At 41.0% G+C, this 288,358-nt stretch overlaps 1 protein-coding gene and 1 pseudogene across 1 annotated transcript; one reads left to right on the top strand and one right to left on the bottom strand.

Annotated features, from left to right (window-relative positions):
• The first annotated feature begins 22,168 nt into the window (after positions 1-22,168).
• On the top strand, positions 22,169-22,277 carry LOC140076353 (small nucleolar RNA U13; annotated as a pseudogene).
• A 47,905-nt stretch (positions 22,278-70,182) lies between these two features.
• Positions 70,183-272,837, bottom strand: PLCL1 (phospholipase C like 1 (inactive)). Its single transcript, XM_072121250.1, has 6 exons — positions 272,514-272,837; positions 137,412-139,883; positions 132,216-132,419; positions 109,597-109,672; positions 107,743-107,852; positions 70,183-75,814 (listed from the first exon to the last, which is right to left on the bottom strand). The coding sequence occupies exons 1-6, from the start codon at positions 272,646-272,648 to the stop codon at positions 75,632-75,634; spliced, it is 3,180 nt and encodes a 1,059-aa protein (XP_071977351.1). The 5' UTR covers positions 272,649-272,837; the 3' UTR covers positions 70,183-75,631.
• Between the last annotated feature and the right edge of the window lie 15,521 nt (positions 272,838-288,358).

Here is a 288,358-nt window from a genome sequence, read left to right as displayed (position 1 = left end):
GACCAGTGTGCCACTAATTGGCGCTTGCCAGCCACTGACCTGTTAAATAGCCAGACCCCTGCCGGATCTTTGTGCTTACATGCCTCCCATAAAGCTGTATTCCAAAGCCTGTGCGCTTATCCGGATTTCCTGTAGTGATTTTGTTCCTGACTTCGCTGCCTGTCCAGACCTTCTGCTACATCCCCGACTCTGATCACGTGCTTCTTGTCCTGACCTCCTGCCTGTCCAACTCCATCTCTGCCTCACGACTCTGTAGCTCGCCTTGGCCGCCACCAAGGACAAAGTCACGCCTGTGAAGCAACCTGGTGGTACCATGCCACAGCAAGTCCAACACGCTTTGTGGTGGGCTCTGGAGAAAACTGGGAGCCGATTTCACAATGTTCCAAGGTTTCATCCTTGGTGCTACAGTGGGTCAACTACCCCTGAATCCTGACAGTAAGATCCGGCCATGGATCCTGCCAAGGTCCCACTACCTGGCTACCTGTGGTAGCTGATCTTACCACAGTCGTGGCCCAGCAGTCCAAGCTAATTGACATGCAAAGTCAGCAACTCGGACAATTCACCACCATGTTGCAGCAATTGATGGCTACTCAGCAGCAGCATCAAGTTCCTGCGGCTCCTCCTGCAACTCCAGTTTGTCTACCTCCTGCATAACCTAGGCTGAGACTCTCCATGACATTGAAGTATGTCAGTTGTGCAGGGGGCTTTATCACCCAGTGCTCCTTGCACATTGAACTTATGCCGGCACAGTTCGTCACAAAATGGTCTAAAGTAGCCTATACCTTTATCATCAGCCTCCATTCCAGGAAGGCCCCTGGCATGGGCTACTCCCCAGGTAGGAAAGACCTGCCCAAAGCCAAAATCACCACATTCTTAGCTGAATTATGGTCCATCTTTGTGGAACCTGCCCAGGTGTCTTCTGCTTAGACCGTCCTGCTGAATCGCTGACAAGGGGACTCCTCAGTTGGTGATTACACAGTCCAGTTCCCTACTTTAGCTTCTGACGTGTACCCTAGGCAGCCTGATCTCTCTGGCTACCCAGATTGACATCCACTTCTCTGGAACTTCAAGCGGAACTAATGCAAGCCAGAGTCCGACGACTACCCCATTTGGCTTTAGTTTTTCAAAGGCCCCCTCTGCCGTTCTCTGTGTCTGCTACTGAGGAACCCATGCTGGTGGATAAAAGCCAGCTAACACCCCAAGAGTACTCTAGGGGAACACATGAGAACCTCTGCATCTATTATGCCAGCCCTGAGCAATTTCTTAAGACGTGTCCTGCCCGTCCCCAGCGTACGGGAAACACACGCACCTACGTTCCTAGGAGAAGTGCCCCTAGGTGAGAACAAAGCAAAACTAAATGTTCTAGTTCTACTCAGCTTTAGAACATGTGGCCAGTTCAAGCTTCAGCCTTTCCAGGACTCCGGCTCTGCGGGGAACTTCGTGGATGCTGCCCTTGTCTCCCAGCATTATTTTCCTGTGGTTCGTTTAGAGAAGCTGCTGGTCATTTCTTCTGTAAGTGGGCAGATTCTCTGAGACTTCCTCCAGTACCACAACGAGCCTATGTCTATGGCGCTGCACAAGGAAAGACTATCATTTTATGTCATTCCCAGGTCTACATCCTCCATGCTTTTAGGCCTTCTGTAGTTGCAGCAACACACTCCAGACTGCCAGACTGGGGAAATTCTTTGTTGGGGACTGGAGTGCCATTCTCACAGTCTCATGGCCCTCCATCCGGTGTCCACCATGTCTTCTGCAGAGTCCTCCAAGCCTCTGGCAGGTCTTTCCGCTTCTTATATGGACTATATTGATGTCTTCTCAGAGAAGCAAGTGGAGATTCTGCCACCGCACCGTCCCTATGACTGCCCCTTTAAGTTGATGCCGGGTACGTCTCCTCCCCAAGGTCAAGTGTACCCATTGTCTGTTCCGGAAAACTGCGGCTTTGTAAGCCTACATCAAGGAGAATTTGCAGAAGAGATTCATCTGCAAGTCTTCTTCTCCTGTCGGTGCTGGATTCTTCTTTGTGGCCAAGGTTCCCTTTGTCCATGCATCGATTACCGCAGTCTCAATAAAGTTACGGTGAAAAACCACCACCCACTTCCTCTGATCACTGAACATTTTGATCATTTACGTGGTTCCAAAGTTTTTACCAAGCTGGATCTGCGGGGGGCATATAACCTCATCCGTGTCTGTGAAGGCAATGAATAGAAGACAGCTTTCAATACTCAAGATGAACATTTTGAGTACCTTGTTATGCCCTTTGAACTCTGTAATGCTTCATCAGTCTTCGAGGAATTTCTAAACAATAATTTAAAAGGAACCTACTGTATACCTGTGTTGTGGTTTATCTTGATGACAACCTGGTGTTCTCTACAGACTTTGAGTTCCACCAATCCCACATACGGCAAGTTCTCAGGTGCCTAAGGACCAACTGCCTGTATACCAAGCTTGAAAGTGCCAATTCCATCAGAACAGTTTTCCATTTCTGGGATACATTATCTCTGATAAGGGACTACAGATGGATCCTGCCAAGTTGTCTGCAGTACTTCAGTGGCCCAGTCGGATTTTGTGCTATTCAGAGATTCCTGGGCTTGCTAATTATTACCAGCAGTTCATACCACACTTATCTTCCCTCATATCTCCCATTGAGGTGCTGACCAAGAAGAATGCCAATCCTAAACTCTGGCCTCCGGCAGTTGAAGAAGCTTTCTCTAAGCTGAAATCTGCCTTTGCCTCTGCTTCCATTTTCACCCGGCCTGATACTGAGAAACCGTTCCTGCTAGAGATTGACACCTCATCTGTTGGTGCTGGAGCCATTCTCACCCAGAAAGGGCCCAAAGGTTGAACCCTCACCTGCTGCTTCTTCTGTAAGTCCTTCTCAGCCGCTGAGCTTGTCATCTGGTCTAAATCTACACCGACCATAAGAATCTCCTGGATCTCCAGACTGCTCAGCTTTTCAATCCTTTACAGGCCCGCTGGTCCCTCTTCTTTTCTTGGTTCAACTTCTTGCTTCACTTCCGTTCAGCCGAGAAGAACGTCATGTGTCTCTGAGGAACCGGCTCCTCGTCATTTAGTTCCTCCAGAACGACTGGTTGTTGCTGCTCCTGTGGACCTATTGCAGCTTCCTCCTGGCAAGACCTATTTTCAACCAGCTCTTTGGAAGAGGATACTAATTTGGGGACATTGCTCTCGTGTGGCTGGGCACCCTGGGGTGCAGAGATCTATCATCCTCATATCTACATATTACTACTGGTGGCCACATCCGGTTAAGGACTTCGAGATTTTGTGAGTTCCTGTGCTTCCTGTGCCCGTAACAAGTCATCTCGTCTCAAGCCAGCCGGTCTGCTCCTGCTGTTGCCGATACTCAGTTGCCCGTGGACCCAAATAGCCATGGACTTTATTACGGATCTCCCATCTTCTTCCAGTAATACATTCATCTGGGTGGTAACGGATTGATTCTCTAAGATTTCCCACTTTGTGCCTCTGCCAGGTCTGCCGTTGGCTCCGTGCCTTGCAAGCTTGTTCTTCCATCACAGCATTCACCTTAATGGGCTTCCTCATCTCGGACCGAAGGGTCCAATTTGTTTCCAGCTTCTGGTGCTCGTAGTGCAGCCAACTGCAAGTTAAGCAGGACTACTCTTCTGCATATCATTACCAGACTAATGGGCAAGTGGAGAGAGTCAACCAAACTCTGGGCTGCTATCTACGGCACTTTGTCTCTGCTCGTCAGGGCGATTGGTCTACTCTCTTACCTTGGGCAGAATTCTCATATAATTCTCTGGCCTTTGAATCTGCCGTAGCTGCTCCCTTCTTTGTTGTCTTTGGACAACATCCACATCCACCTATCCCTCTGTCAGTGCCTTCTGATCTTCCTGCCACGGAAGAATTGGTTCAAGACCTCTCTTCCAGTCTCTACTTCCAGAGTCCGTCTGCACCAAAACCGAGCCCGACAAAAGACACAGGTCTCCTCCAGTCTTCTCTCCAGATGATAAGGTGTCTTCTAGATACGTCTGGCTGAGGATTCCCAGCTACAAGCTTGTTCCTTGCTTTGGGGTCCATTTGAGGTGCTAAAGCGCATCAACCCCATCCCCTATAAGCTTCGTCTTCCTCCCACCATGCACATCCAGAACTCCTTCCATGAATTCCTTTCTGAAATCTGTCATCCTGAACCACTTCTCCCGGCAAGTACCACCTCCAGCTCCTGAGGCAGATTCTACCGATGTCTATGAGGTAAAAGAGGTCCTGAGTATGAAGTCGGTCAGAGGGAAGCGGTTCTTTCTTGTTGATTGGGAGGGATCTGAGCCGAAGTAGAGGTCTTGGGTACCAGAAGACATTCTGGATTGTGAAGATCTTCAAAGGTTCCTTCAAGCCAAGAAGAGGGGGAGGCCGAAGGGAGGGGGTACTGTCACGGGTGCCCCTGCGACCCTCCGTGCCTGCTGCCTCACTTACTCCTCTGGATTCCAGCGGCATCTCCCGCGGCTCGGCACTTGCGTCCCCACCTCCTAGGGCTCATGAGCGCTGGGTCTGTAAGATTCAAAGGACCAGTGCACCGCTAACTGGTGCTTGCCAGCCGCTGACCTGTTGAATAGCCAGCCTCTTCCTATGACACCTGCTGCATCTTTGTGCTTCCATGCCTCAGAGAAAGCTGTATTCCAAACCCTGTTTGCTTACCCTGATTTTTCCGTTGTAACCTCGATTACGTTCCTGACTTCGCTCCTGTGTTGCCTGTCCTGACCTCCTGCCTGTCCCTGACTCTGTCTCTGCCTCCAAACTCTGTACCTTGCCTTGGCCACCACCGCAGACAAAGTCATGTCTGTGCAGCAACCTGGTGGTACCATACTGCAGCAAGTCCAACCCCCTTTTCAGCGGGCTCTGGTGAAAAGCGGGTACACGTAGACCTGCTCCAAGGTGTCGGCTTATGTCATCATCTGCGGTGGTACGGTGGGTCCACTACCCCTGAATCCTGAATCCCGGGTATTATTGAATTATGTATATATAGATGATATTAGGTTGAAAGATAGCAAACATATCAGTGAGAAAATCATGTTATTCTTCCGATTTTATGGATTCGGGTATTTCCCTAAAGCGGGAGTTATTCCGCCTTGAGCGATCTTCTATATCTGCCATAATGCTTGCTAGCTTGTCCTCCATGGAATCAGCAAATGGAATTTTGCTAGATGCCAAAGCAGGGATGCAGGATGCAGTAGGGAGTGTAACAGGATGAGGGATATGATCCTGTGGAGTAAGCAACACTCACTGACGCCAGCAGTGATAGCTACCCGCACTTCTCGTGTCCTCCAGAATAGGAGGTAGTAAGCTGCAACTGGTACGACGTTCCATGGTTGGGTAAAACTTGGTAAGTTTACAGGAATTCCATTTGCTCTTTTTGTGGCTCATCATCTTGCCACTGTGCCTAGGGACCTTTTTAGCTAGAAATGGTGGCTGGTTCACCTGTGTGTATTACTTATTACAATTTTTTTTTCTTCTACAGAGCTGTGAACAACAATATAATGGAAGACTGCAACATATACTACCGTGAAATGACACCCAATTTCAAAAGGACAGTGACGTAAGATGATGTCAGCACTGCTGAAAAATACAATGCAATAAAATATATCAGGAAGGCTGATGAATGAAATGTGTCACCATGATCCACGTACCTGAAATAACAGCACGTTAAGTAGGGCTTTGCCCACCATGCCAACCATACTTTTGTTTTGATTGTCCACCGCATGAATGATGACCCCCACTACACTGACACAAGTTCTCACTCACACACAAATGACAATTAGACTTTCCACTAATGCCCCAAAGCTCTTCAGCCTCATTTCTAAGTGAATTCTTTTGGACAGATAGATCGGCCACACAGTGAAAAACAACAGTGTGGGTGACATGTGTGAACATAGCCCCACGTAACATAGCAGGTAGTTCTGGTAGGTGGATTTTGCTAAGAGTTGTCAGCCAGTAATCAGAGGCAGATTTGACTAGGTGGTCTGATAAGCCAGGCTTGTCATAGCAACAGTATGTTATAAGATTTATACAGTATATCGCCTGATGCCAGCACTACACTACTCCAATCTATATAGGATTATATCACTGTTTAACTTTTCTCTCTCTACCCTAAAGACTGATAAAATATATGAAAAAACACATATATTATTCACAATTATGAATAATGAAAGAAAAGAAAACTATAACCATTTTCCTAGAATGATTTCCTCTTCACTTTCGCCTCCAATAAGCTCCTTGTACTCCCTGTACATGCCAAGCTTATCAGTCCAACTGCCTAGAAGGAAAATCTGTGGGAAAGCTGTCAATTGAATTTTCCATCTTGGATGTTTTACTCTTTAAATGTATAACTGACCCTGGTCTGGATAGAAACATGCTCCTTTAAGATTTTATCTTTCCAAGGATGAGTACACAACATGTTTACAGTAGGCACAGTAGGCTATGGATACTACAATGTGTTTATGTGCTGTAATGCCAGTTCGGTGGTGCTGGAGTTTGGTATATGGAGCTTAGCCTGGCTCTCCATGTGCCAAGAGAAGAAAATCAATTTCAAGCCTTAGAACACAAGGGCACTGGAGCAGAATGCTACTAAATTCTACCAGCTGCTCTTAAGCTTCCCTTGTGCCCCTGTACACAGGGATGTAGTGACCTGGTTAACCCCTCATTAGCTGAGCAGGTCAAGAGAGGTACTCACTAACAAAATATTAATTACATTGTCAATACATCAATGTATAATAACTGAAAACAGACGTACAGTACAATGCTGCTAAAGCCCATCACATACATGCTGCTTTTACAAATGAAATATTAATTGATACTGACTTCAGGCTACATTATATTTAGATTGGCCGAGATGTTATATATACTTATATATATATATATATATATATATATATATATATATATATACACTATGGAAAAGAGCACTTCCCCACCTCCCACTGTGAGCTGCTGCCCTGAGAATACAGCAGGCAGAGGGGGAAGTGCTGAGGTAGCAGGGGACGGGGAGGTTAATGTTTTGAGGGATATCTTAATAAAAAATAAAACAGCATAGAAAAAAAATAGGATATTGGTTGATATCAGTTGGTCTGAGGGGTATGTGCTGTAAGTTGTGCTTGGTTTACTTCAAACATTGCTCCATGTATTATGCATTAAACTTCCATTTCATCTGTCTAAAGAACATTGCTACAGAAGTTTTATAGTTTGGTCAAATATGCAAACTTTTCCTTGCCCTGTTACCTGTTTTTTTTTTTTTTTTTGGCTACTGTTTTTTTTTTTTACCAATTGTAGTATCATGAACTAGAAAACTGAAAATGCTAATTGAGACATTGGAGCCTAAAATGTAGCTTTTAGGCCTTTTGCGGCTTCTATGAGCATTATACTTATTAATAATAATAATTGCTTTGTTTATATAGTGCTCATAGATTAGGCAGTGCTACACAGACCGTGCCAAATCGGTCCCTGTCCCCATGGGGCTTAAAATCGAATCAACCTACCAGTATGCTCTGGAGTGTGGGAGGAAACACAATCACAAAGAGAATATACAAACTCTTTGCAGATGTTGACCATGGGACTTGAACCCAGGTCCCCAGCACTGCAAGGCTGTAATGCTAACCGCTAAGCCACTGTGTTGCCCCTAATTATACTGTCCAACTTTACATGAATACCCATTCCTGGGACATTCAACTATCTTACATCTTTTTCACTAAACAATCAAATTGTTTGTAAATGACCTCATGATCCTCCTACCCAGAACAAAACTACTGGTTCTCCAAGATTACCATATTTTTCTGACTATAAGACGCTTCTAACTATAGGACGCACCCTTGATTTAGGCTTCCAAAAAAGGAAAAATATATTTTAAACCAATTAAAATATCCCTGCTCCTAAAGGTGCATGTTACTGCTTAGTCTGAGTTTGCGCCACATTTATTACTGCAATCGACAGAATTGTGTCAGATGCTCTATATTAAAGGGCCACCAAAATATAAATGGTGCACACTTCCCAAGCAGTGCGGGAGGCACCAGATAATGGAAGGCCGAGCGCCAGTATTCAATTATCTGGTGCGCCCTGCACACTGGAGGCAAACTGCACTTTGTACACTGGACCTCTATTGTGCACTGTCATGATGCAGATATCATACCATTTCTCATTGTACCATGACTAAGCTGTGAGGCCATGCCGCAAATGATAGAACAGTTCCTATTCTGCCCATGTTTAGAAATGTTTACAATTTAAACAATGCAAGACACTGGGCGCTGTTACCATTCACAGGTGTTTCAATGTAAACACACCTGTGATTGGGCCAAGGAGGTTTGCTTTGCGTTTCTAAACATGTGAAGACAACCTCAGCCTCAGCGTTCAGGTTTTTAGGTGTAGTTTTTGAAGCCAAAAGGAGGTGTGGATCATATCGTTAAGAGATGCTGCTCCTCTATTTTCACTCCACTCCTTGTTCGGACATCAAGAATTGCATCTGAAAAACTGAATGTGTGAACGCACCCTTACAGAAACAGTGTGACACAGAGACCTTGAGTGTTGATGCAACTTGCAAATAGTCTCCTTAAAACCAGTTTTTTAATTTGAGTACAATTTCTATAATTAAGACTTTAATTAAGACATTAAGACTTGATGAAGGTGTTATACACCGAAACGTTGCCACTTCTTTTTTGAAATTGGAACCATAGAGTGCTGCCCGATTTTTACTTCTTAGTAAGACATTTTAATAGCTATAATTACAGTATCATTCAATTAATCCTTCTGGTGTTTTTTTTGTCTGTAGTAATCTTGCTTTTGATGCCCTATGTAGTGATTTTGGTTCTGGTAATACATTTATGGAGTAAGCTTGCTTCTGGTTCCATAATTTTTAGTAAGTTTGATTCTTTTATAAAAAAATATATAATATATATATATATATGTGTGTGTGTAGTAAACATGGTTCTCATACTGATTCTATATAACAGTAATATAACAGTAATTCTGTCGTTTAAGATTTAAACTTTTTTATTTTTGTGGGGAGCAGTCTTCATACAGCCTAGGGCCCATGTTTGCCTTAATCTGCCCCTGCAGTTCACTCACTTATAAAGAGACCCAACAGGAAGACCAGGTGCTTCTAGCTGCCACCTACAGCCCACAGCTAGAGATTCTGGGGCAGATTTACTTACCCGGTCCATTCGCGATCCAGCATCAGCATCTGAAGAGCATCAGAACGCACTCAAGTTCACCGGCCTATTCCTAGTGAAGGTAAGTGTAAGCTCCGCAACACATTTTTTTTTAAATGCGGCGGTTTTTCCGAATCCGTCGGGTTTTCGTTCGACCACGCCCCCCCGATTTCCGTTGCGTTCATGCCAGCGCCGATGCGGCACAATCCGATCGCGTGCGCCAAAATCCTGGGGCAATTCAGGGGAAATCGGCGCAAATCAGAAATATTCGGGTAACACGTCGGGAAAACACGAATCGGGTCCTTAGTAAATGACCCCCTCTATGTCAAATTGTCATGGAACTTCAACCTATTTTACATAAAGATAGGAGACTCAAAGGCAAAAACTAACATCAAAATCCACCATGATAAACCAGCGACACTTACTCATAGATCCAGGGACTATGACTGTGGTAATCTTCTTATAAGCCTTCTTCCTCCTAAAATCAATATTTAAAAATATGCTAAGAAGCCAGAAGGGCTCTATGGCGTTAACAGAGCCCCTCCAAACTGTAGCTTCACAGGCTGAAATGAAGTGTGAAAAATGTTGGCACATTCATCTGTACTTATGCCACAATCACAACAGGTACATAGATAGGATCGAGAGTACATGTCCCTGCAGGTCATCTAACATGGGGTATCGTTTTACAGATTTCTTATTGAAATGTTTGAACAGAAATTCCATCCTATAACTGAGCATCCAGAGCAACAAGGATCATGTGGTCCTATAAATGATCGAGCATGTTCTCTTTTGCTGTAACTAGCTTCTTCGTGTTCTGAGAAGTGTTTTCAATCTGTAATATCAATCTAATCCTTAGATTGGTGGGGGTCTCAAACCTTGTACCCCCACCGATCCCCTGTTCTCAGTAGTAAATTAAGAATAGAACAGAAAGCAAACAGCTCTGTTCTCTGTTTAGTGGCCAAACCACATGATTGCAGCTGAGATCCAATTCAAGCAAATGGGAGTTGATCTGTAGTAACCAGGTCTGCCCACTACATAGTCGATGGAGCAGTCTGCTTCCTGTTCTATTCTCTGTTCAATGACTACTAAGAACAGATGATCTGTAAGACATATGAGATACCCCGGCTATTTTGATATTGATTGTTTATCTGAAAGATTGGTCATCAATATTTTGTCCCAAAAAACTCCTTTTCACAGCCATAGTAGAAAATTCAATTATATCCTTGTTGATACAATATTTTATATATCAAAAAAGAATAGTTCAGCAAATTGTAGTGGCAGCAGCCCTCACTCTCGGGCTATGCTGACTACGAATGTGCTTTGTGTGAACAGTGAGCAATTAGAATCAGCAATTTGATTATTGTTTTTTTAACAAGCGCTGACAATCAGCAATTTTCTTTTTTTTTTATTTTTGTTATATATATTTTTAGAGAGGAGGAATAACATTAAACGCTAGGCGTCAAGGAAAAAAAAAGGATAAAAAAAAAATAAACCATAAAGTCTAAGTATGCTAGGAGTTATAAAATGTGTCCATTGTGGCAATTCTACTGCCAGCATTGAAGTTTTAAGCATTAATATGCCTTCATTGCAGTTTTAATGCCTTAATATTGACTCAATGGCTCTTTGGGGTAATATCGCTTCCTCTGCTAGTGAAAAGGTGATGATGTCAGCATTCTGTGCACTGATTCATATGCAGGTTGATGAAGCCGAGTTATTTATGGGAAACCATTATATTTTCTATAAACATTAGTTCTCAATAAACAGAGACATTTAGCCGAGGGTTTATTTATTAAATAGGTACTGTACAGATGGTTCTGCCACACATGATGTGTTGCAGAGCGTATTACTCAGAAATAATCAGCTGTGTTATAGCTAGGCTAAATTAATAAGATGATAATGATGAAATTGATGCTTTTTGAGCTAGGCTTGGCAAATGGCTTTTGCATAAACAAACTGATAAATTTGAGAAGCAATTACTTTCTTGTCAAAGATAAAAACACAACAGGGCCCATTTATAGTTAGGTCCTATTTATTTTTAAAGATTGTACCAGATTTTATGTTTAATACACTGCAATTAAAAAATAATACTTAAATGAAGAATAATAAAAAGCAAAGTGGAAGTTGTTTGGTTCTCCTTGAAAAGCTGAAGATGCAAAGCATTTTGTTTTTGTCTGGGTAACTTTTTTTTATAGCTACAGTGCATAAGGGATTTATGGGACTTCTGAACAAGGGCATGTTGGTAGCTTTGTGTGTGTGGTAAGCATCCAGACAATATTATAATAGACTTAGAAGAAATGGCAGGAATAGTTGTATTTTACAGTTCTATTACTTGTTCTACACCAATGGTGGTCCCCAGTAGATGGGGTGTAGTTGTACCACAAATCTGGAGCTTTTGGGAGCAGGGGTGCAACAGCCATTAGGAAACTTGAGCCCATGTCTCAACTGCGCCCATGTTGCCCCCCATCTTGCAGCAGTTGGTGCTGCTTATCTGCTACAAAGCAGGACCTGACCCTTCAAAACAGCAAAGCAGTCTCAGACACAAGTCATGGAGAAGTCACTCTGAATGATAACTCTCTAGCTGGTATTCTGTGGCCCTTCCAGCTGCCTCTGTCCCAGACATAGTGACGCAAGACTAAAAAAGAACTTGTGTTGGAGGATGAGGGATCCAGGAGCAGAAACATGAGTGGTTTCTGCTGCTGTACTAAAGCCCGACAAGGTGCTGTGCTACAATGGTCAGAACCTTGTAAAAGCTTTGGGCTGAGCCAGGATGACATGCATGCCTTGCCTTGAACATGTGCTGCACCTGGGGGTTTCTGCCAAACTACACAGACCTGATGGAGCTAGCACATGGCATGTGTTCACATATTCTTTGTTCACACATATTCCGGGTGAGTCAAAGTATTGACCAACAGCATTTCACCACCAACGACCATGAGGGATATCTGTACAGTGCTGAACTGCTTCAAATATGTCACCAATATGGTCATCCCCATCTTCCGCCTGCTTGTAAAAGCTCTTCTGGTGGCAAAGGAGGAAGAAGAGGAGGAACAGGTCAGTCCAGTCCACACATATCTCACATGTTCAATTCTCCATGATCAATTCATGTTCAATTCTCCTCAACCTCCACCATCATGGGATACAGTACCAGGAGGCATGCTGTGACTCGCATGTTGGAAGATTATCTGTCCATATGCCTCCTGGAACTAAAATATGGGTCCTCCCCATTTAATTTCTGGGTGTGAAAATTAGACTTTCCCTAAATGTCTAACATAATAAAAAGTTGGAAAACCCTTCAAGAATTAAAAAGTACTTTTCCCCATAACCTGTGATATTTTTGCTCTCCAGAAAGGCATCCAGCCCCCTCTTGAACATGTACAAAGCAGCCTCCTTAATAGCCTCCAAGAGAGGACTCAAGAAAGTTCCATAGTCTCACTGCTCTTACAGTAAAGAATCTGCGTCTATGGCGATGGTAGAATCGCCTCTCCTCTAGGCGTAGAGGATGCCCCCTTGTCCTGGTCATAGGCCTAGGTATAAAAAATTTTTGTACTGCCCATTCAGGTATTTGTACATTGTAATAAGGTCATCTTTTTTTAACTGAATAATCCTAAATTATGTAATCTGTCCCTGTATTCTAGTCCCCCCCCCCTTCCCCTGATATTCTTGATTGCACCCGTTCCAGTTCTTCTACGTCCTTTTTATACACTTGTGCCCAAAACTGTACACAATATTCCATATGTGGTTGTGATTTGTATAAAGGCAAAACTTTGAGAATCTATTCCTCTCTTCATACATCCCATAATTTAATTTGCTTTATTAGCAGCTACCCAGTTCTGGTCACTAAAATTAAGTTTACCATCCACCAATAGCCCCAAGTCTTTTTAGGCTTCAGTTTTACCAAGTAATTGACCGTTTAGAACATAATTGTACTTTTTGTTTCCATGACCCAAGTGCATAATTTTACATTTATCTACATTAAACCTCATCAACTATTTCTCCTCCCACTCCTCAAGCTTCCACCAATCCCTCTGAAATACTATACTATCGGCCCCAGTATAAATTTCCTTAAACAGCTCATCTGCAAATTTTTAAACTTGACTGTTTAAGGTCATTAGGTCATTAATAAAAATATAAAAAGAAGTGGCCCCAATACTGACCCCTGTGGCACCTCACTGGTAACATCAACCCAATCTGAGAATGTTCCATTAATGACCACCCTCTGTGTTCTATCACTAAGCCAATTACTTACCAAAAAAAAACAGATTTTCCTCTAGTCCCAGCAGTCTCATTTTATGTCAGGTCTGCCGGAGTTCAACATCTTCCTCCCTGTGCATGTAAGTGCTTGGTCTTGCGACACAATTTAAATGTTAAATCCCGGCCCGCCCGCCCCTCCATTTGTCTCAAATAATCCCCTGCTAAATGCGGCACAAATCAGAAATCATGAGAATAGCCGACAATAGTGTGGTCCTCAGGCCCTTAGTAAATAAGCCCCAGTATGCATACTCACAATATTACGCTTGAACTTTGGATTTTGATAATAACTATCATATTGGAGTGGCATGTAGTATTTGACTTTTTTTGGGCAGTGTGTGATGTATGGGGTTATCAGGCTCCCATATATGGGTCTTTGGTAACATGTACTTTGGTACATTTTAAGTGATTTTAATGTTGAGAATCCATTGTGTGGTGTATTAACTGATTAAATAAAGTTTGTATATTCTTTTGCCTATACACACTTGCTTTGGTCTTTTTGTACATATATATATGATTTTCTAGTGTGTTGGCTACAACTTATATTTGTTGATACATTACATAGCTGTGCAGGGTCCACTGGTGTTTAGCATACTGCCCAATTACATTGCAGAATGTGTTATCAGAAAATGTTTTGTTTATTTTCCATGTCATTCGACCACTAGTGACAATAGATGACATCACTGCTTTTCTACACTTCTTATCTACCAAGAGCTTGTCTGAAAAACCTCACTGTATCAGCTCTAGTCTATTGGCATCTATGGCCATGAAGAGCACAGAAAGACGCAGTTCAGCTCAACTTTAAGATATCATTCACACACATTCTGCGCGGAAGAAACTGAATCAGATTCAGTATAGCAACAATAATGGATAGAGGTTCCAGCAGAAAAAGAGTCCTTGGAAAAATTAATCTTGGGTTAAAACACATTTTAATACGTATGCATTACAAAAATGGTCATGGTGCCATGAGAGTGGTAAAATACTAACACGTTTCGATTCCGAACGAATCTTAATCATAGTTTTAGATTATGATTATTCTTAGACTACCTTAGACTACGATAAGGGTTCATTCAGAATCGAAACGTAGCTTCCTGGGCTGTTACACTGTCTCACCCTCCCCCTGTTCCCTCAGCACTTCCTTCCTTTGTCTGTCTCATGTAATATTACAGTAGCCAATGTAGTTTCAATACACAGTGGAAGGGGGGGGGGAGTGCCACAGTGTAACAGCCTATGAAGCTGCAGCATAGAGGGTTTCTTGTAACACCACCAGAGCCCATCTGATTTATTAGCATAATTTCTAAACGTTGATTTTACAAGTTAGAAGGCCATGGATTACCACAGTCAAGGTGCCTGCATCTATGAGTAAGTGACCCTGTTTTATTATGCTTGATTCTAATGTTCAGATTCACTCATTTTTTTAAAAAGTGCATCTAAAATACAAAAGGGATCAATTTGGCAAATACACTTACAAAAATCTTTTACTTATTTAGCGAGTGATTTCTAAAAAGAGCAGAATTTTTAGATTAATCATAACTTTGAAGTTTTCTGTCCTTAGTGCCCTTAGAATCTGATGAACGATACTAGAATTTAAGTATGAGCTATTATGGCTATTAAGGGAACAGTTGTGCAAACTGTGGGGATCTCCGGGGCATCATGGATTCTGCAAGGTATGATCTATTTACTGTAAGCAAATTTGTGCCAAAAGACCCCACAGTGACTCATTGAGAGACAAACATCTTCTTGAGGTAATAATATTTTGCTTTTAATTATCTTTAATAGACTAGTGCGCCTTTTGAAGCAACCTTTAGAACACATTTCCACCTGAAAATTATGGATGTGAGTGCTATAATCCTTCATTTATAAGTGCTAACGGCAAGAGTCCATTCATTCCAATGAGACCTTAAGGAGAATTTTAATTGTTAAAGCCCTGGGACAAAATACGGTAATAAAATTACTGGGAACCCCTCTCCCCCACCTTCCTTTAAAAAAACTAACACTTGCTTATTGTCCATTTTAAAGTTCTAGAATCCAAGAATACAAAGAATATGATAAAACACATTTAAGGGGTCTGGTAGTTTTAACCTTAGGACAGTTCATCAATTTAAAGGGGTATTCGGGGAATATGAACATTTAATTCAAAAACCCATAATGCTATAAATAAATGAATATAACAAAAACTCAATGGGGCACATTTACTAAGAACTGGGCAAATTGCACTAAATGCAGTTTGCCTGTGTATAGTGCAAGGTGCACCCGATTCAGGATTTCTGCTGCACATTCATCATGAATCTGGCATCCCCTGCCTTTTTTTTTTGGTGTACCTTTAACATAGGGCTTGCAACAAAATTCTGTTGGACTTTGCTGGATAAATCTGGTGCCCAGTCTAACAGAGCACCGGAATACCCCCTAACTTGTGCGAGCCATTCTTCAATACCTGTGCAATCAGTTTGCACCTAAAAGAAGTCCAACAGAAAACTGGCACAAGGGCCTTAGAAAATGTGCCCCAATGTCATTAGAAGGGCCGGTGCCAGCACTGGGCATACCCGGGCAAGTTCCAGGGCACAGAGCTGCTGGGAGGGCCCACATAAGACTGTATATAAGTAATCCATGGGGGTGCGGGGGCTGTATTTAGTGCATCCATAAAGGGTGAGAGGGCTTTATATAAAATAACCATGAGGTGGCTGTATGGAAATTAAACATGTTTGGTATAATAAACTAGGGAATATTTTGGGAACAGGAGACTGTGTTTTAGTTTCTGAATTTTACGGCCACCATGTGAGTTCACTGCAAAGGGGACCACTGAGGCTCTGCCACGCTGGGGCCTACTGAAACCTGGAGCTGACCCTGGTCTTTAGTCACAAAATGGAGCTTAAATAATTTGATTTTATGATTCGCAAAATGTTATGGGCTTTTTAAAATAGACGGAGTCATCACCAACATGGCCGTCACTGGAAACTACAAGTCCCATAATCCTTTAGTTTTCAGTAACTCCTCCTCCCTCTTATGCTCTGCTCCCAGTGATAAATCTGACTGTCCTGCTCTTTTACCATAGTAATGAACAGCCATCACTGCACTTTGCGTCACTGAGATGACATCTCACCACAACACCATACTGGATGCACTGCAACCAACCAACTACAGCCAAACAGAGTGATGATGTGGATATGTGACTAGCTGCTATCTTCTGTCCTGTGTCTACTCCGTGCAAAGAAAATCAACAAACTGATTAAAGGGCCAGTAGCATTTTAAGTCTTCATTACAGTGTATGTCCACAGCATAAATTACAGTGTATGTCCACATATCTAAATTTTAAATAACAAATAATTACATATTAGCTTATTTTTTAACCCCTTAACGCTATATAAGGGATGTATGAAGAGGGCTCTCAGGCTGAGTCCTCTTCATACAAAGGTGGGGGTTTTTGTATATTGCACAAAACCCCCACCGCTAATAACCACGGTCGGTGCTTGCACCAATCGCGGCTATTAACCCCTTCAACGACATCTTTTTTCCGATCGCCATGCCCCCGAACGTCATCGGGGGGCGGCGATCGGTTACCATGGTAGCCTCGGGTCTTCTTTTGACACGAGGCTACATGGCTTATGCAGGTTCGTTATGTATGACCTGCAAAAATGCCATATATTGCAATACTGTAGTATTGCGGTATATGGTAGGAGCGATCTGACCATCTAGGGTTAATGTACCCTAGATGGTCTAAAAAATATTGAATATTGGTCCAAGTCATTGAAAAACTTTTACACCTTTTTACATAACATAAAAAATGAAATAAAAAATGATCAAATTGTCGCACAGACCTCACAATGGTAGCAATGAAAACGTCGCCTCATTTCGCAAAAAATGACACCTCACACAGCTCCGTGCGCCAAAGTAGGAAAAAGTTATTAGCGTCAGAAGATTGCAAAATTTTTTTTTTCTTTTTTGTACACATTCGTTTAATTTTTGAAAATGTATTAAAACACAATAAAACCTATATAAATTTGGTATCACCGCGATTGCACCGAACCAAAGAATAAAGTAGGCATGTTATTTGGAGCGAAGAGTGAAAGTCGTAAAAACTGAGCCCACAAGAACGTGACGCTTTTTTTTCAATTTTTCCACATTTGGAATTTTTTTTCAGCTTCACAGTACACGGCATGTTAAAATAAATAACATCACGGGAAAGTAAAATTTGTTACGCACAAAATAAGCCCTCACACAGGTCTGTACACGTAAAAATGAAAAAGTTATGGATTTTTGAAGTTGGAGAGCGAGAAATCGGCCGAAAAACCCTGCGTCCTTAAGGGGTTAAGGACCCATTTTTATACGAATTATGCATATTCCTGTAATACCCCTTTAAGATCAGCAGGATTCACCGGACAAGATAACACTTGCGTCACTCTAGTGAGCGCTACCTCTGCATCACAGGCCGGTAACAACATGTTCATTCATCAAGGGGCCAATGTGCTGCACAGGCTCATTCCAGTTGATGATCCAATACCAAGCATGGCCATCATATTATGTATGTCAGTATTTTGCATCAGTATTTCTCAGTCAAAACCAGAAGTGGAACCATACAGTAAAAGTATGATGGGAAGATATACATTAGATTTTTATAATAATAAGCAGACTACTGCCATGTGAAAGTGACCTATAGTAAGTAACAGTACTGCTTGTAACATACTACAATTTTAACCACTTACTGACATGTGACATATTATTAGTATGTCACACGTTGGTTACTGAAGTATGGAGAGGACTCATGGGTCCGATTGGTATCGCATGTCTTAACCTTTTGATTGCTGCTGGCAAAGCCAGCGGCAGCAGTCAAAGGCAGAAGAGAAGGGGGCATCGCCATCTTGGTTTAGAATGTTGCACCTCATCACCCTGACATAATCAGGGAGTGACGATCGGTGCTAGTGGCACATTGTAACAGATGACATGCAAAATTCACATATATTTCCATAATGTAGTATGGCAGTATATGGTAGGATCAATTAGACAACCTAGGGTTAAAGTACCATAGTGAGTTTATAAATTGATGTAATTTTTTTTTTCAGTTCTAAAAATTTTAAAAGAAACTAAAAGTTCAAATCCCCCCCTTTCCCTAGAACTGATATAAAAATAAACTAAAACTAAACGTAGTACGGTAGGTATAGCCGCATCCCAAAATGTTGATCTATCAAAATATTATAACGGTTATTCCTGGCGTTGAACCCCGTGTCCAAATGTCTGCAATGCCATTTTTTTGCCATTTTGCAACATATAGAAAGTTTTATAAAGCTTTAGAAAATGGTAGCAACAGCTCATTCCTCCAAAAATAATGCCTCACACAACTCCATACACAGAAGTATGAAAAAGTTTCAGAAGATGGCAAAAGGAACACAGTTTTTTTTTGGTACAACAGGTTTTAAATGTATTAAAAAAATAAATATATTAAAAAAACTAATATAAATTTGGAATCCCTGTGATCATACCAACCCAAAGAATAAAGGAAGTGTCATTTGGGGTGCACAGAGAAACCTGTAAAAACCAAGCGCACAGCAAAATGGCACCATTTCCCTGCATGTACATGGAAAAATAAAAAAGTCATGGATTTTTGAAGGTGGGGTTAGAAAAATGAAATCACTAAACCAAAAAAGGGCCAAGTCATTAAGGGGTTCATTGCTACAAATTGGGATTTCGTAAACAATAGTTACTTATTTTTCTCCATAGAATAAGATGAAGATTTCTTACAAGTGTCTAACAAATCACAAAGAACCTCAAAAAGGTTTGGATTACAGCATATTTCTACAAAAGTATGGCTGTAGCACTAATGGAAATAGGAATAAAATACAGAACAAAGTTGCTTCTAGGAAATCAATAAATCCAGTTAATGATTTGTCAAGAACTGTCTTGCAATTGTAATCTTTGAAGGTTTATCAAATGCAACTTTTTAAAAAAGTCATAATTTTCACAAATTTTTTGCTCACTCTTTCATTCACTGCAGACAGTGATTGGCTGAGGTGGCAGCTCTTGGCAAATACTCAGTTTTGGGAGATACCAGGAAGTTAAATCCAAAAATTAAAATGTACCTTTCAACAATCTTTGCAGCAATCGATAGCGTACATGAGGAATATCACTGTTTCTGGTCATTACCGTATATACTCGTGTATAAGCGTGTATAAGAGTTTTTCAGCACAAAAAATGTGCTGGGGCTGGCTGACTGTGTACTACATGGGGCTGGCTGGCTGTGTACTACATGGGGCTGGCTGGCTGTATACTACATGGGGCTGGCTGTATACTACATGGTGGCTGGCTGGCTGTATACTACATGGGGGCTGGCTGGCTGTATACTACATGGGGGCTGGCTGTATACTAAATGGGGCTGGCTGGCTGTATACTACTGGGGGCTGGCTGTATACTACATGGGGGCTGGATGGCTGTATACTACTGGGGGCTGGCTGGCTGTATACTACATGGGGCTGGCTGTATACTACATGGAGCTGGCTGGCTGTATACTACTGGGGGCTGGCTATGTACTAGAGGGGGCTGGCTATATACTGCTGGGGGCTTGCTATATACTACTGGGGGATGGGTGTATACTACTGGGGGCTGGCTGTATACTACTGGGGGCTGGCTGTATACTACTGTGGGCGGACTGGCTAAATACTACTGGTGGCTGGCTGGCTTTATACTACTGGGGGCTGGCTGGCTGTATACTACTGGGGGCTGGCTGTATACTACATGGGGGCTGGATGGCTGTATACTACATGGGACTGGTTGGCTGTATACTACTGGGGACTTGCTGGCTATGTACTAGAGGGGGCTGGCTATATACTGCTGGGGGCTGGGTGGCTATATACTACTGGGGGCTGGCTGTATACTACTGGGGGCTGGCTGGCAATATACTACTGTGTACTGACTGGCTATATACAACTGGGGGCTGGCTGACTTTATACTACTGGGGGCTGGCTGGCTATATGCTACTGGGGCCTGGCTATATACTACTGGGTCCTGGCTGGCTATATACTACTGGGGGCTGGCTACATACTGCAGGGGGCTGGTTGGCTATATACTAGGAGGCTGTGACCAATGCATTTCCCAGCCTCAGCTTATACTCGAGTCAATAGGTTTTCCCAGTTTTTGGTGGTAAAATTAGGGGTCTCGGCTTATACTCGGGTCGGCTTATACTCGAGTATATACAGAGATTACTTGAATACTTTTCTCTGCAGTCTCATTCTGTGAACTTGCAATGTTCTTTGTCGTGGAGATCTTGTGGTGGAGATCTTGTTGTTGTGACGCAATGCACCCCCTTCCGAAAGAACCTTTAACTAACCAGACATCCAGAGTGTGTTTCTGCCTGTCTTGTTAGCAAACCTTCCATTTGGAGGGGAAAGGAGGAAGGATGATGAAAGATAGAGTAAGAGGAGAATAAGATATATTACAAAGCTTTTTGTATACGCTGTTAGGTTCCAATGCTCCTAACTTGCAGCATGTGGTGAGTCCCATGGGAAGGGAGAGAAGGAGAGAGGGAGAGAGAAAGAGGGAGAGAGGGAGCGAGAGGGAGAGAGAGAGGGAGAGAGAGAGAGAGAGAGCGAGAGAGAGGGAGAGAGAGAGAGAAATTTACCTTGCTTCAGCTACCTTTTCCTGTGTTGCTCTGATTGGAGGATCACATGAACCCACTCCAGTCAATCTGTGGCCCTCCTGGATTACATCTCTTTCTATAACATAACATCTGACATTTCATGGTCCAAAGAAGCCACTTATTGGCCAAAACCTGTCCAGGCCGCCACAGGGTTTTCCATAATTCAGGGACACCTCTTTAAGAATGTAATCTGTTGGTAAAGAGGCTGGCAGATGACGGTTGCAAATTGTTATTTTTTATTACAACAGATTTAAGCTCTTACTATTTTTTGATGCAAAACTCTTTCATACTATAGTTCAAGTGCAGTCAAAAACTCCTAAATCCGTAATTCAGAGGAAGGTTCATGTCAGGGATCCGCGAGCATTCATTTCCTCCTAAAGTTAAAAAAATGAGACGTAGCTTCTATTAGTTATTCCACCAGGTGCATTTCCTCTCCTAACGACACTTCTTAAATTGCGAGCTGGTAGAAAGGTAATTTGGTCTCACACCATTAAAAAGTAATAGAACCCTTGATGATAAGAAATGGCACAGCTAGCTTGTTGGAAAACGTTTAATTAATAAAGTCATAAAAATATTGTGAAGCCAGGCAGTTTGTGAGACATCATACACTAGATAAACAGATAAAACTTAACCCTTTACCTGCTAGTATAGCGTACCACCTAGCACCAATCCAAACCCAGATACAGCGTCAGAAGAAGATACATTTGCTCCATTTCCAGCCTATATTCAAATCATAATTAAAAAAAAAAAATCCTTTGTGATTCTGAAAAAAAAATGTATTGACATATTGCCATTGGCAATACTCTAGATGTAGTTATGGTATTTATTATTATTATTATTATTATATTTAATTGGTAACTCTGAAAAGTTGTAATTGATAAATAATTCACTTTACAATATTGATATCATGTGTAGAGTGATTTTTGGTTAGATTAGAGAGTATATTTACTGAGGTTTCAGACCACGCAGCAGCTATGATACCCAGCAATAAAGAAAGCCTTATATATTTTATATAATGATATAATGATATGATATGAGATGATTGCTCATCTCTGTGTCTTATCTATACATTTGGACCAAGCTGATTCACCCTGATTTTCAGTCATTTGTTACACTTTCCATTTATAAACTGATCTTTCCTCTGGTTCTAGTTCTTCTGAACGTGTGATGAATGGGTGATCAAACGGTTGTGTGGCCTGTGCATCCTTCATGTTACCACATGGTACATTGCCCTTCCGAAGAGTCTAACTTCTGTTGTGGGGAAAATATTTGGGTTGTTTGTTAGAGATGCTATCCTGGAGTAACTCACTGTACATAACCTGATAACCCAGCATCAGCATGGGTTTATGGGATCAGTCCTGTCAGACTAATCTGATTGGCTTCTATGAGGAGATAAGTTCTGGACTGGACATGGAGGAGGCTGTGGATGTTGTGTATCTGGACTTTTCCAAGGCATTTGATACACTGCCACATTAAAGATGTGTACATAAAATGAGACTGCTGGGACTAGGGGAGAATCTGTGTATTTGGGTAAATAATTGGCTTAGTGATATAAAACAGAGGGTCCTCATTAAAGGATATAGGGTAATAGGGCAAAGTACGCCTGAATAGGAAGTGGTCACGCACATGGTGCGTACCACCGTGCCTGGAGCTGCTTTGTATATAAAGATTACTAAAGTGTTTAAACGCTTTACAATGGATTGTGTGGCGCATGGGGACCTTGTGGCCAGCACCGCCTCATCTGCGCATGTCCATGCGCACAGTATGAGACATGCTGACCGTGGAGGCGCGAAAATGCTGAAAGGTGCTGAAAAAATAAAGGAGGGGGCGGGAGTATACTTTTGAAAATCCCAACGGTGGGGGGGAAACTACTCTTCTTCAGCTCCGCCCAGTGGGCGACCAGACTAGTTACACAGTACATGTAATTGAAAGGTAATATATAAGGTATCTTTTGTTCTGTAATACCGATTTTTCATACAGTGTATGTGCAATGCGCTATGAGGACAAAGGGTTGCAAAAAAGGGGTCTCCTGGTGACAGGTTCCCTTTAAATCTCAATGATTACATACAGAACAAAAAAAAATGAAACAACAAGTCTGTCCCTTAAACACAGTGAGGGAGCAGATAGGGTAGGGTCATATGAAATCACAAGTGGACATAAAGAGAATGTAGACAAATAACTAAGCATATCCAGCCGGTGCAGCAAACACCCACCGGTAACACCCACGGTTGGTGCTGGCACTCACTGCAGGTGTTAAACCTGTAAATGCCATCTTGGATATGATTTCCGCCCCTCGATTACCTCAAAGGGGGCGGCTATCACGAAGGCCCAAGGCTGTTTGGTTTGAACATATTCAATACAATGTGCAATTTGCACATTGTAATGAATGATGAGAAATATCCCCCATATACTGCCATACAGTAGTATGGCAATATATAAATGGATCAATCAGAAAACCTAGGGTTAAAGTACCCTAGGGGGTCGTAGAAATAGTAAAAAAAATAAGTTTAAAAAAAAATTTATATTAAAAAAATAAACATTCAAATCACCCCTCTTTCCCTAAAACTTATATAAATCTAAATAAACAGTAAAAATCATAAACAAGTTAGGAATTACTTTGTCCAAAAATGTCCGATCTATTAAAATATTATAATAACGATTATTTCCAGCATTTAACCCCCTAAAGGAAAAAAGCACCCAAATTCGAAAATAGCACTTTTTTGCTGTTTTGAAAAATAGAAAAAATTCAATAAAAAGCAATCAAAAGGCTGTACAGTGCTAAAAATGGTAACATTTAAAAAATCAGCAAAAGTTGTAAAAAATTACACACACACACACCACACACAGCTTCGTATGAAAAGTTATTAGCGCCAGAAAATGGTAAAATGAATTTTTTTTTGGTACAGGAGGTTTTCATTTTTGTAAATGTATGAAATATTATAAAACCTATACAAATTTGGTATCCCCTATCCACAGGATAGGGCCTAACTTGATGATCAGCGGGGGTTTCATCACGATGAGACCCCCACAGATCACAAGAACGATGGGTCTCAGATACCTCCGTCGGACCCCATCGTTGCTCCCCGAGAGTAATGGTGCAGACGGCCGGAGCGCCGAGCGCCGCAATGCCCCTCCATGTGTTGTTGCATGAAGTATATCAAAAATTTATTTAGATCCTGACAATGGTGATTTTTTTACCGGTTTTATAAAGCCCTATATCAAATTGCACATGTTGTCAAGAACTGCTATATCCAGTATATTGTGTGTGCTTGTGAATGCATCATACAATTACCTATAAATCATGGGTAATAAGAATCGGGAAATGATTCATTTTTATTTACTAAAACTACAATATCTATAGACAGTTGCGCTCCTTACCATCTGCTATGTTCATCTTTGGCTCTTTTGTTAGAGTTCCCAATGATGACAATCTGCATTAATCATTTCAGTTCTCTTGATAAACTCTACAAAGTTATTATCAACTGTTGATTAGCAGAAACACAAGAGTGTAAAAAAAAAATCATGGATGATACTTTCACAAGTCGAATCGCCTAACCTACTATTTAATTACACACCGACATAAATGGGCCATTTTTCCATAACTAGTTATTACATTCCCTGTTACAGTTTCAGAATTTTCTCCATCTCTTCAGCTTCCTGCTATATAATTGTTTTGTTGCATTATTGTCTATATGGTTTTTTTTTCTTTCTGGTTTTTTAATGTGAGTGCAGCAGGGTAAATCTTGGTTTTCAGCCAGCCCCCTGTTCTTCATCTGCTTAAGCTTTTATAGATGAAGATTGCTGTAATTATCAGAATACCTGCTTATTTCTAAAGTATTATCATGGCACCCAGCTGGCATTTACAACCAATTAACAAGCTTTGCCATTAGTTGCATAAGGGATATCTCAGAGTATAGCCATTGTGTGCTAATTTTCTGTTTTAGATAATCAGCTTGGCCCTCCGAAATGCGAGAGGGTAGTAGCCGTAAAGGTTGACACCCTGTGGTAGGCCATAAGAAATTGCTATGTTCTTCCTATAGACAAAGACATCCAGCTATTTTGTGATTGCATTTGCTCTTACAACTTCTCTTCTAAAGTATTCCTTTTGCATGTTTAAGGAGGGAGGCAGTAGAAAGAAGAAGAGAAAGGTGTTGAAGATGAGTTGGGAGTAGAAATGTACCAGAGCCATGTTTAAAAAAAACATTTTATTTCATTTGTGAGAAATCTCAGTTTGACCGCGGGCCGACCATAATTTTACCAATTTCAGCTAATGCATGAGCGCTTTTAAAGGGGGACGGGCAGTGCCTTTGAAAATGGCACCTTGATAATTAATGCGGTCCATAGGCGTCCAAGGAGAGAGTACACAGGAAATTGCGCCCCCTGATGTGTTTTGTTAAAGCGGAGTCTACAATAACCAGCTTGGGATATTAATATCATGGATAGGAGCAGCAAAGCTTTACATGGAAGGACAGAACTGAAAATGGGATTATGCATCTTTACAGTAATTAATAGAAGGATTAGACTTCATTAAATCTAATTTCCTTCAATGTTCTCCTTTCCATCTGACTGCCCGACCAATTAGCTTAATAATACACTGAGAAATATTAACTGCAAAAATCCTCAGTTATTTACTAAGCAAAACATAGCTAAGTAATATATAAGCTAAGTGAAATATATCAACTGAATATCATCGCTTGTATGACTGATATGACAAAACTTAAATTCACACTAACAAGTGTTGAAGTCCCCTTGGCATTGATTACAGACTCCAGTCTTCTTGGGTATGATGCAAAATGGCTTACATACCTAGACATAGGACTCTCCTTTTCATTTGTCGCTGCAGATCCTATTTAGTCGTTATAGGTTTTAGGAGGAGAGTCAATGGAAATCCATTTTCATGTCTCTTCAGTTCTATTCTATTTAAGTCAGGACTGTGCTTGGGCCTCTCTAGGGCATTAACAGAGTTGTTCACAAGACACACAAATGTTGACTTGACTGTGTGCTTATGATCATTGTCTTGTTGTAAAGCTATCCAATGGCACTGTCTGGAGCCGAGAGTACTCTAGATTGGGTCTTCATTGAAGATTAGTCTATACCTGCACATAACCCTGACCAGTCACCCTGTACCAGCCACCTGAAAAACACCCTTACAACTTGATTCTGCCTCCACCGTGCTTCATTGTAGAATTAATATACACATCCGATGAGACATGTCTACTTCAGAATTAAGGACAAAAGGTTCAATCTTGGTATGAGAGTACATTAGGTACTTTTTTTACAAATTCCAGATTACCGGTATATGCGTCTTCTTTTTGGCCACTCTGCCCTTAAGCTCAGATGGGTGGAGAGCTGCACTGATGTAGAATGGAAAACCCACTATTCACAGAAATTTTTATAGTTCTGCTTTCATGAGTCAAGAAAAGCAAATTGATGGGGGGATTACACTTTAATGCAAGACCTGAAAACCTTCCCCAATCCAATGTAAGGGCATGGGTCCCCACATGGTACAGCTGTTTTTGTAAAGAGTGACTAAGAATGAGCAACCTCCACTCAGGACTACGCATTTGTTTAAGGGGTATTCCCATTTCAGCAAATTAATGTTATTGTTTGTATGAAGAAAAATTAAACAGTTTTCTTAAATACTTTCTGCATCAATTCCTCATGCTTTTCTATATCAATACTATCTGTCATTCTATAGAAAGCTTCATTGTTTATTTCAGTGGACAGAAATCTGACCATGGTCACACAGGTGCACCGCTCGTTATAACATAGAGAGTCACCAGAGCTGTGTGATATAAGGAGCTGTGCACCTGTTTGACCGTGGTCAGATTTTTATAGAATGACAGCAAGCAGAGATCTAGAAAATAGTGATGAATTGATACAGAAATTATATTGTAAACAATAACATTCAAACAATAACATGTATTTGCTAGATTGGGAATGCCCCTCTAGCCTGCAAAAGGCTAAAGGTTTTCATGCTATAGAGTCCATGTACACTACATTGTGATGTAAACACAGGCTAAAGCTACCAATATACTCAAAGGTTTGGATTTGGAGCAAATGTATGGCACCTTTACATTACACTACTCAGGGGTAATGATTACTGATGGCAGATATTTTGGATTATTCAGCCATTGTTTGAAGATGCAGTTAAAAATGTTTGTGCAGAACAACAGAGGACAATCTTCATACACCATGTGATTTAGTAAGATACTAAAGTACTAGTAAGTAAGAGTTGGATCTGAACAAATAAGGGATCCTGCAGAGCAAAGAATGTCTAAGTAGTGGGTATATGGACACTGTTAACAACTCATGAACAGTTCCCAAGAAAGATGTGCCATAATAACCCAAAAGTAAATTGAAGATATAAACTTTATTGATTACAAAAAGACCAGACACACAATATAAAATCACTTAAAAAAAGTGTACTATGTAACTCAAAACTCAGTGTACAGAGTACAATAAAATCACCAACACTCAACCTCTGATTGCACAAGTCAAGACAGTATGAGCTCAAAAATAGGTATGACATATCAAACCTGAATAACAGTATGTAAACAGTTAGTACATATCAAATGGCAATGCAGTATAGATCGAAAAACAAGGTAACCAGGACAAGATGGACCCTATGAAAGTATAAACATCTCAGTCAAAAGCAGTCATGGCTACTAAAAAGGAGCTCACACCAGAGCAAACCAGGGTACAGGCATTACCACCCCACGCGTTCCATCACTCAAGGTGACTTCAAGGTGGGGATTTAACTTTATGTTAAAGTTACATAATAAACAATGAAAAATACTGCTTAATTCTAACAAAGTATATAGGTGTAATCAATTTTTATTTTCGAGGCCTACACATTGTTATTACCTTATAGAGCACAAAAAATAAAGAAAGTATATTTTATGGAACATTCAATTATTACAATGAGATACATTGCATTATATAATCACATTAATAACATAATTAAAATTAATAACAAATACAACATTTCTGGCCCAAGATCCACTTGGACCCACCTATTTGAGAGGAAACTACCTATTGTTTATGGATTCTGAGATACATTAAAGAAAAAACTCACGTTATTAATAGACAAGACTTCATGTTGTCACATCTATATCATTATGAAAGATGTATTGTATCTTACAGGAAGCATCTCAAACTGTATTCCTTTGTCCAGGAGAACACATAAAAACTACTCTTAAAAAAATCTATTTCTTAAAAACCAGTAAAGTTTTTAAAAAAGACACACACATAGAAAGGATCCTTTCTAACATCCAGGATAATCTGAATTTGAACTACCAGTTTAATCCATTATCTAATGAAGGGTATGCCTTTAGTGAATTGGGCATATTTTGGTGTCGGTAGATTTTTTTGTTATCATTGGTGAGAAAAGTGTTTATGGATTGTGAAATCCTTAGTAGAAAACAATGGAATGAGCTGTCATCATAGTATGAATAATGGCTGAGATGTATCATTCATTGGCGCATGCTACACCAGCGTATGCTGTTCCTCCTGCTGCCTAATATCCTATGGGAGGCCCCGGTTTCCTGATAATCCGAGGGGCCAAAATGCAGTGGGACAGCTCCCTGCAGACAATAGGCAGATATGTGGCAGGAACATCTCGCACTGACAAGGAAAAACATTGATAAAATGCCATGAAAAAAAGCATTTATCTGAAAAACACTTTTGAAACCCTCCTTATAGATTTCCAAATTTGAGACTACAGAGCCCTACAGTTACTTTCCATTTAAGATTCTTCAGTATAGGCTTTAATGTCATTTATCACTGATACTCGTTCTCAGGGAACTGTTGGTCATTATCTTGAAAACTTTGCAAGTCTCACAAACGTTAATTTCTGCAACCCATAGATCTCCTTTCCAAAGGAAATTACACAAATTGTTATGAAAGTTAAGAAAAAATAGCATCTTGAAACTTTGCAATTTGGACTTCTTCCTGGCCATTTAAATATATTTAAAGCAATGATTTTGTATAATTTGTCTTTCTCTTGTGGAAACATACCGTGCTATTGTCAGTTTTAAAAAGGAGCAATTTTCTGACTTCAGAGATAAGCGTATTAAGGTGGAATTGCGCCTGTCGGATACCTATAATTAAATAGAAAAGCAGCTGCACTTATGAATAATAAAAAAAAAGATAATTTCTGCCATTTTTTAATACCAAGTTGTAAAACAAAATAAAACATTTATCATGGAATCTTCCCTGTATCCGTCCTTTGCTATCACAATAAATAACATGCTAAATCAAACATAATTGTGTTAATTTTTTACAGTTATTGAAAAAAAATGATTATTATTGTAATGTAATTTACAAATGAATTGTTTAATCTGTTATATAAAATGATGCTTAATTATTAAGTAACGTTTATTATCTTTATACTTACAGTATTACATCACAGTTAACTGCTTTTATTAAAGAAGATTAAACAATACAAGAGATAAGGGTATATTCACACATATGGGATATGCTAAGGACTGTGCAGAAAAAAACTTATAGTACCAGCAAAGTGAATGATTCATTTGTGGTGTAGATATTTAATTGCAGAATATTGTTTTTGTATTGGATGCATCATCACACGTCTCCTGCACCACAGCTTCTGCTACTGAGTCGGCAAGATGGCACAAAGGTGAGAGAGAAGGTACGTTTTTTTTCAAACCTATGTGGGCAACATTACTAATGGGAGAGAAGGGGGTCACTACGGTTTAGAGCAACTGTGTGGGATGCACTGTGACTTGGGCTACTGTGTGGGGGACACTGATTCGGGTGCTGTGGGCAGGGTGCTGTTTGGCTACTGTGAGGGACACTGACTTGGGACTACTATGGGGACACTATGTCTTGAGGCTACTATGCAGGTGAAACTGAGATTGGGCTACTGCAGGAGGGAAACTATGAGTTGGGGCTACTGTAGAGTACACTGACTTGGTTACTGTGTTGGGGCACTTTGAATTCAGGCTATGGTGAGGAACACTGTGACTTGGCTACTGTGTGGAGAACACCGTGACTTGCCTGCTATACAGGGGAATCTGTGATTTGGCTACTTTGTGGCAATGTGACTACTGGCTACAGTGGTGACACTGTGACTATATTGACTACTGTAGAGGCACTGTGACTTTAGTGGCTACTGTGGGGGCATTGTTACTATATTGGGTACAGTAGGTGGACACTATGACTATATTGGCTACTGTGGGGGACTAATAGTGATACAGGAGCAGCGTGAATGAATGATCAGTTTGTATAGAGAAGTTTCTAAATATTTTTGTTGTTAAATCCAGAGATGAATCGTAACAGGAAGAAGCTAACATGGCGGCCAGGTAGAAGAATAAAATAACTCCTTATCAAAGAGGTTGTGTGTGTGTCACCAGATTTATAGTGCTGGTATTACCAACAACCCCACTATTCTGCAGCATATCCTCTATGATGTGACTCTTTGTTATCTTCTCCTATGAGGGGAAGTTACATTCAGACAGTCATTCAGCATCAGACACTGTGATAAATCTGGCTGTCTATCTTACTGTGCTTGGTTCTGCTGCTATATCTATGAAGTTATGGACCTGGCAATGTATCTATTGAGTAACAATGGCTCTGGTAACATATATATGTAACAATCTTGGTTCTGCTTCTCTTTCTATCTAGTTAACATGATTCTGATGTGGTATCTATGAAGTAATGTTGATTCTGCTGTTCTATCTGTATAGTAAAATTGGTTTCGGTCCTTTTCCCATTTAATAAAAATTAAAAGTTTTAATAAAATGTAAAAGTGTTAAAGTTTTGTTCAACAAATTTTGTGATATGTCTGTTTTTATGCAATAAGCTTAACCCCTTAATGCAAAAAGACGTTCCTGAAGTCCTGTAGTGGAGGGGGGAGTATGAAGCGGGCTCACAGGCTGAGCCCTCTTCATACTCACAGGGTGTTTGCTGCACAATGGAGGAAACACCCGTCACTAACACCTGCGATAGGTGCTAGCACCAATGGTGGGTGTTAAGCTGCCGGCAGCACATGGGAGGCGCAGTCCTGGCTCAGATCATCACACAAAGATGTGACAATCATGTTTTAGGCTATTACACCTTGTAAGAGATGATATGCAAAATCTCCATTTACTGCCATACTGTAGTGTGGCAGTACATGGTGAGATCAATTGAACAACCTAGGGTTAAAGTAACCTAACGGGTCTAAAAAATAGTAAAAAAAATATTAAAAAGTTTAATTAAATTAAAAAACCTAAAAATTCAAAACCCCCTGTTCCCTAGAACTGATGTAAATAAAAATAAAAAGAGAAAACCATAAACATGTTATATATTGCCGAATCCCAAAATGTCCAATCTATCAAAATATAATAATGATTTTTCCCCGCGTTAAACCATGTAACGGAAAATAGCACCCAAAGTTGAAAATGTCACTTTTTTGCCATTTTGCTAAATATAAGAAATTCAATAAAAAGTGATCAAAAGATCATACAGTACTCTAAATGATAGCATTGAAAACGTCATCAAAAGTTGCAAAAAATGACACCACAAACAGCTCTGAAAAAGTTATTAGGGACAGAATATGGCAAAATGAAGACATTTTTTTGGGAAATGTATGAAAACATTACAAAACCTATACAAATATGGTATTTCCGTGATCATACTGATCCAAAGAATGAAGTAGACATGTCATTTATGTGCTCAGTGAAATCTGTAAAATCCAAGCGCACAAGATAATGGCATGAATGTGGGGTTTTTTTCATTTTCACTGCATTCAGATTTTTTTCCCACTTTCCAGTACACGGCATGGAATATTAAATACCGAGTTGCAATTTTTTACACAGTAAAACAAGCCCATATACAGCTCTTTACATGGAAAAATTAAAAAAAACTTGAAAAATGGAAAAAGGGACTGATCCTTATGGGGTTAAAAAAGCATTGCAGGCCCATGTTAGTCTTTAGCTTATACTTCTAATTCTATACCACTTCCCAGCATAACATAGAAAACTAATAGGCGTGGGGACACTAAATTTGCCCCCAAATACCTAGTGGTGGTCCTGAGTGGAGACACTGTAAGCATGATTGCAGTATTGGTGCTGCTGTTTAGTGAAGGAGCAGGAACTCATTATACCATATATTACTATGAAGTAAGGATTCCCATCCCCAGTAGTTTTGTGTGTCCTAGACCCAGGACTCAATCTGTGATTAACAGATCGACAACAGTATTATGAAACTGCCCTAAGTGACCATGCTGTGTCGACTTTTTATGAGGCATGTGGATAGTATTGCTTAAACTGCATCTACTTACAGCTGTAAATCATCACAGGTTAGTGTCAGCAGGATTCCCCTTTAAGGGCGCTTTCACATTAGTGTTGTTTTTCACATCTGTGGTTCAGTGATTTCCACAGATGCCTCAAAAAGCTATTGATTTCTATGAGTGTTTCCAAATTGGCTTTCTATTTAACTGATCCGTTGTTCGTGGAAAAAATTATGAAATTATGTTCTAATTATATCACGTATGCAGATACAACGCACAATTTTAAAATCTTTTTTGAGTAAGGATGGATAAATAGATATTTTGTTCTAAATAGGATGGTCTATACTATGGGGCACATTTACTAAGGGTCGTGCATGCACTTATGTCAGACTGTGCACCTTTTTTGGGCGCAGTTGCGCTGGCTTCCATGCGACGCAAGTTATAGGAGGCGTGCCGTAGACTGGTCCGACTGATTCGGACTGAGCGCGGTATTTAAGTTTTAAATTGTGTAGCAAGCCCTATGCTTAAAATGCCCCACAAAAAACTCTGACCTGAGCAGGGAAGCGACATATTCATGATTTCTGGTGCACTTGTGAGTAAATGTGCCCCTATATGTCCACATCTATTCACATAGGATATGACAAAAGGAGAATAGGGATTAGAGAAGGAAAAAGAAATGAGTGTATGTAGAAGTAAAATATAACCTTTATTAGATACAATTAAAAGTATTGTGTAGTACTTAGGATAAAATTGAACATATTTTATGTTGCACACATGAGCCCAGGGGCGCACCAGCCATGAGGCGAGTTGAGACTTTCACCTCAGGGCGGTGCTTGTGTGAGGTTTAACATGTAATAGCTGTATATATAGGTGTAATGTGTATGACATGTAATAGCTGTATATATATAGGTGTAATGGGTGTGTATATAGAAGTATAACATGTAATAGCTGTATATATAGGTGTAATGTATTATATATGTGTGTATATAGTGTTATAACATGTAATAGGTGTATATATATAGGTGCCATGTATGTGTATATGCAGGTATACCATGTAAAGGGTGTAGATATAGGTGTAATGCGTGTATACTGTATATACAGGTATAACATGAAATAGGTTTATGTATATGTGTGTGTAATTTGTGATGTGTGTGTGTGATATATATATATATATGTATACAGTAATTGCTTTCTTTTGGGGGGAGCTGTATACAGTCATTGCTGGCGTGGGGGGTATATTACTGTTCCCTGTCTGGACTACATTCAATGGGGGCCCTGGCTGTATATGTTTTCTACTACATGACGGTACTCTATGAATTTTATACTACATGGCTGTACACTGTATCTATCTTGTACTACATGGCGGTACTCTGTATGTATTTTGCATCAATTTATTTTCACACCAAACCAATATGATGGATCTGGTCCTGACATTCCCTTATAAATGGCGGGGGGGGGGGCGTCTCTCTATGGCTCGCCTCAGGCAGCAGACAGGCTTGGTACACCCCTGCATGAGCCACACTGTCATACTATGGGCTTCTAGAAGAAGCCAAGGAGACCCGGTGAAACACGTGTCGGGACATTTCTGTCCACCTATAAAGTATCGAGGTTACCTGAGGGAGAGTTTAGGCAGTGTGGGGGACCGTGTGGTGTGTGACACCTCCACATCACAGCACAGCACGATAACTGCCCAACAAGTGATGCCAACAAGCCACTTCACATGTTAAAGACCTCGGTCTCACCTACAGTGGCGGTTTGGTTGTTGCCTCCGATTTACTGGGACCCGTGAGCTGAATCTGCTCCACACACTGGGATCGCAACATTTATTAAACAACCCAGGCTGCTACAGTCAGCCTCTGTTCTGGTGGACTTCATATCTGGTACATAATATAAGAATTTTATTCTAAGCTGAGCTCTGATCGATTGACATGGGCAACTAGAACAGTTCTGTTCTAAGAGACTTATGATAAATCTCCCCCAGGAGTGTATGTCACAAAATTACACTACAGACATCTGTCACCTTGCTTCTCCACAGCACACTTGGAATTGTTCGCCTTCACATAAAATTGCAGGAGGGGTCTGGTGTGAACAGTGCTTGAGAATCTTTGAAGCAGTATATATGTTGTATGTGTGTACATGTATGTTTAATGTATATATGATGTGTGCGTATGTAGAGAATATATAATAGAGTTTATATGATGTGTATATAGGTGTGTGTAATGCATATACAGTATAATATATATGTGTGCATTGTTCTTATTATTTTTTAATCAGCTATAATGATTATCATTGATTAAAAATGTATATCACAGCCTCTTTTACTAAGAACCCAAATGTATTAGAAATGCTCTGTAAACAAGTGACAGAACTATAGCTGAGAGAAACACCAAGTATAACATCTACATTTTCCTATGTCAATTTTGTGCCTAAACAAAGTAAATCAAAGCAGATCGGTCACTACTCCTGTCCCTGTACAATCTGACACTATCCAATAAGAATTTATAGCATCAATTGTTCATTCAATAGCAACAGCAGAGGTTACAGGTCCTTACATAGTGTGTAGTTATTCCAATATTGCTTACTTATACTTGTACTTTGGAATGATTTAACATCTCCCTCTCCCTCACCTAAGAGTGCCTGAAAATTAAGACTTTTTCTATAATATTCTGTATTTCAGTTATATCTTATTCAGTGCCTGGTGGAACTTCACTTCTTGCATATTTATAAACATAAAGAAAAGTATCAGCTATAATCCACAATATTATATTATTATTATTATTATTATTAGCACAGTTATTACTCAATCATTTTAGATATTACTATCATTCACAGCAAAATATCAGCTTTAAAATGTCAGCTTTAATTATGTTAATGTGTTGTAAAGTAGATATATGTTGCATACTACAATATTGTATCAGATACAATCCATGACCTACCTATTCACTTACCATTTTTAATTCTGGTCAACCAATTGTACATTTGTACATTTCCAGTTTTGTGACCTGATAATCTGGACTAATACCTTAAATATGTTGAAATGATACATAGAGAATACTGAAAATAAAATTGAGGGTGTTCTTACTTTTGGTGATACAGGTGTAAGTGGCTAAAACCTTAACATTTTAATTGTACCAGAATTTAGTGCTTTAGAATAAAATGACATCTTGTAGCCTTTCTTCTTGGAACCATACTGGTTCTGTATATGTTTTCTTGACAGACACTTTTCTCACTTAGTCAGAAATATGATTGATTTTGGGCTCAGTAGAATAATTTATCATTTATAAAATGATTTTAAAAATATATTAAAACCTCATTAGAACAGATGGTAGATATGGTTCATTGATGTATTGCTTTTGTTTGGTTCTGGAAAGCGTATATAGGTGTATAAGTGCATATATCAGTCTCCTTATGTTTACATAATACATGTATTTGTGTTTTCCATTGTAAATGATTAAGCTGTGGAGACACACTCAGCGTTGTCTCCATACATATCACACAAGCAATAATTAGCTATGATTTCGCAGCTTTGTTGCAGGAATGTTGTGGGTCGGAGCAGCACACGTTCCTGGGAATTCCTAGACTGAAGTTATAATGATGATTACCAATGTTTATTAAGATCACAGAAGGTTTTAGGAGGAGGCTTTTTTCTACTATTTTTTAATTATCATTACCAAGAGCATGGCGGCAGAGGGTCTGACGGCTTTATCCGGATCTCTCTGTTTCAGGGAATTAAAGTATGTAATGAATTTATCATTTCTGTTCTGAAATTTTACTGAAAGGTTTTAAGTTTGGTTAAAAGTAAAATATTTATCAGACATTGTAAAATGTATCGTATGATAGTATAGTACTTGTACTACAATAGTATTTTGATATTCAGGAGTATAAACATTTTTATTCCTCCAGCAAATGAAACATGGCAGAAAAAATCTGGAGAAAGGAGTAACCTGCACCATAATTATGAAAAGTGCGCACCATTTCAAATACATAAAACCAGTGGGAACAGAAGTTTAACATCAAAGGGAAGAAAACCTAAACTTAAAGTGTAATTAAACATGCATTTGTAATGCCAATGGAAATAGAAAACTTTTTAATATACTCTAAGAAATATGTTTCTGTGACCCTTTTTATTCCTCTGCCTTTCTTCCTTATTTAAGCTTTTTGTGTAAATCAGTTTTCTGTCCTGTTCCCCACTGACAGCTGAGAGATAAAGGAATCTGATAAAGTGTCTAATGACTGAAAGTGGCAGACATGCCCCTTTCCCTTAGGACAGCAACCGAAAATATGCAGCTAAATTGTAGGTAATTTGCAGATTCTCCACTACAAGAGAATATGACTGGGGAGTAATCACTTCTTGGGCTAGGTTCATGTCACGTTTATATAAAGCTCCCTGTCTATATACACTGAGCATATCTATTCACATATATTGGCAGATCCATCTGCACAGAGTACGTCATAAGCTGTGTCTTTATATTCTGCTCCTCCTGCTGAGTGACAGCATTGTGGGACAAAGGCAACATATTGGTCCCGTCTCCTGTCCTCGGCTGAGCATATACTTGGCTCAACAGGCCACAAGTCCCTAGTGATGTCACTGTACAAATAAGAACAGGGTAATAACTTAAACATCGGGGGCAGCTAGTCATTGGCTGTTGCTGATCCTCACTCATCCTCCTGCTTTCAGGGGCGACGGATGGAGAAGGACGATGTTCCCAACTATATATGCATACAGTGGGATATATCGTAGACCTCTATCGGGAATACACCCAAAGTATTCTTCCAATGGAGAGCAAAACCATGAAGTGAATGAATCCTTATGGTATTCTGCTCATATCTACACCATCATATAGAGATGTCTGCCAAACATAGAGCTTAGCCGCTGTACCTAAGCCTACATTATATAGACATGCACCTCAAATAGAGCCTAGCGCTGTATCCGAGCCGCCATAATTTAATCATTTGCCTTACGTGGAGCTTAGGCTGTGCTATTTCTATAGAATAGATGCATCATTGATATGTTGGTTCCAAAGTACTTGTAGCACCAATCACAGCAGTTGACGGCAGTCTGTGAACCCCTCTCCATACACCCTGGGATGGTCTTGAACTTAGATTTTAATAAAACAGACAATTTATAAAAATAGTGACCTGTGTGTAATACACACCAATCTATGAAATGTCACCATATTGTATTTTTGTTTAATAAACTATACTATAGTTTGAACACTAAGGCATTATGTTCTTTTGGTGCTATACTATATACTGAGCCAGACTTATTCATGCTGTTGTCCAGAGCACATGTTATACTGTGCATTTATACAATACAATTTAATATGATCCTATTTTGACTATGGAATATTTTGGTGCTATATACAGGTGGAATGAACAGTTTAGAAAATAGATGTCCGGTATATAGAAGGACTAGAGCGACATCTTGTGGAAACCATGGAGTATGCACATGACACAAGGCCTTTATCTATTGTGTGCCATTAATAATACTGCTGTATTTGTATCTGACAAAGGGACCCAGCTGTTACTTCAATATCTTCTACATCTTCATATGCCAGGGTGAAGGATGTGAGAAATGTGCAATAACTTACGGTCATGTGCAATCACCAGGAAATTACAAGCCACATGTTTAAACCACCTTCCATCTCCTTTTCTATGTAGTGAGCCCCACAGCAAACTATAGAGACTGGAAGGTTTAACCCCCTTGTCGCTGTGACCTGCCAGCCAACTGGGCCCCCTTTGAGAAACTAAAATATATATCTGGAGAGGGTGCACCCAACCCTCCTACCACCCTCCCTGTATTGAAGGCTCCAAAATCCGCTCCACCAGACATTTCTTTGAAGAGCCATAGTTTTAGACTGTTTTACTTCTTAAAGCTTGACATCATAAAATACAGTCTTTTGTAGATAACTCAGATTCAGAGTAGCAAGGTACAGGCAATAATAAAACTTTACTTTTAGTCAGTTTATAAAACATTATATATACAGACAAATACATGAATTTATCCAAAACAAACCAATTAAAAAGTAGAACGGTCATCCAGTATTCAAAATTGGAGATAATTGGAACAGTCTTACTGTAGTCAGGCGTAGAGTCTCTTGGTATATATCCAAGTAGGGAAATAGGACTGGTCCTCGACTTACCCTAATTCTATACATACCCTGATGACCCCATAATGACTCTTTTTGTGCTCCTTTTCCCTTTCCTACGTGTTACGTCACAAGTTTAACTTCAGTTTTGGGGGAAATGTCTGTGGCGTTCCTGGAGTATCTCCCTGTACATAACCTTATAAACCAGCATCAGCATGGCTTTATGAGGGATCAGTCCAGTCAGACTAATCTGATTGGCTTCTATGAGGTAAGTTCTAGTCTTGACTTGGGGGACGCTGTGGATGTTGTGTATCTGGACTTTTTAAAGGCTTTTGATACTGATACTGAGACTGCTCAGAAAAAGGGGAAATTTGTGTATTTGGGTAAGTTATTGGCTTAGTGATAGAACACAGAGGGTTGTCATTAATGGCACATTCTCAGATTGTGGTTATGTTTCCAATGGAGTGCCGCAGGGGTCAGTATTGGGACCACTTATTTTTAATATTTTTATTAAGTGCAAAGCGGGTTAACACAGTATAGTTTCAATATTTGAAGATGATACTAAGCTCTGTAAAGTAATTAATACAGAGGCAATATTACAATATTACAGACATTTTTTGGTAAGCATTTTCTGCATTTCCCCCCAGGCAGCTATGGCAAATAAAATCATAATATGTATGAAGAGAGACACAGGGGGTTATGTTTCAGTAAGTAGGCTCCTTGCGATAGTTCTTTGACTGCAGGAGTAAAAAATTAGCAGCAGGAGTGACTATGCGACTTTAAATAAAAACGAAAGTTGTAAATCTGTCTTTACATGGTAGCGCACTAGCAGTGGCTCAATGTTTAAGACGTTATTTCTGAGTGGAGGGAAAAGGCCCTTGCAATTACTGCAGTATATTGTATAAGTGATCAGACCCCCTAGGGTAAAAGTAGAGGGCCTAGAAATAAAGTTAAAAAAAAATTAAAAAGAAAAAAAATATAAAAGTTCAAATCACCCCCATTTCCCTACAATTGTTATAAAAGTAACTAAACAATAACATTCATAATCGCATCACCGCGTCCCAAAATGCCCGATCTATCAATATATAAAAATAGTTATTCCTGGCAGTGTTCCCTGTAACACCACTTTTTGCCATTTTGCAACACATAAATTATTTTATAAAAAGTGATCAAAGTCATTCATTCCTGTCACGGGTGTTCCCGCGACCCATATCGCGGGTTGCGGCCTCACCCGTGCCCCTCGCTGCCCGCAGGCGCAGCCCCAGTGCCACTCATGTGTCCCCGCTCCGTGTGTGTCCCCATATCCTAGGGTGCACCGGCTTCAGGAAATGTAAATGGCCAGCGCACCATTAAATTGGTGCTGGCCATTTTCCCACAAGGCTATTTAAACCTGCCTCTCCCATCACACCCTGCCAGATCTTTGTGCATCACAGCCTTAGAAAAAGCTCCCCAGCGATATTCCTACGTTCCTGAGTCTCCTGCGTTCCTGTGTCGCCTGCGTTCCTGTGTGTCCCCGTGTATCCTGCATTCCTGTTGCCGTGTGTTCCTGCTCCTGAGTTCCCGTGTCCTGGGTTCCCATTCCCATCTGCTTGGACCTCCTGTTGCTGACCCCAGATTGGACTTTGACATTGCATCTCTGCCGCCTGCCCTGACCTGTGCCTGGACCTGACCATGAGACTGTCTTCCACTAAGGTACCTCAACCTTGGCTGTGGAACGACCTGGTGGTACCCTGCCGCAGCAAGTCCTTCACGCTTTGCAGCGGGCTCTGGTGAAGACCAGATGCCTCTTAGACTCCGCGGTCCCAGGTGTTGGCTAGTACCACCTCCCACAGTGGTCTTGTGGATCCACGCGTCCCGAATTCTGACAATTCTCCAAATTTGTAGCAATGAAAATGTCAGCTTCATACGCAAAAGTATAGAAAATTTATTAGCGTCAGAATATGGCAAAATGAAGACATTTTTCGTGCAAAAGGTTTTCATTTTTTAAAACTAATTAAAACCAAATAACACCTATAGAAATTTGATATGCCCATAATCTCACCGACCTAAAGAATAAAAGGGATGTGTCATTTGGAGTGCAAAATGAAACCCGTAAAAACACAAGAAAATTTTAAATAAGCATTTTCCGTCAAGTTCACTGCATTTGGAATTTTTTCCTCCCTCTTCCCAGTACACAGCATGGACAAGTATGTACTGCCACAGGGAAATACAATTGGTTATGCAAGGAAACAAGCCCATATAAAGCTCCATACATGGACCAAATAAAAAAGTTATTAAAATGGAAAGCAAAATAGAAAAAGGACATCAGCGGAAAGAGGTTAAGCAACTTTGATCTATCACCCTTGCTCTGAGATTACACTGAGATTTAAACCCCTTCTCACACCAGTCTTGGAAGTCTCATGTAGTTGGTCTACAATTGTCATCACCGACTAGTTCTATGATCACAAAATGCCCACTAAATGTACTAAATGCCCACTGTCACGATTCTGCAATGATTCCGCCACCATTCTTACTCCCTCTGGTGGCAAGAATGCAGATGATATGCTGTTAACTAAGGTAACTTTCTCCAAATCCCTCCCTAGGGAGTGGGGACGCGCGCACTGAGCAGCCGAGATGTGGATGTGGATCGCACACGGACCCTGACAGCCAACCTCCCTAAGGACCCATGTAATATCGCCTAATGCAACTCAACAACATATAATGCCCTCTCTTAAATGTTATCCTCCCTTACCATTGTTCACCCACTTTTATTTATGTCCACATACTTATAATGCCCTTCCTTTCTTTACTCCTGCTCTCTTCCCTCTCCACCTCATGATGTGGCCCTTGTATTTCTCCCCTTCTAATTGTGGCATCTTACCCTTTATTCCCTTTATATTGTGGCCCCTCTCCTCCACCCCCCTCATATTGTTGCCTCCTGTCCTCCATTCTACATCTCATTGTGGGCCCCTGTCCTCCATCCTGCCTCCTCTTGTACCCTCCTGTCTCCATCTTTCCTCGTATTGTGGCCTCCTGTCCTCCATCCTCCTCATATGCAGCCCCTATCCTCCTCCATCCCTTTCATATTGTGGCCCCTTATCTCCCGTTGCTGGTATTAAACCAAAAAAAACTTTGTTACTTACCCTTCTGACATTCTCCCAAAGCCGTCCTGGCTCTATTTTGATGCAGAGGCTCTGAGATGTATCTTAGGATGAGTTACCTTCACACATGTGGAGCAGAATAAGACATGTGGAGGCAGCAGGAGCTGATTGCACTTCCTCCTCCTAAAGCCTCAGCTATTCTGCAGATTTAGCATGTCAGGACTGGGACCAGGAAGTGGGACAAACCAGGACATTCTCCCAACTGCATGGAATTATGGGACAGCACCAATAACAAGACTATCACACCTAATCTGGGATGGTTGGGAGCTATTCATCAGACCAGCAAGGCTAGTGACTGGCAAAAGCCCTCTAATGTTTTCCACCACTTCAGCATCAGGTGCATCTCAAGCACAGAGTCTAGTTCTAGTTCCTCTTAACCAATTCATCAAGACACATGGGGTAGATTTATTAATGTGTTGGTTTTTAGATCAGTGCAGAGTAGAATTAGACCGTTCTCTGCTGCGCCAGATTAATAATTGTGTTTGATGCTGGATGACTAGTCTGGGGTAGTATAAATCATACTTTACACCTCTTATTAGTTGGTCTATTTTGCTGACCCACAATATTGAATACTCTGATGCACAGGCTGTTCTCTGCCCTGTTATACCCTAGTTATTGAGGACATGCCCATTTTTTAAATGAGTTGGAAAACTGCATTGTCATTGTCTAAAACCTTCAATAAATGTGTTGCACAAAATTTTAAGTGCAACTTACACTTGATTTCTGGTGTAGACAGGTTGATAAATCTCCCCCAATGATCAATCTGGTGAACTGTCTAGAACTGTCTAGTTCTACTCTGCACTGGTGTAAAGACAGATCTCCCCCAGAAGCCCATTAGAGCTGCATTGTAAATATACCTTTCTGCTATTTCTAAGCAATATTATTGTGTGTTATAACTTACCTTAGACAGGTCACATGTTGTTTTTTTCAAATGCATCCAAACCAAAGCACAGAGGACTACACAGAGAATTCTGTCAGGGTACAAGGTAAGTTATAACACACAATTATACTGTAATGTAATGTAATGTAATGCAAATGCTTAGAGAAAGCTGAAATATTTGCACTGCAGGTGTAATGGGCTTCTGTAACCTGTATTTAGTGAAAATGATTCCCAGGTAAGTGGAACTATGTAACAAAATAATCTATTGCACTCCTCTCCAGACCATGTACTTTGCTTATTTATAGACCCCTGATTCCCATATTGGCAAAAGCCTTGCTAGAGAAAAATAGGAACATCACACAAAGAGAGAATAAAATAGAGTTTTTTTTATATATATTAAAGTTTTTTTTTAGAGAATTGAATGGCTAAACATAAATGGTAGCTATGGAAACACACATGTTTTCAAAAGGCAGATTGGGGTGGATTTACCAATGTTGTCAGACATCCCTATAAATTGCTCCAGATTTATCATTGTCTGATGGCGAATGATAAAACTGTCCACTTTGAAACCTAGCCCCACTTTGCCGTGAAGCCCCCTCCCTTCACCATTATGTCCCATGAATTTTTTTTACAAACTGTAAAATTTTATCTGGTATAGATAAGGGAGGTCACATCTAAATGTTTATCTAAATATATTAAAATCAATGTGATGAGTCAGCATCATGTATCCTAAAACCAGGGTTCATTTTAGAAATAACAATGGGTCTGTCAAGGGTTCACCCGTTCCACTCAGTGTTACCTGTCCCCGTTCCTGTTCCTGATCCTCCAGCTGTGCGCATGCGTCTCCTAGGGCGTGAGCACTGGTTTCCAACGCATCGTTAATTGGTGCTGGCCATTTCCCAGAACTCTATATAAACCTGCCTCTCCCTGCACACCCTGCCTGATCATAGTGCTTTGTGCCTTAGAGAAAGCTTTGTCTCATGCCCTGCGCTGTTATTATGATTTCCCGTTGTGACCTCGGTTGCTAGGTCCCCGACTCTTATCCCGTGCTGTCCGTCCTGACCTCCTGCCTGTCCCCAACTAAGATTCTGCTCAACGTGGAACGACCTGGTGGTACCACGCCGCAGCACGTCCAACCCGCTTTGTCGCGGGCTCTGGTGAAAACCGGGTGCCACTAAGATTCCGGTCCCAGGTGGCGGCTTACGTCATCGTCCATGGTGGTCCAATGGGTCCACTACCCCTGGAGCCTGACTGGGTCCCAGAAAGGTTTATTTATTTATCAGACAGGTTTATTTTGTGAACATAACATAACTATCTTTTCTGTTAAAAAAGAATGAGCCTTTTTCTCAGATAAGACACACTCATAATTTTCTTTAACCTCTTATTAGCAAAACGGATAATAACGGATAGGTGCCAAAATACTCTTAGATTAAAAGGCCTTTGGTGTTCCGTGTAAGATATTGTTGTTGTATTCATGGGCAATACCTCTTCCCCGTACACTCTACAATTCCACATGTTGAGATGTGAGAATAATAATAATAAATCTTCTGTAGCACCATCATATTCTGTAGCCAATTACAGATCATGGGGAACATATACAAAAAAATTAAGACATATGAAGTAAAAACATATGAAACAATAATAGTGAAGGCAATTAGGTGATGACATTACATAACATTAGGTAATTCATTGGCCCCTGGCGTTACAGTGAAGTCTTTGACAGTTTCCTCTAGTGTTATGTGGTCACTTTTTCTTGAAGTTTCTTTCAATTCCACTAGAGGGCGCTCTCTGTACGATTATTACATCTGAATGAAGGATAATGAAATGCACAGAAAATGAATAGGGAAGATCACTAAAATATTTCTCCTGTTAATAATCCAGTCATTTTATGTTCATTTACTTTTGCTTTAGATATAACAATGCTTCTTCAATTAATGACCTTACCAAGAGTAGTAATTGGCATTGCGACTGTGACACATTGACAACAAGGAGCTGAGCTGTGGTTCAAGACACATCCAGGATATTTTATGGGCATTTTACATCTACCGCTACATGTAACTTGATAATGGCAACATATGGGGGCTGCTATTCATATGTCTGTCTGGTAATTTTCCTGTCAATAAAGAGTTAATGTTTCAGAAAAAAACCTTGAGAGTATATTCTATTAGTGCCACACTTAGTGCCATATGTGTCTGCCCTGATGAATGTAAGATTCAAGTAAAAAGCTCCAAGGAGGTCACACGTGCACTTACGTGTTCACAAATCTGTAAATGGGATTTGTTTTTGGCCTGTATGAGTATCCCAAACACTATTACATTTATAATATATTTTATACTGTCATTTATTATAAATATGGTCAAATATATTACAATATATTGCCAGTGATTCAGTGATGGTTCTCCACTGCACCACCTGTGGAGGGGCGCCAGATTCCGGATTTGTGGTGCACGTTCTTCATTAATCTGGAGCCCCCAGTGCACTTTTTTGGTACATCTTTAACATGTGGCGTGCAACACAATTAGGTCGGACATTTCATGTTAAATGTGGCGCACGGTCCAACAGAGCACCGGAACGCCCCTTTCAATGCAGAATTTTGTATCACATCGGGTACAGTACCATGTGCACCAGAATTGTGTCTCGGACACTTCTTAAAAACATGTGCAAGTAGATTGCACATTAAAGAACATGCAAAGTCCAGCAGAAAACTGGCGCAAGTACCTTAGTAAATGTGGGCCAATGTCTTTTGGGCCATAGATGGGGCCTCATGTGATACCATTTGTGTTTTAAAGAATTGCAAAGGTAGGAGAACGTGAGATTATCTCTCATCTTGGGGATATTATTTCCAAGTATTTCAGGAGACTCCAGCAAGAAAGCCCACAGTGTCCCTCAGCAGTGCCAGATAAAATATTTCATAAAAATCATAAATGTATCGTCTTTCTGTCCATAATACATTTCAGGCATCAGGAGCTTTTTTCAAAATACACAGAGCAATACAAGACCTTATTAGTTTAAACATCCATAATGGAGTCACTTGAGGAGAAATAAGTGAATATATTATAAGAATTATTAACTTATAATATCAAGTACTATCAACAAGACACCTATTTACAGGCCAGATTTACTGAGAGTGGTTGGTGGAGGGGTCAGGGGGAGCAGTGGCTGGGGGCCCTGCTTGGGTAGGCAAAGTGTCCATGAAAGAGGAGAATCTCTTCTTTCAAATGAATCTAGAATTGTGTTTGTAGGTGCCCTGGATCCAGAGATGTTCACGTTTAAAGTGAGAATATCAGGTGCAATTATTATATATAAAAATCACTCCAGATGGCATTTTAACCCCTTCACGCTCCGCGGCGGATATATCCGCCACGGAGCGCAGTGACTTAGCGCTCAGTGGCGGATATATCCGCCACGGCGCTTATGCCGGCTCGGCTCTGGATCAGAGCCGAACCGGCATCGGGAAACACGGGGTGCCGGCTGTAACTAATAGCCGGCACCCCAGTGTAACACCCGCGATCGGAGTTGTCTCCGATCGCGGGTGCTTAACCCTTTAGATGCCGCGGTCAGCGCGACCGCGGCATCTAACAAGTATCTGGGGTGTCTTTCCCCCACGATCGGCCCCCCCGAACCGTTTTCGGGGGGCGCCGATCGTTGCTATAGTAACTCTGGGGTCCGATCTGGACCCCAGAGTTACTAGCAAGAATTGCCAGTAAGATGGCGTCTGTGACGTCATCTTACTGGCAAAGTGCCAGCCTATGCAAGTGCATAGGCTGACACTGATAATACTCTGCAATACATGAGTATTGCAGAATATTATCATGAACAAGCAATCAGATGATTGCTTGTTCATATCCCATGGTATAAAAGTAAAAAAGTAAAAAAAAAAGTTATTCAATAAAAAAATAAAGTCATAAATCACTAAAAATGCCCCAAACCCCCAAAACATATAAAGAGACATATAACTCAAAAAAAAAGTCTAAATCATAACACAAACCCCACATATATAGTATCACCGCGTCCGTAACAACCCGCAGAATAAAAGTAAATCATTATTGAACCCCCACGATAAACGCCGTAAAAAAAAACTGTTATAAACCCTCCAAAAATTATGATTTTTACCTATTCAATCCCACAAAAAATGCTATAAAATGCGACCAAAAAACCATATGTACTCAGACATGATACTGGTGCAAAGTACAACATGTCCCGCAAAAAACAAGCCATCAACCAGCTCCGTAGCCAAAAACGTAACAAAGTTATGCCACTTGGAAGATGGCAATACAAAAATTATAGATTTTTCCCCACATTAGGGTTTTGTTTGACAAATTTAGTAAAACGTAAGAAAATATATTCATGTCTGGTATCCCCGTAATCGTATCAACCCATAGAATAAAGATAACATGATTATTAGTCTATACGGTGAACACCAAAAAAAAAAAAGTCAAAAATCCAGTACAGAATTGATGCTTTTCTACTCCTGCCCTCAAAAAAAGTTCCTAAATTTTCAACAATAGGTGATACCAACCCCAAAATGGTAACAATGGAAAAAGCATCTCATCCCGCAAAAAAAATGCCGTCACATGGCCCCAATAACGAAAAAGCGAAAATTTTATAGCCTTCAAAAGGGGCCAATGAGGAAACTAAAATCCTGGCAGCTGCAGCGCCCTCCTTCCCTTCTGCGCCTTGCTGTGCGCCCATAAAACAAGTCACAGCCACATGTGGGGGGTCTTTGTACTCAGGAGAAATTGCAGAACAAATTGTATGGTGGGTTTTCTCTTTTTATATTTTGGAAATGTGTAAATTTTAGTGCTAAATGAACGTATAAGGGAACAGTATGACCATTCTAAATTTCACCTCCATTTTGATTCAATTACTATGAAGATCTCAAGGGGTTAACAATCTTCGTAAAAGCTGTTTCTGATAGCTTGAGGGGTGCAGATTTGAAAATGGGTAGATTATATAGGGGGTTTTGATGCTAAATATGTAAAATTTCATTCAAAACTGTATTTATCCCCAAAATAGTCAATTCTGAAAATCCGGAAAAGCGATATTCGATTTGTAAGCCGCGTGACATCAAAATAAATTATCCAGACATTTCAGAAATTATGAAAATGTAAAGTAGACAAATGGGAAATGTTATTCAGCAACTTATTTAGGTGGTAAATCTATCTGCCTGAAAACGCAATGATTTAGAATTTCGAAAATGGCAAATTTTTCAAAAAATTTATCATATTTTCTTTTTTTTGTAAATAAACGCAAAACTTATCTGCCAGAATTTACCACTAAAATGAAGTACAACATGTGGGGAAAAAACAATCTCAGAATCGTTTTGATAAGTAACAGTGTTCAAAAGTTATAACCATATAAAGCGAAGCAAGTCAGAATCCAAAAAATCGGGCTGAGCCTTAAGCTGTAAAATGGCTGCGTCCTTAAGGGGTTAACAGTTAATATCTCCATTTTCCTGAAACTTAGAAACACAGGTTCATATAAAAGAGGAGACTCTCCTTTTTCATAGGGAAAAGAAGTAAGGTTCTATAAGTGACAGAGCCAGAGATAAAGTTCTCTGAAGTGTGTCACCCTCCAGATTCTTACCCGGCAGCTACAGGGAGAATTTGCTGCACACAGGAGCTGCTGCACCTCACAGATAATGGCAATATTCACTTTATATGTTACTACATTCTTATTCTAAGGAATAATATCGATTAATATTCATGTTTTCACCCTTTTTATTTTGCAAGGTTTTTTTTTTAGAAAATTGACTGATACGACGAACATTTGATCCTTTTCGCCTAATGTCGCTATTATATATTAACACCGCGACCGAGAACACGTCCATAAAGTTATATGTAACACCAAAAACACACACATGTTCTGGAATAAAGTTTTTATTGCACACCATCCTCCATTATTTACACCTATGTTATGACGTTCTCACTCAGATTCTTATGAACAGCAGAAAGTTCTGTTATTGTGCGGCTAATACAATGGCGCACATCTAAACGTGACTTTTATGGAGCATACAATGATAGATTTGTGTGACGCTCAGTGCAATTTTCTGCAAAAATAGTTTGGAGTCCCCTGTGGATTTAACGTTACCTTTGCTGCATATTTTGGTGAAGATACACATGTGGGGTCTGTATGATCTCCCACATGTTCTGTATATATGGACACAGCACACTACTACTCCCATCCTCTATCTATATGGGCACAGCACTGTACTACTACATATGGGCACATATCAATACTACTACCCCTATCCTGTATATATGAGTACAGATTAGTACTACTACTCATATCCCTTATAAATGGGCACAGCTCAGTACTACTACTCCTATCCTGTATATATACGCCCTGTATGATTACTGTTTGTAACCCCATAAGAAGGGGTACACCCTGGATGCACTGCACAAGTGCTGTAGGTACACAGCATGTATTATGAAGCTGGAGTGTTCCACCTTCAGTGAAGCATTGAGAGAGGAGGTGCAGGAGCCTAATTGGGCTCGTCTAAATGCCCCATAAAGATCTGGGGACTGTTTAGTGCCCCAAATCCACCTGACAGGTTCGCTTTAACAATACCAAGATCCTGCTGGTAGAAATCAGAGCGGCACTGAAGAGATAGAGTCATACAGAAGAGACAGCAGGACATGTGTATGACTACAGAGATGTCTCCTATAAAGTCACTACATTGTTATATACCACAATTAGAAATAATGAGGCCTGAGGAGAACCAGTATCTACCACTATATGGTCACTGTATGGTGGAATACTGCTGAACCCCTAGCTACGCCTCTGGTTTATTCACATGTGGTTTGCGTTGTGTACAAACACCCAGTTCTGGGCTTGGCCCAATCACAAATGCTTTTTCGGTGAAACACATGTGGTCAACAACATTGTACACAATGCAAAACACCAGGTGCTTGTTCCCGAACGCATGGCTTCATTGTGAACATTGGGTTAGAGAGGTGAAGACTAAATAGTGATCTACATTAATAAAGACGAGAATCAGTCCGGGCAAAAAGAAGAGTGATTGCTGTTATCACATAACAGAAAAACACATCCTATAGATGTTTCTGAAAATATTATTTGGACAGCGGACAGGCAATCGCTGCTGGGGTGTGTTGTGGTAGCGCAGAGGCGATAGCGAGGGAACTCTATGGAGTGTAGAGCGCAGAAATAAGTTTATAAGAGTCAGAGAAGATAGTAGAGATAAGGTGAGAGTAGACCAAGTGTTACAGGAGGTTAGAGATGAAGAGGCAAGTGTTACAGAATTGTAGAGGTGAAAAGGGGAGCTAATAATAGCAAAGAAAGATACCAGAAGACAGAGAGAGGTCACACATACTAGTAATAGCTGGGGAGAGAGACTGCATGAGGTGTGAGGGAATGGGGTCACCACTGTAGGTTATAGGGCTAAAAATGCTGGTTCAAGTACTAAGGGTAACAAGAGGAAGGAAGGAAAATAGATCATTTCACACCAACTGTAACATAAAAATAGAAAAAGCGCTCGGCACAATCCAGATTCTGGTGATGGCAAACACAGGCCAATCGCGGGGCAATAGTATTCACTGCAGATAGACTCCCGTGATATAATCCTCAAGCTGTGGTGCTCAGCTAGTGTGATAAATAGTCCAGTAGATATTCAAAGAAGAAAAGATAAGCGGCACTCACCATTACTGTGCAATCGGTATCTTTATTTCGGGTGCAAGTACAGGGAGGAGCGGGACCTGGCGACGAGTCGTTTCGCGCCTACTGGCGCATCATCAAGCCAATGACGTCACTCACCCGCGCCGCGCCACAATTTATGTGCACGCACCGGTGAGTGTCGCCATAGAAAAAATAAACATGTATCAAGCCAATGACGGCGTCGCCAAGGGAACGACACAATTGCATCAACAACAAATGACAAACACAGTGAGTATAAAAACAAAGGTTGACCAAAGTTAAAAACATTACATAATCATATGTCTTAATATTGGCAAGTAGCAGAATAGATAATAAACATCATATTGTATTTAAGCAGAGTATAATTTTATGCGTGTGTCTCAATTCAAATGAACATCCAGCTGGGTATGTCAAATAGGATACATTGAGGGAGAAGACCTCGTGGGGGGGGGGTTCTTAAAGGAACACGCTATAATCATTTTTTTCATTCAATCCTAAGGTGCCGGTGGCATCGAAGGCGATAATCTGTCTACTCTCTTCTCTCAGCAGTCTTAAATTCCTATCTCCTCCAAGAGAATTAATTTTAATTTGGGTGATCCCTGCAAATCTAAGGATTTCCGGATTGCCATCATGACATTTTTTGACATGTTCAATGAGACGGGGACACCCGTTTCCTGTGGTAATTGACTTAACGTGTTCCCTAAATCTTACATATAATCTTCGTATGGTCTTTCCGATATAGAACCGTTTGCAGGGGCAAAAGATAATGTAAACAATGTGTGTGGATTTGCATGTAATAAAAGAGTTGACTACCCGGGATGTGCCTCCGAATTCTATCAATTTTAATTGGCTGTTGTAAGTGCAAAATTTACATGAACCACATCTATAATTGCCTTTTGGGATACTATTTTCTAACCAGGTAGATTGTGCAGAAGAAAATCTGCTTTTAACTAATGCCTGTTTAATTGCCGGGCATCGTCTGAATGCTATCACAGGATGAGTGGAAGTGATGTCATGGAGTTGGGGATCTTGACTTAAAATATTCCAATTTTTTCTAATGGCTTGGCGAATGGCTCCTTCACATGGACTATATTCAAAAGAGAAGGCAAACTTTTTATTGTCCCTTTGACCACTTTGGCTTCTCCGTCCCCTACCATCGGCCAACAAGGCTTCCTGAGATAGGGAGGTGACTTTATGATATGCTTCTTGGAGCAATCTGTTGGGATAACCTCTCTCTGACAAACGTTTGGTTAGGTCTTTAGCTTGGTTAACAAACTGTGTGTCAGTACTGTTAATTCTTCTCAGGCGGAGAAATTGACTGTATGGAAGACTGGTTTTTGTGTGGATAGGGTGGAAGCTATTAAAATGTAGCATGGAATTTGTGGCTGTGGTTTTTCTAAACGCTGAGGTACATAATTCATGTGCGGGTGTGAGGGAATGGGGTCACCACTGTAGGTTATAGGGCTAAAAATGCTGGTTCAAGTATTAAGGGTAACAAGAGGAAGGAAGGAAAGGAGATCATTTCACACCAACTGTTCTTACTCTGGTTTTAAGACCTTTGAATGTCAACTAATCATACTAACTGGGTGTGGCTTCTTAAAGGGACATGACAGTCAGGATAATGCAACAAACAAGAAAACATTGCACCACATTGTGGCACACACTTTAGACCAGCTGAAGGAACTTAAAGGGGTTGTCCGAGTTTTGATAAAAAAATATATGTGGCCGGGAGCGGGCTGACTAAAATAATAAAGCTGTACTTACTTCCCGGTGCCCTCCCGTATCCAGCGCTGCTGTCGCTCCGGTCCGGGCGCCATGTAAACAAACATGGCCGCCGGAGCAGCGCTGCATTCAGCTTCCGGCCGGACCCGACAACCTTCCGGCCCCCATACACAATGCTGTGTATAGGGACGGATAGGCGTACCCGGAAGCTGAATGCAGCGCTGCTTCGGCGGCCATGTTTGTTTACATGGCGCCCGGACCGGAGCGACAGCAGCGCTGGATACGGGAGGGCACCGGAAGGTAAGTACAGCTTTATTATTATAGTCAGCCCGCTCCCGGCCACATATATATATTTTTTTTAAACTCAGACAACCCCTTTAAGTAGAACTTGACAGTCTTACATTGCTTCAGAATGTGCAATCAGTGAAAAATCTTGCACAGCAAAAAGTTAGTGTTGTCTAGCTCTAGACTGGTGTACCCTATGACACATTGATAAATCCCCCAAAATGTTTTTACATTATGTTACCTAAACGTTAACATCACGTTATGTCACATAAACAGTGCATTTACGTAAATGTGATATAAACGCTGTGTATATGCATTAAAGAAAAGGAAACACAATGGAGCACATTTACTTACGCCGTCACTGGAGTTCACAGAAAGTGCATTGTCCGTCTATAATGCTGTGTGCGGCGATTCTTAAATACCAGTGCAAGCCATTTTAGCCCCCAAAAAAAGGGCACAGTCCGACAAAAGTGTGTATCATGGCCCTTAGTAAATAAGCCCCAATATGTGAATGCAGCCTTAAATCATTGACTTGACACACCTGCCATTAACTGGTCGATGCTCTTAGGGGCCAAGGCTAAACTTGGGATTTGATTGACGAAAATCGAAAAGTGATGGCTAGATGCCGGTGTCAGAGTGTTTCCAACATGGCATGTGGTGTGTTTTTTAGAGGCTACTGCAACATCCCCCACCGGGACCCAGCCTTTTTTTGATGGCCTGGAGGCAGCCGGGGCCAAGAATACCGAAGTGGCTGGCTAGAGCGGCCTTGGGCACGCTGTGGTCACGGTGCTTGGTATGGGGACCGGAGGGCTGACCTACAGCGTGGCAGGTCTCCAGCAGGTGGTGTGTGCAAGAAATAAGGAGGGAGAGGCCGATGTAATGGTTTCTCCCTGGGGCAACCCCTGAGGTGTCTGTAAGATGAGTCCCTGGGTGAAGGAGGGGGAGACCTTGGTGACAAGCAGCTGTATCCAGGGATCAGACGGAGGCAACATTGTGCAAATTAACTTACACTTCTTTATTGAACAGCAGGCAAAGGCCAAACACGATGAAAAGGCAGATTCTTGGATACTGGGATGCTCATGGAGAGTTGGTCTGCAGGAAAGGTGCACGCAGCCTGATTGTAGATACAGGCTTGGCTGGTTCGGGGGAACCGAGTCCAAGTGGTGGAAGCTGCAATTCTGCCCCGTGTGCCAGGCAGTAGGCCTGAGGCACTAGTAGTTCCTGGGATTAGTGGCTGTGGCAGCACTGAAGGTATAAGGGGATAAGATCACGCAGTCTGACTGACTGCTAAGACCTAAGTCCATGTGCTCTCACACAGCAGGGGTTTTTATACTCCCCCTGGTCATGTGGTAGCACCTCTCCAATCCCACTCCAGCTTTCAAAATAGACAGATCATTGGATAATTACATACACCAGTTAACTGTTGCCATGCCAGGCAGTATCTACAGCTGCAATAACACTATATTCAGTTCTAGAAACTGCCTAGAGCAGTGATGGCAAACCTTTTACAGACCAAGTGCCCAAGCTACAACTAAAATACACTTATTTACTGTGAAGTGCCAACATGGCATTTTAAGCAGTAACTTATTGCTACCTGTTCTTCCTCAATTTTCAATCGTATCAACCCCCTGAGGCCACCAATACAGTTGAAAGAAGGGCAAATGCAGACTCTCATTGTAGCTTCTCTCTGGGATCTCTCTGTAGAAGGAGAATGGTGGGTCCAGCAGGAGGCCCTCCAAAGACATTGCAGTTCTGTCAACAGCCTCTCACTTTTCCCGCAGTTACAAACAGTGAATGAAATGTCGTTTCAAAACAGTATCCCTTGCGTTGCCTGGGACTGCAGGATTTGGTTCTACATGGTGAAATCTATCCTGAAATGATGGTCTGAGTGCCCACAGAAATGGCTCCAAGTGCCACCTCTGGCACCCGTGCCATAGGTTTGCCACCACTGGCCTAGAGGGTTCATGACTCCCCTTAACAGCTCCTGACCTGAGGAGGTCGCTATTCACAACTACCAGCCTGCCTATGCATTGCCAGGGGTGTTGCACTACCTTCTGTAATCTGACTGACAGCATTGCTCAAAGGATCTGAAGAAGGTGGTGGTTCACCTCTGTAAGCTAATGTGTGGGCCTTATAAACTATTGCTACTATCACCTGGCACCATTCCTGTCCCAACTCACTGGTACTCTCAACACTGAACCAACCAAGTGTGTCGTGGCTGAGCACACACGGTCAACTGTCAGGCAGCCACTCAGAGGGATAAATTTAGAGGCTCCGACACAAGAATTTCTACGGTAAAGCCCTACCCGCGGTAGTTTGATGGTAAAAAGTATAATTTGCTGGTCTACCTTGGAGGGCTTTGTCTTGCTTTATTTTTCCCTGTCTAAACATGGTCTATGGAAGGACATGGATACTCCAGGCTGTTTGATGCCCAGGATTAGGAATTTTACTCTCAGTTGACCAGAATAAAAGAATGTGAAATGCAGAGACTGCACAGAAAGCTAAATGCTCTGTTTTGTGCCTTTGGAGCTAATTATATAGTTTCAGTGAAATGTGTAAGAACAATGCTTACAGCTACTTTCCCTACATACCAATGTTATGTAGTCTTGTGACCCCTTGATATGATCTGTGAACTGGACCGGAATGTCCATTAAGCAACTTTGGCCAAATGCCGAATGGGTTTGTTGTCAGGACCACAAATAGGGGCACATTTACTAACAACAGTGAAAATGGCACTAAATGCAGTTTGCCTGTGTAGTGTGCAAGGTGTGCCAGATTTAGGATTTCCGGTGCACGTTCTTAATGAATCTGGTGCTGGCTGCATTGCTGCAACAGAGTGCACCACTTTTTTGACGCACCTTTAACATGGGGCATGCAACAAAATTCTGTCAGACTTTGAATGTGAAATCTGTCGCACGGTCCGACAGAGCACTGGAACTCTCTGGGATTTGTGTTGCATGATTTGGGTCAGACAGTAGGTGTTCTCCTTAAGGAGACAATGCCAATTAAGGCCACCTTAAAGGCGTGTGGAGACTTAAAGCCATAGATGCACCACTAGGGAATTCTGGGAAGAATGCAAATAAGTTTTCCAAGGTTTTAAATGGAAAACAATGCCTCTTTTTGCTACCTTGAAAGGCAGCCCCCTTAAAGGACACCTGTCATCAGGTCTCTGCCACTAGTCCTGTCACCTCTACCTGTTGGAGCAGCTCACAAGGATCCTATCCCAGCCTTTATCTAGTTATTTCATACATTATTCATTATAAAATCATCTATTTTTTATCATGTAAATGAGGCGGATCACATGGTCAGAGGCAGTGATGTCACCCCTGTTACCCCTCCCCTCTCCTCCCCCTGCTCATGTCTGTGTGTAATGTATAGTAAAGCAAGGCTAGTGTGTGTGCTGCATCTGCTGACATGCTGCATCCTCCTAATACACAGAGACACAGACATCAGCTACACATGAATCTGACATGTTCTGCTGTAACATGGCTGCCTGGAGCTGCTGTTTCTCTCCTAAACACACACACATGCACACACAGGCTGCAGGGGGCGTGGCCACCAGCACCAGGAAGCACATCATTATACAGCCTCACATCATTATACAGGCTGTCAGTCAAGCACTGGGGGTGTGGCTGTGCCTCCCACTCATGAATAGAGTGGACAGCTTGAATATGCTAATGCTTCATTGAACATTTCACAGGTCATTTGCATACAGCTTTAGGACCTCATTGCTTAGGTTTACAGGCATGTAGAGGGACAATAAAGGGATAGAGGCAATGCTCTCTAATGGCAGTTTATGAAAATATATTTAGTTTAGGGGGGTTATTTTGCATGACGGGTTCTTTTTAACATCAAGTATGACCTGCAAGAAGTCTAAAAACATGATGTGGGATTAAGCCAAACCAGTATATCTATTCCATAAGGATCAGACTCCCAACTGTAGACAGCACTGTTTCGTCCTGGTTGGGTGTCCTCAGTACAGCATAGGGAACTGCTTTGGCTATGTGGCTAATGACTAGGGTCAGACAGTAGGTGTTCTCCTTAAGTTGACATTGCCAATTAAAAGGAGGTATTGTTTTCCATTTAACACCTTGGAAAACTTATTTGCATTTTTGCATGATTCCTAATGCAACAGTGCCACAAAAGGGTCGCGTGTGACACAAATATGGCGCAGGCACTTCTTAAATACATGTGCAAGCAGTTTGCACTGTAAAGAACGTATAAAGTCCGAAGTACAAAACTGGCTAAAGGCCTTTAGTAAATTCCATTATATGCCATTTCACACAGTGAGGGGGGGATTTATAAATGCACTTGTGCCACAATTTTGTTGGTTTTGCGGCAAAAAAAAATTGTTGAAAATGCCTTGCACCACAGTTTTCAAGACTTTTGGACCTTTTTTTGGCACTTTCCGGACTTGTCCGATTAAGGGGACGTGGCCTTCAGGAGATGTGCGTGGCCTCATGGAAAAGGGTCGTAGCTGGCAAAAAATTATGGCTCACAATTTAGACCAACCAAAAGAAGGATTAAAGGAGGAACCGGCAGTCTTATACTGCACCAGAATTCATCATCACAGGCTGGTGGAACCTGAGACACATTGTTAAATCCCCCCCAGTCTCTTCCTGTACATGTCAGCATCAAAACTGAGATACAGGAGTTTTCTAGTTGACTGATATTAATGACCTACAGTATCTATAGGATCAATAAACAATATCCAAGCCAATGGCATCACTTAAGACCTCCACCGATCAGCTGATTCCTGCCCTGGCACCAGAATCAATACAGGGACAGAATATCAGCTGAGCTGAACTTAAAGGGAGTTTATCTGCAGTAACACATCTCATCCACTACAAGAGAATGGACTTGTTTATTCAAGTCTTTGTTCAAAGATAGAGAACTGCAGTAAGTTTTGATGCTGTTTTTGGTGCAGTTTTTGATCTAACAGGTGTATCCTGTTAAATAAATGTGCCTGACCATTTCAACCAATGCCTCGCACCTATTCAACTATGAAACTACAAAAAAACGCATTTAAACTGAATGCAGTTGTTTACTTGATAGTTGTTGATAGATGCAGTTTTCCCTGGGAACACACCCTAAGGCAGTGGTTGCGAACCTATGGCACAGGTGCCGGAGGTGGCACTCAGAGAACTTTCTGTGGGCACCCGGGCCATCAGCCCAGCACACCTGATAGGACTCAAAGAATCTTCTTGCATTTCCAAGCAACTTAAAAGATCCTGCTTACAGTCATATATTAAAGTGATACTTACTTCCTTACTTGGGACTGTAGGAAGAGGGAGAGTGAGTAGTGATAGGGATTTTTTTATGCAGGGCCCCAACAGCCCTCTTGACTTTTGTAAGGTGAGTCCTAATTAACCCTTTGAGGGAGGATGAGATAGCTGCCGGCAGCGAGATGACGAGTAAATGAAAGACACAGTCAGGTCTTCCGATGCACTCAAATCCAACTGTTTATTTAAAAAAACCCCAGATGTATTTTAATACAGATAAATCAGCATTTTGGGTGTTGTATGAAAGGAGATAAGGCACTTCGATTCCATTGGACATCAGCACATTCTGGGAAAAAAGTTAATTAATTGTGCTCAGTTCTCAGAGACCTTGTACACAGATATTGTTTATACTAATTTGCTGAGAAGAAGAAGATAAGTGGGCTCCAGAATCATAATATCATGCAGCATCGAGGACAGACTGGCTTCTCATTAAATTTCAAAGGGTATTAGCTGACAGGCAAGCAAACAGGTTACATAAAATGAAGTTTGAATCATGACATTAACTTGACAATGGTCAGGGAACATGGCCGCTGTATCTAAGATGGCGGACAGTAGTCAAGATGGCGTCCGAAACCAGTGCAACCTCCTTAACAGTAGACACGGCCGAATTATCTTTGAAGGACCATCTGCGGGCCCCATGAATCTCTGAGTACAGAGGTACACTGGAAAGAAGCTAAAATGATGCAATTTTACATCTTGTCCTCAGGAAGCCAATATGATCGAACGTTGTTGAGGAACAGGGAGCAATAAGTTACTGCTTTAATTTTTGGTTGGCACCTCGCAATGAATAAGGGGGCTTTTGGGTTGCAGTTTGGGCACTCGGCCGCTGAAAGGTTCGCCATCTCTGCCCTAAGGGGTGGCTTCACAATTGCTAAGTTTGGTCCTTGCAGGGTTCTTCTTCCCCTACTACAGTGTGTGCAGAGCCAACATTGTAACGATTACAGTGTTGACCTGCTACATATTGGGGGAAGCAGGAACTATGTGCATCACATATCAATATGTTGGTTGGTGTCCCATCCCCAGGTGTGGGCTCGGTTTGTTAAGTAGGACCCTGCAAGGAAAGTGTAACCCTGCCTTGGGCAATTGTGATTCTTTCCTAACTGTTATTCCCTGCAAACCTGTGCTCCTGACCCCCTGGCAGTGCAGAGAAAAGCCCCCTTTACTATTAATGCTTGAGCCAAATTTACCCAATTTCAATAGTCCCAGTCCTGTCCTATCAGTGACAAAAGCCTTCTCCTAATAACTTCTCCTGCCATCCAGCCAACCTGTATAATTAGCACATTCATAGTTCAAAGCTTCGAGCTCCCGGCGGGCGGTGCAGGATATTCATTACACTCTTGATTATGTAGATAGCGTATAATTGTACTTGTATCAAGTGCTTGTAATCTTCACTTCTTCATTAGGACAATGAAGCCTGGCAACCTTTCTAGTGGGTATAAGGGCTCTCCTGCTGTTATAATGTACAATGAATGTATTCACAGCTACTGATCCTTGGTTATTCCTGCTAGATACATAATTTTGATATAGAGGTGTTCTGCTTTATTATAGTAACAAATAACACTATAAAGAGCTACTAATATACACAGTTATGTATTTCTTGATTGCACACACAATGAAAGCATGAAGTCGAGACCGCTCAATTGCGGATTTCTATACCTCAACCAATCCAAAATATTATGTGGCTTTACGTGAGCTCCTGGATGACACAGTCACATGAGGTGTTCTGTCTATCTCATCCTTGTAGAGCATGGCCACTAAATTTACAAATGCCTCTTCAAGTCAGAAAGTACCTTGCAAACTGCTTGAGATGACTGCTTGTTTATAGTAAAGGCACCAGTTAAAATAATGAGACAATGTCCTCAATCATTACTGAACGTAACTACAAACAAATAAATTTAGAAATAAGAAACTAATAAAAACTTTCATTGGTCAGTATTGATGTGATTACCTTCATTGTCCTGTTGCATAACCCAATCTTGGCTAAGCTTTCGCTGTTATAAAGATGGCCCCACATTTGACTGTACTTTGGAATACAGAGATAACAAGGATAAAGATTTACCTAAAGTGCACTTTTACCCCATCAGTATTCATAAGTATTTTCAATTAGTATTTGCAAGCAAAAAGCAGAAAGTAGTCTAAAACATGGAAGAGCTCCTCTTCTGATTTTGACTTTGATTTGATTTAGCTGACAGTGAGAAAGGGGCCTAAGACATGGCTTAGCTTACACCAAAAAATTGTTCCAAAATTCTGGTCCATTAGAATATTTTTTGGCACATGGACTTGAGGCCATGAAGCTGCACTCCCTTCTTGGAGCAGGTCTAAAAAGTGTCTTTAATAATGGTTGGTGCTGGCACTGATTGCAGGTGCGAACTCTGTAAATGCCGTCATCGCAAGCACCATTTTCCCAAGGATGTTGTTCCCGATGACATCAGTCGCAACAATGATCCTTGGGAAAATAACGGTGTGTTTTTAAAGAATTAACAACAACGATTGCGGATGTAACCACCCGGAACTGAACCTGAAGAGAGTTTTCAGGTTTGGGTTAGGACAAACTTGGACAAACCCGAAACTGAATGGGTCCACCCACTAGTCTTAGATCTTAACCTCGGAATGTGATGTAGACATGTTGCTATGAAACAAGCCTAAGTCATCGCCTCTCCACCATGCTTGATAGTTGGCATGAGGTGTTTGTGCTATGTTGGTTCACTGTGCCCTGAGATCTTCACTTTGGTCAAAGAACATTGTTCCACAAGTTATGTGTTTTATTTAGCTGCAACATACTCTACACTTCTGACAACTCTATAACATACTCTACATGACAGCCCTGTTTTTTTAGTAAAGAAGATGCATTTTCATTGTAATCCTTCCAAACAATCCATTTTATCCATTTTTGCAAATTGGCATGAACATGAAGCCTACAGGAGGTCTGTGGAGGCCTATGTGGCTCTTGCAAATTACATTTTTTGCTAATTCTCTAACCATTGGTCACTCTAAGGTCAGAAAGTACAATCTAGGCAAGATTCTCGGCTGTGGGAAATCTTTGTACTCGACAATCTTTTCTCACTATGGAGACTTAAAACTCTTTGGGAATGGCTTACAAGCCTTCCCTGATTGGTGGACAGTTCCAGACCAGCAAACTGCCAATGCATCTGCTCACACTTGGTTGGAGTATATTTGCTGGTGAGCTTTCGAGAATACTAGTTCTCTTTGTCAGACATGATGTTATGCAAGAAAATTCACAGCTTTTTGTACGCACCCAGCAGTGATCATCAAAGGATATTAAACAGGTCTACACTATTAGCTTCCTACTTCCCCCTAATTTCTATGGAAGCTGTAATTTTTCATGTCATTTTAACCATGTAGAAACAAGTCCTGCAAGAAAATAACAAAACTGTATTTTCTATTTCTTTTTATGTTCTGATATATACAACCATTAAATTCAAAGAAGTTGTACTTTTGCTATTACTGGTGAGTGCATGCCCCAGATATGCTTAGATGTCACCATATTTGATTTGTCTGGTCGCAGCACCCTGCATTGTGTGTGCCCTGCCCACTAGTGATCTGTCTTCATTAAAAAATATAAAATGTTCAATTAAAAAAAGATATAATAATGTACAACATTGTTTGTAATTTGCAGTTATCCGACGGATCTTGGTAACATGTACGTCAGCAGGGGATGATTCTGGGTCCCTGGACCAATCCCACCACAGACCATCTGTCCATTACATAACATCACATCAGACATAGATTGCTCTGCACCACCGGACATTCCTCATATCACAGATGAGCTCCGGAAAGATTATTTCCAATTAGTTTGGAGATAATATTAATGATAAAATACAAAATGACATTGAAGAAGATGTATATAGGAAGAAATATATCCACAAATGTAAAACAGAGGTGAACTCTATGTTAACACAAAGTGACATCTAAGGCTCTGTTCACATCATGTTTCTATTGGAAATGTAGGTTGATACCGTTTCTTAATGTATTTATAAAAGAAAGGCATATTACCCACAAAACCATATTATTCATGTTTACCTATTCCATAGTTTACCTATTCAGGTCATTGGGTGTAACCCCTGCAGTTTTTGAAAGTATTAGTGTAACCCCTTGCACGCAAATGTGCTCACCGCACCATGACTGGGTGCCATAGACATCTATGGGGGCCTTGATGCAAATTGTGCAGCCATAGCAACACTCCTCCATACATTTGTGTGCAAGGGGCCTTACAGCAGGGCCACTTCAGGACATTTCTAGTCCTCAGGGAGGACATGGTGTATAAACATATATGGCCACAGCAGTGACTATAACAGAGGCAGAGACCAGAGATCCCTAATCAGGGGTCAGAAAATCCAATCTCAATTGGGCTGAGTACAGTTCTTGGATACTGTGTTACAGAAGGGTCAGCTCGCAGAGAGAGGTGTCTGTATGTAAGAAATAAAAACAGAGAAGCAAGACCTTCAAACCCAAACCTGGAGGGGTTCACTCATCCCTAGTCTTTAACCATTAATAAGTGTGGCACAAACATAGTGCTATATGCAAACCCAAGTCATCTCCTCTCCATCACCACACTTGATACCTGGCATGAGGTATTTGTTCTGCTATGCGCAAATATATAATCATGAAGATGTGCACTTATGTATTTGATCATACTGATCACTGTGTGGATCATCAGCATTGCCACTCAGCAAGCTAGCTGGATCGTTCTGGTTGTATGGAGGTCCAGAATCCTTCATCACCATCAGGTATGTGTATAGCACAAGTACATGAATCAATCTGCTCAATGGTGCTAAAAACCTAAGATTCATGTGACTTCTTTATTCAAATAAGAAATCACGTGTTTCAGCTGCAGATTAAAGCCTTCATACATGGACCTGATGAAGGCAGCAGTCCGGCATCAAACGTGAATTCTGCTTGTAAAGTTAAAGCTTCCCCTCTATATTATGCAGTGACTGGTTTAGGGGTGGCCCCAGCACTATGCTGCATCCGCCAGGGACCGTCGAGGTGTCACCAAGTGTTGCTGCTCTCTGAAAGGGATGGTAAAGCATGGTGCACCCCAATGGGGAATGAGTCCAGAGAGTCAGGATCTGCAGTAGAAACCTACTAAAGAAACTTAGGAACAAAGCAACATAAGCAAAGCATAGGGCTGACTTCTCCCATCTCCTCCCTGATAGAAGAAGTGTTCTTCGCCGTGGTTCAGGTAGACTATACAGATACAGTACAGTCATGGCCAAAAGTTTTGAGAATGACACAAATATTATATTTTCACATGATCTGTTGCCCTCTGGTTTTTATGTGTGGATGTCAGATGTTTTTTATCCCATACAGAAATACAAGTGCAATCATATTATGAGTAACAGAAGCTTTTATTGACAGTCAGAATGAGTTAATGCAGCAAGTCAATATTTGCAGTGTTGACCCTTCTTCTTCAGGACCTCTGCAATTCTCCCTGGCAGCTCTCAATCACCTTCTGGACCAAATTCTGGACTGATAGCAGTCCATTCTTGCACAATCAATGCTTGCATTTTGTCAGGCCATGGACCCAAAATCTCTATTTTTTGTTCCCTGAGCCATTTAGTTATCACCTTTGCTTTATGGCAAGGTGCTCCATTGTGCTGAAAAAGGCATTGTTGATCACCAAACTGCTCTTGGACGGTTGTGAGAAGTTGCTCTTGGAGGAAATTCTGGTACCATTCTTTATTCATGGATGTGTTTTTAGGCAAGACTGTGAGATAGCCGATTCCCTTGGCTGAGAAGCAACCCCACACATGAATGGTTACAGGAGGCTTTACAGTTGGCATGAGACAAGACTGGTGGTATCGCTCTCCTTGTCTTATCCGAACAAACTGTGTTCCAGATGTTCCAAACAACAGAGAAAATGACTTTACCCCAGTCCTCAGCAGTCCACTCCCTGTACCTTTTGCAGAATATCAGTCTGTCCCTGTTTTTTTTTCTAGAGAGAAGTGGCTTCTTTTCTTCCCTCCTTGACACCAGGCCTTGCTCCAAGAGTCTCCGCCTCACAGTGCGTGCAGATGCACTCACACCTGCCTGCTGCCATTCCTGAGCAAGCTCTGCACTGCTGGTAGCCCAATCCCGAAGCTGAAACACTTTTAAGAGACGGTCCTGGTGCTTGCTGGTCCTTCTTGGGCGCCCTGGAGCCTTTTTGGGAACAGTGGAACCTCTCTCCTTGAATTCCTTGATGATCCGATAGATTGTTGACTGAGGTGCAATCTTTCTAGCTGTGATACTCTTCCCTGTTAGGCCAGTTTTGTGCAGTGCAGTAATGACTGAACATGTTTCTTTAGAGATAATTATGGTTAACAGAACAGAAACAATGATGCCAAGCACCAGCCTCCTTTTAAAGTGTCCAGTGGTGTGATTCTTACTTAATCATGACAGATTGATCTCCACCCCTGTCCTCATCAACACCCACACCTGTGTTAATGGAAATAATGTTAGCTGCTCCTTTTAAGTCAGGCCTACAATGAAGTTGAAATGTGTTTTGTGGGAAAAAGTTCATTTTCTAGGCAAATATTGGCTTTGCAGACGAGTGCGTGCAGCTACAGCAATCTGTGCATGGAAGAGAAGCCGGTAGGAGGGATCAGCCAATGGTAAAATACTACAACAGAAAAGAAAGGACAGAGAGGACCTAAGCGCTGCCTGTTATCCAATTCTTAATATATGCTTAGCAACCATACTAAGACCAGCAGCATGTTTCTAGGTACTATAGAACTGGACATAAGGGCATCTGAAGTGACGCTCCAAATATGACTCTTCTCTGCTCATGACTTTGGAGGAGAATTTTTAAAGGTAAACAGGTGAGATTTCACATAAAAGAAGGAATTGTAGAAAGGACATTTCATCCCCTACCTGAGGATGCGGTCACACAGCATGTTTAACACATGTGTTTAATTGCCTAATTAAAGAACTGTTAACAATTGTGTTTACAAAATGCAACCCTTAACGCATTGTTAACACATGTGTTAACATAGAGTTAACGTATGCGCTTATTAACACAATGGTAACGTATGCATTAAAGCAAGCGTTAACCTTTGCGTTTTGTATACACAAGTGTTAACAGCTGTTTTATTAGGCAAATCTCTCTTCAGCTATTGCAATACGTTTTTTAAACGCATTCGTTAAATGCGACGTGTGACCACACCCCGGGGGGAGCCATAGTTTAATAGGGTGAAATCAGGGGATGGTTCTTTAAGCAATAATAGGTCGGATTTTATAAAACTGCAAGAACTTTATAAACAAATGCTCTTAAAATCAAAATATTCCATTTTACTCAGAAAGCATCTCTGTATGTTATGTGACAATGTAGAAATTAGGTGGTAAATAAAGAACAGAATAACTTCTCAAGAACCTGTCACATCTGATAGCTGAATGCAGCAACAAGAGATAAATGTGTCCATGTCTGCATATCGCTGAAAAGAAGTGGGTGTTATTGTGCTGCTCAATTATTCCTTTTTCTGACTGTCTCACACATTCACTGTGTAAGGCAGAAGCCCTCGGAATCTATTTTTAAAGGAACATTCCTCTTTGAGTGCAGGAGAGTGACATGGAAGAGCCAGGTAAGTAGGGCAGCTGTCATGGGACCGCTCCCTGTTACCTCCTGCTCCAGATACATGCTGGGCTTCTTCATGTCACACACGTACGCCCGCTGTAACTGAAACAACACAAATACAGACTCATTACAATCCAGGGACTCTACAAACACGTAATGGCACCTGAAAACTATCCTGCCCTACAAAAGCTCAATGGCTCCTTCTCTTCCGCACTCGCCATGTGCCCTGACAGCAGGTTACATCCACATGTGGGGGTTCTCTTACTCGAAAAAACTGCCCAATATATTTCTAAATGCATTTTCTACTTATGTGGGTACGTGTTCTGGCTAAATGAATGAATTTATGAGATTATTATAATAATGATAATATTAGTGAATTCCAAATCAAACCTTCATTTTGTTTGAATTTCTGTAAAATACATAGAGGGGTGAAGTTAATAGAATAGGGTGATATCTGGGAGGTTTCTATTTGATTCTAAAATTTTCTTGAAAATTTAAGAGAATGCTGTTCGATTTGTTATCTTTCTAGCTTCGTAATAAAATAAAAGGACACCCATAAAATGACGCCAACACCAAGCTGAGATATGGTAAATATTAGTAAGACTATCAGTTTGAAAACCAGGACTTTTTGAAGTTTGAACATTTTTAGCAAAATATTTTGAAGTACAAAATGAAGTACAAAATGTAACAGAAAAACAATCTCAAAAACACTTAAGTAAGTTAAAGCCTTTGAAAGTTATTACCGGATAAAGTGACAAATGCTGGTTTGGAAAAATAGGCCTTGGTCATCAAGGTGCAAATGAGCTTAAACGAGCAAAAAAATAAGATAAATGATACAAAGAGTGAAATTTTTAAAGGGGTCAGAATACTTTCCATACCCCCAGTACTACAGTAAAGCCTCTTGGTCTCTGCTGGAAAACTGGTCTGACCTGGCAGAAATTGCACACCCATCTAAGAAACAAAGGCTCTTAAAGGGAACTTTTCACCACAGGGCTCTTTTTTTAATGGGGACAGCTTACAATAGACAGTAAATAGTTTGGATACATGTTTTTAAATTTCCTGTATATGAATGGTACAGAAATATTGTATGGTAAAGTTTGCCTGGCTCCCTGGCATCTCACAGACTGATGTCCTGGGGTTGTGCTTTCCAAAAGGATTACCTTCAGCTTCTAGTTTGAATGCAGCACTGGCCCATCCCCTCGCTCATTATTATTGCACCCCCAAACCCTCTCTCACAACCTCCCTTTATAACAACTTCCACTCGTGACGTAGTGTCAATCCCGACATGCATAGTGAGCAGAAAGCCGGCTCGCTACCCCTCACTGCGCATGTGCCCCTTTACTACGCTGTCCTACTAGGCAGTGTGGAGGTAAGCAAACTGCGTAGTTCCTGGTGCAGAATTTCTAAATGCAACTCTTAAAAAAGAGTTTTTGTGTCTTCTCTGCCAAATTTCTGACCCGCCATTTTGGAGTGTTCCCCTCCCCTTCCCGCAGGGCGGAAATTGGGGTGGGCAGGAATGTGAATGCTCCGGACTGCCACATTTACTATAGTCCCTACTGGAAAACAGGTGGAGACACTAGTTGACCTGGTCTGAATGGGTGCGACCTTGCAGAGACTACACCCAAGTCTACTAAGAGACTGGAACCTCTTAGAAGATAGACGACCCCTGGGGGAATTTTACAAATGGCTGTTTAAAATGACAGTCTGAATAAATTCCCCCAATGTCTTTTTGACACCCATTTGGGTGGTAATTTTTTTTAACTTTTTTGGAAAATAAAGTGAGTTACATTTTTATAAGGAGAGGATGGCCCTGCTTTGTTCATATGGCAAATACGAATATTCATGCATGTACCCTAAATGGTGTGAGAGGTGACCATGACTTTGTTCCTCATGTTCCTGGTATCAAACTATAGATGATATAAAATCTGCGGCATTCTGTATATGATAAACTGGTCTCCCCTGGGCATCGAGGCGGAACAGCTGCAGGGACACAGGTTGGAAAGTCGTAATGGGACGTTTAAAGTTTTATTTCTGCATTTTGTTTTTTGGATTCTTTTTATTTCTCCTAAAGCTGAGTTGGGTTAGTTTTATCCACACAATGATTTAATCCGCATCCAATATCCCATGATAACATATCTCGCCAATTTCCCAGACTGTTATTGAACTGCTGTGTAATATACAAGCACAATGGGCTCAGTCCGTGCCCAGAATGATGTCATCTATCCATGTAATGCTTCTTGTCACATTGTGTCTTCCTTTTTTATATTATTCACTGGAAACACTTTAATAACTCATCCTACATGACCTAATGTGTTAATGATGCCGAGTACAGATGTTAGTGAAGTATAAATGCTCCACATCAGGCGATGGGGAACCTGCCAAAGGCGCGGATATCTTTGACTTGTTATGAGAAATATTATACAGTCTGTAATGCTAAATACCCATTTAGATGGACACATACATTGAATGGTCATTTCATTAAACATCAATCTCGGCTCTTAATTGGCCTCCATAGTTCTGGTAATTCCCCCAGGAATGGATAACATTACTGGTGTCAAAATGATTTTGGAGCCATAACAGATGCCACAAATTAGATGGAGGTAATAATTTCCCTTAAAGGGAACCTGTTACTAAGAACAGGCACAATAAACCTTACTCGCCCCCACCCACTGTGCCTTTGTTGAAAAGTTCAGCATGGATGCCCATCATAAATCTGCCTCCTCCCACAAGTAAAATCATTCCCAAACTTTTTCTGCCTTTGTCTATTTTGGCCAGCCCACCACCACCTGACTCCACCCTTTGCAGGGTACGTGAAATGGTGAGATGATCTGCAGTTTCCCACACAGTGCTCTCTGCTTAATTCTCCATAGAGCAAGAGGGACAGCATTCTGTTAAGTACAGGAAGTGGACTGGAAAGGGACTTCCTGTGAGCTCAGGTTATGAATAGTGGTGGCTCCCAGGATAGTGGTCAGCGCCAATAACTCTAATTTCCAATGTTTATCATTCGATTCTTTTATTGGTAAGCTGTGTCAGCTCAGGTTGAGATTTGAAAAGACAGAGCTGTCAATCAAAAGAGGGAGGTGTGGTTCACTGGCAGCCTGGAGAAAACATGACATTTCTATTCAGAATATTACTCTATATCCATATCGGAAAACCCCTTAATTAAGGTACAGTCCCTCGGGGGCAGATAATTTTGGGTGATATGTTGAGGACTTTTAAGCCTTTACCAGCAGGTATCACTGGTGTGAGAGGTAAAATTCTGGTGATAAGTCTTCTACTTTAACGAAGAAAATTCGTAAGATCCTGCACTTTAAAATGAAACTTCTTTATTTTATCATCACATAAAATTGGTCGTCATACAGAGGTATTCCATATAGCAGCTACGCGTTTCAAGTTCAGAGACTCTTCATCATGAGCCTCTGAAGTTTCTGAACTCGAAACGCATAGCTGCTATATGGAATACCTCTGTATGACGACCAATTTTATGTGATGATAAAATAAAGAAGTTTCATTTTAAAGAGCTGGATCTTACGAATTTTCTTCATTATCTGTCTAACCCCCAAACGGAGGGTATATATGGTGCACTTCCAACGAACAAGGGGAGGATTACCTAATAATCACAGGTGGGACAATTTCCTCACAACACACTTGCCATATGGACTATACCTTCTTGAACGCAGTATTCTATATCATTACATTCTAAAGGGATTCTGAAGAGGATTACTATCTGCAGACTGAGAGGACCAAAAACGTAAGTAAAGTTCACTGTAAAGTTCCTCTATTTTTTTCAAACTCGTTGTTAAAAATATGACCAGTTTGTGGAACCAGAGAGATGTGGGACCTCAGGATGGGAGCACCATGGCAGAAGGACACTTTCAACAGATAATACATTGTTCTGCAAGTGTTGTATAGTCATGAGTTGGTTCCAGGAAGTTAAGGGGTGGGATTTAAACAACAAGTTCCAAAAATGTGGGGGAAATATTAACTACCAGTAATACCGCACATTTCTTGAGTGTTGCCCAGGCCAGGTCAGTTGCTAATCAGACAGTTCCTTTGTACCACTGTGGGGAGTATATATACTGTAGGTGCCAGCAATCCACTTAAGCAAACAGTGTGGTAGTCACAAATGGGTTGTAATCTAGCATGGTGAACTATCACTGTAAATGTTGCATTAGAAGTGTAAATGTAAGGATCTACCACCCTAATGAATAGTAGATATTATCTAGTCTAGATTCTAATGCCATAATCATGTTTTAATAACTGTATTTAGTTATAACTATATTAATAAATAACTGTATACATAATACAAGCAATATATCATTTAAGTTGCAAGTTGAAGTCAGGATGTGACCACCTTTACAAAGAGGGCTTGTGATAGGGGGCAAGGGCTCCAAAGCCTTATATATCTGCTACCATTTATGCCAAAAAATATAGCATAAATGACATACTATAAAGGAATAAAAGAAGCATTCACATCTGGATATTCATATTTAATTTAATTCATCTGGCAGTGGTGGGCACATATTGAGCCCTGTCTAACCACCTGTATTTAGCGTTTGTTACCACAGGACGGCTGTGGGATATGAAGTAACTCCCGTCATTTTATATGAGAAAACAATTTGGTAACATTACTAGGCAGTGGTATAACTACAGCGCTAGCAGCCATAGTAGCTGATATGGGGCCTGCAGTGTCAGGGGGCCCCGTTATCCAACCTTACACACTAAAGAATGGAGGATGTGCACCATTATATATATTTTATTATGCATATTGTACAGCATAACATTTATATAACATATATATAGTGAATATGTGTGTATATGTGATGTGTATATGCTGCATGCGTGTCTTTATGTATGTGATGTGTATATGTATGTGGTATATGGTATTTATACATACCATGTGTGTGCATTGCTGTACATTTGTATATGGCACTGCACAGGAGTGTATAAATATTTGTAAGAGTGTATAAATGTGTGTATTTGTGAAGAACGTTATGTGTATGTATATAAGTATATATAAATGTATGTGTATATATTAGTGTATAAGTGTGTGATTGTAACTTCTTTGTGTGAGTATACATATAGATATGTTTTTTTTTTAAGTGTGAAGGGGGCCTTATTCAGAAGCCTGCTGTGTGGCCCATCTTCTCCTAGTTACACCCCAGCTACAAGGGGTCTCTGGAGAAGCCATAGTGTGACCAATGCAGCTGTTATTGGTCTGGTGGAACTAGATCCTGACCAGTGTCACTCATTGTCCGTGTCCTTTCCAAATGACCACAAAACACATTTTATTTTGTTGAGTTTAATTTCCCAGTAATGTGCAAAATAAAATGTTAGTGTTAATCATAAAACAAGGTTAAGAATAAATTAACCCCATTACTGCCAAAATCTGTTAATATTAAGCAGACCTTCAAGGATACAAAGGGATTAACACAGAGATAAACCAAAAAAAAAAAAAAAAATCAGAACAAAATATTAAATTATTACTTCAGTTCAGAAAGTTAGCACATTATATCTCTCTTCATCAAATACATTAAAAATGTAGCTTTTCAAAATAAAAGCCGTGCTCTTCAATAAATAGATTTGTATTTTATCTTGCTTAGAGAACACGCAGGCCCATTATCCTTTTGAGAACAGGGGAAGGCCCATGCCCTGAGGTCCAAGGTCCTTTTCCCACCAAGACAAAGTATAGCATTGGTAGAGTATATCCCCCGAACTGAACTCACAAGCAGATACTTTGCAAATATTATACTGCCACTTGGTGGGAAGGGGTTTGGTCTACTGACATGTCCTTCCTCCTGGCATCAAAACAGTTAAACGAGCACATTAATATTACACTCAAGCAAAGTACCAAAGAGACGTAGGTAGTCAGAGGCAGGAGCTAGAACTACACACAATGAATTCTAACACCATGACAGGTTTACATCAGAGCAGAACGCTGTACTCAATACATATGGCTGCTTTGTCCACCACAGGTGCAAGGCTGGGTCACATGCCATTAGAGTAGCCATCGACTGATCTACCAAGGTACAGTAGTCCATAGGGTTTGACTTGACAAACAATCTACTTTGTTCTAAGCTGTTTTCTAGAATACAGTAAGCAATGCAAGCCAAAGCATTTGTGGTAAAGCCCCACTTTACACTGATGGCCACAAGGGAACCCGAGACATCACTGTCCGGGGCTTGGGAGGTGGTGATAGTTCAATGAGCTTCAGTTGTGAATACTACTGCTGTTTTATTAGGGATTGGGAGCATAACATGGGAACACACAGTGTTTTAGGGAGGTCTTTCCAATGATAATGTCATTCTGTTCAGAGCTACAACTTAGGTAATTGGTCATTAAAAACAGCAAATAAATATATAATGTTAAAAAATACTATGTCATTTTTATAATTTTATGTGTATAATTTTTTATTTTACCATTAAAGGAAATATAAATAATAATTAATTCTACAACACAATTTAAAAAAAAAAATCTTTCCCGTTATTGACCAACAGATGGAGCGCACCTGAGAAAAACAGTGCAGGTTGTTACAGGACTGCCGTAAAGGTGAGCTGTGTATTCAGAGCTCTGGTGATATCACAGCCCCCCTCCCCTACTCACCTGACTTCACAGGAAGGGGGAAGGTTTTACTGACTGCATACGTACAGCAGACATTTTTTTTTGCCTGCACTATGAAACACAGGAACAGTGGAGAATCCCAATGTACCAAGACATCAGGTACTATAAATAAAAGTCGCTGTGTAGTAGTGGTAAAGCAGTTTTCTCTTTGGCTGAGGATTTCTGTGTAGCATAGCCATGACTGTCTTTTAAATAAAGCATTTTGTACCTTTATTTGTCTGTTTATTAGTGCCCAATAAAACAACTCTAATCTGAAAAGTCACTCAGTGATGGGGAACCATCCATGGGGTTAGAAGAGAATATCACCTGTAAGTTTTGTTTTTACTTTGTCTAGGTTTTAAAAATGTTTTTCTAGATTGACATATCATCAGTGTAGCCATGCAGAAAAAAGTCACCCTTACCACTCCAAAGACTTGTAACAAGTCAAACAAGTCAAATACCTGGTCAATCATCCTGCGACAATATATACTATTAGCTGATCTATTTTTTCAACTAACAAAATTGATCAGTTAGACCCCTTCTACACTTGCGTTTTTCGTGCGTGTTTTCTACGCGTTTTTTATGCGCAGAACTTGCATTGCACTCTTCACGCACAAAAACGTTTTTTTTAATGCACATGAAAAAACGCACCATACAAGTCTATGGAGACGCATCAAAAATGCATTGCACTCTGAGACACATGCACGTCCAATAGAAGTGCAATGCATTTTTCACACATCAATTGCCGTAGTAAAGATAGAGCTCAGTCCTGAGTCCTTTTCAGGGTTTGGTGGGTGAAAAACTGACATTTTGCATCACAGTTCAATCAGTTTTCGGTCAGAGTTTATTCAGTGTCTCAGTTTTTCATGTGCGTTTTCAATGCAATTTCAATGCGGTTTTCACGCGCATATTTAACGTGCATGAAAAACTAAGACACTGAACAAACGCTGACCGAAAATTGATTGAACTCTGACGTGATCTGCAACGCAAGTGTAGAAGGGGCCTAAGTCCTGGCACTACTGCCATGTGATAGACGGTTAGGGTCAGCACACTATACATGTTCAATGTATATGAATAGTGATTTTTAGCAAGGTGGCTGGTCACTATTTGTTCTTAAATAATTAAGTGTTCACCATCTAAGATCCCATTTTATTATTTGGTTCTAATAGAAAGCAAAACAGTGTGATATATGGACCAAGTTATGTGTTGTGTTTCTGTTTATACATACAATAATCTGTGTATCTGCTGGAGCTGTTTAAGAACTGGCTAATAATTAAAAATTAAAAAAAATGTTTGTCCCCCTTAATGCAGTTGGATGCTGAGTGTGAATGTTTAAGGATAAGTCAGGAACAGTCAAATGGTAAGATCAACTATCTTGTGTATTATTAGCCTATGGCAATGGAAGATAAGTACATCCAAGACTGGGATCGACTATCAGCTCATATAAGACTATCAATTTCTTATGTAAACGCTGCTTGTAGTAGAAGTCATAACTGGAAATATAAACCCCTGTCTATATAAGGTCTTACAAATAAAAATGCACAAGACTGTGCGGAAGTAAAGATCAGGAGAAGGGCACGAAAGGGCACTCATAATTTTAAGATGGAATAGATTTGGAACTAATCAGAAGCAGCCAAAATGTGACAAAAACCCTACTGCCAATCTTGGTGAGTTCCAAACTTTCAGAAAGTAACCCATCACTGCAGACGCCAAAAGAAGCCCCTACTAAATGAAAGATATGTGAAGACCTGTCTAGAGGTTGCAAAAGTCCCTAAAGGACTCTGACTGTGAAAAGCAAGAGTATCAGGTCGCATAAAACCAAGATGGAACATTTTGGCCTCATATCCCTACAATAAAGCACTGTGGTGGCAATATCAGCAATTTGGACATGAAGACTGGTCATGGTTGAGGGATAGCTGGATGGTACAGAGATATTTTTAATGAAAATCAGATTTAGAGTGCCTTGCACTTCAGACTGGGCCGGATTGGGTTTAGATTGGGAACGATGACGCATGGAACACAACCAGAACAGCATAGGAGTAACTCATGGTCCACATCCAACCTGGCGGGGAGATTGTAACTGCTGCCAGAGATGCTACAACCAGGTGCGGTGTAAAGGGTCTGAATACTTATGTCAATACAAAATTTCAGTTTTTCCCATTCAATAATCAAGCAAAGATTTCTAACATCCTGTTTTTACATTTTCATCGTGGGGAATGAAATGCTAAAAGATGGAAGAAAGCCTAAATTTGTTTTAGTTTTAAAACAATCTTACAACATCTAAAAAAGGTTACTGTATACTGGGCAATAGAAAACAATGGGTAAAAGAGCATATACACAACACACCTAGTGTATTATGAAAAAAGTATTTGATCCAGGCTCCTGAGCCCAAGACAAAATTAGATCCAGCGTGACCGTCAAGTTCATGAAATATCCTAATGTCGCCCTGAATTACTAGAAATCCCTCATTTAGGACCATCAATAGGATAGACCACAAAAACTAAGCTCAACTCGCTTGGTGTGTCACTTCTAGAAAAAAATATATAATTCCGTGATATTTGAAGCTCTAATAACAAGTTATATATTTAAATGAGGTCTTGCAAGGGTAATTGTCTCTAATTGAGTGTTCTCTTTCCAAGTATTGCTGAGAAGTAAATATGGTGGGATCAGGGCACTGACACGGGCAGAACGTGAGATTTTGGTAGCTGCTTTACAAAAATCAAGTGTAAGGAGAACACGCCTGAGATGACTCTCCTATCCACACTGTAGTCACTGGAATGGACCTTTTTCCAAGCATCTGCCACCGACAGGACAGGCATTGTGAGAATCCAGAAAAGGGGCTACTATAGAGTGAAGCCCAAACAGTGAGTACTTTACCTTTGGTAGGGAAGGGCACTGCTCATCAATAGAAGAGCTGGTCCACCACCAGATGCTGTTAGTCAGAAAGAAAGTCTCTGCGTGTCATAGGTTAGCCATTACTGGGATAGACAGTGGCTACATCTTCTCAGTCAACAGAACCAATACTGCCCATCCTTGAGACAGACAGTCTTGTGTAATGCTTAAGACCCTCCAGTTCCTTCTCAGACTACACCTACAGTAATTGTTTCGAGTTTTGGTGATGGGATTGTTTGTGATCAACTTCTACAGTATAATAAGGATAGAGAGTGGCTACAACTACAACAAGAGGACCGACACACAGACATCTTTGTACAATGTATAAGACCCTGCAGAGCCTTGTCACATTTCACTTACTGTAACTGATTGAGGTCTTGGTGGTGGGATTCTTGGTGATCAGTCTACTTCTGTACGATGGTAACGGATTGCACAATACAACCCTTTGTATATCACATTAAAATGAGATGCCTGTCTAGTGCTCATTGAACCAGCACTTTATGCACAAGTGGTTTGTATTATTGCACTCACATAAGCTTGTATTTCATATGGGCTTACCCTGTACCTAAGCAACTAACAAATGCATTAGGAACTTGAAGAACATCACAAGACTCAGGTGACATAAAACTAAAAGCTTCTCTCCAAAAGGTCATGGAAAAATGAAATGTTACAATGGAAAATTAATCCTTAAGGTGAAATTAGATAATAAAAGTTGACTCAAAGGTAGAGGATCTTGATAGATATTGTCTCTTTTTCATAAAATAGCCAGTGTTAGAAAGAACGGTGGGTTCTTGGTATCTTCTTCTAGAAATCTCCATGACCTAAACATCCCTGGTTCATCATTCAGTTAGTCTCTGGTTTTTTCACACTTTAAAACAGCCATAAATGAATGACTACATTGCTTTTCCATATCAACACATCATTAAGAATTATGAGAATAACCTTTCCGTCACTTTTTATAAAAAGTGTCCTTCATAGGCAGTACATTGCTGGGACATCAGATGTACAAACGCTCTACATGGTAATGGATATGAAATGGCACAACTTGTCATTGTGGGAATTCTCACTTTGTGGTCAGTGTTAAAAAATCCTCTTCACGCATTCATTCACTATTACAAAAAATTTGTAGGCATAATTGTGAAGGTGAGGTTGAAACAGTAACCACAATAAGTGCTACTATCTCAGTTTGGAATGTTTCTCGGCTACCCTGCTACACCCGACAGCTCAAAGAAGGTTCTCTTCCTCACAAGCGGCCGTTTTCTTCCCCAGTATCTTTCTCTGCAATTGCTTCTAGGCCGCGTTTGGATTTTGGGTCAGTGGATGTACTTGATGCTTTGCTAAGCCCACTAGAAAGACAAGCCTGCTGGATCTGTCTCATGTTCTCCATTGCTTCATTTTTGGCATTCTTCAGTAAATCTCCCTGGCCCTACAAGTTAAAGAGAGAAAAAGTACATCAATGAAGTAAATTTAATTCTTTTTACAAAGATTACTAAGTAATATATGTATACATATAATTAAAATATAGGGATATGTAGGAATAGCAATAAAGAGGGTCATTTATCAGGATTTGTTTTTTGGCATTAAAGTCCTTTTTATGCAAAACTACCCTGGGCGGAGTCTGGCATAGTTTTTCTCAGAGGCAAAGTCGCATATAGCCTGAGTCACATCAAGCCTCCTAATATATCCACCACGGTATGGGGGCGCTGGCTAACGATTGCTGGCTTCCCTCCTCATTCATTACAATGTGCTGATAACACATTGTAATGAAAGGGTTAAAACGAGACAGCCTCGGGTCTTTGGAAGACCCAAGGCTGTCATGGCGACGGATCGCTGCTCCCCGATGAAGTCACGGGGGCTCAGCCTGTGAGCCCTCTCCATGCACCAGAACCCAACGCGCATTACAAAAGAGATGGTGAATTCTGTCGGACCTGAGTGGGGAAGCGACACATTCAAGATTTCTGGCACTCGTTCTGAGCGAATTGGTTGCACCAAGCATAACACATGCTCAATGCAATTTTAGTGAACTGTCAGACTTTATAAGTACTTGTGCTCCCATGTTCTGGAGGGCATCACAACAATTTTGCCACCATTTATCAGACATCTATGGTATTACCAGAGTCCCTCCAAGCTGTAGCTTCACGGGCTGTCACACAATACAGAAGCACTTTCCCCTTCCACTCTGTGCTAAAACTTTTTCTGCTACTGTGCTATAGCACGCAGAGGGCGGAGGTGCTGATAGAGCAGGCTGAAGGGTGAGTGAGTGTAAGCCTGTGAAGCTACAGCATGGAGGGGCTCTGGTCTGACTCTCTGGTTCCTTTGCATAATTTTAAAAGTTTTTTTTAAAAGTAAAGAGGCCATGGATAACAAATATAAGAGCATTACCACAATCATAGTCCCTGAATAAGTGGTATATCATGTTTAATTTTGATGGTAGATTGTCTTTAAGTTAGACAGTCCTTTCAAGCAATGGTACTAATGTGAATATCCTGTAGAAAAATGCAAATTCCATTTACTATAGAACTATAAATACATTTCAGTGTAAAATGATGCTATAGTGATACATCAGCAGGGATATTACATAAATAATTGCTATTCAGTAGGAACCCACGTGTAAGAGATATATACTGTACAGATCATTTAGAAAGGTAGCCCGGGTTTTGTTGTCCATGACTTTACACTTTACACCATGAGTTCACATTAAAAATGGATGAACTGTGTCAATAATTTAGGTGCCATGTGTCAGTTACACATTTAATCTTCACAGGTCTCTTCGTGTAGGTCTGCATGATCCGCTCAGGGAGATCTGGCAGGCAAATAGTTTTTGTTTCTATTTTTGGCTCACAAAATAATCTCATCTATTTAGGTACTTATTGTAATTCGTTTGTCAAAACTGTGTAGCACAAATGATTTCCAATATATTGATTCAAGCAAATGTTTACCCACTTTTATGATTATGTGACTATGTAGATTAAATAGGCAAACATTCATATTACAAAAGAAGAAATCCTTCGGCACCACCATGAGATGAGAGAAAAAACATTAGATAGTGTGTACACAAACAAATAAAAGGTCACGCTATTCGGACCATGCTGTCGCGGTCCTTATTCATACCTATAATGAACACTGGAGGTAAGCCTGAAACAGACCGCCCTCAAGCCACATGACTGAAACAGACCGCCCTCAAGCCACATGACTCAAACAGACCGCCCTCAAGCCACATGACTGAAACAGGCCGCCCTCAAGCCACATGACTGAAACAGACCGCCCTCAAGCCACATGACTGAAACAGACCGCCCTCAAGCCACATGACTGAAACAGGCCGCCCTCAAGCCACATGACTGAAACAGACCGCCCTCAAGCCACATGACTGAAACAGACCGCCCTCAAGCCACATGACTGAAACAGACCGCCCTCAAGCCACATGACTCAAACAGACCGCCCTCAAGCCACATGACTCAAACAGACCGCCCTCAAGCCACATGACTCAAACAGACCGCCCTCAAGCCACATGACTCAAACAGACCGCCCTCAAGCCACATGACTCAAACAGACCGCCCTCAAGCCACATGACTCAAACAGGCCGCCCTCAAGCCACATGACTCAAACAGGCCGCCCTCAAGCCACATGACTCAAACAGACCGCCCTCAAGCCACATGGCTCAAACAGACCGCCCTCAAGCCACATGACTCAAACAGGCCGCCCTCAAGCCACATGACTCAAACAGACCGCCCTCAAGCCACATGACTCAAACAGACCGCCCTCAAGCCACATGACTCAAACAGACCGCCCTCAAGCCACATGACTGAAACAGACCGCCCTCAAGCCACATGACTCAAACAGATCGCCCTCAAGCCACATGAATAGAAAAAGGAGCGTGATAGGATGAGCCTGACACAGAATCAAAGATGAATGAAATGATCGTTAACATATGTTAAGTAATTGTTTGCATTTAGATCCAGTGGATTGCGTGTTTCAAGAAATAATTTTTAAGAGCGATCAGCACCTCTCCTGTCAGCGGCAACATGATCTATAGCCACTACACACATGTGTGAGACTGAACCTGAGTGGCAATCTCTAAAGTGTCTGGATGCCCCGGTCAGATTCTGGGTGCTAGCAATCGTTTTGGTATTCACTCCAGTGATAGGTTCGGACACCCGATCTTTTAATTTACGAGCGGGGCATCCAACATATTGAAGATGACACTCATAGCATTCTATAAGGTATACCACCCAGGTGATCTTGCAGTTCATGTACATCTGAATTTGATAGGAAGATTTGTTTGTATGGGATTTAAAAGTGTTGGTTTTTACCATGAATCTGCATGTATTGCACCTACTCCTGCCACAACAATAACGCCTTTGTGTGTTAGCCAGGCTTTGTTCACACTTTGTGACAAAAATTTATTTGGGGACAATATGTTGCCCAGAGTGGAGGCTTGTGTGGAAACAAAAGTGATCCTTCACATAGAATATCTTTCAGGATGTCATTATGTTGTAATATGGGTAAGTATTTTCTGACAATAGCGGTGATCTCTTGGTATTGGTTACAGAATTTGGTACTAAAATATGGTCTATTGGAGTATTTAGAAGCCACAGTGGATTTGTCCAATAAGAGATCAGTGCGTGATTGAGAATCTACAATTCTTTTTGCCCGGTTACAAATGCAATTATTGTAACCCCTAGCCCAGAAGCGGGATTTCAGGTCATCACAACTAGTGTGAAAATCTTCGATAGTGGAAGAAGCTCCTTAAGCATGCATATATTCCCCTATGGGGAGATTTCTAACTGTATGGCTGGGATGGCAACTATCAGACCACAACCGTTTGTTACCACTCTTTGGCTTCCAAAAATGTTTGGTGGTCACCTGAAAGTGCAATGTCAAGGAATGAAATGGATTCCTTCAGATGTTCAAATGAGGTTAAGGTCGTTATGATATATACAGGCAGTCCCCGGGTTACATACAAGATAGGGTCTGAAGGTTTGTTCTTAAGTTGAATTTGTATGTAAGTCGGAACTGTATATTTTATCATTGTAATCCCAGCCAGAACTTTTTTGGTCTCTGTGACAATTGGATTTTAAAAATGTTGGGTTGTCATAAGAATCAATATTGACAAAAAAGCTTTATTACAGACACCTGTGATAACTGTTACAGCTGATTATTGAAGCCTAGGACTAAAGTACAATAAATTGCCAATATCCAGAGGTCCGTTTGTAACTAGGGGTTGTATGTAAGTCGAGTGTTCTTAAGTAGGGGACCGCCTGTATAGGAGATAAAATCAACTACTGTCTCCCAGTGTCCAGACCACACCAGGAGGCAGTCGTTGATGTATCTACCGTACCATATTATGAAAAGAGCAAAGGGTTTGATGCGTTAAACAAAAATTTTTCCTCCCATAAGGCCCTATAAAAATTGGCAAGTGAAGGGGAAAAACACGATCCCATAGGGCAACCAACACGGTGTAAATAAAAAACATTGTCAAATGTAAAAAAATTATTAGTGAGCGGAAACATGAGGACCAACAAAATGTATTCCGGCAGCGGAGGTGCATAAGTACTGTAATGCTGTAAATGGTGAGCCACAGCCCTGCACACTGGGCCATGTGGAATGGAAGTGTACAGGGCTGTGACATCACACGACACCCAGTACAGATTTGCTGTCCCTGATGTATCCAGGTAAAGGAGTGACAAGGGGTTGAAGGAGCCCATCAACCAGGAACCAAGTCTCTCAAAGAGAGAGTCAGTTCCGGACAAAATGGGACAGAAGTTGGGGGGAAATGTGTTTTAGGGAGGGCATAGAGGTGTGGGCATATACGGTTAGATGGTACCCTTGGGTTGGCTTCTGACCTGAAATAACTCAGTTACGAACCAGGCATGAGCAGTTTTTGGCAGTTTACTGTATTGATAAGGCTCCGTTTCACTGAGGCTTTCACTGAGGCTAGTGATAGGTCACTTTCAACCGTTCAGGGTTGAAACCGGTGAGTGTTGCGCCATAGTGAAGGTTATATGGCCAACTCCCACTTAATTTCTGCGCCTACCTAAAGCCGCACGTTCAGGGAGTGTCTATAAAAACAATAATTAATTCACCTTGCGTTCTCTTCAGGAGTCCGAAACATCACAACAAGGATCAAAGTTAAATTTTATACCTGAAACCTTATAATCCTGTGTCCAAAATAAAAAGTTAAATTTCAAGTTTCAAGCAAAAAGAATAATGTGTTAATATTGTATTAACTAGGGATCAGCATCACGTCCGGTCACTGGTAGATATTGCCACGTGGTGGTGCCAAGCGACTACAGTACTGTATTTTACTAGCTGGCCCCAGATTAGAGACACAAATTAGAAGCATGTTTCCTCAGCAGAGATGAGGGACTACCACTGCCAGATTATTAGATCAGCTGTGAGGTCAGTGCTTGTGCTTCTGATCATTAACCCTCGCCTAGAAGAGAGCTTCAAACAACTCATACTGTTTATTTGTTGCTTTTTATTTTAGATCAGTATAAGGTTTATGACATTGTTATTTCAGATCGAGCACAGTGATCCCGTAGACATGTTCCCCTTTACACATAATGGACAACATCTAATGTATTTTCTCTATGTAAGTACTTTCTTTCATTGCTGGATGTTACGCAGGCTATGAAGAAGACCTATCAACACTCTTGGCTTGTTTGTTTTCGTAATAAAATGTATTCCCATTGTTTCCTACACAATATTTTATTAATAATAATAAAATATTAATACCTGAACCATTATAAGAATAATAGCCAAAAAATAATGCTAAATGCCCTTTCTAAGGTATACAGTGAGACACATTTACTAAGGACTTTTAACCAGTTTCCTGTTGGACTATGCACATTCTTTCTAGTGAAAACTGTGTCTAAGACACATTTATGTCGCATGCAAGCCTTTTGTGGCGCAGCTGCACTAGGCATCATGCAACAAAAATTTCTGCACTGAAGGGGGCGTTCTGGTGCTCAGTCGGACTGTACGCCAGATTTATCAAACAATGTCCAACAGAATGCTAGTGTTAATGCACCAAAGAAATTCATGCAGAACGTCCTGAATCTGGCGCCCTCTGCACACTACACAGGTAACTGCACGCTACACAGGTAACTGCACTGTTCTTAGTAAATGTGCCTTATTGAGCGTTTCCCAGAGGTTGCTAAAACTAGTGAAAAATGTAGGATAGCAAACAAAAGCAGAGTGATAGTAAAACAACGGAAACTTGTTTCTTCCGGTTGTAAAGGTACACTTTAGGTTACCTAGTAGTAGTTTATGAAGACACAGAGAAATAATTTCATTTCCAGAGAACTACAACATCTCATGTTCTCTTTCAAACGTGTGTTTGAGGCAGGATTCATTAGCTAAATAATCCAGTTAGGACCCTTGGGTGACTGCCTGATGACGCCATTCTAACAAAATCTACGCTCATAGACAAAGAAAAGGAATCAGCGCGAGCAAAGGCTATTTCAGGACATGTGATAATCTGCGAACATTACACAGCCCTGTAATCGTCCGTCACGTTCCTGCAACCTAATATTTAAGCATTCCGAAGTCAGAGGACATATCACACATCATAGAGAATCTCAACAGCATCCAATTTACATTCATCCTACAAATGGGAATAAAGCAAACTAGCAGTAATGTGTTTTTACAAGCTCATAAACTGCGCCTGAGAGCATACCCATTGATGTAACTGCTTCACTGAATACAGTCCAGAATACTTTAGACATAAATACATTTGAACATGATTTCTCCCTATATTTAGCCAACCTCAAACTGATTTCAAGTCTAACTCTCTCGTATGACTCAGTTCATTGGAAGCTCCTTTGGGGTCCACTGGGCGTTTTACATAACCCCCGTATTATGGATCCAGCACTTCATCTCTTTCCCCTTATCTGCTTCGTAGAATCATGGGGAACAGGGGATATTATGGAGTAGGAAAGAAATCAGGTTAGATGAAGTAGATTAGAGGAGACTGCACTCCACCAAGTAGATGAGGAACAAGAACAAAGAGTTATCAAAAGTAAGTTGGCGAGTCGTATATTATGCCTAAGGTTTTATAGTCATGTATAAAGAGTTTAGGTAAAGCTAAGCCCCCTCCGCCTCTCTGGTAAGATCTGGGAGATCCATGGCACGTAGCTTTAAAGAAGCTCTTTGACTGGCATTGATCTTCAAGTGGCTGTCAACAAAGGATCCATAGGAGGCACTGGGGGCCTTGTACCGATAACACTGTGAGGAGACTTAAGCGGACGCTAATATGAGGCTATTCAATTTTGGCATTGTAGGGTTAATATTTATCTGTATTTGTGTGGGGTCACTTTAATGGAGCTGACTGGCTGGTAGTCTTATTATGTCATGTGCTTGCCACTGTATGGTGACTAGGATGCCTGGAATTGTTTCACTTATAGGGGTATTCCGTGAATAGGAATGTCTCTTACAAAAACCCATAATGCTATAAATAACTGATTGCAAAAAAACTCTACGTCATTTATCAAAAAATGAAGTTTGCTTTTATGTTTCACAAAATTGTATGGGCTTTGTTATCTCCAGGATTGCCGACACTGGAAACTGCCCATGATCCTTCAGTTCTCAGTTACTCCTCCTCCCTCTTGTGCTCTGCTCCCAGTGATGATGTAACAGACTGTCCTGCTCTGTTACCATAGTAATGACGTGTGTAACTGCCATCACTGAGATTACATTTCACCACAACACTGTCCATACTGGATGCACTGCAACCAAACCACTACAGCCAAATATAGTGATGATCACATGACCTGCCCAGGCAGGTGCAAGACATGTGATGTGGACATGTGACCAGCGGCCATCTTCTCTCCTGTGTCTTCTCTGCAGGGACAAAATCAATGGACTGATTAAAGGGCCAGTAACATTTTAATCCTTCCTTACAGTGTATATTCATAGCATTTTTTTGATACGAGAGCAAAATTTTAAATAACAACTAATTACACATTAGCTTATATTTTAAGGACCCATTTGAACATGAATTATGCTCATTCCTGGAATACCCCTTTAAATTTAGTTTGTTATGTATACATTGCTTAAAAGACATTATGGTCATATAGACTATGTTTGGCAGAGTAGTGGGGGCAAATCTAGACATGTCCCTATGGGGTTTTTATACTGCATTTAGGATAGTACATACAACAATGCTATGCGGTGTTGGCAAATATGCATAGTCCAAATAACAAAAACGCACCAAATCAACCTATTTAAGGAAAAATATGATCCCAACCCATAACCAAATGTTATGTTTTTCGTTCAACCTTCTCCAATTCTCAGCAAAGATGAATCTGGTATAGTGCGCTGACTGCTCTGTGCACAGATCCAGATTTAGCTAAGGACGGATTACAGGGTTTAGGATAAATCTATATTATTTCTAAAGAGTAGGCAGTGAAATCATGTAATATCAGGAGTCTTAGGTTGTGACAGACAATGGCTTATTTCAACAAGAGGGGAAGAGAATTAAATACCCTTTTGTATGTTGTGTTTAGTAATTACTTAAGAGAGAAAATCCAAGGGCTTTCTATGTGTGTAGGATGGGGAGGGGGGGGGTGAATGCAATCTAGTTGTGATATACTAGATTATTGGTGGCTCATGCCATGTCACTATTCAGCATTAAAATACTAGAGGGAGCATAGGAGGAAGGGTGAAAGTGTAACAGCTTGTGAAGCCACAGCATGGAGGGGCTTTGATAACACCCTTCATTCACATAATTAAAAATGTGTTTTAGAAGGAAAAAGGCCATGGATAGTAGATATACTTATATTACCAGCCATGGTTCCCTATATCTATGAGAGAGAAAGTAAATGCCTCTGGTTTATTGCCATCTGGTCTGAATGCTTACATACGTGTAAAGGGATGTTACTTAACTGAAAAGCATGTGGCTTTAAAAGCGCAATAATGTGCTAAAAATCATATGAGCATGAACTAAGTGATGGTGTAAACTGATAGACTAACAGGCTCAAGGCATTCTAAATAATCAAAATCTAAAACATTTCTGACACCAAAAATTTTTACAACTGAACCTCCCTGTAAGAATTATGAAATTTAATACTAGTCTTTATTTGGCACTGATCTGTATTATGGCATATTTAGTCCATGGGATCCAGTAGGGTAACTAGGAGAGGCAGGGCCCCATAGCAGACTTCTGAAGGGGACCCCCTGCTGGCTTAAAAATATACATATATTGCATTCCTATATACATAAACATACAGTTCATCACTCATACATACACATTTATACACTGTTACACACATATAGCGCATATACTACTCACATTTACACACATACAGTGCCATATACAGACATACAGCTTATATACACACATAACGTACTGCATACACACCATATACACATACAGCATATACACATCACAGATACACACACATAAACAATATATATCACAATGTGCAACATAATATGTATATAATGGTGCACATTTTTCATTCTTTAGTGTCAGGTCGGATGACGGGGCCCCCAGACACTGTGGGCCCCATAGCGGCTGCTACTGCTGTAGTTACGCCCTTGATGGGATCTGTTATGCAGGGCTATGTATAACGCTGTACAGATCTGTGCGCAGAGCACTGCCATCTGTAGAAAATCTATTGGGTTTGGACACTATGCTTAGAATAATATCTACAGTATTAAAACATGCAACATGTTGAAGATGAAGAGGTAAGGCACTTTTGTAAGAGGCCACTCATGACCATTTGGCATTCACTATCACATTATTCACATACAACTTATTAATTCTTCAAGCCAGGTTCACACATCTTCCAAATCATGTTTCAAGATCCGGAGCATAATTGCCTATTTGATGGAAAACCTGTGGCTAAACAACTTGAAGTGTTAATTGAATTTCCATTCTTTTTCACAAGGCCAAAAAACACCATTAGGAAACAATTAGATAAAGTAAATTAATTGCACATTTACCACAATGCAAGAGAAAGATCTTAGTGCTGGTTCTTTACAATAAAGTGTTCTGTTAATATTCTCATCACCCAAATACGAGGAACTTTCCATTGTGTCACCTCTACTCATTATAAAGAAACAGTGATTGAACAGGACACCTAGGGAAGCCAAGAGTAAGCTGGTTATATTCACAGGCTAAAACGCAAGGCTACAGTTTCTATCTCTATTAACGGAGCTAAGAATTCATAAACTCTGAGTGCGTCCACCATTGGCAGAATTCGAAAAATTCCCCTTACATGAAATGCACATTTCCTACATTAACTTCAAGGGAAGAGGAATGAATGTTCCTTTCTGGAAGCCAAGTATATTGGGGACCATATTCAGTGTCATGGATTTAAGAATTCCTATTGTACTTCTGATTTTACACAAATGAGGATATATTTTGTGTGTTCTCATTACATGCTGTGTGATGGAAGCATCCTCCTCCATGAACACTGAAGCCGATTAGCTCTCAAAAAACCCACACGTAAAAGGAACACTGTGTAATGTAGTTTATACACTTCCTAGACTTACCATACTTTTCCTGTTTCAATGTTTAACCCCTTAACGTCGAAGCCACTTTTCACCTTCCTGACACGGCCCATTTTTTTAAAATCTGACATGTGTCTATTTAAGTGGTTACAACTTTGGAATGCTTTAACATAACCAGCTGATTTTGAGTTTGTTTTTTTTGTGACACAATGGGGGTCATTTACTAAGGGCCCGATTCGCGGTTTCCCGAATATTTCCCATTTGCACCGATTTCCCCGTGATTTTGGCGCACGCGATCGGATTGTGCCGCATCAGCGCTGGCATGCACGCGACAGAAATGGGGGGGGGGGGGCGTGGCCGAACGAAAACCCGACAGATTCGGAAAAACCGCCGCATTTAAAAAAAAAATATGTTGTGGAGCTTGCACTGGAAATACCTTAATAAATCCGTCCGGACCCGAATCCAGCGCAGAGAACGCGCCGCTGGATCGCGAATGGACCGGGTAAGTAAATCTGCCCCATTGTACTTCATGTTGGTTGAGAAATTTAAGCAATATGTTTAATATTTATTTATGAAATAAATGGAGGTTTGGAGAACATTTTGAAAAAAAACAATGTTTTCCAAATTCCAAATTTTCTACTTTTTGGAAAGTTCGTCATATCACTAAAGTAACTTGATATCTAACATTTTCCATATGTCTGCTTTAACTTGGCATCATTTTTCAAACCTCTTTTCCTTTATTTAGGATGTTAGGAGGCTTATAACTTTAGGTGCAATTTTTCAGATTTTCACGAAAATCATCAAAACCTACTTTTGGAGGGTCAATTTAGTTAGAAGTGACTTTATAAGGCCTACATGATAGAAAACCCCCACAAATGACACCATTTTAGAAACAACAAAATATTCAAAACAACCTTTGGGAATTGTGTTAACCCTGTGAGCGTTTCATGAGGGTGAAAGATAAATGAAAGTGAAATTAGAGAAATGTAATTTTATCTTACAATAGATTCAACACTAAAATTTGCACCTCCACAATGGGTTAAAAAGGAAAATGCATTTTACAATGTTAAGTGCAATTCCTCCTGAGCATGCCAATACCCATTTTGTCACTGTACCTTGCTGTACGGGCACAGGGGGGCACTTGGAATGGAAAGAGCGTTGTTTCGTTTTTGGAGGGCAAATATGGCTGAAAAGGTTTTCATGTGTCAGGATGCATTTGGAGAGCCCTAATGGTACCAAAACAGAGGAAAGCCCCAACAAGAGACACCATTTTGGAAAGTACACCCCTTGGAGAGTTTAGCAAGGTGTAATTTGTGTGTTTGCCCCAACAGGTGTTTGATTCAATTAGGCCCCAAAAAGGAAAAAGGTGAAAATGTTCTCATAATTTCTCATAAATGTGTAAAACTATTTCTCCTAAGCACAGAATTGCTTGTACATATAATGTGTTGTATGAGTACACAGTAGGACTCAGAAGGGAAAGAGGGACATTGGCCTTTTAGAAGCCTTTTGCCATTTGGAGAGCCCTAGTGGTACCAAAACAGAGGGGAACCCCAACAAGTATCACCATTTTGGAAAATCCACCCTTTGGAGATCGCGGGTGTTAGGTGGGTGTCGGCTACAATATATAGCCGACACCCGCAGCTTCTGGTGCCGGCTCCATTTAGGAGCCGGCGCCAGAAGCTTGATGTAATAGTACTGCAAATTGTGGGAACGCACCTCCCGCAATGTAGTACTATTACGTCAAATGTCGGAAAGGGGTTAAAATAAATAATTTTTATATTTATGCAAATGAGCAGCAGGGGAGAGGCCATGTCTGCTGGTGCACCCCTTTCCTTATTTCTGCACATTCCAGCAATGCCCCTTTACACAATGATTAATATCTCCTGAAAATAGGAAAATAGGTGTCATGTCAGGTGAGGGGTAGGTGAGCCCTGATACTAGCCCTCTTGTTTGTCCAGCCCACTCAGCAGCCCCTTAAATCAGTGCCCTAAACAGAATTACATGAAGGGTGGGAGTGAAGGGAAACAAAACTAAATTCGGTAACCCTAGTCAAAGCCAGGAGGGTACATAAGAATGCAAATTTGATAAAAGTTAATTGTGTAAATCAAGGTCACAACCAAATGGCAAAACAGTACAGAATCTAAGGAAACATAGCAGAAAATCTGACAACTATAATGCAGGTCAGGACAAACAAGCTAGTAGGTAAACCAAGATCACTGAGAGAGAAATCCAGCTCTAAAGAAGCTTTAGAGATGCTACTATATACTGTATATCCGACCCAAAAGTATAAAGGAGCTCTAAACAATTAAAGGGAACCTGTCATTAGCTATTTAAGTAATTATCTCCAATGCTCTGTTTCTTTAAATAAACCATTGTAACTGTTACAGAAAGTTTGAAAATCTACCTGCTTTGTTGCCAGGGAAGGACATAGGGGCACATTTACTAAGGCATGTGCGCCAGTTTTCTGTTGGACTTTGCACGTTCTTTCTAGTGCAAATTGCTTACACAGGTATTTAAGAAGTGTCTGCACCACATTTGTGTCACACGCAACCGTTTTGTGGCGACAGAAATGTGTCACACCGCCCATATTAAAGGTGCACCAAAAAAAACTATATATGCCTCTTTTAAAGATTAAGCCATGCATGTCTAAGTACTGACTATTCTTTACGGTGAAACTGCGAATGGCTCATTAAATCAGTTATGGTCAAAGCAATGCAATGAGCACCAGATTCATGCAGAGTGTGCACGAGAAATCCGGAATCTGGAGTACCATGCACACTACACTATTCTAAATGTGCCCCATGGTGTCAACCTGCGGAATTATACAAAGGGGCTACATACAAACACACCAGTCACTTTGGTTTTTCAAATACATGTGTCCAAATACACTTGTACTGATCTTGAAATGTGGACCTCTATTCTCAGATGGGATTAAGGGCTCTTTTGTTACTTATTTGGGCTTACACTGACAATTAGCAATTATTTGTCTTCACTCCTGTTTCCATCTTGGAGTGCTCAGTCCATCTGATTTAAGGATTGTAAATACTGCTTTAAAAGAATATCAACCTATTGATCCCCTAAAAGGTTTGTCATGTCCTAGTCGTGCACTTTCTTGTTTCATTACTAATTAATAGATGTGGAAATATCAGCTTTCTACTTTATCATAGTTAGCAGGAAGCAATATTCATGTGCTTGAAATGAAGACTATTCAAACCCAATATTAGTTGCACATTGAAATAGGTTTTTGTGTAACATGTACAAATGCACAAATGTATATACTTTGTGTATGGATTCTCTGCCATAGTTAACATCTCTTCTCACTAGGATTTAATGAAAATCTTTATTAATTCTACATGATGGAAATCTATACTGGTCATGAGATTGAAGACATTGGGGCACATTTACTTAGAACGGTTAAAACTGCACTAAGCGTGACTTGCTTGTGTATAGTGCAGAGTGCCTCATGACTTCTGGTGCCGTTCTTCATGACTCAGGTGCTCCCTGAACTGCCCCGACAGAGTGCACCACTTTTTTTTAATCTTTAACATGGGGCGTGCAACGCACTTCTGTCAGTCTTGCATGTTAAATCTGGCGCTTGGTCCATCTGAGGACCGGAACATCCCCTAATTGGTGTTGCATTACGACTAGTGCAAAAGGGTCGCATGCTACACAAATGTGGTGCAGATACTTCTTAATTTCCTGTGCAAGCAGTTTGCAATAGAAAGAATATGTAAAGTCCACCAGAAAACTGGCGCAAAGCTCTTAGTAAATGTGCCCCTTTTAGACTATACGTTTCTATACTGTTCCAGGCCACTATTTAAAGACATCATTTATAAATAGTTATAAAACCTAACTACCAAAGCCCATGGGCACAGCGATCATGGGCCTCTTCACTGCATCTCTTTAGAGGGACGGACAGTCTTGGCAGATTTGCAGTGGTCTGATACTCCTTCCATTTCAATATGACGCTTGCACTGTGCTCCTTGGAAATCTTTTTGTATCTAAGTCCGGCTTTAAACTTCTCCACAACAATATCGGGGACCTGCCTGGTGGTTTCCTTGGTCTTCATGATGCAGAACCCTGAGACTATCACAGAGCAGGTGGATTTATACAGAGATTATATTTCGCATCATCAGTCATTTAGGACAACATTGGATCATTCAGAGATCAGGGACTGAACTTCTTAAGTGAATTTGCTGCACTGAAAGTAAAGGGGCCAAATAATATTACACGCCCCACTTTTCAGTTTATTATTTTTTACAAAAGTTAAAAATATCCAATAAATTCCGTTCAACTTCACAAATGTGTCCTACTTGATTCTTCTTTGTCGATTCTTCACAGAAAAAATTACAGTTTTAAATATTTATGTATGAAGCCTGAAGTGTGGCAAAAGGTAGAAAAGTTTAGGGGGCCGAATACTTTCGCAAGGCACTGTATATGGGACCTGCCACATCCAATGAGTGGCCTCCTGAGACCAGGAGACAACAGAGGCCGTGGAAAGGAAACAGAAGTCCTTGTCCACGGAGGACACTCACTGGATGAAGTGGGTCCTGCAACCTCCCAGTACTTGTAGAACTCCCCAGACTAGTAGTACTGGAGATAGGGAGCAAGTATTTGTTCTTCTTTTTCATCCTTCCCTCCCTGCCCACTTCTTAATAAGTACTAACAGAGATTTACTTTATAGTTAAGGCCCCTTCCACACTAGCGAGTGTGATGCGATGAACTCGCATCACACTCGCAACGCAAACTGCCGGGAACGCACGGGCCGAACGCTGCACCGCGGGAGTGAACTGACATGCTGAGTTCACTCCCGCGGTGCAGCGTTCGGGCCGTGCGTTCCCGGCAGCTTGCGTTGCGAGTGTGATTCGAGTTCATCGCATCACACTCGCTAGTGTGGAAGGGGCCTAATTGTGTTATTTTGGTTAGGTGCATTTGATAGTATTATAGCAACTATTCAAATTGTGTGAATAAGTCCCTTTAAACGATCCATAACCTATTAAAGGGTCTAAAGAATTGGAACTGATGAAGGTCATGAAAGGTCTTTTATAAATAGTTATTTGTCTAACTATTATTTGTAATAGTTAAATGTTGGTATTCCTATAGGGTCATCAAACCTTGCAGGGCAATGACTTCTCCAGCTTTCTCCAAAAAACATGCGGCCTATTTCCTTAGTTCTGTTCCATCTATCGCTACTCAATTGTCAACCCATTATCTATTAAATCTGCAGGCGTGAAAGCATAGGCGGCACAGTATGACAAATACAACAGCATAATAAATAGGTCTATTAACTTTTATCCACCCACGGAGTTCAGAATATAATAAATGATAAAGTACCTTCTTTACTGGCTGTCAGTAGATTGACTTTAAAGACAAACATTTCGCACATAAAATCAGAAAACCATATTTCTGGGGTAGTGAAAGTGACATTATATAGGAAACAGAAGAAATGAGGCACACGCTACATGTAAGTAGACAACATTCTTAGCAGCCTATACACAAGGGATAGAGCCATTACCTTTCTCCCTGTTTTACAATCATAATTATTACAATGATTCTCTATGCGGCGTCTGTGTTTGCTCTCCTGTGTTAGGAATATATGTCACTATTTGCTGCACTGTTATTTTAATTCTCCTATAAAATGAGCGAAATTACTTATCGTTACACTTTACAGTCATTATTCTGCTGGAAATGTAAAAGCATGTAATAACACAGAACAATCCGTCTGTGATTTTCTCCAGCTCCACACATAAATTACTGTTGATTTTTGCCTCTACAATGTAATGCAACCATTTTTATTTTCTTTGTGCAGATTATCTGAAAAACCACAATTATATTCTCCCTTTGTAAATGTTCTCCATATTCTTTTCCATTTTCAGGCCTTTTGTTAAATTTAAGTACAAAATGAAATGTATGACCTGCATATTATTACTAGTTTCTATGTTATGTGAACTTGCTCTACATATTTTTTTTTTTTTTAGGGAGAATGTGCCTAAAAAACATACACTGTGTGATTAGACTGTATGGTTCCTCTGAAAGCAAGAATACTTGTAATATACACTTCCCCAGAAAAGTCTCCAGTAGGTACAATATAGTAGAATTAGTAGAACTAGTGAAAATGTACCACAAGTCCAAAAAACTGGTGGGGGGGATGTATGCGCGCAGCTCTGTACCAAATAGTACAGGACAAATAATTAGTTGATGTTTGGTGTCCCATCCATTCCCATAACTCCCATTGTAGCTTACCCTATATAGTAGTATCCCATAACGTGCAGGGATTTAACTTTCCTATAAAGCACAAGTAAGAGTATTTTGCATCGATCACCAGAAAACAGGAAACACACTTTTCTCTTTCTTCTCAGCCAAGCTATTTCATGCATCTTTTCCACATAGCCATTACGCTTGTGCTACCACTAAACATAGAGGGGTAGGCATCTGGTTGTCCAGAAAATTCCAATTTTCAGTGCAAATGTTATACACAGATGTGTGGTTTATACTTGAGTATAAGCCAAGATTTTCAGCACAATTTTTGGCACACTTTTGTGGTTGAAGCCGCATGTGAGACCCTCTATAATGTCAATGTTTTGGTGCAGATGATGGTTCTGTGGGATGTTTTTCTGAAGCGGTTTTCTCTGGTCTCTCCACATACTCCCATGGAAACAATTCGTGGAACCCAGATTTCCCCCGTGGTCTGCAAAATTCCGATTTTCGATGGTTATTGAACAAGGGGTTTTATTGTATTAGGGACTTCTGGGTAGGTCAGACCTCCCGCAAATTTAAAATCCGCTTTACGGAACACCTCCATGACATTACAAATCCACAAGGCCGGAACTTATCTGGTGCATCTCAGCACTTTATCAGAGTCCACCAAGGTGACACTAACACACTCAGCACTTATGTAATCGAAAAAGTGAAAAATAATGTCAAAGGTGGTAACGTCAAAACACGGCTAGCCAATAGGGAGGCATACTGGATTTTCTCACTAGAAACCTGTTTTCCCCAAGGCCTCAATCTCAAAAGAGAACTAATGTATCATTACTAATTGATGGCTAATTTAGGGTGTATACAGCTTGTACAGTTACTCCCCACGTGTTTATTAGTTCTCCCACTGCTCAACGTGCAACTAAATTTAAATTGTAGACCTATTCTGCATTCTTTTTGTCTGTTATACCCCGCTTCCTAGGAGTATATTTTAATTTCTAATATTGTATTTTAATGCATTTTTAACGCATTGTTTTTCTATGTTACCCCTAGATCTCATGTACCTTTTATTCCATCGGGCCGCTTCTACTGTGCCGCACGGGAACCCATGTTTCTACAGTAATTCCTATTATTCCGCTATCAAGCCTTGGATCCCTGCTGCACCGCTGTTGTGACCTGTATGGAATTCTACTCACCTGTTCCGTTGGGGTAGCTAAACGATAGCATTTTTCCATACAAGCTTGATTGTCCGTATACTGTCTTGTATCGGCTCCGGCTTCTGCAGGGGAGCCTTTGACACATGACGGGTCACGTGACTCTCGACTACGTCATCAGGACCGCCCATTTGCTGCCTAGCAACGGCTTCAACATCCTCGACGAGCCCATATCACATGACCGGTCACATGATCGTGATTACGGTCACTGAAACTACAAGCAACTGTTCATATGAACACTCGATATTATCTAAAATATTGTATATACTTTCTTTTTCATAAATGCGACTTGTATTTCCCATGTGCTGCATTATGTCATGATTGTTTTTAATGCTAATGTACAGGATGCAACCCCACTCAGTTTAATATACTTTTTCTCCTTCATGAAGGAGTTAACGGAACTGGGAGTTTATTGGAAGTTGGGATCTAGGGAGGGGTCTATTCATTTATAAAGTGTATGTCTTCCCATTGTTTGTTAGCCATGATTAAGGACAGGTAAACTGTCTGAAACGCGTAGACGACCACCGTCTTTCTGAGTGGATTTGTTATTGCTATTTATGCCTAAATAAAGAATCTTTTTGGACCGAGGATCCTGGCTGGACCGTCAATTGTTTGCTATAGTAGGGGACTCTCTACAGACTATGGAATATTTTGGGGAATCACATTCCCTCCTACCAACAAAGGAGCAGCTATCAGCAGCTTCGGAGCTTTCTCTTAGTTTGGAAAGCTAGGCTTGAAGACATCTCTTAATGACCCTGTTAGAATACCTTCATAGCTCTCCGGCGTAAGGAGGTAAGATATTGGTAATATATACACAAATCGTAACTCCCCTGTGTAAATATATATTGCGATGGGAATATTTGGGAATGGAACTAGAATTACCTAGATAGAGAGACTTGGCCTATTACACAACCAGGTTATCAATCAACAACTCCTTGTGGCCAGGAGAACAATTTCTTTATGTTTGGTGGATCTGTGTAAATGTGGCAGCTTTATGGCCTTAGGTATGGGATATGTTTCACTATCTGAAGGGGCTGGAATTCATGAGGGATTCCATAATAGCGCTTTTGAATGACACTAGACTAGAAATTCCTAAGGTTAAATGGAAGTTTATACAATATATCCGCCTGGAGGCGAGAACAGCCATTGAACAAGCATGGAAAACTAGGACAATTCCCATGGCATATATCAGAGCAAACTCATCTGGATGGTCAATGATCGTCTGAGTAGCTTAGTGGCTGGTAGAGTTAATAAGTTTGATTCTGGGCGAAGACCCTGGCATTCATGTATTTCGGGGAGGGGGGGGGGGGTCACTTGAACTTACATTGAGTTGCTCACATGATGAGTTTGCATAACTTGTTATGTGATGTGGAATTGATGGGATCCACATCCATACCCCTTCCTTTGTCCCAGCATCTTATGTGTGTCTGTCTGTGATTATATTCTTCATATGACAAGGTTTGACATTTTAGTGATGTTGTTCCACATGTTTGTTCTAAAATATCATCTCTGTACTCCTTCTATATTATAAAGCCCCTGCTGAGAGTCATATTTGGAAGGACTCATATTTCATGCGCTATTTCCTTTGCAGGGACACAATCCCCTGCCCTGTTTTGTATTTTATCCATCCATGTCATAATGTCTATGAAATGTTGAGGATATACAATTGGCTCTTGTTGTGTGTATGCTTTTTCACAATGATGCTTTCCATTGTCATGGATGCTAATAAAAGTGAGTTGAAAACAAAAAAACTAGTTTGGATGCCTTACACTGCCTTGGAATGCCCGAAGTGGAGTTAGGTTATTTCCCTCAATAGTCACCAGAGCCAAAGTGGGCACTACTTTCTCCATCTAGGGTATGAGCGTTGCATAGAACAGTACACAAGCTACTCTATACAGCATGTAGCATCTAAAACCGCCTTTGTATCCATATATAAACTGTTTAAAACTACCCACTGCCACCAGGATCAAACATTGTAAACCAAGCACACTTACATGCTGGTATGTGCACCCTCTTGCAGGATCTGCTCTTCTTTTTGCTTTTTATGCCCCTGTTTTTACAAAACAAGGCTTTAAAATTATGCAAATAAGCCTGTGGGGTGTGAGGCTCCATAGGCGTTAATTGATCCTGGAACCCCACAGGTTCATTTGCATAATTGTAAAATACTTTTTTTTGTAAAAGTTAAAATAAGAGCGGATCCTCCTAAAGAGGGCAGACAAAAGTATATACTGTATTTTTCGGACTATAAGACGCTTCTTATTATAGGACGCACCCCAGATTTAGGCTTCCAAAAAAGGAAAAATATATTTTACACCAATTAAAATATCCCTGTTGGTCGCACTAAAGCACAGCGCACACAAACATACATTTATACACTCAGCCCTGCATCATCCATCCACATACACACTCAGCTCTGCATCATCCCTCCACATACACACACAGCTCACCTATACACACACACAGCTCACCTATACACACAAACAGCTCACCTATACACACAAACAGCCCACCTATACACACACTCAGCCCACCTATACACACACTCAGCCCACCTATACACACACTCAGCTCACCTATACACACACACACACACACACACTCAGCTCACCTATACACACACACATACTTCCCCCATTCCCCTTCTTCTTACCCTGTCCCAGGGCAGCATGGCAGTATGAGACCTGTGGTGATGTAAGAATCATGTGATCAGTCATGATTCTGACATCACCGCAGGTCCTGTAGGACATCGGAGCCTCCTCTCTGAGAGATCGGGTGCAGCTCTGTATCAGGGCATCACCCGATCTCCATTACAGTGGTCAGGAGGGTCTGGCAGTGCTGAATCCTCCTGACCTTCGGTCTATAAGACGCAGGCACTTTTTAGCAAGATTTTTTCTTGCTAAAAAGTGCGTCTTATAGTCCAGAAAATACGGTAAGTGTCCATGGTTTATATATTGGTGCTGTTTTGGTCAAAATCAAAGACTACTAATAAATTATATCCTTGCTACACTTGAAGTATAGATCCGATTTATTTCCAAATACTATGACATGAGCTGATGGAGGGTGTAAACCTGGATTCTAGATTAAAAGCATTAACCAATGAGATGGGCATTTTGAGATGGTGTAATCTAATTAGAAGGTGTTGATCTGTGTGTCTTTTTCGTAGATACCTTCTTTATCTAATAATTGGGGCTGAAGTTTTCTGGAGTTACAATCATAAAATATGCTGTTCCAACTTACACACAAATTCAACTTAAGTACAAACCTAAAGAACCCATCATGTACGTAACCCATGAACTGCCTGTATATACTCAGATTGGTTCTGGACATCCCAGTGCGTTCTTACAACGACATACTTGAAAAGAGAACAAATAGGTTAATCCATGTTTTGTTGAAGTGGCCGGCCCGTGATCATGTGCTGTATTTGGGACACAGCTGGTGAAGCAAGCACTGTGTGTCAGAACTATATCTCCTTGTCCGCCACTCACATGGAACAATGGCGATGATGGTGAGCTAAGGCTTTGCTCACAGTACACAATACCCTGCTTTCTGTTACTCTCCGGGAGCTTTCACTCTCATTATTGCAGAAAGCTTCTAAATTAAACATGATATATCCTTAACCCCTTCTTTGGCAGGAAGACATATGTCTGGCCTAGAAATGTGTGCTAGAATTTCATTGAGTTAGACATATTGTGTTCTATAAATATAAAAATGCCATCATGTACGGACTAAAATTAGACCTTCCGCATCTAAATATTTAATATGTGAAATCCTACAATTCCCTATCTTTTAAAAACCTGCAGAAAAATACGACTACCAGTACCAAAGCTCATATAGGCGCTACCTCAATGCAATGGCGGAAACATGGGTTAATGTAAAATAAAGGACAGTTTTCTTTTGAAAGATATCTTCTTTAATGTTACAGTGATTTCCATATAACAGAGAATCACATTTATTCTCTGGCAGCATCGTTCTTATCTCAAGGATGCATGCAGACACCCAGCGTGGTCTCACAGTACAAGAGGACAAGCTAGGTCACATTAGCTGTGGCTGGCTGAGGAACGCTGTTACACTTCAACTATCAATATGCCACCGAAGCACAATGTCAACTGCACCCACATAAAACTTGCCTCCAGGCAAAGTCTGGCTCTTCAAGAGTTGAGAAACTACGATTCGTAGGTTATAGTTGTTATGGACACTATAAAGTAAGGGCTTATAACTTTTACATGTCGCAGATATATATACAGTACATCATTCGCTTAAAGGACACCTGTCATCAGGTCTCTGCCACTAGTCCTGTCACCTCTACCTGTTGGAGCAGCTCACAAGGATCCATCACAGCCTTTATCTAGTTATTTCATACATTAATCATTATTAAATCATCTATTCTTTATCATGTAAATGAGGCTGGTCACATGGTCAGAGGCAGTGATGTCACCCCTGTTACCCCTCCCCTCTCCTCCCCCTGCTCATGTCTGTGTGTAATGTATAGTAAAGCATGGCTAGTGTGTGTGCTGCATCTGCTGACATGCTGCATCCTCCTAATATACAGGTGAGAGACACAGACATCAGCTACACATGAATCTGACATGTACTGCTGTAACATGGCTGCATGGAGCTGCTGTATCTCTCCTATATATACACACACAGGTTGCAGGGGGCGTGGCCACCAGCACCAGGAAGCACATCATTATACAGCCTCACATCATTATACAGGCTGTCAGTCATGCACTGGGGGTGTGGCTGTGCCTCCCACTCATGAATAGAGTGGACAGCTTGAATATGCTAATGCTTCATTGGACATTTCACAGGTCATTTGCATACAGCTTTAGGACCTCATTGCTTAGGTTTACAGGCATGTAGAGGGACAATGAAGGGATAGAGGCAATGCTCTCTAATGGCAGTTTATGAAAATATATTTAGTTTAGGGGGGTTATTTTGCATGACGGGTTCTCTTTAAATATGGTGCAGTTGTCCTGTCTCCTTTGCAGAAAAGAAACCCTGAAGCATGATGTTTCCACCACTTGCTTCATGGTGGGGCTTGTGTTCTAGCATTGGCACTCATCTTTCGTCTTCCTCCAAACACGGCGAGTGGAGTTGATACCAAATAGTACTATTTCGGACATGACCTTCTCCCATGCTTCCTGTGGATCATCCAGGTGGTCTTGGGGGAACTTCAAATGGGCCTGGAACCTTGTGTGTCTTGCAGGATTTTAATCCATGAAGTTGTAGTGTGTTACGAATGGTAATCTATGCGATTGAGTTCCCAGATCACTCCAGATCATTGATCAGGCCCTCTTGTGTAGTTCTGGGCTGATTCCCGACTTCTCTCAGAATCATCCTTACCCAAAGAGGTGAGATCTTGCTTGGAGCACCAGATTGAGGAAAAATTTCTTCCAGTATCTAATAACTGCACCAACAGTTGTTACCTTCTCGCCAAGCTGCTCGTCTATTATCCAATAGCCCATCCAAGCCTTGTGCAGGTCTACGTTCTATAATTTTGTCCCTGGTGTCCTTAGACAGCTCTCTGCTCAAGAGGTTGGAGTGAGATTGTAATGAGTGAGGGGTAAACCCATTATTTAAAAATCATACCATTAGAATTTCTGTATATTTCTTTAGATTCTGTCACTCTCAGTTTAAGGCCGAATTCCTACGAACCTATGGGGGACTTATGTATGGCTGCAAATTGTGGCCATACATACACCCCCCCATAGATGGCAATGGCCACACAGAGCAATATGGTGCCACACCGCTCCATACACGGGGAAAAGATGGGACATGTCCTATCTTTCCCCGTGTGCATGGAGTGGGGAGGAGTCACCCCACCTCCTCTCCAGCACGTCAGACGTATGCTGCATACATGAATTCGGCCTAAGTGTACCTATGATAAAAATTACAGACCTTTGATCTTTGTAGGTGGGAAAACTTGGAAACTTGGAAGTATATCAAATACTTATTTTCCCCACTGCAGATTTCTCATTTGTTCATTTACTTAGCATTTTGCTAGTTGATAACACATTTTAACACTTTAACACTTTTTAACTATTTTTGAAAATACCACTAATTATTTTCATGTGGATCCACCTTGCCAAAAGAGTATTCACAAAATAGCAGTGATTAGTTGTTATTGAAAATTTAGCCCGCCTAATAAGAAAAATGTTGTAAACAAAAACCATAATGAAGAATTAAAATGCTACTGGTCTTTTAATCAGTCCATTTATTTTCTCCCAATGGAGCAGACACAGAACAGCAAATGGCTGCCGGTCACATGTCCACATGGTATGTTCTGCATCTGCCTGGGCAGGTCATGTGATCATCACTATGTTTGGCTGAAGTCGGGTGCTTGCCATAGATTTAATGTCAGCGAGGGGAAGAGGCCGATCACAATTGGGGGGGGGGGGAGGGGGGGTCCTCAGGGAGCAGAGAAGGCTCAGATATCAGTGCTGAAGGTGCATGAGGCAGGGAAAGACTGGATATGCAGGGGGAATGGACAATGGTGAGGTCATTTATTAGGACTGAATGGACAAGATGGGTGTATTTACACAAGGCTGCATGTTAGGGGCTGAAGGGATGTAGTTACTTGGTACTGAAGTTAGAAAGCTGGAGGCACAGGAAGGATATATTAGGAAGCTGGGAGGACAGGAAGGATGCATTTTCCTGGGACTGCAAGTTAGGAGGCTGGTAGGACAGGTAGTATGCATTTACATGGGACTGCATGTTAGGAGGCTGGGAGGACAGGAAGGATGCCTTTTCCTGGGACTGCATGTTAGGGGGCTGGGAGGACAGGAAGGATGCATTTACATGGGACTGCATGTTAGGAGGCTGGGAGGACAGGAAGGATGCATTTTCCTGGGACTGCATGTTAGGGGGCTGGGAGGACAGGAAGGATGCATTTACATGTGACTGCATGTTAGGAGGCTGGGAGGACAGGAAGAATGCATTTACATGTGACTGCATGTTAGGAGGCTTGGGGACAGGAATGATGCATTTACATGGGATTGCATGTTAGGATGCATGGAGTTCAGTTGTACTGTTGTATTCATTTATTTATAGCATTATGGGTTATACCTATATTAAAAAGAGTCAAAACCAATGAACAAAAGAAAATGAAGCTGCATTCAAGTGAGAAGCAAAAAAACATGCATAATAAATCCAATGAAGGGTTGTTGGGTCAGGCCAGCGAAAAGAATGCCTTCCATCAAACATGTCAGAGAGTACTTAAGTATATAATCTACAAAGATCAAGTCTTTTATCTGCGAAGGACAGAACAATTCATCAGTCCTCAAGATCTATGATAATTTATCTCTAACTAGCAGCCATATATTAGTACTGGATGAATTCCAAGAATAGGCAAAGACTACAGGAAGAGCGAGGAAGATAAGAGAGCAGCAAAATACAAGAAAGGTTCTAGGTAAAGTCTCATTCAATAAAGACTGTTTTGGGGAATAAGCTATGTGACTTTGCCTCCCTAAATCTGGAGAAACATGTGCTATCCTGTCCGGGGGTGCATAGATCTGCACATATAGCTTTTTACCTCACTCAGGAATTATAAATATATAATTTTGTAGGATTGTACGGTATTTCATTAGTTCCGGTTATTCAAATCAACCTGGGTGTATTCATGTAATTCATGTATTGTAAACATATGGTGCCCCCGTCCTCAGCAGCCGCCAAACCATGGCGGGCATCAACCAGGTCTGACCTAACATAAAATTGCAGGCTAAAGGTAGTGCGCAGGCACGGGTCTTGCACTCACTAGGGCAGATTTACTTACCCGGTCCAGTCCCGATCCAGCGGCGCATTCTCCAACACTGATTCGGGTCCGGCCTGGATTCACTAAGGTCGTGCGCCCAATGTCCACCAGGTGTCGCTGCTGCGCTGAAGTCCTCCGTAATTCACCTCCTTAGCCTCGGTGTATGAAAGTGCTATTTTTGTGACACCATTTTTTTTTTCAATTCCACGTTTTTTCCTAAACCGACGGGTTTTCCGACGGCCACGCCCTCCAATTTCTGTAACGTGAAAGCCGGCGGCGATGCCCCACAATCCGTCGCAAATTGGAAAAATTTGGGAAACCCAGCGGAAAAACGTGATTCGGAACCTTAGTAAATGTGCCCCAATATCTCTACTAGTCCTATAGATAAAGAATGGGGCAGCAAAGCACATGCTCTACCTGTTTTTCCATTTGTTCAGGGTGAGGGTATCCCCAGTCTCTTAAAGAAAACCTACCAAAATCAAGCAAGGATAAACCAGGGACACTTACCATAAATCCAGGCACTGTGACTGTGGTAACCTTCTTATATTTATTATCCATGGGGACCTTCTTTCTAAAATCAACTTTTATGCAAATGAGCCTGTGGGTGGTACCAGAGCACTTCCCCTTCCCACAGTGTGCTGAAACGTCCTCTGATGGAGTAAGATTACATCAGGGAGGTAGGGAGAAGTGCTGAGGAAGCAGGGGGAAACAGTATAACAGCCTGTGAATCTGCAGCATGGAGGGGCTTTGGGTAGGCCATCCACTGGCCAAAGTTGGTTCTGAGCTCCAGAAGACTGTAAGTACAGCAGCAATATTGGAACCTGGCACAAGCATGAAAATCCCTATCTTGGGACAGCCATTTTAATGCTTCATCACCCAGTTAATGGGGTCTTAATATTTTCATTTAATTTTCTAAACTTGTTTAATGAAAGAGATTCATTGTTCCAAAGCTTATTAAAATACTGGATTTTTTTGCATATAAAGATCTCATTTACTTTTTAAGTATCTAACATTCCATACAAAATAAGTGATATAAAAAGGCCTTGGCAATCCCCTTGGCAATCCCCGAGCTGTCATGCATCCTTTATTTCACAGAAATTTTGAGATATATTTTTTGTAATGTATTTATTTATGTTATACACACATACACTATGACAGGGGCACTATGGGTGATCAGGAATCCCACAGTCTTGGAGTTTATTTTTTTAATTTCCTAAAGTCGGATTTATCCGGCTGAATTCAATATTAAAGACATATCCGGTAAAGAGATTGAAGTGCGCTATTTTATAAAGAGGCTTAAAAACTGATTGGATTACGGATCTGAGAAAAGGTTCTAGGAAGAATTGTAATTAGTTCCTGTAACTCACAAACTACAGCAGATCTCATTACTACCAGAGATTGGCCACATTTATCAAAAACAGTGCAAACCTACCATCAGGAAAACACTAACCTCTAAGCCCTATGCAGTTTTAATTTTTTCCCACAGCTAAATTAATAAAAGCTTTATCTTTTGTTTATGTAAATGAACTTCAGAAGCTACTGTGGCATGGAGGAGCTGTCCGAGCCCTGACAGCTAAGGCTACTCCACCCCCCTGTAGCCTCGGAAGTCTCACCTCCCCACTGTGCTCTTCAGCCCATGCCCCTGTGCGCGATAACTTCTGGCTCTCTGCCGGAGCTCCAGAGGAGAGCTGGAAGCTATCACGCATGCGTGGACAAGGGCTGAAGGGCCAAAGAGTGCTGCGGGGATGTGAAACTTCACAGGCTATTGGGGCATGGAGTAAGTAGCCTTACCACCTTGTGCTCAGCTGGGCTACTACACACCCCTGTAGCCTCTGAAGTTCGTTTAACGAAAAATAAAGTTTTTATTTAGTAAGTTAGATAAGATTAGATAAAGACAGCATCAGGCTAAGACGAGAGAAAAGAATCTACCATCAGTAATACCTGCAAATAAGCTGCAAATGCTGGGCACCTGCTCAGGGTGAGCTGGTGCTGGCGCATATTTTCGTTATGTTTTTAAACAGATGTAAAGCGTTTAAATGCTTTAGTAATCTTTATATACAAATATCTTCACCGCACTGTGCGCGCGACCACTTAGTGCGCCTGAATAGGAAGTGGTCGTGCGCATGGTGCGACGAGTGCGGACCACGATGCGGTGAAGCTACTTGTATATAAAGATTACTAAAGCGTTTAAAAACATAACGAAAGTGGTAGGTTTCCTTTAAAGTGAAAATCAGACAGAATGTAGGTAAAAATGCATAATAATAAAGTTAGAAAATATGTACAGCACCAAAAGCATATCATACAGAACCAGACCCAGAATAGAACCAATAAAACCATTTAATGCAAGTTTTCTCATTTTAGGAAAACACCCTTCAGTGGTCCCCTCAGTTTTTATAGTCCCCTTGTGATCCTTTCCTCTACCAATTCAAGATGGACAATAATTCCTGGTCCCAGCACAGGGTTTTCTCTCATTCCTGGTCCATAGAATCCTCCCTTCCTCTGATTCCTGGTCTCAAGAATGAGTTCTCCTTTCATCCATTGTCCCTAGAATGCCCCCCCCCCTCCCAAACTTGTTCCTGTGCATAACTCCTCTCTTCATTTCTGAATCTCAACATGGCTTCCTCTCTCATTACTAGTCTCCAGCGTTGATCTCCTCTCTATTTTCCCCTAATTGTTAACTTTAAACATATTGAGCAACTTTCTATAAGTCTAAATCCAGACTATGGAATGCTTCAAAACCTTGAAGGAACATAAAACCCTACTTTTGCATCTTGGTTTGCAATAATGTACAGTTAGGCCCATAAACACAAATGTTTTACCTGTTTTCTGAACATATTCAAGTTATAGTAATATAATGGACGGACATAAAGTCCAGACTTTCAGCTTTTATTTTTAGGGTATCCACATTAAAGGAAACCTACCAGTTAGAATGACAGGGGTAAGCAGTAAGTACCGAGCACCAGCTCAGGGTAAGCTGGTGCGGGTATTCCCATCTGGGCATTTACATTTAATGAAATTCATTTGACATGTGTAAACATTTCTTCAATTGGATGTTAATAAAAAAAATGTTCCTGTGTGAAGATAATTTCTCATAAATGTTGCCATGTTGTCCCTTAGAAACCAGATAGCTTCCTCGGATACGATCACGTCACTCTCTGGCAGCGGTGGACAGACTTGCGCTATGGAGTCCTGCTGGACCACCAGGATTCAGCAATCATTACCACAGGATGGCTGTGCGACATGTAGTAAATCCCGGACATTTTATATACAATAAGCTTTTGTTCCTTTGTGCTATCACTCGGCAGAGGTGGCCGTATCCGAGGAAGCTATCTCGTTTCTAAGGGACCATATAACTACATTTATGAGAAATTATCTTCACACAGGAACACTTTTTTTTAATGACATCTAATTGAAGAAATGTTTACATATGGCAGATTAATTAAACTGAATGTGAATGCCCAGACGAGAATACCCCTTTAATTACTGTAACTGCATGGTCGCAGAATACTTTCCACAGTGAAGAGAAACCCGTTTACAACAGCCAAACAAGTGAACAACCCTCTCCAGAATGTGGGGGCAACAATATCTACCATAGAGAGAAGACTGAATAAAAGTAAATACTGAGGGTTCACTGCACAGTGCAAACCACTCATAAGCCTCAAGAATAAAAAGGCTAAATTGGCTTAAAAACATCTAAAAAAAAAGCCAACACAGTTCTGGTAGAATATCCTTAGGACAGATAAACCCAAAATCAACCTCTACCAAGGATGGAGAGAAAGGTATAATGAAGGCGTTTTACAGCTCATGATCCAAAGCATAGCACATCTGTAATACACGTTGGACATAGTTTCATGGCTTGGGCATGCATTGCTGCTAGTGGCACTTGGTCACTTGTATTTATTGATGAGTGACACAGGACAGAAGCAGAGGTATTCGGAGACTGTGTGCTCAGATCCAGCCAAACTGGTCAGCCATTTCATAATACAGATGGACAACAACCCAAAACATAAAGCAAAATCAACCCAAGAGTTTATTAAAGTAAAAAAGTGGAATATTCTTGAATGGCCACGTCAGAAAAGTCTCCTGATCTTTACCCAATGGGGCCACATTTCACTTGTTAAAGATTAAACTTCAGACAGAAAGGCCACAAACAAAGAGCAACTTAAAAACGCTGCAGTAAAGGCCTGGCAGAGCATTAAAAAGGAAGAAACACAGTAATGTCTAGTGATGTCCATGAGTTCAAGACTTCAGGAAGTTATTTCCAACCAAGTATTAGAAATTAACATTTTATTTACATTTATTTAATTTGTCCAATTACTTTCAAGTCCCTGAAAAGAAGGTTTTTGCTTTAGTTTCTCACATTTTTTTAGAATAATTTTTGTTCAACCCTCTGAATTAAAGCTAAAAGTCTGAACTTCAACTGCATCTGATTTGTTTTGTTAAAAATGTATTGTGATAATGTATAGAACCAAAATTAGAAAAATGTACACAAAGTAGTCAAAGAAGCTGGTAAATGAAACAAACAAAAATAAATAAATAAATAAAAAGTGTATTTTAATTATACACTAGACATTCATTGTCATTTTTAAGGGTTTACATGCTAAATCAGATGACCATATAAATGATAACTTCATCTACAACTTCATTCGTAGACCAATGTGTAATTGGTAAAATGGTAAGGCAAGTAAAAGAAACAAAAAAAAAGACAACCATTTATTCCACCTAACCATAGTCATATATCAAATAAAAGTTAATTAACAAATAGATTATTCGGCCGTATTAAAAAAAAAAAATAAGATAATGAAGGACATTATCTGAACCAAAACAAAACTGTGATTCTCAAAGGTGAGCAAAACTAAATCCTCGGCTGTAATTGAGGCATTTTTTTAAAAAAATTCCTCATTGTGACATCAAAATTCAATGGTGTATACTTAGTCTGATATTTTCCCTGCTATTGTACAGGAAAAATGTTGTCTGTTCCTGAATACGAGTCTGTCACGCATCAATAGGGAACAGTATTTAAATGTCATGAATACAAGCCTGCATTGATTTTCTAGGTAGCTATTACATGTTGTCCAACTGAGCTTTCACTGAAATATAAACTGTATAGAAGAGAAAAAAAAAACCATTTAAAGTGAACCTGCACTGATTTATTTTCTCCAATGTAATCAAAAGAGAAAAAAACATTATACTGTATAGCAGTGGTGGCGAACCTATGGCACGGGTGCCAGAGATGGCACTCAGAGCCCTCTCTATGGGCACCCGTGCCATCACCCCACTGCAGACTCTGCCAGACAGGACTCAAGGCCTCTTGCAGTCCCAGGCAGCCCAGGACCCTAGAAAGAAGCTACAATGATAACCTAAGTTTTTTCTCTTTCTTTCTAGTGTTTTGGTGTCCTCAGGTGCCTATACAATTTAAACATGTGACATTTTATTAAAGGTATTCGCCCATGAAAGAAAGTTCTCAAATTTTAATCCCCTGATGGTGTTTACATGATAAAGATAATTTTTAACCCCCTCACTTTACAATTTTACTCAGTTCTATTGTTGTTTTTGCTCCTATCACCCAGCGATGGTCAGTGCAAAATTTCAGAGTGTGGACGGGGACTTTCTAAGCAGACACTTCATGAATCCTCTGTGCTATGAGATGCTGTGTGCTGACAATGTACTTAGATTATCAGGGTACAAGGTTTATGTACAATTTTAAGAGAGATAAGACAGATCAGAAATGATGAGATCCATGAGATGGATTTAAAATACAATGACACTCTCAGCTCTGCTAACTAACCTAATCAATAAAACACAGAGTAAGCTCTGCTATAAGACCTTATCTGTCTGTAGCTAGTAGTGTAAGTCTCTGCACTTTGCTGCTTGCTGGCAGGAAGTGCCTGTGTCTGAGCTGGTTTGTAACGCAGTGGGAGAGGCAGGAGGCAGAGAGCACTGCATCATGCATACAAGGGAAGCTATTCATGAGAAGAATCCAACCACAGTCAGAAGATTTACGGTTGGATCCAGAGGCAACCATAATTGTAAACACCAGGACTGATATGGACAGGTTGGAATCTGTGAAATGATGTATTTTTGTTAATAACAGTATATTAAAGAATGTGTTATTTTGTTATCCTGACTATATTTAAGAACCTTGTCTTTGTGGGAATACCCCTTTAAAGAGTAGCAACTGTATTAGCCTCAATAAGTTTTCCCAGCTTTCTATGGTATAATCCGATGCCTTGGGTTATACTCAAGTATATATGGTATTTATTCTGTTTCATGACCATTTTCTAATACCCAGGTAATACTCAAGTATATACAGTATTTATTCTGTTTCTTGGCCATTTTCTAATACCAAAGAATTACTGTTTATGCCCTCTTCAATAGTCAATCACAGGGGAAGTGACAACTGCTTCCCATACATCAGATGATCACTGATGAGAGAGCAGAGACTCATAAGCAGTTGTAATGGCCTGATGCTATTGCAGTGAATATAAAGAATAGGTCCTCTTGTTACTCTTAATTTACTGACGTAGAAATGGGGTACACTGAAATATTAAGGTGTGTATTTAGATGTTGCTCTTTGGGCTCCACAGTAGATATTAAAAAGGAACCCTCATGATAGTGGTCTGTTTTTCTTACACAAAGACTCCATGTGGTTCCCAGTACCTTTGGGCCAGTTCTTGCGGGTTAACAATGCAGATATTAGAATGAACTCCAGAATGTTATGGCTCTAGCACTTACCTTAAGCACGGTGATATTCCAGGCAAAGCTCTCTATGGCTTTACTTAGTTTTCTACCTTTTAGTCCTTCCTTTGTCCCCAAACTATGCAGTTCCTCATGAAATTCCATCCCTACACAAAGACAAGAGAAGTAAGTCTATAGGGATGAAACAGACTATTTGTGTAGCTAGACAAAAGAGCTGTGTTGTCTAGACACTTCTCCCTCCAGGAGATGATGATTATATCCTATTAATTATGAAATTTATGTTATTTCTATGATTGCGTAGGATAATTTGTTAATACTAATTATAGGCAACGCTTGGTAATAAAAAAAAAGGTATAAACAACAGTGAAAGTGAATCATATACCTCTTCAGTGTAATAGATATCATTATCATAAGAGTAATCAAACTTCTCTTCTACTCGAAGTAAAACATCCGAAAAAAGAGCGGATAATCATCTTATATGTAATAGTAACTACAGTAAGATTTGTTTGAACCTTTCAAAGTTGATGCCCTGAGAAAAAATACATCATCTACAAAACTTTTAAGAAATGTTTTTAAAAAAAGTCTCTAAATTCAGGGCATGTTAATGAATATTTTTTTATAAACTTGATTTGCAAAGATTTGCAACATTCAGTAGACAGTGGGGGAGATTTATTAATCCGTCCACGACAGAATTCTGTCGAAGTTTAGACTAAAAAAGGTCTGCACCACATTTATAAAGAGTTTTAGACAGTTTTCTGGTTCTCCTACGACAAGCTTTGCAAAGGGGGTGTGGCCTAAGAAAAGGGGGCGTGATCTCACGCCAAATGGACCGTGTGCCAGAAATACTGCTGACCCGACAGAATTGTGTCCTAGTTTTCTGCCGTAAAGTAAGACATCCAATAGGAGGTGCAGAGTATGACTAGAGAGTCTTATGCTAGGACAGATTTATCACCCATCATTAGACACTTTTATAAATCTGGTGCAGAATAAGACTGTCTAGTCTAACTCTGCACTGTCTAATCTTAGGACACTTTTTATAAATCTGCCCCATTATTGGAATGAATTCAAAGAAGAATTCAACAGGTAACTGTTTTTAAATTAAGAAAAAATGTTATTTAAATTTGAAAATTATGTTACTTATCCAAAAGGGCTCTGGGGGCTGTTACCAGATCTCCTACGTGCTGCAGCTTCACAGGGTGTTACCCTGTGCTGGGGCAAGTCTTACCCTCCTCCTTGCTTTCCCAGCTCTTTCCCCCTTCCTCTCACACATTGGGAGTGGGACTCGCTCCTGCACAGTGTAACAACCTGTAAAGCCTCAGCACAGAGAGGCCCTGTTAATGCCCCAGAGCAATTCTGGCTTATAATTTTAAAAGTTGATTTTAGAAAGAAAATATGAGAAGATTACCACAGTCACAGTGCCTGGATCTATGAGTAAGTGTCCGTGATTTTGTTGGTAGATTTCTTTTAATAGAATGTATGTAAACCAAAAGACAAGAGAAAGTGGTGTGCAACGTGGCTGCAGGAATACTCTATATACAGTTTGCAGTCTGTTACCATGGTGACACATGGAACTGCAGGAGAACTGATGTTTAATTTAAAAATATTTACAAATTTAGAAGTTGTGGAGCAAAAAATAAATACGATTCATAGTCTGGTATGTGACATTGGTCACAGAGGGTAAATGTCATGTTGGGTGACCAACGAATATCGTGTACACAACCAATCACCTAGAACAGGATTGAACAGTGTGCTGGACAAGACTGAACAATTTAACATTTTAACATTCAGAGTCTTTGTGAATTACATATTTCTAGATTATTTGATCTAGCGCCAGGTATACATAATAGTTTACAATTTCTGTGTGGGAATAGAAAACAATTGGGGTCCCACCTGTTTTCTGGCACTGCAATATCTTCTCATGGATTACATCTGCTGCTTCAATCAGAGACCGGCTCTCTTGTATCATCTGTGAGACAAAATAAAAGATAGGAAGGCAAATTAATAAGGACATTATCATCCTAGATGACTACAATGCTGGACAGCACAGCGAGGTGTATCGCAATCCAGTTATTTCATATTATAATTCTGCTGTGTTTGGTGTAATAGAAAATACATTTGTCAATAACAAATATAGAAGGTCCAGTAGTAACAAATCTGCATCTGCTATAAAACAAGGATACAGCGCTGGGCCGGGTGGGTGGAAGTTGTCAGAACAGAGGTAGCTGCTCCTGAAAACAAGCAGGGAAACGACACCAATGGACATCGCGTTAACACACGTGTTTGTTAAGGCAATGTTAATTCATGTGTTAAAAAATTTAAATGTAAAAATTTCAGAATTTTCAAAAAACAGGCTACTGTGCAAAATGTTAAGCATTTAAAAAATATGAAATAATTCCAATTTACATGTTAAAATAGGGTCCATGAAAAAAATCCTTCCTTTGCACCTGCCCTGGACCAGGTACAGATTTGCACCTGGAAAGTCGCAAAAATAAGCAAAAAAAGTGATACATAAGTGCAAAGTCGCACGGAACATCTGGAAAACAAAGATACATAAGGCACTACACAATGTGCAGACTAAGGAGTACTTGAAAAAGGATGCAAAGTAAAAGGATTAAAAAGGTCGCAAAAACGTCAAAATGAGACAATTTGACTAGCAGAAATAATGATACATGTCCCCCAATGTATCTTCTGGCTTGTTCTCTACTTGTGCCAGAAGACTACCTCAAGTCATAGGGCAAGTTCACTCATATAATTGTGTTGATTTTTTTGAGAGAAATTCCAGTTTTCTCCTACACTCCAAAAATCTAATTTTTTTACATCTACTTCTAGTGTGGGGTCTGTTTTTTTCTCAGGAGGAAATGTAGTTTTTAATAGCACAATTTTGGGTTTCATTTCTACTACTGGTAAACTTTTATTAACCCTCTCTGCGCATTATATTTAAAAAAAAGTGCGGAAATCTGACTTTTCTAATTAATATTTGGCGAAAAAGGCAGGATGGAAAGACGCAGCAAGTTACATCTTTTCATCCTGTTCCCTCCTGCTGAGCACTCAGTGGAGAAAATAGAAGCCAATAGGGAGCAGATGTAACATATTGCATCCCCCCTCTAGGCTCGCTGAGCACATGCGAGCTAAGCAGGAGGCGGGATCCGGTGATGTCCATATAAGGGCAATGACATCACTGGGAAAACACCCCCACACATTGGCAGCAGCCAATCACCAGCTGCTGCCGATGTACAGTCCTTCCCCGCATTCAGCGTGGAGAAGGGGTTCCCTGTGTGACATATCCCACTGTATAATCATTCATCTGTGCCATATGTTGTAAGGACACGCTGGAATCCCCCTGACATAATAATGTGATGTGAACCCAGCCTTAGCTCCAAGTTTCCATGATGTGCCTGACTAACTCATCCGTCTCATGTTTCATAGTTTCATAGTTTATACGGTTGAAAAAAAGACACTTGTCCATCAAGTTCAACCAAGGAAGGGATTTAGGGGAAACAATCCTATATAACATAACAATCAATGTTATTTAGGTGTAAAAAGGCATCTAGACCCTTCTTGAAGCTCTCCGCTGTCCCTGCTGTGACCAGCGCCTGAGGCAGGCTATTCCACAGATTGACAGTTCTCATAGTAAAAAAGCCCTGTCGCCTCCGGTGATTAAACCTTGGTTTCTCCAAACGGAGACAGTGCCCTCTCGTCTTTTGATTTGATTTAATCTGGAACAACTTACCACCATATTTTTTGTATGGACCATTCATATATTTATATAAGTTAATCATGTCCCCTCGTAGTCGTCTCTTTTCCAGACTAAATAAATCTAGTTGTTTTAATCTTTCCTCATAACTAAGACCCTCCATAATGCAATAGTACTGAATGTCAGAAGGTGACTCCCCCCCCCCCCCCCCCATCTTGTGCTTCTGGCTCCTTCCCCTCTCAATCAGCACCCCCCAAGCCACGTTCAGGGGATCCCATAGTTATCATGGCAGCCTCAGAAGGATCTAACTGTGACTGTATACATAGCCTCGATCATGCTCTGTAACACCACACTGCAATACTGGTGTCTCAAATAACTAATCTACAAATATGATCATATCATATGGTCTGTTGTCCAATATTTGTCAGGAACAAGCACATTCTCCACTCTTTTATTGTGTAAGAGCCACCTCCTTATTCTTTTATTGTAGGGAATCGGTGACATTACTAAATGCAGTGTTTTCTACAGGCAGTATATTACAGAGCAGGGGTAGCAGAGCAGGCTTATGAAAAGAGCTGATAGAAAAGTACCATTATAACTTCTCATTTATTTATTTAAAATTGTAATCATTATGGAATTAGGGGCCCAGCGGACAACCTCTCCTCTGTAAGAGTGCACAGAGGACTGCTAAGCCCAGAATAAGCAAACATTTATAAAAAATGTTTTTATAGAGCTTTTTCACATTTTCAGAAAAACAGAAGAAACTGTAACGATAATAGGCAAATACTAAGTGTGAATATAAAGAATGACAAAAAGATATACATGTCTGATATAGCATGTGGTTTACCATGATAAATTGTACAAAGATATATTACAGCATCATTAAATGTAATAAACAAGTTAGGTGTAGAAAAAGTCTTAAATTATTGGAAAATTATTTCGTTTACACTAAAAACTGTCTGCACCACATTTATAAAGGGTTTTAGACAGTTTTCTGGTTCTTCTACGACTAGCTAGATCTAAGGGGTGTGGTCTAAGGAAAGGGGTGTGGCCTCACACCAAAACGGTACTGCTGACCCGACAGAATTGTGTCCTAACTTTCTGGCGTAAAGTAAGACAACTAGTAGGAGGTGCAGAGTACGACTAAACAACTACCACATCACACCACACTTTGTGATATCCTGTCACATAAAGGGGTCCCCCATCAGTTCCCTCTCCACGTACCACCCATTTTAGGATCGCTATAAAGCTTTCCCATGTTTGAAAGAACTGACATACTGTCGCCTCTTTGTTTAATTATGGCTCCAGCGAGTCCAAGCGAGTCCAAGTTTTTCTAGAAATACCGACTACAGAGGGGGCAGTGGCTGGAACCAAAGTTGCTTTAAGAGCAGCTGCTGACACACAATGTACCCGTTTTCTACTAACACAGGTACAAGGGTGTTCTGAGGGATTCTAAGATTGACCACTCTGGAGTTAAAGGCAAAAAGTTCGTTAGATGTGATTATAGTGAAATCCCTCATAGAAAGCCAAAATCGTAGTATATGACAGCAGATCCATAGACAACAGAATATCTGCATCTACCTGATCTCATTTAGGGCAATCTGCTATTTGGAAGGTCCACATCAGGAAATCTCTCTGTGGGAATTAACAGAGATTTTAATAAATAATGACAAACACGTTTTATCAGCGCTTCATCAGCATTGCACAACCCATGGCCCAAATGTATCCCCACCAAGCCTTGGGTTGTGGCCTGCCTCCTACTGCCCACAATAAATGTTGATTTATTTTTATTTAGCAGTATAAGTTTCTGCTCTGGGGTCTCCAGTAATCTACATGTGCGCTGGAGGTCTCCAGTACTATAGGTCTGCTTCGGGGTCTCAAGTATAATTCATCTCGTCTGGGGTTCTCCACTACTATATGTCAGCTCTGTGGGGTCTTCACTTTTATACCTCTCCTGTGGGGTCTCCAGAATAATAGTCTGCTCTGGGGGGGGGTCTCCTATATTATTATTGGGGGTAGTTGGGTAGTTGGGGGTCTGTATTAGTTACAGTACAAATACAGTATTTTGTGTCTGGGACGGCATGTCTTCTGTTCTATGGTTTTTGGTTCTAGTCACTAGTGCGACCCCTTGAAGTTGAGCGGTATAACAATGCAGCCCTTGGACCAAAAAGGTTGTGCACCCCTGCTTTATATCAATCTTCACAGCTCCTTTTGCTCTATAAGATGCTGCTTGCAGAATAGACTTTATGTATACTTCAAAAAGATTCTTAAATTCTGAGCACTTGTTTTAAGATTTAAGGATCAACCTTTTTTAAACCATTTTGCAAGCCTAACCTAGCTACCATCCTCTAATGCTCCCCTAGACCCTTTTACAGTATGTGACCTATAATAGCCCCAACACTTGGCAAAGGTTTATAGTCTGAGGTATTTCTTTGTATAAACTTGCAGATAATGGACCTAAAGGTATAAACACAATGGCATTCACATACCATGTCATGTTCATGTCACACTTACAGCTAAACATTTACCGCTAATATAGGCCACGTACAATTATTGTACCTTGGCAACAGACAGTCAAGATCCTGAGATACGAGATTCGTCTTTACCGAACAGTCTCTGGCATGTCTACATGGACTTAACCCCCCAGCCACAGTTTTAACGATAGGAAACCCATGACATTTAATCAACTAAAATGGACCTCATAACTGATATTAGAGATAGTGTTAAAATATTTAGATTAAAAGACAAAATTAAAATAGAACAGACTTCCGTGGAAAATTCCAGGAGGCATCATTGGTAGGAATGGTTGTTCTTTTATAATATCAAATAGTTCTCCGTTACAAGGGAGATGCCCCGCAGGCTTCGGTATAAACACTTGGCTTTGTTATAGTGAAGATCTAAAGGTGCTGGTGCCTCTGAATCCTGCTCCCGCAGAGTTTTCACGGAGACACATAGTGGCGGGATATAATACTCATTAGGACACATAGACATTTATAGTGGAATTTAAAATAAAAGCTGCCGTGAATAGGAAGCTGTGGAACAGGAAAATATTTATTTGTGCTGGCCGATCAATAACCGAATCTGAGGACAGGATCGAATATGGATGTTATAGATAGATTTATACGTTTTGACCCCTTTTGATTAGGACTGTTCATATACCCCTTTAGTTAGAACACTAATATTAAAAAAAACCTTTAGCAAAAAACTGATATTAAAAAAGCAAACCCATTCCCAAGATATGTTTGGTTTATTCTGTATTCAACACAGAGGTCAGAGTACCCGATGCATAAGGATGATATCATGGTACTATTTTGGGTGGTAGGGCTCTCTTTGAGACCCCCTACACCCTGAACATTAAACAGATCCAGTTATCAGGTTTTTACCATTAAATCAAGTGACAGGTTCCCACAAGTCTTCTCACTGTTTCACATTCCGTTTTAATTATAAATATTAATATCTTTATTAAATCAATGTAAAAAAAAAGTATCTGGTCTGATAGTTTGCAAGCAGAATCTCTGAGTCACAAGGGGTGTGTTATCTCATGTTTTTCCCCTCCCTAAGGAATAAAGGAGGGGGGAATGAGGGAGTCGTTTTGTGTGGTTTGACTTGTTGAAGAGAAATTTCTGAGGGATGAGGGAATGGGGAAACTGAGGGAGACGTTGGCTGAGTCACACAGTGACTTGCTGAAAAGAAATTTCTGAGGGAGGTTGAATGAGGGAGCTGAGGGAGATGTTGGAGAAGAGACACATTAGTTGTGTGGGACTCAATAAAGAAAAATTCCTAAGGAAGGGGGAATGAGGGAGCTGAGGGAGATGTTGGAGAAGAGACACATTAGTTGTGTGGTAGACCTGGGAGCGGGAGGAGGTATGCACAAAGGTAATATGTGCTCTCCCTCTCGTGATAGAACAGGTTAACAAAAAAAAAAAAGAGACACGAGCGCTCTCCTTGTTCATTAAACGATATATATAAAAATTTCTCCTTGTAAGCGATTGGACTCTCACCTGGTGTGGTGGATCAAAGTGCATATATGATCAATTCCTGAGTATCCTGGCAGTTATTCCACAAGCAGGTCCTGTCCTCCGTGTTCTAGGGGCACCGGTGGATGGTTTTCAAAGATGTGCAGGTACTGCTGGTATTCCAAGCTTGTATATTGGTAGCGCCTCAAAAGGATATCTCGGACTCCCGTTCTCTTCATGAAAGGCAGCAAACTGTCCCGCTCTGATAGTGGACTATCGAAGCGGGACAGTCAACTGCCTTTGATGAAGAGAACGGGAGTCCAAGATATCCTTTTGAGGCGCTACCAATATACAAGCTTGGAATACCAGCAGGACCTGCACATTAGTTGTGTGTGACTCACTGAAGAAAAATTCCTAAGGAAGGGGGAATGAGGGAGCTGAGGGAGATGTTGGAGAAGTGAAACATGATTTTTTTTTTTGCACCTAAAACTGTCTCCTTTCAAAGTTCGCCATCAGGTTCCCATAGTTATCACGTAAATCCAGATGCAAAAGTTGAGTTTTTTAAAAAAAAGTCACAAATATTTTGGTGCAAATTTATGGCTGCCCCTGACCAGGTGTAGACCAAACACCACACGTTCCAATGAGATAAAACCACCAAGATACATCTGACCAGCATAAAAGCCAAGAAAAGGCCCAAAAACAGACAGGGCCAGGCTTGTGATACATGTGCCCCAGTCTGTTGGCAAGGTACCAACTACTGTTTTAAAATTGATTTAATAAAGACATGAGCTATGGATTTGTATAATAAAAACTAAAAGTAAAGACTTAACTGGGAACCTGTCATTGGGTTTAATGGTAAAAACCTGATGACAGGTTCTCTTTTAGCAACACTTAGCTCAACTTCCTGGGGATGCAAATATAGCTCCATTCAGCAGTTTTCATACATGTTTTCAAAACTATGGGGCAGATTGTTCACAAAATTGTGTCATTTGTTGCACCAAAAATCAGTCTAAACACCCTGTACTGTATTTATCAAGAGTTCTAGACACCTTAGTGACTGCTTCAATAAAAAGAGTGTGACCTAAGCAGCATTAAAAGTGCACCTAAAATACATCAAAAGCCAACATATCTTTCTGGCATAATTACTGGCCTATGGAGTTAGTGGGGTGGTCTGGGGAAGAGGCAGCGCCTCGAACCGCCCCCTCATGAATACAACGGACAGCTTTGAGAGATGTCCAGTGTTTACATTGTACTCCGCCGCAGTGTTAGAGAGCGTTATTGGAGGTTTCTGATAACGCTATCATTGTAACACTGCTGAGTTTGTTTTAGCACTAAAAGCTGCTTACTTTAGTACGCAGCTCCTAGTGCTGAATTTCATGGTGACAGGTCCTCTTTAACTTGTTTAGTGGAAAAACCCTTTAAAGAAGTTGTACCAAGTTATCAAACTGAACAGTGAGGGTCCATCTACTGGGACTCCATGAAGGCATCTTGAGGATGGGACCCTCAGCAATAAAGAGCAGACGGATCCATTCAATGGTGGAAATTTACAGTAACACACCTCATGTGAACTTTACCTAAATCCACAGTATGTCAGATTCTTTTTTTATTTAACCGTTTATTCTTTGAGGTATATCTGATTCTGATGTTGATGTGTTAAGTTAAAGGAAACCTGTCCTTATGCCTCTTCAAGAGTGAAGTAGATTTCTATATAATTTTATAAGAAATGCTTCACTATAACTTGTATTTTTCAATGATATCACAGCTCTTAGTCATCCAGTCAGGTGGTGGGTTATCAGTCATTGAAAATCTAAGAGTATGTACCGAGATAAGTGTCTAACACTGATAGGATCGCTCCCATGACTAGATGACTGTTTCTGGGTATAAAAAACAACAAATACAGTCCGGTGTGAAAGTATTCGGCTCGCTTTAACCTTTGTATCTTTTGCCAGATTTCAGGCTTCAAAAATAAAGATATAAAATTCCAATTTTTTGTGACAAAACAAGTGGGTCAGAATTGTGAAGTGGAACTAAATTTATTGGATATTTTAAACCTTTGAAAAAAATAATAAACTGAAAAGTGGGGCGTGCAATATTACTCAGCCCTGTTACTTTCAGTGCACTTCTCTCCAGAAGTTCAGTGAGGATCTCTAAATGATCTAATATTGTTCTCAATGACTGATGATGAGAAATATAATCTCTGTATAAATCCACCTGCTCTGTGATAGTCTCAGGGTTCTGCATCATAAAGACACCAATATTGTTGTGGAGAAGTTTTAATCCATATTTGGATACAAAAACTTTCACAACTTTAAACATCCCAAGGATCACTGTGCAAGTGTCATATTGTAATGTAAGGGAAGATGGTTAAAATTGATGGGAAGATGGATGGAGCCAAATACAGAACCATTCTGGAAGAAAACCTGTTGGAATCTGCGAAAGACCTGAGACTGGGATGGAGATTTATCTTCTAACAAGGCAATGATCCCAAATATAAAGTGAAATCTACAATGTAGGGCTCACAAATAAATGTATCCAGGTGTTAGAATGGCCAAGTCACAGTGCAGACCTGAATCCAATCGAGAATCTGTGGAAAGAGCAGAAAACTGCTGTTCACAAAGCTCTCCATCCAACCTCACTGAGCTCCAGCTGGTTTCCAAGGAAGAATGGGCAAGAATTTCAGTCTCTCGATGTGCAAATCTGATAGAGACCTGATACCCAAGTGACTTATAGCTGTAATCGCAGCAAAAGGGGCGTTACAAAGTATTAACTTAAAGAGAACCCGTCAGGCAAATTAACCCCCTAAACTAAATATATTTTCATAAACTGCCATTAGAGAGCATTGCCTCTATCTCTTAATTGTCCCTCTACATGCCTGTAACCCTAAAGCTGTATGCAAATGACCTGTGAAATGTCCAATGAGTCATTATCATATTCAAGCTGTCCAGCTTATTCATGAGTGGGAGGCACAGCCACACCCTCAGTGCTTGACTGACAGCATGTATAATCATAGTATCATAGTATAAAAGGCTGGAAAAAGACGCAAGTCCATCAAGTCCAACCTTTAAGAATTAAATAAATGTTTTATCCCCATAACCCGTGATATTTTTTCTCTCCAGAAAGGCATCCAGGCCTCTCTTGAACATGTACATAGAGTCCGCCATAACAACCTCCTGCGGGAGAGAGTTCCATAGTCTCACTGCTCTTACAGTAAAGAACCTTTGTCTATGTTGATGGTAAAATCGCCTCTCCTCTAGGCGTAGAGGATGCCCCCTTGTCCTGGTCACAGGCCTAGGTATAAAAAGATCTTTCGAGAGATCCTTGTACTGTCCGTTCAGGTATTTGTACATTGTAATGAGGTCTCCTCTCAGTCGTCTTTTTTCTAAACTGAATAATACCAAATTTTGTAATCTGTCAGTGTATTCTAATCCCCCCATTCCCCTAATAATCCTGGTTGCTCTCCTCAGCACCCGTTCCAGCTCTATTATATCCTTTTTATACACTGGTGCCCAAAACTGTACACAATATTCCATGTGCGGTCTGACCAGGGATTTGTATAAGGGCAAAACTATGTCTTTATCATGGGAATCTATTCCTCTCTTGATACATCCCATAATTTATTTGCTTTAGCAGCAGCCGCCTGGCTCTGGTCACTAAAATTAAGTTTACCATCCACCAATACCCCCAAGTCCTTTTCAGCTACAGTTTTACTAAGTAATTGACCGTTTAGAACATAATTATACTTTTTGTTTCCATGGCCCAAGTGCATAACTTTACATTTATCTACATTAAACCTCATCAACCATTTCTATGTCCACTCCTCAAGCTTCCACAAATCCCTCTGAAATGCTAAACTATCGACCTCAGTATTTATTACTTTACACAGCTTAGTATCATCTGCAAATATTGAAACTTGACTGTATAAGCCCACTACAAGGTCATTAATAAAAATATTAAAAAGAAGTGGCCCCAATACTGACCTCTGTGGCACTCCACTGGTAACGTCAACCCAATGGTGTAATGGTGTGAGGTATAATGGTGTAATGGCTCCTCCATGTGCTTCCTGGTGCTGGCAGCCACGCCCCCTGCAGCCTGTATGTGTGTATAGGAGAGGTAATGGCTCCTCCATGTGCTTCCTGGTGCTGGCGGCCACGCCCCCTGCAGCCTGTTGTTTCCTGGTGCTGGCGGCCACGCCCCCTGCAGCATGTGTGTAGGTGTATAGGAGAGATACAACAGCTCCAGGCAGCCATGTTATAGCAGAACATGTCAGGAACTTGTGTAGCTGATGTCTGTGTCTCACACATGTTTATAGGAGGAGAGATACTCCTATACACATGGCTGACAGCCTGTATAAAATGGTGTGAGGTACAATGGTGTAATGGCTCCTCCATGTGCCTCCTGGTGCTGGCGGCCACGCCCCCTGCAGCCTGTGTGTGTGTATAGGAGAGATACAACAGCTCCAGGCAGCCATGTTATAGCAGAACATGTCAGGAACTTGTGTAGCTGATGTCTGTGTCTCACACATGTGTATAGGAGGAGAGAACATGTCAGGTACTTGTGTAGCTGATGTCTGTGTATCACACATGTGTATTAGGAGGATGCAGCATGTCAGCAGATGCAGCACACACACTAGCAATGCTTTACTATACATTACACACAGACATGAGCAGGGGGAGGAGAGGGGAGGGGGAACAGGGGAGACATCACTGCCTCTGACCAGCCTCATTTACATAATAAAGAAAAGATGATTTTATAATAATTAATGTATGAATTGACTACATAAAGGCTGGGATGGATCCTTGTGAGCTGCTCCAACAGAGAGAGGTGCCAGAAATAGTGACAGAGACCTGATGACAGGTGTCCTTTAAGGAGGCGTATAATATTGCACATCCCACTTTTCAGTTTACAGTATTATTTTATTTTCCAAAAGTTCTCCTTCTCATGCTGCTTGTATATAGCACATTATGCACAATCTGTCTATGCACAAGCCCCTTCTGTTCTATAACATGCTGCCTGCAGATAGACACTATATACAATCTACTAAGTGCCTTCTGCTTTATAACATGCTGCCTGCACACATCTGCTCAGCTCCAAAATATGCTCCATGTTCTAGCTGCACAGCTCCTCCTGTTCTATAACACACTGCCTGAAGATTGGACAGCATTTACAAGGCAGCAAATTCCCTTTAATACTATTTACAAGAATTGTATATACCGTATATTGTAACAAGAATATTTAGCCTGCGAAAAATCACTTAGAAATACAAATGCTTACAACAATCCAGTCTTGAAATGTCTAAACATTCTGTGAAACATAGCGCTGAGTCCCAGAAGGCGTGAGGTTTATACCCTGGTATTAGAACTAAAATGTCAAAATTATCATCATTTATGGTAACAACAAAAAAATAACAATCCACAGAAGACCTTTCCAGCCCCCATGTTCTCCACTTGAATTGCCTACAAAAACACAGAATATTGCTGCTTTCTGTGAATATATTGATAAAATTGTAATCTCTCACAATGGGAACAGATGTGGAAGATAGGAGCCTGGAATTACCCCATTAGAAGGAAAAGATGTTCCTGTGCATCACTAATGCCACTCTGCTGTGCTCAACATTTATACTGTCTAGAAGAAAGTGGGTTAAAAGCTGGAAATGTGTCATTTAGGCTGATATTTTAATAGAGATTAAAAATTCTGCCATCATCTGTAATGTATTCAGTAGGGGGGCATAATGAATGTAGGACATTGGACACGGCTTTATTATTCAATGTATGTACTGTATATGTAAAAGGTTATCATTACCCCATGAAGAAAGATAAGCTAGATACGCAGTTTTTATGTTTAAGTTCTCTATGTGTTGTCTATGATAAAGTTGAAGTAGAATGAGCTCACGTTCCTATGGTTTCTTTATTTTGTAATAGATATTTATTTTAAAGAAATAACATAAAATTTACGTTACTGTAGGTTCCATATTACCGGTAGGTTTTTTTAATTCCTACATACTTATCCGGGTTATAACAGGAGGAATCGCTGTAATATCTCATGTAAACAGAGATTTTTTTTAAAGTTTTTAATGAACCCTACGATAGTTATAGGAATACATACATAGCAGCTGCAGTACTCAACTTCATCTCTGTTGTAAAGGAGCCATTACAGACACCAATGACCCTTGTCCATAGATCTACCATATGTATATACAAGGCAGTCCCCAATTTTCGTACACCCCACCCCTGGTTACAGACGCAGACCTCTCTGCCCACTGTGACGTCTGGTGAAGCTCTCTAGATGCTTTACTTTAGTCCCAGGAGGCATTGTCCAGCTGTAAGGTGTCTGTAATGAAGCTTTATTGATAAACTTTGTTTCCATGACCAATCCATTTGTCACAGGGACAAAAAAATTTTTTGTCTAGAGCTACAATTATAAAATATACCTGTTCCGGCTTACATACAGATTCAACTTAAGAACAAACCTAAAGTCCCTATCTTGTACATAACCAGGGTCATGAGTCTACTTGGGAATGATGCAACAAGTTTTTTCAAACCTGGATGTGGGGATCATTTGCCATTCTTCCTTGCAGATTCTATCCAGGTCCCTCAGGTTGGATGGTTAATGTTGGTGGAAGCCATTTTTAAATCTCTCCAGAGATACTTAATTGGTTTTGGTAAGGGCTCTGGCTGTGCCAGTCAGGAATAGTCACAGAGTTGTTTTGAAGCCTCTGCTTTGTTATTTTTGCTGTGTGCTTAGGGTCATTGTCTTGTTGGAAGATGAACCTTTGGTCCACGCAGGCACAGACCTTTTTCTGGACCAACGATAGTCATCTCACACAGATCCCTATTGGTTTACATCACTTGATGGGATACAACAATATTCTTTGTGTACTCTTCTCCTCGTGTTTGACAAAGGCCGTGTAGGCCCGAACGTCATTTTTGCACAATTTTCAGTTTCCATAAATAAAAATTCTTGCATCGAACATTATAGTTGTGCACAGTCCTTTGGAGTACATGTACAAGGCGTTGGATCCCTAGACTGTGGCACAGGAAAATAGTGGAGTGCGGATGGTTTTACTACTGCCAAGCACTTCTATGCCACATCCTGCCTCATGTAGATCTGCCCTGTACTATAACCTGAGCCAGCTATAGCCTGCTAATAGGCTAATGTGCAAACGCAAAGCAGGAACTGCCATAATAACTACCCACTCTGTGGCTGGGGGTGGCCCTTTCACTTTTTTTAAGGTAGGGAAAAGCACCCACAACATTCCAAATAAATCTAAAGAACTTTGTGGCACAAGCTTCAGCACCAAGGCGCTCCTTTATTAGTGGACGTCCCTATGTCTGTTTACAATCAATCTATATCACTATATAATTACAAGATTCTTCTCCATACTAATTGTAAAGCCGCTGGGGAACAAGGGAGGCAAAATGTACTAAATGCTACTGTGCACACAGGTCCATTCACAGGCCCCACCGGATTCCTTAGAGATGACACAAGTGTAAAGAGTCCAAAAAGACTTAGCTCTGATGTTGGTTTATATAACTTAATTACTGAGCTTTCAGGGAGAATGTCGATGTTTAGGACAGGAAGGAATGTGTTTTCCATGAGATATCCCCCCTTTTATTCTAAACTTAAAACACATAAATAAGAAAAATTAATGGCCGAATGCCTAACAATTACAAATCTGCTGACATTCATCAAGTCTCCTGCTGCCAAGTCTAGGAAAGATCTGCCTGGCACAACATTGTAAATATGAGTTTTTTTGCTATTTTCATTTAACTTTTCATAAAGGCCTCCTTATTTGTCATAGCCATATATTACATTAATATAAAATATTATGCAAATTATTTTCTATATATTTTTTTTAAATATGGCACAAATTCTTTTCCATTAAACAGCAGCTGTATATGTCCTCTATCTCATTCAGGTCATATGGAGAATGTGGTAGAAAGATAAATATAACATTATGGACAGTATTTGTGGTGTTGGAGGGAGTAGGCACACTCAGAAGATGTCAACGGGACAGATGTATAAAACGTGAGTTTATCAGAGGCTCCGGCTCGGCTGCCAAGTCCTGCAATGGCATGGCAGTTCTGAGCCATTTTCATAACTCAGATACATGCTTGCATCTGAACTCAGCCACCTGGTATGCACCCATTCCCACCCTACCATGTCTGCATGATGTGAAGTTGGCAAAACAGAAAATAGGCTCAATTAATATTTCAGGGCTTCCTATTTTCAGGTATATTAGCCCTGATAAATCTGGACCAATTTGTTGGTCACTCTTTTACATAAGTAGCCCATGTGCCTTTACTATTCCCATGAAGACAAGACTCTTAAATATACTCAGGATAACAAAATAACACATCCTGTAATTCACTGTTATTAACAAAAATACAGCATTTCAAAGATATAATTCCAACTTGTCTCTATCAGTCCTGGTGCATACAATTTTGGTTGCCCCAGGATCCAACCGTGAATCTTCTTCTGACTAGGGTCGGGCATGGCAGATGTCCCCACCCTTGAATTCTAAGACAAGCTCACACAGATACTCACATGAGAATTTCCTGACGTCAAGTAACATCGTGAGGAGACTAAATCTACAGGCTACAGACAGATAAGATCTACATAGCAGGGAAGGGATACAAACAGAACAGCTTACACTGTTTGTTATAGCTCAGACGCAGCAGAGCTAAGAGTGTCATTGTGTATAATATATGACTCATGGACCTCAACATCTCTCTCTTTCTATGTGTCAGATACTAGAGGAATGTTCAGAAGCTAAATGAAAGTGTAAATAAACCTGGACCCAAATAAAATAAACCACATTGTCAGCACACAGTATCTCAGAGCAATAGAGGAATCGGAGGTGTCTGCTCAGCTAGTGCCCACACACACTGCTGAATCTTACACTGACCATCACTGAGTGAGAGGAGCTAAAACAGCAATTAAACTGAGTAAAATGGTAAAGTAAAGGGTTAAAAATGATCTTTATCGTGTAAATATCACTAGGGGATTGAGATTTGAGAATTTTCTTTCATGGGAAAACCTCTTTAATGTTCATTAAGTGACTCGACATTCCTGATTCTTACTATTGACCTGTATGCAGAATTTTAGGGCCCCTGACTGGAAGATTTTTGTGGGCTTCCATAGCAGTGTATACACAATTTTTTTTTTTGACCAAAAAATTTTTAAACTATGAAAAGCTAGACTGGACCCTACTCTACTGCATGTGCCCACTCGGTTTATAGATAGCCCCTGCACGTGCCCACTCAGTATATAGATAGCTCCACCAGTCCACAGTCAGCTCCCCCCCAAGTCCACAGTCAGCTCCCCCCCAAAGTCCACAGTCAGCTCCCCCCCAAAGTCCACAGTCAGCTCCCCCCCAAAGTCCACAGTCAGCTCCCCCCCAAAGTCCACAGTCAGCTCCCCCCCAAAGTCCACAGTCAGCTCCCCCCCAAAGTCCACAGTCAGCTCCCCCTCAAAGTCCACAGTCAGCTCCCCCCCAAAGTCCACAGTCAGCTCCCCCCCAAAGTCCACAGTCAGCTCCCCCCCAAGTCCACAGTCAGCTCCCCCCCAAGTCCACAGTCAGCTCCCCTTCAAGTCCACAGTCAGCTCCCCTTCAAGTCCACAGTCAGCTCCCCTTCAAGTCCACAGTCAGCTCCCCTTCAAGTCCACAGTCAGCTCCCCTTCAAGTCCACAGTCAGCTCCCCTTCAAGTCCACAGTCAGCTCCCCTTCAAGTCCACAGTCAGCTCCCCTTCAAGTCCACAGTCAGCTCCCCTTCAAGTCCACAGTCAGCTCCCCTTCAAGTCCACAGTCAGCTCCCCTTCAAGTCCACGGTTAGCTCCCCTTCAAGTCCACAGTCAGCTCCCCTTCAAGTCCACAGTCAGCTCCCCTTCAAGTCCATAGTCAGCTCCCCTTCAAGTCCATAGTCAGATCCCTCCAGTCCACAGTCAGCCACCCCCAGGGCCTCATCTGTCGTGAGGCTGGGTTAAGTACCCCTGTTGGGAGCGGTGGATTGCCAGTAATGAGGATTTACTTTTGCGCCTTTAAGACGTCAATGTAATTGAGAGGCAGAGTGGCGCAGCATAGACTTGCCTGTGTGCGCCGCTCTGCAGGACACAGGTCGGCGTAACGTCATTGCAGATGCCGGCAGAAGAAGACGAGGAGGAAGAGACAGCAGCGCCGTGGGAGCCCTGGAGCTGGAGCCTAAAGGTAAGTTTTAAGTTGTTTATTTTTTACATTCTACAGGGGGTGGCTACGTTCTGCTGGAAAAGGGGGAGCTCTGTACCATGTGGGGGAGGGGTAGCTGCTTGGCAGCCGTAAGGTTGATGTGCATCCCGTCCCCTGGGAAAATGAGTTTGACACCCCTGCTCTATGGGCACTTATAGAAGCTGCCATAACTAAAAGTGAGCATCATTTTACCTCTTCCAAATTTTTTTCCTATCCCTATGAATATGGTGTATATTATTGTCAGCAAGTAATGAATACCCCATAACATCTATCCGTGTCGATAAAATGTTCTAGTAAAATGAAGTCCGATCCATTTCTAGCTGGAGGGATGTCTGAGGCTGCGGTCCTCGGCATTCAGTTCAGCCTTACATCATGCTCAGGCTTTTTTCTGTCCATTGTTTTCTATAGAGCCATTATATGTGGAGGTAAATGTCTGACTCCTATTTCACTGGAGTATACCAGCTAATATAATGCAAGTTTTCCATTGTACAATGTGTGTGAAAATCATTTTGCTGGCAAAATAATGAAAACAATTTATTCTCTTCCAAATGGAACACACGGCCGTCTAACAATGCTTAATGGTCCACATCAAGCTAGGAAAATTATTTTGTGCTTGTATTCGCTTTTGTGATATGGAAGCTACTGAACCCTGGCAGAAAGAGTTGCTTGTGTTATGTTACACAATACACTTTTGCATATTACCCCCTTAACGCCGCAGCCCTTTTTTGTTTTTGCGTTTTCATTTTTCACTCCCCACCTTCAAAAATCTATAACTTTTTTATTTTTCCATGTACAGAGCTGTGTGATGGCTTATTTTCTGCGTAACAAATTACACTTCAAAATGGTGGTATTTAATATTCCATGCCGTGTACTGGGAAGCCAGAAAAAAATTCCAAAATGCAGTGAAATTTGTATAGGTTTTATAATGTTTTCATACATTCACAAAAATTAAAAACTCCTTTACAAAATTCTTTTTTGGGATTTTGCCGTCTTCTGCCGCTAATGACTTATTCATACTTTGGTGCACGGAGCTGTGGGTGGTGTCATTTTTTGGGGCTTTTGATGAAGTTTACAATGTTATCATTTTTAGGACTTTACAACCTTTTGATCACTTTTTATAGAATTTTTTTTTTTAAATGGCAAAAAAAGTGCCATTTTCAACTTTGGGCGCGATTTTCCGTTGCAGGATTAAACGTAGTGAAAAACCGTTATTATATTTTTCGGACGCGGCGATACCTAATGTGTTTATGATTTTTACTGTTTATTTATATCAGTTCTAGGGAAAGGGGGGCGATTTGAATTTTTAGGTTTTTTTATTTTAACATTTTTTTTAAAAAATTTTATTTTTACTATTTTTTAGACTCCCTATGGTACTTTAACCATAGGTTGTGTGGGATTTGACTCCCACACAACCTACGAATGAATGGATAACCCGAAGGCTTCCATGACGATGGATCGCCGCTCCCTGATGACGTCACGGGGAAGGTCGATCTTCAGAGAGATGGCGGCTTCGCCGGCGGCAATCAGCGGTAAAACACCCGTGATCGGTGCTGTTGTTAACGGTAAGCCTTTGCTGCAATATGAAGCAAAGACTTACTGGCTATGGTGAGGGCTCAGTCCATGAGCCCTCTCCATGCACACGCACCCGGCATGTGACGTACTATTACGTCACATGTCGGTAAGGGGTTAAGGGGATCATTAACTTGAAGGGGATCTGTCAGCAGTTTTGGCCATACAAAACTGCGACCATATTAGGGAACGGCCCTGGAGATCTGTGGAACCATATATTTGTGAATGTTGTCAGTAGTGACAGGGCTGTGAAAAGTGAAGTTGTAATCTAGGACTGCAGCTCTTGCAAGGGCTCTGTGCAGGACTTCCAGCCTGAAGAGCTTTCTGCACTCTGCTTTGTGCTGCCCCACAGCCGCTCCCTTATGCTAATAGTAGGAGCCCTATCAGGATTTTGGATGAATAATTCCAGCAGTCACTCACAACAGAGAGGAGAGGATGTGAGTTTATTTCAAAGAGCAGGTTGAAAGACCCACCCAGAGCACTTGCAGAAGCTGCAAACCTGGATTAAAAGATCACTTTCAGTCACTTTAATTGCTGCTTACTACACACATATCTCCAGGGTCTAGGCACTGTCTTTATTAAAGTCAAAACTTTACGGGAAACATAGGGATTCCCTTTTAAGCCTTAACATTCTCTTTAAATCAACAATTTGGTATAACTTACTAATCTGCCTCCATGCTGTAGCTTCACTGATTGTTACACTGCCCCCCCCCCTCTGCTCCCTCAGCATTTCCCCCTCCCTCTGCCTGCTGTAATCTCACACAGTGGGAGGGGGGAACAGCCTTTGAAGCTACAGCACAATGGTGCTCTGGTAACACCCCCAGGAGGCCTTCTGACTCATTAGCATAATTTTAAAAGTTGATTTCAGAAGAGAGGAAGCCATGCATAACAAATATAAGAAGATTACCACATTCACAGTGCCTGAATCTTTGACCATGCTTGATTTTGATATTAGATTTAATTAAACAAGAGAAGTCAAAAATGGATAGGTAAAAGAATAAAAGAAAATACAATAATACAAGAAAGGAAAGTGGCTATTGGATCTAAAGTAGCACAAGTAGGGTACAGAAGCTAACTCCGGGCAGAGCTTTAGCGTCATCCTTTTTGGTAGATGCTCTATATTATCATTCATTGTCTAAGTCGTGCAGCGCATCCCACAGGCAGCCTACATCCTGGAAGTGACCTATTTGCAGCTCTCTGTTAGTATTATTTAGACAGCAAGGATAACACACTCATTACAAAGCTGTCATCGTCTCATGCTGGCTGCCCTGCGTGTGTGATGTGTGTTTATAGAGCTCAGAAGAGACCAATATATACTGTATTTTTAGCTGGAAGAGATGGCGAGAGCGTCAGAGCTATTTCTAGAAGGCCTTGTCTTATGTCCTGACACCACAATTACTCTGCCCTCAATGGGAGCAAACAAATGCAGCAAAGAGAAAAAACTACAAATAATGAAGACCTAATTACAATGTACCAAGCACAGGGGCGCAGCTACAGAATGGCACGCGTCTACGTGTTTACTTTACCAGCTCAAGACACAATATATTTGAATATATGGGCAGCGCAACCCTATAATTGTAGACAATGTCTTGCCTTCTGCCCTTTTAAGGCTTCGATAATCACAGTTTATTCCTGAAGAAATAAAAAGTAACAATAAGACGTGCAGTCAGCCACAGCATGATTATTAAGCTGTACAAGGTGTATCGCCTAATGCAACTTATAGGATCTGACGCCCTTATTCTTTCAAAGGAACCAATCCCAACAAAGCAAGACATGGTCTCCTTTATCAAGTGTCTGAAAGCAAAACTGTTCTTATTGATCATAAAAACCACTACATGCAGAAGATTTGTTCGAATCACCAGTACTCTATTTCGTATTGTTTCACTTTTAACACAATAGTAAAAGCTACGTTTTAATCACGCACTAGAATTTCTTCTAATTTTTCATAGTGATTTCATGTCATACTTATTGACCTTCTTACCATACTATTTTCAATGCCCTAAGCAGCTCAGTAATTCTAAGACATTCAGAAATGATTTTAGAGCAAATTTGAATAAATCCTGAAATACAGTGAAACCTCTTTGAACAGACCATCCAATTTTGCACAGAAAATTGGTCTTTTAAAGGGGCGGTCTGCTCATAGGGGGCAGCTTCCATTTAGTATGATGGGGAAAAAAATCGGCAACTTAAAAAATTCTGTGTTTTGTGGAAGTCTTTTCAAAGGGGTTGGTCTTGGAAAGGTTTCACTGTACATGATGGAGATGTGTAATCTTAAATATTCTAGATCACAATGGATGAATTATTATGACAGCAGTGGCAATACACTGGATTATTGGTTTGAAGCATAGCTGTCATTTGAGATAACTTTTTGTATTGTGTATGAAGGGCTTCTAGGGGGGTTACCAGAGCACCTCCGTGCTATGGTTTCACATGCGTTTACACTTCCCCCTCCCACTGTATGCTGAAACTTCCTCTGCTTGAGATTGCATCAGATTTAGGGAGGGGAAGTGCTGGGAAGGCTCTGATAATATCCCCCAAAGCCTATTTGGCTCATAAGCATAATTTGAAAAGTTGTTTTTAGAAGGGAGGAGACAATGGATAATAAATATAATAATATTATGTAAATGTCTTTCAAAACACATTGAGACCATTGATACATTAAAAGGGACCCTGTCACCACATTTTTCCCATTAAACTACCAGCTCCCACAGGTAGGACATGAAATGTCCTTTCTAGAATTCCCTTTATTTTATGAAATTTTACCCTTTTACCTGAAAAAAACTTCCCAAGGTCATGTGAAAATGAGCACTGAAGAGTCATAGTGGTTTATTGTGGTAAACTTTGAGGAGAGAGTCCCTTTATATTAAATACTATGGGAGAGTTTGTCTTAACAGTTTTTGCGCCCAAATAGTTGCCTCAATTGCACAATTTTTGGCAACAAAATTGGCACAATTATGGATATGCAACATTCTGGGTGAAAAAAAAAACGCACATCAGGTGTGATAAATTGCTGCCTATGTGATATGAATATCCCTAGTTTTAACTATAGGTGTATATTATATGTCCTACTTTTTCAGCCCTCTGTGAAAATTTAAAAAAAATGGAAAAAAATAAAAATTCTAAATATGGAAGTTTTATTTCTGCAAAGAGCCTGGACAGGGAATACAATTACAAATCTGATATGAGAGAAGGATTTGACTTTCACATAAAGGAACAAATGACCAGAACCGTATTCTAAAAAGGCAAAATTCACTGGAAAGAACAATTACACTATGAGGAGTTTAAGGAGAACAAAAAGAAAAATAACAAAGAATAAAGAGAAGCCATCACAGATCTAACGGCTGTGCCGCTGAATAGCAGCTGAAAAACCCAAGAAGAAGACTGGACGTTTAGGAGAAAAACTATTCATATTCTGTAAAAATGGATTTGACGGCACCAGGAATGGCGATTGTCTCGGCGCACGGCTTCATGATTACGTTTGCCAGGGTTATAAAACCGCCACATCTCCGTAATAAGAAATCAGAAGAAATCCCCTTCTCAGAAGCCTTTCATCCAATCCCGCCGGCCGGACCTCCTGATAATGGGCTTCAGCTCAGGCTGTGCGGAAATCAATTTTCTACTTGTATAGACCTACATACATTGTTATTAAGCCTCCACAATGACTCATGATAATAGGGACATGTATTCAGGAGGCAGTTACAAGATAATTTACTGCTCAGCAAGGTAATGCTTAAAGTTTTATAGTGACAAAGGTTCTCCAACAAGGCTGAGGACAACCATGTACAATGAATATTATTGAGTCTTGTTTGCCACCAAGCCCCAGAAAGAAAAGTAACTTTAAAATAAGCCCTTATTAGATAAAGACTTTATCTTACTTAACTTTTGTCAAAGGGAAATACATTTTTTTTAAGTTTATAAACATTAATTCGTTTTAAAATGGAAAATCATACAGTTTACCAATATGCAACTAAGGAAATCTACCATCATTTTGGGTTATGCACAGATTCGTAAGTAATTATCAGCCAAAACACAAGTAATTGTAATTATTATCAAAGCACTTCATGTACGAAACATAAAAAGGGGGCGGGGCGTGAAGTTGTCTATAGATTCGGCAGAAGGTAGGACATTTGATCTCTATGGGGCACATTTACTTAGGCTTTGCGCCACACTTTTTTCGGACTGTGCCCTATCTTTGATAGGAAAACAGCTTGGACAGGTATTTAAGTAACGGGTGCGTTGCGATTGTGTCGCACAGGACCCTTTTTTGTCGCAGCAGCGCTGGTTTAAATGCAACACAATTAAGGGGGTGTGCAGTCAGACAATCCGACTAATTCGGACTGAGCATGGGATTTAGCTTTAAAATTAGCTTTCAAATTAAAAAGATCCCTGTCTCGGATCGCGGGCGCATCCGTGCTCCTCCGTGTGCCCCCGCTGCTGCCCCGTCTCACTTACCTCTCCCGGCTCCTGCTCTTCCCCAGACTGCCATGCGCACTCCTTGGGCGCACGCGCGGCTCCTGCCGAACCTGACCTGACCTGACTACGAGACTGTCTCCTGCTAAGGTACCTCGACCTAGGCTGCCACTGTGGGCTAGTCGCGCCTGGGAACGACCTGGTGGTATCCTGCAGCAGCAAGTCCAACCCGCTTTGCGACGGGCTCTGGTGAAAACCAGGTGCCACTTGGATTCCGGTCCCAGGTGTCGGCTAGTTCCATCTCCCGTGGTGGTCCAGAGGATCCACTGATCCTGACAGTTTCCATGACATCATTGTTTATTGTCAGCAGAATCATTGCCTCTGTATTTATGTGTCGGGAAGGTAAGAAATCTCCTTACAGAGACTTTGCCAGTTAACACTGCCTTGCAGGCATGTGGAGACTTACAGCCATTGATGCTCCAATGGGGGATTCTGGGAAATATGCAGATGTATTTTTCAGAATAGGATAAAGAAAACATTGCCTCTTAGCTATGTTATAAGGCAGTCCCCTTAATGTGTATCGGCCATGTGGAACTTTAGATGGAGACAAAATATCAATATAATATGTAAATAAGAGTAAACAAAGGTCAATACCAACCATCTCATAAGCGTTGAGCAGTTTCTTCTGAACGTCAGGTACTGCTCCTAAAGACTCCAGATAAGGGTAGCTGTCTTTCATGGTGAGGGTCACAGAAGGTGAGCTGTCATTGTTCACAAGACGTGATGCCAGAGACAGCATGCATTGTTTCAGGCTGGAGCTGGTAGGAAGTCCACAGAGTTCTTTCAGGGACACCAACGCGTTCTAGTGTAGAGCAAATAGGAAATAAAATCAACACCAGAACAAAACAAAAAGAACACAGCATTATAAGGCCCCTTCCACACTAGCGTTGCATTTCACGTCAGGGTGCAATGCGTGAAAAACTGACGTTTTTGGCAGCGTTTTTGTTCCATTTTTCCTTGGAGTCATTAGCGTTTTTTCACGCGCGTGTTGTTCGCGTTTTTGGTGCGTTTTTCATGCACGTTTTTTAAGTCAATGGAACTTTTTCAAAGGGACCATGGTTCGGGAATAAAATGTTTTATTTAATTGAAAAAGAATGTCTTCTGATAAGTTAGCAGATGTATGCAAACATCTACAATCTTTTCTTCACTGTTCCGCGCGTATATTATCTCCCGACAAGTTAGCAGATGTGAAGAACAGTGAAGAATAGAATAAAAACAGTGAACACAAGATCATTTAAGTGAAAAACACAGTAAAGAACACAGTAAAGAACACAGTGAAGAATAGATTACAGATTGTTCTTCACATGCTATTTTGTTCGCACCGTTCCGCGCGTATCTCCCGACAAGTAAGCAGATGTGCCGAACATCTGTAATCTATTCTTCACTGTGTTCTTTACTGCGTTTTTCACTTAAATGATCCTGTGTTCACTGTGTTCACTGTTTTTATTCTATTCTTCACTGTTCTTCACTGCGTTTTTTTAATTAAATGCTCGATCTCGAGCAGGGGAATTATTCATGTCACCTAGCAACCCATCCATTTAAAACGCATTGCACACGCATTGCACTTGCAATGCTTGCGAGTGCAATGCATTTTTGATGCGTCTCCATAGACTTGAATGGGGCGGGAAAAACGCGCGTGAAGCGCAAAAGTAGAGCATGCTGCGATTTTGACGCGCGTCAAAACAAACGCAAGCACACGCGTGAAAAACATCGCAAATGAGGAAAGGCCCATTGGAAACAATGGGACAGAGTGCAATGCAAGTTCTGCACGTCAAAAGCACGCGCAGAACTCGCGCGTGAAAAACGCTAGTGTGGAAGGGGCCATAAAAATAGGCTTGCAGGGTTAAAGGGGAAACATTTAAATAAAATCCCTGTTACAAGTGATTTACAAATGTATGTGTAGGTCCCCTACTTGTAGTTTTTTTCTGTATTCTCCATGGTTATGTGATGCAGAAAGCAGCATCACTGGGTCATTTGCTAGGACTTTATGACCTTACATCATGTGACTACAAGACAGGGAGGAAGTTGTTTACTTCGCCCATGGGGGCTGGTTACATCGTAATATCGGACCCCTTACAGTCATGCGACCTGTGATGTCAAACACAGATGGGAGGGAAGAATATTCGTGAAGTACATGAAAAGACGAAAAAGAGCTTGAAAAATTTTTCAAAAAAATTGACCTACATGGTTTTATTTATTTTATTACTGTGGCATTTTAAGGACCCAGCCATTCTATGTTTTTACATTTCTATTTTTATCTCCGACGCTCTGTGTGAGGGCTTGTTTTAAGCGTGACAATTTGTGCCTCTTTGTGGCACCATTTAATATTAAATGTCATATACTTGGAAGCTTGAAAAAAAAGCAAATTTGTAAAACTGGTTCAAAAGTTTTAATTTGTAACATTATGGGGCACAAATAACTATTTCTTTTTTTTTTTCATTTTTTGGAAGGCAGAATTTACAAAACAGCAATTTTGGCATTGTAGTGAATATGGCACTGATTGTGTATGTAAAATATTAATGGTAATATTCCATGCAACCAACTGGGAAGCTGTAAAAATAATTCCTAATGTGATGAAATGGACAAAAAACCTCAGTTGAGCCATTCTTATGAACTTTCATATACTGTATTCATACTTTGGGTGTGCAATTTTTAAAAAAACTTTGGACATTTGGAGGGTTTTTAGTTACAGTGTTTAGCATATGGGATACCGTATATATACTCGCGCATAAGCTCCACTTGAACTTATACACAAGTATATAAGAATAATGAACTCATCTGTCGGCGCTCACATCCTCTTCTCTCCATCTATGCGCTCTGACAACATACACAATGTTGGTGATGTGTGCATCTGCCCATGATGCCGGGAACCCATAGAGTAGAAGAGGAGAGGTGCAGGGAGTAAAGGAGGACCCCAGGGGTAAGCCCCGGAGTGCGAGTACTCAGTCTATAGTTTTTCAGGGGCAGGGCTGGGCATTTCATTAATGGGGAGGGAGCTGCTGAGGACATCTCACTAATGGGGGCTGCTACTGCTGGACGTTTCATTAAAGAGTAGCTGCTGCATATCCCACCCTAGGCTTATACATGAGTCAATAAGTTTTCCCAGTTAAAAATAATGCGCTTATACTCGAGTATATACAGTAATCATTTATAAACTTTGGTTTGACAGGTTTCGGACCCTATACGGGGCTTCTACCAACCACAACCACCAGGACATGCATTTTCCTCCTAAATGCCAACTACTTTCAGAACAAAAATACACTGGGAGCAATTCATGAAACCATATTGGCCATATTTCTGGTGTAGTTTGTGCAAAAAATTCCTTACAACACATTTATGAAGGTTTTTAGACCATTGTTTTTTCACTTTTCCATCACTTCTGACAAAGGGGTGTGGTCTTGAGGGATAGGCATGGTTGGGTAAAATATAGTCCAGGTCGAACACATTGCTGTGACAGTGATGAATCTGTAGCAGCAAAAGACTAGTGTTGTTGAGCTCTGCTCTCTCGGAACCTGCGACACATTAATGTATTCCCCCGACTGTGGTGTTATGTTATAGAAGAGAACATTTTAATTGAATCTGTATTAAACTACCGCAGTCAGCTGCTGAGAATGGAATCAGTCTTAAATATAATGATTTCTAATAACAATATAAAATAATTACAGTTCTCTCAGTATTACATTTATAGAATTACATTCATTTAAAGCTTTTCTGATAACCTCCACGACTAAATCTATATGTTAAACATTTCTTTCAGTTTATGTGGACATACCCTAAACGCACAGACCATTTCTGCTCCAGTGTTGTAACAGACCTCTTCATATCAATGGGTGAATCATCTGTGAAACCGGTTGTGTGTCCACTAACATATACCTAGTCACTGATCTACCTCTAGTAAAATGTATCATCTCTTTGTAGAATTGAGGAAAACAATGTGAAGCATGAAAAAACCCTCAAAAAACGTTGTTGATATTTTTTGCTTTGACCTCGCTGTTCTTTACTTTAACCCCTTAACGCCGCAGCCCTTTTTCGCTTTTGCGTTTTCATTTTTCACTCCCCACCTTCAAAAATCTATAACTTTTTTATTTTTCCATGTACAGAGCTTATTTTCTGCAGAACAAATGACACTTCAAAATTGTGGTATTTAATATTTCATGCCATGTACTGGGAAGCGGGAAAAATTCCAAATGACGTGAAATTGGTAAAAAAAAACGCATTTGTGCCGTATTCTTGTGGGCTTGGATTTTTTCAGAATTCACTGTATGCCCCAAATGACATGTCCACTTTATTCTTTGGGTCGCTAGGATTACAGGGATACTACATTTGTATAGGTTTTATAATGTTTTCATACATTTAAAAAAATTAAAACCTCCTGTACAAAAATTTTTTTGGCACTTATAATTTTTTATACTTTGGTGTATGGAGCTTTGGGAGGTGTCGTTTTTTGCGGCTTTTGATGACGTTTACAATATTCTCATTTTTAGGACTATACGACCTAATGATCACTTTTTATAGAATTTTTTATTTTTTTAAAATGGAAAAAAAGTGCCATTTTCGACTTTGGGCGCGATTTTCCATTACGGGGTTAAACGCAGTGAAAAACCGTTGTTCTATTTTGATAGAATGGGCATTTCCGGACGCGACAATACCTAATGGGGGTCATTTACTAAGGGCCCAAATCGCTTTTTTTCCATTGCTTTACCCGAATATTTCCGATTTGCGCCAATTTTCCCAAAATTGCCCTGGGATTTTGGCGAAAATCGGGTGGTGTGGCCATAAGAAAACCCGACGGATTCTGAAAAAAAGCCGCATTGAAAGAAAAAAAGTGTCACTTGACACGTGCTTACCTGCACCCAGCGTAGGACGGTGAACTTCAGTGAGGGAATTCAGCGCAGCAGCGACACCTAGTGGACATCGGGCACACTACCTTAGTTAATCGCCGGAAGACCCGAATCCTCCACAGAGGACGCGCCGCTGGATCGCAACAGGACCGGGTAAGTAAATCTGCCCCAATATGTTTATGATTTTTACTGTTTATTTATATTTATATCAGTTCTAGGGAAAAGGGGGATGATTTGAGTTTTTAAGGGTTTTTATTATAATTTTTTTTGTAAACTTTTTTTAATTTTTATTTTTACTATTTTTCAGACTCCCTAGGGTACTTTAACCCTAGGTTGTCTGTAAGATCCTACCATATACTGCCATACTACAGTATGGCAGTATTTGGGGATTTTACTCCTCATTCATTACAATGTGCTGATAGCCCGAAGATGCAAGAACCTAGGCTTCCATGGCGACGGATCGCCAGTCCCCAATGACGTCACGGCTTCGCCGGCGGCGATCAGCTGGAAGACATAGATCACACCAATCACGATGTTACCAGTAAGCCTATGCTGCAATATGCAGCAAAGACTTACCGGCTATGGAGAGGGCTCAGCCCGTGAGCCCTCTCCATGCACCCGCACCCGGCATGTGACGTAGTATTATGTCACATGTCGGTAAGGGGTTAAAGGAGTTGTATGAAATAAATACATGGCTATTTCTTCCAAAGAGAAAGTCTGCTTGGTATCAATGACAAAATCCTGCAAAACCAGACACAACCCATTGACAGCACTAAACTTTCTGTTAGAAAGAAGCCATGATTATAAAATGGTTGTATGGCATTATACAAGGTACCCCAGTTACAAAGAGCTAAAACCTAGATTATCAAATAGTAACTGTGCATTGGGATGCCAACCACTGGGGTGCCAGAGCTACATTAATGAATGATCTTAGCAACATAAGAGATTCTTACCTGCATATTTTCCCGGACATCAGTGGCTTCCCTCAGCGGATGAACAGCAAGTTTGAAGATGTCATCTACAACTTTGAGGCCAGTGTTCCTTAGCATTGTGTACTCTCTGGCTTTTTTCCCTATCCGTGCAGATAATCCACGTTTTTGAGCCTTACCACCTCCCGCTCTGCTGGTGATTGCAATGTGGACAAAAAGTTTAGCGTGTTCCATTGTGTCGCCAACAAAAGAGCGCAGTGGCACGTGTCTATATCCAGGCTGCAAACACTCGATGGGTATGGTATACTGACCAATAAATTCATCCCCAATATAATCATCATCAAGAACCATAAACCGCACCATGGCCAACTCTGGGAGGTTTACCTGAAACTCAAAGCTTTCATCAAAAATTGGGTTGTCCCCATTCTGCTGCACTGTCCTAGTCCTCTGTTCTGCACAGTCTGCAGGGATGCCATGGATTTCAATACACACGTATGGATCAATCACATCCCCTTTTGCACATGCACCTTTCGGTTTGGGAAAATTCTGTCCACTGATGATTTTGATGTGAAGAACCTGAGGGGATACACCAGGCACAACACCTTTGGTGTTGGCGCTGAAGTACGATACTTGATCTCGCATGATGGATGGTCGAAGGACATACCCACAACCACCATTTTGAAGAAACCAGCCAATGTTCAGATCCATCATTGGACCTGGAGTCTGGAAATTCATAGCCACAATCTGGCAACCACAATTCCAAAAATCTTGCGGGTTCATGTTACTTGAGTCTATCCGCATTGGACTTGGATACACCCTTGATAAAAACTTTTTATTATAGTTTACAAAGTCTTCTGGATACTCATTAGCAATGCGACTTGCTTGGCTCTCACTAAAGGAGCAGATTTCACCATAACTTTGGTTTTTCATGGAGACGTCAAAATCTTTGTACTGCACAGATTTACAAATTGATACTAAATCTGACAGTTCCCTACAAAGTTTGATTAGTCTCTGTTCTCCAAAGTAATCTTCTGACATTCGTCGAGACATTTCAGCTTCCTCATCTTCATCAGTGACCTCTCCCTCTAAGAGTTCAAAATCTGATGGTAGCTTTTTACCTTTCACGATAATCTTTTTCTTAAGTTTTTCAGGAGAGGGAAGGTAGGATTCTGCTGGAAAAGGCGTTTCTGTGTAGAGTTTGCTCCCAAAGATCTTCTTTATATGCTGCACCATAACCTTCTGTTGTTGTATGGAGCAGTGGTTGCCAATGCAAAGAATTAGAGGATACTCAGAGGAGATGAAGGCATATTTATTAATCACTTCGATAACATTACGAAAGCCCAATGGTGAGGTCATGCTATTTCGATTACAAATGATTGGCTCGTTATCTGGCCCATCACTGACATCGAGCTCGATACTTCTACAAGCCATTTTTAGTGCCCTCACATATCCATTAATATCTGCTGGACCTCTAAACTGATCTTCAATAAGGTATGTGTTGTGGGAGGAGTTCATATAATAGTGTGACAATGGTTGAGTCATATCCTGGCAAACCTTTCTGTGGATAGGATCAAATATATCACATTCTTGGGACAACAAATACTTTGTAAAACCATCAATGGTAAGAAAACCCTTCATGCGTCCTTCTTGAGTAAGCTCATAATTTTGTATAATGTCCAAACACATATCTTCTGATACCTGAGTCGTTCCTTGCTCAGACTCTAAGAATAGTAGTAGATCATTCGCATCTAAGTACTCTTTATTTTTGGAAATTTGTACAAGTAGAAAATACACCTCCGGTCTTGTACATAGTTCACTAAATGCTTCACAGAATTCTTCTTTGGTCACTCTGGTGGTAAGTTTTTCTTTACTCTTTTGGATTTCTTTAAACTTTAACCTAACTTTAGTTTCTTTGATAGCGGGGGAGAGTTGTTTGATCAATTCAACTGCTGTATCTTCTAACATGATGCCATTGCCATCTACATCTGCGGCTTCAAAGATGGATTTTAACCAAGTAAATCTAGGTGTGTTCTGCCCACCTTCTACTAAGTCCAGTGGTTGTTTACTATGAGAGACTAAGTACCTTAGACCTGACACCCAGATATTGGCCACATCAGCTGAATTAGCCACCAAGTCTAAAGACTCATAATTTTCTCCATGAATGATAGAAAATGCACTATCCTCACAAATTTGATCCGCCAGTCCGTTGTTCCTGAATGTTTCTGTATTCTTACCAAGCCTAATTTCCTTGATGGCAGAGATGTCCAGCTTTGCTTTTTCAGGATCTTTTTTAGAAGGCTCCCAACGTAATGCTTGCAAATCAGTGTCAAGGGTGAAGAAACGACTGTAGATTCGAGAGTTTGGTCGAACTTTCTTTAATTCACAGCCGCCTTGCATAAAACTGATGCAGTCACTGGCACTGCTTATCTTCTTCTCTGATGGCATACTGCTGAAGGATACTGTTTTCTTCCTACCAGGTTTTTGGTTTGCAGGGTCCTGCAGAAAGAAGAAAGAATCATATATAAATGTACATATAATACAAATAAAAGGTAATACACAATTTAACAGATAGTAGCAGCCAAGCTGTTTAAAGGACATATACCACTCGGGTAGACACAATTTAAATTTACCGGACAACCTTTTTTCATGCACTCCAGAACATGTATCTTGATTAGTCCCGATACACTAAAAAAGCTACTTTTTAAAATAGTCTAATTGACGTCAAACAGGTGGCCTGCTGCTCCTTCAGTTCCTAAGTATTCTCGCTTGCTGTGTGCGATCATATCTACCCACCGCCAACCCCAAGAGCCGGTAACGTCATAAAATCGCGCAAGTGAGGCCCTCGAAACCCTTATAAGCAGCCAGCTTGACCTCAATTGCTCTTGGGGCAGGTGGATTGTAGTGGGTAGATACGATAACACGCAGTAGGCATCTGCACGATGTCCACAGGAGTGTCTGGCGCTAATAAACAGATTTTAAAAAGTACATTTTCAGCATAACAAAGGTGTTTCAGGACTAATCAAGAAATTTTCCAGAGTGCATTAAGAAATGTCAATTACACCCGATATCATCTCTAAACAACTAGCACAAAAAACGTCAGCCACATCAAGCGTTACTACTTCTAAATCTGAAGGAACTCAGCAACCAGAAAAACCGCACAGTAATAGCACACTTAGTTATGTCAACCAAGTTAATAGTGACCTGCCACTGGAAAGATCCTATATGTCCCAATATTAACGAGGTAATCCAGCAAATAAACACCACCTATGCCTACGAAAAAGCTATTGCGATACAAAACAATAAATTATCACAATTTGAAACTCAATGGGAGAGCTGGACCAAAAGCCCACACTTGAAGGAATAACCAACAACATAACAGCTTTCATTTTTATATTCTTTCTTTTTTAGTTGTTTTATTCACCTTCCCCTAGTAGTTTCGGGACTCATCAAACGAATGGGTGAATGGTTTCGAGTCACAACAGTAGACAAGCGTACAATAACAGACTCCGGCAAGAGATCTTGCTTTTGCTTTATGACAATAACCAATTGAAACAAACTAAAAAACTAACAAACAACTAACTCACAATACATTAACATAGTGAAAGCCACGAGTTTACTAACACCAGCTTTAGCAGAAGCAGAATGGTTATGTAGTAAATTTGTAAACTCTTTTGACCGTATGAACTGCAAAAACTATTTTGAATTATGTGGAATTAGTGAATTATGTGGAACATAACTTTAATGATTCTACTTAGGATGCTTTTACACAAACGTGTGAGAACGGCTGTATGAAACCTGTACCGTACCGTTGCGGTACGGGTTGCATACCTTCCCATGCCTTTAAATGGGCAATACGTCCATCCTTTTTGATGGACGTATTGCCCACCGTTTCGTAGCACACCCTCATAATTATGGGCACGCCACACTTCCACCTGCAGCCAGGCGAGCACACATCAGTCTGAAAGTGGCCTTTTTATAATGACTGAATCAGCTACATGTGTACCATCATTAACACCCAACCTCAGGTATCAATGGGGAATATGTAGTAAAAAATCATTAAAGAAGTCACAAAATAACCACCTGTTGGGTCACTCTGTACATAGGGTTAATATGGCTACACTAAAATACATGGCCAATGTCGATCTAGAGGCCACTCTAATGACTAAATACAATTCATGAACCTCCTCCCACTAACTTGTACATGTTTCACTCTAACATGTCTATCACACCTTCAGAATCAACCATAGATTTAGCTGGAGAACAAGCCTCAGGCTTGTGTTCAGAGTTTGGTCCGAGAAAGTCAGGTTCTTTCTACTCTTGGCTATTTCCTTGTCAGTTGTTTTGTGCACACCGATAGACTTCAATGGGATTTTTTTTTCCCCTCCTCACACTTGCATCAAAGTAGGACATGCTCTACTTTTGAAAATACGCTGGTATGAAAATATCTATTGAAAAAGCCAAAGTCAAAGTTGACAGCTGATACATCCAAATCCATAGAAAAGAGGTCAATGATCCTGACCTTCTATCTTTATATGTGGTAACATCTAGCTGCCTGAAGGATTTTCTCTACATTTTATGCAATGTTTAGTAAATGTTTTATCTTCAGTGCATATTAATAGATTATAACTTGCATTCTTATTGAGGAAACATACCCTGGATGTCAGTGGTGAATGGAAGGATTGCCTTCTTATACTAGAGGTTTTTAAATTCGATGCTAGTAGATAAAGTCCTGGGTGATCACTTATCGAGCCTAAAATTCTTCACTTCACTAATCCATAACAAACATTCAATTAGACGGCATATGGTTGGCCATTTGTGTATAGGGAGCAATACATTTTCCTAATATTTGTGGAAATACTGTAGATACCGGAGTACTTGTGATAAGACATAATGGGAGGTGTCAAAGGATTATAAAAGAACAAGCTAAAGTGCTCTACAAAAAAGTTGCATAAGTAATATACAGGGGTTTCCCAACATATCCACAAAGGGGAGGTTTGACTGTATATGTATATGACTGTATATGACTACAAAAGGAGTTTGAGGAGATGGATGGTAACATACTGTATGTTTGCAGGGGTGCATCCGTCTCCTTGCTGGGCATGGGCATTTGTCTTATAACAGAAGTTTTCAGGCCACTATATTTTATATGTAATCACCTGTCTAGGTAATGTGAGCTTTGATAGAACTGATTTTAATGAAGATATTTTCCTTCTGTGTTAGACAATAAAATTCTAGAGAACTATGACAATTTTATTTACTTTGCATCAACTTGACAAAAAAAAATAGATACACAATTTAGGCCTGTTTATATCTACACTGTGTCTGCCATTTATAGTAGAAACCACAACGCTGCATGGTGAGCTACTGTGGACTACGGTGGACTACTTATAAAGAGGTCCATAGGGATCCTCCATTGTGAAAGAGCCTTCCATTCAGCTGTAAACAGAGAGTGAATAGCAACAACAGTGCAAATTTAGTGTCCCATGTACCCCCCCTCGCCCCGCATCCAAAACAACCTCATGCCACATCCCCTCCGATCAACTATAATCTGTAGCCCCGTACTGGCCCCCCTTTAATGAAATGTCCACAGCAGAGCCCCCTTTTAATGAAATGTGCACCGCAGAGCTTCCTTTAAAGAAATATCAACAGCAGAGCCCCCCTTTATATAAATGTCCACAGCAGAGGCCCCTTTATAGAAATGTCTACAGAAGAGGTCCATTTAATGGAATGTCCACAGCAGAGCCTCCCTTTAATGAAATGTGCCTTGTTGAGCCCCCTTTACAGAAATGTCCCCTTTCATGAAATGGCCACCGCAGAGCCCTCTAGCATAAATGAAATGTCCGCAGAAGAGCACCCCTTTAATGAAACGGCCACAGCAGAGGCTCAGTTAATGAAATGGCCACAGCAGGCCCCCTCCCTTTACAGAAATGTCCACATTGAGCTCCATAGGGGAAAAAAACGTGATTCTGCCGTGGAAAAGTGTTTGCACGCGGACTGGAGAAGACAACAAGAGAAAAAGCCAGAGGTGAAAATAGTTTTTTTTAACCTGGCGATCTTCACCTAGGGCCTGTACCGCCTATATGAAGATCTGCCATTGAGCAAGACTGCCAGATCCATTAATCTATGTATGGGTGGTCCCCGACTTAAGGACACCCGACTTATAGACCACCCCTAGTTACAAACTGGCCTTTCTGCCCACTGTGACCTCTGGTGAAGCTCTGTGGATGCTTATTATCAGCTGTAAGGTGTCTGTGATGAAGCTTTATTGATAATCCTTGTTCCCATGACATCACAAAATTTTGAAAATCCAATACGACTTACATACAAATTCAACTTAAGAACAAACCTAAAGAACCTATTTTGAACTGTATCCCTGACAGATTCCTCACAGAAGAATAAAATGTCTGCCAATGGGAGGTCTGGCTGGTATCATACTGTGTTGAGCAGACCTGAGGATATCCACGGTGATGAAACTCATCAGGATCCTTTTGAGCGTGGTCTGTGTTTTGGAATTCCAAACAAAAATCTACATAATCTTCTGCGGGGAAAGTATTAGGCCACATCACTGCAACCTACTGAGCCATGAAATAGCAAAGTTCAAATCCAGGATACAGAAAGCTTAACCGGGTGCTGTATGAAGTCCTAGAGGAAATTGGGACACATTTATAGACCTGTATACATTACTACATCCAGAAATCTCCTCATTCACAACCCCCCCCCCCCCCCAAATCAGAAGCCTACGAAAAGTTGTGTTTGCCTCTATTCGTCTTTAGAACTGTATTTTCTGTATACGGATACATCTGACTTTGAGGGGCTGTATCATATCCCATTGCTGCCATAACATAAAACATTCATTTTGGACATGCAACTAAACTCAATAGACTTTATGAATATGTGGATTGGTAATAGTCCTATGAAGACATGGGGTTAGTACACCCTCTTCATACACAGCCATAAAATGGAAAAAGAAGCCATCACTGACCAATTAACCTTGTTTGCTACCTGTATTGGTTTCTCCACATGGGGGCTGGTGTTGTTGCCTGGAGAGTAAATGCTTCCTGATTTTCTGGCATGTTCTAACTTGCTTGGACTTGTCCTCAGGCTTAGTGGCAGACAAGGAAAATAAGACTTCTTTGGGGGTCTTTTTGCTTCATAACCTTGGATAGTTCTTTTTATAGAAATCTCCAGTTAAGGCCTGTTACACACGGACGTATGGCGGCAGGATCCCATGGTCTGCGAACAGTGCAGTGCATGGGAAATGTAATGTAATGTAATAGTGAATACATCGCTGGTGCGGATGTTTGGCTGACAGGGGGAAAGTCCTTGCATTTTATTTCTATATTATGCAGGGACTACCGTCCACCATATGGCACATATACACGGGGTAACATGTAACCGGCTTAAGGGTACATTCACATGGCTATGTGCTCACCTGGGATCCGGGCTGGGAGGAGGTGTGAGCGCTCTTAACCCTCCTCCCTCAATATGCAGACGAGCAGCGGCAGTATAGGAAAAGTCCAATACTTTGTGGTGCAGCCGCCTGTGTGCTCACCACGCCATGACTGGGAGCTATTGAGGTCTATGGGGGCAGTGATCTGGTCGCATCACTGCGACCAGAACGGGCATGTGATTAAGCCCAAATGATGGACTTAGTGGGGGTTAGGCAGGCTCCTTTGGACAGTCTCTGCTCTCCATAAGATTTAAGTTGCTTCACATATGCCAGAAGGGGACTGGAGTTACTTAATAATAATATAATAATATTTATTTATATTGCGCCATCAAATTCTGCAGCCCTTTACAACTTATAGGGGACAAACAAATGTATAATATATATATCATATATTAAAGAATACAAGCAGTCATATAGAACAATAGGAGTGACGGCCCTGTTCACAAGAGCTTACAGTCTATGAGAATGGAGGGGGTGACACAAGAGCTTACAGTCTATGAGGATGAAGGGGTGACACAAGAGCTTACAGTCTATGAGGATGAAGGGGGTGACACAAGAGCTTACAGTCTATGAGGATGAAGGGGTGACACAAGAGCTTACAGTCTATGAGGATGAAGGGGGTGACACAAGAGCTTACAGTCTATGAGGATGAAGGGGTGACACAAGAGCTTACAGTCTATGAGGATGAAGGGGTGACACAAGAGCTTACAGTCTATGAGGATGAAGGGGGTTACTGCAGGTCAGGAACAGGCCCTGTACAAGGTGATAGAAAAATGTGTCAATTACTGCTTCTATGTTCAAGTGGCAAGTCTCGAAAAACAATGATAAATAACCCAAATTAAAGTGAACCTGTCACCTGACATGTCATTTTTAGTTGGGGACAGGTTCCAATAGCCTATGCAATGCTGATTTTTTGTGAATGCCGAAAAATCCATGCCCACATGGAAATGGTGCAAATGCATTTTTCAATGCATTTTTCCAGTTTCCCACTACATGGCATGGAATATTAAATACCGTAACCTACGAAGTGCAATTTGTTACGCAGAAAACGAGCCCATACACGGCTCTTTACATAGTCCTTTGTTCTAATTTTCTGTCAAACTGTTAAGGCTGCCTTCACATGTTGAAACCAAATTTTGTACTGAATTCACCGACATAGCACCCAAAGAAAGGATATAGCCTCAGAGAAGATTGAACATGTCCACTGGAACAGGTCACTGAGAATGGACAAACTCTACTGGCGCTCTAGTCTATGTAGGAGGTGACTGGTGCTTGGTTTTCTCTGGAGAGGAGAAGACGGCTGGACATATATGAACCTGCTCTAACTTTAGCTGTACTATAGTCCAGACAGCCAATGTCCTAATCATTACTAAACACATTAAAATAGAATTTGATAAGAGATCAGACAACAATTTATGTTATTTGTATTATTGTGGATCATTATTTGACATTATTGTGGGCATTTCTGTGGGCAATACTGGTAAAGTTTTCCTTCATTACTTGATAATTATGCATATCATCACATGCTTTGCTAATAAGCAATGTATTTATATGTAGATATTATTCATCCCATGTGATAAACACTTCAAAGCCGGCAGCTCTCAAATGTTAAAAATGTCAAATCTTCACCCCATTACATTCATATGCAATTATTACAATACATTTATCGCAGCCAGTACTCATCCCTCACGCCCCACAAAACTCAGATTAACACTCTCATCCCCGATTATACCTTTCTTCATCTCCATCCAACAACATACGTTCATATAGACTTACCTTCAATCCCATCCAACAATAACATATGTTCATCTTTCCCCCGAGTCCCGTGCGACACTCTCACCTACTGCGCATGCGCCTGGTTCCACTTCTCTCCCCGTGCGCATACAACAATAACATGAACAATAACATATGTCCATCTTCCCCTCGAGTCCCGTGCGACACTTCCGCCTACTGCGCATGCGCCTGGTTTCACTTCTCTCCCCGCGCGCATATAAGCTCCCCCAAACAACACGTCACGCATACTACAAGCGTGGCGCGTCAGGCAAGCTACTCTCAACACATTAAGTACTTTTCTGCCATCCGTAAATGTCCCCATTTCCTTCCCGTTCTTATGTATCCTTATTTCCATTCTATTCTAGCTCCAAAAAAACTCTAAGTAACCACTTGGCGGCACTCCGCTTACCTACAAAGCCTTAAAGGTAATCCAACATCTATTTACCCCCTTACATTCCTCAACATATCTCCACCAATCCTCAGCCAATCACAGGATGCATTTCTTCACACGCATGACACCTCACACCAAGATTTAGACCGTCATGTACAGCATAGACATCTCTTATTTATATTAACTAATTTATCAATTCATTTATCAATTCATTTATCTATTATCTTCAGACCGTTTTTATTAAAAACTAAATTATGTTGTTATTAATTTTTAATTTTTATGCTAATCCAATAATATTTCAATTGTAACTAATCATGCTAACTGTGTGTGTATAAACATTTAATTGTTTGTGTATGTATACCACCATCCACACACCTGCACAAACATTAACGCAATTTTTACTATTTGTTATATATATATATATTTTTTTTTTTATACATTTATTTATTTATGCACTAATTTAATGTAATTTATTGTACTAATTTTATATAGCATTTGTTTACGGACCTGATGAAGGGGGTGGACCACCCCCGAAACGCGTAGTCCAATACCTATACAAATAAAAGAGTGTTCTATCTAAAGAAAATCTGTGCCGTATCAACTATTCACCGGACAGCGCGTCTTACAACAACCCGGTTTTTTACCTACCATTGATGTGTGACTTCCCTATCCGACACAAACCAGTATCGGATCCCGGGAAGACGCAGCAGTCCAAATCCACAGGAACCCCTGATATCTGCTTCTACGCATTAGACACAAGGTGTCATAAGGTGAGCAGATATCACAGCCACCACGCAACACACTTAAAGTACCTTATTGCACTAGGGGGCGCCGCCCGTGTTCTTTTTTATCTTCCAGGACTAACCGGCCCCTACTGGGAATCCGGTCGGAGATCCCTCTAGAGGAACATCTCCTTTTTCACACTACTGGCTGCCCTCAGGAAAATATGGAGTACTACAACACCAGATGGTCAAGCCGAGAGAATCTCATCAAGGAGCTATCACTTACAAAGACAACAGCAGTCCACAACCCTACAGTGAGCGGAAACCACTCACTCACCAAAATCATGACTGATTTATTTTTATCCCTAGAAGATGAATGTAAAAAGGAAATACAGCATACCATTGACATTACCTTTCTCAACATATACATAGAGGAAGGAATCACACCACGCGGACTTAGAATGCCCTTCAAATCCCCCTTCCCAGACGACATTCCCTTTTCAAAAAACTGGGAATCCTATATGGAGTCCTGTTCAGTAGGTATGCTCAAAAAAATCATCGAGAAAAGAACAACCATCACAAAAAAAGCAGACAAAGCCATTGAAACAATAAAACAAAGCCTAGACAGCCACTCCACTCACCCAAAATTTTCCGAACTAAACACCTCCATATCCAACAGACTAAGATCACTGGAATATTCCCTCATTTCAAAAAAATCCAAAAAACTCAAACGAGACAGACTAGGATATCTCAGTAACTCACATAGATTCTGGGAACCAGAACACGACCAAATTAATCCAACAACCACTACCCAAAACCCTATATCCACCAACCAAAACAGAACATTGGTGACACAAAACACACACCACAACCAACAAAAACAATCTCTAAAATCCATTCCCCCTCTCCTTCCCCCAAGGGAAACACACAAGTTCACTAACCCCTCATACCCTATGAACAAGGAACGAGTATACACTAACAAAAACTATAGAAAAAATACAACAACAAGAAACACCCAGAAAAATGCGTCCGCAGCCAACCCCGAATTAGCCAGTCCCAAAAACCCCGGAAACAACATAGAAAGACAAATCACAACACAAATGTCACCTCAGGATGACACCAATACAACACAACACACACCAATCAATTTATCACAACTTTCTCTACATGAAGAACCAGAGACCCAGCTCTCCGAACAAATTTCCTCCCAGTACTATAGAGAAAGAACCCCTCCCTCAGCCCATGATGAACAAAATCCATCACCCAAGGACACACAAACTACGGTGACGACACCCAACAACTCAGATAAAGAAAAAAGAAGAGATAGCAATGCCCCCATTTCCACTGATTCCATCAGCTCGTTTTCTTTTTTAGAGCTTCCTCAGACTCTGAGAGAGTCACCCCGAATAGCAACAGGGACCGATACACTCGTCATACCCTTACAGAGCCCGAAAGCCGCCTTTGCAATTTTTACCCCAATGACAACCCGAACAAAAAGAAAAGAAAGACCAGAGGGAAAAGAGGAGGAAAACAGAATCGCCAAAAACAAAACCAAAAAAACAAATCACTAACCGGATCCAAAGACGAACAGAAAATAAAAATCTTTAACCTATCCTCACACACATTAACCACACAAGAAACAAACTTACTCAGCAAAGGCCTTTCGTTCTGCCCATCATCAAAGTCAGACGAATTCAACCTTTTCCTTGATTTGAACCAGTTTATCAGAAAACTCACTTTGACACGACATTTCGCTATCACCAAAGACAAAAACCCTCAAAACACCGATATTACAAACACCATCACCCCAGACCCCTATATCCATACCAAACTCAAACCACAATCCAACTTTAACCCTGTACACAATCGAGGCCCGCATATTGAAACATTCTATACCACGGTCTCCACCAAGCTCAGATCACTAGACAGGTCCAAGCAAAAAACCCCACACCCCAATCTAAAACCCGATGAAAGAAAAGCCATGAGAGATCTTATGAAAAACTCTACCATAATAATAAAACCAGCAGATAAGGGGGGAGGTACGGTAATCCTAGACCGAACCAACTACATCTCAGAAAGCCTCCACATACTGTCAGACACACAATACTACAAGAAACTAACCTATGACCCAAAACTGGAACACCATAACCTCTTGTCTACGCTGGTCAACGACGCCTTCGAACAAGGCATTTTAACAAAGAAAGAAAGAAATTACATTATTCCAAAAAATCCCCGCACAGCCCTCTTCTACCATCTGCCCAAAATACACAAAAATCCAACGAAACCCCCTGGCCGCCCAATCATATCAGGCATTAACTCAGTCACATCCAACCTTTCCGAATATATTGATATCCTCTTACAGAAATTTGTCCAAACACTCCCCACCTACCTTAGAGACTCAGCGCAACTCATCACCGAACTGGAACACATACAATGGCAATCTGACTTTATTCTCATTACGATGGACGTATCGTCCCTATACACCAACATTTCACATACCCTCGGCATTCAGGCAATAAAACAGACCCTCCAAACAGACCCATCAATACCCCAAAGACAGATAAACTTCATAATAAACAGCATCCAATTCATACTGGAGCACAACACTTTCGCATTTCAGAAAAACATATATTCACAAATCAGGGGAACAGCCATGGGAACCAGATTTGCCCCTAGTTATGCAAATATCTTTATGGGGTGTTTCGAACAGACCCACATTAAAGAGAATGCCAATTACAACCATCAAGTCCATTTCTTTAAAAGATATATTGATGATCTTTTTGTAATTTGGAAGGGAACAGAAACTGAAGCCAAAGATTTTGTGAATGAAATCAACCAAAACACCTGGGGAATTGAACTCACGGTAAATACATCCCCAAAAGAAATAGAATTTTTGGATCTGCTAATACAGGTAGACCAACAGGGCATGAAACTTACCACCAAGACTTTCTTCAAAAGCGTAGATGTGAACAGTTTCCTGGATTTCTCAAGTTCACACTACAAAAAATGGCTATGCAACGTCCCATACGGACAATACAAAAGGATCCGCCGAAACTGTACTAATCATAACACATTCCAAGAACAATCCAAAATCCTCAAAGATAGGTTTACACAAAAAGGCTACCCACCACAACTACTCAAGAATGCCTACCAGAAGGTCAACCGATTAACACAAAAAGATTGTCTTGCCCCACCCCAGAAAACAGCCAATGCAGCTTCCTACAAACTCAACTTCATCACCACATATACCACGGACCACAACCTTATCAGACAGACCCTGAACAACCATTGGGACATCCTTAAGAGAGACCCCCACATCGCACAATTACTTCCATCCAAACCACATCTCACCTTCCGCAGGGCCCCTACACTCAAGAATATCTTAGCCCCAACTAAAATACGTACAGAAAAGAAGAAACCACAACTCTCCCTTTTTCCAGAAATCAAAGGCTGCTACAAATGCAGCAAAGACAGATGCAAGACCTGCGAAATCATGTGTAACAAAACGAAAGAACTTAGGGCAAAATCTACAGGCGAAGTGTTCAAAATTCATTCCTTTATAAATTGCAGTTCGGACTATATCATCTACGTCCTGGAGTGTCCATGCACTTTACAATATGTAGGACGCACCACTCAGAGCATAAGAGAACGCATGAACACCCATCGAAGCAAAATCAAGTCTGGATTTCCTCTCCATAGTGTATCCCGCCACTTCGCTTCTTATCACAATAAAGACCCATCTCTACTCAAACTAATTCCGATAGAGCAAATTCCAGCCTCACACCCCGATAGACTCAATCAATTGATCCGCAGAGAGAATTTTTGGATTTTCAAACTCAATACCCTTACCCCCAACGGCCTAAACGAACTCATCGAACGAACCTAAGACAGTAAAAAGAAATAAATTGTTCCCACATTACACTAATACTAATCCCCTAACATCACAGCCCCCATATCAATTAATACCAATCAACACACACAACCTAACGCCACAGCCCCATACCAACTAACATATATAACTTTCTTCCAAACTATGCATCCCTGGACACAAAAGACCATTCTATCCATCATATGTGTATATATAAGTATTACATCCAATCTATATATATACATGCTATAGTCCCAACCCTACACCACCTCAACCCTCCCATCATTAATTCCTCCTTGGCATTATGTTTCTTCACCCCATTACATTCATATGCAATTATTACAATACATTTATCGCAGCCAGTACTCATCCCTCACGCCCCACAAAACTCAGATTAACACTCTCATGCCCGATTATACCTTTCTTCATCTCCATCCAACAACATACGTTCATATAGACTTACCTTCAATCCCATCCAACAATAACATATGTTCATCTTTCCCCCGAGTCCCGTGCGACACTCTCACCTACTGCGCATGCGCCTGGTTCCACTTCTCTCCCCGTGCGCATACAACAATAACATGAACAATAACATATGTCCATCTTCCCCTCGAGTCCCGTGCGACACTTCCGCCTACTGCGCATGCGCCTGGTTTCACTTCTCTCCCCGCGCGCATATAAGCTCCCCCAAACAACACGTCACGCATACTACAAGCGTGGCGCGTCAGGCAAGCTACTCTCAACACAGTAAGTACTTTTCTGCCATCCGTAAATGTCCCCATTTCCTTCCCGTTCTTATGTATCCTTATTTCCATTCTATTCTAGCTCCAAAAAAACTCTAAGTAGCCACTTGGCGGCACTCCGCTTACCTACAAAGCCTTAAAGGTAATCCAACATCTATTTACCCCCTTACATTCCTCAACATATCTCCACCAATCCTCAGCCAATCACAGGATGCATTTCTTCACACGCATGACACCTCACACCAAGATTTAGACCGTCATGTACAGCATAGACATCTCTTATTTATATTAACTAATTTATCAATTCATTTATCAATTCATCTATTATCTTCAGACCGTTTTTATTAAAAACTAAATTATGTTGTTATTAATTTTTAATTTTTATGCTAATCCAATAATATTTCAATTGTAACTAATCATGCTAACTGTGTGTGTATAAACATTTAATTGTTTGTGTATGTATACCACCATCCACACACCTGCACAAACATTAACGCAATTTTTACTATTTGTTATATATATATATATTTTTTTTTATACATTTATTTATTTATGCACTAATTTAATGTAATTTATTGTACTAATTTTATATAGCATTTGTTTACGGACCTGATGAAGGGGGTGGACCACCCCCGAAACGCGTAGTCCAATACCTATACAAATAAAAGAGTGTTCTATCTAAAGAAAATCTGTGCCGTATCAACTATTCACCGGACAGCGCGTCTTACAACAACCCGGTTTTTTACCTACCATTGATGTGTGACTTCCCTATCCGACACAAACCAGTATCGGATCCCGGGAAGACGCAGCAGTCCAAATCCACAGGAACCCCTGATATCTGCTTCTACGCATTAGACACAAGGTGTCATAAGGTGAGCAGATATCACAGCCACCACGCAACACACTTAAAGTACCTTATTGCACTAGGGGGCGCCGCCCGTGTTCTTTTTTATCTTCCAGGACTAACCGGCCCCTACTGGGAATCCGGTCGGAGATCCCTCTAGAGGAACATCTCCTTTTTCACACTACTGGCTGCCCTCAGGAAAATATGGAGTACTACAACACCAGATGGTCAAGCCGAGAGAATCTCATCAAGGAGCTATCACTTACAAAGACAACAGCAGTCCACAACCCTACAGTGAGCGGAAACCACTCACTCACCAAAATCATGACTGATTTATTTTTATCCCTAGAAGATGAATGTAAAAAGGAAATACAGCATACCATTGACATTACCTTTCTCAACATATACATAGAGGAAGGAATCACACCACGCGGACTTAGAATGCCCTTCAAATCCCCCTTCCCAGACGACATTCCCTTTTCAAAAAACTGGGAATCCTATATGGAGTCCTGTTCAGTAGGTATGCTCAAAAAAATCATCGAGAAAAGAACAACCATCACAAAAAAAGCAGACAAAGCCATTGAAACAATAAAACAAAGCCTAGACAGCCACTCCACTCACCCAAAATTTTCCGAACTAAACACCTCCATATCCAACAGACTAAGATCACTGGAATATTCCCTCATTTCAAAAAAATCCAAAAAACTCAAACGAGACAGACTAGGATATCTCAGTAACTCACATAGATTCTGGGAACCAGAACACGACCAAATTAATCCAACAACCACTACCCAAAACCCTATATCCACCAACCAAAACAGAACATTGGTGACACAAAACACACACCACAACCAACAAAAACAATCTCTAAAATCCATTCCCCCTCTCCTTCCCCCAAGGGAAACACACAAGTTCACTAACCCCTCATACCCTATGAACAAGGAACGAGTATACACTAACAAAAACTATAGAAAAAATACAACAACAAGAAACACCCAGAAAAATGCGTCCGCAGCCAACCCCGAATTAGCCAGTCCCAAAAACCCCGGAAACAACATAGAAAGACAAATCACAACACAAATGTCACCTCAGGATGACACCAATACAACACAACACACACCAATCAATTTATCACAACTTTCTCTACATGAAGAACCAGAGACCCAGCTCTCCGAACAAATTTCCTCCCAGTACTATAGAGAAAGAACCCCTCCCTCAGCCCATGATGAACAAAATCCATCACCCAAGGACACACAAACTACGGTGACGACACCCAACAACTCAGATAAAGAAAAAAGAAGAGATAGCAATGCCCCCATTTCCACTGATTCCATCAGCTCGTTTTCTTTTTTAGAGCTTCCTCAGACTCTGAGAGAGTCACCCCGAATAGCAACAGGGACCGATACACTCGTCATACCCTTACAGAGCCCGAAAGCCGCCTTTGCAATTTTTACCCCAATGACAACCCGAACAAAAAGAAAAGAAAGACCAGAGGGAAAAGAGGAGGAAAACAGAATCGCCAAAAACAAAACCAAAAAAACAAATCACTAACCGGATCCAAAGACGAACAGAAAATAAAAATCTTTAACCTATCCTCACACACATTAACCACACAAGAAACAAACTTACTCAGCAAAGGCCTTTCGTTCTGCCCATCATCAAAGTCAGACGAATTCAACCTTTTCCTTGATTTGAACCAGTTTATCAGAAAACTCACTTTGACACGACATTTCGCTATCACCAAAGACAAAAACCCTCAAAACACCGATATTACAAACACCATCACCCCAGACCCCTATATCCATACCAAACTCAAACCACAATCCAACTTTAACCCTGTACACAATCGAGGCCCGCATATTGAAACATTCTATACCACGGTCTCCACCAAGCTCAGATCACTAGACAGGTCCAAGCAAAAAACCCCACACCCCAATCTAAAACCCGATGAAAGAAAAGCCATGAGAGATCTTATGAAAAACTCTACCATAATAATAAAACCAGCAGATAAGGGGGGAGGTACGGTAATCCTAGACCGAACCAACTACATCTCAGAAAGCCTCCACATACTGTCAGACACACAATACTACAAGAAACTAACCTATGACCCAAAACTGGAACACCATAACCTCTTGTCTACGCTGGTCAACGACGCCTTCGAACAAGGCATTTTAACAAAGAAAGAAAGAAATTACATTATTCCAAAAAATCCCCGCACAGCCCTCTTCTACCATCTGCCCAAAATACACAAAAATCCAACGAAACCCCCTGGCCGCCCAATCATATCAGGCATTAACTCAGTCACATCCAACCTTTCCGAATATATTGATATCCTCTTACAGAAATTTGTCCAAACACTCCCCACCTACCTTAGAGACTCAGCGCAACTCATCACCGAACTGGAACACATACAATGGCAATCTGACTTTATTCTCATTACGATGGACGTATCGTCCCTATACACCAACATTTCACATACCCTCGGCATTCAGGCAATAAAACAGACCCTCCAAACAGACCCATCAATACCCCAAAGACAGATAAACTTCATAATAAACAGCATCCAATTCATACTGGAGCACAACACTTTCGCATTTCAGAAAAACATATATTCACAAATCAGGGGAACAGCCATGGGAACCAGATTTGCCCCTAGTTATGCAAATATCTTTATGGGGTGTTTCGAACAGACCCACATTAAAGAGAATGCCAATTACAACCATCAAGTCCATTTCTTTAAAAGATATATTGATGATCTTTTTGTAATTTGGAAGGGAACAGAAACTGAAGCCAAAGATTTTGTGAATGAAATCAACCAAAACACCTGGGGAATTGAACTCACGGTAAATACATCCCCAAAAGAAATAGAATTTTTGGATCTGCTAATACAGGTAGACCAACAGGGCATGAAACTTACCACCAAGACTTTCTTCAAAAGCGTAGATGTGAACAGTTTCCTGGATTTCTCAAGTTCACACTACAAAAAATGGCTATGCAACGTCCCATACGGACAATACAAAAGGATCCGCCGAAACTGTACTAATCATAACACATTCCAAGAACAATCCAAAATCCTCAAAGATAGGTTTACACAAAAAGGCTACCCACCACAACTACTCAAGAATGCCTACCAGAAGGTCAACCGATTAACACAAAAAGATTGTCTTGCCCCACCCCAGAAAACAGCCAATGCAGCTTCCTACAAACTCAACTTCATCACCACATATACCACGGACCACAACCTTATCAGACAGACCCTGAACAACCATTGGGACATCCTTAAGAGAGACCCCCACATCGCACAATTACTTCCATCCAAACCACATCTCACCTTCCGCAGGGCCCCTACACTCAAGAATATCTTAGCCCCAACTAAAATACGTACAGAAAAGAAGAAACCACAACTCTCCCTTTTTCCAGAAATCAAAGGCTGCTACAAATGCAGCAAAGACAGATGCAAGACCTGCGAAATCATGTGTAACAAAACGAAAGAACTTAGGGCAAAATCTACAGGCGAAGTGTTCAAAATTCATTCCTTTATAAATTGCAGTTCGGACTATATCATCTACGTCCTGGAGTGTCCATGCACTTTACAATATGTAGGACGCACCACTCAGAGCATAAGAGAACGCATGAACACCCATCGAAGCAAAATCAAGTCTGGATTTCCTCTCCATAGTGTATCCCGCCACTTCGCTTCTTATCACAATAAAGACCCATCTCTACTCAAACTAATTCCGATAGAGCAAATTCCAGCCTCACACCCCGATAGACTCAATCAATTGATCCGCAGAGAGAATTTTTGGATTTTCAAACTCAATACCCTTACCCCCAACGGCCTAAACGAACTCATCGAACGAACCTAAGACAGTAAAAAGAAATAAATTGTTCCCACATTACACTAATACTAATCCCCTAACATCACAGCCCCCATATCAATTAATACCAATCAACACACACAACCTAACGCCACAGCCCCATACCAACTAACATATATAACTTTCTTCCAAACTATGCATCCCTGGACACAAAAGACCATTCTATCCATCATATGTGTATATATAAGTATTACATCCAATCTATATATATACATGCTATAGTCCCAACCCTACACCACCTCAACCCTCCCATCATTAATTCCTCCTTGGCATTATGTTTCTTCACCCCATTACATTCATATGCAATTATTACAATACATTTATCGCAGCCAGTACTCATCCCTCACGCCCCACAAAACTCAGATTAACACTCTCATGCCCGATTATACCTTTCTTCATCTCCATCCAACAACATACGTTCATATAGACTTACCTTCAATCCCATCCAACAATAACATATGTTCATCTTTCCCCCGAGTCCCGTGCGACACTCTCACCTACTGCGCATGCGCCTGGTTCCACTTCTCTCCCCGTGCGCATACAACAATAACATGAACAATAACATATGTCCATCTTCCCCTCGAGTCCCGTGCGACACTTCCGCCTACTGCGCATGCGCCTGGTTTCACTTCTCTCCCCGCGCGCATATAAGCTCCCCCAAACAACACGTCACGCATACTACAAGCGTGGCGCGTCAGGCAAGCTACTCTCAACACAGTAAGTACTTTTCTGCCATCCGTAAATGTCCCCATTTCCTTCCCGTTCTTATGTATCCTTATTTCCATTCTATTCTAGCTCCAAAAAAACTCTAAGTAGCCACTTGGCGGCACTCCGCTTACCTACAAAGCCTTAAAGGTAATCCAACATCTATTTACCCCCTTACATTCCTCAACATATCTCCACCAATCCTCAGCCAATCACAGGATGCATTTCTTCACACGCATGACACCTCACACCAAGATTTAGACCGTCATGTACAGCATAGACATCTCTTATTTATATTAACTAATTTATCAATTCATTTATCAATTCATCTATTATCTTCAGACCGTTTTTATTAAAAACTAAATTATGTTGTTATTAATTTTTAATTTTTATGCTAATCCAATAATATTTCAATTGTAACTAATCATGCTAACTGTGTGTGTATAAACATTTAATTGTTTGTGTATGTATACCACCATCCACACACCTGCACAAACATTAACGCAATTTTTACTATTTGTTATATATATATATATTTTTTTTTATACATTTATTTATTTATGCACTAATTTAATGTAATTTATTGTACTAATTTTATATAGCATTTGTTTACGGACCTGATGAAGGGGGTGGACCACCCCCGAAACGCGTAGTCCAATACCTATACAAATAAAAGAGTGTTCTATCTAAAGAAAATCTGTGCCGTATCAACTATTCACCGGACAGCGCGTCTTACAACAACCCGGTTTTTTACCTACCATTGATGTGTGAGCTCTCAAATGTGACATTGTCTAAGAGTAGAGGAAACACACTTCAGTGTTGCATTAGACGCTGGCAGAGAAATGCGTCTTTTATAAGCTTTGATATTGTAATAGAAAAATCCAAAATGAATGATTAACTAAATGGGGCTTATTTACTAAGGGTCTCGCGGCCGCATTTTCATCAGTTTTCCTGACTTTTCTGGGATCGCGCTGGGGATTATGTCACACGTGATTGTTTTGCGTTGCAATTGCGCTGGCGTTTTATGCAACACAAATCGGGGGGGGGGGGGGTAAGAGGGGGCATGTATAGGCATTGCTGTTCTAGCGGTCCAACCTTTCAGGTTAGTTTTGCTTCCATGAGAGCAGGAAACATTTATAACGGCTTCTCCTCTTCTATTATACAAAGCTTTTGTGATTTGGACAGGACTCCGAGCAGAGACAGATAGAGTCCCAATGACCCCACCCACACTGGATGATTGACAGTTTATATGAACCACACTGATACAACTATCAAACAGCTTATGTGTGCAGAGTAATCAGGACTATACAGATAAACAGGACAAACCCAATTTCACTAGAGCGGATTTAGGATAGGAGAGGGAGGTCCTTCCAACACCTTCAATACACGTGCAAACAATCAGATATCCACAAACTTTAAGAGAAAGGGGAGGGAACCCCGAAATCTAGCGGGCGTGAGGACACGCCGATCTCATCCATGTGGGTGGTAAATGTTTGGAGTGGATTTTTGTATTGTCTAATGGACTTTTGAAAGACTAAAAATGGGCTCTTTACTTATACACAGTATCAGCTCTTGGTATGTGTTATTTTTCACAAGAATATCAGAGCAATCAGGACTCTAACTCTCCTAGGAGTCCTGCTCTGACTCATATGAATCTATCACACAGCTCAGCTTCTCCCTATCTATAATATCCCGTCTCTGCAGTCTAAATCACCAGAATGAGTTGCTATAAATAAGTTTACTTTTAGATCACAGATAAATAATATTGGTTTACATTAATCTCAATGAGTGGTTGAAAAAAACCCAATAACTATACAACAGAACTGTTACTGTACTTTCTATAACCATAGCAACTACAGTCAATGAGACCGAATGATATGTACTGTAAGGAGTATATTGGTCTTGCACATGCATACGGTTTTATAGTTATATCTTTATATAGCACCATCTTTAGTAATACTATATATAGTGTTAAAATAATTTTGCTCTATTTGCCATCTTTATTGCAGTATCAAAATAATGTGATTCTATTAATAATTCTGTTGAAGCCCATGATTCTTCAGGTCCAAGCTGTTCATTTCCACTAGTGGGAAGGACTGCGTAATCTTGACCAGATGTCCTCCCGGTACTAAGAAAAGCGGATTTTCTCTTCACTATCATTGTGTTGTGTGCTGCAAATTAATACATTGTGGTTGAGGAAGTTATGAGGATATGGATATGATGGCACCACAGGCAAGAGGTTAGTGCACCCAGCTTTTCCAGAGAAGTGAATGGCAAACCTTGGGAATCTATCCAGATTATTGGCAGATCTCGTAACCAAGAGCCATCTATGTTTGAGGCTTACCACCAAGAACCATGAAGTTTATAGGTATCAGTTTATTCTGCAATTTGATGTAAAAGATGTAAGAGCACCAAAAAGATTTTAATAAAGAAGGTAAAGAATTTTTTAAATTTTATTATTTGAATAAAAAATATTTCTCCACATCATATCACATGAAGCTTCCAGAAGTAATAATACTAGAATAAGACCAGTAGTAATTTGTATCAGTATTTGTAGGTATGGGATAAGCGGACCAGTTAAGGGTCGGGTTTGTTTGAGTTCGGCCTAACATGCGTTCGGATAACACCTGCGATCGTTGCCCTTTAAATGATGGCGGCAAAGCATCACGGAAAGTGTTTCAGGTAGAGACAATATTTGTAAAAATGGAGTGCCGATGTGCTCGTATTTACACCAATCATGGGTGTTAACATTGTGGGGAGAAGCGGACGCCGAGCTCGAACTTCAGACCCAAACATTGCAGTGTTCGGGTCCACTTATCATTATTTGTAGGCCAAACCCATGAGTGAAACCAACAGAAAGTAAGTTTAATGGAAATATTTACCCCCCCCCCCCTCAGCATTTGTGGACCTTTACATGAACCAGGTCACTGAGAAAGGATAAACTGTAGATGATACTGCCAACGCTATAGCCTATGTAGGGGTCACCTGTGCTTTACAGCTAAGAGAAGGTCTATCATCTCAGCTAGCTTCAAAGCCTCGAAAGAGCTGCCTCAGCTGCCATTAGACTCAAGGTGGAGTGTTAGTACCTTATGCACAGCAAATTGGGGGTGAGAGAGATGAACACAATACTACCCCTATAGAAGCAATACCTGTACACCGCCAAGCTGATGCAGGCTTCAACATGACCCCTGAAAAAACCTTATAAGAGGGTTTGACACTACACCAGGCCGGTCTGTATGAAGACCTGTTCCAATGTATTTGGGGTATTGTTACACTATCCAGACATGACAATAGTGATATTTCATGATTGGACTAGATTTTGGTTTATAAATATTGATATGAAAAACAAACACTAATGTAGCACACACGTATATGCTTCTAGTCATTTCTACTAGACCTTGTTTTTATCGGTGAATCTGCTGAGGAGGATAACACGCTGCACGTAGCTGCCTGGAAATGTCTCTCATTACAACAAGTGACTATCCGCGGCTGTAAGTGTGTGGTTAGATCTACAGAGAAAGGCGGTGTGATTGACAAATAACACACTTACTATGTCCTTTATCACCAGGAACAGCTCAAAAGCTGCTGTCACCTCATCCTTCCCTCAATAAGGAAGAGTTTAACATATGAAAGCGATAAGCAGTTTAGAAGACAGAAACAACAAAATAATTAAAGGGGTTGTTGCGTTTGATGAACTTTATTTAAGGACGACTTGTCTCCTCTGCTGACATGTCTGTCTTAGTGACTACTAGTATTCATCATGAAATAACAAAGCTGGAGATTTTTTTTCGGAGATGTCTACATACCCGATATTCTTCTTAGAACGTTATGCAGGTTTGGGAGAGGAACGCCCTGCCCTGAAGTAGAGATAGCATGAAGAGGAAATTAATCACAATTACTGGCGATTCCCTAGTAATTGTGATTATTTAAGGGCTTGTATACCAGTAAACTGATGTATAAGCCCCGATAATTCTTCCCCAGTGAGCCCATCTTGTCTGACATGGCAGCTAACAATGAAGAACGGCCTGAACTTCACAAATGGAGATGAGATTTGGGGACAATGAATTAAAAACTGCCCCTTGTGATCACCCTAAGGAACTGCTATCAGCTGACACAACAAAGTAGGAATGGGTTATATATCTTCAAATATATTGGAATTAGCATCCTGGCAATATTAAAAAAAAAAAAAAAACAGGATGAAATAAATTTATATCTGAAAATGTGAAAATAAGATAAAACTGCCAGGATTTTTTCCCCCAAAATCAATAGAAACAAAAATAAATGCAGACAGTATGAACGCTCATTACACAAAACATTTCTGGCACAAAAACTCGCCTTGCGAAAAATCAGCTGAAGAAGAGCAATTTCGAGGAGGATGAAAAGAAATGCTTGCTCGGTAAAATGACTCTGACACTTCCTTAATGGGCATTCTCCGCATGTGCTGACTAACCTCACTGCCTCTGTACCAGGATAAGGAAAAAGAGGGGTACAGCCGGTACACCTACAAAATTAACTAATAACGTACATTACCTTGACGTTAGATCAGAGATGTGAGAAGTGGAGTTGCCTATAGGGACTAATCAGATCCCATCTGTCACGGTTTTCCATCTGGATTATAAGAGGCAAGTATTTTTATGACCATAGGTAATGCACCTAATTTACTGTTGTTAATATTTTTTTATGAATGTTGTGTTTTTAAAAATAAATTGGATTTCCAATACTTGAAATCTAAGTAAAATCGAAAAATATTATAAAACGAAACAAATAACTGACTTGCTTGATTTTTGCCGATTCTCTGCCATGCTCCAAGCTGCTACTAGCACCCATGCTGGAATGTATCAAGGGTGAATTGGTTAGTAAATTTTCTAGTTCATTCACAAAGAATGTTTTTCCTGGTCTTAGAAAACCCAATTAATTTTATGACAAAAAACTACAGTTCACAGACCAAATACAACTAAAGCAAGTTAAATTTTGTCCAGCAAGTTGAGTCTTTGTATGATGAACCTTTGGTTACCTTAGGGAAGTTACATGTACAAGTTTATGTCAATGTGAAGTCTCATTCTCTGGAGCCAGCAGCACTGATTCAGCAGAGTGAAACTGGCAAATTTCTAGGTCACTGATCTGATCACTTGTGTTCCTGTTTTAGATCTGTCAGCCCTAACTATTCCCAGAATCACATCTCAAAGGGAATAAAATCTGCAATACCTGACCAGATCTGTCAACAATTCATTCAAGTCTTTAGAACCTGCTTTTTCATTAGTTTTTTTGTCCAGAAAGATGGGGGAAAGCTTTTCAAACTTCGATGTATTTTTGATTGGCTACAGTACCCCCACAGTAGCCAATAGTCACAGGGCCCCCACAGTAGCCAATAGTCAAAGCGCCCCCACAATAGCCAATAGTCACAGCGCTACCACAGTAGCCAATAGTCACAGCGCTACCAAAGTAGCCAATAGTCACAGCGCCCCCACAGTAGCCAATAGTCACAATGCCCCCACAGTAGCCAATAGTCACAATGCCCCCACAGTAGCCAAAAGTCACAGCACCCCCCCAGTAGCCAATAGTCACAGCGCCCACACAGTAGCCAATAGTCACAGGGCCACCACAGTAGCCAATAGTCACAGTGGCCTCACAGTAATTAAGAATTAAAGTGCCCCCAGAGTAGTAGTAGTAAATAATCACATCCACACTTTCTCTGCCCCCTTCACATGCAATGGCCCCCTGTTTGTAGAATTTAGTCAATGTATAGAGTTCTCCCAATCACCTGAGTAACCAGTGGTCAAATTTGTAATACCTATGAAGTGAAAAACACTCTCCTTCTCATTTCCAGTGGTCCTGGACAGGGGTCTCAGAGATTGCACCTGACATATAAAAGTCTGAGACAGGAAAACCCCTTTAAATTCTGGTACTTTGGGTACTGATTGAAAATTCTTTAAGAGAAACTATTTATTATTGCATATTATTATTTTGCAATTATGTTTAATATTTTCTGAAAAAAAGAAAATTATTGTCTGATCACTAGTATTTTCTTGGTACACTTTTTACTATACTCCTTGCTTTTTCTAGAGTTGCTCTCACTTGTTTACACTAATTAATTTTCTTAATGTTCCTCTTACATAAGTCCTCTTTATGAAAGTGATTCTCATACGAGTAATCTGCAGGATGCCTGAGAGGAGATGCTGTCAGATATTGTCATTTCGCCCCTACAGAGGTCAATCTAACAGATGTTAACATGCTGAGCTACAGCTCAGGGCTCTGCAGTAGCGGAATCCATACCAGCCTCCTAATTATGAGAAGAGAGTAATGAGTAGTGACATCTTTTTGCCTGGACCTGTCTTAGCCACAAGCGAGATGTAGGAACTCTATGAAGTACATACATGGGTCGTATATCATTATCAAGATACATCATCCCCATATCCTTTGCATATCATGAGCATTAGCAATGTGTCTCTCTGTGCTGGTGGAACCTATGATGACAAAGTACTGGCCTGTAGTGGACATCTACCAAATGATCTGTAAATGATGGTTCTCCCACCAACAAAATGTGTACACAGAGGACTGGTAGGGACGGTCCAAGGTCATAACAACAAGACAGATATACTGCAGGTCTCTTAATTCTCCTATTCTCCCGAGCAAAGTGCTATAAATAAGAGCTGCATAGCCCGATTTCCATATTACAACATACTTTATGCTATGTAGATGGTTAACGTGCTGTTCTAGAGATTGCTCCAAGCAGTACAATTCTTTAACAATGTCTAACTGTTTAACTGTTTTTCGTAATCTGCATTAATACTTATGATCCAGACTGTATTGCAACATAGTGGGGTTTCCCTGGTAAACCTGTCCATAGAAGAACAAATTATTAGTCCCCAGCTGTATGAGCATATGCCTACCAAATTCTTGTTTCCCCATGCTTGGTTATTAAATTAGAAATGGAAGGGATTGTTTTAACCCCCACCTATCATATTTACTTTATACTAGTGCTTAAAGAGAACCTGTCAGCAGGAATGTCATTTTTAGCTGGAGACAAGTCCCAATAGCCTCTGCAATGATGAGTTTAAAAATTCCTTTGCTGCCATTCTGAATAGCTTTAGTACTTTGGTAACGTATATAAGACATTACCTGGCTCCCTGCCAGCACCGTCAAGTGAGTCATGGGGGAGGGCAGCTCCAACAACCTGAGTCCCTGTTTCCTCAACAACTGCCAACGTCTACAGCTGATGTGAGAAGTGGGAATTGAGCACAGTAGATGTGAATAGATAGGGAGGAGTATGAAGGAGGTGAGAATCAATCAAGGAGACGGAGACTCGGGCTGTTGCAACTGTTCTAAGTAATAATAAGAATTATACAACAATGCAAACAATTAGACTTATCTGGTAGTTGCTCTTGTGGTGAAAAGTCAGTGTCCTGCTGGACATGTGAAGTCAAGCGGATTCCTGATGTATCCTTACAATGTAGCTGGGACGTATCCCACTGTATACTCATATAGTTGCATATGTTTTCCTGTTCAACCTCTTCACCTTGAAAGCTAGAGGAAGCGTGAACATCGGCAATGACCAGTGATTGACTGCTGCCGATATTCATCCGACCCCCCATAGGCACCTCAGCTGAGTGTGTATACTGATCAAAAGAAGACAATGGGGCAGATTTATCAAGTGTCTTAAAGTCAGAATATGTCTAATTGCCCATGGCAACCAATCACAGCTCAGCTTTCATTTTAGCAGTGCTCATGAATATTTTAAAGAGGAACTGTGATTGGTTGCCATGGGCAACTATAAATATTATGACTTTAAGACACTTGATAAATCTGCCCCAATGTATACTGGTCAGATGAAGACAAAAGGGATGCCTCTGTAAATGCTCAGAGTATACCCCAGGAGCATATATGCGGAGGGTATTTGAATTTAGTCATGTGAATTTACCAAGTGGGATGTCAATCCACGGGTATACTAACAATCAGTACACCATGACTCCTAACCTTTTCAGCACCACCCAAAAACAATTAGAGCCATGTAGGTGGTATGGTGTGATGGAGGGCCATATGTAATTAGCGACTGATTACAGATTGCATCAGGGCTGGGATGACGAGTAGGCGAGGGTAGGTGATCGCCTAGTGAATCATCCTGCAACCAATACTGGGGAGACCCCAACTCTAAGTAATCAACGGTTTATGTGACTTTATACTGGGCTTCATTATTCAGGAGAGGGGGGCTATGCTGGGCTACAATACAAAGGGGAGGGGGCTATGTGGTGCTACATTATCAAGCGAAATGAGGTGCTCCACTGATACCATTTATTTCAAACCCTGGGGCACTCATGTATAAAATGCCTGGCATCAGTCTGTGCATCCTTAGCTTTCCTACAGAACAATAATTAAAAGTAGACTGGTGGGAAGATTAACAGTGTTTATGCCATGGAGGAATCAGAATTTATTTTCTTTTTGAAGCTGAGAGATATCTTAATTAAAAATAAATATTCCAGTGTCTGAATCAAGGTCACTATGTGGGGAGCTCACATAGCATCAGGTGACAGATCAGAAGAAAATAACCTTCACCCCACACCAGGGAGAATACCGTACTTGGCAACCACTTTGATTTCACAAAAATGCCTTACATTCACACACGACAATGTTCCTTAGGCCCATTTCACACGAAAGTTGGGGGAAACCAACATCCAACTGCACAATTTGCATCTGGGTATCGGTCCCCACAGATGCCTATGGCGCCCGTACACACCCATACCACCGACGGGAAAAAGATAGAGCATCTTTTCCTGTATATACGGCTGGGCACCACACACCGCTGATCACTTCACCACTTCTACAGCCAAGGGCAAAGAACAAGACATTAAAAAATAGCAAATAAATATAAGTTGAAACAACAGGAATGAGACCAGTATGTGTTACCCTTGAGGAGTAATGCGGTTTCTGACCATTATGTGCCTTGAAATCTTCATTTTCTGGCAACTAAAATCTGCAGTCATGTCTCGGGGGTTCCTTAGATTTCTCAGCTGGTGAGTTCAGATTTAAAGGGATTCTCCACTGACAAGTTACACAGGATAGTGGCTAACTTGCCCTTGAGGAGTAATGCGGTTTCTGACCATTATGTGCCTTGAAATCTTCATTTTCTGGCAACTAAAATCTGCAGTCATGTCTCGGGGGTTCCTTAGATTTCTCAGCTGGTGAGTTCAGATTTAAAGGGATTCTCCACTGACAAGTTACACAGGATAGTGGCTAACTTGCCCTTGAGGAGTAATGCGGTTTCTGACCATTATGTGCCTTGAAATCTTCATTTTCTGGCAACTAAAATCTGCAGTCAAGTCTCGGGGTTCCTTAGATTTGGTGTTAACCTTTTAAGTGCCTTAAGGGCCTAACGTGCTGATCAGTGGGGGTCTTGGCAATTTCCGTCAGCTCCATAGAGATTAATTAGTGATGCGGAGCCGTCTGCTTCATTAAAATTACGGAGCAGCGAGGGGTCCGAAGTGTCTGTGCTTTATCTGCTGACATGCTCTCCCTCCTATACACATGTGCTAGGTCCAGACATCAGATACACAAGTACCTGACATGTTCTGCTATATACAGCCTAGAGCTGTTGTATCTCTCCTATACACACACAGGCTTCAGGGGGTGTGGCCGGCTGCACCAGGAAGCACATGGAGGAGCCATTACACCATTATACAGGCTGTCAGTCAAGCACAGGGGTGTGTGGCTATGCCTCCCACCCATGAATAAGCTGGACAGCTTGAATATGATAATGACTCATTGGACATCTCACAGGTCATTTGCATAGAGCTTTAGGACCTCATTGTTTAAGTTTACAGGCATGTAGAGGGACAATGAAAAGATAGAGGCAATGCTCTCTAATGAAGGGTTCTCTTTAAATGGCAAGTGGCTAATTGGTAACACCAACGTAGATCCGACTGCAGCCCCCACCTTGCCGCGTGATGTCATCAAGGGATGCCAATCGTCTTTGCTATGACAGCTGGGAGCTTCTTCGTCATTTATGGATCCAAATTAAAAAAATATATATTCTGGCTTTAGGGAGGAGCCAACCAATCCTATGAATGTCCCCTACAGATTACTAACTTGTAATGACAGCTACATGGCAATTGAACAACCACCCATGTACTTCCTATATTCCTGACGATCAGGTATAAGGACCCTTCTATTTGGGAGAATTCAACGGAGAGGATTTTCGTTGGAATACATGATGGCCTCTTGCAGACCCTTCTCTGCTCCGTACACCCTATTCTTTCATTTGCAGAACTCTTCTCCTCTATGTGCCCTTATTTATGGCTGGATGTTTAACACATCACTTTTGACAATAAATGTCCTCCCTGAAGACATAAAGATATTGGTGTATTTCCCACATGCTATAATCCTGTATGTTGACTGATCTGTTGCAATTTCCTGCACAAACATGATAATAAAAGTCGATGTCCTTTTCATGATTTGTAAATCTGAACATTAATCCAGAGAAGAAGGAACCAATCTATAAAGCTATATATCAAAATCACCGCCTGTTGCTGTAATTTGTGTATAGTATATGCTCTATAGAAGCACAAATACGCAACTGGCCTCCCGCCTCCGGGCCTAACAGAGAAAATCAATCCCAATTGAATCAGGGGAGAATTGATTTCCTCAGCTCGGGCGCAGATCAAATTTACAAGCTTATAGTGTCACATAGCTGTCCGACGTAAAAGCCACCACATGTCCCCTTGTCTCCGCTGTCACAGGACATGTTGTGTGGATAAATATTTCAGCGGCTCCCTGGTTACAGTAGCTGAATACAAGACTCCCCAGAGAAAACCTTACTGCGGTCAGCATCTGCCCAATGGACCTTTCATTCCAGGTCCAGAACTGTTACTACAGGAAGATCTTCACCAAAGCAACAGCCAAGGTGGAAGTGACCCAAAACCCTTCTGATTTGGCAAAACTGAGACTGTGGCCGTAAATAAAGACGGTATCCTCAAAAACAGGAAGTCATGAGGAGAACATTAAAATAATTATGCAAAGCAAGAATATGTTTTCCCATAACCCTTGACCCACTTTTCTTTCTCTCTTGTACCAAGAATTACTCTAAATGCATTTCTTTTCCTCCTTTCTGATCTAAACTCCATGGTAAAGTGTCACTTGTGGAGACTCATGCTGGACAATAGATTTGGTACCTCTATAGGGGTGCGTACATCCTAAATCCATCATAAAAAGCTGCATTCCATTTTATTATGGTTTTTGGTACAATTTGACAGGTGTAACATCTTTAATGTACAGGTGAGATAAATTTGTTACAGAACCACTGGTACCAGATTTTACCTCATTCAGCTACTAACCCCCACAATTAGGGTATGAAAAGTCCTTTCTATAAATCCCTTTATAAGTGAAATTTCAGCTGTTTACCCATTTAAAATAAACTCCTCCAAAGTCATGTACAAATGAGCTGAGAAGAGTCAAGTTTAAAGGCTACACGGGGGTGGTCACTTTATACTCCCAGTTCTTCGGTTCTATCTCATTCTTCGCTTGTATCTCATTCAGTAGTTTAGACACTGAAAGCATGTTTCACACTACTACAGAAGCAAAGATAGAGATATCTAAACCTGACTCATCTCAGGCAAAATATGACTCTTCTCTGCTCATTTTCACATTACTTTGGAGAAAATTTTGTATAGTTATAGGAGTAAGGTTTCACATGAAAGAAAGAACACATTTTCATACCCTTCCAGAGGGTGCTAGTAGTTTAATTGGGTACAATCTGGTTACAGGGTCCCTTTAAAGAGGTTTCACATAAACAAAACAAAAACTGCACAAAAAGAGCATCAAAACTGAATGACTATGGCCCTGAAAACCTCAACTCAGTAGCAAGAAGCTCATTCCCAAAAAGTGGCCTGTTAAATGTCCTACTGATCGGCAACATTGATGTGCTGCATCTTTAAATGTCTTTTCTCTTACTTTAAACCACCCCCTCTGTGAATATTACTGAATATTATCACCAAATCAGCCTAATATGCCAGCAAGTCACTCAGAACAGAGCAAACCATGACGACCGAACGCAGGGGCCAAAAGGCACATCAGTTAACCAGCCCTTGGTTGGAGTCAAGCCTAACTAGTCAGATTACTAACAAGATTTACGTTTTTACTTGGCTGATTTCAGATTCTTCCCACTGCAGCATTAAATGAAGGCTATGTGCTCTCTTATACAAGTGAGTCATGTTACTGTTACCAATTAAAACAATGTGCCTGCTATTTTTATAGTCCACGTCTGTCAGGTACAAGATTCAATAACCTCTCCTGAGCCGCCAACAGTAGTCATAAACGTCAATTATTTCAATACGATGATACATTATATTATTACTTTATCTCTGCACTGATAACTTCCTCTATTCTAGGGCCTCAGAAAAGAAGTCAAAAAGGGAACCACGTAAATGGTAATGTGGATTATTTCTAACTACAATATTCCAGGTAGCCAGAGGATTGATCTCAAAATAGAAATGGATGGTCAGACAAATCTAAATAGTCAGTAACTCGTCACATAAAACTTTCTACTATATCTTATCAGAGTAAAATGTTTCCTTGTCATCTAATCACCCTCCTGTCTACATTCCTAATGTGCTTTTTACTCTAAAATCTTTGCTGCATTCCATCTTGCTAGTAAGACCAGCAGACGTTCAATGAGGTTACACAGGATCCTATGCAGAGGGGCGAGGGGGAGCAGTGAGTTGACAGCAATTGAACGGATGACTGATACCACTAAAACCTCAAGCTCATGACCGCTTGCTCACTCGGGCTGAAACCTGGGCGTAACACACAGTCGGGTGCATTAGAGGACATGCTCCTCACACCTCCCCTCTCTATAAAAGTCAAGTCCCAGAAAGACACAGTGTGACTGTGTGCCATAGATGACAATGGTGGCTGTGATCCAGTGCGGTCACCATTACAGTCATTGGCTTGAAACCTTAGTCCAGGGAAAGATGGGGCAGAGAGTAGTAGAAGATCCCCAGTGATTCCAGTATGCAGTGATATTCATGCAACAGGGGCTTTGACCTTCTCTCTCTTTTTATCAGCATTTCTCAGCAACACCTGTGTGTAAAAATGGACCGAAATAGGATACCATAACTATCTCATCGACTTCCCATAGTGCAAGCAATGTGAGTGAATTCGACTAAATTATTGCATTTTGCTAGCCTTGCTGCATGGACAAATAATCCGTGTAGAAATCAGATATAACTCATAGACATTGCAGAGGTGGACTGCCCCACCAGAGTCCCAGAGGATCCTCTGGTGGGCCTAGGCTTCATGCAATAATAAGCTTCAAAAGTTCAGCCATATGAAAGTTACAAGGGTTAGAGGATGCACCCCAAAGATAATTTTCCATCCGATTCAGTGTTCATTCACATTTTACTATGTATAAAATACTGGACTATTTTACAGCAAATATATTATACCAACTTAAATTTTTCATATTCCTAATATTCAGAATGTTAAACTGATTGACAGAAAACTCTGTCTTAAAAAGAATTTGGTACTGGAAAATGAACTTAAAGGAAATCTCCTATCAAAATTAATCATGATAAACCAGTTGGCACTTACTCTCTGATCCAGAGACTGTAGTTATCTTCTTATAAATGTTGTCCTTGGCTTCTAAAAGCAACTTTTAAAATTATGCTAATGACCCTGAATGGCTGCTGGAGTGAATTATAGAGCCCCTCCGCACTGCAGACTCACAGGCTGTTACACTGTGCAAGAGCACCTCCCCCATGTAGTGATGAAACTTCCTGTCCTGCCGTGAGATTACCAGGAAGATGGAGGGGAGAGTGCTGAGCAGGAGCAGAGGGAGGAGGGTGAGACAATCTAACAGCATGTTAAGCTACAGAGGGTACCATTCACAGAGCCCTTCTGGTTCATAAGCATAATTTTAAAAGTTGATTTTATACAGAAGGAGGCAATGGATAACATATATAAGATTATCACAATCACGGTGGTGTCCCTTGTTTATCAAGATGGATTTTTTTCAGTCACATGTACACGGGGTGATACAAATCCAGTTGTTCTAGAGTTGTGAGCCTGACAATGACAGCTGGAGACAGCTCTGTGACCTGGAGTGTCATAGGAAAAGATTTGCGTGCAGTTTATCATTGCAGTCACATTACAAGAGTTTATAAAGAATGAGTGCAAACGGGCAAACAGGATTTGTGCTGACCTCAGAAACTTTAGTAACATCACAGTGGACATGAGTATTACTGGTAACTGATTGTGCAGATTGTATATTCAATTATCACATACTCTACAACAAATGCTGAATGAATCAACAGATCAACATATTCCCCATAGCTCAACAATTCTGGCAAAGTTTGATCGGCTTGGTGACCGTAGTATCAAGGTATGATAATGCATTGCTCCAGCAGGGACTCGAAAGCTGCTTAGAGGTGGTGGGAAGATGAATGGAGATAAATACATGTCAATTCTGGAGGAAAATCTGGAGAGGCTCGTAAAGAGCTGGTAGAGACATAATCCTACAGAACTGGTGGTCCTACTAAGTACTGACTCAACGGGGACTGAATACCTAAGCGCAACACAAAGTTTTCTAATTTGCAAAATTTACTTTACACTTTACAAATTCTTGATACTTTGTGATGTGTTGATCTATCACATTATATATTCATAAAACTATTAATAAAAACAAAGTTTGTGACTGTAACTTTTAAAATTGGGGAATAAATATGTTTGCGAACCATTATATATAATATATTTTAGCCAAATAATAATTAGGTCATTAAAGATACTTACATACCAGTATTCCATAGCTTATCACTGTAACTGGGGAATCTACAGGAGACGAATTTACAGAGGAAAACAATCCCCTATAGTGGCAATAGTTACTGCTAGAGCAAGAACCTAGATCCGCTAAACGCCTGCCTCTATTCAGTTAAAGGGCTCATTTTATAGGCTGGAAAGGCAAAGAAAGTAGTGGTTCTTAAAAGAGTTGCCCACTAAATTTTAACAGGTTAAGTATAAGACCCTAACTCGGTCACCCATATTATACTTACTCTAATAATGAAAGCTGTGGGTTATGTCACCCGCGGGAAGCAGGACTCAGGACTTCCTGCACCCCCGAATGATCCTCCAATCACTGATATGGGTTTGGTTACGCCAGAGGGAGTAGACAATTATGATTGCACAGCTTCCTCCATCTGATGGAAGCCAGCAGGACATGAGACGTCACAGAAAGACCCGAGTCCTGCTGCCCAGGGGAAACGTGACCCACGTCCACTGGCAGCAAACAGGAAACTTTAAGGTAAGTATAAAATGGGTGAGCCTATTATAAGTGGCCATGGCCATCCCCTATAACCCCACTGATAGCCAAGGAACCCTGAACATAAACCCTAAACCATTGTAAATTTTTGGCATGGGTTTAAAGTCCAGGACCATAAGAAACTTCCACTGAAGGATCATCTGGTTCTGGTGACAATAGCTAAATCAATACATATAAATCTATGCCACAGTTCCTCGGCCCAAAAATCATCTTCCTTTCTTTGTTGGTAGAGTTGGAGGTGTCTTTAGAGCAAAAAAATAACTGCTACCATCTCTAAACTCTTACACGGACTTCACAAGAAGCCTGATGTGTCACCCGATGAACATATTAGGACAGTCTGATTTACTTAATATGATGAGCAGATTAGATAATCCAATAAAAAGAAAATGGTCACAACATAAAAATTACTATAAAAGGTCATCATACTCAGAGTCACAAGTCACATAGCCTTAAGCTGAATGTATTTTCATTTCAGACCATACAATATATGATGACAAAGCTCTGAGCTTTCTACAGGATGTCGCCCTTCGTCGGTTTCATTCGTTCGTGTGTACACCATGCAGGACAAGCCTGAGAAAAGAAATGTTTCTGTTACCCAGCTGGTGAAATATTCAGTATTCACTAGGTTCCCAGGCAGACTTCCTGGCTGCCTGCTCCTTCCTTCCCCTCGCTTGTGTATCTTTGTCCTTTTCGCAACAATTCAAACTTCCTATAATCTCAATATACAGAAATTAATCAAAACGTTCCAAGCTCCTGAGCTTCTGCACAGAACAATAGCATCTATCAGGATGTCGTTCTTTGGTTCTGTTCTCACCAGGCTCGGGCTATAAATCTCAAGTACGTATGATGTTACTCTATCAAAGTATTACATGGAAATAAGATGACACTCATGTCACAAGTCTTGAAGCTACACAGAATATATAGCAGGGATCAAATGTGAAAAATATGGGAAATGGATCTGGATTGATACCAAAAGTATGCCAGCTGCACTGATCTATTTAATGGAACCCTGAGAATAAAACTGTCAGCCATGACGAGTAACAGGAACAACACAGAATTCTAAAAAAAGATGTTCTGCAGTTATTCAATGAGAATTATGTTTTCTATAAAGAAGACTTGTAACAGCTACCCAGGCAAATTGGCTTTATGAAATAACTGTATGTCCCTATGTTATATAATCGAGAACCCATCAGCAGAAAACAGAGGACACAGATCAGTTGACTGCTGTAGGTTTCCCTGCAGAAGCCAGAAGTTCCTATTCACTTTCAATGGGACAGTGCAGTGACACGGATACAGTCCTTTGCCCTGCAAACCAACCCCGCCCCGACTACTGATGACCAATACTACGGATAGACCATAAATAGCAATTCCCGGAGAATCCCTTTAATTCTAGCTTTAAAGAAGACCTCCTCACTTATGTGGTGGTTAACATGACATGCTTCACAGATTCAGCAGTTTATAAAATGAAAGCCGAGTTCTAATTAGTTTCCATGGGCAACTAGAACAGTTTCACCTCAGACACTTCTGATAAATCTCCCCCTTCTCCATCTCCATCTTTGTCCAAATATCCATCTACAGCACTTTTCATTCAAACCTTAAACCATTTCAATGATAAATGTGAGTAATGAAATTGTCATGTGATGGATTTGCATCTCTGGCCGGCAATTAGTCAATCTCGCTGCAATCATGTTTACATTCTCCTAATGGAATATGACATGTGCGCCGTTATTGGCTGTCTATGCCCCACATTAATCTATTTATAGCTGTCAATCAGGACAATGGCGGCGACCAATCAGCTGCTTGTAATTGGATCTTGCTCCCAGACACGGTCACATTGCAATCAGTGGCAGGAAACCGTCCTTCTATTGAGATTCTGGTAATAAACCATTAAAAGTAGCTAAGAAAAGTCCAGGAACACAGCACATTGTTTTATACATGATGTGCTAAACAGCATGTCATCTATTGTGCTATAAAGCCAAATCATTACTCTCATTTCAGAAGCTTACTAAATTTACTTGAATTTACTAAATCACTACTATCTGCTATTGTATTAGCATTCAGAAACTTTTATTGTCATATTAAAGGGAACCTTTCATCAGGGATGTCATTTTTACCTGAAGACGGGTTCCAATAGCCTATGCCATGGTCATTTCAAAAATGCCTTTGTCAGCAATATGAATAAATCCAGTGCTTTTTAATAGATTTTTAAATGAACATGCAATACGATATTGGAATTTGTCTTTAGATAAAAATGACCACCCTGATGACAGGTTCCTTTTTAAGATAAGAATCTCATCTTTCATACTGCATTAGACTTTCTCTGTGAGCCAAAGATATAGGCAGGAAAAATGTATAATTGGATATGTGAGCTGCACATAAAGATGTAATTCCAGCATTTTCCTTAAAGAGGAAGAAATTCGGCAATAGGAGCTGCTTACTAAACGATACATTGTACTCCGCAAACGATATCTAACACTGAAGCGGAGTACAATGTAAACACCGGGCCACTCTCAAAGCTGTCTGGTGCATCCATGAGGGGGGGCAGTCCGAGGCGCTGCCACCTCCCCGGACCGCCCTGCTCGCTCCATTGACCGGCGGTGACTGCCGCGACAGTCACCTCCCCTAAACCCGCCCACAATCCCGCCCCCTCATGAATGCACCGGACAGCTTTGAGACTTTTACTTTAGTAAGCAGCTCCTAGTGCCAAATTTCTGTGTGACAGGTCCTCTTTAACTGCTTGTTTCTCCAAGAACAACAATCCTAATGCGATATGAAAGATGAGATTCTCTTTAAAACCAAAAGCTTGCTTCTAGGTATCATAGAATACCTGAAGTGACATACCCCTGTAGCCCCTAAACTTGACTTCTCTCCGGCAAAATTTGACTCTTCTCTACTCAATTACATTTTATAGGTGAATGGGTGAGATTTCACATAAAAGATGGAATGCTATAAGAAAACATTTCAAACATGAGGGTGCTGCAAATTTAATGGGGTAATATCAGTAAATGTATTCTTTTGGAAGAAGTTAAAATTCCTATTTATTTCTATTTCAGAAAAACAGCTCCTCAGAAGCTTGCTGCCCAGGATCTGCAGGCCATGTGTCCTGCAAAGCTGCTAATAATGTTGTGATACCGTATGTCTTCCTCTGAAAGTCTATGCAGAACACCTAAATCTGAGAGACCAAAAATACAGGAGCTGTAATAACATTAACAATCAATGTACAGGCAAAATTGTTATCCTTACATAATTAGACCTCCCTGTGTTATTTTAGGGTATAATTCCCATTCCTAAAAGCATTCAATTACTTGGCCTTCTGGAAACCTTCAGGTCCCATTGCCAAATTCCACAGCAATAATTAAAATGTTTAATTTGTGTCAATTTCACTAGAACTAATGATTGCCTTGTATCTATGGTTACAGTTACATGTGAGTTCCTTGCAGCGGATTACTTACGGCCTATGTGAAGTGTGCACACCTGGGCTACAGGAATTGTTTCCCATTTTCATCCTTAAATCACAGCGGTGAGATACAGTTAGATTCAATCATTTCCTACTATGGGGCCAAAAATTAGAAAACCACCTCTGTATCCATTCTCCATATACTTTAGGATGCTGTAGGCTGGGTGCCAAAATGCCTTTGGTGGTATTCAGCCCGAGTGACATAAACAATGTCATGAATCCAATTCTGTTCCCTCCATTGAATTTAGTCATTATCTGTGACAGAAGAAAAGAAGGGCATTTTCTTTTATAATTATAGACACATTGGGGCACCCATCCCTGGCGTGTTCCCCGATGTGCATTGTCCAACCGGAATGCACTAACATCGTGCACCCGATATCCTGCATGTGTTGCTCCCCCCATCAGGTCCGCCGGAGCTCACCATCTTCTTCCAGGTGTATGTAAGTGCTTGTACTTGCGACACAATTTAAATGTTAAATCCAGCGCTCAGTCAGAATCAGTAGGATCGTCCAACGGCTAGTCCCCCTGATTTCTGTCGCATGAAAGCCACTGCGCAAAAATCCGATCGCGTGCGACAGAATCCACTTCTAAATACCTGCCCCAGCAGCGCAAATTCCGAAAACGTCGGGAAGTCAGACGGAAATGCAATCCACAGAACCTTAGTAAATAAGCCCCATTATAGGAATTCCCTATAAAATCAGTCATTAAACATAATAAAACCTAAATAATTATACCTTGTTCAGCAAAAAACAAGCCCTCCTACAGCAACCTTAACTGAAAAGTAAAATAGTTACTATTAGTAACTATGAGTAAAAGACCCCTATAAGTTCATCCATTTTACTTATTCACTGACACAGGTTCCTTGTCATTGCCAGAAGTTGTGGGTCACCCCACTGACAGTCCCTTAGAGAGTATGTGGTACTCTGGTTAGCCCATTTTCAACAGTAATCCCCTATTTTTGTATCATGGATAACTGGGTTCTTAAGGGTGCTGGTAGTACAGCCAAAGTAGGCAATTCTGCTGAATCCATTTTTATTATTAAAAGGGTAGCCCGAGTTTATTCAAAATCTAGAGGTGGCCTGTGGGGTGGCCGGTGCTCCCTGTGTCCCGCGCCAGAGATTTTGAATAAACTTGGACAGACCCTGTAATGACTTCAGCCCCCACATTCCTCTACACGACGGTCATAACATGTGAAATAGTAGAAGTCTATAATAATAATAAAAGTGCATAAAGCGGAGCCCATGTGATAAATGTGCCCCCTCCAGATGTTCACCATCCAGACTACAGCCATTGTACGACTGTCTTGTTAAAACCAGGACTTATGCCGTGCAAACCCCTAATTAATATTTAGATAACCTCGTTGGCTGCAGAATCATTATAATTAACACGAGCAGGCTTCTGTAAATGAATTTTTACTGTGGCAGAGAAAATTAGTAATTATGGATAACGGAAAGTGAAGAAAGCAACAGCCCAATGAGTGTAAACAGGAGAGAGGCGATGCTATTAGCTCTATGTGTGTGGGCCGTGATAAATAATGTCCCCCTCATATGTGATTTTGTAATGGCACATCATTTCACAAATTACAAATGCCGTCTTCTGAAAACTACTGCAAATAGCAGATGGATTCTAAAAATGCTGGGACGTATGAAAAGGTAGATTCACACCTCCTTCCATTAGACGGGCAGTAATTTGTGTGCCGGACAATGCTCCATTCACACCGATCCAATGCGCTGGGCACAAACAAAACAAACTGTTTTCTCGGCAGCACAAATCCCTGTTCAGTAGATGTCATTTAGCAGAGAGGGCGCGCACAATAGGGCGGCTTGTACGTCGACTGCGTGGATAGAAAAGGCCATTGGATAAAGAGGATGACCGGCAGAGCCGCAACATCATTTGACACAAATAATTGCTCTAGATCGTACAGGACAAAAGATAACAACCATCTGGTCCTTTTTCTAAAGGCCATAAAACGTCACATTTAGATTGATCCTACTCATTCTTATCTGGAGGATTATGTACTATGACCATAAATGGAGCCTCGGAGCACAATCCACCTGAGAAGATATATACAATGCACAGGAACCACGCTCTATCAGGTTCATTCCATCAGCAGCTGACCTTTGGGTGTTCATAAATGTTTTTATCAAGTGACCTGTAGGAAATAATATTTGTCCATGTTTTGTGTCACAATGTGTCCCCAAGTACTGTCCTTCAAAGGACAGAATTGTCACACAGAAGGGAACATGTATCAGCAACACTGTCCGCCTTCCAAGTCATCATGTGATGTAAAAGAATTGACAACACTTTATTATCTGTTATAACCTGAACAGTGAAAGGTTTCACCTGATCCATATATGTGGCACAAAAGCATATACAATTACATAATATAGCACCACAGGGACTAATAGGTGCAAAGGCGTCTGACTAAGGAGGTGTGGACATTATTGAAGGAAGAAAATTATGTTTCTTTTGTAATTATAGACACAGAGTAGGCATTCCCCAAATCCTTATTTTATAAAAATCAGTCTTTAAAATAACAAAACGCCCCCAAAAAAATATATATATATATATAAAACTTATCCTGCAAAAAAACAAGCCCTCTCACAGCTTAACTGAAAAGTAAGTTATGACAAATTCTATGATAGAAAAATAAAAGAAAGTGAATGGAACTAAAGTGTTTGGTGGGGTAAGTATAAGACACCAATACGATCAGCAATTTTATACTTTCCCTGAAACATTGTCCCTTTTACCGCCAGAAGACGTGGGTCACCCTATTGTCAGTCCCTTAGAGAGTAAGCCTCATCTTTTCTTACCAGACATGGAATTCCATCTGTAATAACACCTCTTTTATTGGATACATGATATTCTTTCTATAATTTTTATACTAACTTTGTATCTTTGTCACTATTTTTTAAACTTGTAAATATCATTTCAAATTAGGTTGTGCAAAAACAAGTTTCCTTTATGCTTATGAAATTGTGGAAACCCAATTCACATGTATGGCAATTGAGATTACAGATTCCAAGGGCAACTGAAATTATGTTGTTTTAAAGGAAATCTACCATTAATATCAAGCAAAATTGACCAGAGACTGTGGTAATCTTCTTATATGTGTAATTTATGGTGGGGAATTACCAGAGCACCTCCATGCTGTAGATTCACAGGCTGTTATACTGTCTCCCCCTCCTCCCTGTTCTCCCAGTACATCGCCCACCCTCTGCCTACTGTAATCTCAGGGCAGCAGAAAAGTTGTATCCTTGCCTGATGAAAGAGCCTGTGTGCCCTAAAGCTTGTAACAAATATAATTTTTCTGGTTAGACAATAAAAGTATCATTCCTTAAATACTTGTGTAGTTTTTACACAAAAATATTTACATCAGGGCAGCAGAGGAAGTCTCATCACGCATTGTAACAACCCATGAAGCTGCAGCAGAGAAGTGTTCTGTTAAAGGGAACCTACCCTATAAAGGTAGATCAGGTGGTAGGTGGATCTATAGGACGTGAGGATAGCCCTTTTAAGGGCTAATCCTCACATCCCTACAAATTTTTAATAACTTTTATTCCCCTTATATGTAAATTTTCTAAAGAGACTACCGGGGCGTGGAGTAGCCGCAGCTACTCCATGCCTGAGACGCCTCTTTGAACAGCAGTCCTGCGTCTGCGCAGCTCTGGCTTCGGAACAGTGACCGTGCAGACGCGGGCCTGCTGTTCTGCGCATGCGCAGGCTTCTCAGATGAGGGTGCGCAGCTACGAGGAGGATCAAAGAGGCTATTCGGGTGTGGAGTAGCCGCGCCATGTAGCCTCAGCACTGGCTACTCCACACCCCAGTAGCCTCTTTAGAAAATGTACATTTAAGGGGAATACAAGTTATTAAAAATTTGTGGGGACGCGAGGATTAGCCTTTAAAAGGGCTCTCCTCACGTTCTATAGATCCATCTACCACCCAATCTACCTTTATAGGTAGATCTGTGGTGGTAGGTTCCCTTTAATGTCCAGAAAGCCTTTGTGGCTACTTAGCATGATTTAAAATATTTATTTTAGTAGGAAGGAGACCATGAATAACAAATCTAAGAAGACTACCACAGTCACAGAGCCTGGATCTATAAGTAAGTGCCCCTGGTTTATCATAATAGATTTTGATGGTAAATTTCATTTTATACTTATACTGGTCATGTGGCAGGATGCAGCAGTAACATAGGAACATTGGTGTACATCATATTAGGGTCCACTAAGGTGGTGGGAAGTAATGATTGTTTTGTTACTTTATGATAGACAACCCCTTTAAGTACCTTTTCTATTCCGGCAGAACAGACTATGCACATTTCCTAAAGAGATCACCAATAAGAAAAATCCTGCAATCAGCATTCTGCGATCCCCATATCATAATATCACATACACATAAGAGAAGGTGTTATAGTAAAGGTTCTCCCTGTTATTACTTTCTTAGGAAGCATCCATGACACTGTGGTGCTGAAAGCTACAGTTCCTGTGAGGACTTGCAGCCAAAGCTTGGTGTCTATCTAGTTCTAAATTCCGGGATATTTTTAGATTCCAGGTATTTTCTTCCTAATAGCTGCCTCCAGCTGAAATGATGTATTTTATAATAATGACAACACTGGGGATTTTTTTTTAGATATACTGCAAGCGCAGGAAGTAGGAATCTGGGATTTCTCAGGCATGGTCTACGGAGTAAAGATGACAGTGTCGCTCCGGTGGGAATTGTTCTGCTCCGCTACCGCAGCTGTACAAAATCTTTAAAGGTCAGAAGTTGTGGCGTGACTGAGTTCATTCAATCTGTGGCTCCGCTCCTGACTGTGCCACGGCTGGGTTTCAATGGACTTTCGGCAGAGATGGACTTGCAGAATATGATCCAGACAATCAATATTTAATTTATACAGATGCTGAAAATCAGAAGGTCAGTCAGTGGAAATATTAACCACTGCTGAGCTGTCATATCCTAAAAACTTCATAGACGACATAGGGAGCTGCAGACATACAGGATCCTATATATGAGCATGACAACAGCGTGTCATTTGTACACATTTGTAGGTAATATCTGTGGTCACCTCAGTAAATGCCGGACGCCTTTGGTCTGACGCTTACTAGATCCACATTGGTTTTACCTTCCTAGTTCTCTATCAATCTCAAGGAAATCAGCCCTTCACTGGTTGAGGTTATTTAGCCAGTGAAAAACTAAGATATTATCAATGGTGCCATACGTCAGAGTGCCCAGGAGAGCCCGGCTGGCCATACTCCCTAACCAAACCCCCCCCCCATATCCTTTCCAACCATTATCCTCCCATTTGCCTCCCATTGCTTTTTGTTGAGCTTACTATACTATATCTAAGTTGCTTTAAGATACAGACTAGACCAGACCTGGGCATTGTATGGCTTGAGGGACACATCCGGCCTCTAACCTTCTCTGACCGGCCCATAAGAGCTTGAGCTCCTCTCCCCATCATTAAATAAAGATGCAGTTTCATATATAGTTCCATATTTTCATTTAATCATTGTAATGTTTTATTTACAGTTTTTATGTAGGGATAGTTTATATACTGAATTCATTACATACATATACATATCAGTCCAGCCCTCTAAAACTATTTCAATTTGTCCACCCTGCACTAGACCGTAGCTGGGAAAGAAAGACCAGATTGGTTGCCATTGCTTATTTCCCTAGACCAGTGGTGGTGGACCTATGGCATGGCCGTTTCTGTGGGCATTCAGACCATCGCTCCAGGTCACCGATTAGGACCAAATCCACCTGCAGTCCCAAGAAACTTAAGAGATGCTGCTCTCAGTGCTGTTTTAAAGCGACACTTCATTGGCTTTTTGGAACTGCGGGAAAAGTGAGAAGGTGTTGACAGAAGTGCAAGGTCTTTGGAGGTCCCACCATTCTTCTCTACAGTGAGACCCTGGAGAGAAGCTACAACGAGAGTCTGCAGTTGCCCTCCTTCTTTGAACTGTATTGGTAGCCTCAGTGGGTCAATACGATTAAAAGATGAGGAAGAACAGGTAGCAATAAGTTACTGCTTAAAATGTTGTGTTGGCACTTAATGGTAAATAAGTGGATTTTGGTTGTAGTTTGGGCACTCAGTCTCTAGAAGGTTCACCCTCACTGCCCTAGACCATAAATTATGGATGTGTATGTTTCACAACTTATACTCATATAAAAACAGAAAAAAAGTAGGGGACCTTGCCAGATTCCCAACTCAAGGGCAGTGAAAACTATGGTGAAAACAAAGGGATTCGCCAAACCAAAATACACCACTTAACCCCTTCACGCTCCGCGGCGGATATATCCACCACGGAGCGCAGTGACTTAGCGCTCAGTGGCGGATATATCCGCCACGGCGCTTATGCCGCTTCTTCATGTCCCATGGTATAAAAGTGAAAAAGTAAAAAAAAAAAAGTTATTCAATAAAAAAATAGTCATAAATCACTAAAAATGCCCCAAACCCCCAAAACATATAAAGAGACATATAACTCAAAAAAAAAGTCTAAATCATAACACAAACCCCACATATATAGTATCACCGCGTCCGTAACAACCCGTAGAATAAAAGTAAATCATTATTGAACCCCCACGATAAACGCCGTAAAAAAAAACTGTTATAAACCCTCCAAAAATTATGATTTTTACCTTTTCAATCCCACAAAAAATGATATAAAATGCGACCAAAAAACCATATGTACTCAGACATGATACTGGTGCAAAGTACAACATGTCCCGCAAAAAACAAGCCATCAACCAGCTCCGTAGCCAAAAACGTAACAAAGTTATGCCACTTGGAAGATGGCAATACAAAAATTATAGATTTTTCCCCACATTAGGGTTTTGTTTGACAAATTTAGTAAAACGTAAGAAAATATATTCATGTCTGGTATCCCCGTAATCGTATCAACCCATAGAATAAAGATAACATGACTATTAGTCTATACGGTGAACACCAAAAAAAAAAAGTCAAAAATCCAGTACAGAATTGATGCTTTTCTACTCCTGCCCTCAAAAAAAGTTCCTAAATTTTCAACAATAGGTGATACCAACCCCAAAATGGTAACAATGGAAAAAGCATCTCATCCCGCAAAAAAAATGCCGTCACATGGCCCCAATAACGAAAAAGCGAAAATTTTATAGCCTTCAAAAGGGGCCAATGAGGAAACTAAAATCCTGGCAGCTGCAGCGCCCTCCTTCCCTTCTGCACCTCGCTGTGCGCCCATAAAACAAGTCACAGCCACATGTGGGGGGTCTTTGTACTCAGGAGAAATTGCAGAACAAATTGTATGGTGGGTTTTCTCTTTTTATATTTTGGAAATGTGTAAATTTTAGTGCTAAATGAACGTATAAGGGAACAATATGACCATTCTAAATTTCACCTCCATTTTGATTCAATTACTATGAAGATCTCAAGGGGTTAACAATCTTCGTAAAAGCTGTTTCTGATAGCTTGAGGGGTGCAGATTTGAAAATGGGTTGGTTATATAGGGGGTTTTGATGCTAAATATGTAAAATTTCATTCAAAACTGTATTTATCCCCAAAATAGTCAATTCTGAAAATCCGGAAAAGCGATATTCTATTTGTAAGCCGCGTGACGTCAAAATAAATTATCCAGATATTTCAGAAATTATGAAAATGTAAAGTAGACAAATGGGAAATGTTATTCAGCAACTTATTTAGCTGGTAAATCTATCTGCCTGAAAACGCAATGATTTAGAATTTCGAAAATGGCAAATTTTTCAAAAAATGTATCATATTTTCTTTTTTTTGTAAATAAACGCAAAACTTATCTGCCAAAATTTACCACTAAAATGAAGTACAACATGTGGGGAAAAAACAATCTCAGAATAGTTTTGATAAGTAACAGTGTTCAAAAGTTATAACCATATAAAGCGAAGCAAGTCAGAATCCAAAAAATCGGGCTGAGCCTTAAGCTGTAAAATGGCTGCGTCCTTAAGGGGTTAAACCTTGCAATTAAGTAAACAAAACCAGAGGATCACAGGTAAAATCAGCTACATTAGATAGATAATAATAAATGGTAGGATCTTAATCTCAATGGTGAATGTCAGAAGCTGTACCCAAAGGAGTTGTGTAGTAATAGTTACATGGATACAGTAAGAAACTGACCCAATTATGCCCTATACACAAACTAGATAACAGGGTACGACCTTACACAGGAATTTGGAGTATTCTTCATACAGAACTGTTTATTAATGTCTCGGTAACACAACGCATTTCGGAATTTTATAAGATTTTTTAAAGTGGGTAGAGAAAACCAGAGCAATAATCCAGATGATCAGGTGTCGGATTTGTGGATATGCAGTGTATGATAAATTTCACATGGTGATAAAGCTATAGCTGACAGACTACCTGGTGTGACAGGACTACTCTGCACTATCACTCCTAGCCGCCCCTCACACCCTATAAACCAACTGGATCCTGAGATGATACCCAATTAGCTTCCGTCCTTACAAGAGCAGTACCCAGTCTATCCCTATGATACTGGACCACCCTACACTATCCCTTTAAGAAAATCCTGGTGATACTGATGCCTTTCATCAGGGGATACAGGGAACAGTAAGTACAGAGGTCTGCTGTCCACAGGAATTATACTGTGGTTATAATGTAATGTAAGCAGCAGCACCTAGAGCTGACTACAGGGATTGCCGCCATATTTAAATCCCCTATAGATGGTACTGCTCTACTGTGGGAGCTCGTGCGGTACAGTCTCAGGGTCCAGTTCCTGTATAGGCCACAATAGGGTCGGTTACTCACTATAACTATCTGACTCCGCCTACTCCGTAAACTCCTGCCGTTTACCACTGAAAAAATGTATTATTACTAATCTATGTAGCTGGTTTTGTATACTTCATTGTGAGGTTTTAAGGGATTTTTTTGTGGTGGCACTATTTTTGTAAGGGATTTTAGACCTATTTATTATATGCAATGTTGTAGATACCTCACCTTTTGGATTTAACACAACTTATATAACTGTCCCATCGGCTGTTATAGTCTGAAACCTTTTCTTTTCCCCTGATTTTTAGAAGGAACTGCACTCAGATCTGAGACCTGTGCCATAGGTGGCGGCATCGCTATTTTCTGGATAGTGAGACACTAAGGCCAGGATGGAGGCCAGGATGGAGAGATAAATAACACAACTAGCTACATAATAAACAGGCGGGTTTCTTTCTTCTAGACATTGCAGATACACACCTAATGGATCGGATTTTATTTCCCATCTGAACTACCGATATCTCATAACTGAAATGATATTTATGCAGCAAGCGAGGGACTCCTGATCTATAAACTCCTAATCTGCGTGCAAGCATAATCCTGCAATATGACTACTCTCCAGGGCTACACTGTGTTGCTGTAATAAACGCTGGTCATTAACCTTTAGCAGTTCCTGGCTACAGTCTTTAATTATCCGGCACCAGATGACAAGGTGGACCGCTGACCAGTTAGAGGAAACAACAAAAGCAGTTCTAGGCTTACAGTATGGCTTACAGTATTTACTGACATGTAGCATAAAAGGTATAGTGTAAAGGTAGAGTCATTTATAGTATTGATATACTTATAACTCTAAATGACATGGCAGCTTTAGTCTACTCTTACCATAAAGAACCATTTCCATTACTGATGTCTGATTTGGCTTTTGCATAATAGTTAAAAACGTTGGCCACTTATATCAAACTTTAACAGGGTAAGTATAAGATCCTAATAGCGACACCCATATCAGGCTGCTACCGTACGCAAGCTTGTGGCCATACATACGTCCCCCATAAACGGCAATAGCCGCGCGGAGCGATACAGTGCTGCACACGTGAACATGTGACATGTCCTATCCCCTCTCAGTGCTCCTGAGAGCTTGGTGATGTCACCGGTTCTTGGGAGCGAGACAAGGAGGGTGGGGGTAAAACTTCGAAGCATGCTAGGCACGTCCATAGTTTTACTAATGACCAAGTGCCTAGCGCCCTGTGTGAGGAGCACAGGAACACCAAAGGGTTATTTGCATATTTAATAAATCTGTTTTTGGACGAAACTGCTTATTTCTGTACATAAACAAGACAACCTCCAGCATCAGCTTACCTACCCCTATGTACAGGTATGTCTGGATCGTGGGTATGTTCAAAACGTTGGAATTTTATGTGACTGCTTTAGAAACTAAAGAACTTTATATAAAATACTGTATAGATTTTTTGTTCCACCTGCCTTTTTACATGGGTTGTCCAGACAAGAGTTGGAATAGTAGTGTTTGGTTGTTAGAACTTAAAAGATAGGATGAAGAATTGTAAACTAAGCACACTTACATGGTGGTGTTTTCCCTCTGGCAGGATCCACTCTTCTTTTAGCTTCTTATGCCCTTGTTTAACAGTAGAATACTTTAAAAATTATGGAGCCCCTCAGGTTCATTTGAATCATTTTTAAGCCTTTTTTTTTTTTTTTTAATAAGGGCATAAGAAGAATAAAAGAATAGCAGCCACACCAGCATGTAAGTGTGCTTGGTTTACAATCTTTGATCCTGGTAGATTTCCTTAAAGTATCACTAATTTTGTTATTTTACCCCATACAAAGCTGTTTTCAGTAAAAATAAAAATAAAAAAATAAATATTAATATATATTTATTTAAAAAATCTTAGTATCTAAAAATTATCTACAAAAGAAAATCTTAATATCCATACTAGAGCATTATTAACTATTTTGATAGACTGGTATTCCTCCAAAATTTCTATTTGGTACAGACATGGATTGTCTGAGTCATTGTGCAGCTTAAGGAACAGATAGTCATTTTTGTCCTGCTAAAAAAAATCTTTTTTTTCTCCTGATCTGCAGCGTGAATAGAGGGAACAGAGAAATTGCTTTCATTTTTACAGTACAAAGACTTTCTGATGACAAATGTGACCCCATGACGCTTCAGGAGGACATTTTTAGGAATAATGAGAAGTAGCATTCTTGAAGTCAGAATCCATTCGGTCCTGGCGTTTTAATGGATGGTACCATTTTGAAAATATATACATTGAATAAATAAACACAGAAGAAATAATACTATATGAACGCCTTATTTTATCATCTCAGGCCTATACTTCTGGAGACTTTGATCATTTTTATGATATGCTTGTGGAAGATCTATAAAAAAAAATGCGTACCAACATAATTGTGTCACACGCCCCATGGTAAAGGTAAATAAGTGGTGCACTTTGTCAGGGAGTGACAGATTCATGAAATATGAGCGCCACAAATCCCAAAATGGCGCCCTCTGCACATTACACAGGAAACTGGTTTGCACTGGTCTTAGTAAATGTGCCCCATTGTGTCTTATCCTGGATGATCTTGTGCAGTAGCATTATTTTTGGTGCAGACTTTTTGGTGTCAAGCCAAGCCCCCTTTTTCACAGATCACGCCCCTTTTGCTGTTCTAGTCGTAAAGGTGCCTGAAAAAATATGGTGCAGAAAATCTTTTGGTGCATATTATGACATAATTCTGTTGGTAAAAAGACTGATAAATCTGCCCCAATGTATGTAAAAAAAAAACTTTTATGATCAAATTTATGGCAATATGGCTGCTAATATTATTTGGAAAGCAGAATGTTACAACCACAGGGGCGTAATCATTTGTGAAGTTCAATGACATTCAAAATCCATTATGATAAATCAGGGACACTTACACATACATAGGTGCTGTGACTGTGGTAATCTCCTTATATTAGTTATCCATGGTCTGCTTCCTTCTAAAATCAATTTTTAAAATTATATTAATAAGCCTGGAGTGCTATAGGGCTGTTACCAACCCCCCTCTATGCTGCAGCTGTCTCAACCCCGCCCTAATAGCATGGTGACATAATCCACAAAAACAACTGTAAAGTAAAGTTAGGGAGGTAGAGAGTTTAGCACCAACGTCAAGCTCTCCCCACCACAGAACAACCCCTCCACTGTAACTGATGTCTTTGTGTACATGGACATTATGAAATGGTTCTCCAGAAGTCGGGTACAGAATGCTAATCATAGTAGAAGGGCATTCTGGGGTTGGGAGAGCTTGACTTCAGACCTGAATGCTCAATCAATTTGTACAAATAATTTATATCCCATTTCAAGGTTGATTTTCTGGATAAAGCAAAGACACTATGCCATGAAAGAAACATGGATCAGGAAGGTGTCAAGCTGCTTCACAACATATAGGTTATGGTGTGTCAGGTCAACTGCTGTTGACAGGTTCCCTTTAGGTATGAGAATCTAACAGGGATTTATAGGTTGATCCACTGATCTGGGAACAGTTTTAGAAAGTAATTTAACTCAAAGTAAAGTTTCATATATTAAGTCATTGAGTCATGAGATGATTCCCAGCAAGCTACAGCCTCATGAGAAAATAGCCTGAGGGGAGTAAGGACAGTTCTATGACACTGCAGATGGCATGCGAAGATACACAAACTGACAGAAGGTCTAAACTTATCACTGAAACTATTACTCACTGCGTTTTACATTAAAACATATTTTCCACTTTAGACAATATGATAATGATACTAAACTGGATGTTACAATTTAAAGGGAACCTGTCATCAAATGTTTCCGAGGGTGGGAAACCCATTGGTCAAGGCCTTCCCCAGTATATAGCAAGCCAGCCCCTGTAATATATAGCCCACCAGCCCCTTGTAGTATATACCAGCAAGCCCCCTGTAGTATATAGCCAGCAAGCCAGCCCCTGTAATATATAGCCTACCAGCCCCTTGTAGTATATACCAGCAAGCCCCCTGTAGTTTGTAGCCTGCCAACCCTTCATCCGGCACTCATAGTAGAACGTCAGCGAGCGGCAGATGTCACGATCCCTGCGACGGATGGCGCGGGGACATAGAGCATCGCTGTATAGAAGAGGACCTGCCGGGGGGAAGTGGGTGTCAGAAGGTGAGTACACAGTTTGTTTGTTTTCTTGACTCAATCATAAGCCGAGGTAAGGTTTTTCAGCACATTTTTTGTGCTTAAAAACTCGGTTTATACTCGAGTATATACGGTATATACTTACAAACTGATTTTTTAACATTGCAGCTATCGAAATGAACCATTTGGAGATAGGTGTAATGCCTTTAAATCATAGTTTTTATTTTAGGTGGGTTAATATACATGGAAGGTTCTCTTTAATCATTTTAAAGGGAATAAATAATATTACACTATGAAGAAAGGCTTGCTACATTCAAAGTAGAATCTGTCTTTGGATGTAAAGGTTTTTGAGAATTTGACCCCAGGAATGACTAACGATCATAGGTCCCATTCTCGCCACTTTTGGTATACAGGTACAGGCTGGAACGAGGAGATTCTTGTAGAGAAGGGCTGTTATCAGGTTTATAGAAGCACTTTATGATATCTGTATCCCATAATAGGGCACACATAGGCCTAGCATTCAATGGGCAACCCACTTTAACATCAGATTTCTGGACACCACAGCAACTAAACTTTTATGCAAAATCCAACTTTGAAATGTATATATATATGTATATAAAACATATTTTGTTTTGCTTTTGAAAAAAGTCTGTAAAACATATAGATAATTAAGTTTTATTCCTGTTTGAGAACAGTTAGGGAAAATAGAAATATCTAAAATTCTGTACACATGGGGCCGGTGACGGGAATCATTGTTTGAAGTCGATTTTGTTTTTCATTGCCGAAACACCAACATGGCAGCAGAATGAGATTTAGCCGCCTTGTAAAAGATAAAAGAATTAGTAATCCTTCATAAATATCACATTATTTCTAAATTTCATTAAATCTAAATTACTGCAGCAAAATTGTCCTTGATGCACATAAAACAATTCCAACACTCAAATCTTTATATTCACTATGATTTCTAGCACAACACTTATACAATGGGGTTCATTTACTAAGGATCCCGCAGCCGTATTTGCGTCAGGTTTCCCGGGGATCGCGGCAGGGATTGCGATCGGATTTTGGCGCATCTGTGCCGGCTTTCATGTGACAGAAATCGGGGGGGGGGGGGGGGAGGATTTGGACAAACAGCGTGATTTAACATTTAAATTGTGTCTCAAGCCAAGCACTTACATGCACCGGGAAGAAGAAAAACTCCGGCAGACCTGATGGGGGAAGCGACAGATGCAGGATATCGGGCGCACGTTCGTAGTTAATTGCGGCAGCCGTGCAATCTCATCGGGGATTGCGCAGGGACTGGTAAGTAAATCTGCCCTAATATGTTCGATTCCCAGGTATGGAGAATTTGGAGGTCAAGTCAATGGGGCTTATTTACTAAGGGTCCGGCGGCCACATTTTCAGCGGGTTTCCCGACTTTTCGGGGATCGTGCTGAGGATTTTGTGGCACGCGATTGGATTGTGTACCGCAATCACGCTGGCTTTCACGCGACACAAATCGGGGGGCGGACGTTTGCCAATCCGACGGATTGGGACTAAGAGCGGGATTTAACATTTAAATGTGTTTCGCAAGCCAAGCACTTACATGCACCGGGAATAAGGTGAAGTGAACGGGGAAGCGACACATGCAGGATATCGGGCACAGTGCATCATCGTCTGAGAGTCCGGATCGGGGATCGCGACTCGGACGGGTAAGTTAATGTGTCCCAATACCTTGAATTTGTTGTAGTCCACAAACCACACATGAACAATTTTTGTTGTGGGGTGGATGCACTAACCTGCTGAAAGAGGTCAACAGCATTAGAGAATAACACTGACAAGAACGGGTATGTCTCTTACATAATTTAGGTGGAGTCAATGTAGTTACATCTACTGTCAGAGACACAGGAGACACAATCTGCTATAATCGTATAATGCCTCTCCATTCTTTACAGACTTATTTTGTATCTCAAAACGCATGAGAAGAACACGTTGCATACATTCTGAAGACTATATTGTGTTCTACAGAGTAATAAAAACTTTCTATTACCCACATAAGTATTATAGAGGGGGAACCCTTGCTGCCAGTAGGGGAGCTCTATCTCATGGTGGTCTTTTTATTCCTATACAGGGACTTCAATGTAATATTTCACCCCAGAGATGTAATGTACACCCTGGAGTTACTAAGAGGCTCCGGCTCCAGGCTTGTACGTGTCAAAAAAGTCCCATGTGCATGAAGCTGTATGGGACTTTTCTCCCTCTCTGACCGCACGTTGCAGTCTCTACATGCTCCTCACTGCTGCAGTTTGCTGCCATCGGCAGGATCAGGCAGTCACTCTATTATCAGTCATACTGAGCGCTGTGCTTGCAGGGGGATCCAATGACTACAACGGGGTTTGCCAGAGCAGAGGGGGTTAATAGACATGTAAAAAAGATCTGATGTGCATCCTCTCTGCATGTCTGTTCAGGTAATCCCAGTGTTACCTATTGGATAGGTTCTGTAGGCTTGTTCTTAAGTTGAATTTGTATGCAAGTCAGAACTGTATAATTTATAATTGTAACCCCCTATGATCTATGTGTCAATTGGATTTTAAAAATGTTGGACTGTGATAAAAAACAGGATCAACAATAAATCTTCATTACAGACACATTTGATAACTTTTATAGCCGATCATTGAAGCCTAGGGCTAAAGTACAGTAAATTACCAATTACCAGAGGTCTGTTTGTAACTAGGGGTCGCCTGTAAGTCGGGTGTTCTTAACTAGGGGACCGTCTGTACTGATAATAATGATACTATGGGATGGGGTGTTACCATGAGATTACTTGTTTACATGATCTGTATAGGAACAGCAGGGAACACATATCATATACAATGTGTACCCTGCTAAATCGTGCCCCAGATGAATAATTGTGATTGTAAAACACCTCTCTATGACCCAGACATTGTCGCCTAAGCAATGATGGCGGCAACGGCGCTTTGGTGACATCACTGCTTGCGTCCAGAGACACACGCAGCGCCATTCGCTATTGAGAACGGGCGGCGGACTGCAGCTGGGGCCCATCTATATAAGTTTGTGAGTTATTTATTTGTATTACTGGAAATTTCATACTCCTCCTCAGCTAAAAGATACTCAAAAATGGTGAGAGGAGTATTATTACTCTTCTGGTGCAACCTCTAAAGTGCAACCTCTGCCTGGAAGTATATTTCCGGTTATGTAACCAATGTAAGTTCTATGCCTTGTGCTGTTTAACCACGCAAAATTTTGAGAACGAAACATTCCAAAAAAAAAAAAAGATTTCATTTCTTCGGGGCACAGAAAGTGCTTGCTAACCTTTCCCTATCTATAAATGGAAACGTCTGCCGGCATTGTCAGAGAAATAAGGACATCCCTTTCATACTAGGAGCTGTTCAGCTAGAAGAGGGAGAGAGGTGCCATGTGAGCTGCCAGAGGTAACACTTCCACTCCCCAGGGTCCTAGGGATTTACAGAAGTGTTACCACTGCTAAATGAGGGTGGACCACTTTTAGCAAATAACTGATATTGTTTGTGTGATTTAAAGTTATACAGTTTTCCCATATAATTCCTCACATCTTTCTAGATCTCTGCTTGCTGTCCTGCTATAGAAAGCTCCTATATTTACTCACAGTGGAAAGAGATATGTCTATGGTCCTGTGATGTCACACAGGTGCAGGGCTCACAAAGAGTAATCAAAGCCGTGTGTTATAACGAGCCGTGCGACTCCCACGTGGAATCACATGACCATGGATAGACTTTTCCACTGGAAGAAACACAGAAGCTTTCTATAGAATAACAGTTAGCAGAGATCCAGAAAACAATGAGGAATTGATGCAGAAAAAAAATTAGAAAACTGTATAACTTTCTATCACATAAACAATATCAATTATTTGCTGAAAGTGAACAACCCCTTTAAGGATTACCCTTTGTACACAATAACAAAGCTTTCCATGAAATAAACTCACTTTAAACCCTAACAATAAGATTCATGCAAATATTATTAAAAGCTTTCAGTCAACAATATTCCTGGCTTGCATGGCCCTGTGATCTTAATACAGTAGTGCTGATCTGAGACAGCTCTTTACAAGGAAATCTGCCAGCAAAACTGGGAGTGGCCTCTTTCTTGGGAGTGGCTTATAAAAAAAAAGTATGGCTGACGTTCAGCACATGTAACACTGCAGGTTGCAGTGGAAGTGTCTAGAAGAAAGGACTCTAGTCATATATTTTCTATTACTCCTAAATAGATTAGAGTAAAACTCTCACAAATTCTTGGTGGTTGCAATAAACTTCATTCTGAGGCTTCTGGACCCTGAATTATTGGGAGTCTAGCACCTGCCCAAACAGTATAATCTATTTGTAACATAGTGAAACGCACTTACATTTCAAAATCACTTTTATTATTTGTGTCCATTATGGCATTCCCAATGCATTCCCAGTTAAATCTGTATGCTAATGAGGCAGTAGGTGCAAGTTTGTGTCCTTAGCACCTGAAGTACTGCTATTCCAGCTGGGACCAATATCCTCTCCATGAGATAAGCAAGAGATAAGATGAATGAAATTTAGGTGGGAATGGCAGTGCTCAGGACCTGCTCCCCCAGATACCACATCCATCACGTGTAGTGCTGAGCTGTGCCCCCCACCTGTCTAATATTAGGATCCATCTTCCGGAGGAAACTATTGCCGTTAAGCCATGAGGAACATCTCTGTCCCAATGCCAATGCATTAGAAATTAATTTCAGCTTTTTATTGGATATCTGTGGACTTATATTGTATAATTATGACATATGAATGGAGCAGAATATGATATATCTAACATACAACATTATCAATAACAGGCCCTATGTCTGCTGGGGTTAGTCAGACTGAATGACCTTTCTACATGGGAGAAATAAACCTATACATACTAGCAAATAGATAATGAAGCCCTGATCTATAGCGTTCAGTGATGGCTTCTGGTTTCTTATATAGGACGCAATCTCCTCCATGGAGAATGTAATTATTTCATAATCTAGTTTACCACCTAAAATAAAATCAAGAGATTGATCAAGGGAAATACAGATACAGTTCACTAAACATCTAGCAAAAATCAATCCCAATATATTAAAGCACAGTCAATCTCTATTTCTAGATTGATTCTCTACATTTCCGCAGCTTGAACACATCTATACATCTATTTTCACATCCTACAAAGCATCCTGCCACATTGAATGTGTAGTCAGATATGCCAGTGGAATGTTATAGAGCAAGAGGAGCACAGCTGATTGTTGTGTTAATTGTGGGAAAGTAATTATTGCCAATTATTAATTAAAAAGCCTGCTCATTGACTGACAGCTGCCTCTATATGTCTTAGCGCGCGGTTACACATTGAAGTTAAAACTGCATCACAATGAGTTTTGGTTTAGGTGCCGTTTCTCATTTTAACAAGTAAAAGACATTGGGGCTCATTTATTAAGGGTCGAACTGCTCACTTTTGTGGGACTGCTCACCTTTTTCGGGGATAACACGGCTTGGACAGGTATTTAACAGGTGTCTGCAGTGGGATTTTGGCGCAGGCGATCCTTTTTTGGATGCAGGATATTGGGCACACGATCTTAGTGATTCGCGGCACAGTGCATTATCATGAACTTTTGGTGAACTACAGCGGACGCGTTAAGTAAATGTGCCCCATTAACCCAACAGGTCAATGACATTTGTTAAACAGGTTGCCTCTTCAAAATCAAATTCACTGCGCCCCCTCTGCCACGTCTGCCTGCTCCATTTTTGCAGTGTTGTCATTCAGGGTGCACGTTCAGTTTTTCAGGTGCCGTTTTTGAAGCCAAAAGCAGGTGTGGATCATAATGGGTTGAGGCAAATAATTTAAAGGTGCTGTTCCCCCTCCTACTTTTACTCCATTCCAGGCTTGGGCATCAAAAACTGCATCTGAAAAACTGAACGTGTGACTGTACCCTCAGGGCTCTATGAAAGATAGGCGACTATGCTGTAGGAGCTTTTCTAAAGACATTTATAGCAAGTACTATACCGCATATGTATTTAAAGGAAATCAACTACATGGATTTAGTGGTTTTAACCTAGGCATACGCTGGGCTGGTGTGTGCCCCCTGAAACAGGATGTGTTCTTAATTTAAGTGTTAATGGCTTATTTTTGGTGATAAGGGACTTTTAAGACTATTCAAATGAGCCTCAGGAGCTCCTGTGTATGTCAAAAAAGTCCCTTCTGGCTCAGTTGGATGCTAATTATTCAGGCCCTTCTCTGGTGCTTATGCCAGCCTCCTCCCTTCGTCTGCCAGAGAGCCAAGGTTTTGGCAATCCTGCGCATATGCAGTTGTTTTCCGCATTGTGCAGCTAACGCAATGGTAAAACATCAGCATATACGCAACTTTTACCCATAAATGGATGATGTCACTGGCTCTCTGACCTGGCAGGTCGAAGTTGGACCCTTAATCAACCACAGGGCACAAACGTGTATATTCAATTACATTAGTTTGATAAGGCACATCGGACTCACATCTGAAAGATCATTGTGAAGGCTTCCTCTCCCATTGCTTCAACAAAGCCGGGATAATATTCAGTGCTTGCACACTGAAGCGGAAGAGTATGGTGTCAGCTTCACTTGTTGCAATATCCAAGCACCAAGTGTTTTGGACCAAGGGGAATATAAATGTTTGTTTTTGTTTTTAATGCGTCCACGGAAAGAACTGATACAACGCAATTTGAGGCGCTAAACCACCGGTCCATAAGGAGCTGTGAGTGGTTTTGTGTCCCAGGTCCATTAAGCATATGCCTCATGCAGCTTATACAGATGAAATCTTTATACATTTGGAAACATACGGAGACCACACATTTTTTTTCTACGGCATTGAATGTCTTGGAAGTAGAGCAATACATTTCAAGGTCTGCTGTTCAGCCAGGTGGAGCTTTCAGCACAGGGCACCTCTGGGTGACAGCTAATAACACCGCTCTCTGACAGAATGATTTCTCAGATAACTCCTTTGACAAAACTGTTAAGAGGCTCTTAGGAGAAGGTGACATTGCAGCTGTGAAAAGGGCTCCATTTACTCCCTCCATGATGCAGGGAAGGGTGTGATACTGAACGGCAGAGATGGACTAATGGATCATGATTAGCGGCACAGATATAGCATCTACAAGATGCATGTCTCATTAGTATAGAAAAATACCATGTATAATATCTATCCATTATATATCTTTCTGTATATTGTATCAATCTACTCAATTTCTGAAACTATAGCATAGAAAAGGCAGAGTTATAGGTTACAGCAACCGGTCATGTAATGTGTAATTTTTGCAATGAAAGCATTAAGGTTATGTTCAGATTTTAGTTTTATAACCTATTCAATGTGTACACCAGGAAAGCTCTTGACATATACCCCGTACAAGTCCATAGATATATGTTGGCAAGTAGAGGAATCCTTCTGGCCTCTGTCTGATCAGTACAGTATTTTTCCGACTATAAAGCGCACCGGAGTATAGGGCGCACTATCAATAAATGCCTGCTAAAACGTCTAGGTTCATATATAAGGCGCACCGGATTATAAGGTGCACCTGATTATAATTATGAATGACCAGCAGGTGGCAGACCTGTGCACAGTTCAAGGCAGTTGTTGTCTGTAACTATGGTTCATATATAAGGCACACTGGACTATAAGGCGCACCTTTAGGATTTTTAGTGCGCCTTATAGTCCGAAAAATACGGTATATATCACATACACAGAAAACGAAGTAGATAACACTTTTGCATCCTACTGTATAGGTAATGGAAGCTACTCATGCACACATCCAGATTTTCCCCTTACGCACTATAAGACACTGGTATGCAACATATGTGATCCATATCTGCAAGAAAATACATCTCTGATGCTCTACAAACCCCTGTCAGACTATGCCCTTCCACCTGCAGGTCTTCCTGGAAACCATTTGCAAATACGGGTCACATACGGCTCACAACTTGTGTCTTCTGTATGCAACCTGTATTTTCACATCCCTGTAGGACTTCTATGGGGCTGAACAAGTCCAGATCTACTGGAAGAGGGAGGTGAGTTCATGCCTCCAGCGTGATCGATGCCTCCCTCTCCCATGTTGGAGAGAAAGGTGATGTCATGAAGGGGGTGTCCATAATTCGCAGCCCGTAGGTCCGGACATCTTGTCCCTGCACTCCAGTTTGCTATTAAGTTTCTTTTCTAGATAATGCCAGCTTGTCAAGATTAGCAAAGGACAGAGTCGGGATCAACATCAAGAGGAGAGGGGGGAAGTATCTGTACATGTTTTTTACTTTTTTAAAAGGAAATCTACCATCAAAATCAGGCATGATAAACCAGGGACACTTACTCCAGGCACCGTGACTGTTAATCTTCTTATATTTGTTCTCCATTGCCACCTTCTTTCTCAAATCAATTGTTAAAATTATGCTTATGAGCCAGAAGGGCTCTGTTTTGTTTTTTTTATTTAACAGAGCCCCTTTGTTCTCTGGCTTCACTGGCAGTTACACTCCCCCCTCCTCTCTTAGTATATGAGGCTGGAAACAGACACACGTCCAACCTTTTTTTTTCTTTTTTATCTTAGGTCAATGGAGCCTGGAATTCCTGGCCAATCTCCCATGCTGGTATTTGCCAGGCCTAAAGCCGTATTGCAGTTTCTATTTGACTACCTCACACTCAGCACTTCTGCTGCAGTCACATGGCAGCAGTGAGTTTTAGCAAACAGTCGGAGGGGGAAGTTCTCCTGCATAGTGTAACAACCTTTGAAGCTGTGGCAAAGAGGAGCTCTGGTAATGCCCCATAACCTATATGCCTCATTAGCATACTTTTGGAAGTTGATGTTAAAAGGAAGGAAGGATGGATAACAAATATAAGAAGATTACCACAGTCACTGTGCCTGGATCTATGAGTAAGTGTCCCTGGTTTATCATGCAGGGTTTTGATGGTAGATTTCCTTTTAGCATCAGATATAATTTTAGTTTCAACAAAACTTTATTGATCAATAAGCGAAAAAGCGCCTTAAAAAAGAACAGGAGAAACTAATGCCCCTTGCAGCGGTAACAAATATAAAGCAGTCTCATTGGATACATAGCCAGCTACTGCATCAATTAAGCCCAGCATCAGATAGAATTTATCTTGTGTCCTGGAGAACCTAGTCAGGGAACCCAAGGAAGACAATAGAAAGGCTACATAACTTTCCAAATCCAATATATCAGGACAAATAAACATGTGTAAAGTACTGTATGTAGAAAAAATAACTTCACTTTATAAATGAAAACCAAAAGCAGAAATGTTAGGATTGGATGGTAAATGTATCTAAGCGTAGGGACTTGCAGTAGGGAAGCCAGACCAAGCAGTGAGTATATCTTGGCCAAGAATAATAGAAAGTGATTCCTGCCAACACATTGCACTTCTCTGACATTCCCTGTGGGGAGATTTCAGGGCTTCCCTCTAGGAAGGAAGACTCCAAATCACTTAAGTGGAAGCATAACCAAAGTCCTTTCTTTAGGAGAGAATTACGGGTCCCATTCTCCATGCATTGCTGGCAGCTGACATCCCCCATACCCCTACCAGGCAAATCCTTATTTTCTGAAAAGACTAGTTCTGTTTCTTTTCCTTTGGTACACAGGGCAGTATGCCAGGGACCTGCTGACGGGTCTCTTTGAAGGACTTGCTATGTGAGCTTAGTATGTTTCTACTGGTGTGACTGGCTGGCAGGTAGAATAAAACTCAGCAAGCTTGAAGATATTAGTGCACAAAAAATGGGTGAAAAATAACTCAAAACCGCATCTAAAGCACTTATGTAAATAAGAAACAAAGAAAAGAGGATGCGCATATATAATCAAATAATTTTATTGAGCAAGCAAAAAATAGAATATTTAAAAACAATTAAAAACACAGATCCTGGTAAGAATACCCACTGTGTATGGACGAATGTACAAAAAATGAGAAGCCAATGCTGAATGTGCGCTCCATATACAAGAACATAATAAAAAGTATACAAGTTTCAAATGTGTGAGGGAAAAATGATAATTATACAGGAATAAATGCCAAACAATATCAAAAAATTACACTAAAGTTGACCCGACACAAATGCAGTGATATACACATAAACGGAGGCAGCACATAGGTAACAAACTTGCTGTAAAGCTTAGTACATAATAGATATTACCAATAGTCGTCCACCACAAAGAAAAACACCCCACGCGTATCGCCTAGCTCAGGGGTCGAAGATATTAGTGACATACAATGATAGAAACATTAATAATAACATTAGATCCCTGAAACAGTTCAGCAGGACGCAATTCATGATCTTCTGTATCAATGGTCAACACTAAAAAGGTAAAGGACGTCTCCAGGGCCAACAAATGTAGTTTACTGCAATAGGCAGTGCTCACACCTTGCAAGGAACCCTATGCAATGAATATTTCCAAGTTGGTTGCTCTGCCATATAAATGTTACAGGTGTCCCTTTGTTTAGGTGTATGTGTATTGTAACAATGACTACAGTATTCAATCATAAAGCCATGGTCCAGAACCGTGCAAGATGTGGCAACTAGATAGAGAGAGCATCAGGCTGACATCTGAAAGTGAGGGTCCTGTCAATCATCCATCACAGGGTAAGCAGAAGAGAGAGGACTACATGACTAGATTCAGCTCATCATGAATTTGCATATGCCAAGAACATCATTGGGGAGCGACAATCTATGCAGGATTTCCAGTCCTGCCATTTAACCTGATCTATCTATCTATATAAAATTTTAATAAAAACCTTAAATCTCTATTAACCCCCATTTCCCTAGAACTGATTTAGAAATAACAAATAAATTCATAAACATGTTAGGTATTGCCACATTCCAAAAGTCCCGATCTTTCAAAGAATTAAAACGGTTATTCCCGACAGTGAACTGCAAAACAGAAAAGTGCCCAAATCGCCACTTTTTTGCTATTTTGCACACAGAAATTTTTTTTTATAAAAAGCGGTCAAAAGGCAGTACATTTTCCAAACTGGTAGTAATGAAAACGTCCTGTCATCCTGTAAAAAAGACACCTCGCACAGCCCTGCACACTAAAGTATGAAAAAGTGATGAATTTTGAAAAATGCTGAATTTTCTTTTTGTACAAAAGATTTGAATTCAGGCCTACTTAAACATAATAAACTATAAATTCGGTATAACCGTGATCGTACCAACCCAAAGAGTAAACAGGACCCAAAAGAAAATGACTCAAATGAGGGTTTTTTTGTCAATTTCACAGCATTTAGAATTTTTTTTTACAGCTTCCCAGTACATGGCAATGAAAATCAAATACAGTCACAAAGAAGCACAATCTGTTACACAGAAGACAAGCCATTCTACAACTCTATACATGGAAAATAAAAAAACATTATGGATTTGAGTGAAAAATGAAAATGCAAAAAATGAATAACTGTAAGTAATATTGGAGTCTGCCAGTATTTTGTTAGGACAAAAATCTATATGGTTCCCTATAACCATGAGGCCCTGGAGCACGGCATGTAGTTGGCCAATGATTTGGTCACCAGAACCCCTGAAATCTGCAGCATCAAGTTTTTGACTTTGCATTTGCTATCTTTCATGGTGAATAAGGTTAACAGAACAGTCACTGTAGCTGTATCATCACATAACTACATAATAAGAATTTCTCTCAGTAAATGTCAGTAAATAGAAACTGGAAGTGCAAGCAGCCATTCTTGGTATGTAACAGTTCCAAAAAATACTGAATTTACACATCACTGTCCGAGCTAAAACGTCTGCGTAGAATTTCGCACTAGTGACTTGCAGAATACACATTATTCTGAGCCATCATACAAATTAGGAATTCATTATAGTAAAGCTGCTACAAGTTACAAGAAGGTGTCGTTCTCACCACGAGTATGCGAAATCATTCACCCTGATGTCATCTGGCAGGAATTTTTGGGAGATTACAGGTACTTTGAAAATGATTAACAAAAAATAATCTACAATTTTGGATATTAGAGACCAGTAATGAGTAAATGTAGAGAGGATTATTAAAGAGTGCATTGTGTGGTTCCATTATTCTCCATTAGTAGTGTTAGGTGAGGATGAGGCCCATGTGCAGTGTGTGGAGAGCACAAGAAGGTGGCAAGAGCTGCATCTTATCCTTGTGCCTTATGGCACTTGTCTACCTATCTCTCAAATCCTACGAGGGGCCATGGGACCCATTTCCTCACTCCGATTACTAAGTTTCAGATCACTCAGGTCCTTGGGTTAAGGACAAAATTGGGTCAAAGAGACAGGACAAAGACATGGATACACTTTTTCTTTATCTACCATTGCCAGATGAATCAGATGCTGCAGATAGTGGTTCAGTGTTATCATTTACGTAAGATTAGATGTCATTCTTCATCCTTCCTGACCTCAATAACACTGCCTAGTAGCGCAGGTAAAATATGGGCAAAAAATCTGATTAAAGCTACAAAAGCTCATGTCTGGGCTCGGATTGTTGATTACATTCCCGGAATTACTCCCAATACTGTCTGTAATAATAATATTGCATGGTTGGGGAACAAAATGTACTTGTACCAGGATGGAAGGAGTATTAGAGAGGATCAAAACCAGCAGAGAGATAAGGTAGACCAGTGAGGTGAGCTATAGGTAGGGATAGCCTTTCATACATAATGTCATTTTGTGATGAGCCTACTGTAATCTTAGAATATAGTTTACATACTTGTATAATGGTAAAAGTATGCTGGCATTATTAATGTGCTACATGATGATTTAAAGATGGCAGTATTATTTAAAAGACATCTACCATTGTTTTAGTGATGGTAGATGTGTCCTAGTAAGAAGTTCTAAGGATTTCTTTATTATAACTCCATATCCCGCAGAAATATAGCGTTATGCGGGGTGTGCATACATTAAAATACTAAACTGCCTGACATAGCCAGGCTTATTTGCATAACTTTTATAACTCTATATTTCCACGATTGCAGGATATGGAGTTATAACACAAGAACGATATTCCTCAGGAGCTTCTTACTAGGACACATCTACCAGCTCTAAATTAATGATAGAAGACCTCAAATGAGAGGATATATACAGGTCTTCTAGGAAACATAAGCTCTTAGAGATTCTAACGTGCAATCTTGAAGTATGGAAACAGAAAATAGACCTAATAGGTAGCAGAGTTTATGATCCTTAATAAATCCCGGCCGGACCGGAATCCACCGCAGAGAATGCGCCGCTGGATCGCGAATGGGCCGGGTAAGTAAATCTGCCCCATTATGTACAGATTGTAGCTGGATTGTTCCTTTAAGTGTCCTTAAAGCGAACCTGTCACCGGAAATTTTTTTTGCTGGTGACAGGTTCCAATAGCCTATGCTATACCTATTTTAAAAATGGCTTTGTCAATATTCTAAATACTGCCAGTACTTTATAAAACTTTATTTCACATTACCTAGCTCCCTGGGGGGAAGGGACTATTCAGCAGCCTGTGCCTCAGTTTCCTCATGCATTCTTCCACACCTCCACACTCATCCAGCTTCCTCTATCCCTCCCCTCTTGCTGTCATGTGCATTGAGCATGCAGGGGAGGGAGTGGAGTAGAGGAGGAATGCATGAGGATACCGAGACACAGACACACAGACTGCAGCTCTTCCCCTGAAAGATCTGAAATTACAGTTACTCTTTAAAGCTTTATGCACCTCACTAATTCTATTCAGCTTCTGTTCTGGTATTTTTCTATGCCGGTCTCCTTTTCATGGTCCATTTAGCACTGGGTGCAAAGGTGATCCAGTAAGGACCAATGAGCTAGTTCTGTTTGATTTTTTTTGTTGTTTTTTTGTTGCAGAGCACATATTTATTTGTGTTATTGTTTCATCTTACTTTTGTAAAGAAAATACAACCTGTATCCTGCTGTTAATTTTCTTGTTGTGCCCTCTTCTATAGTAAATTAACTATATATTTTGTCTCGTCCAAAGGTACCATTTTATTGCTTACGATAAGTGCCATAAAACATACTGGTTCCACCGGGTTTAGGCTCAGGAGACGGGGCATAGTGTATGTGCTGCACTTAACCAGCGGAGCAATGGAAATTTAAGTTCCTTTACAATAAGCCATTAGCAAAATGAAAAGACTGGATGTCACATCTGCCTGACAGCTCCTTACAGTAATCTGTCACCTCTAACATAATTATCTTAAAGCGTCTGCAACCTGGCAACGCCAGCCATGTAGTCTATCACTGTGCCTGAAGACACTAAACAGCCCATTAATAGCTGCACCGGGATCACAAGAGTTAACCACTAGCTGCTTTGCCAAACGTGTTTTATGTGTCTATTACTCAGTGCAATAAAGTGGAAGCAATAAACTGATCTGTTTTGTCTTTTGTATGTGGTTGTTCCTCACAAATGACATATATGCCACTAGGGGCAACCGGGAAAAAAAATTTAACTTTCCCTTATGTTTGGCAGAGGAAGAGTTTATAACATATGCCCAGAATGGGTTAAAAACCTAAATGAAATACTACTCCCCTATTCACTTACTTCTTGGTCCCTTTTCTGACCACATCACTGGCTCAGTAAGGAGACCAGTGAGGACCTTATGGGCATAAGAAAGGTAGAACCCCTATAACGATGGTGTAATCCTTTCATCAATTAAATCATCATTTCTATCTTTTACACTGCAGGTTCATTCCTGTACAGTAGTGTAACCTCTGCAATCCCTTCCTACCTGTGCATCCTCTTACAATCCTGCTAATGCTCCCACCGTTGGGTGCTCCATCTGAGCTCCGCGCATGTGCAGTAGTTTCAGCATTAGTGCAGATGCCCAAGTGTATTGTAGCCTTCCCATTGGCACTGATCCGGCAGTTACTGCACATGCGCAGAACTCTGATGGAGCAGTGAACAGCGGGAGCAGTACCAAGAACGCGCCAAGGATGCACAGGTAGGGAGGGATCGCAGAGGCTACTGAGGGGTGGAGTTGCCTTTAGATAGATAAAGTTCAGCATAGTAAGCGTAATAGGATTACGTAAAGAAAGATTATGGTTTAGTAGGTTAATAGAAAACAACCATCAGATCTTCCTTAATAGGTAGATTTCTGATAGTAGGTTTCCTTTAAAGGGAACCTGTCACGTTGTCACGCTGTCCATCCATATCACGATCTACACCCAGTTCTGACTTCAGAACTGCATCAGAATGGAAATATTCCCTGGAGGTTTGCTTTCCTTTAATATGAATGGATTAATAGAATAGATAGTGATAAAGAACATTGTAATGAAACCTCTGATAAGTCGAAATTCTATGCTCATTATTTTCAACACATTGGTGCTCATTTACTAAGGTTCCTCGGACCGCACTATTGTGGGATACTCCAACGATTTTCGCCGCATTTAGCAGGGGATTTTGGCACGCGCGATTCAGCTTTCATGCGACACAAATCGGGGGGGGGGGGGGGGTTGGGATAATACCCCAAATGTTTTTGTTGAAGAGGGATAAAGGGCTAACCTGTTTCTGATATAAATAAATAATAATAGGGGTGCATGCCCTTATGGCTTGATGGAGCCCTCTCCATAGCCGGTAAGTCTTTGCAGCATATTGACTTATCGGTACTAGCACCGATCGTGGGTAGTTTTATAGCGATGGCTGCCGGCAGCCTCAAAAAGATAGCGGCGCATGGGCGCCGCCATCTTACCTGGGATCGCCGCTCCCCGTGACGTCATCGGGGGCGGCGATCCGTCTCCATGGTAGCCTCGGGTCTTCCGAAGACCCGAGGCTATTTCGTTTTAACCCCTTCGTTACAATGTGCTGATAGCACATTGTAATGAATTAGGAGGAAAATCCCCATATACTGCCATACTGTAATATGGCAGTATATGATAGGATTGATCAGACAACCTAGGGTTAAAGTACCCTAGGGAGTCTGAAAAATAGTAAAAAAAAAAAAAAATTATAATAAAAACCCCTAAAATTTAAAATCACCCCTCTTTCCCTAGAACTGACATAAATATAAATAAACAGTAAAAATCATAAACACATCAGGTATCGCCGCGTCCGAAAATGCCTGATCAAAATATGATAACGGTTTTTCAATGCGTTTAACCCCGTAACGGCAAATAGCGCCCAAAGTCGAAAATGGCACTTTTTTGCCATTTTGAAAAATATAAAAAAAATCTATAAAAAGTGATCAAAAGGTTGTACAGTCCTAAAAATTATATCATTGAAAATATTATCAAATGTCGCAAAAAATGACACCACCCACAGCTCCGTACACCAAAGTATAAAAAAGTTATTAGCGCCAGAAGTTGGCAAAATCAAAAAAAAAATTTTTTTGATAAATTTTTGTAAATGTATGAAAACATTATAAAACCTATACAAATTTGGTATCCCCTTAATCGTACCGACCCAAAGAATAAAGTAGACATGTCATTTGGGGCGCTCAGTGAAAGACGTAATATCCAAGCCCACAAGAAAATGGCGCAAATGCGTTTTTTCACCATTTTCATTGCATTTGGAATTTTTTCCCGCTTCTGAGTACATGGCATGGAATATTTAATAAAATAAAAATTTAAGGTACAGTATGGTAACATTTACAGTAAAATGGACGATGGTAATGTTGTTGTTGTATGCCTTATGTTTATGAGCGACAGTTTTCCTGCTATATACCTGCATGTCATAAGAATTTAAATTAAAAAAAGGACCATGTTAAATTCAAATCTGTTTTTTTTTTAATTTTTACCGGTGTTTTGTATGCGTTGGAAAAGGGGTAGTCTTATACAGCGAATATATCTTAAACTCTATATTTTAACAGGAAAGTAGGGGGGTCGTCTTATACACCAGGTCGTCTTATACGCCGGAATATACGGTATTTACTAGCATAATGTAATATAACCATCATTGCATTATCATGGATTGGGTTGAGCCATTGATTATATGTGAGGAAGTGCTTCTATCCCTTTCAGATGATCTGTCTGACGTTCCTGCTCAGGAGCAGCACCACCTGTCACTGCCAGCCTCCTGGTGTTGACGGCTGCGCAGCTACCACAGCCTGTAACTGCTGCTATAGCAGCGCCCATACGGTCTACATACGTTTTTAGAACAGACAGCACGCGGCTGCACTCAATGCAATACTTTTGAATGGACCAGCGCACACAGACATTATTTTAACGGACTATTGACCAATCCTTTAAGTAAAGAGTGTCTTTGCAGCAGTGCCATGTGATGTGTTATAGCACCTGTCAGCTTTAGAGCACCATAAATCTGTTTTTGGGAACGAGGAAAGGTTAGTGTGTTGTTTCGTTTTATTATAGTGTGTTTTTTATTCAACATGTAGAGGGGGAGCACAATGCGTGGAGGAGCAGGAGACCAGAATGTAAGTGCCAAGATATGATGATGAGGGGCACTATAATAGAGCAGCAGTGGGTCACAATATGAGAAGGGGGGGGGGGCTATAATCTTTAGATAAGCACGGGGACTACAATGTGAGGAAAGGATGACAATGGAAGGAGAGGAGAGGCCCCTGAGACAGTGTCCCTTTAAGATATTTACAAAAATGTCCAATTCCTTTGTGTACTTTTGTTTATTAGTACATGTTCCAGCTTGGAAATCATGTCTTAATTGGTACAAATTGGGTTAACGTTGTCAGTAGTAATGTATGGGTCATGATCGGTGGTGGTGGATCTACTGAACTGCCACGAACGATGGAGTAAGCCGACACCTGGGAGCGGAGTCCAAAGGGACTGCTGCAGTGGGATACCTCCAGGTCGCTTCACAGGTTTGACATGCTCGCAGTAGTCGAGATCAAGCAGGAGGTCAGGACCGGCGGCACAGGATTGGAGTTGTAACAGATGGTGAAGACAGGCTGCAGAGAATCGAGGTCACAACGGGTAAATCACAAGAGTCTCAATAACACGCTTTCTCTAGGGCAACAGGGTACAAAGACCCAGCAAGAGGCAAGCTATATAACAGGGGCGCGACCAACCAGCGGCAATTAGCGGAGCGCTGCCCTTTAAATTCACCGAGCTGACACACGCCGGACCACAGGCAACGTCACTGGAGCACGGATGGGTAAGTAAGCCTGTAGCTGTCAGACAGAGGTACATAGGGGTACACAGGTGCGCCCGTGACCTGAGACATGGGTCACAGGAGCACCCATGTCAGTATTGTAAGAGGACAAGGCCGGAGTTAAAAAAAAAAAAACACACACTTTACTAAAAGAGTAAAAAAAAAGAACCCACTTTACTAAGAATTGAAATTTCAAAGACTTATAAAGGAAGATAAATAAATTAGACTATTGAAAACCAATTGGTGGCTAGCACAGTTTAAATGTTGCCTCTCCCAGTACACAGCTTGCAGAACACTGCTAATGTCCCGGTTTTCATGTCTTTGCCACTACTAATATTAGCACAGTTACAGCTGCCGTAATTACTGCAGACAGAATATTAATCACCACTTTGCCTTCTTGCTGCTCATCCCACGACAGTGATAATACTGATAATATGACTTCTTCCTATCTAATAGCAATCTCTGTAGAGATACTAACTCTTAAGGTGGCTGCACACAATAGACCGGAATTGGTTCAAACTGCTTATTTTGGAGCAACTGGATAACAATCTAAGCATTCATTCAATATTTTGGAGGAAAAAAAAGTATTGAATATTGAATGAATATGAGAAAAAAAGAACACATACTTACCTTTCTCAAGCACTCTGTAGCACAGGGTCTGAAAACAAAAGTTGTGGAGTCACTGGACAAACATGGGATGTCACTTTAGTTTTCCAGAGGATCTCACTTCCTGTGTTGTCCGAGGATTGCATTCATTCGATAGTGCGGATCTTATAATCGCCAGGAACTTCCAGATAGGTGCAAGGCCCAAAACTGGAAGTAAAAGGAGTGAAGCAAAGGGAGGTAGTATGTGTTTTTTCTATTCATGGTAAACTATTTAAGCTTCCTCCAAAGGCGGTCTGGCATTGGTTAACATATTAGTGCACTAACAGATTGGTGACATAATTTAGACTAAAGTTTCTTAAGATATACGGTAATAATGTAATTTACCCTTCCTGCACACAACCTTCTCCTGTGGACCACTGTTTGCAGCCCAGATGCCATTGCTGTGCGTGTCATCCGCTCAACCAACGATGGCGATAGAAAGACACAGGGCCATGGAAACAAAAGGCATGTATGTACGTGTATGTATGTACGCCACAGATATACATGGGGGTGGCTAACAAACATCAAAAATAAACATTTTTGTACAGAAGACCTTACACTTCATCAGTAACAAAGCAGCTGGTTGCTAAAAAATTTTAAAAAACTTTATTTGAACCAGAAGGCTGGCGTTTCGGAGGCTGAATGCTTCTTGGCTATCTGCCAGGAAAAAAAACCTGGAAATACATCATCACATCAACATTTTACTATACTACGGCTGTCACAATAAGATTTATACATGTCTAATATTTCATAACAAAGGCCTTATTGGTGTGTACTGTATAAACACAGAATAAGGAAGCTCCAGTCACTGCATCCACCCAGCATTTTCACTTTTGGTAATGTGAGGATTGTTGGAAAATATAGGGAACTACCCGACAGTGTATTATGGTTTCATTTACACAAGTATTAACAATTGACTCATAAAAACTACTGAAACTTCCTTATATCGTTTGCACGTTTAAATACACAGTTATCTTTAGCAAAAAAACTACAGTTTTTTTGTGCCCAAAACTCAACAAAAATAATTTTTTTTTGTTTAATCGTGAAAGCAAATTACAATATTATTTAAAGGGGGGTTTTTTTCCAATTTTTGATGCAAGTGCAGAGATATTTGTAGACATAACTACACCAGTGAATCCATGATCCTCCATTGCTTGCTATTAGCAGTCCTATAACTTTCCAATTCCCTAGGGAGCACAGATGGTTACATAATATGACCTGTACAGATAATACTGCGTTGTTCCTGCAACATTAGGCACAGAGAAAAGGTAACAAATGCATCTGCATCTGGAAGCCTATCTGAAGTTTGCCATTCAGTGTGTAGCAGAGCCTGTGAACTTGGGTTATTTACAAGACATTTTTTCGTTATTTGGCATTTAGATGTTTTTCTTGTTTTCCCACACGCCATCTGCGCTGCGTAGCAAGATAAAGACACCAGCTCCAAATCTTGCTTTCTTCAAGGCCAGTAGAAGCCCTACAGGTGGTGAGGGTGCAGACAAGGGATCAGCCCACGCATTGCCTTGGTCTCAGTGCCAACTAACCACACATCACACCCGCCACTACACAGAATCTTGCTCCAGTCTTATTCTACGGTTTACATTTTATGTGCCAACAATGGGCTTTATCTTGACTTAAGGTGTTGTCCAGTATGGATGAATATGTGTCCAGCATCAGAGGAGGCTGTAACATAGAAAAAAACACATCATACTATACTTACCTCTCCTCTGCAAACAGAGATGTGAAGAAGATTCATAGTTTAGCGCAGGTAAGTATATAGAGCCCCCTCTGCTATTGAGCACATATTCATCAATCCCCGAAAAAACCTCTTTAACCCACAAAATGCCAAAAGTTTGTGGGTTACAAGTTTTGTGTATGTTTTGTGTAAATATGATTGTGGATTTCTTTAACATAGATTCTAAATGAATTTGAAAGGCTGTCAGCAACTACAACCACCAGTGTTTGGTAATAGCCCTGCATATCCATACCTTTGTGTCTCTGTTGTTTATGGCAGCAGGACGGTGAAAAATGAATTTGTATTCCAGGATTGTAACTGGATTCAGAGCACTCTGTTGAACTGGTGTGTGAGATGCTTTCACTGCACAGTCCCACCCCCCTGAGTAACTGCTGTAGTATTCAAACAGAAGCAGCTACATCAGGAGGAGGAGCTGTGTGGAGGTACATTGAAGAGATCGCACACACCAGTGCACCAGTGAGTTCTCTGAATCCAGCTAAAATCCTGTAAAACAAAATGCATTTTTCACAGTCCTGCTTCACCTAGCATAGGTATTACACAGACATCCAGGGCTAGTGCCTGAGGCCTCTTTCTCATAGATGTATGACTTGTCGAGTTCTGTATTTCTGTGCCACATGAATCCATATTTATGTTTCATCTGTAGGTGCACATGTCACTGTATTGGTACCGTACCCATATGAAATACAGTGGGATGGCAAATGATGGGTGGCTAACTATTGGCTGGCAGAATGCACCTCCCTCTGGTCCTGGCATATGTGGCAGCACACAATGCAGAACAGTATGCAGCATGTATTTTAAAAGTTCCCATATACTCCTATAGGGCATACGGAGCAGAAATACTGGAGAAAATAGGGCGTGCTCTAAATTTTTTTACGTCTCTTGCATGGTGCAGTATGGTGGAGAATACAGCCATATAAATAGGTGGCAGTATTGGCCATTGACATGAATGTGGCCGTATTCTACCAGTATGAAAACGGTACGTTACAACAAGCATGCACCCGGTTTCATACCTTTATATGGTCAAACCAGCCAATGGGTTCATTTTAAATAATATTATAGAGGTATGGAAATATTGAAGCAAATTTATTTATCTAAATTCAAACTTGATTTGCTTAGAAAACAAGGGTTTATATTCCCTGGACCAAATTGTTATGCGTTTTAGACACTTTTTCAGACTATTCACAAAAAGTGTGGGGCATCCCGGAAAAGCACATATCTATATATGGGGGGATTTATCATAAGTGTGTGAGTACAGAAGCGTTCTAGTTATCCATGACAACCAATCAGAGCATTTTCCCCACAGCTGTGTCAAATGAAAGCTGAGCTCTGATTGGTTTCCATGGGCAACTGGAATAGACACTTCTGATAAATCTCCCCCATAGACTTCAAGCAACAAGCAGCATTGCACTCAGTCAATCACTATGTTTCTCTATTGGGGTCAGGTACAAATTACAAGATAAATAAATTAGAAATGTTCTGCAATTTTCACAAGTTCTTTAAAGTGTAACCGTCATTTCAAAAAACTTTTGATATGTTGTAGGGCGGGCAATTTTAAGCCCTTTTGCAATTGGATTAGTTACCCGAATATTGCTCCTTCCTCCTGTAGCCTACCCCCTGTTATCAGTGACTCCTCAGATAGCTGTTGCTAGGCACATTCTGTCTTCACTGAGGAGCTGTCTACAGAAGGAGACACGCCCCCTTTCCCTGCTCACAGCTGATTACCTCACAGCTCAGTGCTCCAGCACTCAGTCATGTGCTGACAGGAACACTAACTAATGTAATAACAGAACAGCTACACTTATCTCTCCCTCAGCTTTCCCTACACTTGTGTATACACAAATAATCCACACAGACACAAACTACAGATCGATCACAACCCCCCTCCCCCATCACCTCACACTCCACAGCAGGAAATGGCAGGAGAGACTCTTCAAGTCTTCAAATTGTAAATATATATGAGATAGGTTATGCATAGATATATAGATATGAGATAAATAGATATGGTGTCATTGGTCAGCAGCATGCCCTTGTGATGAGGTGACAGGAGGCAGGTCCATCTTGCTGATTGTAGTTCTTTTAAGAGCTGGAAACCATAATTGCTATAGACAAAAAAGGTACTAAATTTGGACCGAGAGGCAAAATACTTTGAGGAAGGATTCTCAGGGACACCTGAAGCAGAATTATGTATTTTAGTTTTTTCTGCTAAGAATGACAGTTACACTTTAAGACTTTCTTATCCCACATTGAGAAAATGATCAGTTCACAATCATGCAGTGATTTTATTGCAACTCTCAGGCAACTGAGTAACCCTGTAAGAAAGGCTTTAGTTGGACGTCCTTAGAGCCTGACATTGTCAGATACTCATAATTTAACACTTTAGTACACTCCCTAATACTGGAGCACTACTTCAGCTTGTGATGAAATGTAGCATACATACTGGCTGAGAGCAGAGCACAGAAAGCCAGGAGATAGCGCTGACACCTACCTCCCCTCCCAATCACAAAGCAGCAGCAGAGGTTTACAAGGTAAAGACCCTTTAGTGAGCAGTCACCCGCCTCAGTGAGTGATAGGCTCCAGAGAATCATATATTACATGATGGGCTCAGAGTTCAGTGATTCTTCATATCAATCATGTACTGAACCGACAGGAAACCAAACAAGCCTCACATTTCAGTATGGAATACAGCAAAGGGTTCCCAACTACAACTAACCTACTAACCTTGATCACTGTGGATATTACCCGTCCCATGCCCTGTGTTTGATGAAGTAGCTACTGATCCATACATTCTCTATGGGAGTGGCATTCAGATATCAAGTCAAGTTTAGTAGTTAAAGATGTTCTATAGCACCTAGAAACATTTTTGTGTCATATTACAGATCAGGATCCCATCTTTCAGATTACATCAGGCTTATGGCTTTGTGAGCTACAGAACCAGAGATACAGGAAGCTAAAGACACAGTTGGAAATGCAAACTGCAAATAAAGATCCAGTACCCACCTATTCTTTAATCGCCTGTATCTCCAGTTCTGTAGCTTAAAGTGATCCTTAAGACGAGATTGTTATCCTTAATATGACAAAAGAACATGTTTCTAAGTACTATAGAACCAAAGAAAGGGGCTTATGAAGTAAAACTCCCCCTGCAACCACTAAACTTCACTTATCTCATGTGAAATAAGATGAGAAAAATCATTTTTGCCAAACTTTGGAGTAAATATAAGTATGATAGGAAAACAGGGGTAAAAGAGGGAATTCTTAAGGACAATTCTTATCCTACCTGAGAAGGTAGCAGTTTAGTGGGGTAAAACCTAGTAACAGGTTCCCTTTAAATGCTGTGTGCCAATATGGAAGAGCACCTACACCTGAGAGCTGGATTATATTATAGCGCATTACAGGGGTTGTCAAGGATAGTACTCTTATTAGTCCCAGGGGGTAAATGGTTGATCTCCAAGAAGATAGAATTTATATAGGGCAGTCATATATAAGGTATATAAGGTCACCTCCTGACCTTATATATAGGAAGCAAGGACTCCACTTACTATTGAGGTAAGAGTATCACTTCTTGGAACAATTTTAAGGTTATCTATTTTATTTTTATTTAATTTCTATAATCTCTTCAATGGTTTGTATATATCCTGTTCATATTGAAGTGGGAATGTTTCTGTCATTATAGATGTTTACATAGTTGCACAGTTAATATGATTAAAAAAAGACACATGTCCATCAGGTTCAACCAAGGAAGGGAATGGATTGGGCGAATAATGGAAGGAAGGGAAACAGTTCTATATTATAAAATAACCATTGATGTTATTTAGATGTAAAAAGGCATCTAGACCCTTCTTGAAGCTCTCTGCTGTCCCTGCTGTGACCAGTGCCTGAGGCAGGCTATTCCACAGATTCACAGTTCTTACAGCAAACATAGCCCTGTCACCTCTGGTGATTAGACCTTCTTTTCTCCAGACAGAGACAGCGTCCCCTTGTCTTTTGATTTGAATTAACATGCAACAACTTTCCACCGTATTTTTGTACAAACCATTTTTTGATCTATAAAAATTAATCACGTCTCCTCTTCGTCGTGACTAAATAAATCTAATTCTTTTAATCTTTCCTCAGAACTGAGACCCTCCATACCCCTTATCATTTTAGTGGCTCTTTGTTGTACCTTCCCACGGCATCTTTTTTATGGACTGGTTCCCAGAACTGAACAGAATATTCCAGGTCGGACCTATGCCTTGTATAGTGGTAATATTACATCCCTATCCTGAAAGTCCATACGACCTTTGATATACTTTTGATACTCAGGTCCTTCTCAACAAGGGACTCTCCTTACATAACCTTACATTTATCCACATTAAACCTCATTTGCCAATTGGATGACCAAACACTCCGTTTGTCTAAGTCCCCCTACAGCCTATGAACATCCTCCATAGACTGTATTACACTACACAGCTTGGTGTTATCTGCAAAAATAACCACCGTGCTATTAATTCCTTCCTCTATACCATTAATAAAGAAGTTAAATAATAGTTAATAATAAATAAGTTGATAATAGACTTCATATCATCAGTGCGCACTAACTAAAACCCCACCAGCATTGGACATCAGCATTTAGGGGCCCATAATAAATCCTTGGGCAGCCCCTTTAAGTTCCCGTATAATGTATCTATCTATATATTTAGTCACACAACACCACCAGAAAAACTATAAAGCAGAAGTAAATGGACTTTCTACCATAGCGCACATGCAATCAAGTCTGTCTACTGATCCAAAACATTGGTGGAGTCTTTTGTGATTTCTCGTGGACAAGGTTTCACCATCCATTCATCCATGATCCTCCATTATTTATTCATATTTGTTTGCTCCAGACGTTGCCTTTCTTAGGTCCCTTGATAAGTATTCTCCATGGGAGTCTCTTTTTTTTTTTTCGCTTGATGCTCTGCGGAATAGTTGCTATGACAACTAAGTATGCTCCTTCATGTGGCAGACATTAAATCAGCAGGTAGCATGGTCTGATATGTAGCACTTAACAGTGGTGGCAAGTAATTACAAAACTACAAAATGTGACTGAGCTGTTCAGACGGCAGCAAGCGACTGCAGAGAGAATTAAATGAGATTATTGGTATTCTAATACGGATGTTACCTAGGGAAACAAGGTAACCAGGGTGCTGCGGGGGGATGGGGGGGGCATCTTAACACCAACCCTAGTAAGGTACTTCAACAATTATGGCCATGAACCTACACTTACCAAGAAGGAAATGCAACTTTTAAGTGACTACATTTATGCTTAAACTCTAACTAAACTTTCATAAATGAATATTGCAGATGAACAAGATGTAAAGTTTTATACTTTATTAAAGGAATCTGTTCCTGTGTCCTTCTTTCTCCTCTGCCTTTCTTCCTTATTAAAGCAGTTTGTGTGAATCAGTTTTCTGTTTTATATCCTCTGACTGCTGAGCCTTCCCCTGAAAAGTCTAATAATCTCAGAGAGATGAACCATCAAATGAATATTGCCTGGGTGTGGAAAGAATTAATCATTAGCCTCCTTATCTGTCTGAAGTGGATGGAGTCCACAAGACTGAATGAAGCAGAAACAAGGCACAGAGAAGCTGCTTTACTTAATGAAGTATATTATTCACCAGGGACCTAATTTTCACAAAAGACAGGTAGCAGAAGACCATTACACCTGCATTGGATGCATTAATAAAAAAACATGTGACTGCTGCTCAATCACTGCTCAGCTCTCAGCCCCCACCTTTCTGCTCCTGTACAACTCCTCCCTCCTACTCCTTCATTCACACAGAGACAGAGCTCATGGCCTGATGAGGTGACATCAGTAGGGAAGGGAGGAGTTGTACTGAAGCACAAAGGTGGGGGCTGAAAGCTGAGAAGTGAGTGAGCAGTGAAAAGGCACAAATACAAAAATATATCAACCCCTGCATTATAATTATGGATGCACGGTAAGATATTGTACTTTTTTTATTTTTATCTAACCCGATGCTGCATAAAGAACAACCCATCTTTTTATCTTGCAAGTGCTAAAATTAAAAAGGGGATAGCTCTTTTTTAGGTCCCCTTCACACTGGCAAGTGTGATGTGGCCAACTTATATCTGACCTGAACGCTGAAACTTGCAAATCATTTGGGCCAAACGTTCCAGCCAGCACACACTGCGAGATTGGTGGGATAAAAGAAAATAATAACATCAACACACAGTGATTACTATATATATATATATATATATATTTATTTTTATTTTTTTTGAAGAAAAAAAAGGTCAAGTATCCGGAATTCAGGATTATGCTGACCCATCCTTAGAAAAAGAAATATTATCAGATCAGTGGTGATCTCACATTCAGTAATTCTGCCAATCGGTTATCACAGGGTACAGTAGGTAGCATAGCTCCATGCACTGTGTAGTGGCCAAGAAATGTACTGCAGATGTCAACTCTATACTGCTGCAATATTCTGAATCAAACCCGCACCCTAATGCATTGGAGTAGGCTGTCCTAATGGATGTTGTAAGACATCAGAGAAATCTAAATCAAGAGTTTGGGGGTCATTTACTAAGGGCCCGATTGTACCTGAATTGCCCCGGGATTTTGGCGCACGCGATCGGATTGTGGCACATCGGCGCTGGCATGCATGCGACGGAAATCGGGGGGCGTGGCCGAACGAAAACCCGACGTATTCAGAAAAACCGCCACATTTAAAAACCGAAAATGTGTCGCTTGGGAAGCGCTTACCTTCACCTGGTCCAGCTCGTTGTATTCCGGCGCGTTCAGATGATTTTCAGCGCAGCTGCGCCACCTGGAGGACAGCGGAGGAACTACCTTCATAAATCCCGTCGGGACCCGAATCCTGTTCAGAGAACGCGCCGCTGGATCGCGAATGGGCCGGGTAAGTAAATCTGCCCCTTTGAGTTTTTCCACTCAATGCAAAAATAGAAAGCATATCCATATAACTAGAGGGATGACCAATGAGGCACATAACTAAAATAAATGACTACTCTGTCTTGGCAGCTTGGTAACCAATGTCCAATGACATTCTGAGACAGACGTTGGAGGCGCCAGTGTATCACTTGATCTGACAGTCTTTTATATATTCATGCGCTGGTTTCTGTCATCTCACATGCAACATTTACCAGATCAAAACCACTTGCAAATTTATGAGGGGGAATATTTACACATCCAAATCGAACCTCATCTAGAATAAAGGTCAGATGTAAATGCTGATCTACATAGTCAATGTGCTGCTTATGCATGCAGTGCCCTTCTACACGAGGAGAGCTCTTAATTATCATCAGCAGGAAAAGTGGAAACGTAATTAGCTTCTAGTTAAGAGTTATGGGGGGAGAGGAAGGAGGGGAGATGAATCGCTGAGCATGACCTCTGGATCCAGCACCAACAGATATGGGAGGATGCTGCTATCACTTTATTAAAAAATAAAGAGTGCTGCACGTGAGAGGAGCAAAAGTCATCTCAGCTACTCCCACAGGAGAATGAATAGGGGAAGTCTATCGCCACATGGGAAAAATATGCAGGAAAGATATTTATGACATGTTAAAATTATATTATCCTTCTCTATATTAAAAAAATGCTGATTATTCAGTCTAAGAGACCACAGGAAAAAATATATAAATATCAAGCCTACCAGGTTAAAAAGCCGATGTACAGGCGGTCCCCTACTTAAGAACACTCGACTTACAAACGACCCCTAGTTACAAACGGACCTCTGGAGATTGGTAATTTATTGTACGTTAGTCCTAGGCTACAATGATCAGCTGTAACAGTTATAAAAGGTGTCTGTAATGAAGCTTTAGTGTTAATATTGATTCTTATGACAACCCAAAATTTTTAAAATCCAATTGTCACAAAGACCAAAAAAGTTCTGGCTGGGATTACAATGATAAAATATACAGTTCCGACTTGCATACAAATTCAACTTAAGAACAAACCTACAGACCCTATCTTGTATGTAACCCGGGGACTGCCTGTATTTATTAAAAAATATATACACCTTAAACGTTAAAATAAACGCTTTAACACAGAGCCTTTTACCATACTGATATAGATGTCTGGAATAATGAATACATCATATAAAATACATTTGTTTTTGTGGATTTTGGGGTGACATAAGTATACAGTGATATGTGTGTTTTATTGCGCCGCGGCGTACAGACACCAGGACTGATGACGGATCTGGTACAGCTCTGAAACGTGTCTCCTATTCACTCCTCTTTTAGGTTTCTATGAGCTAATCATCCATATCAGAATGGTAAAAGGCTCTGTGTAAAATATTTGAATGTTTATTGTCATCTTAATATCACCTTTTTAACCAGGAGCGCCTGTATATATATATTTTTTATCTTTTCCTGTGGTCTATTAGACAGAATACTCTGCATTACATGACACCGGGATCTCCACTGTCATATTAGAAATTCCTCTTTTATGTGAAATCTCACCTGTTTAATAAAAGAAAATCACATCTAAAGTCATGTGAAAATTAGCAGAGAAGAGCTGAAGAGAACCTGAGATGAGTCACTTTAAGTGTCTGGAGGGGGAGCATCATTTTAAATTCCCCTATATTCAGTTTTGTGGTACCATGAACCATGCTTTGGTGTCATATTTAAGATAGGAATCTCATCTACAAACCTTCTGCAGGTTTTGGTTCTGTGATCTACAGAACCAGATATATTGACAGTTAAATAAATAGGTGACAACAAGATCTTTATCTGCAGCTCACATTTCTAACTTTGTCAATAACTGAAAAATGTAACAATCAAACCAATTAACCCAAAACTAGACATATATATATATATATATATATATATATAGGATTTCACATAAAATAAGCAAATCTAGAAGGGACACTTCATACCCTACCCGAGGGGCTGGTATTTTAGTGTTGTAAACTCTGAGGACTTTAAAGGGAGTATACCAGCTGTTTTAAAAAGCTGCTACCTAAAAAGCACTCATGCGTGAGATCACTCCACTGAACACAGAACAGACCCTCCAATCTTCCCTGAGTAGGAGCTGTGGGGTGCTTCTGTTTAGATATTACAGCAAAAAGGATGGGAAGAGATTTCTGCAGTTTGATGCAGAAATCAAAGTAAAATAAACACTCCCTCTGTGCTCCAAGTCCAGCTGCAGTCCTGGAATATAAATGTATTTTCACAGTCCTGCTTCTCCTAACAAAGCACACAAAAGGTATGATTATACAGATGTCCAAATCTGTGCAAATAAAGGCAACATCCTGTTTTTTAATTGATGGGTTTGAAGCTTTTACAACACTTTATAATACTGTGAATCATTACTTTTTCACAAATGTGGAAGGGCATTAAGCCATTTGTAATTTTTATCAGTATTGGTTAAGTTTTTTTAAGCTTTACAGGAACAGGAAGAAATTTGCAACTTATTTCTTTAATAATGATGCAAAAGAAAATCTGATTAACGCTGAAAGCTTTGTCTCGTCACTTGAGATATGAATATTTCATTTTTAGGCCAAATTGTCCTCTACATTATTTAACAGCTCTGGACTTTTGGATGAGATGTGTTCCAGCATTCATCACCTTCTATTCACTCGATTGTGAAAATCTAAGTAAATACTAACAAAATCAGTGAACTGCTGTCATAGTTCAGCATCTGTAGAGTCTCCACCCCAAAGAATATTCTCCCCTTCAACTGCAACGTCATAAAACAAATGTTACTTATGAGCCATCACATTTGCCAGACTTTAAGGATGTGTGTAAAAACCGGAGAACAAGTAAATAAAATAACAATAGACCATCTGATATTTGCTCACAAATGAGCACTCCAAAAGGAAGTACCTGGTATCACTCCAAATCAGACACTCCTCTGAGACACATACCCAGACAGCTGTTTCAGGGTTTTTGTGCCTCATCAGTGCAGGGCAGGTAACGGTTTGCTTAGATGAGATGCTTTAGTTGCATTTCTGGGAGGTGTAGGTGTAGTTTTCAACAGTAGGGCAGATGTATCAAGGCTTTTAGGCTAATTTTCTGGCGTATAAGCCCAGAATTACACCAATTCCACGCCAAGTGGACATGAAAGGGCGAAGGGGTGCACAGACGGGGCCATTCCTGTCCTACGCACTACCCATGGCCGAGCCAGGAACTGACACTTGTTTGGTTAGGATTAGATAACTTGCTGTCAATAAGTCTCCAAACTGATCTGTACATTTGGTAGGGTTCTCTTAAAGATGAGCCTGTTACCCCCAAACCCAAAACTTCATAGTAACAAGGATGTCTATGGTTATATGTGTGCAACATCTCTTTGCAGATATTGAAGAACAAAACAGCCCTTTCTTCCATGAAAGCGACAAGACAATTCGACAAACCATGAAGAACCTAAATTACGGGTAAGCTAAATTCTGGTAATCCAGGGGTCTAAAATCTGGGCACGTATGGGCATGACTTGGACGGATCAAGAGATCAAGGACTAAATCCATAATGTTGAATGATCTAAGTATCTCTAAGTATTATCAGAAAATTGTTGATATCTATGAATGTGTATTGGGTTAATTCCCTCTGACTTCTGGAATCTACAGTAGTTGTGTAACCCTGATCAAATAATACACGATCAAATGATGACTGGGCATGGGCCCCCTTACAGGGAAAGCTAGTCTACCTTTATCCCACTAGGACCGATACCATAATACATCCAAGTACAGAATGATCAAACATTAGTATAATGAAGATTATGTGCACATTCCAAAGTCATCAAAGTGGAACGGAGGGTCTGAGGATATGAAAGGAAGGACGTCATCTACAATTAGGGGATTGCACATTTAGGAACTTAACACCCTGGCTCTGAAGACAAGAGAAACTGTTACAAGGAAGAAAAATCAGACACATGAATAAGGTCTTATTCACACGTCAGTGATTTCCACAGCCAGCACACGGACCTATTGACTTCCATAAGTTCATTCAGGCTTTCATTTGAGTGGTTCACTACATGAATGTCCTGTTTTTACCAATCTTTCAGACAGAACATTCCATGTGAATCGTTAGACAGGTCATTCATAGGGAAACCCCTTTAACGTAAATGCAGTTATGCATAATATTATTTTATTATTTACCAATAATGGCTCTATGTTTATTATGTAGTATTTTCAGTCATGGGTGACATATTTTTAAGCCTGCAGACAACACACAGGGGCAATCACCAAATGTGGAATTAATATATGATAATCCTTAGAGGACCCGTGGCAGCTGTGCCGCTCAGCTGTGACAATGGCTCTCATTTAGATTTACTTTTTTATGCACATAGAGGCCTTTCTAGCAAACACTGAAAAGACTGATCATGTGGCGTGATCATAGGATACCGAAATATTTACAGCTGTTTAGGAAAACATACTATACTGTATAGAACATCATTTTGTGGATTGAAAAGAGCACTTTCAGCACCGTTTGAGGTCCATCGCCTATACAAATGTCACTGCTCACTTGAAATGTTTTAAAAATCATCCCTTTATTAGGAAAATGTTAACTCTAACAAACAATACTCCCCCTTTACATTCCCCATTTATCTAATGCCAACGTTCCAGTGTTCCCTGATGTTCCCATTTCCTTTGCTACAGCAATGACCTGTCACATACCCACATGACTGCTACAGAGAAACAAACGTATATAATACCAAATGACTGTGGTTATGTGGATGTATGTGACAGTGTGGACAAGTAAGAGGTGACTTTATACATCACAATCATCATAAAGTAAGGATAGATTATCATTAGGTCCTCAGCTAATGCTCCACTTCTTTGTCCACAAAAAAGTGGAAAAAATGCACAGGGACTCGCAAGTGAAAATTATGTTGGATTTCCATATGTGTTTTACTTCTTTCTTCTTTACTTCCTTCTGTTTTGTCCATGCAAATAATTTATCATCAAAGATTTATCAATATGAATATTAGTGAAAAACTATAATTGCCTCTGTTTAACCCCTTGCTGCCGCAGCCCTTCTCCATGTTTGCACTTCCATGTTTTGCTCTTCTCTTTCCAAATGCAAGAGCTCTTTTATTTTTCCATTTACAAGGCTGAATGTATGCTTGTTTTTCTGTGTAACACATTGTATTCCTGATGGCACCATTTAATATTCCATGCAACGTACTGGGAAGCTGGGAAAAAAATCCAAAATATTTTCAATGTGCAGTCCAAATACACCTTCCCATTATTCTTTGAGTCATCAGAGATACCAAATTTATATAGGTTTTGTTATATCTTAAAACAAAAAAAATAATAAAGTTTAATGTATGCACAAAAATGTTTTTGCCATATTCTGAACACTATAATTTTTTTATACTTTGGTGTACAAAATTTTGTGTCATTTTTGTGGGATGAGCTATAATTTTCAATAATACCATATTTTAATCACTTATTATTCAAAATGTTTATGAATACCAGCAAAAAAAGCTCCAAAAAACATCATTAGGACCGGGAATAAACTTGTATGTGATTATGTTTATTTGTATTTCCATTGTAGGGGAAAGAGATGAAAGGAGTTGTGAGTAAACCACATCTGCTTATTCAGGTCATTTTATGACTACCATTGGAGCCTCTGAGCTGCCTCATAGTGATAACATCTTATGCAATTATGAACTTGCCCAAAATTCTATACAGGAATCACCAGCACTTTCTATACGTCCTGCACTGTAATAGCACAGCAGTTGGTGTTAAAGGGGTTGTGCAACTCAAAAACTGCTCTAAAATTGCTCTTAGACTTACTGTCATGCTAACCTCCTAATAACAATAGCTCACAGTTAAGGGGCACTTCAATAACATCAATAAATAACATAAAAATAAATAAACACACATGACTCCTTGCTGGGTGGTAAATTGGTCATAGCTTTTAGTTTTTTTACAAAAACCTGTAAATCCTAACTTAGGGAACTTAAATGAGTGTACCAGAAATAATTAGCTCAGCAGATTTATGCCAGCTGGACTCCCGACTGGCAAGTCGGCCAGCCGAACATCACCAATATTTTCTTTCATTCAGCCTTTTCTCCAACGGTATAAAAAACAAAGAAAAAGCACATGTATAAGAAAAAAAGGCCGGGCTTCTTCCGAGTCCTGCGGTGACTGCAAGCAGGGGCCGAGAATGCTGGTTAAATCCCCCAAGTTTGTCACAACTAGTAGGGGCAGAGTAATGAGGTCATAAAAACTGGGAGGGGTGTGTGCTAACCGAAATCCCTGCCCACTCCCTATTAAAGTGCCAAACACTCCCTTTTAACAATTAACCTGTGGTGACCTACCGCAGCAGCCACCAGTCCAGGGGTACCTTCCCTATAGGTCATTGGTACCCCACAAAACCAAACACCTTCTGTTACCCTTTAACACACCAATTGGATTGAAGGACAGTGCTGCAGCCAATCACAGGCCGTATTGGCATCCTATACACACAAGGTAAATCATTGTGGTGGTCAGTCAGTGACTCAGGCTACCATGCACACCAGCCCAAATCCTGTGACCTGTAACCGAGTGCACTAGACCTCGATTGGTCTGTGTGCCTGTATCCTTACTGTGTGTGCAGAAGTACCCACCGATATTGACTGCATAGATAACCTGCCTTAAAATCAGGAGGTGCAGCAGCAGAAAAAGAGGGTTTCTTTGGTCAATACATTTTCAATAATTGATGCATTAATCAACAGTACAAAAGTTGATACAAGAAGAGATGTAATATATCATATGAGAAAAATGTGCTTCTTTCTCCACTTACTTTGGCTCTTATCCTCCCTTTCTCCCTCAATCTTCTTTTCTGAAAAGCAGGAGTTACAACAGCTAAGATTCCCCCAGCAGCTCTCAGACAACAGTAAACTTACAGTCTTCAGAGGTCAGAGGTGCTGGAAACAAGAAATGTACGTCATGACCAGGAACAGTGTTATTCCTTATCTACACTCAAATCTGAAAACTATGGAGCTCATTTACTAAGGGGCCGCGGGCCGCATTTCCGTCAGGTTTCCATACGGTCTCTGTGTTACGGCGCATTTAACAGGGTTTTTTGGTGCATGCGGTCTGATTTTGGCGCAATTGCGACGACTTTCATGCAACGCAAATCTGGGGCGTGACCGTCGGACAACCCGACGGATTCTGACTACGCGCAGGATTTAAAATTCAAATTGTCTTGCAAGACATGCACTAACAGGTGAAGAAGGTGAACTCCAACGGGGAAGCAACAGGTGCAGGAAATCAGGCGCACGAGTTACGTGAATTACGCTGGACTTCATCTCCGTCAGACCGTCCGAATCGGGGATCGCGACAGGACCGGGTAAGTAAATTTGCCCCTATGTGTAAGATTTGGGGTTTGAAAGGAAATCTATCCCATTATTTAGCAAAGCCCCATGAGTGCATTGTAGAGGTTAAAAAGACTTTAATCTTTATGTAAATTAGCCTCAAGGGCTCTGGAGGGGCATTACTTGAGCACCTCTGAGATTCGACTGCATGTCTGGCTGCCTCCTCCCCCTGCGCTCCCTTCCAGTCGCCTGTCGTCAGGAGGGGTAAGGCTGGAAGAGGCATCAGGCAGGTTAGAAGTGCTGCAATAAGCGTGTAGTGACCCCTGGGGCCATTCAAGATAAATTCCATAAGGATTAAAGTATTTTTGCAAGAAATGAGCTAGTGATTAACAGCTTTTTAAGCTCTACAAAGCACTGGTGGTGCTTTAAGGTTATTACAGACACAAAGGACAGTTCATAAACAGGGACTCTGTCTGTCAGCCTATGTATAATAAGCATCATGCATCTCTGATCTGTCTCATCTCTCTCTCTATCTCTATGTGTCAGTGTGTTAGTACAGAAGCCAGATGGAAGTGCATATACACCTATACCCTGATAATGTAATCACATTGTCACCCCACAGGACTAGATGGAGCAGAATGTGTCTGCTCAGAGAGGCCCCGCCCACACCCTAGAGTATTACACAGACCAGCCTACAGAGTGATAGGAGCTAAAATAGCAATAAAGCTGAGTAAAATTGTAAAGTAAGGGGTTAAAATGATCTTTATTGTGTTAATATCACAATGTGAGAATGTGAGAATTTTCTTTCATGGGAAAACCCCTTTAATGTACCAACTTTCATACTACAGAGGCAAAGATGACAGTGGTGAATGATGTACAACTATACATCTTTATTCACAGAACTGGAAATTCTAATCAGATGTCATTTCCTATAGATCAGTCACATATAACATAATGTCTATGTGTAACCCAGACTGCAGGGAAAAATCTATAGCCATCGATCCACGACTAAACAGTAATATAAACCAGTCAGAGCGGGAACCCAAGCAGTCACATGGATCACCAGGTTACATACATCCAGCAGCAATGTACACAAAACTATAGACAATAAGCAATCACATTATTGATCTGTCGCCTCTCCAGACATGTTCGCTTCAGCAATTATGAGTATACACCATGAAATAATAATTTCAGGGGACATGGTCAGATATGATGCTGTTATTATGATATTTAGCAAACAATCAAGCATGAAAGACGATAAGAAGGTGGGATGGAAGAACAGAACAAACAATGATTTTTACATGTGAGCGTGACTATCTTTTTCTAGTTTGTAAGTGTAGGATAACAATCTAGTAACCACATAGAAGCCTAATATTGGGATATGCAATGCTCCTCAGACATCATACAGAGCAGGTTCTAGGCAGAGATTAATGATGTGCCGGATTCTATTCCTAGAAGGAAAATGAGCTTTCTGGAGAGTGTTATGAACCAATCAGGGAGGGCAGTCTACTGGTTAACTGTGATGCCAAACACAAAAGGGGGAACTAGTGGTTTAACATAGACCACCTTATCTTTCTAGTGGATACGAGATGATGACAATTACTATAAGTACTGGACTACTAGTGAAGCAATAAGAGGATGTAATAGATGGGATGAAGAGTGTTTATGCACCAATGTCAACATCCCTGGAAACATCTTCTGATACCATAAACTGTTGTTCAATTATTTGTCATCTACTTCATAATAAACTATTTTCTAGAGTCTTATCCATCACATTCCATCGCAGTTCAGTTTGGTACACAAACCTAGAGACTCTACAGGGGTTGGTGAACGAAGCCGAAGGACACATCAAGCGGCTCCAGCCTCCTGGTGTATCTGCTGGCCATGCTACACAGCCTACAATTCTATGCTAGCAGTAGCAAGTGCACAGGCCATGGGGCGAGAATAGCCCGCACCACCCCGCCACCTGCCTCCCTGTTTTGGGGTGTGTCTCAGATGCTAAACCAATCAGCTGCTGGGGCAGCGTCCAGAAACTCCATTTATACTCATCTATGATTTCATTCAGTATTTGTAAGACAAGTGTTTTGACTCTGGTTTTCTGTATACTTTACAGTGCTTTTACTTTGATACTGAGCCTTTGCTAAGTATCTGAGTGTTCTACCTTATGCTTTTGTACCTTGTTCCCATCTTAAATTCAACGCAGTTTACCTGACCAGGGACTTTTCTCTTGTTTGTTCATCTTACTATTCTGTGCACATGCATAAGGTGGGGACTGCCACCAGTTGTTTCCTGTGGTTTAGCACAAGGCTGGTAGGTAGGTAGGCACAGAGGTTGTGGGAATGGTAGGGTTGACAATTCTTCCCTGTCTTGACACTCCATTAGGTTTGTATGAATGTATATAATACTTTTCTGTGTGTGAACTGGCTGTTTTCATAGTTGTATCAGCTTTTTAATGTTGCTGCTCCAACAACACATAATGGGGGTAATTTATCATTGGGCAGGATTAGAGCCCTGCTGAACCGTACCAAAGTGGTAGGGTTCCCCTAAAAGTACTGGACAACTCCTTTATAAGAAACTGTTTCCAATCTAAATCCTATGGTCCTCATTGTGGTGTGAAAGGACAGAATACATTAGGTCATGTAGACGATTAGGCAGAATCATTGGCCATACATAGGTTACAGAGATGGAGGTGTTCACATTCTCCTCTGATGTTACACTATACACATGTCATCATGAAGGCCTCACGGATAGATTCCAGGTTTGTAAGCTGACCTTGATGTCCTCAGGCAGAAGCTTTCAGCAGTTAAGTGGACAGTTTTTGCACAAAAGAGATCATAGAAAACATATTGCAACAAGTGATACACAATCAGAAAGCACATAATGACTATTCACAAAGCACAAGTTCTGTATTTTTTTCTCTGGGGTTTCCAACTTTTTTATTCTTTGGACTTTTCATGGCATGGGTACACTTCCATCTGTTTCTTAAGAAGTTTAAAGACTTACCGTAACTTATCATTACAAATATGGCAACTAAGTTATATTCTACAAGAATGTAAAAAGTAAGTAGCGTTTTAAGTGTTTTTTTTCTCGATTCGCATGTGCTTCCATTCTGGTTGGACCAACTGTGATGACACCTTCATTGTACATGTGGCTGTTGAGCCAATGCCAGGTCTTCACAGTTACATCAGAATAAATGGCACCACAATGAACTTTCTCCAGATTCCAAAGTGAGTACCGATATGAACCTCCACATCCATCAACAGAAATTCTGTGGGAAACCTCCACATTTTCCATACTTACAGGCATTATTACATTCAGAGAAGGCATAACAAAGAATACCCCAAACAACACACAGGAAATCACAGCTCAGCAAATCACTGACTGGCAGTGGTGACCATTGGTGGCCCAAGAACACATTTCCAAAATGGGCTAAAGAAGTAGAGACCTGAGGGGAACTGGTAAACATAAGAAGGAGAGCAGCAGGAGATTGGGATCTATTTAAAAAAAAAATGTTACATGTCGCCAATCAATTAAGACAATCATAAAAAAGGCTAAAAGTAATCTACCATCAAAATCAAGCATGATAAACCAGGGACACATTTACTAATAGACCCAGGAACTGTGACAGTGTGGTAATCTAATATTTCCCTCTAATATCTACTTTTAAAATTATGCTCATAAGCCTGAAGGGCTCCTGGGGGTGTTACAAGAGCCCCTCCATGCTGCAGCTTCACTGGCTGTCACATAGAGCAATCCTCTTCCCTCTGTGTACTGAAGCTTCCTCTGCTGTGATTACATCGGGCAGAGAGAGGGGGGTGGGGGAGTGCAACAGCCTGTAAAGCTACAACACAGAGGAGCTCTAATATTGGCACATCTTATTAGCATAATTTTAAAAGTAGATTTTAGAAAGAAGGAGGCCATGGATAACAAATATAAGAAGATTACCACAGTCACAGCGCCTGGATCTATGAGTAAATGCACCTGGTTTATCATGATGAATTTTGATGGTATATTTATTTTAAACCAAAAAAGGCCCATAAAATAATAATACAAATAATCATAAATAATTAATTAAAAACTAGGTAAACTAAGTAAAAAAGGTCCATAAAATAAATCATAAATAATAATTAATTTTAAAAATACAGTGTAAACTAACAAATCATAACAAATTAAAATGCAAATAGATATATTTTTACTCACAAGATTTAGAAGCAAATTATCTAAAAATAAATGTCAATGATGCAAGTACTGCAATCGTTCCGGGCCAAGTGACGGTTGCAGGATTCAGTATGACATAAAACCTTCCCATCGGGGATGATCAATCTATATTAAGCAAATTCTAACTTTTCATTAAAAAATAATAACTTTTTATATCGTAATATATTTAAAACACAGGTCAAATATTTATAGTTTAATAAAAGGGAAATTTTAATGTACCCCTCAGGCAGGATAAGTAACACAATTTTTTTTGTTGTAATTACTAAGGTACTGATTGGGAACACTATATGGCTACAGGGACATATAGGAGCCTTCCCACCTGACGCCCCTACAGGTCCGCGACACTACAAGTCACTTGTGTCCAACAGCGACAATCACTTGTTAGCTTTCCCTGGGTCTTAGAGCTAATCCTCAGAACAAGCCTTCTATTAGCTGTCTGCTGACCTACATGCCGTCTTGGGATAGGTTTTCATCACATTACATTGCGCTGCGTGGCATAGCAGAGTGTGCAATTCATTACCGTCTTGTTTACTTGACAAAACCGCTATGTTTGAACAACACCCATAAATTATGTATGGGCCATTTATAAGTCATAATTAGTTGCTGCTCGGGTTTCATGGTGCCAGGAGCGTTGTAATCTAACCCTTCCACCGCTGGAGGGAAAGGCCACAGCGGATACTGTAGTCACATCCAGACCATTTCTATTTGTGTAGAGCTTAAAATAACAGGTTGCTCTCCAGCCTTTTACTGCATTTTTACACTGATTTGTATTCTTTGTGTTTGTATTTTTTGTAGAACTTTACGTTCCGCTCTTTATAACCAGAGGTATTTATTCTCAGTGACCAAAGAGAACATTGCTTACAAAATGTAAAATACATAATACTACCATTACCTATAATAATGAGAATAAATTGTAATAATAAACAAAAGTCATAAGTTTCAGTTATTACACAACAAATCACAAATGCTAAATTTAAGATAATATCTTATTATCTGCATGGAATCATTTAGGAGTCTAGAATCTAAATTCATTGTTATGGTCTTAGATCAATTTGTTGTCCTCAGTCTGAAATCTTAATTCATTTTGTGGGAGCCTCAGTTTATTTATGATACAATTACTTTATCTTAAAGGAAATCTACCATCAAAATCCAGCAGGATAAACTAAGGAAACTTACTCATAGATCCAGGCACAGTGACTGTGGTAATCTTCTAATATTTGTTATCCATGGCCTCCTTCCTTCTAAAATCAATGTTTAAATTATGCTAATTAACCTGGAGGGCTCCTGGGGCAGTTCTCAGAGCCCCTCCAAGCTGTAGCTTCACCGGCTGTTAGACTGCATCACCTCCCCCCTCTCCCTCTGCTTGATGTAATATCACTGCAGCAGAGGAAGTTTCAGCACAAAGTGGGAGGGGGAAGTGCTCACAGCCTGTGAATCTGCAGCATGGTTGTTAACCTCTTTCCGACTTACGCCGTACTAGTACGGTGCAAGCCGGGTACCATTTTCACTGCATTTGGAATTTTCCCGCTTCCCAGTACACGGCATGGAATATTAAATACTGTCACTTTGAAGTGCAAAAAATAAGCCATCGAAGAGCTCTTTATGTGGAAAAATAAAAAAGTTATAGATTTTTGAAGGTGAGGAGTGAAAAATGGAAGTGAAAAAACTAAAAAGGGCCAAGTCGTTAAGGGGTTAAAAGGAACCCGTTATCAGATTTTACAACATTAAACTATTACCCCCTTCATTTAGGGTATGAAATTCCCTGAAATCTCCCATTTACCAATAAGAAAATATCCTCTGGAGTCATTTTTTGCTGGAGATGAGTCAAGTTTAAAGGTGTCACTTCAGAAGCTCCTTTCTTCAATTCTAAAGTAGCTGGCACTAGAAGCATGTTTATAGCTATTATAGTACCAAAGATAGGTTGAGAGCCTGCATTAAGAAAGTTACTTCAGATGTCCGTAACTCATCTCAGGCAAAATATGACTCTTCTCATTTTCATAGGACTTTGGAAAATATTTTTGCTGGAGATGAGTCAAGTTTAGAGGCTGCATCACTTAATGTCACTTCAGAAGCCCCTCTCGTCAATTCTGGCACTAGAAGCAGGTTTCCATCCATTAAAGAACCAAAGACAGTGAGATCTTAACTATCTTTCTCCCTGTAGGCTTTAGAATTAACTCATCTGAGGCAAAATATGACTCTTCTCATTTTCAGATGACTTTGGAAAAGATTTTTTAACAGGTAAATGGGCAAGATTTCACATTAAAAGGGAATTGTAGAAAGGACATTTCATACCCTACCTGAGGGGGCTAGTAGGTTCACTTCAAATAGAGGGTAAATACCGCAGCAGAGACCACCCATTCACATCCGGTCTGTCCCTGACCTGGTTTTGGGACTTTAATACTATCTACCCTTTGGATATGTCATAAATATCAGAACAGACACTTCTCTGTACATTATATAGTGTCCAATAACACACTAATGTGTACAGGGCCTGAGCTGTTCCAGTTGGATGCAATATTTAGGAAGCAATAGGTCAGCCATAGCGTGATCCCTGTACTGACATGTTGTAGAGACCTTTGCATTCATGCTGTACATGTAGACAATGTTGTATCACCTTGCAGGTGTCAGGTGTAACGTTTATATTACGGGTCACTCTAATTTGTCTGTAATGGTGAGCACTCCGCTCTGTACTCATGTAACCTTCACGTAGCTCTGCTTGCTGTGCACAATGTTCATGACCGTGATCTGGTGGCCAAGCGTCAGAAGCCATACAATATTAATGATACACCAAGAAACATAAGCCTGGACTGTTCAATGGCGAAATATAGTAAAGCCTGCTGCGTTGAGTAATACAGTATCTTACGTGTGTGCGAAATGCTGGAAAACTACTGGAGTGAATATTAATTAAAATTAACTCCTTAACGCCGAAGCCACTTTTCACCTTCCTGACAGTTATAAGTGGTTATAACTTCGGAACGCTTTAACATATCCAAGTGATTTTGAAATAGTTTTCACGTGACACTTTGCACTACATGTTAGTTGAAAAATTTTGGTGGCATGTTTTGCGTTTATTTATGAAAAAACAGATAATTGGTAAAAATGTGGAAAAATTCTCGATATTCGAAATTCAAAATGTTCAACTTTTTCCACACATAGTCATAACCGCAAAAAAAAACATAATAACTAACATTTACAGAATGTCTAAAGAATGTGGGTTTTTTGCATCCTCTCATTTTTGTAGGATGTTACGTTAGGTGTAGTGATGAGCGAGTATACTCGTCCGAGCTTGATGCTCGGTCGAGTATTAGCATACTCGGACCGGCTCGTTGCTCGGACGAGTATTTGCCCTGCTCGATAACGAGCATTTAATTTAAAAAAAAAAAAAGTGAAGAACAGTAAAAAGATACAATTAAAACATTTAATTTAATTGTTTAATTGAAGAAAACAGTGAAAGAACACAGTGCAGAACAGATTGCAGATGTTCGGGAACATCTGCGATCTGTTCCGGAGACACGCGTGCAGAACGGTGTTCTCCGCAATAGTATTTGAAGAACAATGGGGCAGATTTATCAAGCAGTCTGAAAGTCAGAATATTTCCAATTGCCCATGGCAACCAATCACAGCTCCCCTTTAAAATATTCATGAGCACTGGTGAAATGAAAGCTGAGCTGTGATTGGTTGCCATGGGCAACTGGAAATATTCTGACTTTCAGACTGCTTGATAAATCTGCCCCAATATGTGTGAAGAACACATTACAGATGTTTGGCAACATCTGCAAGTTGTTCTCTACACATATTGTTCTTCAAATACTATTGCGGAGAACACCGTTCTGCACGCGTGTCTCCGGAACAGATCGCAGATGTTCCCGAACATCTGCAATCTGTTCTGCACTGTGTTCTTTCACTGTGCTCGTTAAGTTTATAATTTTACTGAAAAATGCTCGGGTCTCCCATTGATTTCAATGGGGCTCGTTACTCGAAACGAGCACTCGAGCATCTGGAAATGTTCGGCTCGAGTAACGAGCACCCGAGCATTTTAGTGCTCGCTCATCTCTAGTTAGGTGCGATCTTTCACATTTTCATAAAAATTGTAAAATCCTGCTATTGAGGGACCTGCTCAGGTTTCAAGTCACTTTAAGAGGCCTAAATAAATGTAAAACCCCATAAATTACCCCCTTAAAGAAACTACACCCCTCAATGTACGTAAAACAACTTTTATGAAGTTTGTTAACCCTTTAAATGTTTTACAGGGGTTAAAACTAAATCGGATGCAGTTTTGAAATTAACATTTTTTTGGCTAAATGAATGTGTTTTTCATAAAATGTTCAAATTCTCAGTGGAAAAAATATCAAAACGCTCCACAAAGTTTGATACCCAATCCCTCCCGCGTATAACAATCCCCCATATGTGGTGGTAACCTGCTGTATGGCACACGCCAGGGCATTGAAGGGGGGAGCTGCGCCATTCAGAAGAACATCTCATTTGTTTTTGCCATGTTTTCGAGAGATATAACTTTAATATTTTTTGGTTGACAGAGCTGGTTTAGGGCTTCTTTTATACATGTTGAGTTGTCCTTTTCATTGGTACCATTTTGGCGCACAAACTTTTTTTTATCACTTTTTGGAACACTTTTGTGAAGGGATTTTATGAAGAATTTACAATTTTGGTGAGTTTTTCGGGTTTTGTTTTTACAGCATTCACGGAGTGGGTCCAATACTGATTGTACTGATTGTTACAGACACGGCGATACCAAATATGTGTGTTTTTTTGGCAACTTAGTGTTTTTTTTTACTTTATTAGACGTGTATCGGGTATGTTTGTGTTCCGGGAACTTTTACTTTATTTAATTAATTCTTTTTATTAGAAAAACTTTATTAAGCATTTTAACTTTTATGTTTAACTTCTTAACAAGTTGGCTTGAACAAGTGATGCTCTGATCCCTTGTTCAAGACTTCATTAATATAACACGGTGTAATAAACACAGATGTTAGATTCACGTGAAATACCCCGTGACCGCGGTGTGTAAGGGGTTAACACCCGTGACCGGAGGAATCTCCGATTGGGGGTGTTAGAGGCGGGTGTCAGCTATGATATACTGCTGACACCAGCAGCTTCTGGCGCCAGCTCCGTTCAGGAGCCAACGCCAGAAGCTTGACGTAATAGTACTGCAAACTATTACGTCAAATGTCGGGAAGGAGTTAAGGACGCAGCCAGTTTATAGCTTAAGGCTCAGCCCCATTTTTTGGATTCTGACTTGCGGCACTTTATATGGTTATAACTTTTGAACACTGTTACTTATCAAAACGATTCTGAGATTGTTTTTTCCCCACATGTTGTACTTCGTTTTAGTGGTAAATGTTGGCTGATAAGTTGAATTTTTTGAAAAATTTGCCATTTTTAAAATTTAAAATGATTTTCAGGCAGATAGATTTACCACTTAAGTTGCTGAATAACATTTCCCATATGTCTACTTTACATTTTCATCATTTTTGAAATGTCTGTATAATTTATTTTGATGTCACGCGGCTTACAAATCAAATATCGATTTTCTGTATTTTCAGAATTGATTTTGGGGATAAATACTGTTTTGAATGACATTTTAAATCTTTAGCATTAAAAAACTCCTATATAATCAACCAATTTTCAAATCTGCACCCCTCAAACAGAAACAGCTTTTAGGAAGATTGTTAACCCCTTGAGATCTTAATAGTAGTTGAATCAAAATGGAGGTGAAATTTAGAATGGTCAAATTTTGGATTAAATACCTGCATTCGGAACCCACTCTGACCGCGGGTGCTACACTGGGGTGTCGGCTGTGTGTATCCCGATGCTGGTTCGGCTCCGATACATGGGACCCTGAGCTTTAAGTCACTGCGCTCTGCATCCGATATATCGGACATGGAGCATGAACAGGTTAATAAATCAATCAAATAAACAAAAAGCATTGACAATAGAGACATTGCACGGCAGTGGTGTCTATAATTCACAGTAGCTTACAAGAACACGTGTCCTGTGGTCCATACATTGGAGCAGGAGGTGGTTTGTCGCTCCGTTCATCTCTATCCCAGTACAGACCTTGGCTACATCCAGCGCTCCCATGAGCAGTGTTTTACAAAAAGGGTGCACATATAAAAGCTGGTGGAAATTCTTCCACAAATGATAAAATCCCCTCATTGAGCTGTGAAGCCTGTAAACTGCGTGTGATGTGAATATTCAGCACCTTGTAAATACTCAGAAGCCGCAGGTCCTCCAGTCGATTACAGCAATGTGCCGACACGCGGACTCCCAGAGCTGTAAAATTAAACGTGCCTCCAGGACAAAGACGATTTCAGTCTCACTTAAACAAATCAATGTTTGCTCTGCCACCTGCATCCAAAGCAGTGAGAACCAAATATGGCTGAAAGTGAGCAGTACAGGAAATGGTTTAAGGAAATCCAACATCAAAATCAATCCCGAAACACTTACCCCAAGCACTGTGACTATGGTAATCTTACATTTGTTATTCATGGTAAGATTTAAAAATTATCCTAATAAGCCAGAAGGACTTCTAGAGTATTATCAGAGCCCAAACACAGCAGCAGGCTCTCAACCTAACTCCTCTGAGGCAAAATATGACTCTTCTCATTTTCACAGGACTTTGGAAAAGATTTTTGCTGGAGATGAGTCAAGTTTAGAGGCATCACTTAGGGTCACTCAGAAGACCTCTTTAGTTCTCTAGTAGCTGGTACTAGATGCATGTTTTCATCACATGCTGTAGCTTCACAGGTTGTTACACTGTGCAGGGTGCCATTTTCCCCTCCCACTTTATGCTGAAACATCCACTGCTGCAGTGAGATTAAATCAGGCAGAGGGAGGGGAGATGTGCTGAGGGAGCATAGTGGGAGACGAGACAGACAAACAGACAACAGGCCAAAGTTGAAAAACAGAGTCAAAACCAAGATGGTGGCAAGATATAAAATCTCAAGGCAGAAACATAGTCAAGGTACAGGTAAAAGGTCAGAGGTGAAGCTAGCCAGTAAGACAAAGTCAAAAACAGACACAGGTATATTAAACTGGCCGGTATAAATGGAGACACCATACGCCCCCATGAAGTCAAAAGAACAGAAGCTCCATCACTCTAGATGACACATCCCAGCGGAGGTTGGGCTGATCTACACAATCCTCCTCCAGCACAAAAAAAACCCACAAAGCAAGGACGTGCAGAAGGAGGTTAATAGAGTTCTGACATACAATTAGGTAAACGAGTATATTAGTAACAAATCAATGTGCATGGCTAGAATTGACTCTACAGTGACACATTTACCAGCCAGTGGCACTTGTAGGACACCAACATGGATGGAATCTTTATAGTCATCCAACAAATCTTAAAACAACAGAAAATAGTACAGAGACAGTAATCTTATTGGTTTCTAACCCACCGCAATCTACAGTAGCTATCTAAAGGATGACAAATTTAAAGGGAATCTGTCAGAAGCTGTGAACAAACAATGCTACACATAGAGATAGGTACTGGCTCTGGACATCTGTGGAACAATTGTGTGCGAGATTGGGCAAAGAAGAACTGTGAAAAATGTTATTATTTTCCAGGATTGTAACTGGATTTGGAGCACTAGTGTGTGTGACCTCAGCTCTCTTCTGAGTTACTGCTGTAGTATTCAAACAGAAGCTGCTATATCAGGGGTCGAGCTGTGTAGCGGTAAATTAAAGAGATCTCACAAACCAGGGCACCAGAGTTCTTCACATCTGGGTACAATCAATCCTAGAATATAAATGTACTTTTCACAGTCCTTCTGCAACTAGCAACACCCACACAAAGGTATGGTTATGTCAGGACCAATACCCAAACCTGCCTGCCGTTCTTTTTATGGTCAAAATGGTTGACATATTCCAAGGAGAATCAACTATGACCATTATACCACCAGTATACTGTTATACAGCAAGATTTTAGGGTCTTAAACCAGTTTCGCCCACTGTTGCCGCCCACATCCAAAGATCAGTGAGCGGAAATTCAGCAGTTTCATGCCTGGGACATGCACATTGTACCCGGAGAAGCATATGTTATATAGTACCATTATCCCATTTTTTTATACATTACCAAAGATTTTTTTTATCCTTTTTTTCTTTTACTACAAATTCACTAAAAATAGCAACTATGCATCGGCTAAATATAGTACAAAAATTACATAACAAAAATTTTTCAAACTGATGTATAAATTAAGTCCAAAGACAAGTTTATGGTTTCCTTTTTTTTCCAAAAAAGGTTGTCTCAAACAGAATATTTACCTATTTAAATTACAGACCATTTATTTCTGTTATTCTTTCCCTCATAAATTGTCAGTTTTTTTGTAATTTTTTTATGTCATTTTCGAAACATTTTAATGTAATAAAATAGAAGGCATGACAGATAAAAACATTGGATACCATTAAACAAACATCAGCCTCCATCTGTTCTACATGGACATAAATAAATAAAAAAAGACTTAAAACCTATTTTTTTGTCATGTTTCTGTAATTTTTTTAATAAAAAAAAATAACACCGCAGCCTCCGTTATAGTTTCTGCCAAAATAACAAAAATATGACAGAAGGCAGACACATGGATGACAAAGGAAGAAAGTAAAACATTCAATTAAGTCAATGAAATTTTTAAATATTCTAAATTAAATTCTGGTGATTTTTCTTTTCCACGTTAATTGCTGTGTGAAACCTCAGCTCAACCACAAAGTGAAAACAGTAGCCTAAAAAAACAATTAGGGTAAAATGTTTTCATTTTATCAGAACAAACCACCTATTTTTAACCTTATTCAATGCTAATACAGGCAGTCCCTGGGTAACGTACAGACATGCGGCCAGGGTGGGGAGGCTACTTAAAAATATAAAATTGTACTTGCCTCCGCAGTCCCAAATTTCCACTTCTCTGGTCTGTGCCCCCGCTTGTTTACAGAGGCACCCATATCTCAGTGCCTGATACAACGCTGGGAATGGTACCGGGTGGGAAAGGCCAGCAGCTTCTGTGCCGCTGTAAACAAGCAGGGACACGGACCAGAGAGACGGCGACATGAGAGGCTGGGGGGGACCGCGGAGGTAAGAAAAAGTTTAGTTTTTACATCAGCTCCCCCCCTCTTATCTATTTTTCATAGGGTCTTGGAAAACCACTTTAAGTTGAATTTGTATGTAAGTCGAAACAGTAAATTTTATAAACTTAATTATTTTAATTACTCCAGGAAAAAAAAAATTGTCCCTGTTACTATTAAATAAAACTTCATTACAGACACCTTACAGCTGATCATTGAAGCCTGGGACTAAAGTAACATCCAGAGAGCTTCACCAGAGGTCACAGTGGCCAGAGAGGTTCGTCTGTAACTAGGGGTCATCTGTAAGTCGGGTGTCCTTAAGGGAAACCTTCCTCTTTAAAATGGTAGTTATAAGCCTCAAATACCTTGCACCAGCTCAGGGTGAGCTCAGGGTGAGCTGTTGCCAGAGCATATCTTCATTATTTCCAGAAAGTGCTGTATTGCTTGTAAAACTGCTTTAATCTTTATATTCGAAACACGCTTCGGCGCACCATGATACGCGCTCGGTGCACCATGTGCTTGACCGTGCGTGCGCCTGAATAGGAAGTGCCGGAGAGCCAGTGACGTCACCAGCTCTTCCTATTCAGCCGTACCCAGGGTCGCATGCATGGTGCGCCGAGCGCGTATCATTTTGATCCTGTAACTAATTATGCTCGTAATCCAAGGTTCCACGGTATGGATTGGTATGAATAGTGATACAGCACTAAGTCAGGAAGATTTCATACTATTACAACCTAAATATATCAACTTAGAGCAAGACAAGGAGTAAAACATTCCTATGACCCAGCTGAGCCCTTCTCATCACGTCTCCAAGATTCTGGTCAGATCACGGTCCAAGCCAGAAAAAATTTTTGGCACATAATTCAGAATACTTCCTAGGTGTTAGCATTTCACCTAATGGGAACGTATAAGACAGTGGTGGCTAACCTATGGCACGGGTGCCAGAGGTGGCACTGAGAGCCCTTTCTGAGGGCTCCAGGAATCTTCCTTCAGTCCCAGACAGCCCAGGACTTGCTGTGCACAGAGCTATTTTAAAGTGACAGTGCTAGGACACTGGAGGAGTGGGAAGGTGTGGACAGATCTGGATTATCATTGTAGCTCCTGCTCCGGCCCTGACAATTCTTCCTGTTTATGGGACCCTGGAGGGAAGCTACAATGATCATCCAAATTTCTTCTATTTTCTGCTTTATTGGTGTCCTCAGGTGCTGGTATCAATGAAAGCTGTGACAGAGAAGGGAGTATAAATCCCAAATTTCTGTGTTGGCACTTTGCGATAAATAAGTGGGTCTTGGTTGTAGTTTGGGCACTCGGACTTTCGCCATCACTGGTATAAGACTTAGGCCAGATTCTTATACGTGAGTGTAGTCAGCAGAAGATGCCAACTAGAGGCCATCAAGTCCGTGCCTTCCTCAGTAAAGACTGAGACACCATGTGCAAACTCACAAGTGACTACCCTGCTCATGCAAACGCCATCCACAAGCTGCGATTTAAAACCTGTACCGCAAAGTGAAATAATAAAATAAAATTATGTATGAAATCAGTTAGTGCTTTATTCATGGGTGTGTAATAATTTTGGCACAGTCTAGATGTCAGCATTTATTGATTATTTAATGTAGGTTTTGCACATTATCATGTGCTCTTGTTGACAGGTATCCCCCATTATATCCTTGGCCATAATGTACACCATATAAAGCAGAGGTGGATTGTGGGAGTGAGACAACATGTCAGATAGCATTTACAGAAGACGCATTGCCTTCAGGCGAGTGGTTCTGCTGAAAACAATGTGGACTAATGAGGGTTTTGCATAATTGGGACATCAGCCAGATTATGCTTTCTATAAATGCATTTCACATTAGATTTATGTCTGCATTACAGATGAGCGGAAAACATACCTGCCCCTGTAAAACCACCAGCGGAGCACAGGAAAACCCACAAACAGGTACTACTTTTAGTATTACAGATACAGCAAGGCACACGTCTAGCTTTGGTATAAGATAACGTAAAAATGACAGATTCTTGATGTAGTTCTATCAGAAATGCTTGGTTTAGGTTGGGTATCCACAGGGTACAATGTATGTAGATTAGGCCTGAATCACCTTCCATTCCTATTTCAGTGGAGTAAGATGGACCTGCTCGGACTGCATTCTTCCATTTTGGACTATAACAATCTGTAGTTGAGCAGTAAACTGATAAATATCTATATCACTGGACTGCGGCGCTGTTGCGAACTCTTAATCCTTGGTCCATTGCCCCTTCACTGGACTGGTGTGGGGATTTATACATGTTTTGCCTGAATGTTTAGTTCCCATAATCCCCATTACTGCTATTTTTGCCATTTTTTATTTGTTTTGAAAAACATCCATAATTGCAAAGATACACCAAAACACTTGCCATGTATTGGCTGAAATTTCCAAACCAACTATCGCCACATAAACCACATATCACTACATCATTGCGAGTTAAGATGCAGTTACAATCAGCTCTATCAAGACAGGAAGGTTATGACATTTTGGGAACTCACTTCAACAAAATGTATTACAATGCAGTATTGCTCACTTCATACAGCCCTGGTCAGTGCACACTAACCAAAATTTCCAGAATCCAACACATCCATGTGTAACCCACCCACATCCATGTGTAACAGAGCGTTAGGAAACAAATTTTATCCACATGAATATTCCCCATTACTACAAAACAAAATAGAAAACAATAATAAAGACAAATTACTAAAATGTGCATCCTTGTGGAGCGCCAAAATTCCTTATTTCTAAACTCTGGCCCCTTCATGTGCCACCATGAACCTCTGCCACACAGAATCGGATGCACCTTGTTATTCCCCATAGAACGGACATGTTGAACATTGTATGCTGCTTTTATTTCACCTTGCTGCTCCTGCAGATCACAGTGGGCTAGTACATGGTTAGTCCAGGTGGTGCTGACCCAATAGTTACCTTATCTGGTCATAAACAATGGTGGGAGCAGTTTATAGGGGTAAATTATTCTGACGTTCTTTAATAAGATGACTTTAACACTGTCTCTGTGACTCAAATAGACGAAACCCTCCAGGAATATTATACATTATTATATTACACATAAATAGATCTTCCCAGGATATTCTTATAGTAATGAAGTGGTCAGTACAAGAGCGCAAAACTCTCCAGGGATGTGGTTATACTGTTACTATATAGATTATTAGCTGTTACGTTGTATGTATTTTCCCAGTATCAGCAGCTACAAGGATCTTATACTCCCGTGAAATCATTTTATGGAGATGAGACAAAACAATTTGCAAGGAATGCAATAACCAGTTTAAAGGGATTGATCACCTGTTTGCTGCGCTACAAGGCACAGTGGTCAGATATGGAATTACACTAGACACAGATACACCAAATACAAGGTACATATACAGGTTTTATTTGATTTGCACCAGATTCTCTATCTGTTTTTGAATCTGTGCTGTCTTTACAAGCGGTTAGTGTGTACAAAGCACTTGTCATCAAAATCATCAGGCATGGATAAACCAGGGCTACTTACTCATAGATCCAGGCACCATGACAGTGGTAATCTTCTTATATTTGTTATCCATGGTCTCCTTCCTTATAAAAAAAGGAATTTCACCACTTACATAAAGTAAAATAAAAAACTAAACATATTCACCTATCGCCCTCTTCTCCTCGATCCAGGCGCTGGTCTTCTCCAAGCTTGACACGCGGGGATCGATGTTAAAAAAAGCGATGTCCGGCGCTCGGGGCTGTTAATTATTCACAACTCTAATGGTACTCATACTGGTATGTCAGGCTCGAAGAAGACCAGCATCGGGATCGAGGACAAGAGGGCGATAGGTGAATATTTTTTATTTCATTTTACTTTATATTTTACTTAAAAATGATGCTAAACAGCCTAAAAGGCTACTGGGGTGGTTCTCAGACCCCATTCGTTGTACTCACAGATTGATAGACTGTCTCCCCCTCCCCCTCTGCTCCCTTAGCACTTCCCCCCTTCCTCTGCCTGATGTAATTTAACTGCAGCAAAAGAAGTTTCAGCGCACAGTAGGAGGGATAACTGATCTGTGCACACTGTAACAGCCTGTGAATCTACAGCATGGAGGGGCTCTGGTAGTTCTTCCAATAGCCCTTGAGACTCATTAACATAATTTTCAAAGTTGGTTTTAGAAGGAAGGAGGCGATGGATAACAAACATAAGAAGATTACCACAATCATGGTGACTGGATCATTGAGTAAGTGTCTCTGGTTTATCATGATTGATTTTGATGGTAGATTTCCTTCAACAACTTAACAACACATTATGCACTACCGTAGTAGTTAAGGAGGCTTGACTGGATGTTTGCTGCATTATGCAGCAACTGAAAACCCACTGGAAACACCAGAGATCAGTTTGTAGGAGACTCCGGGCAGAGCCATTTCTAAAGATCTGTGATAATGTGCTGGTGGCACATGGTAACAATTCATCGACAAAAACACCATATACTGCAATACAGCTGTATTGCAGTATATGCAGCGCTGCGTAATCTGTGTGCGCTATATAAATAAAGAATTATTATTATTATTATTATTATTATATGGTATGAACAATCATACCCCCTAAGGTTAAAGTACCCAAGGGGGTCTGCAATGACAGTAAAAAAAAAAAATAATAAAAGTTCTAATCACCCTCCTTTTTTTTGAACTGAAATAAAAAATAAAAGAGAAAAATAATAAAGAAACGCCCCAAAAGTCTTGAAAGTCCCAATCTATCAAAGTATAAAAATAGCTATTCTCTGTGGTGAACCCAAATGAAATTTTTTTAAAAATTATCACAGGGTCTTACAGTTGATAAATGTTAGAAATGAAAACGTCATAATGTTCGGCATAAAATTGCACCCAACACAGCTCCGTACACCAATGTGCCTCAGAATATGACGTAACAAAGAAATTTTGTTTGTACCAAAAGAAACTTGGTATTTATATAAATTTGGCATGCCATCGGTAAGCAGCAGCTGGTGTCTTTCATTTAGACAATGCAAAACAATCATTGCTGGTTACTTATCACGTGTTTTAATGGATACACATATGTGATTGGGCCGAGCCCTGACCCCGGCGTTTGCATTGCGCTTGTACATAGGCCACTTTTGTCCATACTCTAAGGAAGAAAGGCAGAGGAAAAAGAAGGAACAGGAACATATTTCTTTAATAAAATACATTACAAAGTTAATTATTATCATCGGCGCTACTGATTTATACAATTGTATCACGTTTAGTTACACTTCCACTATTTGTTGGCTATATACACTTTATTATCCAGTGGTATTGATAAGTGCACATTTCAGGGACATTATCACTGAGCTGGAGCCTGTCACTAAGCTGTGGTGGCTGCCTAGCTGTCTGGATTACATTTCTCCATATACCTTTGTTTTCCAACCCCCACAAGACATGATCTCATTAAGCCAGTTAATTAAATCTGACTTTCCTCACGGAGTCACTAGGTCGTCACTGTACTACTCCGGGATAAGCTACTTTTAAAGCATACCAAAAGGAGTAATAAAATAATGACCGGCACCAAGGAGACCGAGCATCTACATCTGACCTTTACAGCACAAAAACAAGGTTTACTCACATATGAGACGTGGACATCATGTTGAATAGACAGGAACTTAGTAGCACTAAGCGCTAAACATCCATTCATTCACGTACCAGTCAGTATGACCAATATTCAGACTTACACGCACACACAATGACATGTGATACAAGTCACCGACTTTGCTCCTGTTTTTGGCGAATAGCAATTGCTGATCATCCAGGTCAAAGATTTATATCTTCTCCAAGGAACGGTTCAAGTTTTCCAGGCCATTAATAGTCAACACTAACCGGAAGCCCATTCCCTTTGGTAAGGTATCTCTACAACTGCAACTTTCCAACATAACATGTTTGCAGTAATATACCACTGAATGAGATGGGACTGAATCAAGATCATCGCTGAGAGCCACAACTGATCAGTGGAACGCCACAGATCTGAGACTCATAATCTCATCAATACTGATACTTTTACGCTTTTTCTATACTCTTACTTACATCTCTTTACTAAGTTAGGAAAAATCTTCAAGGGAACCTGTTGCCAGGGACCTCATTTTCTCTAAAGACAGATTACAGAAGCCCATTACATCTGCATTGTTGTTTTATTTAAATGCATCCAAGCCAAAGCCCAACCCCTGGGACTACACAGAGGATTCTGTCAGGGAGCAAGATAAGTTAGAACTCACAATTATATTGTAATGCAAATGCTTAGAGAAAGCAAAAAGTAATATTTGTACTGCAGCTGTAATGGGCTTCTGTAACTCGTCTTTTGTGAAAATGAGGTCCCTGGTGACAGGTTCCCTTGAATTCATCGTTACAAATTTATGTTATTCTCTTTGGTTAAGGAAAGCAAATACTGATGGTATAGGGAAGTCTTCAATTTAACATCAGCCAAAATAGACTTGTATGACAGAAGGGTCCACCCTTAAGCTTCCACTACTTATAATGGAATAAATATTGCAGCAGCCCGGCTATACAGTGGCTATATATGGCTAGGTTGTGGCATGAGCCTTCTGTTTCATGTACTGACTGAAAGCTCTGAGCCTTACCAAGGTTTCATGCTTTAAAACATAACCGTCATTTGAGATAATTTTTTAGATTGTGTGTGCCAGATTGTAAAAATAATGAAGCTACTCTCTCTCATAGAGATACATGTTTCAGCCTGTACAGTGTGCGTCTATGGAGGCACGATTCCCCCAGTAATCTCCCTGTGTTTGGTTAAACAGCTCTAAAAAGGGAGGATTAACTCCTTCACTTTCAGTTTGATCTTTGAAAATACTGCTCATAGCATACTACAGGGAGAGAGCAGGAAGAGTTAACGCACAAAGATGTGTAACAAACAGGAGAGAGGGACCAATGTACAATCTGTTAGACAGATCCTACCATAGGAAAATAGAAGTAACATTGTAACAAAGGGACACTTTGCAGTCTGTTTCTTTACAAACTAAGTCGATTTTCTTAATTAAAGTACATTAGAAAAATGTTCATAACCCACCTCCCACACAATATCAAAAATCATCTGAAATGACGGTTACTCTTTAAAGAAGGCAGAGAATGTTCATGTAAGGTCAAAAAGTGAATTGTAAATCAACATATCACACAATAGCTGACACAAAGTTTCATTAAGAACAACTGCAAATGGTCCAGATTTCATACAGATTTTAGAGCAGAAAATCCACCTAACCGCACTGTGACCGAATTGTGATCAAATGGAATTTAAGATCTAGCCGAAATTTGTGCATGTAGCCGGATACACTATTAGTAAACTGCATTGAATCAATTTATGCTGCACATTCTGGTTGCAGATTTAAATTTTTTTAATTCAATGCTTAAAGAGAACCCATCAGGCAAAATAACCCCCCTAAACTAAATATATTTTCATAAACTGCCATTAGAGAGCATTGCCTCTATCCCTTCATTGTCCCTCTACATGCCTGTAAACCTAAGCAATGAGGTCCTAAAGCTGTATGCAAATGACCTGTGAAATGTCCAATGAAGCATTAGCATATTCAAGCTGTCCACTCTATTCATGAGTGGGAGGCACAGCCACACCCCCAGTGCTTGACTGACAGCCTGTATAATGGTGTGAGGCTGTATAATGATGTGCTTCCTGGTGCTGGCATTCCCTGCAGCCTGTGTGTATGAGATACACCTATACACATGACTGACAGCCTGTATAATGATGTGAGGCTGTATAATGATGTGCTTCCTGGTGCTGGCGCCCCCTGCAGCCTGTGTGTGTATAGGAGAGATACAACAGCTCCAGGATGTTAGAACAGAACATGTCAGGTACTTGTGTAGCTGATGTCTGTGTCTCTGTGTATTAGGAGGATGCAGCATGTCAGCAGATAAAGCACAGACACTAGCAATGCTTTACTATACATTACACACAGACATGAGCAGGGGGAGGAGAGGGGAGGGGTAACAGGGGTGACATCACTGCCTCTGACCATGTGACCAGCCTCATTTACATAATAAAGAATGGATGATTTTATAATGATTAATGTATGAATTGACTAGATAAAGGCTGTAATGGGATCCTTGTGAGCTGCTCCAACAGAAAGTAGTGACAGAAATAGTGACACAGACCTGATGAAAGGTGTACCTTAAGCTTTGCCCCCTGCCTCAACAAAAAAAGGTCTTAAAAATGTGCAGAATTACTGCTTTGTAAATTCCGCATCCCTTACAATGCAAGTACATAGAACAGGAGATAAAAGTCTGATCTCAGGGGGTCCAAATGTCAGAACCAGCGAATGCAAGTTCCCCTTTACCACCCTACATTGCAATAGGAAGAACCCAAACAGATGAGAAGACTTCTCATTTCTAATTACCTATATAATGATGATTGACTTGTGGATGATGGAATTCTGCAGATATAAAACAAGTGCTCGAAATGGACCACTTACTCATAGATCTGGGCACTGTAATTGTGGTAATCTTCTTATTTTGTTATTCATGGTTTCCTTTCTTCTAAAATCAACTTGAAAAATTATGCAAATGAGTGAAGGATCTGGGGCTGTTACCAGAGCTCCTCCATACTCTAGCTATAACACTGTCTCCCCTCCCCGCTGCTCTGCCTGGTGTAAAATCACTGCAGTGGAGGAAGTTTCAGCACACGGTGTAGGGGGAAAGTGTTAAAAAACTGCCTAAAAACTGATTTTAGAAGGAAGAAGGCCATGGATAACAAATATAAGATGATTATAACAGTCACTGTGATTGGATCAATGAGTAAGTGCCCCTGGTTTATCATGATGGATTTTATGGTAGATTCCTTAAAATGATAAGGAAACTAAAATACACTAAAAGGTAATAGAAAGTGAAAGTGGTGCGGGTAAAGCTGGTGGCTTTCCAGCTAATTGGGCATGTTAGCGAAGAGACGACCGTGCCCAAAACAGAGGGAGGAAGCACTTTACCCCAGGACTCCACTAGACGGAAATAAAAAAGGAAAAACACATGGACGTGGCCAGAATACAGAGCAGGAAATCTCGTCTGCCTTGTTTAAACATGGAGACGTCTCAATTCTAATCAGCAGCAGGGGCCGAATCGTGTGTTTCCAGGGAGGAAATACTTGTCACTCTTTACACAGGGAGGGTCTGGAAAGCAGTGTCCTCATTATGGGGGAACTCATTTAGGAACATTCTCTGTGAGAATGGAAAATACATAAAATGGAGACCAGTTTACAAGACTGCATGAAAGAAGCTCCAGCAATTAACTGCACTGGATTATTTATACATGTCCTTTTTATTACAAAATTATTGTCACTATTTTCTAAATCCATGGCACATTAAAAAAAAAAGAAAGTCTATGGAAAAAATATACCCAAAAAGTGACAGTTTTCTTTAACAGAGTCTACCATCTCTGTCCTGTTAACCACTGATCCTGTCCTTATCATTAAAGTCAGCTTTTTGGTACACACCAGTCATCCATGCGGCACCTGCAGACCCCTATTTTCATAACTGAAGGAGTGCCAGCAGTGCCATTTGATAGATAACTGATGTATACCTGATCAAAAAAAGGAAGATGGTACCACAGCTCCTTTAAAGGGAACCTGTCAGCATAAATTGACGTAAGAAACCATTACCAGTATGTTATCAAGCAGTATAATTTTCAGATAATGTTTCTTTCATGACCCAGTGTGGTGGTTGGCCAGAAAATCTACTTTAAAGTGAGATGTAACTTGATGATACACAGTAATGGAGGTGGAGAGTATAGCACTGAAGTCAAGCTCTCCCCACCTCAGAACGTTCCCTCCACTGTGATTGACATTGTGAACCATATTTTAGGAGAGACAATAATGATGCCCCTAGACCTGGACCACAAATTTAATTGCAGTCTAGATGGCCTCTTAAGGGGGGGGGAAGCTTGACTTCAGTGGTAAACTCTCCCCCTCTGTGACTTTATGCAACAAGTGTACAGCAGTAAACTATATATGTCGTACTGCAGTAAGGGGTGTATGCAGAGGGCATGCGGGTATTACACAGCTGACACCCCCCGGTAAGTGCCAGCAACGACCGCAACAGTTAACCTGTTAAGTGGTGTGATCAAAGCTAGCAGTGTTTCCAAATGGAGGGGCCATCCTGCATTGCCGATTGGCGCCATTTGTGCCGTCATAGGAGGGTGCCAATTGGTTGCAGTATGGTGCCAATTGGTGCTGCAGTGTCTGCTAGCTTTATCGGAGGGTTCTGATAAAGCTAGCAGTTTATCACTGCTAAAAATTGGGTAGTGCTAGGAGCTGCTTACTTTAGTAAAAAGACTCACATACACATGCCTAGACACACATATACTGTGCATAGACACACATAAACTAGATGAAGAAACAGACCTACAGATAAATAGACTGTATATGCTATGATACACTTAGCTTTATCACAGGAACACAGCACGAAAAACACATGCACCCTTTTTCAGTATTTCGGACTGCCATGCAAATACTGATGTAAAATACTGATGTCTGATTAGAGCCTTATACAGAGTTCCACATTACCTTGACTATCCTCAAATCTACAAGAAATATTCACTCTGACGTAATTCTGTGTTTTTGGAGCTCAAAATCTGATCTTCTATGGGTGATGTCACACATGGCGTTTTTAGGCCGTTTTTAGTTAAAAAAAAGTTTAAAAACGCATCAGTTTTTAAAAATGAATGCGTTTTTTTAAAAACTCATGCGTTTTTGACAGTTTTTAATTGCACAAATTCAGAAAACCAGACAAACACGCATACGCTTTCAAAAAACTAAAGCTAAAAACGACCCAAAAACGGCCTAAAAACGCCATGTGTGACACCACCCTATGTCAGCCGCTTACTAATATCTAGAAGACTTTACTATCCTTCTATACAGATTCAGGATCAATCATTTACGGTACACCCACACATAGACCATATTTGGAGAGGTACCACACAATGCCAAATACCTGTTTTTTATTTTTCTCAGTATAGACATAATATGTAAAACTGCATGTAAAAACAGGGATCTTGGCTTTTACATACCATTCCACAGTGCGGTTCTGGGTTTCCATAGAAGCAGCTCCAGGACAACTTCTGTACAATGCTGACAGCACTGCAGCTGAAAGCCCATGTGTATAGAACACTGCATTTCAATTATCCATTACATGTAACTACCACATCACTGTAAATCAATGTATATTATATATTATACACAATTCTGGGCTTTAAATAGTTCTATATTAATAACTGACAACTGGGCACAAAGGCTCTCACACTGTCCAATATGAGAAGGTAGCAAAAGGAAGCATTGTTTTCCATTTAAAACCTTGGAAAACGTGTTGCATTCTTCCCAGAATTCCCTAGTGAAGCATCTATGGCTTTAAATTCTCCACGCGCCTTTACGGTGGCCTTAATTGATAATATCCCCTTAAGGAGAACACCTACTGTCTGACCTTACCCAAATGTACGCCCCTGTGTGCTTCTTCTTTTGGAAGTTGAGCAGCTGTGCCACAAATCAGGCCAAAAATAAGAACTCCTCTAACTTTTTCGTTGCACTCTCTTGGCTCGGTCATGGTGTGGTTAGACACCGCTGTATGGGGGAGACTCATCAGTACTTCTATGACAGTTTCCTGCCATAGAAGCACTGAAATAAGCGCAATTTCTTGCACACTGTAAGAAATTGCTATGCTTTCTGCTCCGACGCAGTCATCGGAGGAGTGGGCTGACACAGGGTGCTCCTGCCCCATGCCTGCAAACTTTCTAAAACTTCACAAACTTTCATTTGCGTGGACGCCTGATGGATACATTAAGAGACCTATGCCTCTTGATGTATCTGCAGACACAGGGGGGGAACGGGCTTTATTATACATATGATAAATTCACCCCTTTGGGGTCTAAGGTTATCTGCATGTAGCCTAAAGCAAGTCCTTTTGATTAGGGTAATGGTGACACAAGTCCCATGTACCCCTAATACAGTAAATAATCCTGTTGAACAATCTAGGAGATATAGGTTATAGGTTACCCACTGCAAAATCACCTGCAGCGATAATAGTGACAGCATCATGGATGGGTTTTATGGGTAAAAAGTTATCAAAAAGTACCAAATATTAGCTGTATTCTGATGTGCTTTATGCTGGAGTAGGCGCACTATGATTTGCAGCAATAAATCTCACGTCATTTCTTTTTCTGCAGATCATAAATCAGCAGTTTCTGCTGATGAATTATTTCATAAATCCCCTACACTACAATGATAATGGGGCACATTAACTTACCCGTTCGCTGGAGTTCACTGAAAGTGCATTGTCCAACGATTATGCACTCTGCCTCGATTCATCAAGATTGCGCCCGATAACCTGCATGTGTCGCTTCCCCTCTCAGGTCCAACGAAGTTCACCTTCTTCTTCCTGGTGCATGCGACACAATGCCAGCACAGACCCCTGTTAAATACCCATCACAGCGGTGCAAAACCTGAAAACATCGGAAAGTCCGATGAAAGTGCGATCCGCGACCCTTAGTAAATAAGTCCTAATGGGTTGTGCTGTGAGTTTACAGTACCGAAATGCGGCATGGCGATACATGGGAGGGTAATCTTTAAAACCCACAGTATAAAACTATTTGCCTCACAAGTTTAGTAGGTTATGGATAATGTGAACTTACAGAGAAATAAAATTGATATCTGCCCCCATTCTCCAGAAAAACCCAAATGAAAAAAAATACTTTTTTGCTGTGACCAGAACGGTTGTTGAATGTCCACTGCATTATCCCACGAGTCACTAGTCTCAATGTGATGCAGAACAGCACTGGCCTCAATAGCAGACACACAAACAGTTCATGCTCATCATTGCTTATTGTGCACATGAAATAAAATGTCCCATATAACAGAGGAACCGATTTATATTGTCTTCTCATTAGCAAATGGTGAAAGTGTTGTGTGAGAATGAGAAGATGTTTGCATCCTAATGTAATCACCAACCCATTCAGTGACAGCCGCTGATGCCACAGGCAAGGACCAGCACTATGCGTCTACGAGACAAGACTACAGAACTCTCAGCCGCTTGCAATCTGCTCCTCACAACTAATTACCCAAGAAGTAGCCAATTTAAGTACTTGTTCACACAGGGGAATAATTGGTTATAGAAATAAACTGCGTAACAGGCCTTCAGAGGTGCGGCCTCCACAGAAGGAATTACCATGCACTGAAAAATTGTCGATACGACAAGATTTAACAACAGACATTTCACAAAGCCTATAATATCCCTCATCATTAGCTCGCTAACCACTATTATTATCAGGAATGTTTCCTGACCATTATTCTAGGGACCTCAGTATCATACACCAGATGCTAAACCTAATGAGGGAATCCCCATACATTATGGGGGGTTTCCAAGATCAGTGAAAACTGGGTGTAGTCGGAATATGTACAAAGGCTCATATAACTCATATAAGACAAATGGAAAAGGAAGACCGCTGGAGAGTATTTTGTACCAATTTACAATTTCTTCCTGATGCTTGAAATCCCCTTAAAGGCCATCTACCACCAGGATGAAGGGCTATAAACCAAGCACAGTGACATACTGGTGTGTGCTCCCTCTGGCAGGATCCGCTCTTCTTTAAGCTTCCCATGCCCTTGTTTTTAAGAAAAAAAGGCTTTAAAAAGATGCAAATGCACTGTGCCGCGATTCAGTAAGATCGTGCGACCGATATCCTGCATGTGACGCTTCCCAACTCAGGTCTGACATAGTTCACCTTCTTTTAAAGTGGTGCATCTTAGAGCTTGGGCTTGCAACACAATTTAAAAGTTAAATCCTGCGCTCAGTCTGAATCAGCCCGACGGCATGCCCCCTAATCTGTGCTGCATTGAAACCAGCGCAGCTGCCCCACAAAAAGGGTCGTGTGCACCACAATCCCATCGCACACACTTCTTAAATACCTGTGCAAGCCGTTTTAGCCCCGAAAACGGTATACAGTCCGACATAAGTGCGTGCACAACCCTTAGTAAATGAGCCCCATTATGTAACCCATTGTTCACATTGCTCTACATTCTGATCTGATCTTGTTTCTTGTTTTCCATGTCCTGGTTATACCGGTGCCTCGTTGAACCTACCCAATTACTCCTGACAGCAATAACATTTGGTAAAGTACTGATGGAACAAATCAATCATATGCATTGCACCATGTCTTCAAACCCTTGAAAGGATGAACCAACTTCTGGGTGGCTTCACATCTCAGGCATCACTCCATGGCAATATTGCTTTGAATAGCTGCATCCTTATTAACTGTGTGAACATTTCCATGGATCTATTTCTTGCCTGTCCCAAGAAATTATATTTATATATACACCTGTGGGGAAGTTCAATTGACTTTCGTCCCAGGCTGCAATCTTCAACTGTGAATTGTCTGCAATTAAGCTTTTTTGTTAATCCTTGTTCCGACGCAACCCAAAATGTTTTTACTATATTAGTCACAGGTCTCAAAATATAATTTTTCTGGAGTTACATTTACCAAATATAACCGTTTTGACTGACATAAAAATTCAACTTAAGAACAAACATAAAGGGGGAGATGAGTGCCTTTGAACATGGCATGATTGTTGGTGCCAGAAGGGCTGGTCTGAGTATTTCAGAAACTGCTGATCTACTGGGATTTTCACGCACAACCATCTCTAGGGTTTACAGAGAATGGTCCGAAAAAGAAAAAACATCCAGTGAGCGGCAGTTCTGTGGGCGGAAATACCTTGTTGATGCCAGAGGTCAGAGGAGAATGGGCAGACTGGTTCGAGCTGATAGAAAGGCAACAGTGACTCAAATCGCCACCTGTTACAACCAAGGTAGGCAGAAGAGCATCTCTGAACGCACGGTACGTCGAACTTTGAGGCAGATGGGCTACAGCAGCAGAAGACCACACCGGGTGCCACTCCTTTCAGCTAAGAACAGGAAACTGAGGCTACAATTTGCACAAGCTCATCGAAATTGGACAGTAGAAGATCGGAAAAACGTTGCCTGGTCTGATGAGTCAACAACATGAAAGCATGGATCCATCCTGCCTTGTATCAACGGTTCAGGCTGGTGGTGGTGGTGTCATGGTGTGGGGAATATTTTCTTGGCACTCTTTGGGCCCCTCGGTACCAATTGAGCATCGTTGCGACGCCACAGCCTACCTGAGTATTGTTGCTGACCATGTCCATCCCTTTATGACCACAATATGCGCCATGTCATAAAGCTGGAATCATCTCAGACTGGTTTCTTGAACATGACAATGAGTTCACTGTACTCAAATGGCCTCCACTGTCACCAGATCTCAATCCAATAGAGCATCTTTGGGATGTGGTGGAACGGGAGATTCACATCATGGATGTGCAGCCGACAAATCTGTGGCAACTGTGTGATGCCATAATGTCAATATGGACCAAAATCTGTGAGGAATGCTTCAGCACCTTGTTGAATCTATGCCACGAAGAATTGAGGCAGTTCTGAAGGCAAAAGGGGGTCCAACCCGTTACTAGCATGATGTACCAAATAAAATGGCCGGTAAGTGTATATATACATATACACACGCACATTAAACATAATTGTTTAAATTTGTTTTTTTTATTAGCTTTAAATATAATATATACACACACACATCTCTATATTAGCTGGCATTAAAGCATTAAATTTAAGATGTTTCAGATAAGGAAGTCTGTAAAGTAATGGCCGATACCACAACAGCATCCTGTAAATAATAGAAGACTTGTTCTAGTACAGATAGATAGGCTAAAAGCAAAATATGATAAAGCTGGAATCTTTGGAACAGTAAGAATAACAACAGGAATAATAACAACACAGAATTCACATAGAAGCTTAGTACATGACGCACCATCTGCAGACATTGTGCCAAATAAAATCTGATGCCCTGCAGGCTTCACCAGCAATACCTGACATAGTTTTAGGTACAAGTCAGCTGCTAGTACTAACTTGCTGCACATCTGACAGGTATAGAGTAATACTTAACCCTGGGACAGTGCAGGATTCACAATACGTAATCATTATTATTTGCCTCCTTTCTTGAATAGTTACATATTTAAATTTCCCTAATTGATAAACCACCAATAGTTAATCTTCGGGAGGAACATATATGCATGTTGTGTGATGCCCCAGAAGGCTGCGTACACATGCAGCGTTTATATTGTGTTTTGAAACGCAATTCAACAGCTGTGACTAGGAGATTTGCCTAATTGCATTGTGTTAACATTATGTTAAAAAAACCTGTACCCATAACCCACTAAATGGATATCATTATTGATAATACATATGGATAACCATGTACAGAATGGGCTTTAATTAACTTTTCTTTTAACTCTGGTAAAATTCCATAAAAGGGGTTGTCTCATATAATAAAGTAGCTGATCGATGAGGATCCAACTACTGGGACTCTCACCAATCATGAGAATGGGAACCCCAGCTCCTACAACATGGGGATCTCGTACTCACTAATGGTTGGAGAGGCAGGACGAGCATGTAACCATCCACTCCACCCATCAGTGAGAACGGGTTCCCCTTTCTCTGGAGTGCTGAGGATCCTGTTCCAGTTAGGAACAGTAGGTGTCCCAGGAGTCGCACCCTCACTAGCTATCTCCTATCCCGTGGATAACTTAGATACTTGGGATGAACCCTTTAACGGGAAATAGACGAATAAACACAGCTTGCGTTCCATTCAAGCCCCTGGGGTGGTCCCTTTGATCAGCGGACATAGGGTAAAGAGAAGGTCAGTCCCACTGTTTTGGGTTAATACGCGCCCAGGCTTCATCCCGATATTGGGTAGCATGAAAGACATAACATTTGTACTGTTTCTGAAGTTCTACAATAAGATCTGTAATATAATGTGACAGCTGTTCTGTACTGACTTGGTCCATGTAATAAATGTCTGACACGGTCTGTAACATTCTCTAGACGGGTTTGATGTGTACGAGCAGTGACGTTCATAATGCAATAAAGAGAAGGAAGCTGCAGTTTGCTATCAGAATTGCTGTACTTCAATACTAGCGCAGAGACCGAGAATAATACAGAGATTATTGTGACAGTTCCAATGGTTATTTTCACTTTTATGAAATCAGTCTTATGCCTAACATTTTCCCACTGAACATTTCATGTGTTTGCTCGTCTGGAAGCCTTCAGTAACCCTGCTCAAGGTCACATCCTCAATTCTCCTCAATTATTGGTGAATCAGAGCACTGCCATGTACTGTATGGAACAGACAAGTCCTATATACACACTAATTAATGAATGAGGTCATGACCACTCTATTTAAAGGGGTTGGACTAAGCACTAAGGCCTCTTTCGCAGGAGCGTATGAAAAAAGCCATATGCAACCCATACCTTACCGTTTTCATAGGGGTAGCATATGGCCGCACTCATTAAAATGGACCACTGGACCATGAGGGAAATATATAGAGCTTGTCCGATTTTCTCCAGTATTTCAGTTCTTTGTGCTCCATAGAAGTCTATAGGAATGTTAAAAATATGTGTTGCATACGGTTTTGCGCCATATTTCGCCTTATATATGTGCAGTATCCAAGGAAACCAGAACCAGTGGGAGGTGCATTCTGTCAACCAACATTTGGCAGCCCACTGTATTATATGTGGATACGGACCAGATTCATACAGTACAGGCGGTCCGCTACTTAAGGACACCCGACTTACAGACAACCCCTATTTAAAGACGGACCCCTCTGCCCACTGTGATCTCTGGTGAAGATCTCTTTACTATAGTCCATGGCTGCAATGATCAGTTGTAAGGTGTCTGAAGGTGTCTGAAGTTTTATTGATAATCCTTGGTCCCATTACAGCAAAAAAACTGGATCTACAATTATAAAATATATAGTTTCGACTTAGATACAGATTCAACTTAAGAACAAATCATCTATAGAACGTATCTTGTATGTAATCCGGGGACTGTCTATATATAGATTTATACAGTACTGAAATACAGGACTAAAGAAATCATATGTTCAATGAGCACACACGTGGGTCACAGTACCGTACATGGAAAATATAGAGCATGCACTTTTTTCCCCGTATGTATGGACGGGCGCAACTGCTCCTCAATCCAGCAAGTAGCTGTATGGCCTGGGCGAGAATACATTCATGTGAAAGAGGCATCTAAGGGCAGATGCACAAGACGTCTGTGTGTCGCCTGTTTTTAGAATGGACAGCACACAGATGCATTAAAGACAACACTTTAATTTAATAAATTTAATAAACCGCGCAACAGTTCCCATTTAGAAGTAGAGCACGTCCAAGTGAGAAGTGTTTTTCACAGACCACTCATAGACTATCGTCTAAGAAAAAACGGATGCCAGTCTGGTTCATAACGCCATGAAAAATATGTCCGTTTTCAGGAAGACTAATGAAAACATATCTACTCCAGACTTTTTAGTGGAAGTTTATTAACTGCTTCACCTCATTGTTTGCGAGTAAAAATAATAAATGATTTCTGATGACATATTTACGTTTTAAGTATTTGTGGCGAACACAGAAGGGGCCGAGTCCATATGTTTCAACAGAATCTTATATTACTGAAGTAGTGAAGTATGAAAAACCTGTCCGTACATATAATGAATATGACACAGAACAGCTCAATGTGAATACGACAATATGACTGCTCAGAAGAGGAAGTTATAAAAGTGATTAACAATGAGTGATAAATCACTTCCATTGGAGGACGGGTCTGTGCTTGATCCCTTTATTCAGTCAAGTATACAGAATGTAGACAAGCTCAACATTTTGTCACTTTATGTTTTTCTTTACCCTTCTGAGAGTTAATACTCCTTTGCCAGCTACTTGCGCTTATAACCTTTAGGGTGGTAACAGTAACATATACTTCCTACACCTGATAACAAGGCTGTAGCTGGAGGGCAGCACAGATACATATATAAGAGGGGTTAGTATATAGAGCAGGAGATAAAGAACAGTCACGAGCTACAAGTAATCACGTTGCTGCGGCTAAGAAATAATAAAACAAGATTAGCGATGGAGATTATAGATCTGCTTACAGACAAGGCTCAGGATATACAGCACAGGCTTGTGGGTTTGTATATATTACAGCTATGATTGCTTAATAGATTTAACCCATTCTCTATGAAAGTCTGGTAAAAGCTTCAGAGGAATCTTATATTTAACTGTATTTTTTATTTTGTTTTTCAGTTTTACAGCTTATGTATCATTCAGATTATTACACACAGATGACAGGTAGCATTTTTAACAAGGTATCTAGGTTTTAACATATTAAATCAACAGGGTCTCATCAACTGACAGAGACCAACTTGTATAAAACAATGAAAGCCCTTAAGATTGTTTTCCTAGGGCTGCAGGTCCAATATACAGATATAATCAACAGAGAAAGTGAGGGAAGACAGACAATAGACTGGAGACATGAGGGAAGGGGGATAGGGTGGTATCTAAGTGAGCGGAATAGTGGGTGCTTCCCCTTGCGGAAGCGATCTAATTAGCAAACTGTCCGACCCGTCCAATAATCATCCCATGGGGCCCATATGCGGTTAAATGTTTCTACTGTGTTGTGTAAGAGTGCAGTAAGGTATTCTAGGGTGCGTATCTCTTGTATTCTTGTGCAAAGCTCCAGCCGGGAGGGTGCTGTGGCTTGTTTCCATTTTACAGAGATGAGGCACTTTGCTGCTGTAAGGAGATGTATGAGTAATCTGGAGGCGTGTTTGAACATCCCTTTTGGGTAAAGGTTCAATAAGCATGTACTCGGATCTATGGGGATCTGACAATTGAGAACCGCGGATAGTATGTTTGTAACCGTGGACCAATATGGTTGTATAGTTGGGCAAAGCCAAAAAATATGTGGCACATCTGCTCCCCCCGCCCCACAACGCCAGCAAACATCAGGTGAGTCTGGGTATATATGATGTAATAATGCCGGTGTATGGTACCAGAGCATTAACAGCTTATATTGGTTTTCTTTATATTGGACGCATTGAGATGCCTTAGCCGCCCTCTCCCAAACTATCTGCCAGGTCTCCAGCGGAAGCTCCCTTCCCAGGAAAGTTTCCCATTTCCTCATGTATTCGTGCTTTGGTATTTTTGAGGGGTCGGGGTTAATTAATATTTTATAGATTGTGGAGATAAGTCCGGCAGTAGAGACATTTAGTTTACAGAGTCGTTCAAAATCAGTAGGATTTGATACAGACGGTGAGCTGTGTAGTGAAGCGAAAAAGGATTTGATTTGTAGGTAGCTATACATGGCTGACGATGGCAGATTAAATCTGTCCATGAGGTCTGGAAAGTCAAGCAAAGTTTTAGAGCCAGCATCCAGAGGAATCTTAATCTATTGTTTTAGAAAGTGATAGAATATAACAAGGAAAGCTATGTAGTTCTAACACAAGGATTCCCCCAATACAAGCAGTCCCCGGGTTGCATACAAGATAGGGTCTGTAGGTTTGTTCTTAAGTTGAATTTGTATGTAAGTCGGAACTGTATATTTTATCATTGTAATCCCAGCCAGAACTTTTTTTGGTCTCTGCGACAATTAAATTTTAAAAAATGTTGGGTTTTCATAAGAATCAATGTTAACACTAAAGTTTCATTACAGACACATTTGATAACTGTTACAGCTGATTATTGTAGCCTAGGACTAAAGTACAATAAATTACCAATATCCAGTGGTCCGTTTGTAACTAGGGGTCGTATGTAAGTCGAGTGTTCTTAAGTAGGGGACCATCTGTACTCACAATGACGGGGTGCAGCCATAGTTTCAGAGTTTTCCAGAATTCGCGCCAATTATGTGCAGTTATCTACAGTGATGCCCCATGCTGACCACAGATGCGGCCCCTTTACTCCCTGGAAGAATGTAATATTAGGTTCTTCAGATGGGTCCTTCCTTATCTTTCGTCTTGGCCTGCTTTTCTGTACAGGCTTAGTATTCCCAAGTCAGGTATTTCTGACATATCCATGGATTATGAGACACGTACCTATCCCAAGAACTGGGAGCAATTGACCCACTTCCTGGAGCCAGAGGGAATGGAGAGGTTGCTACATATGTTTGGCACTTTCAAATTCAATTTATGGGGGCAACCAAAATAGGCCAGGTTGCATTGAGCTCAACCCCGCCCCCTCCCCCCCCAGCTGAAACACGTCTTAAAACCATGACAGAAGGCAGATATTCCTTACCATGTACAGTAAGCCGACAGTCACAAAGAGAAGTTTAACCGCTTAAAGCAAAGCAGAACCGGACGGTACAACACAAAGGCCTGGATCCTATGAGAAACCTATTATACTGACTATACAAGTTATCTATGTATGTAATAATAGCACAAGAATTAAGAGTGGTGCATATTCACAACCAAAACAACAGACATGGAATTGTAAAAAAAATATACATTTTTTGATTTTAATAATTAACCAAAACTCTCAAACCAGGAAAGGACTTTCCTAGTGACGGGTCAGAACACAGATGTTCTGAAAGAGAGCATAAGATATCAATCCTTACATAGGACGACCCAATCACTGCTCAAGTATACAAATGGGCTTAATAGGTATAAGAAGACCAACGTATACTATACCTTGGTAGAAAAACCGTATGTACGGCAAGTTAACCTATAAAAACAAATTCAATGGCTGTAAGTCAGGTCAGGCGGGGGAGGGAAGGTGAGTAGGATGTGGGTGAGGAACCCCACACGTTGCGTCACCGTGACTTCGTCAGGGGTAATCTTTAGGGTTGTGGGGTTTTCCTGGGCAGGGACTAGTCCCTTGTCCCATTGGGTGATTCTGTGCTGGATTATAGCACATTTTTCATTGATTTTACCTTGTATGCGTCTCCTTTTGTTACTAATTTCGAATAAAGATATTTTGTATATAATATATATATATATATTTGCATCGCTTTCCTTTTTTTGTGGATTTATAGCATGTCTTTGGTGCAATTGGCCTAGGTATGTATCTATTGCTGCGCCGTTCCCTCCCTTGTGGTAATTTTTTTTTAGTAGGCTGTAAACTAGATGTGTTTTTCTGATGTGTCTGAGCAGAATATTTCTGGCAGTAATGGACTGGCATGTAGGTGGCACGTCCCCAGCGTCTCAGGTACAGTGACAGCAGCTTCCTAAGAGGGAAAGATTTTCTCGGCGAGGCCTCCTCTGTTTATAGAAGTCTAGCCATTTCCTTTGCTCACAGCCGCTCTGGAGTGCATCACTTGTAGAGCCACTCCGGAGACATATAAATCAGCCTTATTTCCACCCGCAGGGAAGCCAGAGATAATAGGATAAAGTAGGGACAAGCAGCGTTTCCTCTCTGCATTAGTAACATACTGTATATAACAGTCACCTGTCACAAGTGCTCTCCATCCTATAGCAAGAAAGAGCAGGGAAATAGCTTTAACCTATGCACTCTAATTCTATTAAAGGAAATCTACCATCAAAATCCAGCATGATAAACCAGGGACATTTCCTCATACATCCAGGCACTGTCCCTACGGTAATCTTTTTATTAACAATTTATTTATAATTGTTATCCATGGCCTCCTTCCTTCTAAAATAAGCTTGTGAAATTATGTTTAGGAGCCTGAAAGGCTCCAGGGGGTGTTACCAGAGTCCCCCCATGCTGCAGATTCACAGGTTTTTACACTGTGTGCTGAATCTTCCTCTGCTACAGCGAGATTACATCAGACAGATTCCAAACTTTAGAAAGAAGGAGATCATGGAGAACAAATATAGGACGATTACCACACTCACTGTGCCTCGATCTATAAGTAAGTGCCCCTGGTTTATCATGCCTGATTTTGATGGTAGATTTACAGATACATTTTAATGTAAAGGAAGCAGGAGTTAGAGGCCATTCCACAGAGTTTGAGTACTGGTGAGCTGTCATGGACTGTAAGATTATTGTACATATTAGATAGTCCAAAGTATCTACAACAAATCCGAGAACCCAATTTATTTCCATAATAAACCAAAGCACCAGGCACAAGGATATGCAGTCTATGTGAGACGGCTCTTTTGCCAACCTTAAGATGTAACTTTCCAGGGTCACAATATTCTGTATAGGCCATAAGCTGTTACTGTTCCAGATGTGTTGGTGTGGTACGGCCTTCTACAGAGCGATACATTTCATGTACAGTTATAGTAATGTTTCACCTTAGCAGGGGATCAATGCCTGCCAATGCAATGTATTAATGACTGTTGGAAGTAAAGGCACCGATAAGACTGTACAATGGCACTGCAATGAAATACAGTGGTAACAAGCTTCCTACAGAGTTCGGTAAAGTTGTTAATTCTCTCATCCAAACCATGTATATAAGCTTTTGTTTTGCTAAAACATCTATGAGCTCACAATTTTAGTAAGTTGCCAAAGATATGAGGATCTCTGTGATCTTCAATGTACGTTTTCATAAAAAATGGGATGTGGTCAGCACTGGCGCCCCGAGTTCAAATCCAATGAAGGTCAGTATCTCAATAGGGTTTGTATGTTGTCCATGGATTGTCTAAACCTCCTCCATATACTCCAGGTTTCTTCCTGTACCAATATGAAATGGGTTAACTTGTTTCTTCTGAAATCAGATTGCATCTTTTAGAAATCATATATGATCCGAAAGGTAGAAGGGATTCCGTCCTTACGGTAGTAGGAAAAAAGGACTATACTCCCGGCGCTTCTCCGATCCAAAAATGGTAGTTTTTATTTTAACATATAAACTCAAAAGTTAAAAATAGAAATAAAATATCAGACAACGCATTTCGCGTCCTATTGCACGGACGCTTCCTCAGGTCTAAAAAATGTTTTCATTCATAAAGTTCAAGGTATTGGTTCACAAGTGGAAGAATAGAAGTCTATATGTCTTTGGAACAGCCATTAAGAAACATAGAATGATATCTTCCTATCATCCACACATTAAACTATTATCTTTAACCTGGCAGTTTGCCAACAAATCTCACCTCAAGTCATAAAAGCAGCAATAAGCTCCTTGGAGATGGGATCCTGTTGACTATAGTTGGTGACTCACATCTTCCAAGGTAACAATTCCCTTTATAATGTTCATGCTATGGAGGTAAATGAAGGAGAAACACTTATGTCCCTTAGAAAACTTAATAATCTTCTTAACAAGCCACTTGGATCATAGATCTGAAAAATCAACTTCCCCTGATATGGACCTTTCCTCTCACGACATGAGTGTCAAAGACTGTGAGACTGCAACAAACTCCCCCTCCCCTCTCACAGCATGAATCTCAGCGGCTGAATGAGAGATACTGCTGCAGCTTTCCTACTCCCTACAGTGACCCTAAACCATATTATATAAGTCATTTTTACTATTCTGCATAATGACACACCATATCTATTACTAGGAACGACGTGTTACCCTAGGATAACAAATAAATGATACACTAAAGAACCAAAATAGGTTAAAACACCACAATCAGTTAAATACTAGTGTAATCCTTATTTTCTAATCTGTATTTATTATCTGTAGTTACATTGCTGTTTTCAAGCTCAAGTAATTTGTCAAGCATCTCCACCCTGGCCCAACTCGATCAATGCCCTGCTCAGCTCTTCATCAAAGGGGGCATGATTGTGTAAAATGTCAAAAAAGTTACAATCTACATACATGGCACATGCTGGGAGTTGCAATTGGAAGGTTTCTACACCAGAAAACTACCCATTTGCTCATCAGCCCCTACTACCTCTCCCGGATGGGTTGGGTCACCATAGCTGCATGTCTCTTACAATCCACTACCTCGGTCAGTCAGTTTCTTAGAAAGGCTGCAGACAGGCAAGTAGGAATTACAGGATTCTAGAAGGTTAGGAATACATAAACACTGTAACAGTAATGTATATAAATATATTACAGAATAGGAAAACAGTACTAAAAAATAATATAATATAATTAGGTGCAAATCCCAGGGGTTTGACTCAGCCTATCAATACAGTATACCAAAAATAAAGATTGGCAGCACTACAAAACTGAAAGAATACCCATGGACACTCCAAAATAAAAAGCCTTTGCATGTTTTCAATTTTGTAGTGTTGCAAATCTTTGTTTTACACAAACATATTTCAAACATGAATACATGCCTCCAAAAAATAGGAGCTGTAATCTCTCCTACCATGTACACGTGTCTCCATTCACTATTAAAGGGTGACTAAACCTTTATAGCGATTGTTATATTGAAGTGAATAGAGCAAGTGAGAAGAGAAACTTTGTAATATGCTTCATTCAGTGAAACAGCTTCTCTTCTGCTTCTTTGTCCTGCAAAGAGCAGTGTATCTGAAAGCCTTCTGAGGGCCATCTACATCTGACAGATAGGACTAATGATTAATTTTGTACCTAGAGAATATTTCCCCTGATGATTCAGCTCTCTGCGATTAAACTCTACAGCCAATGTCTGTAAGTCATTAGAAACATTGTAAAGTTTATCTCTCAGCTGTAAGTAAATACAGCAAAGAAAGCCGATTTACACTGCTTAAAGGAAATCTACCATCAAAATCCTTCATGATAAACCAGGGACTTTTCATCATAGATACAAGCACAGTGACCGTGGTTGTAGTCTTATATTTGTTATCCATGACCTCCTTTCTTCTAAAATAAAACTTTAAATTTACGTTAATGAGCCTGATGGGCTATGGTGGGTGTTTCCAGAACCCCTCAGTGCTGTAGCTTCATAGGCTGCTACAATGAGCAGAACATGTCTCTCCCTCCCCTCCCCCACTGCTCTGCTCATTGTAACTACCAGTGAAAAGAAATCACTCATGAGCTCTGGAAACACCCCAGGGCATAATTTTAAAAATTGATTTAGAAGGAAGGAGACCATGGATTACAGATATAAGAATATAACCATGGTCACATTGCCTGGACCTATGAGTAAGTGTCCCTGGTTTATCATGATAAACTCTGATGGTAGATTTTCTTTAACTAAGGAATAAAGGCAGGAAAAAAGAAGAATACAGGAACAGATATAAAATATATTATAAAGTGAACTGTTATTTTTTGACCATTTATGCAAATGTTGTTGAAAATTTAGTTACTTTCAAAATCTTTTCTTCTAATTATGTTGTGAAACTACTTCTGAAATATATTTTATATAGCTGGGTGCTGGACAGTGTGAGGGAGACGGTTGTAGGCAAATGGCAAGCGGTGGGTAATTCTTGTTATTACTGAGCAGTATTCTGCCAAACTGAATGTATAGTGGTGTGTCATGTGGCGCACCGCTGTTAGGAAAAATGGACGTATATAGATGGCGCTGCCAAAGTCTGTGTGTTCGCAGTAGGATCCGTAGGTTCACAGTAGGATTTTAAGACAGTTTAAAACAAGTCAACATGTTTCGCACATTCTTTTAGCGCTTCCTCAAGTCAGTATCTGATGATGTATTTAGGAAGGTAGGTGTCAGGATGACACTATACAATTAGTTCGGCACAATATACCCCAGAGGCCAGTGGATACTCCCGGGGTAGGACGAGGCTGCGGCAAAAAAACACCTATAATAAGCAATAACCAATTGTTGATGTCCAGCACAACTCCTTGAGGTTAGTCCAATACCTCTATGTCATCTAAATAACCACCTCCTAAACAGGATAATCTTGTGCTAGGTAGCGCTATTGTCTCGGTCTTCTATCCCTGACTTAAGGACACCCGACTTACAGAAGACCCCTAGTGACAGACCGACCCTTCTTACCACTGTGACCTCTGGTGAAGCTCTCTGGATGCTTTACTATAGTCCCAGGCTGCAATGATCAGCTGTAATGAAGTTTTACTGATAATCCTTGTTCCCATGACCATGAATTTCGAGTGGAGCTACAATTCTAAAATATACCAATTCTGACTTGCATACAAATTCAACTTAAGAACAAATCTATAGAAGCTATCCTGTACGTAACTCGGGGACTGCCTTTGATCATCTCCTGGTTCCAGTGCCGAGTGTCGCTAGACCAAGTCAGTGGCCTCGCTGTGGCCCTTCCACACTTACAATAGTGCGGTACCGGGGGTCAGAGCAGGGTAGCTTTGCTTTTATACTTATTCTCTCCTGGAGATTTTTCTAGATTTTAGGAAACCGCCCATAATATTATTGCCAAAGTCAAAGTCTTATAAACCAGTGGAGTAGATCCCTGTGTGTACCTTTATCTTGTTATTAATTTGAAGTTTTTAGAAAGCAATGACTGCTCAGACGACTGGAAAATACCAAGTGGTCACAAAACCCTCAGCAGTATCAGCCATCTAACTAATCTCTTCCTAATGTCAGAATGAACTAGAGCTTCCTGGTCAGACATATTTCTGCCTCTTCTAGTGTGGGAATTATTTCAGAAATGACCCTCAAAACGACTAAATGTTCCTTCAGGAAAGAGGAACATAAAAATGCCAGTGACTCTGTGATCATCAGCTTCTCCAGGCTTTTAGCGTGTTACACTACATGCGGATTTAATTAAAGGCAATGAGAAGCTGCCGGGATCACGCTGCAAACCCGATAGTATCTTGGTCATCAAACAGTGGGCTCTTAACCCCTTACGAACCAGACATCTTTGTGCAAAAATGGCCATGGGATAAATAGTATGTAGCATCAGGCAGGAGAGGGTTAAGTGCGCTCTCGCTATATGGAACAGAGAGTATGCAAATAAATGTATGAAAATAATAATGGTAATCAGGAAAATAACAGCTCGCTCGCAGCCATCAGCAGCTGTAATCTCCAGGGGTGCAGAGAAAGCAAAGGCTCTGGGAGGAAGAGGCCGGGGGAGGAACCATGGAAGCAGAGAAGGGCTCTGACAAAGCCATACACCTCCACATAGTCTGCTGTGACTTTCTATTTCTGGATCCAATAACAACAATCTTGTAGCACTTCGCTGGAACTTACCCAGTCATTTCAGATGGAGGAGCGATCTATAGGGCAATGGGGTTTCTGCCATTGATATCCTGAGAAGTCACTTCATTACCCCTGCCCATTCCTGTGTGCCAGCTGCCCCAGAGGATCACATTATATATACTGCCTACAACAGACAGGGGCTATACAGGATGGGAACATACCTGAGGCAGGTTCTATGGGTGGGAACACCACATTTTAATGCCCCTGGGAAACCCCTTCATGTGTTCTGTGCACTGGAAGCTCTCCTACCCCCCTCATTCAGTAATGCTAGAGCCATTACTCTGTTGCTCACAGACTGCACTTGAATGGACCGCCTTCTGGGCACTTTAAAATGTGGCTTTCCAAATGATAACCTACAGCATGGTCTCCCCAGTATGTTTGTATTGCATTCCCAATCCTCTATATAGTGTGGTAGGAGTTTTTTATGGACAAAATTTATCAATTTCTGCCCAACCCCAAAGAAGCCTGAGGGTGCACATGTAGCTTTCACAGGTACCACTTTGACGCAGTTTTGAAACTCATGCTATCGGTAACCAGCACCTGTTGTCTTGTGCCGTTTATGCAAGACACCAGGTACTAGTTACGATTCCGTAGAAATGATCTTTGATTTCATTTCTAAACAGAGTCAAAGCGCTATGCGAGATGCCACCGTGAAACAATAATTTATACCTACCTAGATGTGAGTCTGATGAGGCAGATGAGACACACATCAGACTCACATCTGGAGATCCCGCACTAACGCCTCTTCTGGTATTGTGGCAAGTACAGCTGGGATAATACCCTGCCTTCATTGCCTGTACATATACCTATGGCGCTTGCGCAGTGCTGAGGTATACTACATCGACTTCACTTGCCCCTCGAGCTCTGGACAAAGGTAAGTATAGACGTTTGTTTTTCTAACACTAACACGTAGAAAATTATTCCAGGGCGATTTGGGGAACTAAACCACTGATCCATAATGACCTGTAACTAGAATGAACCAATTTTTATCATTATTCCCAGACAACACTGATTCCTGTGCTTTGCCATCAAGCAAAAGTACATTGTAAGACTTATCAAAGTACATAAATATTCAATATTAGAAAATAGGGTGTCAATACTTATGTGAAAGTATACATTATTTCAATACAAACAACGGAATGAAATGAACATAGGGGATACAAGAATCTTCTCTTGTAATTGATATGCACCAAGTACATGTATAAGCATCTTCAACATCCACCAAAATGTAGAAGTGCAAGGTCATTGCTAGCACCACATTACCCCTCCACTAATGTTTATTGCCCTCATGGGAGCAATGACAGGGAGTGAGCTAAAGCTGCTATTGATTCATTTAATAGCCGCTCACATACCTGACAGGTCTGCTAAGCTAATCTTATAGGGTTTACGGCCACCAGATCCGTCCTCATCTGCTTATTCTGCCGATAAGAGCCACAGTAAAATGATAAAATGTTCCCCATACAGCCCCCACTAATATATAATGTGCTACAAGGGGCCAGATGAAGCGGCTACTGAAACCACCATACATTACTGAGCTGATCTCTGGCTGGTTACTGGGTGGTCTAGGATTCAAGCACTTGGGGTCTGCACAGCCAAATACTAGTCAATGTAAGCCAATACACTAACAAGAAGCAGCAACTACAGTAAGTGTTATTCAGCAACAAAACAACATGTATAGAATATTGTAAATTCTAAAACCATATTAAAAATGTTCCACAGTAAATACAACAGTTCATGTGGGATAAGATAACAAGATAACAGAAACAGCCACACATGTAGCAAAATATTTTGTTGTCCCCACTGGAAACAGTTTCTATCACAAAAGGGTCAATGAGTATTTGTCCACCAGCAACAAATCTATCCATACATATTCTAGCATAAGCAAGCCAAGAACTACAAAATCACAATGGAAAAGATGCTAGTTCACCTGAACTATGCAGGCATTAAATGGTAAAGATCATGGGTGGAACACCCACAAGGAAACCACGTGTGGGTCAGATGGCACTCCACGTGTTTTGGCACAAAGTCGCGACTTCCTCAGCTCCCACTAATATATAATGTTTTCTATGAGCTACAAGGGGCCAGATGAAGCGGCTTCACATCACTGTGCGGCTACTGTAACCACCATACATTACAGAGCTGACCTCCGGCTGCTTACGGGGTTGTCTATGAGTGTCTATGTCTATAGCAAGCTACATGCTATATATTAGGCTACTCTGCCCTAGAAACCCTGACATATAGCCTTCACTTCAACATTACATGTGCCATCTCTTTTTAATAAATATTCTTCAAAAGTGAGTTCTCACACAGCAGATTTTAATTAAAGGGAACCTGTCACCAGGAGACCCATTTTTAGCACTCCCCCAGTCCCCACAGAGCATAGTACATACACTGCCAAAGTGTTTTTGTATAAAAATAGGTTTTACAGAAAAAAAGATATGTTATATTGTACCTTTCATTAGCATCTGCTGTGTGACTAGACAGTTGCCAATTGGGAGGGTCTGGAAAGGAGCAGCTTCCCCCCACCCTTGGGAAACATGTGACCTTTTCAAATATATGAATAACTCCCCACACTCGGGATTGGCTGTAGAGGAGCAGGGGGTGTCGCTAAGCCAAGTGATGGGTGTTTTCATATATTTGAAAAGGTCACATGGAGAAGCTGTTTCCCAAGGGTGGGGGGGGACTGCTCCTTTCCAGCTCCTCCCAAAAGGCAACTGCCTAGTCACACAGCAGATGCTAATGAAAGGTACAATCTTTTTTTCTGTAAAACCTATTTTTAATACAAAAACACTTTGAAAGTGTATGTACTATGCTCTGTGGGGACTGGGGGAGTGCTAAAAATGGGTCTCCTGGTAACAGGTTCCTTTTAAAGGACATCTACCACCAGGATGAAGGATTGTATACCAAGCATACTGACATGCTGGTGTGTGCCCCATCTGACAGGAACTGTTCTTCTTTTATTATCCTATGCCCTGGTTTTTAAGAGAAAAAGAAAAGCTTTAAAAATTATGCAAATGAGCATTAGGGGCTCCAGGCTCCATTAACACCTATGTAGCCCGGAGCTTCTCAGGCTTCTTTGCATAATTTTAAAAGCCTTTTCTTGTAAAAACCAAGGTATATGAAGATAAAAGGTGAACATATTGTTCCAGAGGGGGCACACACCAGTATGTCAGTGTGCTTGGTTTACAAGCCTTCATCCTGGTGGTAGTTGTCTTTTAAACATTCTGCGAAGAGCTGTTGCATGTTAATTCAGCCTAATGTATAACTCCAGCTATACTGTAGCTGTGAGCCCTCACCACAAGCTGTTGCGTGTTAATTCAGCTATGCTGTAGCTATTATGCCTCACTACATCCTTTAGAGCAGTGGTGGCGAACCTATGGCACGGGTGCCAGAGGTGGCACTCAGAGCCATCTCTATGGGCAGCCTTGCCATAACCCAAGGGCAGTGTTCGTCAGACAGGACTTAAGGCCTCTTGCAGCCCAGGACCCTAGAAGGAAGCTACAAAGATAATCCAAACTTTTTCTCCTTTTTTTCTACTGTATTGACATCCTCAGATGCCTATACAAATCAAACCCGCGAAAGAGCAGGGAGTAAAAAGTTACTGCTTAAATTGTCGCATTGGCACTTTGCGAAAAATAAGTGGGTTTTGGTTGTAGTTTGAGCACTCGGTGTCTAAAAGGTTTGCCATCACTGCTTTAGAGGAGAACCCAGAGTTAGAGATGAGTGAAGCCAAACTTTAAGTTTGGTGTCCTCCGTTCAGCAGCCCCGCTTAACGTGGAGATGTTGCTTGATGGGCTGTCCACCTAGCACATCACAGCCATGCCTAGTTATTAGGGGCGAAAAGCTGCCAGATTGGCTATTCTGCAGCCCATCTAGTAACATGTCCGGGTTACGCGGAGCTGACCAATGCAGGATCCGAATCTAAGTTTGGGTCTGCTTATCTCTACTCAGTAAATCCTAAAATATACATCACAATTTATACTTGTGTTATTCTTAATGAAAAGATGGAAGCCTAGCCTAGTAACTGTGAAAGAGTCACCTGAAAAGTTCTTGGAACATTTTCAGGTCCATTTCGAAATCCCCCGGCATTATATACACATAAATCCAGTTATTTGCTCATCTTTGTCTCTGAAATCCTTTCTATAATCCTATCTGCAGGCAGCAAGTCATAAAGCAAGAAGAGCTGAGATGATTGTGCATAGTGTCCTATCTGCAGGCAGAATATTATAGAGCAGACGGAGCTAAACACACAGTATCCTAGCTGCAGGCAGCATGTTATAAAGCAAGAGAAGCTGAGCTGACGCAGGCAGTACTCCAAGAATCCAGAAAATTCAAATCAAAATGTGATTTATTGTGGCAACATTTCAGTCTTAAAACACCTTTTTCTCTTCTACTACTACACAGTAACTAAAGCTAGATGACAGCGGGTCTAGGGTAACCCTTGGGCTCATTAGCAAAATTTTAAAAGTTGCCGTGGATAACAGATATAAGAGGATTACCACAGTCACAGTGCCTGAATCTATGAGGAAGTGTCCCTGGTTTACCAGACTTTTTGATGGTAATTTAAAGAGAACCTGCCATTAAAATTAACCCACCGAAAATACGTCATTAAAAACTATTATTAAGAAGCAATGCCCATACCCCTTGGGGTGCAGTCACAATTACTGCTAGCACTGCGTTTGTACGGGGGTGGGCCTCGGCCCGGTTGAATATGCGTTTCACAGCTGTCTCCATGGACTTCTACTACTCCCCATCCTCCATGGAGGCTGCTGTAATACCATGTGATGAGATACATACATGGGGAACACTTTGCAGATGTAACAGGACCTTAGATGACATCATCCAGGTCACATGATATGAAGTTCTGAATACTTAGAAGAGGCATGGGACATGGGGAGGAATAGATGGCAGGGCCCATTTAGTTAAAGGGGTTGTTCGATACAAAGTAAAATAAACAGGGTGGCTGACAAGTTGAGTACTAGTTATTTCATTTATGCAGCCCATCCCGGCTACCTCGTTTTCTCTACCAAGTCTCGGACAACCCCTTTAAGAGGGCTCTATGGGAACCTGTCAGTAGCTGTTCTAGCTTAACAGAAATGTACATGGTCTCAGCCTTAGAAAGCATAGCTCCAGGATCTCCTGTGCACCCACAGGCAATGAAATACATACACACAGCTCTATGCATGTAGCCTTGAACACGCTAGTAAACAAGGGAGTGCCTGTAGCTGCTCTCTGACACCAAGAACTCTGTACAAGTGTGAACATATAGGGGTCAAGTCTTTAGGATATTTTGGTGCCACTGACAATATTGCATTTGTGGGGAATTTCAAAAAGTGGCGCGATAGTCCGAAGGTGCGCCTAACAATGGCAGATATTCACTACAACATTGGATTCACAGTGTTCTACCAAACACAGGATAAAAGACATTAGTCCAAGGAGAACTGAAAGTTGTCTAGCCAGTCATGTGCAATAGGAAGTCACATTCACCTGTAGCCATTAGGCTTAGGCACAGGACATCATTACTGTGCGAGCTGCCTATGGTAAGCGATACAATAATCGGACAATGTGCTTGGATAATTTGTTTTTTTTGGGGGGTTTTTTTTACAAAAAAAGTTGCCGGCACTTGTTGCTGAATCTCCAGAGGAGCACCCATGAGATCCATGTAGAAGTGATGGTCGATCACTAGTTCTTGTCAAAAGTCACCGGTGGAGGTCTGGATACAGAGGGGACTCAATAGGTGACAACGTGGGAGATAAGTAACTTGGGTATAACCACAATTTTTATTTTATACCAATGTAAGCTTTTCTGCAAAAATGACAATGCCTAAAGAGAAGTATTTGAACAGGTGGTTGGAATTCTAGACTCTGAATCCATGTACTAGTAACCTTGTATCACTAGGCACCAGCAACTTGTGTATTATACCACTGTAGTGAAACTACAATACATTCAATAGTTGTAAGGGAAGGCTGGGAGTTCTGGTTCCGCAAAAATTGGATAAATAATAGCGCAATACTTTATAATACTGCACACAGACAACCCAGCACTGCATGAAAAGTCTAGCAAAAGCTTTTGAAGATGTCATATGATTTCTGTTGCCTTTTCTGAGAGCAGGACAAGACTCAAGTGGAGCTCATTGGTTGACGCGGGGCAGGGCAGGGCTCCTCCGTGAGACATTGAGGGTCCTGCAAAATGATTGACAGCCCTCTGTGTAGCAGCACTGATACAGGGCAATAGCATCAGGTCCAATAGAGGCAGCAGCACTTCTTATCATGGAGGCTGGGGAGAAGTTTGGCTTCTAGATGTCTGTTAGACTGCAGAAGCAAGAGGTGGTAATGTACATGTATCAGGTAAGGACCCCCTGCTGCAGAAGACCCCAACCTAATTTACCTTCTGAGCCACATTCAACACTGAGTGATAGTCAGGACACAAGAGGGGCATGAGAGCTAGAAGGGGCTTCAGAGCTACTGCTTGGGGACACCGGTGGCTGAATGGAAGGTGCCATAGGGGCACTATTGTGTCACAGTAGCACCTAAAGGTCCATGGTAGTGCTTATTCTAAGTTTGCAACACATTTATGTTTAGACTCTGACAGAATTGTGTCTAGATTGAATGTGCGCCCCCAATCATAGGTCCTTCTGGGGGCACACTTTCCCAAAGCAGCGCCATTTGCAACAAAGAATTGAACAGTGTGCGCAACTACTGGCGCAAACTGCACTAAGGCAGATTGAACCAGTGATCATATATTTGGGCCAATACATCTACTAGCACCCAGATCCTACTAGCCCCAGCACCCTCTTGTTACCATTTACCTAACATCAGTGGAAGGGATGGTGGCAAATCTTGATGCCAATCAGAATCCATCACTAGCGAAAAGTTGATGTGGGGATTCACCTCCACATAGGAAGCGATGCTGGTACCAATCTGACAAGTCGCCAGTCACCTGTATCTGGGGGGCAGCACTAAACATGCCACCTGCATGGCACCAAAGCTGCTGGGCAGTCTCCATTCCCTTGGCACAGCTGCTATCAGTGCTTATAGCCTTTAATGTAACTTGTGCCTATGATCTACAATGAGAAGTGATGCACAACACTGGCATTCTCAGAGGCATCACTGCTCTGTGCCAGCTTTGGGCGTGTTGTGCCCACACATTTCTTTCTGTGCCCACCTGTAGTATCAGACACTTTCGTTTCCTCTATTGTCCTCTATAAGACAAAGGGCTGAGAACATCTGATGCCCCCGGGCACCAGAAGGGGTGTAGTCCTTACATCACTACTACTCTCATTAGGAGACAAAGCAGTAACCCGCACGATGCCAGTGCTGTGCCCACTTACCTTGATGATGCTGCTCCTCCTGGGTGCCGCCTTGGCTGCTTCCACCAGACTGAGCTCAGTTACCCCGCTCCTGCGCTCCCTGCCCCGGCCATGCTCCGGGCACAGCTCACACGCCCCGTCTGCCCCCTCTGCCATGGCACTCACAGCCCAACAACTTCCATTCCCCGGGGGCTGGCACGGGAGAAGAGTGGCGGCTGAGCGAGAGGAGGCTCCGCTGCCTGTCACACACAAAAACTGCACGAGACTCCGATGTGTGGAAGTGGGAGCCGACCTAGCGCCGCATGAGCTATAGCCAGGCACAGCTGGGCGAACCCAGGAAGCCAGCCGGGGCGTGATTGGCTGACCTGTTCATCAGCTCTGCCCCTATTGGCTGTGCAGAAGCAGAGTAGTATTAGGCTGGGGCAATGCACTGGGCTGATTGGACGGTTCGCTTGTATGGGCGGCGCCCTCCTGTGACAGTTCCATGTGCCTGGGAGGGGGGAGTGTTATGAAGAAGGCGCTGAGTGACAGTAGTGCGCTCTCATCCGAGCATCACCCGCATGTATAGTGATGGCTGTGCGGGACGGGAGGGGTTAAAAGAGGAGCAGGACGAGAGCGAGAAAGTTTTCTGCAGCCCCATTGGTTGTCTGAAATAACGGGGGGGGGAGGTCCATTTCGGGGTGTAGGAGCCGCCGCTTGCTCTCAATAGAAGCTGTAGTACCTTAGTACCTGCAGGAGTAATGGACCTGTGGCTGCTCTGTGTCTCACACCCACATGGGAGTTGTAGAAGAGCCGCCTGGGGAGAACAGGGGGATACGGGCAAGCAGCCGACTACAGGAAGCGAATGGAAGTGTCAGGAGGGAGGGGGGCTTGTCAGGGATCTTTGTCAGGTGAGAAAGAATACAGGTGATGGGCACAGGGGTGCTGCAGCTGGTTCACACAGGATAGGGATGGAGGTGAGAGGTACAGCAGAGGGAGGGGATGCTTGTCAGGGATCTTTTTCTGTAGATGAGCTGGTGAGGGAGAATACAGCTGTGGATATAAGTGGTGATGGGCACAGGGGTGCTGCAGCTGGTTGGAAGGTGACAGGTACAGCAGGGATAGAGGATGGGGGTTATTTAGCATTAGGCAGCTCATTGCGACAGTTCTATGTCTGTTTTCATTCATTAAGTGTCTTTCGCCCTTTAACCCCTTAAGGACGCAGGGTATTTTTGCTAATTTCTCGCTCTCCATCTTCAAAAATCCATAACTTTTTCATTTTTCCGTGTACAGAGCTGTGTGAGGGCTTATTTTGTGCGTAACAAATTTTACTTTCCCATGATGTTATTTATTATTCCATGCCATGTAGTGGGAAGCCGCAAAAAAATTCCAAATGTGGAAAAATTGAAAAAAAACTGCATGTGCGTCATGTTCTTGTGGGCTCAGTTTTTACGACTTTCACTCTGCGCTCCAAATAACAACTCTACTTTATTCTTTGGTTCGGTACAATCGCGGTGATACCAAATTTATATAGGTTTTATTGCGTTTTAATACATTTTCAAAAATTAAACGAATGTGTACAAAAAAGGAAAAAAATTTTTTGCCATCTTCTGACGCTAATAACTTTTTCATACTTTGGCGCATGGAGCTGTGTGAGGTGTCATTTTTTGCGAAATGAGCCGACGTTCTCATTGCTACCATTTTGAGGACTGTGCGACATTTGGATAATTTTTTATTACATTTTTTATGTCATCTAAAAAGGTGTAAAAGTCGCGTTTTGGACATTTGGGCGCCATTTGCCGTTCCGGAGGTCACCGCCGTCAATAACCGTTTTTATATTTTGATAGATCGGGCATTTTGGGACGCGGCGATACCTAATGTGTCTGTGATTTTTACTATTTATTATATTTTATATCAGTTCTAGGGAAAGGGGGGTGATTTGAACTTTTAATATTTTATTATTTTTTTACATTTTTTAAACTTTTTTTTTTCTTTTTTTTTCCACTATTTCTTAGACCATCTAGTGTAAATTAACCCTAGATGGTCTGATTGCTCCTGCCATATACTGCAATACTACTGTATTGCAGTATATGGCATTTCTGCTCACTATACATTACAATGAGCCACAGGCTCATTGTAATGAATATGCAGAAGCCATGTATCCTCGGGTCAAACGAAGACCCGAGGTTACCATGGCAACCGATCGCCGCCCCCCGATGACGTTCGGGGGAGCGGCGATCGGAGGTAAGATGGCGACGCCCATGCGCCGCCAAATTTAAAGTGCCGCCGGCGACTTTGCCGGCGGCAAAGAAAAGGTTAACACCCGCGATCGGTGCAAGCACCGACCGCGGGTGATAGCGATGGGTCTTTGCTGCGATATGCAGCAAAGCCCATCTCTGTATGAAGAAGGCTCAGCCCGTGAGCCTTCTTCATACACCCTTCATAGCTCCGTGGCGGATATATCCGCCACGGAGCGTGAAGGGGTTAATAAATGTTCTTATTCTGTCTGGCATTTTTTTCTTTTTCAAAAACTGGCAAAATGAATAAAGTCCCAGCACATCCATCAACAGGGAATTGGAGAGACCTCGCAAGTTTTTAAGCGAGTCGCAAGTCATGAATCTGGCTTTGCACAGCATTGCACTAGCAATAGTTCTATGTAGTTCAATATAACTTTTTTGAGACTGTGAAGCTTCATCAGCTGTATCCAGATCCTGGGTGAGGAGAAGTCATGCTGTACATCATTCTTCAAGTGTATATGCTTTCTCTTTGTGTTCCCCCACCGAGCAGCTCCAGGTCAAAGGGGAGAAGCTGCAGTTGGAAGAAGAGAAGTTCTTTGGAGGATTCTTGTATGCAGCCATCAGTGTTCCAACCTGGTCTGCCACCAAAGATTTCGGCTGCATGTACCCCTGAGGCTGGTTTAAAGTCATTTTTTTGTGGACCCATAGACTTCTATTGCCTTCCGTGATCTGCATCCTTTAAAAAAAAAAATAGGCCAGGCTTCAAAACTTTTCTTCACAAACAGATCAGTGGAAAACAACTGAAATGTAAAAACACCAATTGAAAACAATGGCTCAGGAGGGCATCACGGATGGGAATAACAACGCCAGTGTAAAGAGCCCTAACTTTCCAGGTCGCACTGACTTCGCTAAAATGGTTTATTGTTCCAAAGTAACTGAAGCCCTCTAGCAACAGGTTGCTGAACCTATCAGCCATAGCAAGAGAAGTTGGTAATTCCAAATCTGTGATTTCTAGAATATTGCATCTTTGCAACATCACAAAGTCTTTCAAGTCCTCAAAAAAGTCTGGTCGCCCTCAAAAGACATATGCAAGAGAGGACAGGATAATGCAGAAAATATCCATGGGTAATTGTTTCAACAATGTATCTGGAATTGCTCGCCAGTACTGGATTGTCTTGTAATAGAGTGTAAGCCCATGTCGCTAGAAAATTCTCTTTTATTGCATTGTTATAATGCTTACCTGGCTGGCCTGATTTAAAGCATAGAAATATTTCCTTTCTCAAGAAGGCCAAGATGATGTTCTCTAATTGGACTTATGACATATTAGATAGAATAAGGTGATATCTCTAGAATTACTTTTATTCAGAGATATTATCAGAAATATTTTGTCAGGATGACAATTGCAGCATGCACCGTGGATGCGATTGACCTTTAAGTACGCTCTTGAGCTAAGCTGCATGACAAGGTATTAAACCACAAAGGCAGAAAAAGCAGCAGAGCTGCATCAGATATCAAGTCCTGGTCACAAAGTGTAAAGATGATGATGGCTACATTTAGCTGATGGAGGTCCTCATCTTATACCAGTTAATACCAGTTAATAGGTCTCATTAATGTACTACATAGAAACTCAATGGAGTTACAGTTTTGAGGAATACCATCCATTTGTGAACTAGATGGTAGTTATTATAAACATGAATTGTAACAAACATTGTCCAAAGTAATTATACCTGCCGTTTCTGAAAATAAAGTTTGTTGATGAAAAGAGTTATGTTATTTAGGATAATAGGTAATTAGAAAAGCAAAGCTGCTTCCTATCCAAAGAAATAATGTCACTCCTGTCCAGAGTTTGTATATGGATTGCTACTAAGCTTTGTTCACTTTAATGATGTAGAAGTATGACTTTAGTGCTGATACTTGAAGAATCAGCCATGTTTTTATCTTCTTTTCCATACACTACAACCTCACTACCCCAAACAATGCAAAGTATAAAGGTTAAAGGAAACCTACCACTTGGGATAGGGCTTATAAGCTGGACATGCTGTGCATTAGCTCAGGGTGAGCTGGTGCCGGCGCTTATCTCCGTTATGTTTTTAAATAGTTTTAAAGTGTTTTAACAGTTTATTAATGTTTATATCCTTACTAGCTTTCCCGCCCTGGGGTCCGCGCTCGGCGCACCATGCGCGCTACCACTTCCTATTCAGATGCACGGTCGCGCGCATGGTGCGCCGAGCGCAGACCCCAGTGCGGGAAAGCCAGTAAGGATATAAACATTAATAAACTGTTAAAACACTTTAAAACTGTTTAAAAACATAACGGAGATAAGCGCCGGCACCAGCTCACCCTGAGCTGGTGTACGGCATGTCCAGCTTATAAGCCCTATCCCAAGTGGTAGGTTTCCTTTAATGGAGCCCCCCAGTGTGGTATCACGCCTGTGGCATCTCTTATCATAACTATGTATCATAAGAACACTTTGTTCTCCAAACTTTAGAAAAAAATAAATACTGTAAGTGCAAATGATAATAGTTAATTTTGTCAAATACTTTATTCAAGAAATATATTTCTTTGTCCTTCCTTTCCTCTGCATTTCTTCCTTATTGAAGCAGTTTGTGTAAATCAGATTTCTCCCCTGTATCCACTGAGAGCTGAGAGATTAACCCCTTAATGACCTGGCCCTTTTTTGTTTTTTCATTTTCATTTTTCACCCCCCACCTTCAAAAATCTATACCTTTTTTATTTTTACACGTAAAGAGCTCTGCGATGGCTTGTTTTCTGCGTGAGAAATTGTACTTTATAGTGAAGGTATTGAATATTCCATGCCATTCACTGGAAAGTGGGAAAGAAATTCCAAATGCTTTGAAAATGGTGTAAAAACGCATTTGCACAGTTTTCTTTTGGGCTTGGATTTTACGGCTTTCTCTGTGCACCCCAAATGATATGTCAACTTTAGTCTTTGGGTCGGTTATGGGGATAACACATTTGTATAGGTTTTACAATGTTTTCATACATTTACAAATATTAAAACATCCTGTACAAAAAAATGTTTTTTGATTTTGCCAACTTCTGGCACTAATAACTTTTTCATACTTCGGTGTACGGGGCTGTGGGTGGTGTCATTTTGTGCAACTTTTGATGTTGTTTTCAGTGCTACCATTTTTAGAACTGTACAACCTTCTGATCTTTTTTTATTGAATTTTTTATATCTTTCAAAATGGCAAAAAAAGTGCCATTTTTGACTTTGGTGCTATTTTCCGTTACAAGGTTAAATAGAGTGAAAGACCGTTATTCTGATAGATCGGGCATTTTTGGACGCGGCGATCCCTAATGTGTTTATGATTTTTACTGCTTTTTTATATTTATATCAGTTCTAGGGGGGTGATTTTAATTTTTAGGTTTTTTTATCATATTTTTTTTTAGCTTTTGTTTATTTTTACTTTCACTATTTTTCAGACCCCGTACAGTATGGCAGTGTCACGAACCCGACTCACCGGCGTTCACACACTGGGATAACTACTCTATGGAGTCCCAAAATTTAGCCCTTAAGCTCCGCCCACTTCCACAAAATGGCGTCCTTACGCTAAATTTACTCCACAGAATCCGCACTGCCACCACCCACGAGTTACTTATGCAAAGAAGGCCGTAGGCACCTCAACCACACAGACAATGCACCCTGATGATAACTCAGCACATGCACTCACTACTTACACGATATTACAATTATAAATTCACACAGAACATGCAATCGCTTACTACATGGACTATGCTAATAATGACCTCTGGTAACGTGATTCCCTTCAGAGACTCAGATTCTTTAAGGCTACAAGCAGAGGCTTATTAAAAAGTTTTAATTTACATAAAAATGCAGTACACTCAAAGAATTAAATTGTCAGATAAAATGAAAAAAGGATTAAAAACAATACACATACAATACTTACAAACAGTTAGGGAAAACGGAAACAAAAAATTCTTGCTAGTGGAATAGGAAGAAATTCTTTGGCCCGAGGACAGGGCATAAGCATCGATCCAGCCTTCTATTGTCATAGAGTCACCCAGACTGAACACTACTATGTGGCTGCTTCATTAATTTAAGCCCAGGTGATTTTTGACCCCCACCCCTGGCTGTGATGTCACTGTGAGGGGGATTTTTCTATCCCCCTCCCATCAGTGAGCTACTTTTTGGGTCTGGGTTTTTATCAGAACCCCATAACTTTTGATTGGGAGATGGCACAATTGTGCCATGGCTTCCAACCAAACGGGCATGTTATTCCCATTAACCCCATACCAAACTCGGGGTGTCTTAGCCTAATATCAGGGGTGTTCTGCTATTGGCTGCCTTCCATTGCAGCTAATGTTCTGATTTTCAGACCAGGAGTGTGTCTAGACCCCATAACTGTCCTGTGTAACTTGGGACCTATAATTATGAATTATGTCCCAGTTATGGGCAGCTATGATATTCCCCTTTGTCTGAATTTGGAGGGAAAAACATGTAGTCTGTGGCTTCTTTTCATCCCCCACTAACTAGACTACTCTGGCCGAGAGGTGTTAATTTTACCACTTAGGAAGACCATGCTTCTCTGATCAAGCATAGACTCCCTGGGGTTTTATAACCACCCTGCCAGGCTCACCTTCCTGGCTGATCTTAAACAAATGGAGCCTAATGATTTATAACAGGCAGAATGAAACACAAAGAAAGAAAAAAATATATATATATACACAACAAACAAACTGTGGAGGAGTAATATTATTATCACACCTCCCTCCAGAGATATGGTATGGGATTTTGATATTCTAATCAATATCCCAAGCCATTGTCTGCCGGCTCTCCCTGCCGTGACAACCCGTCCGCATTCCCATGTTCACTGCCCTTCTTGTGTTGAATGGTAAAGTCATATTGCTGTAGGCCTAGACTCCATCTCAGCAGCTTTCCGTTATCCCCAGATACCCGGTGAAGCCAACTGAGAGGGTTGTGGTCCGTTACCACGGTGAACTTTCGGCCATATAAGTAGGGCTGTAGTTTCTGTAGGGCCCACACAATGGCAAGGCATTCTTTTTCTATGGTGGCATAGGCCACCTCCCTGGGTAAGAGTTTCCTGCTTAGGTATAGGATGGGGTGCTCATCTCCCTCTGGGTTGACCTGGCTGAGTACCGCACCCAAGCCATAGGCACTGGCGTCAGTCTGGACTACGAACTTGCGGCTGAAATCTGGACTCTGTAAGACTGGAGAGCTAGTCAGAGCCAATTTCAGAGCCGCCATGGACCGCTCACAATCGGCAGTCCAGCTGACTACCTGTGGTAGTTTCTTCTTTGTGAGGTCTGTGAGGGGCTTGGCCAGGGTACTGTAGTTAGGGACGAACTTACGGTAGTACCCAGCTGTTCCTAGAAATGACATCACATGTTTCTTCGTTTTGGGGGTAGGCCAATTTGCAATGGCCTCTACTTTCCCTGGCTCAGGCTTAAGTGTCCCCCCACCTACCAGGTGTCCTAGGTATTGCACCTCAGACATGCCTATCTGACACTTCCCAGGCTTGATGGTGAGACGGAGGCGCTTGAGCACCTGTGACAGGTGTGTCAAGTGCTCCTCCCAAGTCTGGCTAAACACTGCAATATCATCCAGGTATGCCACAGCAAACCCTTCAGACTTACTTAGCAGTTTGTTCACCAAGCGCTGGAATGTGGCAGGGGCATTCTTCATGCCAAAGGGCATGACTTTAAACTCATATAGTCCAAAGGGGGTGATGAAGGCGGACTTTTCCTGTGCCTCCACTGTCATAGGAATCTGCCAATACCCCCTACTTAAATCCATGATGGTGATATACTGGGCGCTGGCGAGCTGATCCAAAAGCTCATCTATGCGGGGCATTGGGTAAGCGTCAAAAACTGTGATGCTGTTCAGCTTCCTGTAGTCCACACAGAAGCGTGTGGTCTTGTCCTTTTTGGGGACAAGCACCACAGGTGATGCCCATGCACTTTGAGACTCTTGGATCACCCCCAGTCCCAGCATTTCCTCCACCTCCCTCTTAATGTCAGCCCTTACTTCTGTAGAAACCCGATAGGCACCCTGTCTGACTGGTGGGTGTTCCCCCGTGTCTACATGATGAGAGGCTAGTGGGGTTTTTCCTGGTTTACCGGTGAAAATGTCAAGGTATGGGTTGAGTGTCTCTCTCAGCTGGGATTTCTGAGATCCAGACAGCTGGGCGCTGACTATGGTATCCTCAATGGACCCTCCCTCCTGTGCGGATGCCACTAAGTCAGGCAAGGCCTCCCGTTCTCCCTCCTCTGGTATACTGCAAACTGGCAGGACGCACGTATCCCTATCATGATGAGCCTTGATCATGTTGACATGAAAAACCTTGTGCTTCTTGCGAACATGGTCGATCGTGACTACATAGTTCACGTCATTTAGGCGTTGATGAATAGGATATGGGCCTTCCCACGCAGCTTGGAGTTTGTTTTGGGTAGTGGGGATCAGGACCCACACCTTCTGGCCCACCTCATACACTCTCTCCCTGGCGTTCCTGTCATACCACCGTTTCTGGTCGGCCTGGGCTTGAGTCAGGTTCTCCTGCACCATCCCTGTCAATGCCTGCAGTCTGTCCCTGAACTTCAGAACATAGTCAACTACAGAGACCTCTGGTGACCCTAATTCTCCCTCCCATGACTCCTTCATGAGATCTAGTGGGCCCCGTACCTTCCTGCCATAGAGAAGCTCAAAGGGAGAGAATCCAGTCGATGCCTGCGGTACCTCTCTGTAAGCGAATAGCAGGTGTGGTAGATAACGATCCCAGTCCTTCCCATGGGTATCCGCAAACGTCCGGAGCATCTGTTTGAGGGTCCCATTAAACCGCTCGCAGAGTCCATTGGTCTGCGGGTGATAAGGACTGGCTACCAAGTGCTGCACCTGTATTTTCTTACAGAGGCACTGCATAAGGTGAGACATAAACTGGGTCCCCTGATCTGTGAGCATCTCTCTGGGGAACCCTACACGAGAGAATAAAGTGAGGAGTGCATCTGCCACCTTGTCAGCCCGGATGGATGACAATGCCACGGCCTCTGGGTAACGTGTGGCATAATCCACAACCGTCAGGATAAAGCGTTTACCTGAGCTGCTGGTGACATTCACAGGGCCTACAATGTCAACAGCAATTCTCTGGAAAGGCTCCTCAATTATGGGTAAAGGGATGAGGGGTGCTCGCTGTACCTGGCCGGCCTTCCCCACCCTTTGACATACTATACAGGAACGGCAGTATTCCGCCACATCATTCCCCATATTGGGCCAAAAGAAATTCTGCTTGAGTCGACTTTTGGTTTTACTTATCCCCAGATGGCCTGCTAGTGGTATCTCGTGGGCAACTCTCAAAAGCTGCTCCCGGAAAGGGCGAGGTACCACCAGTTGCCTATCAAGGGATACATCCTGCTGGGGGTCAGTGTGAAGGCTCTGTCTATACAGCCTACCCTGGTCCCATGTAATACATTCCTTGTCCCCCTCCTCAGGGGTCTGACCAGCCCTCTCACGTAGCTTGTGTAGACTCTCATCTGAGTGCAGGGCGTCCAGAAACTGGCGACGCTCTGACTCTGTACTGGTTAATAGTTTAACCCCTTGACTGGTCTCAGCCACTGGTGACAGGCTGTCAGTCTGCTCCTGTTCCTCTGTAACCCGGACAGCAGGAGGTTCAGGACTCGGGCAACGGTGAGCTTCCTGAAGACTCCGACTGCGAGTTACAGCGGACACGGACACACCACACTCCAGCTTTTGGCGCAGAGCTGTGGGTGTTAACATACTACCACTCTTAGCCACATTATTAACACCGTTAAACTCTACATCATTACTATGTTCACATTCATGGTCTATGGCATTAAAAGCTAGGTTAGAAACAGGTAAATGGTTACTACACATTTCAACAATATCACATGATGCATCATCGTCACAGTCTACAGTAGGCACAGTCCCAACAATATCAGATGTTAACTCACGTGGGGCACCAGGGATGCCTGTGTCCTCATTGGCATCCTGGATTACATATCTAGAGACCAGACGCCCCAGGTCGGTCCCCAGCAACACATTAGTGGGAATTTTATCCGTTACACCCACGTCTGTCATCCCTCTCCCCGCCCCCCAATCCAGGTACACCCGGGCCATGGGCAATGCAGGGGTGAGGCCTCCAACTCCAGCAACTGTAAGAGTCCGTCCTGGGATCAGATCCTCCGGCTTGACAAGTGAGGGGTGCACAAGGGTCATCTCTGCACCAGTGTCCCTCAACCCCATTGTGACATTGTCACCCACAGTAACCTCCTGTAGGTTGTCACCAACCCCCCGCTTACTCCCACCCACAAACAAAACAGATGGTGAAGACGATGTTGGTTTGGGCAAAGGGGTGGTTTTCCTCTTCTCTGGGCATGTAATGCTGATGTGCCCCGATCGGTTCCGTGCCTCGGGCACTCTGCTGGCAGCAAACACATCTGCCAGCTGGGCAGCCTTTTCCAAGGATTTTGGCTCCCGTTCTCGTATGAACTGTCGCACCTCCGCTGTACAGGTGTGAATAAATTGGTCCATGGCGATCAGGTCATCCATCTCCTCTAGAGTGGTCACACCCCATCCTCTGGACCATTGTTTCACCAGGTTTAGCAGTTTCCTGGCAAACTCGGCATAGCTATCCGTATCTGTCCGCCTGACAGTACGGAAACGCTCCCTGTATACCTCTGGAGTGAGGTTAAAACGCTGTATCAGAGCCCTTTTGATAGCCTCATAATCGTGCTCCACAGAGGCAGGTAAGGCTACAAACGCCTCCAGTGCTTTGCCTTTAAGTGCAGGGGTAAGGTATCGGGCCCATTCAGCAGGCGGCAGTTGAAATTGCCTGCAGACCCTCTCAAATCCTTGCAAAAAGACATCCAGGTCCCCATCATTCTCCAGGACAGGAAAACGATCCAGGCGGGGCCTAAAAGAAACACTGTCCACGGACTCACTCTGTGCTGATGGTGAAGCTCTTTGCTGTTGTTGGAGCTGTATCTGGGCCATCTGCAGCTCATGCTCCCGCTCCGCTTGGCGTTCAGCAAACTCACGCTCTGCTTTGCGCTGCTGGGCTGCTTCTCGGGCAGCTTCTCGGGCTGCCTGTCTCTCCAGTTGTTGCATATACAGCTGCATCCTAAGGCTTGGATCACAGTCACCGATCTGCTGGAGAATTAGAGAAAAAGAAGTGTCCATACCGCTGGCGCCGCCATGCCCAGCCGGTTGCTGCAGGACATCTCCTATCGGTTCCTCTGAGGCTGGAGGTCCCTGGTCCGGTTCTGTAGAAGGATGGGATTGCAAATCAAACGTCACCAGCGTTTGAATTATCTCCGCCTTGTTCTGGCCCGTTGTTATTAGCCCTCTCTCCGCACAGAGAGTCAGCAGATCAGCCTTGGATCTGTTTCTGTATACCTCTGCCATCTTAGCAGTGGTCTCAAGTTAGCAAACAAAAGATAGAAAAGAAAAGAGGGGGAGGGGAACTGTTTTGCACGTATGTATATTGACTGACAAGTTTTGAGTGCACTGAGTCTCTTGCTTGTGGACTGTAGTATTAGGAATACTTCAGCCCTTAAGTGAAAGGGTTAATTGCTTAAACCAAACACTTAAAGCCTTAACAGTGTAATAAAAAAATTATACACTATCCCACCGCTGCCACCAATCTGTCACGAACCCGACTCACCGGCGTTCACACACTGGGATAACTACTCTATGGAGTCCCAAAATTTAGCCCTTAAGCTCCGCCCACTTCCACAAAATGGCGTCCTTACGCTAAATTTACTCCACAGAATCCGCACTGCCACCACCCACGAGTTACTTATGCAAAGAAGGCCGTAGGCACCTCAACCACACAGACAATGCACCCTGATGATAACTCAGCACATGCACTCACTACTTACACGATATTACAATTATAAACTCACACAGAACATGCAATCGCTTACTACATGGACTATGCTAATAATGACCTCTGGTAACGTGATTCCCTTCAGAGACTCAGATTCTTTAAGGCTACAAGCAGAGGCTTATTAAAAAGTTTTAATTTACATAAAAATGCAGTACACTCAAAGAATTAAATTGTCAGATAAAATGAAAAAAGGATTAAAAACAATACACATACAATACTTACAAACAGTTAGGGAAAACGGAAACAAAAAATTCTTGCTAGTGGAATAGGAAGAAATTCTTTGGCCCGAGGACAGGGCATAAGCATCGATCCAGCCTTCTATTGTCATAGAGTCACCCAGACTGAACACTACTATGTGGCTGCTTCATTAATTTAAGCCCAGGTGATTTTTGACCCCCACCCCTGGCTGTGATGTCACTGTGAGGGGGATTTTTCTATCCCCCTCCCATCAGTGAGCTACTTTTTGGGTCTGGGTTTTTATCAGAACCCCATAACTTTTGATTGGGAGATGGCACAATTGTGCCATGGCTTCCAACCAAACGGGCATGTTATTCCCATTAACCCCATACCAAACTCGGGGTGTCTTAGCCTAATATCAGGGGTGTTCTGCTATTGGCTGCCTTCCATTGCAGCTAATGTTCTGATTTTCAGACCAGGAGTGTGTCTAGACCCCATAACTGTCCTGTGTAACTTGGGACCTATAATTATGAATTATGTCCCAGTTATGGGCAGCTATGATATTCCCCTTTGTCTGAATTTGGAGGGAAAAACATGTAGTCTGTGGCTTCTTTTCATCCCCCACTAACTAGACTACTCTGGCCGAGAGGTGTTAATTTTACCACTTAGGAAGACCATGCTTCTCTGATCAAGCATAGACTCCCTGGGGTTTTATAACCACCCTGCCAGGCTCACCTTCCTGGCTGATCTTAAACAAATGGAGCCTAATGATTTATAACAGGCAAAAAAAAATATATATATACACAACAAACAAACTGTGGAGGAGTAATATTATTATCACAGGCAGTATATGGGGATTTTCTACCTCATTAATTAAAATGTGCAAATCACACATTGTAATGAATGGGTCAAAACGAGACAGCCTCGGGTCTTCCAAAGACCCGAGGCTGTCCTGGTGACCGATCGTCGATCACGTCACGTCATGACGCCACCACCTTTTTAAAGCCGTAGGCAGCGGCGATCAACAGGATAGCAACCGTGATCGCTGCTAGCATGTAGCAAAGACTTACCGGCTATGGAGCGGGCTCAGTCCGTGAGCCCTCTCAACGTACCCACACCTGACTTTCGCCATACTATTACGACGCGCATCGATAAGGGGTAAAGAACCTGATAAAGTGTGTAAGATTTAAAGGGGTTTGCCCATGAAAGAAAGTTCTAAAATATTAATCCCCTAGTGATGATTACACAATAAAACCACATTTAACCCCTTTACTTTGCAATTTTACTCCTATAACTCAGTGATGGTCAGTGTAAAATTCCATAGTGTGGACGGGGACTCTCTAAGCAGACACTTCATGATTCATCTGTGCTATAAGATGCTCTGTGCTGACAATGAGGCACATTTACTTACCCGGTCCCTGCGCGATCCTCGATCCGGATGAGGATGAACTCTACAGCGATTCATGAAGATAGTGAGCCCGATATCCTGCATGTGTCGCTTTCCCGATCAGCTCCGCTGGAGTTCACCTTCTTCTTCCCGGTGTATGTAAGTGCATGGCTTGCGACACACTTTTTAAGTTAAATCTCGCGGTTTGTCCGAATCCGTCAGATCGTCCGTTAGCCCGCACCCCGATTCGTATTGCATGAAAGCCGGCGCATTTGCACCAAAATCTGATCACATGCGTCAAAAACCCCTTTTAAATCCCTGTCCCAGTGGCGCAAAACGTAAATCGTCAGGATGTCCGACGAAAGTGTGGTCCGTGGGGCCCTTAGTAAATGAGCCCCAATGTGTTTAGGTCTCAGGGTCCAGGGTTTATCTGCACTTTTATTTAATTTCTAAAGATTCTACTAGTATCTGACACAGAAAAAGAGAGATGAGACAGTTCAGAGATGATGAGATCCATGAGATGGCTATAAAACACAGCTCTGCTAACTCACACACAGATTTGCCTTACTCAGATAAAAACCTTATCTGTCTGTATCCTGTAGAGGAAGCCTCTGCACACTGCTGCCTACTGGCAGGAAGTCCCTGTGTCTGAGCTGGTCTTGTTATGCAAGGGGAGGGGCAGGAGACAGAGAGCACTGCGGTGTTCAGAGCTATTCAAGCTATTCATGAGAAAAATCTGACCATAGAGATTTACGGTTGTAACCAAGGCAACGAAAATGGTAAACACCAGGACAGATAGAGACAGCCTGGAGTCTTTATGAGATCAGCAAACATCCACCCTGTACAGAGAGGGCTCTGCCTGTGAGCCCTCTCTGTTCAATTGTGAAATGTATTAAAGGGGTTGACCACTTTAGGCACATATTTGATATTATTTAAGTAATTAAATGTTTTACAATTTTTCAGTAAACATTGGGCACGGAAAGTATTCAGACCCCTTTAATTTTTTCTCTTTCTTTCAATGCAGCCCTTTGTTAAGATCAAAAAAGTATTTTTTTTTTGCTCATTAATGTACACTCTGCACCCCATCTTGACAGAAAAAAAAACTGAAATGTACATATTTTTGCTTATTTATTAATCAAGAAAAACTGAAATATCACATGGTATTCAGACCCTTTCCTATGACACTCGCATTTAACTCACATTTGATTCATAATCACCATTTGATTCCATGCATTATGAATCAAACATACCTTGAGAATGTTGTAGCTACACTAATGCAGAAACATATACTGGTTAATCCCTGAGCTGATGGTTTTGCTGATAAAACAATTATAAAATTATGATAATGAAGCTGTGTCTCCTTTGCATGGGCTTTTTTTTCCTAGCACATTAGTTCACTGCACCACATGATGATGTAATCACAGTGTTGAGCCTGAAGGCAGAATAATTAATTGCTGCACCATCCCCCAGCTGCTGTATATGAGCGATCCAGCTCAGGTTGATTAGTCATGTCTTGATTAAGCTCTGTGTGTAATGTGTTTATGTGGGCAGCCAGCCTCACCCAGCTTTCCCAAACTCCTGAATTTTATAATTGTTGTTTTCAGCAAAACCACTCAACTCAGGGATTAAACAAGATATTATTCTGCATTAGTGTAGATACAGCATTCTCAAGGTATGTTTGGTTCATAATGCATCAAATCAAATGGTAGGTTTCCTTTAAGATGGTTCTTGAAGTTGAAAAATCTTGTTACATCATTCCCAAGAAGACTCATGTCTGAATACCATGTGACCATGTGATATTTCATTTTTTTTTCTGTCAAGATGGGGATCATAGTGTACAAAAAAGAATGAGCAAAAAAGAACTTTTTCGATCTTACCAACTGGGCTGTAACAAAACAAAGATTGAAAAATTAAAAGAGATCTGAAAGCTTTCTGTACCCACTGTATTTTCCGTATCAACTCCTCACAGGTTTCTAGATCTCTGCTTGCTGTCATTCACATGACCAGGGACTGATTTCTACCCACAGGAAGTAAACATTGAAGATTCCTGTTGAATGACAGCAAGCAGAGATCTAGAAAACCATGAGGAATTGATAAAGTATAGTAGAAAATTATATCACTTTTAATTACAGAAACAATATCAATTATTTGTTGAAAACGGACAATCCCTTTAAGCGTTTT

This window comes from Engystomops pustulosus, chromosome 8 (assembly GCF_040894005.1).
Source record: "Engystomops pustulosus chromosome 8, aEngPut4.maternal, whole genome shotgun sequence".
Lineage (NCBI taxonomy): Eukaryota > Metazoa > Chordata > Amphibia > Anura > Leptodactylidae > Engystomops > Engystomops pustulosus.
Note: the sequence above shows the minus strand (reverse complement) of the source record. Positions and strands in the feature narration are given on the sequence as shown.

Excerpts from the sequence above, each read along its gene's own strand:
- PLCL1 (XM_072121250.1), bottom strand. The coding sequence starts at position 272,648 with ATGGCAGAGGGGGCAGACGGGGCGTGTGAGCTGTGCCCGGAGCATGGC. Across the intron at positions 132,420-137,411 it reads ATGTCCGGGAAAATATGCAG|AACGCGTTGGTGTCCCTGAA; the intron begins GTAAGAATCTCT and ends GCTCTACACTAG. Across the intron at positions 75,815-107,742 it reads GGAATATCACCGTGCTTAAG|GGCCAGGGAGATTTACTGAA; the intron begins GTAAGTGCTAGA and ends TTTAACTTGTAG.